We start from the raw sequence: 266331 nt of genomic DNA, 5'->3' as shown, positions 1-266331 counted from the left end.
CACTCTTAAGTCCTCAAATAATAAGACACAGGTCAGGTTCATATAGGGACTCTAAAGGCCATGTTACTAACCATGCAAAGACTCCATTTCCATGCCTGTCATTAAGTGGCCATGTTGACTTGGGTCAGCATCCCACACTCAGTGAGAAGTATGTATGTATGAAGTATGTAGTAAGTAAGTAGCCAACTTCTTGCTCACCCAGGAGTTTCAATCTACTTTTGTTTGGTTTTTGTTTTGTGCTTTTGATTAAACTTTTTGAAAAGGTCTTGCTATATCGTCCTGGCTGGCCTTGAACTTATTGTTATTCTCCTAAGGCCAGCCCATCCCTTGTGTCAGTTTAACATCTTTATTGAGATATAATTCATATAATCTAAAATTCAAATACCATATCTTCAAAATCCCCACATTCAGTCTTGGCCTCTTTACAAAATTGTGTCATTATCACCATAACCTAATTTTAGAACATTTTTATCAACCTATAGAGAAACTTCCTCCTCATCCTCCTCATTCTCATTGGCCCTTGGTTCACCATCCATGTACTTTCTGTCTGGATAGACTTTTCTACCCTAGATATTTTCTATAAATGGACTCATACAATACAATGTCTTGTATGATTGGTTTCCTTTGCTTAGCATGATGTTGTCAAAGCCCACCTGGGTTGTAGCTGGCATTATTTCCTTCCTTTGTCTGTTTGTTTGTGATAGTGTCTCTTTATAAAGCCCAGACTAGAATTTGTAATTCTACTGCCTTCAGTGGGTTAGAATTAGAAGCATGCCTGACAGTATTTTATTTTTATATTACAAAATAATATCCTATTGTATGATATAATAAATGTTTGTTCATACAACTATTTAGGCTGGCTTTTTTAAATATTCACATGATTGTATGTGCACATGTGTATGTGTAGGTACATGTAGAGACCAGAGGTTAATACCAGATGTCTTTCTCAATTGCTCTTCACGTTATATTTTATTGTTTGTGTATTTATGTGCACCACATGTGTGGTTGAGTCTGCACATATCAAAAGAGGGCATTTATTCTCTGGTACTGGTGTTATGGGCAATATGAGTTACCACATGAATGCTAGGAACTGGGCTGGGTCCTCTGCAAGAGCACTATGAATTCTTACGTCTTCTTAGTGGTTGAGCCATCTCTTGAATCCTTCATCTTATTTTTATGGCAGAGTCTCTCACTGAACCTGGAGCTCCTTGTCTAGACTATCTGGCAGTAAGGCTCAGGGATTTCTCCTGTCTCTATCCTCCCAATACTGAATTACAAGCTTGTGCACCTATCCCCCAACCTTTTTATGTAGGTCTTGGGGATCAAACTTTCAAAGCAAATACTTTACCAACTGAGCCATAACCCCAGTTCTGCTCCTAGATCTTGTGCATTATAAATCATGCTACTATGAATAGTGATGGGCAATACTATTTGTGTGTGTGTTTTCACTTCATTTCATATATGTGATAACAATATGTCTTTAAGAAATGTAGACATTACCTGTATAAATGAGAAACAGTGTTTTATTTTTCCACTAGCAATGCATGAGGGATCTAATTTCTCCACATACTTGTTAGCACTTTATAATATCTTTAGCTGATCTAGTAGGAGCGAGTGCATCTTTACTGTTTTGATTTGCATATCCCTAATGACTAATTACATTGAACGTCTTTTCATGTAGCCATCGGCCATTTATGAACCTCATTGAAGAGAAAACTATTCATGTTTTTTGTCCATTTTGAGATCACTTTGTTTTTTTAATTTTATATGGAACAGTTATTTATATGTTATGTATACAAGTCTCTTTTGAGATATACAATTTCCAAATGTTTTTACCCATCTATAAGGTGTCTTTTTCTTTAAATCCATTTTGTATATGTGAGTGTGTATGTATGTATGTATGTGTGTATATATATATATATATATATATATATATATATATATATATATATGAATGATAAGAGCTTGTTATGTAGCCATGTAGCCCAGGCTAGCCTCCAACTAGAGATCCTCCTGTCTCAGCTTTCTGAGTCCTGGTGATTACTGGTGTGAGTCACCATGCCCAGGATGTCTGTCCTTTTATTTTCTTAATGAAAAGCATAAGCTTTTTTTTAAAAAAAAAACAAAAAACAAAAAACTTTGATCTATTTTAGTTTTAATTTTACTTAATTTTGGTGTCATATTAAAGATAACTGTAAAAATTCATTATTTGGTTTAATTCTGAGGGTTTTTGGGGGGGTGGCCCTTTAATATAGGTATGTAATCCATTCTGAGATAAGTTTTATATATGATAATAAGGTGAGGGACAATCAGCTTTTATTGACAGAAATTTCCATAATTCACTAACAGCCATGAAGGAGAAATTCCACCACAGAGAACTCATAAAAGGTGCAAAAGTTTAGAGCTGATTTGAATTGTTTCTAAATAATTTGTCTCCTGAATCAAAACTGCTTATTTTCAAAGTGTCTGTGGCTAGTAAGACTTACAAAGACAGTGAGTAAACAATGGAGAAGAAACAGTCTAAACTTTCAAACCTCTGGTCTCGCCATTAGTGGGTTATGAAATCAATTTAGTGGCTTAAAGCCCATACTTTTCAAATCAAATAAAAGAACAGAATAGAAAACACAAACTCTCAGAATGTGGCTCTCATATGAAAGAGAGTGTGGCTTTCGAGCCTTTGTCTGTGTACGTTTGTGTGGAGCACGAGTTGGTGCCACATGGATTTTCTTAACCATAGATGACATTTTTAAAAGGTGGGAAAACACTGTATAAACTGTACTTGGAGGATTCTTTCATTCCACAAACATTTATTGAGCGCTTATTTTGTGCCAGGCCCTGTACTAAGTGTGGGGGATGGTATGGCAAGCAGCACAGAGTCCCCACCCTGCAGCAGTAACACACACTGGGAAAAAACGGTCCATACGGAGGTTCTAGAGTCAAGAGTGTGTCCCTGATTCCGTTTCCCAACCACAAGAATTCCTTCCAAATACTGGTGCTGACTCCCCAGAGCATTAAAAAGAATGCTCATGTTTTTTATTGTTTGTTTTGATTTTTTTCCCCATTGAAGTTCATAACATATTAACTTTTGTCTAAAGAGTGGCACTTTGTCCGCAGGCCCACACTTGCACACTGTGTTTACTATATTGGGAAGGGTCCAGGTTGAGTAGTGGTAGTTGATCTCCATTTACTTTGACTATATTTAAATGGGACAGTCCCTAAGAATTTAAAAATAATGTTACATTACTTTTTACTGGGGGGGGGTAGTGGTTAAAAATAACAAATTACTTTTCTCTCTTTTCCAGGGGTCCTGTAAAATGGCTCTGGCATTAGAGAGAATATTCCACAATGTGGAAGGTGAGCACAGGCATCCTTCCAGAGAGGACTGCTCTGCTCTTTAGAGCTGCTGGCCACAACATTGCCTTTTATCTCTATCTCAGACAACCCTGACCAATCTCCAGCCAGTATCAGTATCAGTTCCAGAGAGACTTAGAAGATCTTCATTCAAAATGAACATCAAAACCAGCTTAACGGGATAAACAAGTTATTCATTCTCTCTCTCTCTCTCTCTCTCTCTCTCTATATATATATATATATATATATACAAACACACACACACTCACTTCCACAAACACATCTACCATTTGAATAATTCTCAACATGTTCCCACATATGAGGTTTGGTTGTGTTTTTTTTGTTTTTTGTTTTTAAATTTATCTATGAATTGTACTTCCCAATTTGACATTGACACCCAGCCTCCCATCTCAAAAACAAACAAAACAAACAACAAAAGGCCACCTGTACTCCCAGTACTCAGAGGGCTGAGGCAGGAAGATTGAGGTTTGAGTCAGGCAGTGCTACACAGTGAGACCTGGTTTTAGAACAAGCACATAGGACGCCCCTGCCCTGACTCCATGTATATATTGTTAACAAGAATTTTGTTTTTAGTACTTGGCTTTCATTTTTGTTCACTGTGACCCTAGTTCATCTTCTTGAAGTTTAGTCTCCGCACTTATACAATGGAATTAGAATATAGTCTCAAAGTTCCACCGGTGAGATAACAGGAGAAAACAGCACATCAGGCTCCCAGTAGGATCGGAAAAACTACTGTTACTCATCAAGCTCAGGAAAGCGTTGTGGATCTTTTTCTGAGAGTTACTCATGAATGTCAGTGCACGAAGGAACAGCTTTTCCATATTGCTTCTCTTCCAGCTTTCCAGCCACCTACTGAACTTTCCATCTTACCTCTGGATCGCTTTCTTTCTGATATTTAAAAGCAAAACAAATCTGGTCTAATAAATCAATCTTGAAAAAGCTAGACATTGAAGATTTCTTTATGGAAGCATTTTTCATGTGTGTGTGTGTGAATTTGAATCGTGAGCTATACTATAAAACTAAGTATATGCATATGTATATTTTTCTAATGTATATATTTCTAAAAGATATATAATAGATACTAGATTATAATTATACAGTACAATATGGTAAAAATGTTCAATAGTTAAGAAAGCTTAAGTTTTTGTAGAAGACCAGGATCCAAGCCCTCACATCAGGCAGATTCCAATTTAGTGTAGCTTCAGTGCCAGGAGATTGGCACGCCCTCTTTTGGCCTCCTTGGGCACTTCACACACATAGTGCACATAAAATGCTGTTCCTCTCTCTGTCTCTCTTTCTGTCTCTCTCTCTCTCTCACACACACACACACACACACTTCAGGGTTTATTGTTTTTTCTAGAAAAATAGTTCAGGGCTAATGTCCATCACTGTTGAGTTACAAACTGTGCTCATTGCTTTGACATTTGCTGTATGTGTGCTGTGCCTTCTAGAAGAGGTAGAGATGTAAACATGTACTCTGTGGACTGTAGTCCTCTGGTCTAATGCATGTTATTTTGCTATAGGTTTTCTGGAAGGATCTCTTTTTCTTACTGAGATCCAGGCATCTAGAGAGCAGAGATCAAGCTTTATTTATCTCTGTATACCCACTGATAAGTTGCCCAACCCCTGGTGGATACCCCTGTGCACACATGGGCAGCACCAATTATATTTAGGGGTTTATTAGCAACAATTTAAAAAAGAGAGGGGCAGGAATGGTAGCTCTTGAGTCTAATCTCAGAATTAGGAGGCCGAGGCACAAGAATCTCTCTGAGTTTGAGACCAGCCTGGTCTACATAGTGAGTTTAAGGGCAGCCAGGGCAACATAGAGAGACTGTCTCAAACAACAACAACAAGAATGATGATGATAATAAAGAGAAGTGAAGTTGGAAGGAAGGCAGGGTGAGGGCAGAAGGAGGAGTTAGAAGGAGGTCTTGGTAGGTAGGTGTGGTCAAAAATGGTCAAATTATAGTGTATAAATGTGTGATGTTTTCAAAGAATTAAAAAAATTTAAAAAGTCACATGCTTATCTTTCATATCTATTATTGGCATTTATGTATGAAAGTTCTCAGACTCAGCTTTTGATCTGAACCTTACTTAGATATTTGTTTCTTAGGAGCATGTGGACCCAGCTGCCCAGCTACTCTTGAGGAACTACTAACCTCCGTTTTGCATTGTTCAGACCTGGACTTTCTTAGGGTGTGGCTTCAGCTTCCTTCTACTTTGCTTTTAAATAGCAGAATCCCCTCGTTTCCAGGGAAGATGCCCCCTCCACCCTCATTCCTTACCTCTCAGCCCCCACTCCCAAACCTGGGTGCCTGCTTCTGACACCAGAAGCTGAGACCTGTGAGGTGAGTGGCTTCCATATTTCTTGCTGCTATGGTGGCCATTTTTGGGGTGCCAGTCCTGGCACCCACAGCCAAAGCGGCATTTTTCATACATTGAGGATGTGAAATTTGGGATTTGTTTTTAGGGTGTGATGACTTGGCGGAGACGAGAGCTCTGTTTTGCATTTTTGCTGGATTTTTTTGATGTTCAGGGGACTAGTAGGTTCGTCACGCATCACATTTATATATTTAGACAAATCTGTAGAGTAGTGTGAAGTGGGGGAGGGGAGGGATGTGGAATGATGGACTGGGGGGGTGATACCTTATTGACAAAACATTTTGGCAGTGCCTTTTCTTGCATGGATATATATTTCTCTTCCCAAATTATTTTTTTGATATTAATCTCTTATAAAACTCCACTTATTCTCTTAGTAATATTGCTTTTACAGTCCCCCCCAAGTGCACATACATTTACTTATGTGCCTTTTAAAAAATCTATTTGCGAATATTTACATGTATGTGTGCATGAGTTTTTATATGCGCCATGTGTGTATAGGTGCCTTTGAATGCCAGAGGTTGCACAAACCTCCGCAGAAGTCTAACAGCTTGTATGTGAGAACTCACAGCAGCAGCGTTATCCACAATCATGGCAGAGTGGAAACACTGTTGTCTGTTGGCAGGCGAGCAGACGACATGGCTAACTCAGGATAGGTCATCATCCAGCCAGAAAAGGGAGGAAGGAGTGGTGGTAAAGTGCTAAGCTCGTATCCTCAGGGCCCCAGGTACCATCCCTATACCCTTGGCCACATCCCTGGGCATGAAGAACTAACAGGTGCTTCAATATGGATGATCCCCAAACATATGGAGTGTAAGAAGCCAGACACAAAGGCCTCAAAGGGTATAAAATTCCTTTTACAAGGCAATGACCACAGCAGGCAAATTCACAGAGATGGAAGTGGATGAGTGGCTCCCAGGGACAGCAGGAAGGAAACTGAATGGCAGGTAACAGACACAGAGTGTCTCTGAGGGTAATGGCATATTCTAGAACAGTGGTTGAGACCCCTTTGGGATTTGAATGACCCTTTCAATGCCCAAGACAGAAAACACACATATACAATATGATTCATAACAGAAACAAAATTAAAGTTTGAAAATAGTAATGAAAATAATTTTGTGGTCACCACAACATAATGAACTGTATTTAAGGGTTGCATCATTAGGAAGGTTGAGAACCACTACTCTACGATGAGAGTGACAGCGATGATTTATATGAAAATCTTAAATCGTGCATTTAAGCTGGGTATGGTGAATCACAGCCTTAGGGAGGACTGGGAAAACAAGGTTAGCATGGGCTACATAGTAAGATAAAATAAATATATTAACTACTTAATGAAAAGGATAATTTTATTATATATGAATTATATCTCAATAAAAATCTATTTAACAAGAAAGCTGAGAAACAGCCTCTCTCTGTAACCTCCCCCTACCAGGTAGAAGCTTGCTTGTCTTCACTTTAGCCTTCTCCATTTCTCTGCCATGTTCCATCATCCTGTATTAGGTACGTTATGACTCTGCAGGAAAGTAACCAACCAAGCACAAAAAGGGGCTGAAATCCAAGGCCTTTGTTCATCCTCCTGAAAGAAGGGCTCGCCTCTCTTTAGTTCACAGAAAAGTGTCCAGCAGTGGCCTTGATCTTTTCAAGAGCATCTGGGACAGGGAGTATAGGTAAGCACATGGCTTTACTCAAGTCTTCCATCTTGAATATGAAATCAGGTGCTTCATAATACTATGATATCATCATGATTTACACTCATAAATCATTCTCCTGTATGGTGCATCCCTGAGCCTTTTATTTTTAGCAAATTCTTTGGGGTTTGTGTGTGTGTGTGTGTGTGTGTGTGTGTGTGTGTGTGTTTTGTCGTCGTCATTTGTTTGTTTGTTTTGGGGTTTTTTGGATTTTTTTTTTTTGAGACAGGATCTTCTCTATAGAACAGGCTGGTCTTAAGCCACTGGAGACCTGCTTACCATTTCTTTCCCCAGTCTTGGGGTCAAAGGCCCAGCTGTCTGAGTAATCCAAAGAACAGGCATTTGGCCTGTGTGTTCAGCTCCTTTCTATAGTGTTCTCTTTCGCTCAAAAGGCATTCAGAGACTGGTTCAGTTTTGCACTGTGGTCCAGGGTTGGAACTTACATGTGCTGAGACCCAGAGGGTTTCTAACATCACTGTTCTGTGACACTTTTCTGACAGCATTTCTCTGTCGATTTCAAAAGAGCCCAAATAATTGTATTTTCTACACTAAATTTAATCAGTGACTCAGCACACATTTATTGAATTACTATTATGTTCAAAATAACACACTCTTCCAAACAGGAAGAGCCTCAAATCCTAGAACTTTACATATCAAATGTTTGAGGGCCTGGAGCTTAGTAATGTTTGTAGATGAATCAATACATAGAGACCAATGTTGTTTATTTGTGGTGCCTGAAGATTAGGCAATACCTAATACCCACTGAACTTAATACGTCCTTAACTCATCTAACACTGGAGAATAGAAACCTATATATACAACAAACAAATAAGCATAATATTTTAATGTTATGTTCCAGTTTAAAATTTTCTGAGATTACAGGCTTTCCTCACAGTGCCTGGTCCATGCCCTCTTTCCTTCCTTCCCTCCCTTCCCTTCCTTCCCTTCCTTCCTTTCTTTTCAAACTCACCCTCCTCCTACATTGGACTCTTTGCAAGTAGCTTCTGTCTTTCATGCTAACAGAATACGGGCCAGAAGGACACACTCTGTAGGGTTGGACAGCCATAATTTTAACCTGGAAGTACTCTTAAGATTTATTTTGACCCTTTAGAAATAAGGTGTATGTGTGTGCATTGTGCAGACGTCAGCAGAGGCCAGAGGTGTCAGACACCCCTGGAGCTAAAACTGCAGGCAGTTGTGAGCCATCCAATCTGGGTGCTGGGAATTGAACTCAGGTCCTCTAACAACTGCAAGGTAGACTCTTACCTCTGTAAGCCTTCCTGAATGGGAAGACTTCAATAGTCAAAATCTCATTTCTTTCTTTTTTCTTTTTTTTTTTTTAATTGGAACTAAAGGACCCTGATATAGCTGACTCGTGTGAGGCTATGCCAGTGCCTGGCAAATATAGAAGTGGATGCTCACAGTCATCTATTGGATGGAACACAGGGCCCCCAATGGAGGAGCTAGAGAAAGCACCCAAGGAGCTCAAGGGATCTGCAACCCTATAGGTGGAACAACAGTATGAACTAACCAGTATCCCCAGAGCTCGTGTCTCTAGCTGCATATGTAGCAGAAGATGGCCTAGTTGGCTATCACTGGGAAGAGAGGCCATTGGTCTTGCAAACTTTATATGCCCCAGTACAGAGAAATGCCAGGGCCAAGATGTGGGAGTGGGTGGGTAGGGGAGCAGGGCGGGGGAAGGGTACAGGGAACTTTCGGGATAATATTTGAAATGTAAATAAAGAAAATATCTAATTAAAAAAAAAAAAAACCTCCTCATTTCTAATCCAGTTGCTGTTCCTCCTTCCATCATTCAGCACTTCTTATACACAAGAAAGTTTTGGGCCATCTCTGTGATGGAAAACCCAAAAACATCCCAGAGTCCAAGGTTCAGGCTGGATAGCCAATGCTTGTTTTATTGTGTGAACTACACAGTCTAAGCTCCGGTCCAGGCAGAGAATTGCCTTCCCAACCATCTGAGAGCTGTCACTTAAGATGCTATCTCACACAAAAAATCTTTTCCTTCTCACGGAAAAAAAAATGTTTAATCCCAATAGCTTTCGGTAAGAAAGGCAAGCTGTGGAAACCATAAACATATTCAATGTGTGGAGGAAACAGTTGGTATTCGGTAAACAGTAAGTAATTTATTGACTTGGCTAGATTCCCTTGGACTCTAGTATATAGTTAACTCTTAATTACCTCAGAGCAAATTGACTATTTGGTAAATTCTTTGGAATGTTATTGAGCCATCTCAACATCATCTGGCTAAATTCTAGGCTCACAGGAGTATGACTAAGACAGCCACGTGGTTACTTGAGCTGAATGGTGGGCTGGGCCAGGGCTGGCTGTCCAACTCTACAGAGTGTGTCCTCTGTCCTGTGTTCTGTTAGCATGAAAGACAGAAGCTACCCTCAAAGAGTCCAATGTAGGAGGAGGGTGAGCTTGAGAAAGAAAGGATAGAAAGAAAGAAAAATAGGTGTGGCCCAGGCACTGTGGGGAAGGCCTGTACTCTTAGTTGTGAGGCCACTGGAGGAGGCTCTCAAGTTCAGTGGTAGCCTGGGTGATTTAAGGAAATCTGTCTCCAGAGGAAATGGTGGAGCAATAGGAGGGAGAGGAGAAGGCAGATGTAGGGGGAGGAAAAAGGGAGAAGGGGAGGAAACAGTGATGGCAGAAAAGGGAGGGAGGGCCCAAGAGGGAGCGGGAGAGGGAGTAAGAGAGCACTGTCATGTGACAGTGAGGGCAACTGGTGGCTTTGGTGAGAGGCTAGATAGTTCAGGGCAGTTTACTGAACACCTACTGCAGACACCGTCAGATGAGCCATTTGACTATCAGTTTTTAACTTTAGTCTTTATTAGTATCAAAACATTATCTTAAAACTACAGATGAGGAAACAGATACATAGAAAGACCTCGACTACAGTTGTAGCTTGGGCTGGTTTCAAATTCTTAGCAATTCCCCTGCCTCAGCATCATAAGTGCTAGGATTACAGCCTCAGTCACCTTGGCTAGGCTCCATCTAGATTTCTTTATGGGTTTTTGTTTTGTTTCTTCTCTCTCTCTCTCTCTCTCTCTCTCTCTCTCTCTCTCTCTCTCTCTCTCTTTCTTCTTCCTTCCTTCCTTCCCTCCCTCCCTCCCTTCCTTCCTTTCTTTTTGCAAGTTAATTATTGTTGTATTTTAGACTAGTGACACAAGTCTACCAAGAGGTGGGCTCAGGTGAGTTCATCTCACTTTTGAGGGGCGCTTTTGGCCTTTGCTGGCCCACCATGGTCATGAGAAAGCACAGCTACAGGAACTGTTCTGAGTCCTGGCAGTGGAATACTAATTCTTGATGTCTTTTTTCCCCCGAAGAGTTTTGAGGTTTTTTTCCTGTTTGTTTGTTTGTTTTTGCATCCAGATTCTAGCTTCTCCACCCTCCTCTCTTCTCAGTCCCTCCTTCTCTCTCACCTCACCTCCCTGTCACCCTCCCTTCCTCCCTTTCTCCTCAGAAAAAGGGACACCTCCCATGGATATCAATCCACTTTGGCAAATCATGTTGCCATAGGACGAGGCTCATCTTCTATTGTGGTTAAGGGGAAAGGGCTCCAAAGGCAGGCAGGTAGCAGAGTCAGATACAGCTCCTGCTTTTAACAGGGTATCTTTTTTATCGTTGTCTTTAATAGGAAGACATCCTATGCTAAGGAGAAAGTGCAGAGAAAGCAGAAGAGGTGAGGGATTGATGAGGGACACAGCTCCTCAGTAGCCCAAGTACAAAGTTCTGGGTTCAAATTCTTTTTGTTTTGTTTTGTTTTGTTTTGAAGACAGGGTTTCTCTATATAGTCCTGGCTGTCCAGGAACTCACTTTGTAGGCCAAGCTGGCCTCGAACTCAGAAATCTGCCTGCCTCTGCCTCCCGAGTGCTGGAATTAAAGGCTTGCGCCACCACGCCCCCACGCCCCCCCCCCGGGTCTGGGTTCAAATTCTAAGGGTCAAAAATCTTGCATGGAGATGTAGAATCGATTGACAAAATCAGTGTAATTTAGAGAGAAGGTAGTTCACTCTTGTTAACATCCCAGAACTTTTTAGATGTACACACCAGGCTCCTGGTTGAGCGATAACGGTCTTCCCGGCAGGGCATTGTAACCTGCTTCCCCTTTCCACTCGATACTGTCCTGAGGCCGGACTGAGGTTCTCAGACCTCTTGGTGCCCAGTGAGGTGCCTTCTCACTGTACCCTGCTGTGCATCCTGACCCCTGAGTTTATCCCTAAAATGCCAAGCATATTTAAATCAAAGTCCCATAATCACACCCGAGAAGGGTTTCATTCCAGATTTTGTTTGTGTTCTTATCTCTAGTACATACAAGCATATCCGTACCCAGACCTCTTGGTTGACCACTTCTGGTGATAATTTTGTTCAGTTCCGAAGATTTTGACCTTCTTAACAGAGATTAAATTGTTCCAGACATGGCCGGAGGCTGGGACACGTAGCAAGCGGTAAGGTGCTTACTGAGCATGCGCGGGGTCCTTATTTGGTTCCCAGCACAGAAAAGCAAAACACATCGAGAATTCAGAGTTACTGCCAGCCCTGTTGGGTTATTTTACTTCTTTCATTTAAAAATAATTATTCTCTGTTGCATGGCTATGCTCTTGTTGAAAAAAAAAGACAGAAATCAGTAGAACAAATTTTCTCTGTCCCTCACCCCACCGCAACTTGCCTGAATGAGACATTTTTTCCAAGTCCCCTGTCTGCCCATTTTTCTAAGACTGTGCTTCCACGCATGCATGGTTGATCACATGCACACCTTTATCTGGGTTTAGCATAGATTATTTGAAGTACATCATTTTGTGAATTTTTCACTTAAAAAGTGCCTTTTCATTCAGAACATATAAACCTATACTTGGTAAATTCTGTATATGTTTAACTTTTGAAAAATTGCCTTTATTTATTTAAGATGCCATCTCCCTATAATGTTCACGTTGGCTTAGAACTCAGGACTCTCTGACTTCAATCTCCTAAGTAGCTAGTGCCACATGCTCATTCATTTATAAATTTTTAATTGACACAAAATTATATATATGGAGTACAGTGTCAAATTATATATACACATCTATATCATGTCAGTGTGATTCATATTTCTATTTAGTTAAAAATTTCTTGTTTCTCTATGTTGAAAGTGTTCAACTTTCTCTGAATTCTTTACACATATTTAATTGGTATAGGGATATGATTATATAGCATAGTAAGGTTGTATGTGTAGCTCAGGGCTAGGGTACATGAACTACTTGGTTTGAGTCTCAAACCAAAAACTTGAATAATGGAACCTCTACCTGTTTGCATTTCCCTAAACTCCTTTTACTTAAGTAACTATCAAGACACACCTTCAATAGTCCTAAGGACACAGAGCAGGATGAGCGCACAGCTCAATGCTCAGAATGCACCATGCACAGAAATACAAGACCCTGGGCTCCATGCCCAGCAATGGAAGAAAATAAGTAAATAAATTACTTTGGTCATTTAAGAACAGTGCACACAGTTATAGTCTTAGGTCAAGGGACATAAAGATGAATTTTTAACATGTAGAAAAATTCAACATCTAAAGCGGTTTCCTTTAGCAGCACTGTGCCAGCACACAACTCATACATTTATTTGCCAATTTGCTTAATTACCATGAATACTTTTTCAATTATAATTTTAAAATCCTTATTATCATTTTGATTTAAAAACAAAATAACAAAAACAAAACAAAACAAAAAAACAGGAAAAACATGAGGGAGACCGGGCTCAGTGGGGAAGCTACAACAGCTTGCAAGGAGTTTTTTGTTGTTGTTGTTTTTGTTTGTTTTCGAGACAGGGTTTCTCTGTATAGCCCTGGCTGTCCTGGAACTCACTTTGTAGACCAGGGTGGCCTCGAACTCAGAAATCCGCCTGCCTCTGCCTCCTGAGTGCTGGGATTAAAGGTGTGTACCACCACCACCACTGCCTGGTGCAAGGAGTTTTTGATTCTGTTTTTTTTTTTTTTTTTTTTTCTTTTTTCAATGACTTCTCTTACATAAGAGCCATATAATTTCTCCATAGGGAGAAATACCGCAGGGCCACATTATGCCTTTAATTTTTCCTCCAGATAATGTTTACAAGTGAACACCGAGGGAGAAGCGACTCCATGCTTAAAGCCGACGTCAGCGCCCACAGCCATTAAGGACAATTGGTAATTTTTAACAATCAATGAGAGTTTATTTTAGGAGAAAACCTACTGAAATTTGCAGGAAGTAACCTTTTTGTTCCAAAACAGCTGTCATTGAACACCATTATGCCTACAACAATTAAAATTATCTCTGGTGACTTTTAGCACCTGGCACGGTTCCATTATTGTTCAGTTAAATATTTTTCAAGTTAGTTAGGACTTTCGCCCACCGTGTCCTTTCAGCTCTTTATTGTCAATATGTATCTAAGATTCACCTTTGTGACATTATTTTTTGTATTGTGGGAGGGAGATCGTGTTAATTTCTGCCACAAACTGCCTGAGAAACCAAACGATATTCATGTGGGAACCGCCCTCCACATCTGCAGGACACTTACAAAAATACCACCTCCATGTACTCCTTGATAGTTGGCAACAGTGTCTCTGTGTTCTTTTTCTAGACCCATGCAAAAAAAAAAAAAAAATTTCCCAGCTTACAGAATTAGCTGATATGTAGGGGTAGGGAAAGAATGGAGGGCAAAGGGCAACATGTGATGTCATTTTGATAAATCTGATTGAAAATTGTGAAGAAAATGCTCAAGTTGAAGGTAGTCCCTCATGACTATCCATACAGGCAGGGAGTCAAGCATCAAAAGTAAAGAAGAAGAAAAAAAGACTAAAAACATCTACCAATTTCCACTTCAATGGAAGTCAGGAATGAAGTTCAATATCTTCACAAAGTAAGTTGTCTGTCTTAGAAGATATGAGCGGATCTGCTTTCTTGGAATAGCTGATACCAAAGACTGGAGATATGACAGCCTAGAAGCTGAGTGCGTTGTCTGAAGAGAGCCAATACACTTGTGATTCCTCAGGCATTGGTCACTATTATATCCTGGTAACATTTCGATGGAAAGACTTTGTTACGATCTTACTGAAACCTAACCGGTATTGGAAGATAAGAAATAGCGCTCGTGATTTAAACCCACCGGGGACCATTTCTCAATACTCTTAATACTTTTCTGAGTGCTTGTCCACCAATAACTAACCTTTGAGATTAAAATGTAGAAAATCCTCATGAGGACTCATAGGAACAAGTGGGACGATTAATTCCTTTCAAAGATCTGCTCAAGCAACTTGAACTCGCTGCGCCGAGCCATCGGCTTGTGCACTGTCACTTTGCACAAACCATTGTCACGCTCAGACCATCTACTTTTATTCCTGAAGTGTCCTCTACCCGTTGGATTTTACATAAGCAAATCCTGGGCAGCTTGTGAGGGGGAAATAGTATCTCACAACCCTCCCCCACCCCTGCCCCCGCCCCGCCCCGCCCCGCCAGCACAGAGGCCCTGTAGGACAACAGTCACAAGCAGCACAGGAACTTTTATCGGATTTTCAATGCACTGGAAACTCAAGCCAAACAAAGCCTCATTGTGTAAAAGCTCTTCACTCTGGGCCACAGAGTCCAGGTGATTTTTTCTTTTCTTGACAGTTTTTGAATTTTGGAGAAATTCAGCTTTTAGTTCTAGAGTTTGTAAACCAGCAAAAGTCTAAGCTGGGTCAGCCCATCCCATTGGTTACATGGCAGACACTGACCAGCGTTAGAGAAGCTCAAACTCAGCACCAGTTTTAGTGAAAATCACCTAGTCCTCCAAGCTCTTCCTCTCATTTGGGGAACGCAAAGTATATTTTGGACCACAGCGTGGAACATTCCAGACAATGCGAAATCTAGAAAGGAACTGCACCTGTATCCCCATGCACCGCCAACAAAATGCAGCCGCTGAATAAATACTCACCCTAAATTAGGGAAAGGCAGGGAAGTCAGTTCCCCACTGTGCATAAAAGTGAAAGTTTTGTTCTTGGCACAAATCTGCTAGAATCTGCGGGTCAGTCGTCGCGGAGGAGGTCTTCCCCACAGGTTTTTATTTCACTGCTAACTTTTAAGCAGGGAGAAAGTTTTGCAGAACACAACCGGAGGCTGGGTCTGACAAGGTGGGGAGAATCTTTTTCTTAGGAAAGTGTGAGATGATCTCTGAGGAGAGCTGCAAAATTTGAAATTGCAAGCAGACGGCCAAAGAGATACTTAGTGTTTAAAAAAAAAAAAAATTAAGTGCGGGTGTCAAATTATGACTAAAGCAATTTTTAAGCAAAAGTTGCTAATGTGGGACAAACTGTGACTATGACCTTTACAAATGATTCGGAAGTTGTAAAAGAATTCTGACAGGGGAGAAAGGCAAGCGATAAAAAGGGAAGCTGACAGAGAATCTGGGGATGTGACAGACATGTGACTTGGTCATTATGTTTATTTTCTTCAAACCTCAGACGAAAGAGGAGAAGTGAAGGGAAGACAAGTTGGAGTTTGGCTCCCTGAAGAGATCTTTTGCTTGTGTATCTCCCAACCCCTGAGATAATTTGTTAGGTATATGTCATGGTAGAAAAATTGCTCAAACGTTCTTCAGCTTGGGGAAAAAAAAAAAAAAAAAAAAGAGGGAATAAAGTATATAAAACTCTTTCCAGGTTTATAGATAGAAGAGAAACCAAGACTTAGTCCTGACCTTGCATTTTAAACTTCTTTTTAAAAATTATCATTGCTGCATTGTTGTGAGTTATCCATGTGGGGGGGTTTACTGATATAATGAACACGCATCTAACAACATGCGATGATCAAGAAAAGGTGGCTGGGCCTTACAACTTCTTTTTTATTAGCACAGAGGGAGGAGGAGGGTGGCTCTGAGGTCATCCCATGCTACATGGTGAGAGCCTATCCCCAAAGAGCAAACAAGTAAAAAGGACTTCTCGTTTCTCAGGGATCTTAAAGAACACATTGAAAGCTGGAGCAATGGCTCAGCCGTTAAGAGCATGTACTGCCCTTGCAAAGGACCAGAGTTCCAGTCCCAGCACCTACATCCAGCAGTCCACAACTGCCTGTAACTCCAGTTTCAGGAGACATAGTACCTCTGTCCTCCATGGACACCTTCATTCAGATGTACACACACACACACACACACACACACACACAATTAAAAACAATAAAACAGAACTAAAAAGATCTATTTACTGTTCTTTTATGTGTGTGTGCTCACTGCATGGATGCAGTGCCTATGAGACTATGGGTACTGGGAACTAAACTCCATCTTCTGCAAGAGCAGCAAGTAGGGTTTTGCCCCCTTCTGCAGGGGTCTTAACAAATGTTTCCAGGCCTTGTTGGAACCAGTTCCTGCATGGTAAAATGTTTTGTTTTTCTTTTGTCTTCATTTAGTTTTATTCTCAGTCTTTCCATTCCCGTGTGCATCACTGCCTGAGCCTGTCCTGAATATTCTCTTTTCCATTTATATGTCTGAGGGTATAACCTACTACCTTTCCATATGTGTTATAATACATAACAATCCAATTACATGCATGAGTCCAGCGTCTTGCTAGATAACAAACAACTCAGAAAAGTTTTCATTTCCAGAGCTCTCCGTGATCTTCCCCTCAGAAAAGTGTATAAAGGTTCAAACACAACAGTGGCCTCAAAAATAAGTTTTCCCTTCTAATTTGGAAACCACGAATGTTAGACATTATTTCTTTCCTAGTAACTTTCCACAGGTCAATCATCTCATTTTGGAAATGCCCCTCAGTCTCAGGCCAGGCCTTTCCTAGTGGATAACTTTTCCCATGTGACCCTTTAAATAAATGCTAAGACTTTTCCCATAATTAATTAATCTCAGAAAGCAAAATGAAACATGTCACCAGGATCTTATTTAAAGCCAAGGACTTTATTGGCTCCTTTCCAGACCTCTTTCTAAATTCAATGACCCTACACAGGCTTCTCACCGTTGGTGCTTCGTCATTTGCAACACTTCTCAGATAACCGGGCATGTGGATGATGGAATTTGAATACATGCGCACCTCAGTTAAGACATTTAGAAGTTATTTTTATTACTACATAAGGACTTTGTCCTCTGAAATGTTTATAGTCATTGGTTTAAAAAATAGATACACGAGGGACTGGAGGGATGGCTCAGTGGTTAAGAGCACTTGTTGCTCTTACAGAGGATGACGGTTCAATTCCCAGCACCCACATGGCAGCTCACAAATATCTGTAACTCTAGTCCCAGAGGATCTGATGCCATCTTTTGGCATCTTCATGCACTGCACACATGTCACACACACACACACACACACACACACACACACACACACACACACACAGGCAAACATTCAAACACATTGAAAAATAGATACACGAAACAGAAATTTACCCTTGATTGTAAAATGTCATTTTGTTTGCTTATTTCTTTATCCACTGTGACGATTTGAAGAACATGTGCAGAAGCCTGAGCCAATGGCCCCATGTGTGCCAGATAAACACTCTGCCACTGGGCTTCCCTCCCAGTCCCCTCTTTTTCTTTTTTTGAATCACCCGGGGAAAAAATAATTCACAAATCTTTTCTTAAGCTCTGCACCTTTCGACTGAACATTTGGCAAAACCTTCATGCTTCACAGATATTTTACTTTGTCTTTGGAACTTAACTCCACCTTACCTTTGCTACTTCACTAGGTTTAAGGATGCTGAGAAAGAAGTGAACTCACAGCGGTCCCATGCAGAGATTAATAGTGGGGCAAGAGCCCAAGCCTAACTAAAGACTGTCTATAATTTTAAAAAAGTCTCTCACTTAGTAAATAATTAGATATAAGTAAGGAAAAAGCCAAGCTCTTCCTCCTTGCTCCCTCCCTCCCCTCCCTTCTAATAAATGCTCCATCTTAGCCCAAGGCAGTGTGTTCTTCACAGCAGGGAATGTGGGACACCTCACATTTGCCCTTTGGTTTAATTTCACCCAGTTTTTAGCGGGGCTCTGAGTTGGCTCAGGATGGAGCACCCCAATGCTGAGATTAATGGCCTCTCTGTTTTCTACAATGGCCACCTTTGCATACAATAGTTCCAAGTTCTACATTTTCTTGAGGTGGAAAGGCCCCGGGTTTCTCTGGGAGGTGCCACCCCTGTGCTATAAGAGAACAAGCTGAGCAAGTCACAAGGAACAAGCCAGCAAGCAGCTTTCCTCCATGGCCTCTGCTTCAGTTCCTGCCTCCAGGTTCCTGTCTTGTGTTCCTGTCTTGGCATTCCTCAGTGATGGACTGTGATGTGGAAGTATTAGATGATATGAACCATTTCTTCATCAAGTTGCATTTGGTCATGGTGTTTCAAAACAGCAATAGGAACCCTAAGGCAGATGCATAATTAGATTTAACTATAAATTTCAGACAAACATCTAGTAATTGTTTAATGTGAGTATATCCCATGAAATACTTAAGATGTAAAATTCTGATTAAACTGGGTGTTCCATGTCTTAGGACAGAGGTCTTCCAGCCACTGAGGAGATGAGCTTGCAGTGGAAGGTGGGACTCAGTCCTTCCCTGCTTTCCACTCACATTTTCTGGCCCCAAAGTAAACAGCTTTGATCCAACACACTCTCTGGCTTATGATAAACTGCCTGCCACAGTCCCTAAAAATGGTGTGGACAACCGATATGAGACTGAATCCTCTAAGGATGTGAGCCAGAACAGCGTTCTCTTTGTGAGTTATACAGAGGTTGCTTTCTTCTTCATGGTAAGTGCAAAGTTGAGTGATACACCATAACTCAGCTGATGACATGTTGGATTGTTTCCACTGTTCAGCTTCTGTGAATATGTTGGTATGAACTTTTATGTAAAGACGTGTTTTCATTTCTCCTGGCTAAATACCTAGGTGCTCACTTTTTAGATATAATGGAGCTATTTCGCAATAAGACAAACATGTCTGACTGAGCTGTGGACTTTCCCTGTCTCTGGTTATCCACAACCAAGCTGATTGCCCCACATAAAGCCATTACATGGGTCCTACTTTTGATCTGCTAGAAGGTATGCAAACTGCAAGCACACTGACTAAACTGATTTATGAAATCTGCCTACACATCTCACTGTATAAACATCAGACACATAACAGTTTGTATGCACCAGAGAAAAAATATATCCCAAATTACTAATCTGGGTTAAGAGGATGTAATGGAAAATTTATGTTTGCCTAGAGTTTGGATGTTCTTAAAAATAAATCATAAGGATTAAAGTGCATATACCATATTTCTTTACCCTGTGTGTGTTGAGATTATATCTTGGCTACTATAAGTGTTGTACCAATAGACAATGAGTATAGTTGCTTCCAACATACTGATTTCACTTCCTTTAGTATTTCTGGATTGCTTTGAATTTTCAGAGCAATTTCTGTTTCAAAAAGTGTCCATCCTAGGAGTGTGCAACAGTTCCACCCCCCTTCTTTGCACTCTCACCAACCCAGGTTATCTCTTGAATTTGGTAATGGTTAATCTAACCCATTTGGTACATACGGACAGTGGTACATACTCGGCCGCTAAAAGAGAAGGAAGCCCATTTTTGGACAAGGATATAATGTGGAGGATGTGATATTAAGCAAAATAAACCCAGAAAGAAAAGTACTGCATGACCTCATGCATAAGTAGGGTCTGAAAGGAGTCAGGGGTTGGGATGATTGGCAGATGTAGAGAGCTTACAGAGATATGTTGAATACAAATTTGGTTATAAAATAAGTTTAGGAACTCTAATGAGCAATTCTAAGAGCAGTGATAGATGCATCATGTTGTGTTGGGTCTCGTTTTGTTTGCGATGACATCTCAGCACGATGGCCAGGCTGGCCTCCACCTCTCAATTCTCTCAACTCTAGAGGCACTGGGATTACAGATGTCTTGTCAGCTAGCCTGCTAATTGATTTGATTGTGGTGACTATTCCACAAGGCATATGCACATAAAAATGCCTTGCTGAGCACTTTGAATGTTTTCAATCTTTGTTTGACAAATTCTTTTTGGAGCCAAAGTCCCCTTTCCAAACCGCCTCTGAGGTTGTTGCTCTCACTACTAGGACTATTTACAAAGAAAACAGGAGCGAGGAAGGCCAGAAACTATTGCTTCCTAGTGTGGTGGTAGTAGAGGCCAGGGGTGGGGCAGAGTAGGAGTCTCACTTTAGGAACACACAAGAGTAAAACTATGATGGGTTGTATAGTCTTTAGCACTATGTAGTAATACACAGTCTTTACCTCTACCCTGTGTACCCTGGAGAAAGTGAGGGCAAAAAGACAAGGAGTCTAACATCTCTTTCCCATTAACTGCTCAGGATAGTCCACATGAGCAGCAAGTTTAAAGAACCAAGTCACCATTGTTTTTGTCTGTTTGTTTATTTATATTTATATTTATATTTATATTTATATTTGTTTATATTTGTGACCTTTAACTTTGGATCCTTTGCCTCCACTTCTAAAATCGCTGGGATTATAGATTTGTACCACTCTACCTCAAGAGTCAAAAACATATTTGATGGGCTGACAAGATGGCTCAGCAGGTAAAGACTCTGGCTAACCAGCCTGAAGACCTGAGCTCAAGCCCCAGAGCTCATGTGATAGAAAGAGGAATCTCCTGCTGAAAGCTGTCTTCTGACCTTCACATGTGGGTTGTAGTGAATGCCTCTATCTTTTTAAGTGGCCGAGTAATATTCCACTGTCTGTATGTACCAAATGGGTTAGATTGACTATTACAAAATTCAAGAACTAACACAGGTTGGTGAAAGTGCAGAGAGCCGGGGAGGGGGGCACACCTCCTAGGATAGCCACTTTTGGGAGTAGTTGAGAAATTGCTCTGAAAATTCAAAGCAACCCAGAAATGTTAAAGGAAGTGAAATTTTTTAATTAGTTAATTAAAAATTTTAAATATTTGATCCTTTTCTATTTTTGGTGAAAAGAAATTGGAAAACGTGTGGTTTGTGGATAGCATTTAAAAGTATTCCCTTCAAAGCGAGAATTAGCATTAGATGGTGGCACATACCTTTAATCCTAGCATTGGAAGGCAGAGGAAGGTGGGCCTGAAGCCAGCCTAGTCTATATAGTAAGTTCCAAGGCAGCCAGGACTACACAGGGAAACCCTGTTCTACAGAAAGAGGAAAAGAGAAGAAAATCTGGCTTCCATGGGCTCCTGTGTTCGCATGGTTAACAGAAACTCAAGCAGATGTACACACAGACAAATAAATAATAAGGCTTTAAAGCAAGTACTGGGTATATACCTTTTCCATACCCTTTATTCCTTTGAAATATGTTGACTAAAGTCAAGCAGGCCATTTGTTGTTGTTGTTTGGTTTGGTTTGGCTTTTGTTTTTTGAGACAGGGTTTCTCTGCATAGCTCTTGCTGTCATGAAACTCACTTTATAGATCAGGCTGATCTTGAACCCATAGAAATCCATCTGCCTCTGCCTCCCAAGTGCTGGGATTAAAGGCATGTGCCACCACTGCCTCACAAAGCCAGCCAATTTTAGGACTAGATTTTTAGCAGAGAGTAAAAATGGCAGACCTTGGTTTACTCTGAATGAACAAAAACAGGAAATTGTGGTGGGGTACCCTTGTCATCCCTTCCCATTCTCTTGTTCTTCTAGAAGGTTCTATTGCAGCTCTCCCATCCCAACACACACACACACACACACACACACACACACACACACACACTGGAAGATTGCTAACTAAGCCACATCTCTAGCTACTAGAGTTTTGCTGACTCCTGAGAGAGATACTTTTACAAAGAGATCTCTGCAGATGGCAGTCAGAGTTGGGTGGCTCTAGGTAAGGTCTCTGTCACATTAGGATGTCATAGCACTCTTTTAGGAATGTGAGCATGGTGCTGGGGAATGGCATGGCACTTGCCCCACATGCCTGAAAGTCTGGGTTCCATGCAGTGCCACAGAAGTAACAAAAGGACAGCTGTAGCCTTGACATTCGAATGTGTGGCTTGATATAAAAGCTCAGGCTGCTGTCCTGATCGTCAAGGAGAAAAGCCTAAATAGTAAATGTAGGCGAGGAGGAGAGGCAGAATGCTCTGGCTTCCCCCACCCCCTGAGGACATTTACAAGCAGGCTAGAGTTTCGGCTGCCTGGGACAGCACAGACCAGGTGGGCTGTGATAGCGATCACTTCAGCCCCAAGGGAAGCCAGCCAGGGCCGGGGCCCACAGAGACCCAAGGCTCATCATCTTTGTCTACACAGGCCTGGAGATAAACCCCTGTTTACCATGAAAGAAAGCCATTTTTCATGAGCTACACCAGGTGAACAAGATCGGGAAGCTTCTGTTTACATCCTGCTCAACAGAGAGGGTACCTAGGTGCCAGGCTTCATTCAGTGAGGATGGAGAAGTTGACGAATTCACAAAGAAAGATGCCCATATGGTCACTGCAAGCCATTGCTGTCTTTGAATTTAGTTTCAGAATCTGGTTTGGCTTTCCAGATTAATTGAGGCATCCCCAGTATGTTTAGAAAGTGACCATGGGAGGGTGTCAGTACAGCATCAAGGGGCTCTGCCTCTCATTTCAATGTGTTCTCCTAAGTGGGGCTCTTTCATGTGTTGCCCCGCCCCCTGCCCCATCCCCCACTCCGCCCCATCCCCGCCCACTCCTGCTTTGAATGATCCCTGGAACAGAGGCCCTGTCTTGTTCTTAGTACTCTTTCCTCTGAAGGAATGAGCTTCTCGGCTCCTGACACCCAGGCAAGGGCTTTCTGGGAAGAGAAAGCAACACAAAACACCCAACTTGTGGGGAGATAAGAACTGTGGCAGTGACAAACATAGCATGCCTGGGGATACTGAGTTCAGCAGAACTGAAAAGAAATGGGAAAACCCAGGAAGAGGGATCCAACCTGAGAGGCAAGAGGGGAATACATCATAGATGGCCGCGTATCACCAAAAGGGCCTTGGATGTGCTCTTGCCTGACTGGGGAAACAAACACCATACTTAACCTAATTTAAAAATAAAACAAGCTGGGTGTGGTGGTTGCCCCCATTATTCCCAATACTCCAGAGACAAAGGCAGCAGATCTTGGTGAGTTTAAGACCTGGTCTATATACACAGAGAGCTCCAGGCCCACCAAAGCCACATAATGAAATCTTGTCTATAAGGAAGCAAGCAAGCAAACAAACAGTGTATAATAGAATACTTGAAGAATCAAAGATATTACCTATTTATTCTTATGATTGGTCTGGTGGTAGGGAAGAGTCCCGGGGGCCTCAGACATCCTGGGCGAGTGTTTTACCATAGAGCTACACCACGCGGCTCCTCAGATTATTTTCTGACAGTTCATTACTTAACCTGAGTAGAGCGACCTGCTCTGATCACTAACCTTTCCAGTCACCTTTTCTTTTCATGTGCATACAATCCTCCCGGAGCACAAAGCTGCATAACGTTCAGGCTCCACTGTATCTGCAGGGAATGCCTTTGGTTCAGTGACAATAGGTTCTTAAAAGTTTTCAAATTCTAGAAGTATAATGACTGTTCTGTCTATTCCTCACACCCTGCTCTGATTGTCCCTTGTGAATGGGTTCCTGACTGTGAAAGGTCAGCTCAAAGAGTGAAACATTCTGTCTTCTCAAGTTACATCCTAGGGGGCGGGGCAGTGGTCCTCCCCCTTCCTTATGCTGCACCCTTCCTTTAATGCTGCAGTTCCTCGAGTTGTGGTGACCCCCCCCCCCAGGCATAAGATTATTTTTGTTGCTACTTCATAACTGTAATTTTACTACTGCTATGAATCTTAATGTAAATATCTGTGTTTTCTAGTGGTCATCAGTGACCCGTGTGACAACCCCAAGGAGGCCCTGACCCATAGGTTGAGAACCACCGCTCTAAAGGCTGCTTTTATCTTATATGGGAGTCACCCACTGTGCCATCTCTTCAACGGTTAGAATTAAGCTTGGTTCACCTCTGCCACTTGTTGAGCAAACAATATCTTTTATCTATTTTATTTAACTTTTCACTAAAAAAAAAAATTGTGTGTTTAGAGCACAATCTTTCGGTTGGTATAGGCATGGGGTATAGGAAGGGAAAAATCAGGCTAACGAACATGTATATCACCTCAAAGCTTTCTTTTTTTCCCTTTTCTTTTCTTTTCTTTTCTTTTCTTTCCTTTTCATTTCTTTTCATTTTGAGACACACTCTCACGATGTATGTAGCTCTGGAGCTCACTACGTAGACCAGGCTGTTCCAGAACTCTGAGAGGTCCTCTTGCCTCAGCCTCCTGAATGCTGGAATAAAAGGTATTGTCACCACATAGAGCACAACTTGATTTTTGTGGAAAGGAATGACGAATATTTCTAGCAACTTTAAAATACACACACATCAGTAACTACAGTCACCACACAGTACGACAGATTGGTAAAACTTAATTCCATTCAACTGGAATCCTTCTGCCAACATCTGCGCTTCCCCCATCAGACTCCCCGACAGCCCCTGGAAACCACTATTCTGCATTTCACATCTATGAGTTGGCTATTTTAGGCTCTACGCATGAGTGAGATCATACAGGACGATTGGTCTGGCTCTCCCCAACTTCCAGTTTATCTCTCAGTATACTGGACTCGTCAGCAAAACGACAGACTCCTTCTTGGTATAGACTGTATAGTGAGAACTCTCTGGTATACACATACCACATTTGCTTCACCCACTCAAGCACACGGAGCCTGCGTCTTGTCCAGCTGGTGCAGACATGAGCATGCACATGTGTCTTGGACAGACTGATTTCAAACCTTTTTAAATATAGACTAGAACCTGGATTATATGTGGCTCAAATTTTAGTTTCCTGGGGACTCTGTACATCCTCCATAAAACTGCACATTCTCACATGGTGTGCACATGTCCCGGTTTCTCAACATTCATCCTTTTTGTTCTAGCAGACACTCTGACAGGGATGAGATGATGTAGTAATTTTGAGCTGTGCTTCTCTGATGGCTTGCGTGGTATTGAACATTTTCCTCATGAACCTCGTAGCTGTTTACACATCTTCTTTTGGTCTTTTTCCTGCTCTTCAGTCAGATTGTATTTGTTTGTGTTTTGCTATGGAGTGGCACTGGTTTCTAGCCTATTTTGGATAGTAAGCGCTCCTCAGAGCTATGATTTGCGAATACCGCCTCCCATTCCATTGGCTGTCTCCACTGTTGATCATCTCCACCTCTACGTGGCAGAAGCTTTTGGTTCCACATACGGTTTGCCAAATGCTTCTTCTGGTGCCATTGATTGATCACATGCTGTTACCGTTCATTTGGCTAATACAGCTTAGCACACTCAGTGGTCAGCATCTGTTGAGACACCCTTGCGCTCCGGCAGCACACTTTCTTGTAAAAATTGCATTTGCTTTTATTGTATGTGTTTGCCTACATGTGTGGCATGCTGTGTGTCACAGGAGGCCAGAGAGGACATCAGATACTCTTAAACTGGAGTTACAGATGGTTGTGGACTGCCCAGGAGAATGCTGGGAACTGAACAACTGACGCTGAGCCATCTCTTTAGCTCCTGAGGGGTAAATCTTACTTGACCATGGATGGAACCTGTCAGGCAAGTTTTCTCTGGCTGAACTGCATTGCCTGTGCAGCTGAGCTTCCCTGCTGGTATTTTCGGAGGGATTTGTAGAGCTCTCTTTCTTCCTCTCTGATAATGCTCCGTTTATTACTGTGTAAGTCAATCAAAAATGGGCAGATCTCCTTTAAGACAGTGCTCCTCATGAACCCAAGCAGCAACTTCTTGTCTCAGGAGTTATACATTACACCAAGGCCCATAAACCCTGGGAAGGAATTATCCCAGACACTATCCTTTCTGCCTTGATGGTAAGTGTTAACTTGGATTTAGTTAAGTTTTACTGGATGATACACAGACTCCCCCTGTTCTCCCATGTGGTGAGTCATATATAATGGATTTGCCCTTTGCTGCTTGGCATCACCCACTAGAGAAGTGAATACAAGTATGCTAGCTGTGGTTTCAGACTCCCCAGTCAATGCTTACAAATCTGCCATTAATTCAGTCAAATTTCAGAATTTCTAGTAAGCTATGGAATCATAAAATGGACAGACACCCAGGCTATATTTTATGACCTAACTCTAGAGTCCTGTGAGGCAAGGCAAACTGCACCCCAGGGAGTTTACTCTGCCTAATTGCTCCACAACCTAGGGCCACACAATGACTTAAGTTAGTCCAGTCTCTGTCAAACACCTGCTGCAGATGTTAATGGTAACCTAGCAAGAAAAGCCCAGGAAATGAGTTGCTAGCAGCAATCAAATAGAAGAGGCATCCAGTATGTATTTGTTGACCTCTTTTTGGTGGAATTTCCTACCAACTCTCTTCCTATGTTTTAGAGTTTTATTTGTTTGTTTGTTCATTTGTTTGTTTGTTTAATTTTCAAGACAGGGTTTCTCCATAGAGCCCTGGCTGTCCTGGAATTTACTCTGTAGACCAGGCTTGCCTCAAACTCACAGAGCTCCACTTGCCTCAGCCTCCCAGGTGCTAGGATTTCAGGTGTGTACCTCCCCCCCCACTCCTATCTTCTAGTTTTGCATTTGCATTATTTGGGGTGGTGTATATATGAGAGGCACATGCCTGCCATGCATAAGTCAAGGACAATGGTTGACACCTTCCTCTACTGCACTATACCTTATTGTTTTTAAAAAATGTTTAATATTTATGTATTTAGTGTGTGTGTGTGTGTGTGTGTATGCATGGAACACACATGGAACCTGTGTGGAAGCTAGAGAACAAATTTGTGGGACTTCCACCATGTGGGCTCTAGGGATCAAACTCAGGATTTGGCAGCAATCATCCTTGCCTGTTGAGTCATCTCTCCAGCCCTCCACCTTATTTTTTGAGGTAGAGCATCTGGTTGATCCTGGAGTTAAGATAGAGCATCTGGTTGGTCCTGGAGTTTACTGACTGGATAGACTGGCTGACCAGTAAGTCCCAGAATCCTCCTGTCTCTGCCTTCCAGTGCTAGGAAGGCAGGTGTGCAACACCACCCCTGGGCATTTTACAAAACACACTCAGGTGTTCATGTGCGATCATCAACGCCCTTTACCCAGGGAGCCATCTCCCCAGCCTCTAATTACCACTGCACACAGTGAAATATCAATCATCTATGGAGAAACATAACATACTCTCACATTCTCACACCCTCCACAGAGCAGCTTTATCACATCTTACCCCAAATGGGACTTTTAGGGGCATACCTTTCCTTCTAACCACAAAACAAACGTAAAACTCCAGAGCAGGCGCTGTCTGGAAAGGAGTGTGTGATGCTGCCATTGCTGACAGTAACTTTGTACTTCACTTCTTTCATCTGGATCCAGGTTTGGATTCCCATTCCAGAGAAACAGAGTCGCTCAAACACATTCCCTCTCCTCTGTTCCCCTTTGAGACACCATCAAAGTGACAGAGTAGGAACTCCACATCCTCAGAAAAGCACTAGAATAAAGGCAACTTGAAAGAAGACGAGGAAAGAGTATAGAACTGGGACCCATGGGGAACTGACAGTAGAGTACAGCAGCTGAAGACTGAAGTCTTCAAGTGGCGGAGGGTGGTGGCAACTCATTCTGCAGAGTCCCTGAAAGTTCAGGAATTGGTACATCAGGCGATCCTTGGGAAGCAAAGTGTGCTAGTTTGATACAAGCTAGAATCATCTGGGAAGAGAGTTTTAATGAGGAATTATTTAGGTCAGGTTGGCCTGTAGTTGTGTCTGTGTACTGGGGAGCAGGGGCTTGGTTGCTAATTGATGCAGGAAGATTCAGGCCATTGTGGGTGGTAGCATTCCCTACCCAGGGGCCCCTGAACAGTAGAAGAGGAGAGAACTAGCTGAGAGAAAGAGTGTACAGATGTGTGTGCTCCCTCTCTGTTCTTGCTTGTGGATGGGATGTGACTGGCTTTTGAGTTCCTGCCTTGACTTCCCCAAAATGATGGACTGTGACTTGGAAGTGCAAGCCAAGGGAACCCCTTCCTCCCCTAGGCTGGTTTTTGTCAGGGTTTTTTTTCCCCCCCTCACAGCAACAGAAGTGAAACTAGAACAGGAGAATTGAAGACTGGTTAAAACTGTTTCCAGAACACTTAGTTCCTCTCACTCCTCCTCCTTCCACCCAGCTGAGTAATGCTGCTCACTGGCCTGAAGAAGAAAGGAGACATTGCTTGGAGAGACTAAAGGAGGCAGAGGTTCTAGGCACAAGGCTGTAAGCAAGATGGAGGGTGTGCTTAGAGGTGACAAGGCTCTGCCTTTGCCCAGCATCCCAGTTTATTTCATTTACTATTAGCTCATTTCCCTTAACTATTTGTCCAAACTTTGCCTTACCCTCCCCGACTTTCCCCCAATTATAGGATCAGGTGACTCTCTCCTGGTGGAACTACCATGAGACCAACATCTAAATGTCTTGTGTTCTCTAAAGAAACTTAAGAGATTCTGCCCATGCTTCATCTGAGATATAACTGGCCCTTTGGAGTAACGTGGCCAACGTGAAGGTCATACAAAGAAAAGTGATAGGTAGGTAGGTAGTTAGGTAGGTAGGTAGGTAGGTAGATAGGTAGATAGATAGATAGATAGATAGATAGATAGATAGATAGACAGATAGATAGATAGATAGGGAGGGATATTGAGAGAGAGATTCGAAAAAACCAGGGCCAATAATATGGGGGGGGGGTCCTACTGTATCCATGGAATAAGAGAAATGAAGACCAAGAGCTCTTAAAAATTAAAATATCACAACTAAAGATGAAATTTTAGACACAAAGGTTAGAGCTTAAAGCTAAGGAGCCATCTCAGAAAGAACTAGAAGACCCAGGCATAAAAAAGGCAAGAAAAGTTAAGGAAATTGGAAGATCATGCACATGTTTGGGAAACAAGAATTCTAAAGGCACAGAAGGAAACTAATTAAAAATCACTGGGGGGAAAAACTCTACGAATCCACACCAAGGATGAGCAGTAAACTCACGCTATGTAGATGAGGTCAGATGTGGACAGATGAATGGACGGAAAGGGAGTCTCCAGCTTTCTGTTTCAAAACACCCCAAATAATCAACGTCTTTAAAGAGGAATGATTTATTAAGGCTCCTACTGTGATTGTTTCAGTCCACAGTTGACTGGAGCCACTGCTTTTAGACCTCTGGTGTGGGCTAGCTACATTAGGATAAGCGAGGTTAGTGGAGCAAACCTGCTCATCTCCTGGTAGCAAATCAAGAGAGCCTACAATCCCCTTTGATCACCCAAAACTCACTAGGAGGCCCCACTGATTGGGCAGCAGGCTGGGCCCTAACGTAGCATACAGGCCTTTGGGGATGGATGTCCACGAGGCAAGCTTCGGGACTATTGCTTTTGACAGTGTGTGGAGGGAGGATTTAGTGATCTAGGTGACCGGAGTGTAGTCATAAATCATTTACTGTATTAGTAAATATTGATTCCAGCAGGAATCACTAATGGATGCAAAGCCAGGAGACACTTTGATATTTAAGAGGAGGTCAGCATTCTGAAGGGTCTTCCCATACCACCTAGTGCAAGAAAGAAAAAAAATGCTCTACAAAACAACAACATAAAAGCCAAACAGCAACATCAACGAAAACCAGTATCTTAACCAGGTGACCAAACTCAACATCACCAAGGAGGGGCAGAGGGGCCTTGAGTGTCTCTAGGATCTGATGCCTGGGGCAGGACACAGAGGTTCTGGTTGCTGTTTTGACCCAGAATGTGTTACCTTAACCTAACCACCAGGCAGCATCAAAAGGAGAAGCATCCTATAAAATATAAGGGAGGGCCTTTATTTATTTTTAAATTCATAGAAGACAAAGTTAGGCTGCAGCAATGTTTCAGATGAGAAGAGACTGACGACTCAGGATGGCTAACTATAACATGGACGGAAACAGAACACGGATCCTGAGCAATATATACATACCACATTTCTGCATCAGCTGAGATTAGAGTGAGGAACGGAAGATTTGATAAAAGGATTACATCACTATTGCATTTACCAAAGTTGCTGACGTGTAAAATAATACTTGTAGTCATGTGGACTATATAGATCATTAGGGATAAAGGGAACAGAAGTTAGCTCCAAATGGCTCAGAATGGCTTTGCTTACTATAACTGCACTCTTCTCATTCTTTCTCCTGACCCTTCCTCTCTGCCTCTCTCTCTTCTGCTTGTATGCATAAAGGCAAGTAATAGCAAAATGGGCAAAGTGTCAGGAACAGGAGAGAGGTGATGACTTGGTGTACAACTCTTCTTGTAGCCTTTTCCCCCAAATTAGTTCTTTCCAAAGACCTTTTCTTGAATTGCTTCCCGCTCAGCTTTTCTTAAGCCACTACTGGAGGATGTGCTCTAATAAAAGGGTGGCGTGGACTAATTACACAGGCGACAAGAATCCAGGAAACAGAAGAATCAGCCCTGGAGAAAGGAAGAGCCATTCTGCAGATGACTGAAGACCGATTGACATTGAACAGACAGACAGCAAGAACAGCTAATCCTGCCTGGGGTGGTTGGAAGAACTGTCAGAGAGGCGTCTCTCCGACCCTCTGAAAGATATCTCTCTATCGATTGCTTGATGTATCTATGCTGGAAGGAGTTTTATATTTCCTTTGGAGAAGGTGGGAAGTGCTGTTGGTACTAGAGGAGGAGGTGATGATTGCCATGCCCATGATGGGCACACTTGGCTCAATTGTGACTAGTGTTTACACAGTAATAACAATGCATTTATCCCCCCCCCCAATTATGATAAAATTACATTGCGAGAATGAAAGAAAGGGGGAGGATTGTGATGGTGCCAAAGCTGAGGGACAGAGAAAAGGCTACATGAGAATATCAGCTAGAAAGATCAGGGAGGCGTTAGGAGAGAGGGCAGATGAAGCAGAAAAGAGTGAAGGTCGGGGAGGAGTGGCTGAGAAACAGAATTTTGGGTTGGTGGTGTAGTGAATTATGGCTTCTTTAAAAAAAAACTTATATTACTCTTTGAGAGTTTCATATAATGTATTTTGATCATATTCAAACTAATTTCCTGAGATCCATCCTCATCTCAAGTTTTCCTGCCCGTGGTGCCGCCCACTGGAACCTGGTTGGTCTACTGACTCTTCCCTCCTCCACAATTCATTGCTGTCTACATCTGTTCCTCAGTTAGGGGTGGGAGCCCATGAGCCCCTCCTCCCTCCATGCTGGAATGTTGACTGGCTTGATCTTATACCGGTCTTGTGCAACAGCTGCAGCAGCTGTGAGCTGAGGACTGCATCAGTCCTGTTGTGTTTAGGAGATAGTTTTGCTCAGGTCTTTCTTAACCTCTTGATCTTACAGTCCTGTCCCCTCTTGAATCATAGTTCCTTAGGGTTATTTTGTTTGGCTTGTACACATGTGTGTATTGTTTGGATAAACCTTTTTAAACTCCCGATTCTGCTTGCTATAATTACTGCCAACAAGATATGTTCATTTTGTATTTCGGTTATTGTTAGTGGTGTTTTGCGGTGCTGAGGATAGAACCTGGGACCACATGCATGCTGGACAAACAACCACCACTGAGCTCTATACACCACCGGCCCTGTGTTTCCATTTCTTCAGATGCAACCAAAATTCAACTAAAGCGAAGGTGACAGCTCCATAGAAAATTTTTATTATATTCAAGATTTAGTTTAGTTTCATGTGACCCAAAGAATTCCCAATGCAAAGTGAGGCCTGTAAGAAGTGACCAGGTCTTGAGGGTTCTGACTCCTTGAATTGAGTCTTGTCATCCCTTTGGGAAGGATCACTGCTCAGTAGGTTGCTGTTAAGGCAAGCCTGGCCTGCTGGCTGTGTCTGGATGTGTGCTCCCCAGAAGAGCCTCAGGAATGGTGGATGATAACTTCCCACTCAATCATCTTGTTTTGTTTTTGAGATGAGCCTCTCACTTTGTAGTCCAAGCTAGCCTCAAACTAATTGATTGAATACCTCAATTTCCAGACTCCTGAGGTTACACTACTCTCTGCTGAGAGTTTTTTTCTCTACCAATTTCCTTGTTTCAGGTATTTTACAGATGTAACCAAACAGACCAATAATGCTAACTTCTGAAAAGTGAAGCAAGGAGCGGTGAGGATGTGTGGGCACTGGTTTTGAGAGTGAGAGGAAAAGGAAGGTTTGGGGTTGGATACAGCTGTCCTTTACAGAACTAAAAAAGAAATCTGTGTCCAGGATTTGCTCCATAATATACTCATGTGCAAGAATGTCATGGCCCCAGCACAGTAGAATGTCTGAAAAGAAGAAATGGAACATGGGGTGTGATGGGGGAACCAAAGACAGATGTTAGCATTTGAAAAAAAAAAAAAGCTGCCATCTCTGGTCTCTGAACATAAGATAGGCTATAAAGGGGAAAACACAACAGGACAGGTGCTATCAAACAAGAGGTTCTCTTCCAGCTAAGATTTCCCTGGGGAGTTGGAGACTCCCAAGGAGGAGAGTGTAATTGGTGTACAGTCAGTCCCTTGTCTGGTGGTAGAATCTGAAAGCTAAGTAGAAATATGCTGAATTTTCTTTGTCAAAACAAAAACAAAAAACAAAAACTAAAACAACAAGAACCAGCCAGTCCTAAGAGTACCAGTGATTTCTCTATCCACTTTCTAAGCACAGGGACTGAGTATGCCAAAAACGGGCAGTTCAGTTTGAGCTTACTTCATCATTCCAATAGGTCAAAGAACAGATTTTAATGTTAACAGAAGGAAAAGAAAAGACAGAAAACAGACAAGGAGTAGGAACATTCTAAAAACAACCAACAAAGTTTTAGGGTCTCAGAATTCCTCCCCGGCTTACGGTTCTTCACACCTTAATTCCTGCAAACAGAAAGTGAACACAGACTCCTCACAGTCTCTCAGTCCTTTCCTCTCTCATCTTCACTTGGAGTAAACCAAGGCTGGTGCTTTCTTGAAGGATATTGGTGTCAATTATTAATTGGAAAATTTTCCAATTGGATTGGGGAATGTCTCATCAAAACAAAAAACCTTAAGACTGTCATCTGATGTTTAAACTTCTACCTGTTCAGTGACTCAGAGACAAAACATTCACACAGGAACCTCCAACAAACAGAGCCTTGCAGTTATTTCTACATATTGAGAATGGTTAGGCCGAATGCTCACCCATCTTGTCTCAGACCTCAAGAAATGGGCTACCCAGAGCTTGGGGCTTTGTTTTAATCTGTTTCAAGTTAGGTTAGGACAGGGGTCATGACTAGGACTCTTGCCTTTATGGTCATATGCATATATTTTATTAGTTCATTGTGTTTTCCATGAACAGAAAACAAAGATTTGCAGCCCAGGGCTTCCAAGCCAAATCAGGAACTTGTTCAGTTTATAGTAGTCAGTTTTGTCTCTAATGAAAACCCAGGAGAAGGTTTGGGGCTTTTTTGGGAGGGGGCATTTTTTAATGCAATAGAAAACAGCCAATCAGGATGTCCTAATTGTCATTAAAAATAAAAAATAAAAATCTCAACCCAATGCAAGTTTGGGCTGGAACACATCTGGAACCACAGATGTCATGAAGAGGTAACAGCCAGAGGCAGCTTTGTCTGTTTGTCCATATGAGATAGCCATTCTCATAGTTTAACTATTACCCTATATGTAGAGATTAGACTAGACGGGGAAGAGAATTTAACCAAATGAGAGAAGAAGGAATGAGGAAGGAAGGAAGGCAGGCAGGCAGGCAGGCAGGCAGGAAGGAGAAGAGAGAAGGAGGAAAGGAAGGTAATGGGAAAGAAGAGGGGGAAAAGGAAGGGAAGGGACAGGGGAGAGGAGAGAGGGAAAAGAAAATAGAAAAGAAGGGAGGAGGAGAAGGGAGGGGAAGAGCAGGGAGGAAGGAGTCTCTTTGCAATAGCTGTATTTACATATATGTTTACATGCCTCGGAGCGGCCTACAACCCAGCAGCAAAGATTTTGCCTCCCACAGTTCTAACACGAGTGACCAGAGTTCAGAAGGTGGAGACGAGGCCCTTCCTGCTGTCAGGCTGCTGAGGCTATAGCAGAGGAGACATCTTCTGGGCCCTAGGCTGCAACACGATCTTGTGGGGAGCTTATTCAGTCTTCCATGATACCCCAGGTCCTTATTCAGGAACTGGCCAGCTTTTCTGTGCTGGGGGGATAGATAGAGAGCAAAGAACAGGGCAGGAAGGAGGCTCCAGCTGGATCTGCAGAGGACCCAACGGCAGAAGGCTGACGTAGCCAGCCTGGTCTTACAGTAAGAGACATTCAGTCAATTGCCTGCTCTCAGTGGCTCCCTGTGCTTCTCTCTGGAGGATGGCAGCCTAACCCCACTCCCACTTAGCCTCTCTCTCTCTCTCTCCCTCTCTCTCTTCATCTCTCTCTTTCTCTCTCTCTCTCTTCCTCTCTCTTTTCCCCTCTCTCTCCTTCTCTCTCTCTCCTTCTCTCTCTCTTCCTCTCTCCTCCTCTCTTTCTCTCTCCCAGACTTACTTTCCTCTTGCCTCTCATTTTTATCTTTTGTCTTCTTAAACAAATCGTTTTTATTTTATTTTTTTATTTTTTTGGTTGTTGTTGTTAGTTTGTTTTTGAGACAGAATTTCCCTGTGTAGTCCTGACTGTCCTGAAACTTATTCTGTAGACCAGGCTGTCCTAGAACTCAGAGATCTGCCTGCCTCTGCCTTACAAGTGCTGGGACTAAAGTTGTGCCCCACCATGCCTGGCTCAAACAAATCCTTCAACTGTTAACCTTAAGAAAAGTTGGGATCTTGGCTGAGAGTATATATATATATAAAACTTATGGCTGTGTTTAAAAAGCATGAAGGCAAAATAATGTGATGGCCACCAGGACTGGCTGATTCTTTTGTTTTTAAATGAATTCATTTATGATATCAAACAAGAACCCCTCTTCAATCTCTCTCCTTTTTGGTGCTAATGACTGAACCCTTGTGTAAGCTAAGTACCTGCTCTACCACTGAAGAACTCACTGGCAGCCCTGTTCTTCTTAGACTCCTAATCCCCTCTCCGCTGGAGCACACCTATATCTGCCACATCGTGCCTCTACATCAGCTTCCCTCTGGCACCCACTGGAATGAGTATTGCATTTGTGGAGTTCTCCTTACGCAGTTTCCCACAGTATCACTAAGCCGTACTGGCTTAATAGGGATTTTTCAATGTGAAGACAGTAACGGCAAAATGTACCACGGACACAGATATCCGAATGCCTGACCCTCAGAAATGGTTTCTCAGGATCAGAGCTAAAATGTTGGCTTTGGCAAAAGAAGATAAATTAGATCTCACCATGATCACTCTCTGGTAGAAGCATTAATTCATGAGCTTTAAGAGAATCCAAAGAAAAGCACTTTCCTCTCCTGGCCTCTCACATTCAGGCTATGCTTGGTCTATTCAAAGCATACTGAAATTCAAGTTAAGAAAGAGTTGGAATAGAAGCTAAGGTTTTAGCCTCCCAGGAAAATGGAATATATTATTTATTTTTGGTATGTTTGAAACAATCAAACAACACCAATCAACAAAACAAACAAACAAACAAACAACAAACAAACAAATGGCCAGCAAGATGGCTCAGTGGGCAAAAGCACTTGCTTTGGAAGCCCGTTGACCTGAGTTTGATCCCCAGAACCTACACAAAGGTAGAAAGAGAAAATCAACTTTGTAAAGTTTTCTACCTATCTTTCCATGAGAACCATAGGAGGTGTATTCCCCACCCCCACCCCCACTCCCATACACACACTCACAAAGAATTTTTTAAAAAAGAAATAAAAGAACACTTGTTTATAAAACTTCCTTAGATTGACGTTGGCATGGTGATGCACGCTTGTAATTCCAGCCCTTTAGGAGGCAGAGGCAGGAGGATTGCCTCAATTCTGGACTACCCTGAAGTACATATCAAGTTCCAGGCTAGCCAGGGCTACATAGCAAGACCTTGTTTCTAAAAACAAGAATGAATCTTATTTAGGCTTATGGCTCTGGGATTTGCCACAATGATTATGGCTCTGGGATTTGCTACAATGAGTTCACTAGTATTCAAAATGTGCGGTAATGTCTTACAGTTAACATAAAAGTTGGAGGGCCGAAGGTGACTCACTCAACATTGAACATGAGTCACTATTACAAATGACAAGTGAGGAGAAAAAGATGCCTGACAAGAAGGAAAAAAAAATCAGAATCCCAGACACACTGCTGGACTGCTCCATAGAGTTCGTCCAACTCTTTCTGCCGTGAGGCTCGGTTTATCTTCTGGAGCTCTGGCCACCTCTCACAATAGATGGTGTGGCCCATAGTCCCCAGTTTTATTGGTGTTTGCAATTGCTGTTACTTGTCTGATTGTAGTTTGAGATTTCTCTGTGCTGTTTTCCCTAAAACAACAAATTCTCACTTTCAACTTTCTCCTGCTACATGTCAGTGCTTTAACTGGGGCGGCTTTAGGTATTCGAAAGGAAAGAGTCTTGCTTTCCTTGGCTTGACACCTCAAGAAAACAGCAAGAAGAAAGATGGGGGTTGGCTGATCCCTTAGGCCAAGTGCAATTAAAAACAATGTATTAACGAGATCAGATCTTTTCTTCACATAATTCAAGGTGCCGGAGAACAGCAAGCCCATTCATGAGGATGGAGACTGCCACTCAGCCCTCTGAGTGTCTCATTTGAGAACAATAGGTGAGTTACCACGTTTGTGTGGAGCTGACACGTTTATCCTCCTGTATCCAGAGCAGCTACTAAATCTTCTCAGCTCTAATGCCAGCCGGGGACTGACCCCAGGGCTTGAACTCTGGCAATACTGAAGGATCTATGTGCTATTGACGCTGATGCTCTTTGGTCGAGAACTGACTTTCAAAGGTTTACCTCCAGCATTCATATTAAACATGCAAAAGGAAGGTTCTGCTAAGTCATTTTCAGTGAAATATTTAGCATTTCCAGTAAAACAGGCCAGTGTGTGTGTGTGTGTGTGTGTGTGTGTGTGTGTGTGTGAGAGAGAGAGAGAGAGAGAGCACAAATGCTCTCAGAGTTGACTCACGGCAAACAGCTATTTCGAGCTCAGCATCTCTGTAAATAGGGATTGTAAACTGTGCGCATCTCAAGTGTTCTCTTTCAATACAGCTACACTGCACAGAGACTGAGGCAGCTGTCAGGGAGGTCAGTCAGGGATGCTCAGACTGTAGGACCAGCTGTGGCTCTGGCTTGGAAACAGGAAATAAGAAACGTGCAGAATGGTGTCTTGCGCTGGCACCTCCCAGCCCCTCCAATGTTCTGGAGTCACCTTCCCAAGGCCTCCCTTCTCCACCCACCTCTTGGCTGAGATTGGCCTGAGTTGTCACTTGCTAAGATGCAAATATCCTCTGAGTGTGGAACACGTACCCACCCCTATAGCAGAACTCCTGTTCTATTTTTTTTTTAGCATGACAGTCACCTAAAAGCAACTTTGAACAGCATGTAGGGGTGAGAGCGACATGCCCAGGGAAGGTTGGATGGCACAAGAAGGAGATGCTGATGCAGGGACCAAGCAGAGGATGTTCTCCAAAGTGAGGGCAGAGACCCGGAGAGATGGTTGGCGACTCTGCTTCCAGTGCAGTGAGAGCCTCTGGGTGACCAGAGCTACGCCAGGACGCCTGCAGCCAAGCAAGGGGAAGAAACCTCCTGCAAGACAGCGGATCTTCCCATTATTATTCACTTCTGGTAACATGTTACAAAACTGAAACTCTGTCCTCATGAAATACTAAGTTCCTCTCTCCCCGGGCCCCCAGTCCTCAGCCCACTGACTTTATATCTCTATGAAACCAACTTGACAATTCTAGGAACTTCCTGTGGGTAGAACCATCCAGCACCTGCCCTCTGGTGACATCAACACAATGTTTTCCAGGTTCACCCACGGTGCAGCATGGGTCAGCACCTCATTCCTCTTTATGGCTAGTGTTTAATGAGTGCAGAGTCTCACCTGGGGACGGCAAGAAGGCTCCAGAGCCAGATGGATGGTGATGGTCATTACACAATAACGTGCTCACTGCCATGAAGTTGCATATTTGAAAAGGGTTAAAATGGTGGATTTTATGTATCTTTTGTACAATGAATAGCAAAGAAAAAGAAATGTTCTTGCTTATACAGTCCTTGGAAGATACACAGCTTGTGAGGGCAGTTTTAACTGAGTGTGGGATAAGAATGTATCTAAGCTATAAATAAAGGAGACAGATATAAAAGAAATGCAACTTGCTCCCTTCCATGTGCTCAACTGGCTGCTTGGACATGTGGCTTTGTAACCCCCAGTACTTCAAAATGTGACAGTGTTTAATGGGGTTTTTATGAGTGATTCCATTAAATTAGGTTAAATAAGAGATGTGCTCGCAAGCACACACACACACACACACACACACACACACACACACACACACACACACTCAGCAATACACTCACAGATCTATATACATTAAGAAAAATAAATCTTAAAACAAATGAAATGAGGTTATTAAGGCCAACTTAATCCAGTATTTCTGGTGTCTTTACCTGAAGAGAAACTTTGGACATGGGCACAAATAGAAAAACCATGATACTTCCAAAAACAAAACTAAACAAAACAAAAACAAAAACAAAAAAAAGAGAAAGAAAAACCATGATAAAAATCTTGATACAGAGAGAAGAGACCATCTACAGATCCTGAAGAGAATCCTTAGATAGACCCTATCTAGCCAATATCTTACTTTCAGAGTTCTAGCCTCCGAACTATGGGATAATAAATTACTGCTGTGTAAGCCTGTTGTGTTTTGTTACAGCGACTGTCACAAATGAATACATCACCATTTAATTTATTCACATACCTTTACTTTACTCAGCAATGTTTGAGGTGGGATGTGCATGCATCCACACAGACACTGGAGGCCAGAGGCCACCATGGGTATTTTCCTCAATTGTATCTCTACCTTATTTTTCGAGGCAGGGTCTCTCGACAAATCTTGGAGCTAACCATTTCAGTTAGACTGGCCAGGTGGCAAGTTTCTGGGGTCTGCCTGCCTCTGCTTCTCAGCATTTGGGTCATAGATACACAGTGCCATGCCTGACTTTTCACATGGGTGCTGGGGATTCAAACTCAGGACCTGGATCTTGCACAGCAAGCACTTTACCCACTGGGCTCTCTCCCCAGCCTCTCAATAAACACTTTATGATGTACATTCTTCTAAACATTTTACAAATAAAACTTAATCCTTACAATGGCTGTGGGAGGCAGAGGTTACTATCATTCACATTGAACAGGATGGGGGCCAAGCACAAGGAGATCAAGTAGTTTGCCCGTGGGCTCATACTTAATCACTGACGGAGCTGGGATTTGAACCAGGGCAGGCCTGCTTAGCACTTCTGTCTCCTATGATTTAACAAGGTTCTAAGTTGCAGGAACAGGCTGGAACCTGTCTCTATAGTGTTGTGTGAATGTACTTTTACAACCAAATGCCACACTGTCCCCGATGCCAGAAAGATAGAAATCAGATTTCATAATGTCTTGCTGGATGCTCAAGCTTCGTATGAAGAGTAACAATTCAAGATTCTTCCAAAGTATTTGCTGGTCCATGAGGGGACACTGAGAACTCCAGGTTTTGGGTGGTGCCTTCACCTTTTACCTAGGAGTATTCTATGGAGAGACGAGAAGGCTAACATTGTCTTGGGCCAATACAGAAAACTTCTAGTTGCATAGAACTTTAATTGCACTGGAGAGCAGTGCTTTGAGGCCACAGACACACTGGAGGGGAGGAGGGGGGTCAAAGGAACTTGCTGTGTCCAAAGGAACTTGTGTCCTCGGCTGTCAGCTTTTAGGGAGATGCCACTGCGGAATTCCGCTGCTTCAGTTCATAATCAACTTTCTGCAAAACCAACTGGAGAGCCACACATAAGGGACACATGTTCTAGATCATGAGTAACTAAGGGGAAGACGGGGCTCTCAGTCTCTGGTCAGGACATGCAAGCATTTCAAAGCCTGGCATGGTCTCAGTGGCATTTTCCACAAGAACCATGAGATGCTGCCCCTGAAGTTCAGTGGGAACTTAATTCCTTCCTAATTATTTTTTTTTTCCTTCATAATTATTAAATGGAAGGAAAGTACACATGCCTGGCCTGCCGAGCACGCCACTTCAGCCTCGCTCGCCCCATGCACCAAAACTTCCCACACCCTTGAGTTTCAGCGTGAAGCCTTTGTTTGCAGTCCTTCCTTGCTCAGAGTCATGTGTATGGGAGCCAGAAACACACCTCTTTCCTTTTTCCTCATCTTGCTGACTCATCTGTAGCTTTTATGGAGGTGACCATGAGAGGCCAAGGCAGGGCATGGGAGGCCAAGATGGTGCCAGCAAAAGTTTAGACTTTAATGAATCAACATTCTTAACGATTAAAAAGATAGACCATAGGGAGGGAACTTCTCATGCTACAAGCATTTGGTAGCCTTTTCACATCCCTCAAGTGCTGGCCCCAGCTATGCTGTGAATGTCCTGAGAAGGTCAGAGACAATCTGCTCAAATCTGGAAGAGACACACAGAGCGAGGTCCTCTTACCAAGAAGAGGTGCCTGCCACCCCCTTAAGCCTTGCATCGTTATAAGGATCAACGTGACTATCTGGCTTGCTCGGATAGGAGGTGTTGGCATTTCTTTTCCCACTTTATCTCTGGTATTTCTAAACAGGCCTTAGTCCCATGATTTCTCCTGCAGAGACATCCTAGGCAAGTTTGCTGGCAAGTCTCTCCTGTTGTTCCAGGAGCCAGCTCTGGCCCAGGTGTGCTAACAGGGACATGAGCTGCAAGGACCCATCTGAGAACAAAAGGAGAGAGACATTATGAAACGTGATTTCTGCCTGGGATGTGCCAGATAGGAAGGAAACACCTTTGTCAGGAAGCAGGTCTCAGCCTGAGTGTCGGTGTCCAAGAAGAAGATGCCAGGAGGTTAGCACTGGTGGCTGTGATGCTGGGGTAGGTGGGAGGCTGGCATAGAAGGATGCTCAAGAATTTCTCAATGAGACTGCCTGGTTCCAGGGAAACAACATAATGTGGACATGTCTAAGTGACAGCTGTCAGAACCTGGCAAGCCCAGGGTAGGGAATATGGTCACTCCTGAAGCAGGCTATCCTACCTCAGGTAGATGGAAGAAAAAGGGTGGGATTCACCCACTTCAGGCATGAGAAATGCTCTTTAAGAAGTCAGTTGAAGAGATTGCCTAAGAAGCCAGGGAGACATTGCTGCAACTCAGACCTTTGTAGTCTTGAGATTATCTTTGGAGATGTGGCTAGAAATTGCAGTTATAAGTCAGCTCAAGGCAAGACTTGGGTTCCTCTGGGTGGTTTAACCCAAATGGCGAACCCTGGAGAATGCTAGCCTTCTGTGCCATGCCAGCGGTCAAAGGAAACACTGCCATCCTAGCCCCTCCCCTCCCCCCATCACACCAAAGTTCTTTATCACTTTCACATAGTTTAATACTATGACCACACATAGCTTTATACTCCTTCAGGTTCCACGTAAACTCGCATAACAACATTGTTAGGTTATCATTTGCAGCTAAGTCAGGCCATACCTGTCCTGCAGGATTTCTAGGCAAAAATGATTTGCTCAGAGAAACTGTCCATTTCTCGACTGCCTCAGTGACTCCAGTGAGACTGACAAAGAGCAGAGATAGGAAAAGAAAATATTTGCAAAAGCGAATCAGAGTCCCTGCTCCCTCTTCTCAGCACCACCCTTTGTCTTCCTTGAGAAATTCTCAGACTTGTTGGAGTTGGGAGCTTAGCCCACACCTTTCCATGGTCGCTGTGTGTATAACTGGATGCTCTTTTCAGTCTCCATCAAAGAACCAGCTTATTCAGGTGGAGCCCATCCCACAGAAAGGTTACCAGCTTGCATTTAGAAAGGAATTCAATCCATTACAGGCCATAGAACAACTCACTGGAAGACGTGTGCTATGGCTCATGCTGCTCTTTCTGAAAGGAACATGCGCACTTTCCGATTATTAGCTCACTACACTGGCTTCAACTAGAAATCATAAAAAACGTCTTCTATCAGGCTATTCTTTAAAAAAAAAAAAAAAGCTGATATGGATAAACGTGTCTGCATAGTTTCTCACCCCCGCTAACTCGTGTCGGTTAAATTATGCTGATGGTTTGCAGAACTGAATTAGGAACTAGAAATGCCAGAAACCCACTTGAGGTTGAAAAAGCAACAGAGTCAGAATAACTGTGGTCACCAAAGAATGAAGTCAAGAAAATACTCCGGGTTCACGGAGTGATTCGGAGAGAAAGTAGAAAGAATTCCATAGTCACTTGGTAAGAATATCAAGAGATCTTGGTGGGGCGGTCCGGCTCTCATGACTATTGTACCCACGCTGTGTGTGTGAGCCTCTAGGGAACTCACTTCTGGGCTCTGTACATAGAATGAGATGCTGGGTTGGCTGGTGTCCAAGACCCCTTCCGTGACTGTTAATCTGTGAAACAGGTTATAGTTGCCTGTGGTGTGTTGGTTTGGGGCGGTGATGAATTTTTTGTTTATAAGTGATTTAACTAAATTAAAATTTGTACTGCATTAGAATGCTTGGGATTTTTTCAGTGGCTTTTCTAATCCCTATATTCAACTTGGTTAACCAGGCTACTTAAATAGTTTCAAAGTAAAAACCCCTAGTTGAAGTTAATGCTGGGGGTGGTTATCAGAGCCAACTGTCAAAATAGTGGGAGAGATACTGGATTCAAAGAAAAAAAATGAACATATAGGCTCAGTCTAGCTAGGGAATTGGAATACCAAGAAATGAGAAAATATATATTCATAATTTTAAAACAAATCTTTGATTTAAAAAAATAAAGAAAACAAGATAATAAAAATGAACATTTCTAATGCTGAAGAAATATGGTCATAGAACATAAAAACAGCCTTGACACCTCATGGCCATAAGCAGACAGAGGCCACTTCAGTAAAGGCTGGCTCTTTATATACAGTAGCTAGCACAGTGATCTGATTTAGCCACAGTTATGCTTTCTGGTCTCAGACACTTGTAATGCCCACTGTGACCTCCAAATATTAGATGGGGCCAGGTATGAAGGCACACACCTGTAATCTCAACACACTGGAGGCTAAGGTAGGGGAATGTGGTGTCCAAGGCCAACTTGAGTGACATAGGAAGATCTATTCTGGAAATAAAAAAGGACGTTCCAGAAGTAAATAATTATGCAGCTTTAAATTGTACTGTTCTGAGTAGCATGATGCAATCTCCCAGTCCCACCCTGTCGCACTCCAGATCTGAGTCATCTCCTTGTCTACCACATCCACACTGTGTGTGCTACCCACCCATTACTCACTTAGCACTCACCTAGGTTATCAGCCTGAATGTTACACACTATCACAGTGCTTGTTTTATGTAAGGGCCCCAAAGTCCAAGAGACTCAACACTGGCAATTCAGATACATTGTAGGGAAGCTGTAAAGTGCTTCGGTGGAGTAAGACGGTGAAAGTGGTGTAAGGCACAGGTGTGGAGGGGTGCACTTGTAAAGGCAGCACTTGGGAAGCTAATGCCAGAGGGTCAAAAGGTCGAGGGTATCCTCAGCTACAAGTGAATTTGAGGCTAGCCTGAGTTCCATGAGACCCCCACATCAAAGAAAGAATAGGAAGATAGAAGGGGAGGGGTGAGGGAAGGAGGGAGAAAGAGATACTACATTCCTGTGACTTTTGTCATACTATATAATTCTTTATTTTATTATTTATTATTGTTAATCTCTTCCTGTGCTAATAGCTTCATATTAATTTATAAACTAAGCTTTGTTGTAGGCATGTACAGCCAAAAAAATCCTTTATGGATAAGGCTTAGTACTACTCAATGTTTGGAGTATTAATTGGGGTTCTTGTAGTATATGAGTGTGTATGTGAGTGTGTGTGAGTGTGTGAGTGTGTGAGTGTGTGTGTGTGTGTGTGTGTGTGTGTGTGTGTGTGTGTGTACATTGGAGGAATACCCTGGAAACACCAATTTTGAAAATATTTTATTAACATACATGAATTATATATGGTAATAGGTTTCAACATGACATTTTCATACAAGCATACATATGTGTTTATATATTATCAGGGAACCTGGGGCTCTATACATTCCTTTTATGGATGATGATGGAGGCACCTCTTCAACATGACAGCTGACAACAATTTAGCTCTGAGACAACCCTACCTATTTGGAACATAGCCTTTGTTCCCCAAAGAAAGCAAATAAAAAATATAGTTGAGCAGACAATGAGTGTCATGAAGTCTGTGTTCCCAATGTAATGGACATTATTCATAAGAAAATCTGTACACAAAATTCAGAAATAATAGTTTCTATGTATTCAAATTAAATTGGATTTAAAAAAAAATTCAAGGCCCCTAATGAAGGATCTAGAGAAAGTATCCAAGGAGCTAAAGGGGTCTGCAACCCTATAAGAAGAACAACAATATGAACTAACCAGTATGCCCCAGAGCTGTGTCTCTAGTTGCATATGGAGCAGAGGATGGCCTAGTCGGCCATCAATGGGAGGAGAAGCCCTTAGTCTTGTGAAAATCATATGCCCCAGTACAGGGGAATGCCAGGGCCAGGAAGCGGGAGTGGGTGGGTTGGGGAGCAGGGCAGGGGGAGGGTATAGGGGGCTTTGGGGATAGCATCTGAAATGTAAATGAAGAAAATATGTAATAAAAGAAAAAAATTCCAAGTTAGTTCAATTTAATATTCTTTTCCTAATAGGAAGATGTGATCTGTCTCAATATATCTGTAAGGAAAGGACCAAAGAGAACATTGTGAGGGAGGGAAAACATCATAACCACAGAGAATAGAAGTCTACAACCAGTATTTAGTGCTGGGGAAAACGTCTAAGTGCCTCGTTATGTTTAAGGGTCCTATTGCACTGTGACTCCCTGTGACTGATAATTTATAGTGTGTCTTTAAGAAAATAGTACACTACATGTTTTATTTATAAGGGAAAAAAACCAAATGTCAGGAAGATTTCCTTCCTGGATAGTTTATGTTATGGTGCCAGGGATGGAACTCGGGGCTTCCAGCAGGCTAAACACACATTCTACCACTGAGTCACACCCCGCCCAGGATCTGATTTTATAAGCTTGGCTACTTTTCCATGGCCATCCAGGAAACCAGCAGGCTACCCAGGTTGCACTCCTCCTCTGAGGGTTCTGTGGGGCCAAGTTATAGTCTGTGTAAACACGGAAGGCAGAGGTTAATGGGCACCGCTTCAGCAAAGGCTTTAGTACGAAGCTCTTTGCAGGGTGACCTGGTAGCAACGTGCCTCTATATCACATTTCTTCCCTTCCTTATCAGGCCCCCTAGGGTGCACGACAGATAAGCATAGGACCAGGTACATAATCTCCCAGGTGAATTAGATGACAAGAACAAGTTGAGTTTTATTTAAACATTTGTCTATCTATCTATCTATCTATCTATCTATCTATCTATCTATCTATCCATCCATCCATCTATCGTGAGTGTGTAATGCATGTCTGTGCATGCCACATATGCAAAGTAGAGGTCAAAGGAAAACTCTGGGGAGTCAGTAGTCTCCTTCCACCATGTGGGTTCTGGGAAAGAACTCAGGCTGCCAAAGCTTCGCAGCACGTGAGCACTTAGTTTGGTAACAGGGAGTTTGAGGTAGCTCTTTGCCTCTCGGCCGTACCATCTGTCCCTTGCTCATCTCACTGCCAGGAGAGAGACTTCTGCCTTGGCCATCATCTCTGGTCAAAGCAAATATCCAGTAGGAAGCAGGTAAAGGGAGCCTTCCCCGGGGTGCAGACAGATCTCTGGGCGACCCGAGTGCACATCTGTGCCTTTCCAGTGACTCACCTGCATGTGAGGATAAATTATTCCTCAAAATGTGTGGAGCTGGAGCACCAATGGGATTGAGCTTTTTGTGAAATGCTGACTCACTGGGATGCATGGAGCCAGAAGCTTATGCAATTGCTCTTTTATCTCCGGAAGATCTTTAGTAATTGCGGGCACTCCCCTTATTTCAATAGCTTCAGAGAGGGACTGTTGACACCTTAGATTAAGCCAGTGGATACTTGCCACCCTTTTCCATTCATAAAGTCAAAGAACTAGGAGGTACTGAAATTAAGGACTGGACTTAATTTTTTTAAGCTTAAAATATTCATAGTCTTCTTTTTAAAAAGATCAATTTTGTGGGTTTTTTTTTTTTTTTTTTTTTTTTTTTTGCTTTTGTACCTGTGCACGCATGCGCACACGTACACGCATGCGCACACGGGCTAGTGCTAAAAATCCCATCTTTCTGGAGCTGGATGGCAGCTGTGAGCGTCTGTCCTCAGAGTGCTGAGGCACACACTGCGGACAGATGAACAGCGAAAACGCTCATCTCCCCCACCTCATTTCTCACAGGGCACTTGGCAGACACAGAAGCAGATTCAAAGAGTCAACTTCATGGTTGATCTTTTTCCCCCTCGGATAAAGCATAAAATCTGTGAGAGACCTCAGAGAGGAAGCCGTCTACCAGAAAACATAATGAAAACATGGGGACAGCCAAAATAGTAACCACGTCCTCCCCACGATGAACAAAACCCAAAGGCTGAACGTTAAGTCAAGAGAGGCAGTTGGCCCCTGGTCCCCGAAGCAGAATCTTAGATTTTTGTAAAGAAATTGTATGATTTCTCCCCTCTGTGAAATGATAAAGAGAAATGTGCTGGGGTTGAACAAGCCCAGTGGGTGGACTGAGCTCTTTAGTGAATCAGGCAGAAGTGGGACTTACTCCACAGTTGTAACCCTTTAAATGCTGGGAGGAATACGGCAAAGCTATTGAAGGCAGCATGTTGGTGGTGGTAATGATTACTTAGAAGTGAAGGGATAATTTTGGAAGTATGCCTGGCTTCAGGGAAGAATGGCTCTTCATTTAACTACCCACGTGATGGACGTGTTTCAGGTGAGCTGTTGAAGTTTCTCTGAGCTCTGGGAGATTCAGAGGCAATTTCTTTGACCATATCTCATTCCCTCATGCACACACACACACACACACACACACACACACACACCTATTTTTACCTAAAGTGGGAACCCAGCCATGCACAATCATTGTCCATGAGACCTGACAATGCAGTATAGTTCTGTTTTCAGGGATGGTGGCATTACTGGTACCAGATCTGACCTCCTGCTGGATGAAAATCTATGAAACGACATTGGAGCATACAGACCACAGTACTGAGACCTTCAGGAGAAGCCGCAAGTAAAGAAACCCTGTAGGTTACCTTGGCTGTCAGGACTTCTGTCTGGGATGGAGGAACTCACAAAGAGTGTGCCTGTCTTCCTGAACAAGGAGATAGAGATTCGGGTTCTGAGAGGCTGATGAGATACAGTTTTCCATGAGGAAAAACAGCTCCAGAACTATTGTCTGAGTTCTTTAGTTTGTGGCTGGATGGTAAACCGAGCAGCCATAGGATGACCCTACCCAAGGCAAATTCACTGGGAAGAGCATAGCTCTCAGGAGTCCCAGATAGGCAATCCACAGAGCTCAAACACTAGGAGATGGCTTTGTTTGTTTGTCTGCCTTTTGAGAAAATTGGCCAAGGCTGGTCTTGAACTCACTATGTAGCTCTAAGGCTGGCTTTGAATGCTGATCCTCCTGTTTCTACTCCCCAGAATGTTGGGTTTGCAGGCATATATCACCATGACTGGCTAAGTACAGTCCTCTTCAAATATCTGGGGTATTCAGTTAGAGATTCAGAAAGACCAAGCCTTAAAACTAGAGCTAACTTGGGGCCAGCCAGAGAGCTCAGTGGTTAAAGGTGTTTGCTGCTAAGCTTGGCCACCTAAGTCTGAGCCAAAGAACCCACAAGCTGGAGTAAGAGAACCAACTCCCAAAAGTTGTGTTCTGACCTCCACACATGGCCATGGCAATGGCTGAAAATGTACACCCATAGACAGACAGACAGACAGACAGACAGACAGACAGACACACACACACACACACACACACACACACACACACTGAACTAAATGAACCATAGTAAAGATTATTCTATAGCTACATAAGAAAAAAAATTTTAAAGTTCTGTAGAGGATCAAACTGATCATAAAATATTTTAATAGCTTCCGTCCTAGCCCTCACAACACTCTAGAGGAAGATACACAACACTTAAGACAAAACATCATGATATCCAGTATCCCATAAAACATTACTAGACTTGAAGAAGCAGGACCTAAAAATACAATGAAAGGCCACAGCTACAGCCTTAAACGCGGTAGAGTCTGTAAGACTACCAGGCAAGAGCTGTAAATGCATGCCAGGCCTTTCGATGACACTGAAGACATGGAAAAGAACCAAGTGAGCATTTTCCAGCTAAAGAACAAAACACATAATGTGGAAAATCTGCCGGGTGGGGTTAATAACGCTTTAGATGATACAACATAAGGCCAGAAAACTCAATCCCATAGTTACAGAATTTATGAACAGCAAAGAAGGGGGCTAGGGATATACCTCTGTGGAAGAGCACACCCCTAGCATGCATGAGCCCCTCTCTTCCAAACCACAGATAAACAAACAAGTAAATAAATGGAAACCCAGAAGAAAAACATGAAAAAAAAATTAAGGAAAGACTTTGGGTCTTATGTGACAATACGAAGTGGCCTTACATGAATATTAAGTACTCTAACATGAATATCAAGTAGACTGCCAAGAATATTAATTAGTAACATAAATATTAACACATCTAATGGTATATGGCCTAATGTTCTTTTAAAAAGGACAGAAGTAATATGAATAAAGGATACCAGATTCAAGGTGCAAACCAATAAAAGTCACAGCACTCAGGAGGTCGAGGCAGGAGGATCATAAATACAAGGCCAATCTTAAATGCAAAGCTTTGACTTTTTCTTAGATTTCTTCCTTCTGTTAGCTCAGGTTCACTTGGTCCATCTTTTCCTAAACCCCTAACGTATACGCTTAGGTTACTGACTGAGGTCTTTCCTCTTTTTCAATACAGGTTTTGCCTAGAAATCCCCATCTCATACAGCTTCTACTACATTCATAAACTTCAGCACCACCCCTGTTTGGCCCTTTGGTTATTTAATGGCATGTTAATTACCTCCAATTTTTCTGCTTTCCTTTTGGATTTATTGAGACTTGTTTTCTGATCTTGAGCATGCTATACCCTTGAGAGAATTTCTTTTTTAAGCTCTTTGAAGTGTGTACTCCACCGTCATTGGATGGAGTGCTCTACGCCTGTCTGTTAGAGTTAATTGGTTTATAGGGCTGTTCGGGTCTCCCATTTCCTTATTGGTTTTTCTGTCTGTTTTTACTGTTATTGAAAAGCACGCGTTGCTGAAGTCTCCAAGGACTCTCACAGTCCTTTGATTGTTGCCTTTCATTCTGTTCATTTTGCTTTCCATGTCTTGGGTCTCCACTGTAGTCATATAAATGTCTAGAATCATTATCCCCCCCCACCCCCATTTGGGTTGAGCTTTTTATCAAAATGCACTGGCATGTGTGCTATAAACTTTGGTCTTTACAAAACCGACATTATCTGGTAAGAAAGCCTTCCAATACTCTCTACTCTTTCCATGATATATGATCTTCAGTCTGTTTACTCTGAAACACTCCATGTTTTTACCTGTGATTTTCTGCAGACATGTAGAGATGATCTGAGTTTAAAGTCATTCAGCTAATCTCTGCCTTTTCAGTTTTGTTCCCTTCCTCAAAGCAATCACAGAGGAGGAAAGACTTCTGTTTCTTGCTGTGTGTCTGTCTTGCGTTTTCTGTCTTTCTGCTAGTGGCTCTTCAAGATCCATTTGCTCTTGGCAGCACAACACTGTTTGATTCCCCCATCTTTCAATGTTGTGCATCTTTAAGTTGCTCTTTCCTGTAACTAATCTGGAATTTTCTGTTAACATCTGATGCTTGTAACAACCTCATTTGCATATCGCCAACTTGGTTTTCCAAGTATAGACACATCTGGTCCCTCCACATTTTCTTCCCTTATCCCCTTTGGTAGTTAAAGCTGCACATTATGTCTTTAGACCTGGTGTGTCTGTAGGTTGATTTAAACAGTGGCTTCATGTACTTGCCTTTTAAACTACATAGAAAATAGAGCAATTCCATTACAAAAGAACCACCACCAGGGATGTTATCTCATCTGTGAAGTCACCTTTATCCTGTTTTCCATGTCGCTTTGGGTTGTGTCTGGTGTCATTTCCTCTCCACATGAAGGAGGCTGTTGGACATTTCTTTGGGATCTGTGAAACGTAGAAAATCATTTATTTGACGAGTGCTACCCCTCTTTGTTTTAAAACATGATTTTCTAGAAATGGGGCTTGGGGGTTGGGTTTTCTTTTCTTCTTCCTTTTTTTTTTTTATCCTCCCTTTTTCCTTTTAGAACTTTGGGTCTGTCTGTCTTCCCCATGCCTCCTGGCTCCTGGAGCCTCTCATGAGAAATCAGGTGATCTTCCTGAAAGTCCTGGGAACAAGCCTCTTCATTCTCACTGCTGCCCTGTGCCTTTGAGCTTATTCAGCTCAGGGTTTGAGAATCCTGAGAACTTTAAGGTTCATGTCTTTCATCCAATTAGAGAAGTTTGAGCCATTTCTTCTTAATATTCCTTCCTCTTTCTCTTTTCCTATGTGCTGATACATCTGAGGTTCTTCCTCACCTATTAATGTTTTTCTCCTCACTGTTTTTTATTTCTAGTCTGTACACTGGTGACTACAGCTGTTTCACCTTGTTGGTCACTGCTTGTTTGTAGTTTGTATCTTCTGTTCTGTTTCTCTCTCTCTCTCTCTCTCTCTCTCTCTCTCTCTCTCTCTCTCTCTCTCTCCCTCCCTCCCTCCCTCCCTCCCTCCCTCCCTCCTTCCCTCTGTCCCTCATCCTCTAGGGTATTGGGCTTAGTTCTGGAATTTTATTTTTATGGATTCTACACCTTTATTTACTTTTATTCTCTTATTATATCATCAAATATCCATTAGTGGTTTGGTTGATGGGTTGATGGTTCCTCTGAGCAGATCAAGTGTATTTACCACAACTTAATGTGTTCTAGTATTCAATGCAGTATCTAGACTTCTGTTTTTTATTTAGATCAAGTTGTTTTGAATATCACAATGTGGGTACTTGGAAGTCAGACCCTCCCTCTCTTTAGGGAAGGCTGTAGATGACTGTCATTTCTTTTCTGATATCTATAAGGTTAGCCTGGAACCTAACACAAGGATGACCAAGCCTTTGACAGTGTAACATGACACTGTGATTTACAAATGTGTTGGGCCACGTTCACAACTATACCGGCACATACTTAGTCGCTGGACCACAGATTGAAAGGGAGGACGGTTGTCTCCTTAAGCCTTCAGATATGCACAGGAAGCATATATAGCCTAAGGGGGCTGAAACAGAATGTCTACACCCAGTCCTTCAGAGAAACACCATGTCAGTCAAAATGTACCACCAGCGTTTGAGGGGAGATAAAGCCTTTACCACTCACACAGTCTCCAACAAGGCACCCTAGCAATACAGATGCCAACCGCAGTGTGGGCGTGAAGGACAGAAGAGAGTGGCTGGAACTACACACATTCTCTAACCCAGGTCCAGCAGCCTCCTTCCTCTAGAAGTGCTCTCATGGCTCATCCTGCTCTCATATAAACGTCAGATCGGGCTCCAGAGCTCTGAAGGAGTCCATGCTGATCACGGTGATTTTCAGTTTAATGCTTGTTTACGTGGACAGCTGAGTCCTGGGGCTACCAATCTCATTCTTTCTCTTACCATTAAATGCGCCCTGTGTAGACTCTGTGTGAGAAGATCACTGGTCTGTGCTAACACAAAGATGCACACTACAGACTCACAAATCAACACATTGAGTGGTGGGCCATATGCCAATCAATTTGCCATTTGCTGATAAAACTCGTATTCTAAAAATGTTAAGTTTACCCAAAGGAGTGGGGAAAAAGGAACAGAGAGCAGATGGGAGAAATGAAAACAAGAAACCGGTTGTAGTGATGTATGACTAATTTCAGCTACTCAGGAACCAGAGGCAGGAAGAGTGAGAGTTCAAGCTCCCTGGGCAGCTTAGTGAAACCCTCATTTCTAATTGATTAAATAATCAAAACAACAACAACAGCAATAAAGAAACAGCTAGCAAGACAATATCATCTGAATGTGACTGCACCTAATTATATTAAATGTAAATGGTTTAAACATTCTAATCAAAGGGCAACAATTTTTAAAAACTCCAGGTAGCAGGGAGGAAGGACAAAAACATATTAAGATGAAACACTAATTGACTGGAACAGTGGTAGGGGGAAGGGGGGCATCATAGTAGGGGAATGGTGGAGAAAGTAGATGGATGCAAGTATGGGAACATTGTATTGAATCTCACTAATCTGCATAATTAACATATTCAATAATGACAAAAATCCCAGGTGTATGCTCTGTACAAAAAGCACATTTTAAATATGAAAACACGGAAAAATGTAAGTATGTCACCACATATATTATATATAACATATATTATATATAATAACTTGGACTGGCAAGATGGGTCAGGGGGTAAAGGTGCCTGTTACCAAACCTAAAGACCTTAACCAAATCTCTAGGACCCACATAGTGGAAGGAGAGAACCGACTCTCATAAGTAGTCCTTGGACCTCCACAGCTGTGCCATGGTACATGCATACCCCTTCCCCAACCATACAGATAAACAAGTATAACAAAGAAATTAAAAGAGGCACTAGTAATTAAGTAATAAAAAATAACCCAATTAAAAGTGGGCAAGCATCTGACTGGATACTTTGCCAAAAGAAAAAATAACCACCAATACAGTTTAAGTTTTCATTATCCTTCTCCTTCTTCACATAGGTCATTTGTTGAAGGCTTGATCCTCAGCTTGGGGAGATACTGGAAACTTTATGAGGTAGTGCCTAGTTGGAGGAAGTTTATCAGTGAAGCATGCCCTTGAAGATGTATTTCTCAGCAGCCTCTCTGTGTGCCCCCACTATGTGCCTCCCCAAAGTGATGCACAGGTCCAAAGTGATGGACCAAGTGACCATGAACCCAAAATAAACCTTTCCTCCTTTTGTTTTCTTGGCTATTTTGCCTCAGTGACAGAAAGCTGATTGACATTGTCAGGAAGGATAAAAAAGGTGCTTAGAATCTTCAGCCACCAATGAAATACACATTCACTGAACATGGCTGTGAACAAAAGGACAGATAATCCCAAGTGACAGTGAGCATGCACATCCGTGAACCCTTCATACACTCCAAAGTAAAATCAGCCAAGTAAAATAGTATGCTATTAACGTACACTGTGGTGCTTTGAGTAAGAATGGCCTCCATAAGCTTATATATTTGAATGCTTGGTCTTAAGGGAGAGGCACTACTTGAGAGGGATTAGGAGGTGTGGCCTTGTTGGAGAAAGTGTGTCACTTGGGTGAGCTTTGAGGTTTCAAAAGATAAGGCAAAGCCCAGTGTTTTTCTCTTTCTGCTGCCTGCTGATCTGGATGAAGAACTCTCAGGTACCTCTCTAGTACCATGTTTGCCTGTGTGACACCATGCTCCCAGCCATGATGACAATGAACTAAACCTCAGAAGCCATAAGCAAGCCCCGTTTAAATGCTTTTTTTTTTAAGTTGCCATGGTCATGATGTCTCTTCACTGCAATAGAACACTGAGAAAGACATATACCTAGCAGGGTGTGGTGGAAAAGTATAGTTTTAAGTATACTTATATCAACATCCTCAGACCATGAATTATTTAGACAAAAAATTTTAAAAATATATTCAAGTTTTACCTATACAGGGAAAACTGGAAACATGGCCAAGGAAAGATCAAATTAAAGGAAACATTAAATCATGTTCATAAATCAAGAAACTCAGTCCACAGATTAAATTACAGATCATAGTACAAAGCAAAATCTTACCAGTCTTTTTATTTATTTAAAAAAGGAAACTACCTTCAAAGAAGATCTAATCCCAGTTCTTCACAAACTATTCCACAAAATAGAAACAGAAGGTACTCTACCCAACTCATTCTATGAAGCCACAATTACTCTGATACCTAAGCCACAAAAAGACCCAACAAAGATAGAGAACTTCAGACCAATTTCCCTTATGAATATCGATGCAAAATCCTCAATAAAGTTCTTGCTAACCTAATCCAAGAACACATCAAAACAATCATCCATCCTGACCAAGTAGGTTTCATCCCAGGGATGCAGGGATGGTTCAATATACGGAAATCCATCAACATAATCCAGTATATAAACAAACTCAAAGACAAAAACCACATGATCATCTCGTTAGATGCAGAAAAAGCATTTGACAAAATCCAACACCCATTCATGATAAAAAGTCTTGGAAAGATCAGGAATTCAAGGCCCATACCTAAACATGATAAAAGCAATCTACAGCAAACCAGTAGCCAACATCAAAGTAAATGGTGAGAAGCTGGAAGCAATCCCACTAACATCAGGGACTAGACAAGGCTGTCCACTCTCTCCCTACCTATTCAACATTATACTTGAAGCCCTAGCCAGAGCAATTCGACAACAAAAGGAGATCAAGGGGATACAAGTTGGAAAGGAAGAAGTCAAAATATCACTTTTTGCAGATGATATGATAGTATATATAAGTGACCCTAAAAATTCCACCAGAGAACTCCCAAGCCTGATAAACAGCTTCAGTTAAGTAGCTGGATATAAAATTAACTCAAACAAGTCAATGGCCTTTTTGTACACAAAGGATAAACAGGCTGAAAAAGAAATTAGGGAAACAACACCCTTCTCAATAGTCACAAATAATATAAAATACCTTGGCATGACTCTAACTAAGGAAGTGAAAGATCTGTATGATAAGAACTTCAAGTCTCTGAAGAAAGAAATTAAAGAAGATCTCAGAAGATGGAAAGATCCCCCATGCTCATGGATTGGCAGGATCAATATAGTAAAAATGGCTATCTTGCCAAAAGCAATCTACAGATTCAATGCAATCCCCATCAAAATTCCAACTCAATTCTTCAACGAATTAGAAAGGGCAATCGGCAGATTCATCTGGAATAACAAAAAACCTAGGATAGCAAAAACTCTTCTCAAGGATAAAAGAACCTCTGGTGGAATCACCATGCCTGACCTAAAGCTGTACTACAGAGCAATTGTGATAAAAACTGCATGGTACTGGTATAGTGACAGACAAGTAGACCAATGGAACAGAATTGAAGACCCAGAGATGAACCCACACACCTATGGTCACTTGATCTTTGACAAGGGAGCTAAAACCATCCAGTGGAAAAAAGACAGCATTTTCAACAAATGGTGCTGGCACAACTGGTGGTTATCATGTAGAAGAATGAGAATTGATCCATTCCTATCTCCTTGTACTAAGGTCAAATCTAAGTGGATTAAGGAACTCCACATAAAACCAGAGACACTGAAACTTATAGAGGAGAAAGTAGGGAAAAGCCTCGAAGATATGGGTACAGGGGGAAAATTCCTGAATAGAACAGCAATGGCTTGTGCTGTAAGATCAAGAATTGATAAATGGGACCTCATAAAATTGCAAAGCTTCTGCAAGGCAAAAGACACCGTCAATAAGACAAAAAGACCACCAATAGATTGGGAAAGGATCTTTACCTATCCCAAATCGGATAGGGGACTAATATCCAATATATATATAAAGAACTCAAGAAGGTGGGCTCCAGAAAATCAAATAACCCCATTAAAAAATGGGGCTCAGAGCTAAACAAAGAATTCTCACCTGAGGAATACCGAATGGCAGAGAAGCACCTGAAAAAATGTTCAACATCCTTAATCATCAGGGAAATGCAAATCAAAACAACCCTGAGATTCCACCTCACACCAGTCAGAATGGCTAAGATCAAAAATTCAGGTGACAGCAGATGCTGGCGAGGATGTGGAGAAAGAGGAACACTCCTCCATTGTTGGTGGGATTGCAAGCTTGTACATCTACTCTGGAAATCAGTCTGGCGGTTCCTCAGAAAATTGGACATAGTACTACCGGAGGATCCCGCAATACTTCTCCTGGGCATATATCCAGAAGATGTCCCAACTGGTAAGAAGGACACATGCTCTACTATGTTCATAGCAGCCTTATTTATAATAGCCAGAAGCTGGAAAGAACCCAGATGCCCCTCAACAAAGGAATGGATACAGAAAATGTGGTACATTTACACAATGGAGTACTACTCAGCTATTAAAAAGAATGAATTTATGAAATTCCTAGGCAAATGGATGGACCTGGAGGGCATCATCTTGAGTGAGGTAACCCAATCACAAAGGAACTTGCACAATATGTACTCACTGATAAGTGGATATTAGCCCAGAAACTTAGGATACACAAGATATAAGATACAATTTGCTAAACGCATGAAACTCAAGAAGATTGAAGACCAAAGTGTGGACACTTTGCCTCTTCCTAGAAATGGGAACAAAACACCCATGGAAGGAGTTACAGAGACAAAGTTTGGAGCTGTGACGAAAGGATGGATCATCTAGTGATTGCCATATGCAGGGATCCATCCCATAATCAGCTTCCAAATGCTGACACCATTGCATACACTAGCAAGATTTTGCTGTAAGGACCCAGATATAGCTGTCTCTTGTGAGACTATGCTGGGGCCTAGCAAACACAGAAGTGGATGCTCACAGTCAGTTATTGGATGGGTCACACAGGCCCCAATGGAGGAGCTAGAGAAAGTACCCAAGGAGCTAAAGGGAACTGCAACCCTATATGTGGAACAACAATATGAACTAACCAGTACCCCGGAGCTCTTGTCTCTAGCTGCATATGTATCAAAAGATGGCCTAGTCAGCCATCACTGGAAAGAGAGGCCCTTTGGACTTGCAAACTTTATATGCCCCAGTACAGGGGAACGCCAGGGCCAAAAACGGGAAGTGGGTGGGTAGGGGATTGGGGGGGTGGGTAGGGGGAATTTTGGGATAGCATTAGAAATGTAAACGAGGAAAATACCTAATTAAAAAAAAAAGGAAACTGATAAGTTGATTCTAAAAATCATAGGGCAAAAAGACCTGGACTGGCTAAGGCAGATTTGAGACAGAGGACAAATCAAAGCACTTATATTATATGACTTGAAGACATTCTATGAAGCTATAGCAAGCGAGACTATAGTACTGGCATGTCGATAGAACTTGGAGATGATGGCTAATAAATAAATATTCCATAAGTAAACAACAAACAGTCAGACGTATGCCAGCCTGAAACCAGTGGTTGTTAACTGTGCAACCAAAAGGAAAGCACATTTAGGAAATTCTGTTCAAAGAGAGGATGTTGTACAATTCAGGTCTCCGGAGTTAACATCCATCAATGATGAAGAATGGATGGCACCTACTCTTCACCTACTTACAGTCCACTCTGGAGATAAGCTGACGTGATGGAGCAAATGTGGAGTCAAACCCAAGAATTATAATAATAACAGCAGCCACTGGTGCTTATGAGGGTCAACTAGGCTCCTGGCAGCAAGATACCGAACACTATTGCTTTTCCTTGCATTGTCAACCCTTCATGGTAGGTCAGTGACATGTGTACTGTCTCTCTTGTCACCCACTACAGATAAGGAAACTGAGGCTTGAAAGGGTGGGCAACTTTCATCACACTTATACAGTTAATAATCTAAAAAATAATAATACAGGAAATATTCTGGTTCCAGAGCCCTGCTTTTAAACTCTTTTCCTGCTTCAAGTTACAGCTTGGTATTTTTTCAGCTGCGTGTCCTTGGGCAAGTAACAAGATCTCAGAGCCTCTAGCAAAAGACTGGAAGGCAAGAATAATTTAAAGAGGGCTGAGATGAAATAAGATAACCCAAGCTAAAATGACTTAGCAGCGCATTTAAAAATAATAAGATAAATACTAGGTTTCTTCCCCCCCCCCTTTTATTTTAGACTTACCTAACAACATGTACACAATATAGAACTTTGTGGGGATCAAATGAGAGAATTACATACAAGCCCCCCCCCATCCAAACAAGAAAGCTTAGTTCTGATGACTATGATAAATGTATTCAACCATGAAGCAGAGCTAGTGATGGCTTTTATATAAAATTGATGTAGCTCAGAGGCACTGTGCCTCCCTAACATGTGTGTAGCCTGAGTTCAACCTCCAATACTGCAATAAATGAAATTAATTCATTAATGAGAAAGTCAAACTGTTAGAAGTGCTTTAAATGACTAGTTGCCAGCTACTCTTTTAGGATGTGTTAGTACATAACTTTGATCCCAATATTTGACAGGGAGAGGCAGGCATATCTCTATAAGTTTGAGGCCAACTTGGTCTATATAGTAAGTTCTAGGTTAGCCAAGGCTACAGAGTGAGATTCTGTTTTAAAAAAAAAAAAGAGCTAGTTTCTAGATATGACTACTCAGTAGAGTTACCTGTGAAGCAAAGGTTTCTGGGTCACAGATAGAGTTTACTGTGTCTAAAATCTCTGACTGGCGCCACAGCCCTGGGATCTAGATCATTCTAGCACACCACAAAGTCTGGGAATGACTTCTGAATAGACACGTTACCTTTATCAATTTTTAGCAGTCATTTAAGGTTTTTCACTTAAACCCACACCCTCTGCCAGCCAGGTCCTAAGATTGATGCTTTGCAGTCAGGAATATCAATTATTTATCAGTGGAGACTGACTGTACAGGATGGCAACCCCTGTGGTATTGTGAATCATCTGCATTTCTCGCTGAAACCCTCTTAATGAATGTCCACTCTCTGACACACTTTCCATTCTTCACCAGTGTGCTCTCCAGAAACAGAAATAACAGGGCATACACAGCCACTGTCAGCACTCACAGATCCTGCAACATGACAGTCAGCTGATGGTGGCCCAAAAGCCTTTCAAAAATGTCCTCAGAACTGAGCACACAGACTTTTCTCTTGCCACTAAAAATACAGTATAGCCAAGTATTTATATGAAATGTTTACTGTTATGTAAAATTGATCTGGAGAGAATTTAAAATACACAGGAGGATATGTTTAAGGGAACTGAGCCTCTACAGGTTTGGGTATCTGTATGGGTTCCTGGAACCAATTCCTTAAGAGTAAATGAATGCATCAATTACAAGAGGAGATCGATGTGTGTGTGAGGGGGCTATGGGCACAGAGACCTAAAGTAGATAAGGGCAGACAGTCAGGTACTGATACCTGCTGCAAAATGGATGGCATCTTTAAAATAGTATGATAAATAAGTCAGTGACAAAAGAAAACATATACTGATGCTTGATATGGTGGCATGCACTTGGGAGGACAAGGTGGGAGGATCAGGAGTTCAAGGCTGGCTTGGGCTACAAGCTCGAGGCAGCAAGAGCCTCTCTCAAACAACAAACAAACAAACAAACCCTGCCAAATAAAACAAAACATATGCTGGGTTATAAAACATATGTTGAAGAGCTGGATCAGTTGGCAAGATGCTTGCTCTGTAAGCATCAGGATTCGAGTCGGAATCCCCAGGACCCTGATAGAAAGCCATGGGAAACAGGACACTGGAAAGTCAGCTGTGATCGAAGCACTGGGAGGCAGAGACAGAAGGCTTGTCCACCAGCCAGTGCAGGCTTGCCCACCAAGTGAGCTCCAAGTTCACTAAAAGCCCTGGCTTAAAAGAATAAAGAGAAGAACAGTTGAAGAAGACACCCAGTGTCCACCCCTGACTCTCTACATTCACATGCACACAGGTGCATACACACCCACAAAGAAAAGGCTATCTTGTCAACTCCACTTATACAAAATGCCTAACACAGGCAAATTCATAAACACATAAGGTAGACTATTGGTCATCTGAAGCTAAGGAGGAGTGGGGAACACTTAGTGGTAGATCCATACTTTCCTTCCAGAGTGACAAGAATTGGTAAACTACAGAGTACAAACCTGTGAATATATTGAAAAGTACTGAATCAGATACTTGGAGCAGGTGACTTGCACATAACTTGTATGTGTCAATAAAGCCCGTTATGAATGCATCCTGTAAGTAATACACTAGCATTGAAAAATTAAAAAAATCAAACATACATGCTGAGAGAAAGAACATAATGAGGTGACAAATATTTTGTGAATGGCTCAAAAGCAAACATACAAAGAGGGGAAAGGACATGTTGGACAAAGAAGAAAGAAAGATGGTAGATTGAGCCCTAATATCATGTGAACAGCCCAATTACTGTGAAGACTAATTCGATTAGCATCTCTGTTTAAGATGGATTGCTGCCCAGGGAGATGGCTCATTGGGGAAAGGTGTTTGCTGACAAAGCTGATGGTGGACTCAATCTTGGGACTAACACAGTGGAGGGACAGCACGGACCTCTCAACTTGTCCTATGATATCGTACATTGTGCCATAACACACTCCCTTCCCCCAAAAGGTAAAAGAGAGACTAATAAAGAAAATGGATATTATATCCAATTATTTGTGGCTTCTAAGACCTCAGGAATTCCAATAGAAGGGAACTGTTGTGGGTTTAATGACACCACAGAGAGAAGACTCACAGTGACAAAGAGACAGACACACAGATGGTATCTGAGGCAAGACATTGTAGGAAATTTTTATTCTAATAAAACTGAAATCTTAAAAAAATGGAGAATTTTCTTCTAGAACATATCCTTCCTGTATCAAAAGATGGCCTAGTCGGCCATCACTGGAAAGAGAGGCCCATTGGACACACAAACTTTATATGTCCCAGTACAGGGGAATGCCAGGGCCAAAAAGTGGGAATGGGTGGGTAGGGGAGTGGGGGGGAGGGTATGGGGGACTTTTGGGATAGCATTGGAAATGTAATTGAGGAAAATATGTAATAAAAAAACATAAAAAAAGAAAAAAAAAGAACATATCCTTCCATTATTAACATATAAAGGCACAGGGAATGTAAATTAGGTTGTATTGATTAAAAAAACTAAATCATGATGAAAAACTTAAGAAAATTCCAGGTCAGACTGTTTCAACAGTAAGCTTTGCAGGAAGTCAACCATTCTAATGAAAGTCTTTCTCAGAGACAAGAAGAGAGGAGATCCAATCCCCACTGGTTTCATTGGGCCAACATAGTGGTGACACTAAAGCTTGGTAAGGAAGCCATGACTACATAGAAAACAAACAGAACATTGGCCAACAAAATCCAGTGTGGAGTTAAAAGGACAATGCATTATAATCAAGTCGTGTTTGGTTGGTTTTTTTAAAGATGAACTTATTTTTATTTTATGTGGTTAAGTGTTTGCCTGCATGTGTGTATGCGCACCACATGCATGCAAGCCAGAAGAGGGCATCAGATCCCCCAAACTGGAGTTACAGACAATTGTGTGCCACCATATGGGGGCTGGGAACAGAACCCTGGTCCTCTGCAAGAGCAGCCAGTATTCTTAACCACTGAGCCAGCTTTGTAGTCCCCACTCACCCACCTACCCGACCATCACTGATTTCCAAGTCTTGTTAATCCTAGGAACTAAAAGGTTGATTTGCAACTTGAAAGCTAAATAATCTAATTCACAAACAAACAGTACGAAGATGAAAATCCATTTGATTACCTAATAGACAGACAGACATCATTTGATAAAATCTACCCACAGTTTAAATTTAGGGACACTTCCTTAATCTCCTAAAGGCTGTATTGAAGGAGAAGAAGAAGAAAAAATCCAGCAGATTGTATTTAATGGTGAAATATTGAAAATTTTCTGTTTACAAGGATATCTGCTTTATCTACCTCAGGCAGAATTATGCTAGAAGTTCCAGGCACTGTAACAAGTCCAGAGAGAGAGAGACAAAAAAAAGAAAAAAAAAAAAAAAAAAAAAAAAAAAAAGGAAAACCCATTGCCCACATATGGTAGATGGCAGCCTGTAAAATCCAAGATAATCCAACCACTAACATGTGTGAGCTTGGGTTACTGGGTACAGGTCAAGCCACAAAAGCATCTGTTGTGCTCTATGCAGTAGACATAAATAAGAGAATACAATTTATTTTTTTATCAGCACTGGAGACTAAACCTAAGGTGTCATGTATGTTAGGCAATTCCCCTACCATTAAGCTAGCTAGTTATATATATCCCAGGCCTCTTCTTACACTCAAGCTTAAGACAGAGTTTCACTAAGTTGCCCAGACTGGCCTTCAAATCTCTCTGTAGACAAAAAGGCCATGAAGTTGGAATCCTCCTGCCTCAACCTCCCAAGTAGCTGAGATTGCCAACTACATCACCAGGCTCTGCTAAGAAAATACAAATTTTAAAGCTACACCTTCACAATAGGAAAGAAACAGATCTCAAAGAACAGAAAGCTGGCAAAGGAAGTGACCAAGGCGTACAGAGAAACCCCCAGCATATCAGTTCAAGAAATTAACACCTTGGATAAACGGGACATACCATGTGCACAGACTTGTAAACTCAGCATTTCAAACGTGGCAGTTCTTCCCAAACTGATCTTAAGAGTTAGTACAGTGATGGAGCCCGGGCCTCGGGTGAGAAATGGCCTCCCTTTGCCCCATGCTACACTCCAGCTCAAAATATTTCAGGAGCCCCGAAAGCTTGGGAATCAATACTCTACCAGTTTACCATATAAGCGTCAGATATTGTTTTTTCCGACCACCAAGCTACCTACATTTCTTCCATGATGTCTTTGTGTTTCTCATTTAAAAAAAAAAAAAGTTAGCTAATTCTTTCAATTGACCCAGCTTTTAAATTTTATTAATTTCAGTTTTTAACCTTATCTACCTTTGCTTTTATCCTTACCAATTTTGCTTTTGTTTTCTTCCTGTTGATGATTGTGACTTATTAGTCACATACTTAACTTATTTTAATTTTTGTTAACACAGGCGTTTACTATCGTCAGTTTCCTTTGGGCTCCGTTTAACGGTACTGCTGAGATTGTAAAATACCTGTTTTCTAGTATATTTAAAGAATGATTTCATGTTTCCCCTTTGATCCCAGAGCTCTTTGATAATATATTTTCAAGGAAAGAAGCGTCTTCTTTTCTTTTATCTTTCTCCATCCCTTTTGCATTATTGCAAAAGTGGAAATAACAGGATTTGAAAGCATGAAGCTTTACTGCTGATCTGTGGGCCCTTGCAAGCTTGATTTGCACAGCTCCGTGCCAAGTTCGTGATGGATCTCCTGGAGTTGGATGTCCTCTGATATCCCTTCCAGTTCTAAATGTCTATTACCTTCATGCACATGCAGATCGGGGAGAAACCTGCTTTAATGATGGCTTCTCCCTTTAGGAAGATTTTATGCTTGCTGAGAAAACCAGTGTCTCCAAACCCTGACTCACACCTCGCCTGGCTGCAGGGCAGAACTGGGGCGACTTCAATTCGTGCAAAACTTCTTACAGGAGGGGAGTTAAGACAAAGGACAGGTGGCAAGAGTTGGGGACTCCAACCCAGATTCTAGCCACCACCAAGCACAGCCAACTGGTTCCAGGGCTCCTGCCTGGTGCCACTCTATCCCACCACAGGTGGGTTATGTTCTGGTCTGTTAGGAGCAGATATCATATATCTACCCGACTGTTCAGCAAGGGCTGTCAATCAGCATCACTCCTGCACTGGTACTGTGGAGGTGCCCTGGCCAGTGCCTTGGTCTGCAGCTGGGGCACTGCTGCTATTTTGCAGCAGACACCCTGAAGTCATTTGATGGAGAAAGGTGTACTTCCTGCTTCCACATGACGGCTTGAACTCTGTGTTCAGAGGATTTGCAAGCTTCTTCCCCCCTCAGAAATGTTGCTTTTGTTCATGTTTTCTGATATCCGTGTTCCCATCTGGTTCTTAGTGGCTTTTGACCCATGGACTAGTACATACTTACAAAAATCTAACCTTGGCCATCTTTCTTTTCCCTAATTTGGCTCCAGCAGCCACACCCTTACCACAGAGTAAACTTTCAGACTGCCTTTAAAACACACTAGTATCTAACAGATTGACTCCAGGATTCCCATGGTTGCCAAAGCCCACAAATGCTCAACTCCCCTCTACAAGATGGTGTTGTGTTTGCCTAGGACCTGGCACAGCCTCCTCCACACTTGAGATTGTCTCTGGCTTCCTGATGCCATGGAAACACTATAGGAATAGGTGCTTTGAATTGTTTAGGAAATAATGGCACATGCTCTGTACGTGGTCAGTACTGATGCCTCCATCCCAGGTTAATAGTACATGCCAGCCAGAGCCCAGCATAGGTCTGATCCGCTGATGTGAAGCCCAGAATAAGGATAAGGAGAGCCAATTGGATTTTTAAGCGAGTCACTTCCTGCACGTAAAGCTACGCCTTCTCTTGCTCTCTGTCTCCAAGCCCTCAGGCCTCTGATGGCCCAGGGCTCCTTGGAAGGCAAGAACACCTACGTCAGAGCTGAGAGGGGCTCTGGTTTTGCCCTGCCTGGGGTTACAGAGAGGCTCTGGAAAACCATGAGAGCTTAGTTTCCCACTGTGCTCCTCCATGTCAAAGCAGTCCCCTTGCCCAGTTCCTCTGCACGTGGACTCTCTCTTCCCATAATGCCTTTCACGTGAACATCTGTTCCAAATCCTATTGTCTTCATTGTTTCACTCCACCAAGACATGGCTCCTCTGTGTATCCCAGGCTATCCTGGGACTAGCTCTGTAGACCAGGCTGGCCCAGAACTCAGAGATCCTCCTACCTCTGCTTCCTGCATGCTGGATGTACACCATCACACCCAGCTGACCAGACCTCATCTACTTAGCAAGAATTAATGTATGTATTTCCTGACTGTGGATCTCTAATCTGGTTGGTTTGGCCTTTTTGTTTTAGATTTATATGTTTTATGCGGTTTGCTGTTTTATCTGTATGGATGGTCAGAGGAGGTCAGATCCCTTAGACCTGGGGTTACAGGGAGTTTTGAACTCTCACATGGGTTTGGGAATCAAACCCGGGGCCTTTGTAAGAACAGCCTGTGCTGTGAACCACTGAGCCCCTGGTGTAATCTACTGAAATCTTGGCCTTCCTTACAGAAGGAAGACGAACATCACAAAACAGCAGTGCCTGGACACATTTTTAATATTGTGCTTACTTTGGTAATCTTTCATTAAATTGCTCCTGTCACGTAGGGCAAATGTTTTAATTAAAATGGTATTTCAATCAGTCAGCAGCCCCAGGCTTGAAGCGGTGGTAAGGATAAGATACTGCCAGAGAGCCCAATCCTATTTTCCAAGGTACTTGCTCTCTATGGAGCACCTCCTGCTGCTGGCCTGCCTCCTCTGGGCTGGAGGCTGTGGGCATGGATCCAGATGTGACTCAGCCTCTCCCACCACTGCAGATGCACCACTGGGTACGCATGCAAGGCACCTGCTCTTCTCCACTGAAGGGGTCAAGCCCTGTGCATCCTCAGAGGAGTCTGTATCAAGAAGCACCTTCTTCTTCCTGTTGATAATGGCCCTGTGCTTAGCTGCAGCTGTCTGCCTGGTATCTGAAGACCAGCTAGGGAGTCTCTCTGCCATATACAGTGGGTGGCAGGGCTGGCTCTAGTGGGGACTAAACTGGTAATAAATGGTGTTTAAAGACTCAGATCTCCATGGCAGGGAACAAGAACCACCTTAGGGTGTGATATGGGGACTATGGAGAGACAAAACACCACTTAAAGATGTATGTGACCCACATCCCTGAATAGTCAGAATAAATTCATTACAGTCTGTTGGGAACATTGAAGTTCCGTGTCAAAACCTTTTTAGGAAATAGCATTCGAGACCCAAAGAAAGAAACTTTAACAGCTACTGGATCTTAAAGATGCTATTTATGGGTTATGGATTTTCTAGCACATGCCCTGTCTTACAGGACTTCTTTTCCACAAGTCCTGAGAACCCAGGACTTTGAATGGGGTTCCAGGTTCTGGAAGGATGGCTTGAGCAGACGTCAGTGCTTTAAAGAGGTGATTTGGGTGTTTGTAGTTGTCCCAGTTCTAAATAAATGAACATTAGCTTAGCACTCAGAGAGCTGAATCCGGCCCTACAGAGAAGGCTGGGGGGGTCACGAGTATCCTTTTACATTAGCATTGAGCTAGGTATCCCCTAAGGATTCAAACACATAAATTACAGGAGGTTTGTTTGTTTGTTGTCTTGGCTTCTTTTTGGTTGGAATCTAGCCTTTAACAGCTGGGCTGTCTCTCCCGTTTGACTCTGACATCTTTCAGGCAGACAGAATGGTCTCTGAAAGGTCTCTGCAGTCTCGTGGTCAGTGTAGCAGCGATAAGGCTTAGATCCCTGGTCCCTGGGTCATCAGAGAGCTCAGTAGTAAACTGTGAGATGGGGGTGGGGCTATAAAGGTGGGGACTATGTGGCCAAGCTTAAGGGAAAGAGAGCCCATCTTGCCCCCAAGATGTGAGCAGACAAGAGAACACAAGTTGTAGTGGGGTCAGGACAGTTCGGAGAGCTTTAATCTGGAGCAGGGGACTTTCGGGGCAGCAAGCTCAGGGTGGATTTGGTTTCTGTTTGCTGAAGGCCTTGATGATAAGCTCCAGATCGGAGCTTGTGCTCTAGGCAGTGGGGAATTATTCTGGGCATGTGAGTCAGGGATGCACGATGACGAAAGTGGAGCTCCAGGCTTTATCTGGCCTAGCATTTGACAAAGGATGGGGGAAGCTGATTCTGAGAGTAGAGAACACATGGTGAGGCCATAATTTAGGGTTTTGAACAAAGGCAGCGTTCACTTTTGAAAACTGTCACATCAAAGTCCAAAATGGTGGCCTAATTAGTGAGCAGTTGGAGATGCAGGTTGTCTGGTTTGGCAAGAATAGATTCATCCCTGGAGCCTGCCTACCCCCTCAAGGTCAGGAGATTGTGAAGAAGAAGAGATGGCTGGGAAATCCTGCCCCTCTGGATGGAAAGGTTCTCTAGGTTTGCTTCATGTTCAGTTTTAACACATGAATATCTATAACAGTATTTTTAGACAAAAAAAACAAAACAAAACAAAAAACTCCAGACAGCCTGGGGAGGGGTATAGCTCAGCGATAGAGCATGCACCGAACATGTCCAGGCTCTGGGTTGGATCACCAGCACAAAACAAATAAAAAAAAACTGAACACGAAAGCCTGCACTGTCTGTGACACTGGACAGTTCTCTGAGAAGGTTCATTTTGTGGTAGGGTGTTTGAAAGAACATCAAATATTAAAAACAATCCCCTCTTTCAATAATTTTCTGTTATTTCAAAAGGCCACTGATCTGAGAGAAGCCAAGTTCCAAGATTAAAAAGAAGACAACAAACTAACACATAGACATGGAATTCCCATACACGCCATCGCCCTAGAAGTCTGGCTTACGCCTCTAAGACTACCCACCCATCTACTCAAATTAGCCTGTCCCATTCCCAAGCCATCTGCGCACAGCATCACGTTGCAATTACCAGCTCAAAAACTAGCTTTTTGAGAAATCTCAGCCACTTAAGGCAAAACTCCAGGGGAGGCCTATTCTTAATACATTTTTTTGTTGATATTTATCTCTCAGCTGTGGTATGAAATACTGATTTCTTACAACATAGGCATGTATTTACCAGTCAGATGGCGGCAGCTGTGAACTGGTGGGGGCTGTTACACCTGCCCACCCTTTCTAAGGCCCAGTGGGTCTGCTTTTGCTGTCTGTTTGTTTGTTTGTGGGTGTTTTTTTGTTGTGTGTGTGCTCACGTGGGCATTTGCACATGCACATGCATGCCCGTGGTACTGGAAGATCTCAGTGAGTCGTTACAAGTGTGGCGTTAAGTGTGTTGCCTTCTAAGTCCCTCTCCATGTCAGGGAGAGAGAGGAAGGAAAGTCACTTGGCACTGATGGCAGTATATCAACAACTTACAAGGACAGTGAAGAAACCAAGGCAAGGAAGGCCCTGCCACTCAGTCTTCTCGTTGGTCACTCTGAAGACGATCTTAACTGGCGTATTTAGAAAATACAAAATAAATTTTAAAAAAGGGAGGGGGAACAAGGAAGCTTGCCTGTCTGGATACACCGGTGCCTTTGGAAATGGCAGTCTGAGAAAGCATCCCACCGAGGATGTGTTCAGCCATTCACTTCCTTTCATCTTGGCTAAATTGATGCAAGAAGTATAGACTGACTTTAGGGATGTAACAGTCTCTGACTTCCTCTTGCTTTTCTGGTGCTGGGAGGAGGGGCCAAACCCAAGGCTTCACACATGGTGGACAAGTACTCTGCCACTGAGCTAGACAGCCCTGGGTCTGACTTTCAGACCAGACATGGACCCATTTCTTTAACTTATAGAGGAAAGAGAGAACCCAGTGGTGCAAACAATTCACTGGGAACAAAACATTCAGTTATAAGCAAAAGTCATGTTTTCTTCATATGTTCTCAGTATGTTGGGAAATTAAAGCCCAGCTTGGGGGGAGGGCAGGATATTCGGGGGTGGGGCTTTGTAGTTAAATCCTTACCTCTGTAATTCCTTGCTTCTGCCCTAATCATACTCCCTGAGTTTGAAGTCTCTTTTGCCTGAGAGTTCCCAGCCCCCCTAGAGTCTAATCTCAGTCTCCCTTCTCTAGCTCCCTACAGACTGGTGTTTCTAATCACTGCTTTAGCTGTACTGGACAGCCCCAGAGCCTCCTGCCCGGGCTGCACTTCCACGTCTCTCTCAGAGCACATGCTCTCCTCCCCAGGGATGTGTGAGGCATGTGTTGCGATTACAGCAATTCTGCAGTCTCATCACCAGGCCTTGTGGAAGATAAAGAGATGACTGACACCTGAGAGTATGCGGAGATCGGCACCAAAGGCTCTGTGCTCACCTTTTCTGATGTCTGTGTACTTTTGAATAACTCCTTTCTAGAGTCCTTTTCTAACCCCAAACTTGGTTGGATTCTTCATTATTATTTTCCTCTTTATAATAGCCCATCCAACATCGGTCTTCCCTACTCTAAGCTGCATGTTCCACAAGGGCAGAGCCTTTATCTGTTTTGTTTCTGGGACCTGGGCAGAATAGTAGATGATCAGTCTGAAGTCTATGGTTAAGCAATGTTAAACAAATTGCCTGATGTCTTAGAATTTTTTTAATGTGCAGAGTTGGATAAATCAGATAATCTTCTAAGTTCTTAGCAGATCAAACTGCTTTGGATGAAGGATTTCTGAAGCTGACTGATCACCTGTAGTTGACTACAGACTACATACAAATAAAACAGACTGTCAGATGCAGTGTGAAGTTTACATGTGGGAAAAGCAAGGATGGGACATATTAGCTGTGCATATAGGCAGTGGGCACAATATAGCCACTGTTCAGTTCAACTCTCTGAAAACCTTTGTAATAAAAAATCTGTGGCAAACATAAGGGTCTGAGAATAGCTTAAAACAAGGCCTTTGGGAGAAAAGCTGAAGAAACAATTTAATGTTAAAAATCAATAATAGAGCTGGGGCTTAGGTGGCAAAGTTTGTGCTGGGCAAGAAGAAGGACCTGAACTTGGCCCTCAGCACTTATATAAAAAGCCAGGCATGGTAGCACATGCTTGTGATACCAGTGCGAGAGATTACAAGATCCATGAGGCTCTGACCAGCCCTCTATGCCTAACTAGGTCTTGGTGAGAGACCCTGTCTCAAAAAAAAAAAAAAAAAAAAAAAAAAAAAGGTGGCAAATACCTGAGGAACCATGCCCAGGGTTGACCTCTGGCCTATAGGCTCACTGGCATAGGCACGCACACAGCCACACACACATGTGTGCATATCTAACACTAAAAATAAATCGTAATGGGGCTGTGGATATGGCTCAGTGAGTAAACTGTTACACAAGTGTGAGGACCCAAGTTCAGACCCTGGGCACCTCTGTGACATCTGGGCACCTGGGTATGCATCTGCCACTGTGTGGGAGGAGACAGGGATTCCCTAGCTGAAAAGGTAAGCGTGAGGCTTAGTGAGAGGGATGCTCCATGGGTAAAAGGTGCTTGCCACCAAGTCTGACACCTTGAGTTCAATCCTCCAGTCCCACATGGCAGAAGGAGAGAAATGACTCCCAAAAGTTGTCCTCTGACCTCTGTATATGCACACATGAGTGAGCACATCTGCCACACACACACACACACACACACACACACACACACGTACACACACATATACCACATACATACTAAAAACCAATCAGCAGCAGTGGTTAGATTATGAAAGAGGGGATAAAGTAGACAGTGCATTTTTAACAAAATGGAGCTTTCAAAATATATCATTTATAAGGATTTAATCCCAGCACTCAGGAGGCAGAGGCAGGCAGATTTCTGAGTTCAAGGCCAGCCTGGTCTACAAAGTGAGTTCCAGGACAGCCAGGGCTACACAGAGAAATCCTGTCTCAAAAAAACAACAACAACAACAACAACAACAAAAAAAAAAGGATTAGAAATAATGGGTATGTTCGAAGAAATTAGAGAAGGGGAGACATCATGGAGGACCAGTTAACTGGGCAGAAAGTATTTCATGAAATAGGTAATGTTATAGTTAGGCCTTGAAGGATATCTATACTTTCAAGGCAGTGAGGACAAGAAAAGCAATTTTGGGCTTGGCAAGATAGCTCCATGGATCAAGGTGCTTGCTTCTAAGCCTGACCTGAGTTTGAGCCCCAGGACTCACATGGTAGAAATGATTTTGGTAACTTGTTCTCTGACCTGCACATGGATTCTGTGGCATATATGTAAACACACACACACACACACAAATTTCAAGGGGGCTAACAACAGGGCAGAGTGGTGGTCTGAGCCCATGGGCAGAGCAAGAAGACAAAAAAGACCTTGAGGTTTCTACCAATGAGGTTGCAACTGAATCGGGGAGATAAATGGGTAAAGCAGCACTGGTGAGAACTGGATAGCTCTAAGCTCTTTCTTTTTTGTGTGAGGGATAGCCTGTGCTGCTTGGAATATACTATCTCATTTAGTCTTTGCAACAACCACAGTAGCTAGGTGTCATTACTGGCACCGCTGTGGCTAATGAGGAAGCTGAAGTTCAGAATTTAGTCATCTGCTGAGGTTTCACAGCTATTGAGTGGTAGACTCCATACCGACACCAACTTATGACCTTTAAACTTAACCACTGGACATACTGTCTCCTTGGGAAATAGAGATTACTCTCCAGAGGGCCTTCAAGACCAAGTTCAGGAGTTTGAACTCTGCTTTCTAAGCCTGGGGGTTCACTAAAAAGATTCTGATCAGGAAAATGTCAGGGTCAGATATTTTAGACAAAATGTGTCTGGTAGAAATGGGTACAAGAGTACAACAGGAAGTCAGGTGGAAAGGCCATCAGTGGCTGTGTGAACTGAGGCTCTAATACAGAATAATTCACACAAAAGAATGGTCCTTAAGGAAAATAACCAACTGTCCTCCTTCTTCTGATAATATATGAATTATATTGGAATAATTATTTGCAATAATGTTGGTTTGTTTGTTTTAGAGACAGGTAGTCTCATGTAGCCTGGGATGCCCTCAATCTATATAGCTAAAGATGACCTTGAGCTCTTAGTCAGCCTACCCTCACCACCCAAGTGCTGAGTGTTAGAACTTGTGCTATTATGCCCATACACAGTGTTGGACTGAACACGGGGAAACCCAGAGAGTCTTTAGACTCCAAGGGTTATGGTGCGTCAGCCTAGTGAACCTCCAAAGGCAAAAGCAGCAGCCTGAATTTATTCCAGCCCAGTGCCCAACCTAATCAGGGACAGGGTGATTTGAGATCGTCAATTTGGTAGTTCATCCTGTTTTGGAGTTTTCTATGGACCTAATCTTAAGATTTCCTGTCATTACCACAGGCCTCCAGAGAGAATCAACAAGTCAAACCTTCGTTGTCCCAGAATTAATCCTACGGAGCCAACCTTCCCCTGAAAACTCGATTTAGAACCAGACGCTGTTTCTTCCTTTTCTTTTTAACAGGATCTTTGAGCTTTGAGCTTCGGCTCTCTGCTGAGAGCTGCCTGGAGGACTTGACTGACTTAAGAGGAAATTCTTATCGGGAGAGATGGATATGGAAGTGGCTGGAAATGACCAGGGGGATATTCCTTAGGGAGCATTCGTGTGCAAATGGGGTGAGGCCCCTGTAACCGGTCTCCCAGGGTCCTTACCACCCTGTCTGTCAGGTTATCACCCAGACAAAAGTGAGGGGATCAGGGGTCCACAAAGTCAGAGTAGAAAAGAGACATGAAAATCCAGACAAGCACAAGTGCGATCTTAAGGGAAACAGCAAATTCTCAGGCTGATGTGGTGTTGAGTGAGAAGAAGATAAACCAGAGGGAATGACTAATTGCAGTATCTTTTCTACATGTTTACAGTCCACAGACTGGAAGCCCATGGGGACTTATGAGAGGGAACAATACATTCAAATATGAGACCCTATCTTAAAAAAAGTCTCACATGTTTATAGTCACATCATGATTTGGACTTCACACATAATGTAGATTAAACCTTCAATTTGATTCCCAAAGAGAACGTTTCCTTTAAATCCCAACTTAATCCCTAAAACAACAATCTTTAATTATTCTCTGTGTATCTCCAAACTCTGCTAAAATACACAGAGAATGCACAGAGAAGTTTGGGCAGGAATCTCTGGATTCCTAGGTTTAAAATTCCTGATCCTCCTAAAGTCACAGAAATTCAAGTAATGTACTTACAACAGATCTGAAGGCAATTATGTTCGGTGCCTTAGCAGTAGTCTGGCTAGAATTCATGTTTAGTCTCCCAGAAGCACGACTTCGGAGGAATCCAAACCATGGTGGGTGATAGTGTAGGAGGCGTGTTTAAGAATGGGTCTGTGGTTGGATGGAAAGATGGCTCAGATGCAAAGCACCTGCTTGCTCTCGCAGAGCGCCTGAGTGTAATTCTCAGTTAGGCTAGGAATTTGGTTCACAACTACCTACAACTCCAGCTCCAGGGAGATCTCAGGCTTTTGGCTTCTCTGGTCATCTGCACTCACATATATCCACACCCCCTCCCCCCATTAAAAATAATAAAAGTAAAAAATAACTTAAAAATTAAAAAAAAAAAAGACTGGACTTGAGAGGAGGCGGCAGGTGAATCTCTGAATTAAGGCTAGCCTGGTCTACAGGGTAACTTCCAGGCCAACCAAGGCTGCAGAGTCTCTCTTAATAAAATTAAGTTACATTAAAATTTAAAAGTTCACAAGAGTATAATGAGATTTTTCATTCTATACCAGCAAAGGTTACTCTATATGTGTGTGTGTGTGTGTGTGTGTGTGTATGTGTGTGTGTCACTAGTGCACACACGCTCACTTGCAAGCTCACCAGCTCACGTGCATGCTCGAACATCTGCACTCACAATATATCATTGCCAGTGGGAAGCCTGGCAGCTGCATCTGTTTCTCCAGGTGTCCACCCTTAACTCTAATTCTTCTACAGCTATAGCCTTAGGTCATTTCAGTTGGGTTTAAATCGCCCTAGAGGACCACTGATCTGGGAGGTGGAGAAAGGCACTTGGCTATTTTGGGAGGAGTCACATGGAAGGCAACTAGGTGATCTTTGAGACAGAGGTGGGATTTATTGTGATGACCTCAGAAATAGCCATTTTTAGGAGTGGACATTTACTTCATCTAATCCTTAAACTCACCCAGAAAAGGGCATTTTGAGACAGAAAAACTAATTGCTTGCAAGGTCAAATCAGTCAATAATTAGCAGAGCCTGGATGCAAACTCAGACTTGATTCAGGCTCTTTTCATTGGCTAACAATATCTTCCCACTTCCTCCTGGCCTATCACCTGCCTCTATACACCTCTCCTTAGAAATGAAACCCATTCTGTTTGTTTCAGGAAGGACAAGTCCTAACCCTAAAGACCCTAAAGACAGTATTAAGGCTCATTCATTTGTCTATGTCACTAACTCCCTTCATGACTGTGGTAAATGTCCAAGGTACCTGGGCCTCAGTTTTCTCATCTGTAAACAGGCAATAAGACTAATTGTTGCTTTCAACTATGAAACTGTAAATGAATTCTTTGTAACCCCCCCCCCCCCTTGCCTACAGGCCTCCGGATCTTGTGGACTCATCCCAGCTCTCCCTTACCTGTGATGGAGGCTTTTCTGACCCGGAGCTAGACATACGCTCCACTGAGACACGTACAGCTTGCTGTCTGTCTTACACTTGCTTAACTCATCTTATTCATCCTCTTTCCATACCTTATCGGACCTTATCTGAATCCCTAACATATTTAAACTCAGAGAATTCCTATTCATGAATGAGAGAGAACATATAATTTAATTCCTCCATGAGAGACAGTAGTTTGTTTCCATGTTTGATTGGTTCCATGTTGGGTTCCCCCACTCCCGTGTTGCAACCAATATTCTTTTGCTTGTTTCCTTGTGGATATGAAGTCTCTATAGAAGTATCCAGAAATGAGATTCCCGAAGCTCAGCTAGGCACTGGATGTTGGAAATGATCCCCCACAGTGGTAGTGCCCATACAGGCTCCCACTAGCGATGTGTATGTGTAGAGTTTTCCTACATTCTCATTGATAACTATCAAGCTGAGTTTTCCAAGCTGACACGGTGACTGCATTCCTTAAGACAGTACACATCTCTCCTATTGGCTGTGGACTTTGTGAGTGCAGAAACCTTCGTTAGCTCAGTTTTATGATCTTCCCATGAAATTTGTTGAGCTTAGTAAATACACAATAAAGAATTATCAACAAGTACATAATGGACAGAATTTATTCACTTTGATCCAGGAGATGGGAAGCCCCGTGAAGACAGATGAATCTTTCTGTTTACTTATCTGGGCTGAGAACTGTCAGAGGAAGCCCCATAAGCTAGAGTAGATCTGATCTGCAAGACAGGCAGAGTTGGCCTACAGACCAAAAGCTTTTGGCCCAAGTTTTTTCACACTACTCACTGGGTGTTTGACTATTGTGAGGTACTACTTTCCAAGTCTCTGGAACCATCTTAATTAAGTACCAAGAGGTTTACTTCTCAATGGCCCCACCCCTGGTCCAGATTACTAGAGTCTAGGTAGAATCCCTGTGTTCCTTGGACTAGGGTACTGCATGACTATGGTAAACGCCTTCCCTTTCTGTCACCCCAACAGTCCCTCCCGGGTGACTCATTTTCTAAATAAGCTACTTGTGGTTTGGGTTTGACATCACATGTGGAAGAATGAGTAACATTTTAGGAGTCAGAATTATATTTGATCAGAATAAGACCCACAGTGCATGTTACTCATAGTTTTAAGCCAAGGGGTCAACACTGGTAATTTGTCCCCCAAGCTCTCATCCAGCCAAGTTTGTGTATACTGTATTATATGATCACACTATGAAAATTTGAGAAAATGATTTCTTATAGACCATGCAAGATTAAATAAAATACAGCAAAGTGATGAGGGGCATGTGTTCTACTGTACTGTGGCTTGGCTTGCTCACTGTAGTGTGCATTCACATGTGTGTGAACACACGTGGAAGTCTGAGGTTGACTCTAGATGTCCTTGATTGCTCACCACCTTCTAGTTTGAGACTGGGTCTCTGGCTGAATGTAGAACTCACTGTCTCAGCTAGTAGTTTGCTCCGGAGACTCCCTGTCTGTGCCTCCCACACACTAGGTTTACAGACAGGCTCCCATACCCACCTGGCTGTTTTCTCGGTGAGTCTGAGGATCCAAACTTTGTTCTTCATACTTGTGCAGCAGGTACTTTACCTGAGGAACCATATTCTGACCCCCAATTATTTGGGTTTAAATCTTACTTGTACAACTTGACCAACTGGATAACCTTAAACAAGTAATTGGGGTTTTCTTCAATTTCTTCATGTGTAAAATTATAATAGTACTTATCCCATAGGAGATCAATAAGTTGCTTTAAGTGCTTAGAATTATGCTTAGTAAGCTCTGGATATGTTAGTAAACATGTCTTTGACTCCATCACGACGTCTACACATAGGGTAAACGCTCAATCCATGTCACTAAAGAAGCACGTTGTGTTGCGGTGTATTTGGAACCAGAGGGAGAGAAGCATGGATAAGTGGAAGACTCTTGTCAGTAAAGAGCTTCAGAACAGGCTACCTCAAAATATGCCACGCTGGGCACGCTGATTATTTTGAGCCAAAGGCAGTGGGCACTGAGAGGTACAGGGGGAGTTCTCTGCTCTCCCTTTGTGCCTGAAACAGGACCTAAAACTCTCATGAAGAAGATGTTCCCTCACCAACCTATACAATAAGAACATTTTTACAACCAGAGACTAGAGATTAACATGGAAATGCGTTTATACAAACAAAATCTTAAGATGTGTGACCGTCTCCTTCACCATTTTCCCATGTGCATCCTAATTCCTTTCCCACAGTTCACTAGCTTTACACCAGACCCCTTTGTAGTGTCACATCTTCAAGTTGTCATTCTTCGAATCTTCACTTTCCTTATAAAGACACACAAGTAGGTATAAAAACAGAATGCATATGCAGGCCTGGGCAGGCAGAGGTATAGTGTTTGCCTCGCATGAGTGAGACTCTGAGACCCTGGGTTCCAACCTCAGCAGAAAGAGAGGGGAGGCAGATTGATTGATTCTCCCTATTGCCCTTCGTTTAGCTCTCTGTAGGTGTGTGTACTGTGCAAGGAAGGATGGAGTGATAGCACTCATCAGGTGCCATTCAATGGGAGATTGTGGGGATCCTACTTCTCCCCTTACCTGTCTCAGTCCTCAGACCCTAAAAACACAGGATAAATGTGACTCAGAAAAGAGACCTGGTACCAGAGAAATTCATTCTCTGCCCTCCTGGAATCCCTGCTCATGACCATGAGCAGAGACAGAAATTGGTGTCAGACAGTGACATTTCAAGGGGTGTTGACTTGTTGAGTTTATATCACATGGTATCTATCACACGCAGGGAATTACATAGCTAAGATGTTTACACACTGACTGTTTTTCCTCAAACATATGCAAATGTGGAACTTATCCTCAGAGAACCATGAAGAAGTTGTCGGAGTAAAATCCCTCAGAGCCCACCCAGCCGCAGGCCTTTAGGATGCCTGAACTACGTACGACAGCTGTAGGACCAAATTCATCAGAACGGGTTGCTTCTTTTGTTGGCTGTACCTTGTGGGCTTTAGCTGAGAATCTTGATGAAAGATGGGAAGATGGGTCTAACTTGGTTGATATACAGGCAGGGGTGTTGTGAATATTGGAGTCTGTGAATTGAATCAAATGGGTAGAAATGCCAAGCTGTTGGCAGTCAAACAGTTCTAGAAGAGACAGATCCACTGGGGAGCTTGTTGGGAGCATCAGGATGTGATATTCAAGGTACAGACACATTCTTAACACAGACGTGCGCACCTGCCATCACATGCACACACACGGCATCGGCAACTTTACCCTCCTGGACTTTTAACTACCTAGTCACAAACACACCTGCATGCCCACGTATGCTCTCATCTTAGATGGGGGAACCTCAGGGCTGAATCAAATGCTGGTTAAAGCTGCTGCTTTTATTACACCAAGGTCTTGACATTCATAAGGTGAGGAACACAAAGGTTGGTGGACTGCTGTTATAGCGGCATGCATTCTCCTCTACAGTACAGCTCTGAAAGGTAAAGGTAACTGCTGCTCACACAACAGAACTGCTCTCCAGAGGGGAGAGAGGAGACAGTGCGGGGAGGCCTTGTTCTCTTGTTTCAACAGACACAAGGAACTTCACCTCCACAGCAGTCTAGGGGAGTGCAGGGTCAGGCGAGTGTGCTTTCAACAGGGACCACAGGAGATCCAGCTTTGGGAGAAGTTCCTAAAACTTAGAGCCAACAGTACTTGGAAGGTAAGAACATACTTCCCACAGGTAGCACTGACTACTAGGACATGCTGAGCTCTGTTTCCGAGCTGGGCTAAGCTGCCAGGAGTCCTACGTTACAGAGATCCTGGCTTCACAGGGAAGAGTAAGACACGATGGCTCTGTCACAATAAGGCCACTAAATTCACAGCAATGATGACTTCAGAATAAAGCTCTTAAAGACTACAGGGAAAGAGCCCTTTCCTCTCCTGTCAGGCCTTTCTCAGGGTAGGTACCTGCCCTGAGACTATCACATGGTCATTTCTGGGCTGCACAAATTACTGAGCACAAAGGAACAGAGGAAGGGGCCACACATGTCAAGTCATGGGACATCGCCACCAAACATGGCAGACTGCTGTTGGTGAATGTCTTAGATGCCTTTCCTGGTTGGGCCGGATGCCCTCGTGTATCTGAAGAGCTAATCTGAAAAGAGGCTGGCAAAGGACTTCCTCAAGCTCCGGATGGTCTCCGCTTTGGCTTCATCTTCATTGGCTGAAGACCGGAAGAAGGAGGACTCAGAGAAGCTGAACGCATTTGTCAGGGACTGCGACTTGCTTGAAGATAAAAACCAGAGAGAAGGTGAGGAGGGTGTTTCTAGTGAGGCAGTGAAGGGCTGTGACATGAGGGTATTACAACAAGTACTCCCCATCCCCTCCCCAGGGAGAACAGGGTAGCAGGAGGTGGTGGGGAGGGCTGCACTAGGCACTGGGAAGTCCTTCACTACTTCCTCCTTCCTCACCTTCAGTGTGGATGAAACAGAAAGGGGTGGGAGCAGTGTAGGGATCAGAGAGAAGGGCAAGAGAGAGGGGGAAAGAGGATGAATGGGTAATTCGAAGGCTGTGCCTTTTGTTTGAGGCTAAAAGTCCCCAACTCCTAAGTACAGATCTGGGCATCTCACACCTTTTTCCTGTGATGAAAACAGACACCAGTACAGTGGACTCCTGGCCTCTCTTTTTATCTACTGCCAAGATGGACTCAACTTCAGAGTCTTGGTTCTGTCACAAAGTCATGCATGTCTGGCCCTGAACTTTTCATGAGTGGCATGAAGATTTTCATGAAATGATGACCTCTGGGTCCTCTTGGTTCCTTCTGTTTCTCTCTTATTTCAAAGGAACCTTCAGCTTGATCCCCAAAGTCTAATGCCTCCATTTCCCTGGTCTTGCATTCATTTTTTTTTTTTAAAGATAGAATCTTATGTTGCTCAGGCTGACCTGGAACTCCCTGTGTAGTTGATGGAAGCCCTTGGGTGCTTCCTACAATGCTTGATGATAGGCATGTACCATGACACCTTGTTTTATTCAGTGCTGGGGCTTAAACCCAGGACTCTGACATCTCTAGCTTCTTGTCCCTATTTTTAATGTGATCACAGTCAACTCTATAGTCTTTCTCAGAGGAACCTTAATATGAGGTTTGTGGAGTTCAGGGTACATAAGAGTAAAAGAGACACTTTATCAGATTGTTAAGCAATATTATAATGAAAGAAACCCAACCGCCACCACCACCACCACCACACACACACACACACACACACACACACACACACACACACACTTTAGGAACTCATTTTTCCAAAGCAAGTGATTCAAAAACAAAACCTGTGAAGGCTGGGCTGGGGGAAAGTCAACACCACAATGAAACATGAGGTTTGGCTTCCCTGGTGGTCTAGCTTGTCTCTTGACTCCCACTGGGTCTTTCTGGCTCTAGGACTCCTCTGGGGACCTCCATCCCTCTCCTGAATGCTGGGTGCATCCAAGAAAAATCACACCTGTGTGTCATTCTCTCCTCCCACAGGGGCTGTGGACAGACGTCCTGCCTTTCATTAGGACTGGTGACAAGCCCTAGCATGCTGGCCTCTTGGGAATACCTCTGCACTCACAAGCAGAGGGCACCCGGTACAGCTCATCAGCAGAGGCTGGCTCTGTTCATCAGCTTCAGCCCAGAGGCAATGACAATCCAAAGATTTGCTTTGATTCTGGGGCCAGAGCAGGTATGGTGATCCCAATCAGCAAGTAGAAACTGTTGAACTGAGGAGGTGACACAGCAAGTTGGATGTAAGCAGTGCTAGTGGCTTGCTCTGAAGATAAGAATAACCATGTCTCTTCCACCATGTATGACTAGAAGAACTGGAGAAGTGACCATCTGGACACCCAAGCCCAACCCTGACTTTGCCACTGATTTAGATGGGTGGCTCTGAGCAAAGTCTTCTTCTATGTGCACAACTTGAGGGTGCTCACCAAGGCTCTGGAAGTCCATGGCCTCTCTCTTGCTCCCTGAAGATTCACTATTGTACATCACTTTAAAGTAGTGGTCCCCAGCCTTCCTAATGCTGTGACCCCTTAATACAGTTCCTCATGCTGTGGTGACCCCCAACCATAAAATTATTTTTCTTGCTACTTCATAATTGTAATTTTGCTACTGTTATGAATCCTAAAATCTGTGTCCTTCTGGTGGTCTTATGTGAACCCCATGAGAGGGTCATTGAAGGGGTCAAACCCCACAGATTAAGAATCACTGCTTTAGACCTATGAGCAGGGTGGGTCACCCCATGTTCCTGGAGCTGCTGCTATCTATGCCAAGAGTGGTGACAGAGTCTCACAGGGATACTAAAACCAGCACGTGTGGCTCTGAGGAGTTGGGGCCATCCTCCCAGAACAGAACTCCTGCTTCCTAAGGGCTCCCTACAGTTCTCTGTGCAGCACCGCACTGCGGAGGGGCCTCTGGGTAGAACAGTGAGAATGAGGGTGCCTGGGAGGATGGATCACTTTTGAACTTCCACTAGGTGCCACCTTTGTTACCCACACTTGCCCAGACAGAGCTGAAGGTAAAAACTGAGATGGAGTTAACTACTCCCCCCGCCCCGCCTTTCCTCTGGGCAGCTGATTACATACTCTTGGATCAGAAAGAAGAAAGACTTGAAGGCTTTTTTGTTTTTGTTTGTTTATAAGTTTAGGAGACATGCATATGGAAAAAAGGAGTGGGAGCCCCAAGTTTGTTCAAAGCTAGACAGAAAGGATCAGTAACCGCTGAAATTCCTCATGAAGAAAGCACTGGATATAAGCATCCATCTTAGCCTGAGGCAAAATTTAATTTCCCCTCCCAAGTCAATCTAGTCATTCTTCTCACACACACCAGAAAACAAACACACACCCACAAATCATCGCCACCACCATCAATCCCCCAAATCCTCAAACATCTGTGGCAACCTGAAGGTGGTTCTACTACAAGTCAGAGGCCCACAGCCCATGAGGGAGGACAGGAGAGGGGGAAGGAGCTGCTGGGTTATCTTACTTGAGCTGTGGGTGAGGCTGGGGCTTCTGTGCTGGAGCAGCCTGAGGTGCCTGGGCCTCTGCCAGGGAGTTGCTGCTGGAGGATGCATCACCGTGGGTGGTGGTGGGGCCGCCCGGCCTCTGAGGAGCCGAGGAAGAAGAGGAGGAAGAGGAGGAGGAAGAGGAAGAAGATGGCAGTGATGGTCCCGAGGGGAGCCGGCGTGGAGGCAGCACCTTGCCTGGGGGCTGCATTCCTTGGGGTTGCCCAGGGCCCCCTAGGTTCAGTACAAGAAAAACTTCATAATTTAACCATATCAAAGGGTTCCTTTAGTAGAATCTATGTCTCAAATGGTGTGGCTAGATCATTGTTAAAAGGATATTTGATATTGTACGTAGCTACCCAAGGCTCTGGAGGGCTGTGAAGGGAGTCCTTAGACAAGACATCCTCACTGTCTGTACCTCCTCAGAGACTCAGCAACTTAGTCACAGTGGAAGTCAGAAGGGCAGGCATGAGGGCAGAGGAGTGGGAAGCCCCACAGAGATAAGCTCCCTTTCAGAAGGTCTCCAGACCAAGGGCCTCTGCTGTCTCCCAGACGTACTCAGAAGAGGCCACCCTGCTCTGAGGCCTCCTAAGAGCCCCAGATTCCACATACACAATGCAGGAGAGAGGTCAGGGGACAAACAGGAGACTAGGAATCAGAACACCTCAGAAACATGAGTAACACCTCCCTCAGCAAGACACCAAGCTTCTCGGGACCACAAACCACCTAAAAGTCCTACCATTGTGTTTTAAAGATAGCAGTTGTTTCAAAGATGATAACAGATGAAAAAGTTGTTCAGAAAGGATTCTGGGCTTTCAGATCACCAGTGCCTGACACTGTTTCCATGGCTCTGCCCTTCATCCTGCTCCAAGCCTGCAGGTGCCTTATTGCCACAGCCATCCCACCTGGGCTTCACTGGAGGGTTAACTCCCACGACCGGGATCAGCCCTTTCTTCCCAGGCACTCTTTGCCTGAGTGCCATCCTCAGGGGCCCCGGCATGACAAACCACTCAGGTGTGTGGGGAAATTCTCCAGACATCCAAATCTTAGTCTCCCCCAGGGATGCTGTGAGCACCATCTGGCAAACAGCCCCTTAATAACCACACACCTTTCACCCAATATGAGACACAGAGCCATCAGATAGATGGCCTGTTGAGACAAAAAGCCCTCCTTTGTCTGGGGGGTGGGGGCGGTGAAGGACAGAAAGTGTGGTATCAGTTCCTATCTTTCAGAAGGGGATTCTGCACATCTCTGAAGTCAAAAAGACCCCACAGATACACACTGACTGGTGAGAATGACTCCAATTGATATGGAAAATCCAGTTTCTCACCTCAATCCCAGAGTTTAAGCTCATGGGCCTGCTGCAGCCAAGACTGGTTCTGTTAGGTTGGTAGACAGCAAAGCGCCCCATGTCCTCTGCAGAGGCAGAAGTGTGTCTATGCTACACCCGGGGTTACCAGCTCATTTCCCCTCTATGTGGCATGAGCTCCCCTTTATCATCAGTCACCAATGAATAGTAAGTTACACTACACAGAACTAAAGTACATATGTAAAATATGTGGAATTCTACGTATTTAAGGAGTTCAAAGCCAAATCGGATAACCAGCTTCTGCCTCCTGAAGCCTGACACCAAGACTTCGTTAGCATTACCACTGGGTCGTTTCTGGTCAAGTAATTCAGGTTGATAGCTCAGCCTCCTGTATCATAAACCTGAGTGCTTTCCCACCTGTACAGAGGTAATCGAACAGCCAGAAACTTTACAACTTAACACTGAAGACAGATATAACTTTTCCTTTATTGCACATTGAGCTGTACAAGAGAATCACAAAAGGGAGATGCTTTGTCACATCTCCAGCATGGCTGAGGGGCTCCCAGCCGGGTCAGTACAAAAGAGGGGGACAACACTGGAAAAGAAATGGGAACGAAACACCTGAACAGAAACCCTACACTGTGACAAAAGTGTCCCCCAGGCCACAGAGTTGTCCCTTAGCATGCTGCCTGAGGGCACGTGATAGTCAGGTGCTGCTATCTGCTTTCGAGTGGCAGTGGGAGCTGTAATCAGCTTCTAACCCCCACCTGAGAGGCCTTGGCTGATACCACCCTGTAGCCTGACTGAATTCAAATGGCAACTTTATATTAGTGGCTCACAAATGTCACATGAAAAGCACCTGGATGTAATACACTGATAACATGCAGAGAAGCAATACCACCATCAGCTCACCACTTGAACAAAAAATTAAAAAACAAACAAACAAACAAAAATGTATTCCTCCATCCTGGGAAATTCCTGTATTCTCTTCTAACATTTCTTTAGACCAGGAGGTGTTTAAGGTCCTGATTCTTAACCTACCTGGAAGTGCATATGCATATGTGTGTATATTTACAACTGACTGAATACCATCTTCAGCTAAGGGAAGGGTCACAGATGACGGCACTTAGACTGTATGTCTTTCTCGAGAGTGTCAGAATTTTCCAGAAACCAAAGAGAAACCAGGGCATGTGCCCCTTGACTCAATGACATCTAACCAATCCTGCTCACTCCTCAGACCTGGTAGTCCAGAACCCAGCCATGTCACCGCAAAGGTGGGGAATGTAACAGTAGAGCCAGAAGCATTTCTTCTAAAAGGCAGACTGATGCCGTGAGCTTCCGTACGGGCTGGGGACTAGAGAAGGTGACTCGGAACCATTCCCAGCCTTGCCCACAGATGGCAAGATGAGGTACTGACTCTCAAATTCTGGCTTAATTAACAACTAGGTCATCTGTCCAGGGCTCCTTGTCACAAGGAAGGACAAATAAACTAGCAATGGTTCTCCAAGGCCTCGTGCCTCAGCCCAACATGCCACCTACATCTCAAGCAGGGTTTTTTCCAGAAAGCTCCCTGGTTTGGGGTCTCCAAAGAGGTCAAAGGCTGAGAACTAAGGCGGTCAGGCCCAGAGCTATATAGGCAGAACACCCCCTCAGGTGGCAGGAGACATATATATTTGATCTGGTCTCATGCTAAGAAGCCTGGGGAATGGTCACCTTCTGAGACTATTGAGACTGGGCACTCCCTGTGTTCTCTGTCCAACACTGCTGGAGAATCAGCTCTGTCTATAAGTCAAGCTTTGAGGAATACACGGCAGCCTAGTTCCACAGAAGCACACACAGCCAACTTAGAAACAGCAACAAAGAAACAACTGCAGGCACTGAGATCAACATACGGAAAACACGAGATCACTTAGATATTGCACATCGGCGGCCCCTTATTTTTTTTTTTTATCTTGTAGCTAATTAATAGTAAAAACGAAGGGTACACGGGGTATAAATTATGGAACACATTCCTGAAAGCAGCTGGTTCTTTGTATTTCGTCACTAAAAACACAAGAGCTCTACAGGCACAGCCAGCTTATTCACACACACTCGAACTGCACCAGACTGTAGCGAATAGAGAAAGAGATGGATGCCTTCAAGTTCACTGGGTGGAACTATGAAAAGTAGACCTTGGAAATCTCTTAGAAGTGCTATCTATTTACCCTAGTCATGCAGGGAGGAAGTTAAACACAGTTCAATGAAGACCCAAGCACTCGTGGAGGTAAGTGCGAGAAGGTGAGGCTGAGCCTGAGGGAAGAGGAGAGAAGCTGGGCCTCTTTGTAGTGGCTGTTTCTCCCAACCACCCCAGGGCTAGGACCTCACCCCTCATAATGTGATGCTTTAAAAACACGATCAAACCACCCAGAAAACAGTCCCACTGGACTTAAGAGAGGCACGATTCTTTTGTACACTGTTAACAAACAGCCCTGGAACCACACATTATACAGAAGAACGTAGAAGCATTACAAGCACAAACAGGGACAGGTAAACAACCAGACAGGGGGCTGACACTGCATAGGAGAAACAGTCCAGTCAGCACTGAGAGGACACAGCAGTGTACTGCGGAGCATCTGCCGCTCCCCTCCCTGCCTTCCTTTCTTTTCTCTTCTTTTTATTTTTGGCTTAAGTTTTCTGTTTTGAAAATTAACTACTGATCGCTTTAAGAAGCTTGGACTTGTTTTGGACCTACTGCAATGCCATTACAGTCGAGAATATACTGTAAACAACCTTGGGGAGGTGGCCGCTGAGGAGGGGTCTTGCTGGAGTCCGGTTCCTTAAGTGTTCCACTCTGGAAGACAAAAATAACAACAACAAAAAAATACCACAAGAGATAAAACCAAAGCTCCAAGCAAACGCCAGAGACAAGTTCAGTGGAAGCCCATGCTGGGGTCCCAGGGCCTGCTCAGGAAATCCTGATGTGCAGACCACCAAGGACCCTCAGCCTCTGGGCTGTTGCTGGTCTTAAGTTGGCAGTGTGGGTCTTGGAATTACTGATGGACACCATAGCCTCCTCATGCCCCTTCCATTTTGCTCATGGTAGACTTACTCTACCTGGAACTTTAAGTCTGTGCTTTGTCGTCACCCCTCACCCTGACATCCAGGTTCTATTTGTACTTACTCTCTGTTCCCAGCTTCTGAAAGGAGAGCAACTGGGTTGCCCATGGCTCTTAGGGAGGGGTGGTGATGAGGTCTGGGTAGGGTGGGGTAGATGTATGAGCTTATGTGTGCCTGCTTTCTAATCGTGATGAACCGTAGGGTGGGGTCAGTTCAGGAGCTAGTGGGGTTCTGATCTACTCTTTGGGCTAGGCTGTACCGCCGGAGAGAGAGGGACCTGAATGGGGGTAAGATGCTAATACTGGTAAAGTGCTCAAGGCCAAGTTGTTTTGCTGTCTCAGAACGCAGAATTATAGTCTGCCTGACGGCATGGCTCCACTCCTACGCTTCCTCTCCTCCCAGCTGGGATTCTGATTATGTCCTGACAGGATCAAAGATGCATGTGACTTCGTTTGTCTCACATTTGTGTTTCAGGCAGTTCATGTTAGGGGTTTGTCTTCAGTGTGCCGGAAACATTCTCTAAAGCCAAAGTGTGCCAAGTGGGCCGATGGTGATGTCAGAGTGTGCCTCCACAAGCTGGGCTGCAAAGTGGGCTAAATGTGCCTTCAGTCGGCCTCCCGTTTCCCTCTCAGTGCCCTCTGCCCTCAGGAGAAGGCCCCAAGCCCTATTCCCACCTCAGTGCCATCTCTTCCCTGCTCCCCACTGCCCCCGTGTCTGAGGCTGGCCATGTCTCTCCTCCCTGCCCCGCACTGCCCCTGTGGCTGAGGCTGGCCATGTCTCTCCTGCTCCCTAGGGCCACTTTTTAGCTCAAATACCCTTGAAGTAGAAGTGTTCTCTTCCCAGTGCTCAGCCATTCAATGATGACATGACTCTAACTGTATAGAAGTTTATACAGTACCAGGCCTGGCCTTTGCATTATCCTTAGTACCCCACAGCAGGGAAGCCCATCTTACCTGTCAGCCACCTTCAACAACAAAACATCCCTTTCTTCCAAGACTCTAACTGGTTCCAGAAGACCTGCTCTGAGTTCTGACACTGAGATACACACTTAAGCATTAAGCCAGTTGGTGGCCACCTACGCCACTCATGCATCAGGGTCCCTCTAAACTAGCTTCCTAATCCTCCCCACTCATCTCTCCAATCTTTGTTCCCTATGGCCACTGTTCCCCTCTTAAAACTTCTCCCTAGACATGCCACTTAATTCTCCTGAAATTTCCCGAGTGTTTACTGTGTCCCACGTAAATGGGCCTTTATGTGACCTGTCCTTTACACCTCACAATGCTGTATGTAGTAGAAGATGTTATACCAAGATTCCCAGTTGCTCCAGCACAGTGGAACTAACCTTTCTAGCCTTCAGTTCCCCACATGTCCTAAAAGAATGCATGCCTTCTGGTCCCAACCTTATTGATAGTCTCTTTCCGAGGTCATGTGAAGCATCTAGACTGGTGCTTGCCAGTGCTCTCCCTCAGGCCTCACAGGAGGCACCCACCATGCAGGCTGACCCTGGCTCTCCTCAGTCACAGAAATACACACGTGAGACATTCAAGGATAAAATGAGCCCCAAAGTGCCCTTCCCAAGGCTTTGGGGAGAGAGGCCAGAGCCTGGGAATGTGCCTTGGCTACCCTTGATGGCGCCTGAAGAGTTTCTCCTGTCCCTGGTTCCACTGAGGCTGGGGATGGAAGACTTCTCAGGGGCTGAGGAAGCCAGGAGGAGAGTCCCCTAGGACTGTCCCTTGCCAGGCTGAGACACTCTGGCTCCTCCCACAAGCCTGCTGTCTGCTAGGGGCTGAGGGCTTATTCCCTGTGGGGTTTGGCTACCACGGGATCTGTCTCCAGTCACCAAGAGCCTCCTGGGATGCTGAATTCCACAGAAGTCTGGCCACTCTGGCGTCACTGCCAAAATTTGGCATATAGCCAGCCCAAGGCAGGACCTCGTGGTCAGCCTGAGCAGCAGAGTTTCTCTCAGGAAGCTGGTTGACTCAAACAGGTAAGAATGTTTAGTCCAGCTCCCGTGGCCAGCTGCACACACACAGGGAGGAGGAAAAGAGCCTTTTAACTGCCTACAAAACAAAGCCCCGTGAAACCGAGCTTATGGAAAGACTGCAAGTGGCTGTCAGTCTGATACCACTGCCTAAACTAATGTGGCTGAAGGTGCATTTGTGTCTTAATGGGGGAGGGGAGCCCTCCCTTCTTGCTTGGTCAAGCCTCCTTAGAAAGCAGTCACCACGCTGGGCACCTCTTTGGAGGGGTCCATTGGTAGGGTCTGTGAAGAGATAGGGGTTGAGAGACTGGAAACACTTTCTTTATGAGATTTGACAAGTTACATCTCTGCATCTTGGCTTCCCCAAATGGTCAGACTACAAGGATTAAACGATGATGTGACCCTGGCAGCACCAGAGTTAGTGTCAATCATGTCAGTGGTAGCCTAGGTAACACTGACTGTCCCACTGTGAGAACTCTTCAACTAGCACCTAGAAAAACTCTGGCCAGAGATACTATATAGGGGATGCAAGTTGTCACAGGCAGATGAGTTCTGCTGGCTCCTTCGTCTCTAGGCTTCCACTAATTCTTTGTGCATTTGAGTTCTTTGGATGACAGAGGTAAGAGATAGCAGTGCAGTCTTGAGGCAAGAAAAGCCCCAGGGCTGCTGGGCCTGAACAGAGATATCCCGAAGGCATAGGGTTTGAGGGACTCCTCGGTGAGGAGAGCAAGCTGCCGCCCATAGAGGTTTGGTAGGCTAATTAATATCCTGCTCTGCTGGGTCTGTGGGGCTTTAGCAATCAAAGGGGCTGGGGGGCAGAAGAGATGAATGTCCCATGAAGCAGCTGGTGAAGTGACAGGTCAAGCATCTGGCTATCAATGGAGGAGAGCAAGTTTCCTCATACGGCACCACGAGTGCCCAGGTTTCCCTTTCTTTCCTTCCCCCTCACAGGCATACCAAAAAGCCCCGGTGCATGGTATTACACAGACCCTTCTGAGCTGGGGGTCAGATGGTCCAGCTCTTCTTAGCAGCCAGGTGACTCTGGATAGGTCATCTTCATTGTCTTTCCTGATATGTCAACACATAAAGAATTACAACCTCCATATCTCACATAAGAGTTTTGAGGCTTAAAAACATCAAATGAGCTTTATAAACTATAAAGTCCTAGCCAGTGAATAATATATGGTAACGCCATTGTTTTTGTTTAAATAAGAGTAAATCTACAGTGTGAGAACTACATGTATCAATGGAAAAGATATTGCTAACTAGTTTCCTGTCATCTTGTGCACACGGAGGGTAGTTCTTGTGTGGGGGATTTGGGGTTGGGTTAGACCATGCCTTCTCTCTATACATCACTGCCTTAGTTTGGGCAAGATCCACTCAATTGCAGATCACTGGCCTGAGAGAGAAACGTAGCCCATGAGGATCTATGGGGGTTTTGCTGAAGGTACATCTAATTTCCCACCCTGTGGCTTTTGTTAGACAGACTGGCAGAGGAGCTCCTATCTAAGTGAGGCCCCAACAGGATGGAAAGCTGAGGAAGGAAAGACATTGAGTGACTCAACTTTTGAGAATTGTTGGCTTAACACCAGCTGCCCCCACCAGGAGGAAGGCCTGTGCTTGCTCAGCATATCTGAGACAGGAAATTGGGAAAGGGTCCCAGGGTCTGGCCCCAGGAAAGGGGCCAGGCCAAGCTCCTTGCTGGCCACGCCACAGAACTATTCTGATCAGCTCCCCCAGGCCTTGCTTCCCCGGTCCAGTACTCCAGGGAGAATGAAGCAGCAGGAAGGAATGTGGTCAGGAGGTTGTAGAGCAAAGGGGACAGTATGTTTTCAGCACCTTGAGACCTTTCAGTTGCCACTGCCCCTTTCCTTCCTCTGCAAGGGTATAAAAGGTATCCAGGAATGAGATGATGCCCCTTCCTTCCCAGGGGAATTACTCTTGGGCAAAGACCACTGCCTGGATAGTGGCCCTTCCATAACCTGAGGACACCAGAAATGGTCCGTGGGGGCCACAAGTCCTATGGGGGCTCTGAGGATCAGGTCACCCTAGGTCAGAATGTCAGTTTTGAGTGATTAAAGATGTCCATGAAAGTAAAGACAATCCCAAAATAACTGGTTTCTCTTAATAGTTCGTTAAGGGATCTAGTCACTGGTGGCTTTATCTGAACCTGCCCCCAATCTCCTGGAGTTCTCAGCTTCTACTCACTGGGGAACACGTTCTCTCAAGCCGGGCCTGCTGTGGGAAGCAGGAAGGCCTTGGTTTGTCCTAACTTTACCTCTTAGAACAAGTGAAACAGTCCTGATATGGGATTGAAGGGATGGTTGTGCCTCTCCCTAATCGTCCAGCCCTGGAGGCTGTTCTCAGAGTGAAGAGATCCCCTCTCATCTTGGTCTCCTTGTACAAGTTCACAGAAAAATTTATCATATATGTATGAGTGTTTGCCTACATATATGTATGGGTGCCGTGTGCATGCTTGGGGCCCACAGAAGTTAGAGAAAAGTATCTTTAATCCTTGCAGATAGCTGTGAGCTAGGAACTAGAGGGGGCCCTCTGCCAGAGCAGCCAGTGCTCCTAAGCACTGAGCCATTGCTCCAACACCTCCCACCCCAGTCCTTTTATTCTAAGTTTTTCCCACTACCTCTCCCAGGTCTGGTGGTTACACTCAGCCTGGAGCACAGTACTCTAGTTCTGGAAGGTTCTGAGAGCTACTTGCCTCATCAGCCCCCACCCATCCTGTCACCACCTCCCCACCCAGTAAGTAGCTTATCCTGCTGAAATCTGAACATTAATGTGACAGTCACATGGTCCCGAGCAGCAGTTGCTGCTCTCAGTATCGGCGAGTTGATTCCTTAATACAAGGTCAAAGCCTGTCTTCCAGCAGATTTGCCTCTGGGACCATTTCTAATCCGTGACGGCATCAGAAAGCTAAAGACATTGAGTCATAGCCTTCTGGAAACAGCTGGTAGTCAACTGAAGCTCCTTTAGCTTATGTTGTTTGGTCTGAGACAGAGGTCCATGTATACTAAGCTAACATCAAATCTGCTGTATAGTGAAGGATGACCCAGAGCTTTTGATTCATATATCTCCACCGAAAGAAGGCTGAGATTACAAGGGAGCCACCACACCTGGCTTATGCCTATGCTGGAGACTGATCCCAAGGCACGCACGCTTGAGTCGTGGTATACAAGTACTCTGCCAGCTGAACTACATCCTCTGTTGCCACAGCTCTCTTACTTTTGTCCATAAAGTAGATGAGCCACAAGCCCCAACATCCTGGCCTCTCCTCTCAGTTGGAATCCATCCTGTTATATTACCACCCTTGGACTAGAAGCAACATTCAGTGTGTTTTCTGATCAGTTCAGGCAGTGAGAGAGAGAGAGCGAGCTTCACTTTTTCCCAGATGCACATCAATGCAGGTCAATGCTTCCCAAGGCCTGGTCTTAAACTTGGTCTCTATGGACCTCATCCACAAGCCAAACAGGGAGCTGGTAAAATATATAACAATGGGGTGCCAGAGAAAGACCAGGACCAGATTCACTGAATCAGCACCTGAAATTCTGGCCACCTGAAGGTGGGAGTCTAGGAAGCAGCTCCAGCTCTCCGCAGCCCCAGCTTCAGGCCTGTCTCAGATCCTGGTGATTCATCTCACACTTCTCAGGGGTTTCTCAATTGTCAAGCTGTTCTTGACATAGTCAGTGGTCCTGGGTACTAGGTTTTTCCTAAGCCCTAGAGATGGAAGCAGTAAGCAAGTTTCTACTCTAAATGACTGAGTATGTTTGGGGGATGGGACAGCAGGGGTACCAGGCAAAAGGCTAAGTATGAACCACAGAGGCTCTGCAATCATTGGCCACAAGGTGTCACTGCCACCCTGAGAACAGCATACCACTGTAGAGGTTTCATTGCATGGGACAGCCTGGAGGTTAATATTCCAGCCAGGCTGAGACCTAGTCATTGACAGCCAAATGGAGCTTTGTTGTTGACCGCTCGCTCTGCTTTTGGTGATGTGGTCAATGCCTCCCTGACTCTTGGGAGGATGCACAGTGGTTAGCTAGCTTATGTTTTCCAAGTCACAGTTCTGTCCTGGTCCTCTTCTATATTACTGGGCAAAGAGCAAATCATGGGGCTATGTGATTCAAGCTGTAAGTTCTTTCTCATTCAGCCTGTGGTTGCATGGTCACAAATGAAGCTAACAAGAGTGGCTTGGGTGAGGAGTGGCATACATGACACATGCAGGGGTTTGGCAGGAGATGTGACATGTAGGCTGGGACCCAGGCAATGATTCTTGATTTATAGCTCTTCTGTTTGCATGCTACCAAGGGTCCCTTAGGATCCTGACATTAATCCCAAATAGGATGAGAGGGCCATCAAAGGTGCTGATTACAAATGGGGACACATCATCAGTCATGTTCTGTGTCACCTACAGGGGCAGAGGTAGCATAAGAAAAGCAAGTTAGGATAGGAATTCAGTAACAGGTCATTATAAATGACAAAGGTAAACTATTCCTAAATGCAGAGGTATTAAAATTAGATTTATATTTGTTATTGTAGTTTACCTTTTCTACAGACAACAGAGTGCAACTTGGGCAAACTGCTCTCAACCACCTTTTTTAGAGCACCTGTGATGTTCAGTCATGTGCTGCATAACAATATTTAGGTCAATGATTGGCCACATATATGCTGGTGGGCTCATGAAATCACATCGCCTAGTGATGGCCTCTTAGTTTGTCTAGGCCTGCACTGTACTGATGAAGTCACATGAGATCCCACCTGGAGAGCCCTGTGTGACTATAGTCAGTGGCTGCTAGATTCTGGATGCTTTCTAAGCCCTTTAGATGAAATGATGAGCAGATTCCTGTTTACAAAGAGCTTGCATCCTGGCAGGAGTGAAGAACAAACAAAGAGGGAAGAACAATCTCTCCTGATAGAAAGTAGAAAACCACAACTCCAGGAGGAGAGGCAGCAGCTGCTGAGCAGGCGGCATCTTTGGATGATTGAAGAATGTTAGTTATACTGTGGTGAAAGTTTCTTTACCAAAACAGTGAGCCGTGCCAAAAACAAAAGAGGGAAATCATTTTAGGGAGAGGCTACAAGAGAGGCATAGGCCATTGAGATCGGCATTGCTACGACAGGAACACAAAATGTAAGAGGGCACGTGGGCGAAAGGTAAGTGAGAACCTATGTAAACAGCCTGGGGAAATTTAGGCAAAGGGTGTTGGTGGAAAAGCAAGAACTGTGTGATTCACAGTGGACCCCTTAGACCGCATGTATCAGTTTGCCATCTAGGGTGGGAGGGATGTGTGGATAGCTCAATCGGATCAGTTAGGCTTAGGTAATGAATTCCCAGCAATGACTCTGAACAGTGACGCTCAGGTGACCCTTCTGATTGGTGATATCCCTGAGATATTACCAATGGATGCAGGGAAAGAGATATACTCCAGGGGCAACAGAAGCTTGCTTTTAGACCTTCTCAGATTCTTCACTATGCATTTTCCTGTGGCTTGGTTTTGATCAGAATTGTTTTCCACAACATGCAGTGACTGTGAGTATAATTTTCAGTGAGTTCCTGGATGCCTGCAGAGTTCTATTAGAATTCCAGAACTTTCAGTTGATGTCAGAAGGGAAGATGGTCTTACTGCGTAATGTCCTCTATTAAAGTTAACTAGGCCTTAGTGAGACATTGTGCAGGACTATGCCCTCAGACTTTGTGGTCTGGCCAACTGCAGGTGACCCTGGTATTGGATGGGATCCAGAAATCACCCATTTAACTCCATTTTACAAGTGAGGAAACAGTCTGGAGAGGCTGGGAGGGAGGGTGTGTCATAACAGGGGAGTATCCTGGTTGCCAGTGTGCTCTGCTGAGATGCTTACACTGAAAATACTTATTGTTTGTTTTTAAAAGGGGGAATATTATGGTTTGGATATGATTTGGGTGTTGTCCCCTTAGGGTTCCTGTGCTGAAATTAAGCCTGCAATGTGATTAACTGGTTATCATTAACTATTTACAGAGGCATTCTAGGATCTGGAAGGAATACTGGGACACAAACATCTTGATTTCATTACATTTACAAAATTATAAAATTTAACCACTAAGTAATTTGCCAGAGCCAGATGTCAGAAAAAGGGAAATGCTCACCAGCAGTAATAGATGGTGTGACACTGCACAATGCCACCCTCAACTTGGACATCCCAGAGAGTGAGAGCCAACCTCTGTCACCCAGAAGCTCCCATTTTCTGTACAATCGATGAGGATGGAAATATTCCACTCCTTCCCCCCAAATTATTTATGTCTCACTGTAGAGATCTGGTTGGTCTGGCATTCAATTTATATACTAGCAGAGATCTGCCTGCCTCTGCCTCTCCATTGCTGTGATTAAAGGCATATGCCACTGGGCCTGGCTCCAGAGAAAATTTTAGAGCACAAAAGATACTTAGATTGGATTGCCCACAAGAGAGGAATAAACAGACCCAGAAAGGGGCTTAACTTATCAACTGCCACATTATTTCAATTTAATCAATTTGGGTGAAAAGTTTGGTGAAAATATTTATTGTACATCATGTTTTTACCTACCTTAAAAGGTATATATACTACTGACTAAAAATAACAAATCTTTTGGCAATTCAGGTTCATTCCCCTGAATATCAATGTTTCTATCTACAATTCTGCAATGCTCAAGTGTTTAGGGTAATTAGCCTCTACCCTAAATAACCCAGCCTGATTTTCCCTGCCAGGTATAAACTTTCAGCCCTTTATTCGTTCTCACTGAGGGATTTCTAGAAGGCTGCTGGCTTGCTCGTGAGTGCAGTGCAGTCTTGGATGGTACTCGCTCATCTCCACACAACATGCCAATGCTTCTCCAAGCCTCAGACTGTGGGATCCAAATCCAGACCGTACTTCTTGCCTATGCGTCCTTCCCGGTGCTTCATGTTGTTCTGCCTTATCTGAGGGCTTTTTCTTTTTCTCTTAATTCTCATAAAACTCTAGGGATATGGGCCATGGTTACCTTATCTTAACTGTTGCTATGAACCTTTTCCAAGGTCAGAAAGCCAACAGATTCAGGTTTACAATTCACACTTGATGTTCATTTCAAAATGGACACTCTACACTATTCTATTTCTATTTCTATCCCTATAACTCTTTCAAGTTAAATTTTGAAGGATAAGTTTCTAAGAGAATTCTAACAAAAATGGCAAAACCTACGCTTCATTAAAGGAAAGTGATTCCTCACAAAGTCACACAGATGTTTACGGGGAAAGTTCACTAAGACTCAGTTCTTTGATTCACTGTTAACATTCCTACTACCCTAATATATAAAAGCTTAGTGGAGAGAATCATGGAGATATTTATGAAAAATGAGATATCTCCCTCATGGACTCAGAACTTCAAGTCTGAGGTCTTATCTATCCTTTGGATTGTTACAGAGCTCCTGAGCCTAATGTTCTACAGAGGTTTATGTAGATTTTCCAGTAAAGCTGAACCTGACTGATGGGAGTCGTGTATCACACAAACTGAGAACAGTCAACTTCTCTCCCACAGGAACAAAAAGAGATTTCTATTTAAATTTACCTGTCAGTCTCCCCCCACAAGAGGGGACTGACTTTTCCCTTCTTCTACTCAGAAAAATTCTACCCCACACCTGGATGTCCCACAGAGATCCCCTAGTTCAAAACAAGACACCCTGAGTCATAGGCGAAATGGGACGTAGCTCCCTGGAGTCTTTGAGTTCAGGGTGAAGATCTACTACCCTGTCTCTGCATGGTTCTGAAGCTAATACTGCAGACTGCTGAAGGGCGAGGGAGGGGAGCTTTAAAGGGGATACTTGAAGATAACCCAGAGGGGACGGAACCAGAGAGAAGGAAGAGATAGAACTGTGGATCCCAGCACGTATCTGACCTCTGCTTCCTCCTACAGTCACAGTGTCTGGAGCAGAGGCTCATGACTGCTGGGACTCTTTGCAGTTCCTTACCTGTGGCTGTTGGGTGGTTAAAGGTCTCTGTGGAGACAGGGCAGGAGTCCTGGACAATAGCTGGTTCATCTTGCTGATGACTAGATCAGTGATGAGTTGTCTGTCCTCCACTTGGTGTTCCCCAATCAATGGCATGCTGCAGTCCATGACCTAATGGAAGATGTGACCAGGTGAGGAAGAAGTCTAGAAATGTAAAGGCCCTTATGCAGTGTGGGAACAAGTACAGTTTAAGTCAGCAAAGTGTATTGGTTAGCTAGAATGGTGTTCCTCAGCAGAGACAGGAACCGTTTGTTTCTGCTGCAAACATCTGCCATGACCACTTTCCTTTCTCTCCTCCTGGACCAGGGTTCTGAGATGCTAACTACTGGGAGTAAGAAGAAGAAGAAGAAAATCAAGGAGAGGGCATGGCCTGGGGCTGAAATCTCACAGGGAGAGGAGCAGGAAGGGAATGCCGTAAGAGCAGGCAGTTTTCATCCTTTGATATTTCAGTCTGTCTCCAAACACGCTATGCTCATTAACCGGCCTGACTCCTGTCCTTGCTCCTGGCCAGTACAGTTTCTCTGCTTGCCACTCATCTTGATTCTTCCTGTATCTGGGGCAATGTGTCCTTTAGGAAATGTCCACTTTAGAAGACTCAAAGATTCTGGGGTCCAACTCTCATTTGCAGAGGATAAACAGGCTTACCAGAGAGGGTGATATGGTTATTGAGAAAGCTCCACGCTAAGCAGGCCATGGAGTGAATTTTGAATCTAAAGCCCACTTTGGCCTCCTGATCCTGGTATTCTGAAACACCAATTCCTTTAGAGCCAGGAAGATTGAGCTCTGTGAGGTGGCAGAGTGCTGTTCATACTGCCATAGCTTTCTCTTTATCAGGAGAAAAGAAAGTTAGCCAAGCTTGCTTAGGGGATCAGGCAGAGTACAGTATCTCCAAGGCTAAGAGATGTTAAAAAGAACCACCTGCATCCAGGTGCCCAAGTTGACACTGATTCACCCTGTGGCCATAAGCACACATTCACAGTAGAGAGGGTCCATTTCCTCACTTACTAAAGTGAGTACGTTGCACTGAACAATTCTCAAAGATGGCTTTCTCAGAATAAACAAATGATGCAGTCACTACGATGTTCCTATAAGAAGGTAGGCTGGGGACCAGGACCTAGATGTGCGATCTGTTGCTCATTGTGTGGTTTGGCCCACAGCTCTCTATTTGGAGAGGAAGCTTGCTATGCAGATCTGCCATCTTGGACCGTCATGGAGGACTCCAAACGTAGTATGGGATGCTCACACAATGTTTAAACCAAGATTCTGCTCTCAGCCTGGGTGTCCCTACATATTGATCTGTTCTTTGGGACAGACTTACCTCAAAAATGTAGTCTTTGCCATCTTTGCCATGCACGGCTTTGACTGCACAGATGTCCAGGCCACCAAACATTTCAGAGCAGGCATCTACCCAGAGCTTGTACCTGGAGGGGATAGGAAGGTGTCCTGAGTCTAAGACATTAAGCTCCCATCAAACCTACACTTTTGGTAAGGTCTTTTTGCCCCAACCTTTCCCATCTCTCACCTCCATTCATCTGCCCCTTCCTCTATTCCACCAAGTCTGGTCCCTATTTATGGTGCCTCCCCTGAATCTATCAGTATTTCTTTATTTTTATTTTTTGAGACAGGGTTTCTCTGTGTAGCCCTGGCTTTCCTGGAACTCAGTTTGTAGACCAGGCTGGCCTCGAACTCAGAAATCCACCTGCCTCTGCCTCCCAAGTGCTGAGATTAAAGGCGTGCACCACCACCACCTGGCCTTTATAAATAAATCTTTTACTTATATGAGTATACTGTAGCTGTCTTCAGACAGACCAGAAGAGAGCATCAGATCCCATCACAGATGGTTGGGAGCCACCATGTGGTTGCTGGGAATTGAACTTAGGACCTCTGGAAGAGCAGTCAGTGCTCTTAACCCCAGAGCCATCTCTCCAGCTCCTATCAGTATTTCTAAGCCCAGACTTAGACCTCACCTTGTCCAGAAGGCCTTCCAGCCCTTGCTATTATTTCTTTATGGGAGCTTCCATGGTACATAACCTTTATCTCTGTAATAGCATTTGATTTGGCCCTGTCTGATCTGGTTTACTGGCTGTCAGAGCATCTGTGTTTTATTTTTCTTGTCTACACAGAGCCTCCCTCCCTTCAGATGTTGCTTATTTCTAATGCGTCTTTACCAGCAGAGGCCTTCCTATATGAAAGGATGAAGATCTCTTACTCACCGGTCCGACATGGCAATTTGCTCCAGCATCGCCGAGCCAGTGTTTGTCTTCCAGTTCCCTGAGATGGATGTCCTCCTAAAACAAGCCCCCACCAGGAAAGGACAGGCTGTCAGCCACACCAGGAAAGTACAGGAATTCCAGAACTGCAGATCACCGGATCACCCCTGCATCCCCTACCAGAATTCCTCTGAGAAGCCAATGGGTCTATTTGTTGGGCCTAGAGTCACCTATGATGCCTGTGATTCTCTCAACAAAGGCCTATCTCAGACAGCTCTGGCTCCATGGAGCCTGTCCCAATTTATTCAACCAAAGGGGCTCTTGCTCTATTTTAAACCCCTACAAAACTACCTATACCTTACTGGGAATCCTCGATCTACTTTTTCCTTAGCTATTTGAGCCGAGTTGAAAGCCAAAACTTGCCCACAACTATGTCAAAGTTTTGGGGTACTCTGCCTTATACAGCTAGTAGCCTGTCTACAATTTGGACTGACTCGGAGCACTTCATGAATAGAATCCCACTAGCTCTCGTGAGTATCTCCCACAATCTTTACCTGGACATTCTTTTAATGGTTACCCTCTGAGGGTCTCTACAATAGTAGCAGTTTGACCCTGATGAGTCAGTTTCCCCTTTGGGCTTGTTTAGCTATCAAATAACTGACATACCAAGAACCAACTTTTGCCATGTTGTGCTTCACTCATGAAGTGGTTCTATCCGACCACCTCACAGTTTAAATAGAACCAACTAGTCCTGGCTGCGTAGGAGGTGGATGACCAGATTTCTGGATCTGGATTTGCCCTTGACTGGCTGGGTGACCTACAGGTCACTCTACCTCTCTGACCCTGTCTTGTCTATGAACACAGGGTTGTCAGGAGGACCAACTAGACAGGCTTAGGTAAAGAGAGCTATTTTTATTGCTTAAGTTATCAGCCTTCAGTTGATAACCCAATCAGGAGGGAGGACAGAAATCCCCTTTTACTATGGACACTCAGAGCCAGTACACGCTGTCTTTGGCACTCAGCACTATGTGGAGGGTGCTGGTGCCAGCTTCCAGGTATTTTCTCCCTGATGAACTGATTCCAGACACTAAAAATCCCACAAGCACAGGCAGTTTTTCAGAGCTTTACAGCGATGCAGAATGAACTAATGGAATGACAATAACCCTCACACTTGAACAGCGTGAAATGCTTTCCAAAGTGCACCTCACTAACCCCACCCCAGCCCCTAGGACTGAAGGTAGAATGTTGTCCAGCTTTACAGATAAGGAGAATAAGACTCAGAAGACTATGTCTGTGGCTGCATATTTAGTCAAAACAGATACGAGATCTTTAAAAGTCTAGGTATTTTGGTTCCTAGCTAGTGATAGGAACCAAGTTGGTTCCAGTGTGCTATCCTTTCCTATATCCACTACCCAGCTCAGAAATGAATCAAGATTCTCTAAAGCTAAATTGTACCATGGATCAATAGCACTTAACAGATATCTACAGAATAGTCCATCAGCAGATAACTCCGACTCTCAGAGCCCATGAAACCTCTCAAATAAAGCCCACAGAGGCCACTAAAGCAATCCTTAACAGAAACAAACAAAAATGAAAGAATTCCTTATTTCTTATCAGACTAAAGTGGAATAAAACTAAAAATCAAAAGCAAGAGAAATCAACAATTACATGACAAATGAACAATGCACTTTGGAATGAATATCGGCTCACTGAAGCAATCATAGAAAAAACTAAAGACTTCCTAGAATCAAATGAAAATGAGAGCACAGCTGCTAAAAGCTCAGAGACACAGCTAAGAGAGCTGAGAGAAATGCATGGAGCTAAAGTCCTGATGTTACAAACAAACAGACAAAAAACCATTAGCTAGGTCTCAAGTAAATAGCCTGATGATGTACCTCAAGACCCCAGAAAACAAGGAGTCAAACCCAAAATGTAGCAACTGGGAAGAACAAAGATTAGGGTAGGAATTTTAAAAATAGAGACTAAAAGAATAGTACATAGAACCATAAATTTAAAACTTGGCTTTTTGAAAAGCACTAAGCAGAAGAAATAGAAGACCTCAAACAACAAAAGTAGAGATGAAAAGGTGGTCATGACAAGAGGCTCTAACGATAGCCAGGAACCATTAGAGAATATTTTGAAATCTTTACTCTAAAAAGCTAAAAATCTAGAAAAATGAACAAATTTCTAAATGAACATATGGCCAGCTAAAATTAAATAAAAAAATATAAATATTGTAAACAGACTCATAACAAGCAACATGATTGAAGCAGTAATTAAGTATAATTAGAAAGAAAAACAAGGACCAGATGGAGTCACTGGTGAATTCTATAAAAATTTTAAGAAAGACCTGAAATCAATACTTGCAAAACTCACAAAAATGGGAAGGAAAGGGTTGTTAAAATTTTTCTCTATTATACAAAACTAGATAGCCATACCAGGTAAGAACACAAAAAAGGGAAAACTTTAGACCTATTTCACTGATAGATATTAGATGAAAAAATTCTCAATAAAATACTAAAGTAAATTCAAGAATACATTAAGAGGGGCTGGCAAGATGGCTTAGCTGACAAAAGTGCCTGCCATGAAGACTAATGTCCTGAGTTTGAGTCCTAGGTCCCATATGGAAAGAGCCAACTCCCACAACTTGTTCTCTGACTTCTGTGCCTACACTGTGGCATGCACACACATACATATACTCAGTTGTGCTACTGTACACACTTGTTCACACACATGTGATAAAACAATTTAAAGATACAAAAATGATACATCAAGGTCAAGTTGGGTTCAATCTAGAAATGTAACATTGGTTCATTGTACAAAAATAAAAATTTTTTAAAGTACCATATAAGTGGATTTAGTGGCAGAAGATGCATGACTCTCTCAATAGACACAGAGATGGTATTCGATAAAGTTCAACATGGTAAAATTCAGAAGAAACGAGAGACCAATGGAAGACACCTCAGCATTAAGAGACCACAAGCATTTTCTAAGTGGGGAAAGCTGAGAGCTTTTCACCTACAATCTGGAGTAAGACAGGATGCCTACTCTCTCCACTCTCAGTCAACAGAGTGCTCAAATTCTTAACTAAAACATTGAAACAAGCCACAAACAAAATATGATGGACACAAACAAGACAGGAAGAAGTCAGTCTATTCCTGTCTGCAGATTACTTGGTTCTATACATGAAAGACCCTATGGACTCCACCAGAAAACTCTTAGATTCTGATAAGCATTTTCAGGAAAGTTGCAGAATACAAAGTCAACATACAGAAATCAGCAGCTTCTCTGTCTATTAATAATTAACCTGGCAAGAAAGAAGTTAGACAAAATATATAAATATCTTATTTATAACAGCTTAAATAAATTAAAATAAGATACCTAGGAATAAAATTGATGAGGAAACATGAGAGACTTCTACAGTGAAAACTTTGAGACACTGAAGAAAAGTGTTCAAGAAGACACTAGACTATTGAAAGACCTCTGATAGCCATAGGTTGATAATATTGTTAAATGGTTACATTATCAAAAGTGGTATACACAGTCAATACAACCCTATCAAAATTCCAATAACATTCCTCACAGTAGAAAAGAGCAATCCTACTATTCATAAGGAAACAGAAAAGACCTTGGATAACAAAAGAACTACTACACAGAAAGAAGAGTGCTGGAGGTACACAATGCCTGATCTCAAAGTATTCTACAGAGCCATAGGAATGAAGACAACATGGTATTAGCACAAAAACAGACGTGTAGACCAATGGAACAGAACAAAGGATCCAATTATACTATGGATCAATAGCAGTTAACAAACAAACAAAGCCATGAGGTGCCAAAAACATACACCAAAAAAAAAAAAATCTTCTTAGATAAATGGTAATGGAAAGCTGGTTAATCACTAAGAAATTATTAGATGTATGTCTCTCCGTGTGAGCAGAAATCTATTTAAAACGGTCCAAAGACCTTAGTATAAAACCTGGAAATGCTAGAGGGAAAGCAAGAAGAGCTTTCTGAAAAGGACTCCAGCAGCGGAGGAAATAACCTAAGAACCGAGAAATGTGATTGCGTGGAATGAAAACAGCTGCTGGGGCCAAACGACGGCTCAGTGGGTAAGGCACTGGCACCAAGCCTGACAGCCTCAGTTTGATCCCCAGAACCCACACAGTGGAAGGAGATAACAGATCCCTGCAAGTTATCGTCTAATGTCCACATGGATACCACGCTGTGCACAGTGTGAAAGTTTCTCCACAAACTAAAATTAGAAATATCGAGTGGCCCAGTTCTCCTACCTCTGGATACACCCACACACCCCCACACACACCCACACACACACACCCTAAGTATTTTAAGTCCTATGGCAGCGATACCTGCACATCCTTGTTACTACTTCACTACCCTCAACAGCCAGGAAATAGAACAGGTGAATGGATGAAGAAAACACGGTGCACACACAGTGGAATTTTATTCAGCTACAAAGAAAACTGATATCATGACATTTGCAGGAAAATGGATGCAGGAACTAGAAATTATGTTAAACAAAGCAACCCAGATTCACTCAAACACCACATTCTCTCTAATAGAGAGAGTTTATATTCTAATATTTATATGTGTGTATATTTGCATATGGGGTTTAAGTCATGAAACTAGAAAGGGGGCCACGGGAAGAGGAAAATGGACCTTGGGATGGGAAGGAAAGAAAAAAAGGTAGAATATATGTGCTATAAAAGTAGAGGGGGGATATTGGAAGGAGGGATGGGGGAGGCAGAGGCCTGGAGTGGGGGTGGGGAAGCTCAACAAAAGCAAAGCATGTACAAAAATGATGCCATGAAACCCATTACTGTGAACGCTCATTATGAAAAGTAATGATGGTGTAGTGGCGCACGTCTTTAATCCCAGCATTCGGGAGGCAGACGCCGGTGGATCTCTGAGTTCAAGACTAGCCTGGTCTACAGAGTGAATTCCAGGGCAGCTAGGGCTACACAGAGACATTCTATCAAGAGAAGGGAGACAGAGACAGAGACAGAGAGCCGAAGAATGAAAGGCCCCAAGAACAGCTTAAAGTCCTCTGTTGATAGTGGGCTGGGAGGAACACCTTTTCATCAAATAGTGCTGTTGGGGAATTTCCAGGGGAAGACTGCCACACCTAACCTTCTGCTAGGTCCAATCCTGCTCGGAGCAGGAATATAAACAATCCCTCAAAACACTAATGGTCCCTTGTAAAGAAAAACACAAAAAATGTCACCCAAAGCTTTTGTAGTTAGCTACTCTTTTTATCTGTTAGAATCAACCCCCACACCTCTTCTCAGAGATCTGCCTGTCTCTCCTGGCCAGAAATATGCAGTATTTCATCTTTTAACCAATTAAAAACAAACAAACAGCTGTCTTTAATTTTACATAGTTTTAAAGTAGTGCTTAATTCCTTTTTGGAAGCAGGAAAATGATAAACAGTTAAAAATGTTTTGAGAGCAAGAATCTAGTTGACAAAGGTAAAAAATAAATTCTAGACTAGTAGTGGATCCTAGGATAGTATATGTGTTTAGCATGTGAAAGATCCCGTATTAATTTCCCAGTTCCCCAACACCATACCTATGCAGGTATGCACACACACACACACACACACACACACACACACACACACACACACACATATACACACATACACACATACACACACACATACATACACACACACACATACACACATACATACACACACACACACACACACACACACACACACGAGAGAGACAGAGAAAGACAGAGATGGAGAGGAACAAAGACAAAGAGAGAGACACACAGAGAGATCACAACCCAAATCCAAACCTCCCAAATCAGAAAGACACCCCACCACCGTGCTTCAGCTTCTGTCAAGGGTGTCCTACTGCCACACAAGGTGAGAAACAGCAATTTCATGAGTCTCCCACAAGAAACGCATCCTAGAGAAGAGCATGCTTTGTGGGAAAGACTAAAGTGTGGAGCGGGTATGGAAAGGAGTGCAGGGAAGGAGTACTCCCCACCCTCCATCAATGACAAAAAGAAGGGGAAGGGGGACAGTGGGAACAAGGGACATGGCTGAGGGACAGGAAGACATGCAACTTCATGTGTCTTGGGTGGCAGAAATCAAATTTATGTATTAAAAAGGTTCCTTATCTGTAAAGAAAACTTCGCATCTTAACCAACTTTTTAAAAGGCCAAGGATTAATCTAAAACTAGAGCTGTACACTGTTTACATGTGTATGTATGACAGAAGGCCAGGCAAACCCTGAAGTCTTCCGTCTCCCTGACATTACACCTTCCCCTGTGAATGCAGCTATGTGGAGAAGGCCTCTACTAGTGGGAAAGCAAGGCTGTCAGTGTTTGGCAGCATTTCCAAGGCTGGGTGTTTATATCAGGGCCTCAGCTGCTTCTGTGCTCTTGCAGTCTGGTGAAGCACACAGATCCCTCTGGTAGTGTGAAATGTGTAGTGTGTGTAATGTATAAAACGAAGTACATAGGGTCACAAGGTGCACAATCCATTTTTTTTAAAACTATTAAAATAGGCCTTTCTGAGAACACAATGTAGTGGTAGGTTTAACATCTGCCTTGTTTGTTAGAAGAGTAAGGCAGGTTGATTTTACCGACATTTGTCATAACCTATATGACAGTGTGATTCAAGAATTCTTATGACCACCGTTATTGAGAAGGCCCATACACTGCTACTACTGTAGTCTAAAGTCTTTGTTCCTGTCGGTAGACAAAGTAAAATCTAAGTTGAGGCTAATGAAATTGGCTATAATCTTATTTCTCAGACTGCACCTCTGACTTATCAAAAATTCAGGCTAAGAAGCCTTAGAGGCATCCTTTCCTTGCTACTAATTTATGGATCTGATGAGGTTTAACTGAGGTTGCTGGGGACAAATGAACCTGCTGAACACCACCCCACACATATATACAATCACACACACACACACACACACACACACACACACACACACACACACACACTCACACTCACACTCACATGTAGGCCTTGTAGTTGTTGCCAATCTTCTGAACTCGGATGTCATACTTGGCGTCGATGAAGGGTTCTGCCGTGGCATAAGTTTGGGTGAGGGCCACCACACTGGCAATGTCCTGGAAGTCGTAGTGATTTTCCACTTTGACCTAATGGTAATGTAAGGCAGACAAGAGGGGGGACATGTACATTCAATCACTGAGAAGTCAGAGGAACATGGAGGCTCCAAGCCAATCACATAGCTTTGAGAGTGGCAAATCAAGAGCATCCCATCTCCCCAGCAGTTCCATTGGGTGTAGTCCCTTCCCAGAGCCTGGGTCATAAGGTGTTGCACAAGATCTAAGGGGTCAACTGGGTTGCTTATATTCTTCACTGTATAATTAGGCAAAGCCCATGGCTGTCAAGAGACTTGGAGGGGAATCTACTAACATAGGAAGAATAGTCTACAAATGGTCTTGCTGACCAAAATCCCCCTTTGATTCAACCCAGACCACCACAGCCATCCTGCCTTACCTTGCCCATGCCTGAGTGAGCATGGCCAATCTTCACCACCACAGGGAACGTAGGAAGCGTAAGCTGAGAGGAAAAAAGGGAGAAATGGACTGGTCAGCAAGTCTTTTCCCTTTGGAATCCTAAAGTACTTTCCTTGGGAACATCCTGTAAAGAATCAGTGTAGGAGCTAGAGACAGCTCCACAGTTAAGAGAGCTTATAGCTCTTGGACAGTACCTGGGTTTAGTTCTCAGCACCTATACCAGGTGTGTCAGAACCATCTATAACTCCAGCTCCAGGGGATTTGACACCTCTGGCCTCTGCAGACACCTGCATGCACACGGTACATACAAACTCATACATCCATACATATATCTACACAAATTGAAAAAAAATAATTTTGGTCAATTTGTCAAAATACAATGCATGAAATTCCTGGATAATTAATAAAAATATTGAAATAAAATAATTAGTACACCCTACTTGTTTTACACATGGAACCCATAGAATGACAGCAGCGTTCCCAAGGTTACACAGTAGGCTGGAAGCAGAGCTTCCCATCTGATGCACTACATCTCTCTATTTCTGTTTTCTCTGCATTAGATAACCCTGGCAAGACCCCTCACCGCTAAGAAGATTTTTGTTCTTTTTTATTGTTTTTTTTAATTCATGAAAGGGTAAATTTTGCTGTCTGTAAACTGTACTGTAGCCAACCAGAAGTGTTAGGAAATGCACTTTGAGTGCCTTAATGTCCATTTGAAGCATGCACCTCTGACCTCCTCCCGTCGAGTGCCATCTTCCCGGTGCTGACCCTGTCCTCTTCCTCTGTCACACTCTTCACTCCTTGCCAACATCACAGACTTAGTATGCTGAGGCCTATCTCTGTCCAGTTCAGAGTTTGAAGGAGATGGCATAGGGTTTGACATGTTTACCCTTGGGAGACATCCTTAAGAAAGTAAACGCTTTCCCAAAGTAGCCCGGTTTTATCAGAGGAGTGAGATTTAAGGGAACATGGACCCTCCAAAGGCAGGGTGTTGAGCTGCAACGAAACGCAGGCAGAAGTAGCACAGACCCATGGCATGGTGGGGAGAGAGTAGGAAGCCACACTAGCAGGTGAAGATTCCAGTTCTCTCGGCCACTGATCTTCTGCCAGCCACTTCATGGTACTGAGCCTCTCAGCCTTCACATCTGCCAAGTGACAAGGCTGAGCTGATGCTTTTAAGGCCCCTCCAAGAGACAACTCTTGGCCTGAGCTTGACATTAGCCTGGACCTGTCACCTGCCTCTCTCTAACTTCGTTCTCTCCCGAGCCCTTTCTTTTCAAACATCACTATCAAATGTAAAATGAAGAGCGGGACAAATCGTATAGTTCAGTCCTACTTAATGGAGAAAAGAGTTCGGGCCCAGTGAGGCCCAGATCACTAACAGACCCAATGGCAGTCAGAATCAGGATCCAGCCTCCTACCCTCCCCGGGCAGCCATTCCACGAGCTTCTTTTCATTCAAATTCTTGGAGCAGTTTGCTGACAAACAGTGGACAAGGCTTGGGTCACAATGAGTGCCTGGCTTGTTTGCTAAGCGGCTCCACCTTCTGCAACATGGCAGTCTCCACTGGGCAATGATGTGCAGTAGGCGCTCTGAGGTCCAAAGTTTGCCCTGAGCTACAGGACACCCCTGTTTTAAGCTCCACAGAAAGAACTGCCCCCCGCCCCCCCCCCCCCCCCCCCCCCGTAGCGGTTAACTAAGGCACTGGCTGTAAGAAAGGGTTTGAAAGCACTGGCTACTTTCTCTGACATCCTTCCCTACCACCCCCCACAGCCCCCACCCCCACCCTTGGCTGACAGCGCCAAGACACACACACCCCAACTTTCTCTGTCCTGTTCCCTGACTGTTTGCTGTTGCTTTGGAGCCTCGTAAATAGGGCATTGAAAACACTTCCTGCAGCTGAAAGAAACCCTGAGTAGCTTGTCTCACTCCCAGTATGCAGCTCAGCAAGGGGTCTGTCCTCCTCTGTCACTGTCTCTTTTGCCTGTTGTAATTCTGTCTGCCTCTGACTTGGCCTGTGTCTCTCTGTGTCTATGCTTCCCTTCACTAGCTCTTGCTCTTAGTGCTCTCCCTCATCTCTCTGCCTTTTCTAAGTCTCTTCACTGGTCTTTGCTTTTTTTTTTTTTTTTTTTTTTATCTCTCTGCCCCTAACTGCAGAATCTTCCTCTACTTCCAGGCTCTTTTCGGAATCTGCAGGTTTCCCTCTGCAACTTCCCAACTGGGTTTGTTGGTCTGGTCAGGAGGGCCTTGGGTCCTGTGGCTGTGGGTGGCCTGGTGCCAAAGGAGGGAGGAGCCCATGGGGGCGTGATTGGCTCTAAAGCCACCTCATAAAGACTGGGGCTGCACGAAGCTTTCTGGAGGAGTCCTGGAGGGGCTGTTTGTTACGACAGGCAGACCCCACGAGCTCAGCTGGGGCTCTGCAGTGTCATGCCCTGGAGTCCCCTGGCTGCGCTGAGCTGGGCGCTGGTGCTGAGGCTGCTGGCTTTGCTGTGGCCCCCTGGACGGGGTGAGGCGTGCAGCTGTGCGCCTGCGCACCCCCAGCAGCACTTCTGCCACTCGGCTCTAGGTGAGTCCATGGTCCTGAGGACCACAGCAGGGGTTGCCAGTAGGAAACGTGGTGTTGGGCAGAGCTTTAGACCCGGAGTCTGAGGGAAGGGGTGGAGCTCAGTTCATGTATGGGTGCCTCCTGTAACAGCTGATAAGTCAGAAATGGGTATTGCTTTATTGACCTTGGAAGTGCAAAGCCTGATTTGTAGAAGTATTCTATCACGGACCTCTCGAGTAGTTTTATCAGCTCAGCTTGGTAGGACCTAGCTGTCTCTGGAGCTATCAAGTAACTTCTAGAACTCCAGGATGCAAGGGGTGTTTGCATTATAACACCTGTCTCCCAGCCTGCAGTTGAGGTTGCCAAGGTGCCCCCACAGGACACATCTTTCTACCTTTGTCTTCCCTTGCCTGGATACCCTTCTTTCACAACTTTAAATTCCTGGCAACTACTATTCACCCTTCATTTTCTGAAGGCTTCTTGATTCTTTGCTGTTCCCTATTTGTGGTAGGTGCTTTTTTTTTTTTTTCTTTTTTAAATAAGGTATTCTCCATTAGATCAAGACTTCTACAGGGTGAGAGCCCTTTCGATGAGCCTTGTGCCTAGCGAAAGTTCAGGCAGAGAGGAAAATCCTTTTTTTTTTTTAAAGACTTTCCAGTGCTGGGGCTGTAGCTCAATGATAGAGCATTTGCCTGTCATGAATGTGGCTTTAGGTTCAGTCTTCAATACTGAAAAATAAAATAAGATACAGTTCTTGATTAGATGTAAAGAAATGAATCTCCTCAATGGAGAATTAGGACATTTACAAATTCAATGAACATTTGTTACTGTTACTTTTAGTGAGCTATGAGGTTCTAAGATGTATAGACAGATGAGTCCCACACCAACTGCTTTGAAGGGACTCCTACTCTTACTACAACCAGGGCTACGGAGAACTTGTGCTCTGGAAACCAATAGGTTAAAAGGCCAAAAGAATACAATGTGAGGACCTAATAGCCCTGAAGGGCTTAAAGCTGGCAACCACTGCAGAGTAAATTCCAAGTCCCTTCTCTCGAATGTGCCATACTGTGAAGAACCCAAAATACTTGAACCAAGAGTTTCCTGGACACTCAGAGGACCCCGGACCATCCAGATCTCAGATGGCATACTCCTACAGTGCTAAAGTTTCCCTTTTTCTGTTCAGTGATACGGGCCAAAATATCCAGTGAGAAGGTAGTCCCTGCCAGCAAAGACCCTGCTGACACTCAAAAACTGATCCGGTATGAAATCAAACAGATAAAGGTACATGAGGGCAGGACAAGGGCTGAACCATGATGGGCTGATGAAGGGATGGGGTTTGTGCTATGGGAGGGACGAACCTGGTAAGAGTCAGGCAATGGACTCTGGTTTCTTTATGAAGGTGCTGAAGTGAATATGAGCTGGTATGGGCTGGGCCCATGGGAACCAAATGATTATTCAGGATGGGGACTTGCTATCTATCCTGTCCTAGAGCTCTTCGTTCATGGGACCTCCCCATCTCCCTGGGATAAATCAAGGTGTAGACTTGAGTGAATGAATGAATGAATGAATGAATGAATGAATGCCAGCAAGGTCATCTGTGCACCAAGTCTGAATTTGAGCTTTGTTTAATGTTTGGATACAAATGAGCAGTTTCTAACCTGCTGCCATGCCTATTACACTCCTGACCCAGTGCTGCCCTTCTGTAACTGCCTTTTAGATGTTTAAAGGGTTCGAGAAGGCCAAGGATATTCAGTATGTCTACACGCCATTTGACTCTTCCCTCTGTGGTGTGAAGCTAGAAACCAACAGTCACAAGCAGTATCTTTTGACTGGTAAGTGAAGGGGCTAAACAGAGTTGTGATCATGACCATGGCCTTTTAGTTAGGAGGAACAGTGAACTCCCTTTCCATTCACAGGAGTCCCTGCTCTAGTGATCCTGGTCACCACTTCACTATGTTAAGGATAGGTTGCTCTACCAACCTAGTTCCATTGAAAGTTTTATGGTACACAATTTTTGGTATCTTGAACCCAAATACATCTCTGGGATGTGTTTTCTGAGTGTTTATCTTGCCCTGTGCATAAGCTTGACCCTAACAGTTCTACCTCCATGAACCTGGTGCTGGGCCAACCTCCTCCATACTGAACTGATTGGGACAGAAAAGTAAATCAGCCACCCATCCAATATCCCCAAGAATATAATCTTGGAATAAATGAATACAATACTGAAGTATTTTGGAATTCAGGAAAAGAGGTGCTGGTATGGTTGTGAACAAGCCGGGAAACTCCACTGTTTGAGTGGGCTCTACAATGGCCTACAAGGTGGAAAATAAAACCTGCAGCCCACAGGGAGAATAGGGAGGAGTTCTACTCTCTATCTATGGAGCCAGCAGATGACCATACTACAGGCCTTGGGTAGAAGAGTGGAGATTCGGGAGTAGGTCATAGTCTTCAATGAGCCCCTAGTCCAGACATGTCTCCTGAAGAGTGACAGGAACCAGAGGACACAATGAAAGGGGCTTCTTGGCCCCTAGTACCAAGTAGGACGTGGAACTGTGCTGCCCTAGGCAGCCTCTGCAGAGATGGGGCAAGCCACTGCACCCTCCAAGTTCCTTGTAAGCAGATCAGTCCCTTTACATCTCCCCATCCCTTTCCTGAGCACCCCCTTTGTGTTTCTCATTCTCACTGAGGCACTGAGGTCTGTCAGGGAAAAGAGAGCATGGGGTTTCTGTCCTCAAGGTCAGGAATAACCAAAGGTTGGGACATGCAAGAAAACATAACTCTATAAAACAATATCAATGCCCATGCGTTCAGGAGAAGGGATTGATTAGTAAAACCCTTCGTTGATAGGTTACACCATGACATTGTAGCCTTTTGTCATGTATCAGTGACATGGCATCTTGCTTCTTTCTCCTGTGAGCTGAAATGAACTACCTGTAGTGGCAGGGTGTGTGGCTGTCCTCCTGCCTTTGTGCAAGACAGTTCCAGTGTCCAGAGGCCCTTGCACTTGGTTGACAGTGGATTTCCACTCATCCCTTCAAGGCAGTGTCCTTTATCTACCCTCTTCTGCACTTTGTTCTTATATCTGGGAAATTATATTCTAGTAACCGATGCCTACTTTCTGTGTACCCTCCTAAAGGGCAGAGATACTGTCATTTGATTTCTGCATCTGGTACTAGGGCAAGTAGCTGCTTAGTGAATAAATGGTTGAGTGTCTAAGTTCTAGGAGTGGTGATGGATGGCTCTGAGGAAAAGATGTATTGAACAGATCTATGGGACCGGTGAAGTGATCCTGTGGTTAAGAGCATGGGCTGCTCTTTTGGAGGATTCAGTTCAATTCCTAGCACCCACATGGGGGTTCACAAGTTCTGTGCTGCTTAAGAGAAAGATCTGTGAAAGACAGAAGAAACTTGACAAGTTTGGGAGTTTTTAAAAGGCACTTTCCTATGGGGAAATACTCACCAATATACCTATCAATGGAGCAAGAGAGGCCAGTATGGATATTGGAAAGGAATGGACATCTTTTATGGGCCTACAACTGTATAAAGAACTCTATATACATTCTCTTGTTTAATCTCAGCAACCGCTTTACCATTCCCACCCTCCATCTAAAAGTTCCTGTGGCCTTCTTTAAGGTCAAGGCAGCTGGTACATAAAAGGAGATGTCTGCCCCTCTCTCCCTCCCTCCCTCCGCTAGGGATCTAGCTCAGGCCCTTTCGCAAGCTAAGCATGTGCTCAGTTACTCAGCTACATTCCCCAACCCTGCAGTCAGGCATTCTGTTGTTTGGTCTTTTACTTGTTCCTTTTGTGTGTTTCTCTGAGGAAGGGTCTTACTACATAGCACTGGCTGATCTACAGCCTTAATCCTTTTGCCTCAGTCTCCTGAGGGCTAAGGTTACAGGCATGTACCACCAGCTGTGACAAGCTGCAGTCAGATTTTAAATCCCACCTTCTTTCTGCTTCATGCTAAAGGAAAAGACCTTCAGCAGATCTCATAATTCTTCCCGGTATAGATACCATGCATACATAGTCTTTGCTTTAAAGGTTACAGGGATTCATCTGAGTCCTAAACTGTCACTTCTATCATAAAGCCATTTGAGACTGGAGTTTTCTCTCTGTTGTACAATGTGTGTTTAGTACACATAGGGCATAACTTCTGTGCGTGTGTATGTGTGTGTACGTGCATACACACAACAGAAATAAAAAAAAAGGCCATTACAAAAGTTGCTCTTCTGAGCTGTTTAATGACTGGGACTCCTGGGGCCCCTAAGCCATCCCTGATTTGACTCTTTTCTCTCTCTCCACAAAGGCCAGATTCTCAGTGATGGAAAAGTCTTCATCCATCTGTGCAACTACATTGAGCCCTGGGAGGACCTGTCCTTGGTGCAGAGGGAGAGCCTGAATCATCACTACCACCAGAACTGTGGCTGCCAAGTAAGGAGATGTCCATTTCTGAGGTTGCTTGTGGGTGAGGGACAAGGTTAGAGCCTTAGGGTCCTGACCTTCATGCATTCCACATATGTGTGTTTACTCACTTCCTACACTGACATTGTGCTGTGGAAGTTGGGGGTGGGAAAGAAGAGTCCATAGTACCTTACCTCAAAGTACTCGAGTTAAGTACTCTGGGACACCAGCAACCACATGTGGCAGACTGAAATGATACGAAACCACTATTTAAAGAAAATCTGAGCCAGGTGTGTGGTAACACTCCTGTAATCGCAGTACTTGAGAGGCTGGGGCAGGAAGGAGGATTCCAAATTTGATCCCAGCTTGGGCAACATAGTAAGATACTGTCTTTTAAAAACAAACAAACAAAACAAACAAACAACAACAACAAAAAAAAAAAACAAGGGGGGTACAAGAAAAGGGAGCACAGAAGGACAGAGTACTCTTCTAGGCCCTGTAATAATTTATTTATTTTCAAATTTTAATTTGTCTATAACAAATTTGGGAAGATTTTCATTTGACCATAAAGAAAGAATAGGGCCTATCAAGGCTGAGTCTACGTGACACCAGGGAGATAATACTGTTTACAAGGAGATAGGGAGAATAGCTCAGGAGGAAGCTTGGGACTGGGAAAAGCAAAAGTGGTTGAGATGGCCGTGAGAACACAGAAGTGTGAAAGGCAGCAACAGAGAGAGGACACTCTATTCACTTTGATATTGTGTGATCACGACTAGATCACCACTTGCTATGCAGTGCCATGTACCATCTCAGCCCCCAATGAGTGTCTCTGGACGGACTGGCTGCTGGAACGGAAGCTCTATGGGTACCAGGCCCAGCACTATGTCTGCATGAAGCATGTTGATGGCATCTGCAGCTGGTACCGAGGCCACCTACACCTCCGGAAGGAGTACGTTGACATCATCCAGCCCTAGTAGGGACCAGGAACCACATCCTTGGAAGCATTCTGAAGACCAAGCCAGTTCTCTGTGGTCCTTTGACCATCACCACCTGCTGTGTTGCTGCCAGATAATGGAAAATGACAAGTGGATGGCCTGGCCAGCAAATGGAGGCTGTGGGGCATGTGACAGCTTGTGTCTGCTGTTCACATCTCCAGCTCACAACTTGTCAAGGGTTGGAAAGGTATCTTATCTGCCTTGCCCTCAGCCCCTCTTCCCTGTCTCCCAAACCCTGTTAGTCTAGCTTATACCTATTACTGAGAGTTTTTATTCTGGCTTTGTTTAACTGGCTTTTCTTAGCTCATATGATAAGGGAGAAGCTGTGACTGACTGTCATAAAGTTGTACAACCTTGCGATGTGTGCTATGGTAGGTGGGCTGACTGTATCCTGAGTGGGCTGTTTGGCTGAAGTGAAAAGAACACACTAAAGCTCCAGATCTCCTACTCCCACTGTCTCAACTTAGCCTAATTCTCTGACACACTTTTATCTGCTTGAAGGACACAGTGGGAGCTGAACAGCCAGCCCGCTCTTCCTCTTGTCCTGCAAGTCCCCTGATACTTTTGCTGACAGAAGGTCTGGCCCAGTTGGCATACATCTCTGGAAAAGAAAACGTACATACTAGAACAAGCATTTTCCCTCCAGGTTAAATTTCTCTGTTGCCTTCTGTTGGTGTCTGGGGACTTCTCCTTTAGGTTGCTAATGTCTCTTTTCCTACTTTAGAACTTCCTTTTTAAACAAACAAACAAACAAAAAAGGTGAAACAACAAAGGTGCCCTCGTCACGATCTTCCTCATCGTGATCTTTTCCTGAGGCCAAGTTTCAGTAGCAGCTGAGAGGGAGATAATACAAGATGCTAGTGTGGAATACACCTTTCACTTGCTTCAAGCTTCTTCAAGCTGCTAGGTGTTACAGCAGGAGAAAGCCAGCTGTGACCCCAGAGTGTTTCTACCCTCCAGCTCAGTCCCCTTATCACTGTGCCAGGCCCTTGAAGGCTCCTCAGCACCTCTGAAAGTCTTCCTGGTTTGTCTACATGAAAAAAACACTAGCAATAGCCTCTCTGGTTTATTAAGTTGTAGAGCTCAATGTCCCCAAAACCTTTTCCTGGGAAGATGGTAGAGATTATCAGTTCTTTTTGACAGCTCAGGACCAGTTTTCATTTTTGATGTGTGGTCAACTGGTAAGCAGGGCCATCTGTGCTGTGCTGGGAGAAGGAGCTGGATTTAAATACAACGATGGAGATCTCTTTTGGAGGAAGAAGTGGGAGGGGACCAACTATGATCTCTGTCCCAGAACACAGCACTTGGAAGGCTCTGGCAGTGAGACTCCAAGTGGGGTCATCCAGTAAAAATCTACACCATGCTTGGGCAGGGGGTGGGGATGGAGAGGAAGATGCAAAGTAACCTCCAGGTTGCTCAATATGAAACATCCTCACAGCCTTCAATCAACCATTTATCTTTTCCTTCGAACTTCTGGGGGTGGACACAGAGGAGTAATAGGATTAACTCTGCCTTGTCACCATTTGGAGGTGGCCAAAGAAATACAAGCCTAGTGAAGAATGACAGAAGCAAGAGCTTTTATCTCAGAGGTTTTACACCTACCAGAAGGCTATTACCTGAGGAATCTCTTTGGAATTGTGTGTACACTGTATTAGATATCCTGGTCAAGGGCAGCTATGCTCACTTGGCATGGTTGGGAAATTGACATGTGGTGAGGGAATGTAACATGCCCAGTGACACATGGCAAAGCTAGAGCTACACTCAAAAATAATGAAACTCCAGACTGCTGGCTCACAGATTTGTTACTCTCTCACATTAAAATCCCTTTGTTTCTGCTTTTCTCTACTCTGTCCCCAGAATTGGAAAACAAAAAGCTGTTGGCTAGAATCTAGCTCCGTTGGCTCCTCTAAGCAGCTCCACAGCTACCTGACATGTTGGGCCTGAGGTGCTGAGGCTCTTGCCAGACCTCTAGAGTCACCATGTGGCTAAGGTAGAAACAGCAGAGTCAAAGCTCCACTTAGCCACCTACCATCTCTCGGTGATTGGGGTAGTATGTCTGCTCAATGAGTGGGAATTTCTCCCCTCCCAGTGTCTTGAAGATGGCCACCATCTGAGCAAACTGCAAAAGACAAGAAAGAATGTCAGTGTATCCTCAACTTCTGGAACAGACAAAACATCAATTCATCAAATTAAGTAGAGCATTTTCTCTGTAGAAGGCACTGTGTTAAACACACTGATGATACAGAGAAAGGAAAGGCGCATGCAGATTCCTCAAGGACGAACGCTTTAGTTGGGGAAGGCAAAGAGAAAGCTAGTATTCATGGAGGGCCTACTTCTGTTAATGATTTCCACCTAATCTTTTTTTCAAATTGACAAGGATGAGAAGAGGTAGGGAACTTCACTTGACTCCCAGAACTGGAGCAGGGAGCGCAGAGCACACGTGTAATCACAACACTCAGCGGAGGCAGGAGGATGATGTAGTCTCAGCTACAGAGTGAGCTCCAGGCCATTGTGTTGGGCGACATGGTAAAATCTTGTCTTGAGAAAAAAATTAATAATAGAACTGAAGAGATGTGAAGCAAGGATTGAAACTTGAGTCTCAGACTCCAAACACATGTCGTTCTGAGTAACAGAGTGAGATAAACCTGAAGGATAACACGCCAGGCAAATAAATAAAAACGCTGCCTTGTGTGCTATATGGACCCAGCAGAGTCTGCACAAGAGGTGTCATGAATGAGGCTGTTCTTCAGGAAGACTGGAGGGTCAGTGGGAAGACATATAGATCATCTTCCTGGCACGGACTTACTGGATTTATAAGGACTGACTTCACTTGACCCCTTTATATGTGGTAAGATGAGGACAAAACTAGGTTCAAATATTTAGCATTGGGGATGAAAGGCTGGATTGGTATACAGTCAGCCAGTACTCCTTGACCTTTGAAAAACAAAGAACCAAAAATCCCCTAAGAACAGAGAGGTCAGCTGCCCAAGGTCACATTCTCCAGCCAGGTTCACTGACAGATCCTTCATTCAATCCTTTAGTATCTACTTTTCCAATTCTACAGATTCTACAGAGGCAATGCTCTTCTCACAGGAAGCAGAGGACTTTCCTAGTCAGTCCACCTCCATCCCACAATGCCAAGCTCAGTGCATGGGCAGCAGGGGAAATCTAGCATCTTTTCTCTAGTGGCATCAGTTCAGGTTCTAAACCACTAATAGCCTGGTCAGCTACAAGGGAACAATGTTGGATCAAACCTGTCCTCCACTCATCAGGGACAGGAAAGCTAGGACCTTTTTACAAAGTTTAGGTCCCATTATCTGTAAGGGTATTAGTGTGTGTGTGTGTGTGTGTGTGTGTGTGTGTGTGTGTGTGTGTGTGCTAAGCCTGAGGGTTATTAGCAAACCAGAGCCTTCTGGTGAGCCTTAACTCAACAGTAGCCTTTGGACAAAAGGCCCATCCTTTCCAGACTCCCTTTAGATATGAGCAGAGAAGGGTCAGTTCCATCTGCTTCCCACACTGTGCATCAGAAAGAACATCATTTATTGTATTTCCCCCTAAACATCAAATCACGGTCAGTTTTTGGTAAAGATTCTATTAAAATGCAGGGAAACATGGGCCTTTGGGTGCTACAGCCTTCAGTAATATAGAACTAATAACCTTAGGGTTCTAAGACTTCCTTTAGTACTCAGTCATCATCAAATTAATGATGAAAGAGACCAGATAGAGTCCACACCAGGTCTCCCATTTTGCATGTGAGGAGACTGCGGCTGAAGCCTCAGAGCACGTGTGGTATGGAGGCCATACTGGGAGAATGCCCAGGTTCCTTTGTTCCTTGTCCACCGCATCCTTCATTGCCCTTCTCATCCATCAATTCTTCAGTTTGCTCTGACTATCCAACCTGACCCTCACCCTTTCCTTTACTCTACAATTCCTCCTCCTTCCCTGGACCTTCAGCCCTACCTGCCCACCTGGATCTGCGGGCTTCCATTTCTGCCCAGGTTTCTAAGGCTCTCCAGCATCCCCAGGGAGCTGATGCCAGTTCTGCCTAAAGACCTCTGTCCTGCTGCAGCCCACACTCTGGCTTGGCACCAAGACGTGGGGCCCTATCTTCCCTATGTGTGGGTGAGTTACACAGACAACCACACAGATGCCAGGAAGGCCTCCGGCAGACTCCCAGGGCCCTGGGACAGCCAAGACTAAAATGACAGCCAGTTCCCAGGCTTTAGTTGGGTCTCTGAGAGCTCACTCTACCCTCCCCAACTCCATTCCCTGTCTGATTAATGTACTGGGTTTGGCATCAAACCTCTAACTCCTTGGAAACTTAGATTAAGTCGCAAGTACACAGTTACCAATTAAACAAAGGTAATATCTGATAAGGGCTATTTCCTCTATGCCGACCAAAAAAAAAAAAAAAAAAAAGAATCTGAGAGCTGGTGTGTTGTTGGCAGTGAATAGAAGGATGCTTCTTTAAACCACTTATCTAATGACTCAAGGCAGAATTCATTGAAGAAATGGGGTTTCAGGCTCTATTTGAATAATATGTTTTCTCTCTCTTTCTTAGACTTTAAATGCTTTAGTTTAACCCAGGTCCATCAATCTCCAAGGTACCCAGAATACACCTGGAGCAATCAGGGATGGTGGCATTCTTGCTTTCTCTGAATGGTGTTTTCACTGGCAGAACTATTTCTTCTGAAAAGCCATGGCTGGCCTGGACAGTCTGGGGTACAGCAGAGTCATTACTCAGAGTCATTCCAGTGCAGAGCACAGCTCTCTCTAGCCCGCCTCACATCAAGAGCACCGACACTAAGAAGTTTAGGAAATGTGAGCCAGTGTTATATCAGAGGGGCATTCCACTCACTGTCATTAAATGTGTCCACGTCCACTGACAAGCTGAGAACAACATGTAAAATGTCATTTGTGTGGCAGCTGCTTAGTGAGACTACAGGAAGAACTTGGTATGTGGCCAACAAGCCCTGTTGTTCCCATGCAAGGCCAAAGGCAATGTGCTGGGACTGTGAATGGGTGAGAATGTGACCCCTCACCAGATCCCAGGTCTCATGAGGGAGGGATATCTTTGTTCCTCCCTTCTCTAGCCTCTGCCACAGTTTAGGAAAAGAAGCACTGGATCATTTTGTTTGGGAGGTCTCAATATCAGGGAACTATAATAATCATATTGGCAAAGTAATGGCATATATAGGATTAATTACATTGTGTAGACAAATGAGATGGTTTGTCACAGGGTTACATCATTAAATCACTCAGTTAAAGCTGATTCCAGCAGCATCACCCTGTGTAGCTATGAGAGAACCAAATTATGACAGGAAGTGGGGATGGGGTGGGTTAGAGCATATTTCAGGAGGAAGGTCACGTAACTGAGGAGAAATGGGCAGATCCCAGAAAAATATTTGATAGATACCTCATTGTGTTTTCTGAGATAGGCAGCACTCAAGTCACACCACTCTTTTAGCCCGTCTTTGCAGAACAGTAGGATTCCAGATGTCACAGGCCACACACAGGCAAAAGCTGCAAGTGAGCTCAGGAAGCTCTCAGACCTTGTCCACACCTCTTCCTCCTACACTGGAAGCTCTCAGACCTTGTCCACACCTCTTCCTCCTACACTGGAAGCTCTCAGACCTTGTCCACACCTCTTCCTCCTACACTGGAAGCTCTCAGACCTTGTCCACACCTCTTCCTCCTACACTGGAAGGTCTCTCTGGCAGCCAGAGAACAGGAAAGCTGCCCATTTGAGTGTAAAAAGACAGCAACGTCAAGAACAGAATCAGTGGGCCTGAGTGATTATAGAACACCCCTCCAGCTCCCAGAGTGAAGAGGTGTAAGGCTCTGAAACGTCACAATAAGCCTGGTGAACATTGGCAATCTAGTGTGTGTGAAATTTGATTTTTGAAAAACAAGAAGATGAAGAGGATACGATTAGAGGCGAGCATTTCCTTCCGTGAGGCCAGCCTGGGGCAGCAGAGCTAGCGAGGGAGTACCCAGGCATCCCGGTCCCTCATGCCTCATTCTGTCAATACTTTCTCAGCCTAATCATTTCCACAGCCCTCCAAGGTTTCTAGACTGACTGTGGAGGAGGGAATCAAGCCAGCTCTTCTTCACGTTGTGTGACAGGCAGTGCAACTTACAGAAATCTTGGCTCTGTAAGTTTGGCAAGTGACTTGATCCTTCCTGGGTCTTATTTCTCTGTACAAAGTGAAAATAATAATACCTCCCTGGTAAGCTTATCATGAAGATTAAATGAAATTACGTAGAATATCTTCAGAAGGTGGCACCATACAGAAAGAGGTTTTATGCTCCTCGCTTTCTTTTTCTCTCCCATGGTGGGTTAGGACTTGACTACCTCAAAGGAAACTTCCAGCTCACATTTACTGTCTGATTCATGCAAGTAGGTTGTTAAAACATAGGTAGAACTATCTCTAACATGAGTTGAATTTCTCTACTGGTGTTAGGCCTTTCCAATAGTTTACCCATTTTAAGAGGCAGGCAGTGTTACAACTGTAGCTCCTGATCAAGGAAAGACCTATATACATAAAGGGTTTTCATCACAGGATTTCTGCACAGCATGGTAGAAAAGTCAAAGGTCTGCTCTGCAGCAAAATCACACAGTCCATGACATCTGGTAATACGCTACTGTGATGGCCTGCCCCATCCAGACTCCCAGCTGACAAGCCTCTCGGATCTTCTCAGTCCGTGCTACTATTGGAGTGCTGGAGGTACTCTGGGGACATGCTTACCACCCACGGCTTGTCACAGAAGTTGTAAATAGACTCCAGAGAGTTGATGCTGGGGAGGCCTGCGTACTGCATGCCAATGACCAGGTGGCGGAAGTCTTCATTCTCTGCCATGCCAAATGCATGCTGTCGGATGAGCACAAAGTCTGGTCTGAAGGACCTGGTAAGAATACAGAGTCAAGTTTCCATTAACTAGCACCTCAAGTAACACATTTTCAAAGCCGAAGACAGAGAAGAGATGTCAGTGACCACCTAGTCCATGACCCATTAGTATTCCTTTCTGCATGTACCCATCCAGAACTATCACTACACTTTCCAAAGACCTGAGGACTATGCGTCTGAATCTCTCCCATTCCTTTAGACTAAATGCTATCTTTTCCTAGCATACAAATATGTGAAGGAGGTCCCCACACCTTAAGTGAAAGGGATTTCTCTCTGTCCTCATAGGGTAAGCATGGAAGTCTGAAGTGCCTGTGGTTCCAGAGCTGTGCTCCAATCAGGTCCTGGAAGACCACACTACTACCAGATCTCTGGCCTTAATGTCCTGTTCAATTTCTTAAAGCTGTTCCTTAAAATAGGCAATGCCCTCATCAGGCCCCAGGAGAGCAAGGAGCTAGGCTGGCTGAGGGCAGATGCCAAACTTCCCAATGTTATTCTTCCAAAACGGACGCTAGGGAGGGGTGCAAATATTTTTCGCAGAACTGAGGTTGAGCAACGGGGCTGCAGGAAACACTGAGAGGACGGAATGTTCCCATGCATGGGAAAGCTCTCCTGGTTTCACCTCTAGCCAGCAAAGCTCCTAGCTATAGCTGCTTTAGAAGACTAGGTTGCCTGTCTTCATGCCCTAGTGTCAGAGACCTTCCCAGAGAGGCAGTTTGAGGCAGCATCTGCCCCCAAGGCTCTGCAGCTCAGCATTTGACACCATGTACAATGACCTACCTGGTCCTCTGCCCAGGCTCCCATCCAATCCCCACCTACAGATCCAACCCAACCCAACTCAGAGATTGGCTCTAGTAGTGAGGGTTAAAGCGCTTTCCTCAGTCATTCAGAAACTTATTACCAAGATGGTATAACATCTGCTTAGGGTATTCTGACCTGATATGAGGCCTCAATACCCCTAATCAGGTCTTTCCTGTTGAACACTGAAGCCCAGCTGCATCCCTGACAGCAAATCCCAACCCTTTATTCCAGTTATGAGAATCGTTCGAGTTCCCTGTTGGCACCTGCCCTGGAGTCCTGCTGCTGTTCCTTCTGTCACCACCTGCTTGTGTGTGCATCTCTATGATGCATTACCTGCCTGGGTATGCATCTCCACAACATGTTCAACCCATGTCTCTCTGTTGTGGATCTACCTAAGTTTACCTCAAATCTGAATGGGCAGCTGCTTTACCTGTGTTCTTCTTCAGAATCCAGAATGGGCAGGCCCACTTTTCTACTGTTAGGTCTCAGACATACCCAGTCTGGTCTTTCCTGCCACTGACCCGGATTCTAGACTCCTAGGGGTCCAGGGTCTTGTGACTAAGGTGAGGTAAGAATGTTATTCTCTCCTAAAACTTGGAACTTATTTCTGAAAACCTAAAGTGATATTAAGCTTCTGGACAAACGGAAACCATTTCTCCCATCTGTAATTCTCATCCCCTCCAGAAAGCACCTCTCAGACCAGGGTGCTCATGCCAGCACCTGGTGTGGGGTGCTCAGGACCTGGTCATTTTCTTCCACCTACAATGTCTACTTCAATAGTAGATTTTCCTGTCAGACACATGAGTTGTTGGGAATGAGAAATAAAGACAGGATACAGAGATGAGCATCAAAAGAACAAGCTTTCAGTGCCGGACTTTGCTATCAACTCTGAAGAATCTAAGCAAATCAGCATAAATAGGAAAGTCAAGTGCTTTAAAATATTTTAAAAAGCAACAGGACCTGGTTTTCCAGGGATACCATTTGGAGAGATAAAGGCACAAACCAACCCTGACTTGAGGGTAGGTAACAGCCCTAAGAATCCAGTTACCTCTAAGTGAGTCTGTGAAACTTAAGGTTGCTCTCTACAATGCTAGACTAAGCTGCCTTTTCTAGCACTTCCATGTAACATATAGTGCAACTATCTCAAGTTGACTTGAAACCACCACATCAAGACAGAGGAGACAGCAACCCCAAGAACAGAAAGGCTCTTACCGGACAACCTTTGTGCCATTCCGAAGTACCTGCATGTCCACGGCGTAGGTTCCATCTGCATGGGCCACCAGGTTAAGCTCTGAGAATTCTGCCTGGAGAGTGACAGTACACAGTGAGTCTCAGTCCTGCACACAGCAGCAGCCATAGACCAAGCATCTATTTAGTTTCTCTGTTTTTCATATCCATTAGATTTCACCCACTACTCAAGGAAACCCTTTGAGTCAGGTACTAGAGAGAACCCTCCCCATCTATCAAAGGAGAAAATGGCAGCGTTACATGGCTTTTCTGAACAAACAGAACCTCTCACTGTGTCTTCTGATTCCCAGCTCAGCATCCCCTGCACCTCTCTGCAGAGACAGAATGTGACCAGGACAAGCATCTTCTTTCTTAGTCTCTGCTTGAAGTCCTGGGTTCTGGGTTAGGCTGCTGGGTTTCTGTCTCCCCTGTTCCTGACAGCATGTCAAACCCAGCATTGCCTTGCCTGGGTTTCTGGTTCTTCAGTCTACAACATATGGGTAGGTTTGTTTGTTTGTTTTTGTTTGTTGTTTTTTTTAATCAATCCAGACTATCTAACAAGTTGTTTTAAGAATGGAATACAGTCTGGGCATGGTGGTGTACTCCTTTAATCCTTGCTTTCTGGAATCAGAAGGTAGGCTGATCTTTGCAAGTCTAAATCAAGTTCCAAAACAGCCAGGGCCACTTAGAGAGATAATGTTGCAAAAATAAACAAATAACAGTAGTAATAGTATCCTATTATTCTGTAAATTCTAACACAGAGAGAAGGAAAAACTTGTTATTACTTAGAAAATATGTTATTTAAGCAGGCCATCTCCTCCCCACAAAGAACCTAATTTTCTATTACATGGAGCAAGAGGCAGAGGAAGGTAAACAAACAAACAAATAAACAAACAAACAGCCTTTCAAGCTCCCTGTAAAAACAATGGATTCCCTCTGAAGTGTACCCCTAGGGTCAAAGTAGGCAGACAATGAACCTAAAACATGTGTTCACTCAGAATCACACTGTCACCAACAGCATGGGGATAAGGTCAGTAGGCTAGGAAGACACTCCCCTTAGCTTCCTCATCTTGGAACCCTGCACTGCAAGAGACACTATTGAGAACCACACTGTTTGCCTCTGAACTGTTAAGTCAAGGAAATAAATGAAAAGCCCTATGCCAGGAGATGCACATTTGAGAACCCAGTGGGGGACTCTGGACAGTAAGAGATGGCTCACTCTGGGATGGTGGAGATCATGTGAGGCTTCATGTTGATTACCTGTTCCACCTTGATGTCATAATCTCCAAGGATTTTTTTGCCCCGAAAGCATTTGGCCCTAAAGAAAAGGAGAAGGGCACATGAATTAGTTTTGTGCAAGTGTGTGAACTCAGACATACAATCTCCTCAATAAGAGGACTACAGCAGATGGACCCCAGACTGAGAGTGGGGGGACTTGGGTTCAGGCTCTTGGTTTGCTACTGATTGCCATAATGCCCCAAGCAAGCCACTTCCTTTAAGCACCAATTTACCCACCTGCAAAATAATCCACAGTACCCTTTCACTTTCAACCTGTCATTTTATGATCTAATCTCCTGTATGACACAGCACACATACACACACACACACACACACACAGAGAGAGAGAGACAGAGACAGAGACAGAGACAGAGAGACAGGGTGAGAGAGTGTGTGTGTATGTCTAGAAATATGAATATCCTCCATATTGTTCTTGGTAAAGACTAGGCCAATCTTAAACACCTCTGATGTGTCCCTGTCTTCTAACCCTGTGTTTCACTCTATTTATAACTGTCATCAACCTGTACACTTTTAGGATTTAAAGAAGTTCCTATGGACAGGGTTGCATTTGGTTGAGTTTTTGGCTGAGAGGGTCCTGTGAAGATCCCCAGCCAACTAGGCTGATGCTAGGACAGATGGCTACTCTTCGCAGACAGACAGTGAGGTCCCATTGCAGAGGACATCCACACAGCTCATTGAACATGGAAAGGTTAATCGTGGAGCCTTCGCCCCTGTGTTCTTAGTGTCTTTGGTGCAGGAAGGTACTCTGTGGGTGACAGAAAGAGAATCATGAACGCCAACTGGACCACAAAACCTTTGACCTACAATCTGTCCTGCATGCAAGATGTTCTGGGGCAATCATGACACTGAACTTGTGGAAGTGGCCAACCAATGTCTAATTTAACTTAAGGCCCACTCCATGAGAGGGAGCACATGTCCAACACTGCTTGGATGGCCAAAAACCAGAGACTGGATATCCCAGAGACCTAGGGTAGAGCCAAACAAGATGTATCTTTAAAAAAAAAAAATCAATGAAATGATTCCTAATGGTATTCTGTTATATTCACAGATGCTTCCTCCAGCAGTAGATAGGAGTAGATGCAGAGACCCACAGCCAAACTTGAGGAGAAAGTCTAAATTAGATATCTCCATTGGGTCCCTACCCTTGGAGCTTGAGGAATCCCTGAAGAGGGGAGGGAAGATTATAGGAGTCAGAAGGAATGGAGGACACCAGGAACCACGGAATCAACTAAGCAGGGTTCATGGGGGCTCACAGGGACTGAAGTAGCAAGCACAGGCCTGCATGGGTCTGTACCAGGTCCTCTGTATATATGTTTTTGCTATTAGCTTGGTGTTTGTGTGGAACTCCTAACTGTGGGAGCGGGTGTGTCTCTGACTCTTTTGCCTGCTCTTTAGAGTCTTTTCCTCTGTTTAGTTGCCTCTCCAGCTTCAGTGTAAGGACTTTTGCCTTGCCTTTTTGTTTTGTTCTGTTTGGTTATTGTCTCTTGGAGGCCTGCTCTTTTGTGATGGGAGATGGAGGGGAAGCAGATATGGGGAAGAAGTGAGGTGAGAGAGCTGAGAGCTGGGAGGAGTGGAGGGGGGAGGGGACACAGTGGTTGGGATAAAGAGAGGAATCTTTCTTTCTTTTAAAGATGGAATCAGAACAGAATGAACGAGAGAGAGAGAGAGAGACAGACAGAGAGAGAGAGACAGAGAGAGAGAGGAGAGAGGAGAGAGAGATTGCTATTAATGCTTGATTTCTTCATATACATATCAGGAGAGCTGACAACCAAGGAAAACAGCTACAACCAAACATAAAACTCAGCCTGTATCACAGGGAAAACAAGTGATGCTGAGTTATGCAGTCCAGTGTCTTCCCAATCTGTCAGGTTGAGAGGAACTTCATCCTATGCATTAACGGCATCAGGCCTGTATGAGGAGACTACATTCTTGCACAGTTATATTTTCTCTTTCCTGCCTCTAATCTTCCTTCCCTCTATAAGATTTTTCTTCTCTGCTATTTTGGCTTTGTTCTCTGTTTGTAAAGATGGGCTGGGTACCTGCGCCTAGTAGACTAAATCATGCCTGCTTTTCCCCTGAGCTCTACATTCCCAACTGGCTTGTTCCATTGGAGGTTTTCTGAACCTCTTCTCAAAATAAAGGAATACACCAATATTTTATTTTGCATTGTGTTCTAGGAGCTGTATGCTAGTTGCTTATAAGAATATTTAATCCATAGCTGTCCCCTGAGAGGCTCTACCAGTGCCTGACAAATACAGAGGTGGATGCTCACAGCCATCCATTGGACTGAAAACAAGGTCCCCAATGAAGGAGCCAGAGAAAGGACTCAAGGAGCTGAAGGAGTTTGCAGCCCCATAGGAGGAACAACAATATGAACCAACTAGTACCCCCAGAGCTCCCAGGGACTAAACCACCAACCAAAGAGTATACATGGAGGGACCCATGGCTCCAGCTGCATACGTAGCAGAGGATGGCCTAGTCAGACATCAATGGGAGGAGAGGCCCTTGGTCCTTGGGTTCCATGCCCCTGTGTAGAAGAATGCCAGGGCCAGGAAGCAGGAGTGGGTGGGTTGGTGAGCAGGGGGAGGGAGAAGGGATAGGGGTTTTTGGAGGGGAAGCCAGGAAAGGGGTTAACATTTGAAATGTAAATAAAGAAATTATATAATTTTTAAAATGTTTGTTTGTTTGTTTGTTTTGAGACAGGGTTTCTCTTATAGCCCTGGCTGTCCTGGAACTCACTTTGCAGACCAGGCTGGCCTCAAACTCAGAAATCTGCTTGCCTCTGCCTCCCAAGTGCTGGGATTAAAGGCGTGTGCCACCACTGCCCGGCCTGTTTGTTTGTTTGTTTGTTTTAAAAGAATACTTAATCCTCATAATAACTGACCAGATAGGAAGAAAACTCTTTGAAACAAAAAAAAAAAAATTCAAAATTCTCAGGAAGAAAATGACATTTCCAAGGTCATTAGCATGTTAGTGGCACAGCCACACAGGACCCTGAGTGCAGTGCCCCATGCCACCCAGCACCATCTTCCTCTGCTGCTGTGTTCCTCCCGCTCTCCCACGCCATGGAAACTGACTTACCACATGTGCTGCACCAAGTTTTTTTTCCCATTTTTTTCTACTCAGAAGAGACTTAATGATGCTATAAGTACTTGTCCCACCACAAATACTTCCTTTCCTGGTTCCTGTCAACTTACTCAGGATAAGGCCAGGCTATTTCCTTTGCTCTATGGATTCTGGAACAGACCGTTCTAGGAAGTTGTCATTTGTGCTATCCAAGTCCCTGGCCACCCTGAAATTGCTCCTCTGAGGCACTGGGCCATCCTGGAGTTGGATCACTAAGTCCAACCCCCACCTCTGCCCTAATTCCTTCCTAAGTTTCACATCAGTTTGCTTCCAGGGCCCTGATCAACATTCATAGCTCAGCATGCCCCTGTAGCACATGCCACTCTCTTGACAGTTCTGTCTATGCATGGCACTGTCACTGCTCTGCAGATACTGGGCTCAGTCAGTCTTTGCTTATAATCATAAGCCGAACTAAAATAAATGACCAACAAGATGGCTTTTCTTTGGTTGTATGCCTGCACTGCTATCACAAATGCTCTCTTGATGCTTCCTCCTACCTTCAAGTCTCAAATAGCTTTTCTGTAAGATTAGTGTCAGAGACCTTCATTCCCTGTGAAGGTTAGCACTTTCAAAGGTTGTTCTTTGACATACTAGTTTCTCACAACTCTGTGAAGGAGCTAAGAGAGAATGCTTCCTGACCACTGGACTGCTGGGGAAACAGAAACCCCAAACAGTTCAACAGCATGCCGACTCACAGAAAACATCGTGAGTTAACTGAGAACTGAGGGTTTGCATCTAGATTCTACATGCTGCCAAGTTTTCTAACTTGCTCATTTATTTTGTGGGTTTTGAATAGTGATACTGGGGTATATTTATAGATCTTGGCTGGGATTATCTGCCACTTCCTGCACCTGCCCACTGACCAAGTTGGCTAATGGAACTATTTTCATGCCTTTCCTCCACCCCAACCTCGCAAGCTATCCTAATGCCTTTTCCTTAAGGTAATTTGTGCTGTTGGAAATCTCGGTTTGTGTTTCCTAGTTCAGGGTCACTGATTTTTTCCTGGCTAAGCTACAATGTTATCATCATAAAAGAGCCAAGATGGTAACAGACAAGGTGCAAACCCCTCTTCTAGAGGATGAACACATTGTTGAAGCAGCTGGGCCCTGGACCTTCTGATTAGTTTTCTAGAAATAATTTAATGGAATAAGTTCTATAACTTACTAGCAAATGACAGAAACACCTCCTGAACTTAAGGGGGTGCTAGCAGGAAGCAGTGTGCAAGGATCCAGAGGACAGATGCTCTGCAGCCTTGGCTGCACCCTTTCCTGGCTGGGTGGCCTTTGGAAAGAATCCTATATTTAAACAAATAATACCAAAGTTGTTTATATTGCTAAATTATTCAATCCATATTCAAAAACTACATAAAATGATAAAAATGTAAATGGTCCATTTTTCCATTCATCTCTTAACACATACAATCCCGCTGTCGTTTGCCAGCATGCCCTCCCAAGTAGGGTGGGGGTGTAAACATGACTGTGTGCTCTAAGCACACACATATGGCATCTTGCTACAAAAACTTTTTCGGGCCTTAATTTTCTCTCCAGAGTGTGTCTCAGTGATAGGCTTTTATGCACCCAGCAGTGGGATCCCTGTAACAGCTGCATGGAAGGCTCTCTCTATATGGTGGCTTAATGGATGTTTACTAGTGAGTAGATCTCCACATTCTTGGCTTTGCCTCACTGGTGCTACATGGTTTACATTTTAATATGTAGACATGGGAAATAATTTCTGTAGAATTCCTGATGCAAGAAATGGACACAGCTTCTTACAGAATTATCAAACTACTTCCCTCCTAACAAAGTTTGAAAGTTTGGAAATGTATTTCACCTACCTTGGTTTTCTCATACTATCCCTTACATAAGACGGCAACAGAGTAAGCACTTAGCATGGATTTCTGATTGACAATCTTATAAAATAATCCAGATTCATACCCTTGTGCTCAATCCTAAACAGAACCCAAGATGTACACCCTTGCAGCACAAACTAAAAATATCTGTATTGCCTGTGTTGTCAATTTCCCCCCATTGTAACATTTTCTTAATAAGCCTAGCAGCTGGGGATCCATGGGAGTTTAACAGCTTGCAGCTTCCTTAACGGGCCAGGTAATAAAACATCTCCCCTTATTACTAAAACGAGCAGAGGCGTCTAGATATAACTCTTGTTATTCAAGGAAAAGAATATCTTTAGTGGTGCATGATGGGGGAGGTGGGAGATGGCTTGCACCCAAAAGTTTGAGATTAACCTGGGCAACATATTAAGACTTTATCTCAAAACAAAAGAAAACAAAACAAATGTGGGTGGGGGAGCTAATGACAACTTAATAATTAGCAGTAAAGACTTGCTGAGAACCAAACACTAAATGCTTTATGTATTTTACCATATTTGATAATGTCTGGCATGCAGATGCTATGAAGAGAATTATGGGTATGAGAGTGAGATAAGAGATGGTAACAGATGTGTGTGAATATGGTCAGAACATATATCCATGTGTGAAAGTTTCATGCCAAAACCCATCATTACACATAACTAATATATACTCATAAAAATAAGTTTAAAAAAAGAAATGGTTGTACAAGCCTGCAATCCCACCAACAATGGAGGAGTGTTCCTCTTTCTCCACATCCACGCCAGCATCTGCTGTCACCTGAATTTTTGATCTTAGCCATTCTGACTGGTGTGAGGTGGAATCTCAGGGTTGTTTTGATTTGCATTTCCCTGATGATTAAGGATGCTGAACATTTTTTCAGGTGCTTCGCAGCCATTCGGTATTCCTCAGCTGAGAATTCTTTGTTTAGCTCTGAGCCCCATTTTTTAATGGGGTTATTTGATTTTCTGGAGTTCACCTTCTTGAGTTCTTTATATATATTGGATATTAGTCCTCTATCTGATTTAGGATAGGTAAAGATCCTTTCCCAATCTGTTGGTGGACTTTTTGTCTTATTGACAGTGTCTTTTGCCTTACAGAAGCTTTGCAATTTTATGAGGTCCCATTTGTCGATTCTCGATCTTACAGCACAAGCCATTGCTGTTCTATTCAGGAATTTTCCCCCTGTGCCCACTCCTCCATTGTTGATGGGATTGCAGGCTTGTACAACCACTCTGGAAATCAGTCTGGCGGTTCCTCAGAAAATTGGACATAGTACTGCCGGAGGATCCAGCAATACCTCTCCTGGGCACATATCCAGAAGATGCCCCAACTGGTAAGAAGGACACATGCTCCACTATCTTCATAGCAGCCTTATTTATAATAGCCAGAAGCTGGAAAGAACCCAGATGCCCCTCAACAGAGGAATGGATATAGAAAATGTGGTACATCTACACAATGGAGTACTACTCAGCTATTAAAAAGAATGAATTTATGAAATTCCTAGGCAAATGGATGGACCTGGAGGGCATCATCCTGAGTGAGGTAACACATTCACAAAGGAACTCACACAATATGTACTCACTGATAAGTGGATATTAGCCCCAAACCTAGGATTCCTAAGATATAAGATACAATTTGCTAAACACATGAAACTCAAGAAGAATGAAGACTGAAGTGTGGACACTATGCCCCTCCTTAGAATTAGGAACAAAACACCCATGGAAGGAGTTACAGAGACAAAGTTTTGAGCTGAGATGAAAGGATGGACCATGTAGAGACTGCCATATCCAGGGATCCACCCCATAATCAGCATCCAAACGCTGACACCATTGCATACACTAGCAAGATTTTATCGAAAGGACCCAGATGTAGCTGTCTCTTGTGAGACTATGCCGGGGCCTAGCAAACACAGAAGTGGATGCTCACAGTCAGCTAATGGATGGATCACAGGGCTCCCAATGGAGGAGCTAGAGAAAGTACCCAAGGAGCTAAAGGGATCTGCAACCCTATAGGTGGAACAACATTATGAACTAACCAGTACCCCGGAGCTCTTGACTCTAGCTGCATATGTATCAAAAGATGGCCTAGTCGGCCATCACTGGAAAGAGAGGCCCATTGGACACACAAACGTTATATGCCCCAGTACAGGGGAACGCCAGGGCCAAAAAGGGGGAGTGGGTGGGTAGGGGAGTGGGGGTGGGTGGGTATGGGGGACTTTTGGTATAGCATTGGAAATGTAAATGAGCTAAATACCTAATAAAAAATGGAAAAAAAAAAAAGAAATGGAATCTGATGGAAGTGTTTTGGGAGCTCTGAAACTCTATGGAAATGTGAATTACAGTTAGACAACAGCAGATATTGTTTATATTAATGTAACCAATGTGATTTCCTCATCTTCTGGACTATTACCATATGCGTTGTCTGCTCATGACACTTGGCTCAATGCAGGATCATCTAATACCACCTTTCAAAGGCAGTTGTCTAATAGTTGGATGCCTGCCCCACGGATACACTATCACTTCAGACCATCCCTTGTATAAATCCTGGATTTTCCAGAATCTTTCAGATTTAAAATATTTACTCCGTTCTGTTGTGTGACTGCATGTTCTGAACTTAGGACTGTACAATTATAATCACTATGTCTTAAATGTCCAAATTCTTCATCCATCTCTCAGTTAGAGGGCTCACAATCAGGAACTGCTTGGTCACTGAAGATGGTAGGAGTTCTGGTTTGTGGACAGCTAACATAGAAAACCAGAAGCCATTGTCACAACAAAAAGGACCCAGTCTGTCTCTGAAGGCCTACATGTCTCTCCTCATGTGCCAGTGCCAGACTATCAGGTTCTTTTGCCCATACCCTTGCACACAGGAAAACATGCTTTCAAACTCTATCTATAGGGGCCAAAAAGTAGCCTAATCTAAATCCTCCCCAAATGACTGACATTTGCACAAGAACCAAATTTCAAGCTGAACCGAACTGCTAATGAGGCATGGGTAGGCTCCAGAAGGCTCATAGAAAATCTCCTAGAGCTTTAGAAATAGCCAAGGATTTAATAGATGCCTAGCACTTGTCTAGACATTTATCTCCAACCAAGTGCTTGTTTCTGCTTCTCAGTGACTTGTTCTTTTGAAAAACTGGAAATACAGGATTCCTGTTTACACACACACACACACACACACACAGAGAGAGAGAGAGAGAGAGAGAGAGAGAGAGAGAGAGAGAGAGAGAGAGAGAGAGAGAAGAGGAAAGAAAGGTAAAATCCAGTCTGTGGGCCTGATCTGCTGAGTTTGTGAGTTCCTGCTGCCACCTACTGGAGAGTTGTGCCTTGCAGTTTTAGCTTACTGCTTGGTGACTCCCACAATCGCTATTCCTCCTGACTGTGGGGTGGGCCTTGCGAGCTTGAGGGTGCACTTCTTGCCTGACATGATCATGGTCCTGGGGCTCTATCCCTAGTACAACAAAAGAGTAGCACTAGGATTTTGTTGTTGTTTTAAATATTTCCTTCTTTCTTTAATTTTATTTATTGTAAGGCTGGGGTTGGGGTAGGGGGTCACATGTCCACAGCCTGCATGAGCAGGTCAGCGGTCTGTCATCCAGGTGAGTCAGTTCTGTCCTTCCTCCTTGGATTTTGAGGATCTGACTTTTGTCATCAAGTCTGATGGCAAGCACCTTTACCCACCGAGACATTAATTGTTTCTTCTAAAACACACACATCTGTAGAGAGCTCTCCCTAGAGAAATAACACTTTGCAATACACATACACACACACACACACACACAGATGCAAAAACAGTCATAGGGTGGGGCGTGGTGGCATGTCAGTAAATTCAGCAAGAACTTGCTAAGTAGCCAGAGGTAAGTGCGGGTGGGAGTGGTGGGGTGTTAGCAGTTGTCGGGTAGACAAAAACATCTACAGAAGACCAATATCAATGGGTGACTGCTAAGGTTCCTTACAGGTCTTAAGATTTAAAACTAACAATCACATTTCCACTTTTCAGTCTTCTCTTTACAAATATTTAAAATTTAAAGCACATAATCACAACAACTACATAAAAACAAAAGGTTCATATAACTCAGAAAGCTTTCTCAGACTTCCAGGCACATAAATGAGTTTCCTTTCACGGGTTAATGAGGAAACATAAACAACCATACAAAATGGTGGTGCAGGAAATAAGCAACAGAAGCACAAACAGGCACCATGGAAACTCAAATCAAAGAGCAGTTCCGGTTCCTCCATTAGAGAAGTAGGGATGAGCCTGGATGGGAAACCTCGGGAAGACACAGACTGAAGAACTGTGGAGGCAAAGGCGTGAGGAAGGCTCCAGATACTGCAGGAATGAATACAGCTCACTTTGGCTTAGCAGAGGAATGGACCCTCGTACATCAGGCGGAGTATGTGAAACTTAAGGGCCAGCTAAGATTGTGTGTGTGTGTGTGTGTGTGTGTGTGTGTGTGTGTGTGTGTATGTGTGTGTATGTGAGAGAGAGAGAGAGAGAGAGAGAGAGAGAGAGAGAGAGAGAGAGAGCGCAGCATACACAGCACTGAAAGAAGCCAGAAAGGAAGTTGAATGCTCAGCAGATGTGGCAGTTGTGAACAGCCTGATGTGGGTGCTGGGAACTGAAGTTCCACCCTCTGCAAGAGTAACAAGTACTCTTAACTACTGAGCCATTTCTCCAACCCCCAATTAAATATAAATATTATATGTATTGTATTATACTATATTATATATATTTATTCTTACTGCAGAAAATGTTAGCCTCAAAACTCACCACTGTTTTGTCAGGTCAGGCCTTCACATAGTTGTTCCTGGGACTATGGCTTAAGGTTGTTGGCTTATTGCTTGTTGGTAGACAGTGGCTGAGATAGCTCAGGCTGGCCTTGAACTCTTGATCTTCCTGCCTCTACTGAGTGCCAAGATATGACATTGGCACTGAAAACCAGGACTTAATGAAAGAAAGGGACACAGAACTCCACTGCAAATGTCCTGGAACAGAGACCACAAGTGAACCATAAGATAGTCAGGCTGGGCCTTATGTCAGTGAAGAGATTATTAACTCAAATTTGGATTTGGATAGAATGAATTTCTTTCAGTATATGGGAAAGTGCCTGTTGTGGGCATTTGATTTAGGAATAAGAAATTAAGAACAGGAAGACACTGGCATAGGCCTGAGTAAATGCAATGTTTGGGGGTTGGTTTTGTATCATTCATTCTGTGAGTCATTGGATCAAACACAGCAAGGATGGCACTGTTTAGATAGAGCAAGTGGACTGACAGCTTAGTCAACATTCATATAAATGATTTGGAAGAGAGTGCACGGGGAAACTGCCAAGTTTGCAGATGGCATTCAGTGTTCTCAGGGATTAAAATGCCAAGCTGATTAGGGGTAAACTGAACGAAGATGTGCACGTGGGCAGAAAAGTGGCAGAGGAGTTTTAATGTGACTAAGTGTAAGAAAACACATTTGGGGGGGGGGAGTCTCAGAATATTATTAACCACTGTTCAACCACAACCTGGTAAAGTAGCCCTAATGGCAGAAAATTATTCCCTCAAGATAATTCTGAGATGTCCTAGCAATAACAAAAAGACTGAGAGAAAAATGAAAAACTAATGCTATCAACAGCGAGCGTATTGGGAAGTCAGTACAGAAGGCTTCTCACTGCCCCACTCTGTCTTCTCAAGCTGTGGGATTTAGTGATACAGTGTACTATGCCTTGTATTCTATACCATCAACACTACGCAGGTAGATATAAAGAGAAAACCAGAATCCAATGCAATAGCTATGGTTTTAGGAAACTACAGTAGTAATCCTTCTTCAAACTGAAGGCCTGAGGATGGAGGGAGGAGAAAGACTGGATGGCTACACGTCACCCACCCTAACCTAAATTCATCCCCACGATATTTAGAGCCTCCTACAGCAAAGCCACCCAGATGTTACTGATTATATGGGGGAAATGAGTCTGAAATGAATTAACTGGCTTGCTTAAAATTATTAGTTGTGGGTGTCACAAGTTAACAAAATCAAAGGCTCTTTTGACGATCATGTTTAGAGCCGGGGCATCTCTGTCTGACAGGCTGTGTGCTACACATTTTTGTATATCCATTGCCTGTTCTACTGCTTGGCATAAAGCAAACACTCAGGAAATGTTTACAAAGTTATTGAATTGGCTTCAGATAAACACATGGATATTAATACCAGAGAGGGCAACCCGGCTCAACCTGACAGAGCTCTGAGCTTAAAAGCAACTGAGGATCTGCACTTAGTCCTTTTTTCCTGAGTTTATTCAATTCCTTCAAGTGATCTTCAGGAGGGTGTCAAGCCTGAGCTAGCAGATGAGACCCCTTAAGGAAAACATCAACTCCAAAGCTCTGAAAATAATGAATTTCCTAGTAAGCACTCAGTTGTGACTTCAGTTGGGAACAAATCAGTTTTCCTGAGCAGATTTTTCTGAAGATATCTATTTTGGGGAATAGTTAAATGATGCGGCCTTACAAGATAACAAGATTATCAAAATTAGGGGAAAAACCTCTCTGTGACTCGGGAGAGCACGTGATGGGAAGATTGGATGCATTTGCTTGTAATTATAGTGGAGCCACAGAACAGAATGCTTTGGAGTCATGGGACAGATTCTCTTTCCATGACTGGCTTACACAATTAAGCCAGTAATTTTCAAAAGATAGGGATGCATTTAATGTAAGATAAACAGGGCCCCTGACATTGAGAAACTCCAGGTTTGCCTCCCATGGAGGGTTACAAACCACACCAACAGTCACTGCCACTGTAGGCCACATTTCTATCCTTCAACAGCAATCTAGACACCAAGAACTGCCCTCCACCGTGACCCTACCACTTTATTTCAAACTCATGCCTGGCTGAGGGAACTAGGAGAATGCACCCTTCTCTTCGGGGGCTTGTGCGGGACACGCTTCTGTACCGGGGCACTTGGCTTGCAAAGCAGAGGAGGAGGCTTTCCAGTCACCACTGGCCCCATGAAAACCCTGCATAAGCATTCATATTGGCCCTTGCCTACCATCCAGTTATTCACCTATCACCTCCCAGTTACCACCACTGTGCCCCTGTCCTCTGCAAAGTCACACTGCCATCATCCTTTAAAGTTCCCATCTCTTCTTCCTACAGTAACTTTTTTTTTCTTTCTTTCTTCCTTCCTTCCTTCCTTCCTTCCTTTCTTTCTCTCTCTCTCTCTCTCTCTCTCTCTCTCTCTCTCTCTCTCTCTCTCTCTTTCTTTCTTCCTTCCTTCCTTTCTTTCTTACTTTCTTTTTATTTAAAAGCCTAATATGAGGACCTGGAGATATGGCCTGGTGGCTAAGAGAACAGGCTGCTCTTAGTTCCTCAACACCTAATAGCAGCTCACAACCATCTGTAGACCCAGTTCCAGAGGATCCGACACCTTTTTCTGACCTCTTCTGACACTGCATGCTCATGGTGCATAGACATACAGGCAGGCTAAACACCCATACACATGAAATAGTTTTTTATTTAAATAAAGCCTAATATGAAACCCATCCACTTGTCATTTTAAGTAGACATGAACTAGTGTCACTAGCTAAATTTCCACATATTTACCTCTGTAGTGACAATTTTGGAATTTTGGTTTCTTTAAAAATACAGAAATATTATAAGAATGTGTTTTCATTTTAATCCCAGGTGTGGGGACATGGGGCTGCTTCAGACTGTCCGAAGCAGTGGACCATAATTTGCCTCGTGCTTTAGCAGAAGTGTGATTTTACCAGCTGCAAATAGTTTCTGTGATTGTGTTACAATTGAAATTCTGGGAACTTTTCAGAGGGTATATAAATGCTAGAGCCCTAAGAGATGTGGTTGTTGGTTGATGGTCTCAGTTGTTAGTAGTCATGCTCAAAGAAGAAACAATAGGAAAGAAGCTAGATTTATGGATCTCTCCCCCCACTATCCTTCTTTCTCTCCTATCTGGTGATAGTGGCGAAACTGGGGGCTGGGGATAAAGGGTGTGAAAAAGAAGAACCTATGAAGTATAAAGACAGGCTACGTTCTCCTCCTTCCCGCCGTATCATGAGCCTCCTGAGAAGGATATGTGTTTCTCAAAGAGCTTACAAGTCCCATTGTTCAACAGCTCACCCTCACTCCTTTCTACTTTATGTGACTCATGCCTATGACAGATGATTTCATGTGTCAACTTGAGTAGGGTACTAGGTGCCCGGTTATTTGTTTAAACAGTATTTCTTAACACGTGAAAGTGGTTTTAGATCAGATTAGCATTTGAATCAGTAGACTAAGTAAAGCATATTGTCTTCTAACTCTCTCTCTCTCCCTCTCTGTGTGTGTGTATGTGTGTCTCTCTGTGTGTGTGTCTGTTAGACTGTCACCAAGTTGCTTCTAAACACAGGCTGAAACTTCTACTGGCGCACCAGTGTCTCCAGATTGCCAACTGCAAATCTGAGACCTTTTTAATCTCCATATGTATGTGAGCCAATTCTGTTTCCCACTGTGTGTGTGTGTGTATGTGTGTGTGTGTGAGAGAGAGAGAGAGAGACAGACAGACAGACAGAGACAGAGAGAGAGACAGAGACAGAGAGACAGAGATAAAAAGACACAGGTAAAGAACATTATAGCAAGAACTTTGCTGTTATGGGAATTGCTGTATTTATCTTATGCTCAGCTCAAACAAGTGTAAAAAATAAACATTTATAATGAACACTTACTCTAACATATGACAGGGCTGAATTCTAACTTAATTGGTTTTTATTTGCTTGTTTGTTTCTTTGTTTTTTGGAACATGGGGACAGGGCTTGTTGCTTCTTTGGAACAAACTTAGGGCCTTGTATGTGCTGGGCTAGCACTCTGCCATGAGGTACATCCCTAGCCCCTAATGTTCTATTTCAGGTATAAATTAACATAGCAGTTAATGAAAGGCTTGTAATTTTATTCTCATTATAACAAGAACACCATCTCCTCTCAGCTTTCTAAGAGAAGATTCTGCCTAGGGGCTTTTTAACTTCTAATAGCAGGCTCACAGAAAGGAAATGTTTGACTACTTCAAGATCTAACAATAGATCCTAGTCTAATAGCACACACCTGTCATCCCAGCATCAGGAGGCAGAGGCCAGAAAATCACAAATCTGAAGACAGTGTGAACGACATGACCCTAAAACAATATTACAGCAACAACAACAACAACACAGCATCAACAAGGCAGGTTGTTGCTCATCTTGCCCTGTGTTAAATTCCTATCCTGTTAGGAAAAACCTAACAGAGGCTGACCACGTTCCTTCCCACCCCTCTTTACAGCGAGAAGGTAATTCTCCCCAAAACCGGACACTAAAGTCGAACAGAGATCCTGATTACTTTCTGGAGCACTTGTGAAACAAGGACCGGGAAAGGCCTAGCATTGCAGAGCGCAGTGACGCTGGCTTTCTGTCGCTTCATGGGTGTGTTGCTTCTTAGGCTGCTGAATCACCAGGCCATGATTCACAGAGCAAATGCAAAGACGCAGGGTGCTCTCTCTCCCCATGCTCTACTCTCATTAGCAGAGGAGGCTCGAGCCTCCTTTCTCAGGCCAAGTGTAAGCTGCGGTGGCTGGCACTGTCAGCCCACTCACTCGCATAGCTCAGCAGAAACATTTTCATATCTCAAAGCAATAATGCTTTGGATTTCCAAATCCCAGCGCAGGTGGCACATTCCATTCCACAATTTTCCAGCTGGCATCACTTCGGGGGGAGATGCAGTCTTCACAACTGATGCTGGCAGGCTGGAAGGAGACCTGGCACTGTCCTGGAAGACATGTGCCATGGTGTCCCAGATGCACTTGAGTATAGCAACAGGAAAGAGAGACCATATTTAGGTGCCTTCTTCTCATCGTCACGGATGGAGAAACTGAAGCTTAGAGGAGAAAAGTGGACAAGATCGCACCATGGGAATCTTGTGGGAATGTTGGTATAATGGGAAATTCATGCCGGGGCCTGGTCTGGCTCTCTTCTTTGTCAATGTGTCTTTACTTCTAGCCACTGCTAATGATCCGAAACAATCCTCACACTCAACAAGCCCTGAAGAGAAGTTCTAAGAACCAACCCAATCCTGAAGACGTACCCCTTTTAGTCTTCGAACATATTTATTTGAAGAGGATTGTTTAGTACTGTTATAGTGAAACATATTCTATAAACTCTTTAAATATGATAATTCTCATTCATTTACTCTTTCAAAGAAGATCTACTAGATTGGGCACCTATTAAAGGCTCAACTGTCCACCAGGCATCAGATAAGGAAAGGTCTCACCTAGTTGTAACATAAGGACTAAAAAGGAAATGATGTTAGCAGAAGCACAGTGGAATCCTTACCCATGCACAGGCACTAGAGTATCTTAAGTACAATAAAGTCAATAATGGATAGTGTTTTACTACATATTTAGCATTGGTTTCTGAGTTAAGCACTTTATCCATCTTACTCGATTTTCATGTAAGAACTGATGAGGAAGGAGCACTACCCCTGAACTCACTTACTTCACAATGCTTCCAACACACAGCATTACTTAGAAAAACAAAAACCAAACCTTTAGCCAGGCCTAGTGGCATTCACCATCTCTGAACAAACTCTTTTGGTTCAAGGTTAGCCTGGTCTATGTAGTGAAACTGTGTCTCAAATAAACAAACAAATTCAACAATAATATCAACAAATGGAACTTTTAATGGGCATCCACTAGAAAGTCTCAGAACTTACTAGTAATTTTCTAAGATATTCACTTTCTAAGATATTTATGCTAGTTTTCCATTTATTTGATACTTTAAATAATTGATCATAACAATGCCCATTAATATTTGAACACACATTTCCAAGTAAACATGACTTCTAAAAGAGCCCATCGCTTTAAAAAGCTTACTTATGCATGCTAGTAGAGACAGCCAACTCCTTTATGTACAATCTGATACTTTTCTGACTAACAGGCAACTTTTATAACTGTTAATTTTCTTTTTTTTTTCTCACAGTGGCTTACAAAAGAAAAACATCCCAAACTTTAAGTTTTCATTAGTGTACATTAACTGAACAAAGTGGTGGGTTCACTATTGCATTTTCATGCTTGTATATAATGTACTTTGATCATATCTCCCCCCCATCCATTACTGTCCCATGTCTCCATTTTCAGCTCATACTGGACCCCCTTCCTTTTCTCAATGGTCTCTCTCTCATAGAATATTTGTTTTTCTAAGTCTGGCTTATCTTGTCCAATAGAATTTTTGTGCCATCTAGTTTCCTGCAAATTACACACTCATGTTCTTCTTTCTGGTCAAATAAAACCCCATTGAGTATATATACCACATTTTCTTTATCCACTGATGAATATCTAGGTTGATCTGATTAATAATACTGCCACTGTGTTTTGGATGAAATGCTCACCCCCCCATAAGCTCAGGGAGTGTCACTATTAGGAGGTGTGGCCTTATTGGAAGAAGTGTGTCACTGGGAGTGGACTTTGAGGTTTCAAGTATTCAAGCCAGGCTCAGTTTTTCTCTCTCTTCCTGCTGATCTGGATGTAAAACTCTCAGCTATCTCTCCAGCACCATGTCTGCCTGTGTGCCACCATGCTTCCCGCCATGATAATGGACCAAACCTCTGAACTATATATAAGTGAATTCCAACTAAATACTTTTCTTTGTAAGAGTTGCTTATAAACTCACTGTGTCTCTTCACAGCAATTGAAACCCTGACTTAGGACAGCCAGCAACCTAAATATATAGATATCTCTATTATGTGACTTAGATTCCTTCAAGCATCCTCAGGAATACAGCTGGATCATATGGTAGTTCTATGTTCAGTTGTTCTGAAGAACCCAGCTATTGATCTTCACAGTGGCTGGACTAATTCATATTACCCCTTGGCTGCACAGAGAATTCCTCCCTTTCCTTCTTAACCCTTACCACATCCTCACTGGCATTTGTTGTCGTATAGAACTTTTTCTTTCTTTCCTTTATTTTTTTTAAGGCAGGGTCTCACTTTGTATCTGAGGCTGATCTCAAACCTCCAATCCTTCTACCTTGGCCTCTGATGTTCTGAGATTTTAAGTGTGTGCCACCGAACAGACTGGCACTCAGCTTAGAAACTTGTGATCCTTCTACCGATGCCTCTTGAGACCTAGGATTACAGCTGTATGTCACAATACACAAATGTATAGAAATTTAAATTTGTCTTTATTTTATCTATCTTATTCAGATAAATATCTCAAACTCCTTATGTTCACTGGGGGAACTGCTGCTTAATAGATATATAGATTCAATTTTCTAAAACGAAAAATAGTTCTGAAGAGATCAGCTGTACAACAAAATAAATACATTTAACACTGCTATATACTTAAAATGATTAAGATTATAAATATACATGTATTTTATTAAAAGCTAATATATTTTATTAAAATCTGGAGAGATGGCTCAGTGGAGAGATGGCACTGACTGCTCTTCCAGTAGTCCCGAGTTCAATTCCCAGCAACAAAATGGTGCTCACAACTATCTGTAATGGGATCTGATGCCCTCTTCTGATATGTCTGAAGAGAGTGACAGTGTACTTACATACATAATAAATAAATCTTTAAAAAAAAGCTAGTTGTAATAATTGCTGCACCCTTTTAGTTAGGAGATAGATATTTCAAATAATTTTATTATCTATCATGTAATATCTCAGATATACACATATGATTTTTTTGTGTGTAGAGAACACAGAAAATAAGTGGTAAATGCTAACTGTAGTCCTGGGGGCTATGTCTTAGAAATTCATCTGAGTGGCAGTTTTCTTCATTGGTAAGTGAAGGGACTTGCTCAGACTTGAGGTGCTGACAATCCAGGAATTAAACAGTATGTATCATGTTAGTTCAGTATGTGATATTGAAAGGCATCCAGTACTGTTGACTAAGTGCTGCAATATGAACATATACTTCTCAAGGCCCTGATAAGCAGGCATGGTTATGGTTGCATGCAGGATATACATGTGGCAGTGGAGCAACAAAGCATCAGTGGCACAAGACTGAATGGCAGGATGGATGCAGCTCTTGGATTCCTAGTTTACCAATGACCAAGAGACTTGTTCCTGCAGACTAGACCTATAAAGCAAATTTGGGTGATGGAGAAGTAGCAGTCCTGACAGGATTCTCATAAAGTGAGATATCTTCAAGGATATTATTTATTCTCTAGGTTCTGGATTCCGTTCTTTTAAAGTTTTCCTAAACCATACATGACGTTAAAAATTTTCTTTTTTGTATCATCAACCTCACATGTGGCCAACGTCACTTGAAGGCCTCAATGGCTTACCTCTAATGTTTCCCTGTAGGAAACTTAGAACCAGGTCATCAAATCTACTTTAGTACAATGTGAAAAGAAAGAGCCACTAATGGGACTTATGGGACTAAGGCTTGTTTTCTCTTACTTTCAGACTGAGCTGAAATTTCCCATCATGAAACTTGCTGTTTGATTCTGGACCTATTGCATAATAAGACTACTCATCCTTGCTCTTACCCACACCCACCATTTGGGAACAGCAAACAGGCTCTTTGAGACTTCACTTCTTTAGGCTATGTTCTTTTAAGGCTATTTTTCTTTTCTCAAACATTCCTCACAGAGTTAAGGCTCTTCAGTCTAAGCCTGAAGTCTCCCATAATTGAAATTTAATGAAATTCTCTTCTGTGGTCAGGACAAACCTGAATAAGGCATCAAGTATTGGAAGTTGGATAAACCTGAGTTCTTATTCAGTACGACTTCCTCAGAGCAAATTATCACCTAGGGAAATAGTACTTTGGAGAAATGCAAGTCTGTTTATTTTTTGAAGTCTTGAATTGTAACCAGACTCAGCAGAAGATATTTAAGTTTATGAGATCATTGTATAGCTTGCCTTAAGGGGGGGGGGAGTGAAAGTTAACTAATTAGTATATAATTTCCAACCAGGTACACAGTTTCCTTCAAACTTCAGCCAATTACTTATCAAAATCAAATAAGCTTTAAGTGCTCAAAAATATTTAAAGAATGACAGAACATGGACTTGTCTGTCTACTCCCCGGCTTTATCAATCTTATTATGTCTCTTTATTTTCTTTTCAGATTTTTATAAAAGAAATACACCATTAAAACCCACTGTTTATATTTCTTGCACAAGAGACAATAATTTCAAGTTAATCTTGTCATTTCTCTCTCTATATTTTTAAAATTTTCTTACATGTGTCTGTACCTACAAACTGTATGTTGTACCTACTTGTCAGGGAACTTTGTATAAATATGTGTGAGTGGTATTTACTATTCTATGTCTGTCTTCCTTTCTCACACATGGCATGTATTCATGGAGTGACATAAAGCCCTGACTCATTTCTTCCTAACGTTTTAAACATATTCTAGTCTATCCTTACAACGATGGATATTAAAGCATCTTGGCCTGTTTTAGGTAAGTAATGTTGAGTTCATCTTTCTCAGCTTTTCTTTTCATACTTGTTTACTGATTAGGCTATTCATTTTATTTCTTTGTGGTAATTCTCAGTTCTGACACGTGCTTATCTGCTCACCTAGCGATCTTTAAGCAGCAGCTCTTCCCTCTCTAATCTTAGGATATTTAACATTTATCACTCCTCTCTCTCTCTCTCTCTCTCTCTCTCTCTCTCTCTCTCTCTCTCATCTCTTTTCTCTGACACATACTATCATTGCTGGATATTTTAGTCTTATCTTGTTTTTAAACTCTCTGAATGCACTGTTTTTGTTGTTTTATACTATAGTCAAGATTTTTCTGAGTTTTGTTGGTTTAGATCTTTGCATATTTACCAATTTCTTTGTTAACTATTGCTTTTTTCACGTTATTACTTCCTTTTGGATTTGCTTTCTGATAGTAACTGTTTATGTATTAATTTCAGAAATTACCTATGAAATGTCACTTTGGTGCCCTTATCTGTATCTATTATATTCCCATTCTTCAGTGAAGTAACTGAGCTACTGTGAAAGTTCTAGAGTGACTTCCTTTTTCTCTCAATATTCTGGCCTTGCATCACAGCCTAATTGTGATTCTGCACTGGGAGGTTTCTTTTGTCTTTGGGTGCTCTTGAGACTTCTCTTGACTTTGATAGTCTGTAACATGTCTAAATGTGGCCCTGTTGAATCCTTAAAACCTGATGTGCATCTTAGTACCTTGTATTGTTTTGGAAAAGTTTCAGCCATTGCTTCTGAATACTGTCTCCTTCCATTCTCTCTGTCCCTTCCTTCAAGAATTATGATTGAACATGCATTAAGATCCTTATTCTACCTTCCTTTTCTCTTAATCTTGCTTTATGGTGTTCTCCTCTTTTTATCACAATCCAGATTTGCCTTCTTGTTCACAATTCTGTCTGTCTTCACTAGTGTGTAACTTTCTCTTTTAAAAGCTGGGGACGTAACTCAGTGATAGTCTAGCATGCACAAGGTACTGGATTCAATCCCCAAAGCAGCAAAATTACAACAAAAGGAACAAACAAACAGGAAAAAACTATCTGTGCCTATATGCCAGGGCACATATGAAGCCTGCAGTTGACGTTGGGAGCCTTCCTTGACTGTTCTTCTATCTTAGTCACCAGGGCATCGTCTCTCCGCATTCCCAGAGATTGCCTAGATGGCTTTTCCCAAGAGCCACCTGGGGATTCCATCTCTGCCCTCTGAGGCTGGAATTACACATGAGCTGCGATGTTCACTCCAGATTTACATGGATTCTAGGGATCCAAACTTTCTGCTAAGATATAACTGAATGGGCATACTCTTTAGTTAAATATTGAACTTGTGGGACCTCAAATCACCCAGGCTGTATACACACAAGTGAAAATAGACTTTTGCTTATGAATTCTCAAAGGGAGATTTTTTTCCTATTAAGATCATGAGCCAATATATAGACATGTTTCTTATATAAACATAAATGAGAGTACTATTTTTCTAGCAATCATTTTATTAAAGGTCTCAGTTTTTTCAGATGCCCACTTTCCAAGCCTCCTGTCTTGTGACAACTCACGTCACCATCTTCTGTGTCTTGTACAAGTATTAAAAGCTAAGCCCCGAGGTTCCTAAGACAGAATATCCTCTTCTAATCTGACTATTCAGTCTGTCTTCATTTTCAGCCTCTGGATATGCTCTCACTTTCTTGCAAGCTCATTTGTGAATTTCAAAGAACATTATTTTTCATTTAGAGTTGTTAGAAGTCAATGGTGTAGGATTTTCAAGTTACTGAGTTTAAATGACCACCAGCAATAAAAAGTTTCTGAACTGAAGATAAGAAGCTTAATTCAAAAAGCATTTATTGGTTGGTCACTTACTGTGATGATAAAATTTTATATATCTATTTGTCTAGGCTATGGTTCTCAATTACATTGTTAAACATTTTAACAACATCTTCACTCTAGATGTTGCTGTGAAGGTATTTTGTAGATGTGATTAGTATTTACAATCAGCTGACAGTAAATAGAGGAGTTACCTAGGAATGTGGATGAGAATCATCTAATTAGTTAAAGGTACTAATAAAAAAATCATGTTTCTCAGAGAAGAGAGACTTCTACTGTATGTTTGGAACAGGAAACCCCACCTAAATTCCCAGCCTGATAGTATATCCTAGAGAGTTCAGGCTTTTCTGCGGTACAAACACGAGCATCTAGCTTACAGCCTTCTGCACAGATTTTGGATTTGCCAACCCCCATAACCAAGAGAGTCTGTCTGTCTACCTACCTACCTATCCATCCATCCATCCATCCATCCTATTGTGTCTGTCTCAGGAACCTTGACTAATGCACTTACTATGAACATGTCCTTAAGGAGAACAAATAGACTATTATCTTTCATATCTCTATGCTCATGGGGATTTTAATCTACTGGCAGACAACTATTAAACTGAATATAACTCAAAACCCAATAGTAAAAATTATTCATTCATATCTTACATATTTATTAAGCATCAACCATGAATGAGATGTTTCTGGATGGTAAAGATACAGAGCAAGGCACAGGTTATCTCTTTGGGAACACTGAATAGTTTGGTACACGGATAAAACACAGGGTGTGCACTGGATCATGAGAGGAATCTAACCAAGCTTAGGGAGTGGAGGACAACTTGAGAAGCAAAGCCTAAGCCCATCCTAAATTTAAATAGGACTGAGCCACACAAAAGTAAAGGAAAAGAGTAGAGCAAGACATTCTGGGCCAACAGCCTAGGGAAGGGCACAAAAACATGAAACAACGAGGCATAAACAAAGATGCTATGCATAAAACACTAGAAGGAAAACAATGGAAGACAAAACCTACAAAGTTAAGCAAACACCAGAGGGAGATTGCTTAAGATTGGAAATTGAGATTTCCTGAAAGAAGTGGGATATAAACTTGATCTGGAAAGATGCATACGGTTTGAAGATGCAAGAAGGAGGAGAAAAGGGCAGAGGACAGAGTGCCTAGGAGAAAGCACAGGGTGCAGGACTCAAGACACCAGGGACAAAAACAATGAGACCACAGAGAGCTCTGAATGATGGACGACTCTCAGAATACAGGCTGGAATTATTTCCCTCAGGGAGTGGCTGGGGGCCTACAGAAAACAGAAGGCAATGAGGAAACTGCGGTTATAAACACCTACCACCTACAAGGGCTTGGAAGGTCCCGAAAACACACCTGGCCATGGTATTCAGCTTGTTCTGAAAGACACAGCCAGACTGGCCAAGGGACAGGAAACATCTGTGCCACCGTGACCTGTCTGAATCCGCTCTCTCCCTATCCTTCTTGGCACCACAAAAACTGGGAACAGAACAAAGGCTGAGGCAAGCCCCGGCCTGGGTCCCAGAGAAAAACAATAACAAGAGGGGGCCAACCTGATCTTCTACAAGGGAAGGAGAGGTAGGACCCTGTCAGATTTCATCAAGAGGAATACAATAAAAGACCCATTGTTCCTGCTTCCTCCCCTTGGGAAATGAAGCTCCAAGCAGTAAATTGTGGTTAGGAGAGGACTGACCTGGAAAGGAAAGCTGAGTTCTGGTCCAGGTTGCGCTGCTAGCATCGCGTTTGCACTGGGCACACTGTCTCACTTCTCTAGGCTTCTGTTTTCCCATTTGTACTGGGAAGGAGTTAAGAAGACTCAGAGCTCTCAAACCATGTTCTGTGGTGCCTGGATTATTCCTAACTTTTTTCAACCACAGCAGCTCCATTTTTATATACGGGGTTGTATCTGGGTGGAGGGCATTGTTTTAAAATGTGAGCCCCCTTGCACTTTTCAGCATCAGGCTTCTGTGACTATGGTGAGGTCAGCAGATTGACTGCACAGGAGCTCAGACAGAGCAGAGGCAGGCACGAGGTTAGAAGAGAAGCAAGGCAGGGAAAAACACCAGACAGCAGGACACAAGTCAATGAGTTCAGACAGCCTGAAAGTGTCTGCAGAAAGGGGTGCTGGGAAAAGCAAGCAAGCAAACAAACAGCAGAATGGGTTTAAAATTCTGCCCAAACCCTTTTTTTTGTCACTAAAAAAATAACAAAAACGAAAAACAATGAAAGTTGCCTTGATTGCAACATCAGAGAGAAAAAAGCTACTGTTGAGGTGGGCAAACAGAGCCAGTGAGGTATCCAAAAATAACTCATTCATTTGTTCAGTTGTTAAAAGCTCACCAAGTTTCTGCTAGAGGTCACAGACCCCAGGCTAAATGGGTGATGTTGCAGAAATGAGGAAATCCCCATCCCTGTCCTTACGGAACATGGTTAGAAAAACAGAGCTGAATGCTTACAGAGAAGAAGAGGCGCAGGACAGAAAACAGCTGCTGATTTCAAACAGCTGAAAGAGAAGACAAACAGCAGATGTATGCATAAGCCAAACCAAAGGGAAGGGAAAAACTGTCTTCAGGGCAGAAAGATAGGAAATAGGCAGACCCACTGAAAGAAAATAATGAGGGCAGGAATGAAGGTTAGAAAGACAGACTGGAGAGGGGCATAAGCGGAGACTGTGGAAGGCTCCACTTTCTAACACAGCACTCCTCAGCGTGGGGGCTCCTTAGCACTTGTAATCAGCTAGTGTCGACAATGTGCTATGAGGAATATACACACCTAATTCTGGAAAATCAGCATGAAAAAGAATGTAAAATATTTTATTAGAAACCTGCATCAGCCTGATATGGTGGTGGCTTTATTATTTAATTTGTCTTGTTGCTGTGACAAGAGCAATGGAAGGAAGGAAGGGTATATTTTGGCTCACAGTTTCAGGGTAACCCATCCTGGAGGGAGGAGCTTAATGCAGCCACACTGATGAACACTCTGCTCCCTCTCTCCTTTATATTCAGCCCTGGACCTCCAGCCTGTGAAATGGTGCTGCCCACAGTGAGTGTGGGTCTTCCCACCTCAGTCAACCTCATCTAGAGATCCTTTGCAGATGTGCCTAGAAGTTCGTTTCTATGGTGACTCTAAACCCTAATAAGCTGACAACCATCACAGAAGCAGAAGACTGCAATCTTACTACTCAAGAGACAGAAGCAGGAGGAATGCGAATTTGAGCCCAGATTGGGGTATAAAGAAGTTTTATATTAATTAAATGTTAAGAAATGGTTTGAGCATAATGTGTTAAACACAATAAATTATTAATTTTCCCTGGTTTTCTGTGACTACTTGAAAATTTTTTTGCTTGCAATTTGTATTATATTTTTATTAGAGAATGCCTTATTAAATTTTTGTCAGACCCCAAAATTAAGACGGTATATTGCTATATATTATATGTATATTAGGATAAGATATGAATACACGAACTATATGTGGTGATACATGCCAGTAATCCCAGCACTTGGGAGGTCAAAGCTAGAGGATTGTGAACTCGTGGTCAGTTTGAGTTACTAAGCAAGTCTCTGCTGATAAATAAGTAAAGAGATAAAAACCCAAACCTCCTTATATCCTGCAAAAATAGGGCCAAAAATGTATCCATTATGTTAACAGTCCTATGGGAAGCAAGGCAGACTAAAGCGGGATAAAATGCAAGAGAAATTGATATTTTGTGGCTGAACGACAAACAGCTGTTGATCACAGTGTGGGAAAATTCCACAGGTGGTTCTTCTCTCTGTGTCTGTGTTCCCACATTAAAATGAGACATTGTCACTTTCCATCTGTCTGTATGTGTGTTTTCAAAGCTCCCTCATAGCGTATCTTACTTGAACTTAGAGGTGTAGGCAGGTCAAGAGCATTGCACTTATTTTCATTTTCTTTTCTTTTCATTTAGATAAGTGAATTAAAGAAAAATAAATTCATTCACAAATGGCCTTTGGATCTGATTCTCCAGTGTTGGTTCACTGCCCTTGTCTCACTTCATGCTGCCTCCCCTACACAAATGTCACTCGTTTGAAATGGAGTCTTGCTGTTTATTCTGCTCTTGCCGCATACAGTCCAGCTCCCTAACAAGAACAGGTTTTGTGAGTGCACTATACATCACGTCCAAAACACTTCACGTTGTCAAAACTCAGGCAAAACTGTGGCACAGGAGGACACAACAGGAAGGTACAGGAATCCCCATTTCTAACTCATTCCAGACCATCTACGTCCTGTTTCTGGAGATACTGCCACAACTTCAAGGCAGGAAGGACAAAAGATAGGAAATGCAGTCATGGGAGAGAAGTCTGGAGCCTGACAATTTGCAGCGCAGCCTCTAGGCAAATGGTTTAGCAGGTTATATAATAGACTCTGGCAGTGACTACTCCTACCTTCCAGACTTCTTGGATCCATTTCCAGATGCAATTAAGGATGGTGGGCTGGTACTGAGCAAGCACTCTGCCTCCCTGGGCCTTTCTAAACAATGAGTGACAAGATCTTATATGGGCCCAAATCCAGAGTGATGTAGCAAGTCATTTCCAAGATTTTAAGGCCAGTTTTAGATAAGTTATGTCTTTTCCTGGTGCAATATTGGGGACAAATCTACCTAGCTTAGGGTCTAACCTAAAGCACCTGGCAAAGCTGTCACTCAGTAAACATGTTAAATGACTACTCAGCCATCACTAGGAGACTGGTAAGCTCTCACTAGGAAGAACCAGGTCAAATGACCTTTGTAAGTAGGGAGAAATAACAGTAATGGTGCCATTTTACGCGAGTCTCTTACATATCTAGGGCAGTAGAGAAAGACTGCTTTTATGTACGTTCCACCCTGTGTGTCTACAGAAAACTTCCTGGATAACTTTGACACTGAATGCCCTTTGCTTAGCCCCAAGATTAGATTCCATTCAAGAATGCTCAAGAACTTAGCCTACAGCAACATTTGCAATCAGTAAAGAGGGACCCTCTAGACTATGGAGAAGGATAGCTACTTAAAGCCTCTTCCCTTCCTTCTCAAACACATAGAGCTCACTTTGGGCTCTAAGGTCCTGTGAGACTAGAAAGTAATGGAAGAATGGTAGCTATGGACACCACATCCGAAACAGTGACCTTTCCACCTCCAAAGAAATGGATCTCTAGCAAAAAGTCCATTTGCTACCTGCCATTCACAAAGCCAGGAGAGGCCAAAGTCGCTGTATGGTGTGAGTGTGTGTGTGTGTGTGTGTGTGTGTGTGTTCCCTATCTCTGTCTCCATCCCTCTCTCCTTCTCTCTCTCCCTCCCTTTGTTATAGATTTGAGTATGGGTTTATTGAGGATGGAAGTGGGCAAACACAGAATGTTTTTGAAGGCCTGAGGACAATCTTTTGTTTGAGACAAGGTCTCTAAATGGCCTGGAACTTTGCACATAGGCTTCGCTAGGTGTGTGGCAAACTTCCAGGAATCCACCTGCATCTGCTTTCCATCTTCCTGCTGCTGGGATTACAAGTATGTGCCACCGTATCTCTTACATGGATTCCTGGGATCCTAACTCAGGACATTGCTTGCAAGGCAGGTGTTTTACAAGCTGAGCCATTTCGCTGTCCTCTGTCCTCTTGTTACCTTTCTCCCTTCCCTCTTCCAACATTTCCTGTTCTCTCCCAACTTTTCTTTGATCATGCTCTCCCTTTTTATTAGCAGTCTGAAACTCAGCAATATCAGAAAAATCACTACTTTTAAGTCCAGAAATTTGATTAAGAAAGAGTTTTCATTTCTTTTCTCAGGAGTTCAACAACATCCACAATTTTTGCTGTCTGGAGGCTATGAGTTCATTACTGCCAGTCTTTGATTTATCTAGGTCATTTCCCTCAAAAGAGCTGATATATAGTCCTAGGAATCAGCTTGTAGGCTCAGTCTCTTTTCTGGTTATCATTAACCCTCTGATCCTGCTCAGTGACTCATTCAGGGTTCTAACTCTCTCTGCTAAAAAATACTTCGTTAAAAGTACTCACCTAAAAGTGAAATCGAACCTGAATTCAATGAATTCTTTTAGACAGTTATTGGGTTGTTTCTTTTAACATAACAATATCTATTATATGGTCAAATAGGTTATCAAATGAACACACAAACAAGTAAATAAAATGAAATGAACAGGAGGAATAAAAGGTTAAAGGGGTATCTGAAGCTTGGAATGTTTCATCTGTTATGTGGTACAAAATTCATATTAGTAACAGACAATTTTCTTGGTGCTTGTTGTAGATAAAGCAAACAATAGTCCACAGCTATGTAGGTTGAAAAGTCCTCACGTGACAACTGAGGACAGATTAAGCACTCTCTTCTAAGAAAAGGTCGCTTTTACTTCCAGGGTTAGGCTCAGAAGCATGTCGCTGGCTGTCCACGCAGCAGACTTGGGATGGGGACAGAGTTTTGGGTTTTTTTTTTTTCAATTATTATAAAGAACTGGTTTTGAAAGTTCATTTGTTTGATAAATTGGCTTAAAGTACTCCAGGTCCAAATTCTACCACTGAGCAACAGTTTGACCTTGTACTCATACTTGATGTGACATTTCTTCTAGAATGTAGTTCTCCTGTTTCACAAACTTTCTGTAAAAATGCCTTTATTCAAATTAACATTAGATTATTCTTTGGAATGAAAAACAAGACCCCAGACAAGTAGCATAGTCTCAGCCTCTCTCTCTTTCTCTCTCTCTCTCTCTCTCTCTCTCACACACACACACACACATACACACACATATGCACACAAACTAAAAATAAATCTTAAAAACAAATAGATTAACAGCTTTGTATCTGTGTTTTAAACATTTTGAAAGCACAGAATATATATTACGAGGACAAGCATTCATCATGAACAGAATTAAAACAAATTTAAGTAGCCCATGTCACAATGTAGTTAACAAGGTGATTAAACAATGCTGAATAAGAAAATGAATTGTCAGGTGGTGGTGGCACACACCTTTAATCCCAGCACTTGGGAGGCAGAGGCAGGTGGATTTCTGAATTCGAGGCCAGCCTGGTCTACAGAGTGAGTTCCAGGACAGCCAAGGCTATACAGAGAAACCCCCTGTTTCAAAAAACCAAAAAAAAAAAAAAAAAAAAAAAAAAAAAAAAAAAAAGGAAAAGAAGAGAAAAGAGAAAATGAATTAATCAGCTATGACTACAGAGTTCCTGGGAGTGGCCTCAGAGACAAAGCAGAGTTGATCTGGGAAGTGAGGTAGCAGTGGCAGACACACTTTGCTGTGGTTTCAGACTTCAAGGAGGGCTGAGTACCATTCTAGGCTCAGCACATACCCAGGAAGTCCCATCCTCAACTTACACCGACCTTGGGCTTTTCAGTGTTAAACGCTGCTTCTTCATGTCCTGGAGATACTAATATAATTCTACCACCTGGGGCTCTTTTCCAGGGGTCTCTCCCAACGACCTGGGTGTTGGGGTCCAGGAGTCGCCTCACAAGCCACACAAACACCAATCTCAGTCAGGGATAGTTTATTGAGCATATGTTGCCAGGACTAATCAATCAAAACCAGGGTAAAGGCTCCGAGTTGAACAATGACATTGAGGTAAGATACAACAGGGCTTTGTTTGTTTGTTTGTTTATTATGTATGAGTACATTGTAGCTGTCTTCAGACACACCAGAAGAGAGCATCAGATCCCATTACAGATGGTTGTGAGCCACCATATGGTTGCTGGGAATTGAACTCAGGATCTCTGGAAGAGCAGTCAGTGCTCTTAACTGCTAAGCCATCTCTCCAGCCTCTCTACAGGGATTTTTAAGCCTGAGATGTACAAACACCTGTGCTAAGTTATCCTACCAACAGGATTTAGGGATAGGGGATTTCCTTAGGAACATGCCTTTGTTGTAGATTTACTCATGTTCCTATTGGTTGGGGTATTCACCTGTGGCAGAGGATGTGCCTTGTTTAACATTCATGTCTTAACTTGTCAATCAGGATGGTACTTGTCTAACATTCACGTCTTAACTTGCCATCCAGGACGTCAGTTACCCATGTACATGCCTCTTTCTGACAAGTATGATGTCAGTTCCCAGGGTGGTCTTGGGAACTTCAATTTTACTCAACCTTCTACTCAAAATGGAAGTCATTTCAAATAGTTTCTAATATTGATGCAGATGTCTCTCTTATGTTGGGGTCTATCCCAGGTGCAGCTTATAAGAGCAGTAACATAGTAAGTAGCCCATATACAGGAGCAGAAAGTGCTGCTGGGTGTTGGTTCAGGTCCAAGCTTATTGTGGCTAACTATATGAAGCAGTTCTAACTGACTTCTGTTGTGATTGGTTTCTAATAGCACAGAATATAAAAGAATATGCAATCAACCTGGGCACGAGAAAGTTTCTTAGTAACAACAGTAACAACCTATAAGAAAGTTTCCTTGTAACACTAGCAACAGCACAAAATGGTAGATTAGACAGGTAACAGTTACCTAGGCCTTAACACCAGATTCCAATTCACTATGCTAGTCACCATGTTCCTTCTCAAGCCATGTAATACATGTGGATCCCTAAATTAGATGTCACAGTACAATGACATCTCTGATGTTTTAACGTAGAACAGGAGTCAGTGTCCTCAGAGATGGAAGACTGAATGCAGTGAACTGATGGTTCAGGAGTTCCAGATTCCTCAACCCACTAGCCAGGTCCAGTAGATATCTAGTAGATCCTAGTATCAGACTAGGCTGATAGAGTGAACAAAATATTGATACCAAAAATACGTGTAGGGGCTGGATAAATGGCTCGTTCAGTGGTTAACAATACTTGTTCTTGCAAAGAACCTGGGCTCAATTTCCAACACTCATGTGGAAGTTCACAACGATCCACAACTATAGTTCCAGGGGATCTGATGTCTACTTCTGACTTTCAAGGGTACATGGTGCACAGATAAACATAAAAGCAAAACACTAGTGTACATAACATAAATAAATCTTTCTTTAAAATTGGTCTCTTTGAGATGAGATCTCTCTATTATGCAGTTCTGGGTGTTCTGGAACTCTCTATGCAGACTGGGCTAGCTGCAAACTCAACAGAGATCCATCTGCCTCAACCTCCAGAGTACTGGGACCAAAGGATTATATCACCACAGCCAGCAAAAAAAATTGTTAAAATTTTTAAAGAAAGTGTAATGTTTTGGGGTCAAAAGTCTTATTTAACTTAAAGAAAAATATGGAAGGAGTTACAGAGACAAAGTTCAGAGCAGAGCCTGAAGGCAGGACCATCCAGAGACTGCCCTAACCGGGGATCCATCAACCCAAATACCATCAATACAACCACCAAGCCCAGACACTATTGCATATGCCAGAAAGATTTTGCTGACAGGACCCTGATATAGCTCTCTCTTGTGAGTCTATGCCAGTCACTGCCTGGCAAATACAGAAGTGGATGCTCACAGTCATCTATTGGATGGAACACAGGGCCCCTAATGAAGGAGCTAGAGAAAGTACCCAAGGAGCTAAAGGGGTCTGCAACCCTATAGGAGGAACAACATTATGAACTAACCCTATAGGAGGAACAACATTATGAACTAACCAGTACCCCCCTTCCCAGAGCTGTGTCTCTAGTTGCATATGTAGCAGAGGATGTCGGTCATCAATGGGAGGAGAGGCCCTTGGTCTTGCAAAGATTATATGCCCCAGTACAGGGGAATACCAGAGCCAGGAAGTGGGAGTGGGTGGGTTGGGGAGCAGGGCAGGAGGAGGGTTTAGGGGGTATTGGGAATAGCATTTGAAATGTAAATGAAGAAAATATCTAAGAAAAAAGAAAAAATAAGATATTTGAGAGAAATATAGAAAGACAGAGGAACACACGGGGTGTGGGGACCTGAGAAGTGAATAAGCAATTCTTTAAAGTTCATTTAGGATTACCTAAAAACTAGAAGGGGATCTGGATAGAATGAGATGATAACAACGATAATGACAATTAACACTCAACAAGTGTCACAGTGTTCTAGACACCAAGCTAAAAATATTCTGGCCACAACTGCATTCAGGATATATTATAATTATTGCTATTATAGTTACTCTTCTAATTTTGTGATAAAATACCATGACTAAGGCAACTTATAAAAGAAAGTATTTAATTTAGGGGCTTATGGTTTCAGAGGGACAGAGTTCATAGCCATCATGGTGGGAAGCATGGCAGCAAGCAGGCAGGTATGGCAGAGAGTACTGAGAGCTTATGTCTCAATCCACAAGGCAGAGAAAGCTAACTGAAAATGGCATTGGCATCTGAAATCTCAAAGCCTACCCACAGTGACATACCTCCTCTAATAAGGCCCCACCTCCAAATCCTTCCCAAACGTTCCACCAGTGAGGCCCAAGTACTCAAATACATGAGCCTATCAAGACCATTCTCATTCAACCTATCACAAGCATCATCTTAAGAAAGAAATATAGCACTTAAGTTTTATTTAAAAATTATACTTACTTTATGTAAACCAGTCAATAAATAGTAGCAATCATGATACAACATTCGAGTCTTTAATCTATGATGTTACAAAGAGTTTAAACAGGGAGAGTTCTTTCCTTTTGCACCTTACTCCAAATCCAGAAGAGCTTTCTGTATAGACAGCCTTTTTCCTTTCCTTACGGAGGCAGGAGATAATCTGAGAGGAGAGAAGCAAGCTCTGAGATGGGGTGTGTCAGGGTAGGAAGGGAAAATGAAAAGAGAACAAAAACTCTGAAGAGCACTTAGAAATCATCAGGAATTTCACAGATTTCCTTTTTTATTATAGCAAAAATGTTATTTCCTCAAAGGCACCTGTAATTGATTTGAAGACTATAACATAGTAACATTTTTAAAATACTTTAATTTTCGAAATCTTCATAATCTTGGAAAGAATGACATTATTTTTATTTTAGAGATCAGATAACAAGCCCAGAAAGATTAAAGATCTTGTTCATGATGACAACGTTCAAAGCCAGCAGACACCAAGAGGATGAAAATAAACCTTTTCCCAACCTGTGCTTTTGGTTGCGCTTTCTGCCTGTCTCTTACCTCACGTCTCTGCATCCCCAACACTTCTAATCATGTTCCCTTTCTCAAGTCCAGCCACTTATATTTCCTGTAAGATACTTCTAGAGAAAGATTTCTGATTCTTCCCAGTTGAATGAAGCAAGAATGAAAAGTGAACATATACTAAAAAAAGTGTTTAGGAATGAAAATACAGGCTGTCAGTGACATTCTGACCTAACCTTTATTACCACGTTTATAAAAACATCCCTCAAAGTTTCTGTTTCCCTCTTCTCTGTCTTTTAAGTAGAAAATCAAGACAGTCTTAGAAAAATTGGCTCTTAAATTGATTGTATCTTAAACAAACAACCAAAAACCTTAAAGTCCCAATCACTAAATATCCAGAACCTCACTCATTGAAGGCTCATTCCTATCGTACAAAGATTACAAAGATGGACGAGTTAGTTCACAATAGTAGCAGATGTCTTTTTAAAATAAGTACTCTAGTTTTTAAATGTTATGAGTCCGAGTGTTTTCCCTTCCTGTGTCTATAAACCATGTGTGTAGTACCCTCAGACACCAGAAGAGGCACTAGATCTCCTAAAACAGGAGATCTTTCTCCTTAATCCTACTTCCAAACTGTAACTCAGAATTAAAGACATGGCCATCTTCAGGGGAATAGGGAGACCCTCATAGTTAAGTCCTTTTCTCAGTTGTTAAGACCTGAACTATAATAATAATTAATAATAATACCTCAAATTTGAAAGACAGGAGATCTTGATTATTTTTAGCCAAACTGAAGGGGTCATGCAGTGTTTTGGAGATGCCAGTACCATGAGATGACCACCCAAAGCAGCAGCAGCAGTGGAGTACAGGCATCTGGAGCCTAGAGGATGACACGTGTGCTACAAAGGGCATGGCTGGAGAAGTGACCCAAGCCCTTGGAGGAGCCCAGAAGATCGTGAGTTGGATCCCAGACATTGGACGGTTGGAGACATTAGCCTAGCAATATCTTGGGCAAGTCTCTTCAGGCCTGAATGGCCTCAGATTCTCCAGTTGTGGTTATAAAGGTAATGTAGCCAGATGATGAGTGATGACGACACTTCTTACAATAAGCATTCACGCATGCTCTCTGAGATTTGGGTGGACTTCCTTACATTAGAAGATACTGGTCCTTCCCAAACTGTGTTCTGTGGTTTGTTGAGTGTTCTATGGTAGAGATCCTATAGTCAAATCACTTTAAGAAATGTTGAGTTAGCTTGGTGGTAGTAGTGTACCTTTAATGCCAATACTAAGGAGGCAGAGGCAGATGAATCTCCCAGTTTGAGGCCAGCCTGGTCTACAGAAAGAGTTCCACAATGCCAGAGCTAAACAGAGAAACCTGTCTATAATCAGAGAGAGCGAGAGAGAGAAGAGAGAGGAGAGAGACAGAGAGAGAGGAGAGAGACAGAGAGAGAGGAGAGAGACAGAGAGGGGAGAGAGAGAGAAGAGAAGAGAAGAGAAGAGAAGAGAAGAGAAGAGAAGAGAAGAGAAGAGAAGAGAAGAGAGAGGAGAGAGACAGAGAGAGAGGAGAGAGACTGAGAGAGAGAGAGAGAGAGAGAGAGAGAGAGAGAGAGAGAGAGAGGTGACATTGCTTCCCCTTACATGGCCTCCTTTAATGCACAGTGCCATATTCCAGAAACCCACATGAGTCATCTCAAATGGGAATGACCTCTCAGGATGACCATTCACAACTAAACTAAGAGAATTACATTATTCCGCCTGATAACAGTGACATCATTATACTGACAAGCTCTCTGGTAGATATCTGCTAATCTACTTTGACATCATTATACTGACAAGCTCTCTGGTAGATATCTGCTAATCTACTTTTTCAGCAGATTGTCAATAAGGGTGGAGTAAATGTCATTATACTGAAACACCATCCATTAGAGAAAACTACAGGTTTAATAAGGATGTAAAAAGGAAAACATTCAAGCAGGAAGAAAACAATTTGGCACTAGATAATCCCAAAGTAATGGCATTTCAATTCCAAAGATAAATTTATCATAGAAATTATTGTCGGTATCTGTTTGAATGTAGGCAGTAAGAAATAGTTAATACTTCTGATGTCTAACTTCAAGTATTTTTTCCTTTAAATAAGAAAGCTTCTATGAGATATATGCAAAATTTATATGAAGCACAAGACAATGTGAGATGGACAGGGCCACATGTGAAGAAATGTAGGTGGCCTCCAGGTGTCTAAGTGATTGCTGGTTCATCTCAGTCTATAACCACAAGAAGCAGAATTCTGCCAACAAGAATACGCTTAGAAAATGGACTCTTCCCAACACCCAGATATCGTAATCTTGACTTTGTGTGACTATAAGCACAAAACCTACAAGCATGACGTCTGACCACATAGCTGTGAATGAGTAAACAGGTGTCACATGGCCAAAGTACTATAGAAACCATGTCCGCGTCGGAAACCACAGACCTGTAGGACCTCATCATGCACATCAAGATGGCTGGATTAGTCTAGGATAAGATGGAGTCTCCTTTCAAGCCACAATAGAATCTTCCTAGGAGTACGGAACCCTAGCTAAGACAGAGTACAAAAGAACTCTTATGTTCTCTCAAAAATCTTAGGAGAGAATACTTCCTAATGCAGTTATGTAAATTATGCACCAAAGGACTCCATATCACAGTTTGAGTTTGATTTTTGTTTTCCTAGATAAGAATTCCTGATCTCAGGTGTTCTTCCCTTCACTTTCTCAGACTTCTAGAGACAAACACCCCTGGAAGACATAGAGCTTCACTTTTTCTTCTTAGCATTCTTATCTATCACTGAAACATTTGTTAGCGGTTTATCATGTCAAACACTGAATAAATAAAAGACTGCAGTGCTCAGGAAGTGAAAGTTATCTCAGGCTACAGAGGGGCAAGGCATATTAGGAAAAAAGTCTTTGAAAAATCTTCCTCAGACTTTTTGGACACACGGAAAGGTCTAGATACACAAAAAGGGTCAGACCTTATTTCTCTTGCATAACAGAATGCAAACTCCTAGTCCGATATAAGTGCACTCTCAGGTAGAACTGAACAGCTAAAACCAGACTGCTCAGAAAATTCAACTATGTTGTCAGAGACACAAGTAGTTCCTTCTCACCTCGTTGCAGTGTCTGGCTATGGAGGGAAAAAGATGCACTTCAAAGGGATGATCATGGCTTCAGAAACAGCCAGCTGTACTGTGCTTACCACTGCCTGGTAAATTAATGCTCAAAATTAAGAAACACTTTTAAAGGAAAATCAAATTCATGCTTTCCTACAGCATCACCATGTTTCTCATTCAAATTTTGTTACTCTGCTCTTTAAAAAAGTTAAATATCATCCTGAGTGAGAGAACTCAGACCCAAAAGGACATGCATGGTACATACTCACTAATAAGTGAATATTAGCCAATAATAATAATAATACAGACTATACAAGATATAGTCCCCAGAACTCAAAAAGCTCAACAAGCTGAAGTGTCCATTTCTGTTTATCGGGGGATTTCTTTCCATCCTTGTTCAGTTTTGGTATCAACGAAATGTTGACCTTATCGAATGAATTTTGAGATTCCTTTCTCTTAGTTTCTTTGGGGGGGGTGTGGAATCACTTAACGAGAATTGGTCATTCTTTAAGTGTTTAATAGACCTCAGCAGTGAAGTCATCTGAGCCTGAGCTTTTCATTAGAGGTCTACTGCTTATGGATTCAATCTTATCATAGCTTAGCAACCTGTTCAGGTTGTCTATTTCTTCATGAGCCAGTCTTGATGAGGCCGTTGTGTTCAAGAATTTATATTTCTTCCAGACTATCAAATTTGTTAGTGTAGTTTTTCATCATAATGTCTAGTGATTCCTTGTGTTTTTGTATTGTCAACTGTGATGTCTCCCTTTTCATTTCTGATTTGACTTACTTGTAGCCACTTTCTCTTAGTCTAGGCCATGACTTGCAATTTTTTTCCCCTCTGAAAAGCCAACTCTTTTTTTATTGCTCTTTTGTCGTTTTTAGTCTGCATTTTATTTATAGCTGCTCTGCTGCTTACTGTTTCTTTCCTTTTGCTTTTTTCATTTTTCTAACTGCTTAAGATTCACAGTGGGAGTGGGTGGGTGGGGGAGTGGGTGGGGGAGCGGGTGGGGGACTTTTGGGATAGCATTGGAAATGTAAATGAAATAAATACCTAATTTTAAAAAATAAAATAAAAAATATTTATTTGTAAAAAAAAAGATTCACTGATTAGTTGAAATTCTTAATGTAGTACTGGCCTTTATAAATTATACTCCATTCTTTGTACTGCTTCTGATGAACTGCATAGAATTTTGGAGACAATATTTTAATTTTCATCCTTTTAATAAATCTTTTCATCTCTTTCTTAATTTTTAATCAATATAATATGCTCAATTTTCATGATCTGTATATTTCCAAAGTTTTCTGTTTTTGTTATTGTTGGTAGTTTTATAGCACTGTGAGCAGAAAAAGGTATGCTTTTCTATATAAAAACTTTTAGATTTGGGACTGGAGAGATGGCTTAGTAGTTAAGAGAATTTCTTGTTCTTCCAGAGAACCTGAGTTTGGTTTCCAGCACCTATGTTAGATAGGTCATAAACACCTGTAACTACAGTCCTCACGCTTGTCTGGCATTTGTCTACCATCTCTCTGGCCCTTATCCTCTATTTTTGAAGGAAAATGTCAAAAACATTATATATTTAAATACTATGTTTATATTTACATATTTAATATAAATAAACATATAAATTTAAAATTTTAATATATATAGAAAATGTAAGATTAAAGTATATGTATATAGTATATATGTATGTGTGTGTCAACTCACTGCCTTGTGCCACTATGGTTTCTGATAAGAAATAAGCTGTTTTGTAAATAAAGAAAAAAGCTATTAATCTTTCTGAGGCTCTCTTGTATATGGTGAATCATTCTTTTTCTTTTCTACTCTTTAAGTTCGTCATTTAATGGTTCATTATATGTCTAAACTCTTTTAGGTTCTACATGAACCTTGTGAAGTTTCATGAATGTGTAAGTTCATATATTTTATTAAATAGGAAGTGTCACTTTTTTCAAGATTTATTTATTCTGTATATGTGGGTACACTGTGGCTGACTTCAGACATACTAGAAGAGGGCATCAGATCCTATTACAGATGGTTGTGAGCCACCATTGGTTGCTGGGAATTGAACTCAGGACCTCTGAAGAGCAGATAGTGCTCTTAACCACTGAGCCATCTCTCCAGCTCCTGGAAGTATTATCTTTTATTCAAATATTCTTTTAGCCCTTTTCTTTTTTGAAATATCTCCTATTGAGATGCTGGCTGGAATTTTACAGTTATCTGAACCTCGATGTAGTTTTGCTTTTATTTATTTCGACCCTTACACTATATAATCTCAGTTATAAATAATCTTCAGATCTATTGATTTCTCTTGCTTGCTTAAATATGTTTCAGTTATTGTACTTTTAGACTGTAGATTTTTAATTTATATATACACATGTATTATATTTAAAATTAATAACTATATAGTTAGTGATATATATGTGTATATATAGCATTATAGACAAATATGTATACTTTCTATCTTTTCATTGATAGTTTCTATTTAAGGAAAAATCATTCTCATCATTACTTTATTCATTTAGTTACTAGAACATATTGTAAATAGTCACAAACAACAGAAACAGATTATCACAAGCCTTACAGTACCATCTAGGAGCAGAAGTTCTGTAACTAACAGAGTAAATGAAAACCCATGTGCTTTCATCACTGAGAAAATGTCACTTGGAACCAGATTATTGAAAATGTTCTTCTAGAGCTCTGGACTAGTCTCAGACACCTGTGTGCTCTTTTGAGCCACCCCCTGGCCTGCTGTGGGATTCTGAAAACTGTTAACAAGAATCAGCCCTTCGATACAAAACCACTCAATTACATCTTTAACTAATTAATTCCTGCTTAAATCTTTTCTGTTTAAATTTTCTGTCTAAATCTCTTATGGAGAAAGGTTTATGGGATGGTAAGTGTGAAAATAGGAAGAATATAGAGGTACATATTTTTGAGTATATGTGAAAATTTATGATGACCTGGGATAGAGAAAATGCAAGGACAAATACATGGGTATACAGATTTGGTTCATGCTAAACTGGATGAAATGAATGGGAACAGGGTGTAAAAAGTGACCTCAAAGTTCTATCATGATTGATTGGATGGTGATTGATAGTACTTCTTAAGATAGAAATAAGGTGTTAATATCTTAGTTTCCTTTCCGTTGCTGTGATAAAATGCCAGGAAAAAAAAGCAATCTAAGGGGAACAAAGTTTATTTGACTAACAATTTTAGGTTACAGTCCATCATTGCAGGGAAATCAAAGTGGCAGGAATTTGAAGCAGCCTGTCACACCACGCCCACTGTCAAGAACACGGTCATGACAGGTGAGATGGCGCCACTGGTAAAGGAACTTCCCATCAAACCTGATTGTCAGAGTTTAATCCCTAAGATTCACATGGTAGAAGGAAAGAATCAATTCCCACTAGTTGTCCTCTGACATGTACACACACATATACAAGCTGTAGTGCATATGTGCATACACTAAATAAATAAACAAATACATGTTTTTAAGAGCAGAAAGCAATAAGTCAGTCAACACGCTAGTATTCAGCCTGTCCTCTCTGTTTTATACAATTCAGAAATCTCTGCCTAGAGAACCGTGCCATCCACACTGGGCAGGTCTCTCTTATTAACCAATGCCATTACAACAATTCCTCGATCACTGACATTCTCAGAACCCTTCTCAAGTGACTCTAGATTGTGTCAAGTTGACAACTGAAACCAAACATCATAGAAATTGTCTTTATTTCTTTTCTACTGCCATCATAAAATATCCTGACAAGAGCAACTTAAGAGAGAAAGGGATATAGTCCATCACTGTGGGGAACTTAAGATGGAGGAACTTGGCCATTCTAGCTAGAAATTTCCAGAAAATGGTCCTGACCAAAGTACATTTCTTGGTCAGCATTTAATATTTATTAAAGCTTGCTTTAAATTTGCACCCCCCCCCAGAAGATGGTAGGAACTTGAAGCAGCTACTCATATTGCATATGTAGTCAAGATCTGAGAGCAATGAATTAATGCATATATACTGGGGCTTAGATTGCTTTTTCCATTCTTACACAATCCAGGGCCCCATACCCAGAGAATGTGCCACACATAGTAGGCAAGTCTGTCCACATCAATTGTCATAGTCAAGATAATCTCCCACAGGGATATCCACAGGCTAATTTGAACTAGACATCCTTCATTGAGACTCCCTTCTCAGGTGATCAGATTGTATTAGGTTGACAATTAAAACTAATTAATCATGGTTAGGGATGAGACCAGTTTGGAGGAAGGAAAATTTAGGAGACATGTCTATAAGAAATGTAAGTGAAAACTTAACTTGTGGAGACAGGACTAAAACAGAAAAAGGATTACAAGATCTAGTACTAAGTTTTCTTCCATTATGCCTTATCTTTTGAATTCCAGTTATTTACATGACATTTTCTACTTACATTTCTTTTTCTCTTTTTTTCCTCTCTGTCTATCCCCTAATTTCTTCTTGATGTACTTCTATAGATAGAGTCCAGAGCTTCCTCCATGCAAGACTGCCAAGGACCAACCTAGGCTTGGAGAAGGATTCTGAGAGAAGGGGTGTTTGAGAGCAGTGAAACAAATGACTTGAAGTCAAATCATGGGTCCAAGCTGGTGGCCTATGTTCTGCTCAAGATGGCTTTCTAGACAGCTCTTTGTAGATAGCTCTTGGCTCTGTAGTCCTCAGACTGCTTTCTCCCTGTGTGATCTGTTCAAGACAGTTTTTCAGAATGCTCTAAATGCACAGCTGGATGTTCAAGACCTGCAAGTTTGAGGCTAACCTGGGTTCCACGGGAAACTCAAGGCAAGCCTGGGCTAATAGCAAAACCCTGTCTCTGAAACAACAAATAATGAACACACACACAATAATGAGATGATCATACAAGACTGAGAAGGATTAAATTGCATGGCAGATTCCTCTTAGAATTTTACAGAAAGGTAAAAAAGGTGGTTAGGAATAGACATGACAAAGTAAGGACTTTTGAGAATGACTAGTTAGAACAGTTACAAACATCAAGAAAAAAGACTGCGGAAAAGAAAACTGTGTTCAGTGTCAACGATAAAAGCAAGCTGATTTCAACAGAAAGTGCTTAGTTTGCCCATATCAAAGTACTCATATTACTAAGTTTTCTTGTTATAGCTGAAGGTACCAACCGAACAAAGGAAAACAGCCCATTACCAAGACCAAATGTTCTTTAATGCTCTGTCTTCCTAGGAAAGGGAACTAAACACACTCTGACCCACAGGATTCAGAAATAACTCAGATGTCATGGTGTGCTTTGAAACTACCCAGTTGTTAAAATGGGTCTAGTGGCATCTTTTCCTGTCTTACATTCTCAGCTGCAGCTGCTAATGCTTAAAATGAAACCATTCCTATGTCCAGAGTTTCTTTTGATTAAAAGCCCACAGGAAACACTGATACTAACATGTCACTGAGTGTCAAGCATAAGTGAAAGTGTTATTCTCCAGAAGTTGACTTTTATGTCAAAGAGTCCTGCTATGCCATTGCCCCAAAGACCAGCAGAGTCTGGACAACAGCATAACAGAATACAGGAGCTGGAAAAAAATAGTTTTAAGATTGTTTTGATGTAAATTTACTAATGAAGTCACAAAAACCAAAAGAAAGGAAGTGATCATTTCAAAGCCAATGAGATCTTAAAAGGCAGGAAAGGTCATTAAGATGGATAACAGAACTTGGGAAAGAAAGATCTCAGCATACTCTGGTGAGAATAGTCATGAAGATAAGGAAAGGGAGAAGGGTTTATAGACCTACTCTCAGCTCATCATGCTCCTTCAGGAAACTTAGCTGCTCCAAGCCAGGTGTGGTGGCACACATCTTTAATCCTAACACTAGGAAGGCAGAGGCCAGCTTGGTCCACAAAGTGTGTTCCAGGATAGCCAGAGCTACATAGCAAAAGCACATGCCCCTCTCCAAAAAAAAAAAAAAAACAGAGAGAAGAAGGGTGGGAGGGAGGGAGGATAAGGAGAAGAGGAGGAGGGAGAGGGGGAGGGGAGGGGAGGGGAGGGGAGGGAAGGGAAGGGAAGGGAAAGAACAAATTATTCCAGTCATTTCAAACCCTAACTCAATAAACACATCTCACATCTCCTGAAGGTTCTAAATTGTCAATCAGTAAGTATTTATTGTATGAAGAAAAGCTCTAGGTCAAGAAAATGTTGGAGGAATGATAATTAGGTGAATTAAGTTCAAGGCATATATAGACTAACAAACAGAGAACAGAAAGAAAAAAAAATTTCATTCTCAAAGAAAGCATTTGTGGGGCCTGAACAAGAAAGAGGGTTGATAAAGCCAGTATTTATCTCTATCTGGTTACATACGAACTACCCATAAATCTTATTATAAGAAAAATTGGGCTTAACAGAAATGTGAGATAGAAACTAGAAATCCTTATTTATATATAAAAAAGCTACATGGATATTTTTTTATGCACGGGTAGATTTGATAACTGATGGACTGGATAGCAATTAAGATCTCTTTTACTCCTAAGAGTTTCTTATTCTCAGAAAACAATTAACTCTGAATGTCTGAAGTATTGTATTTAAATTTCAGGGATTTGAAGACTCAAAAAGTTTAGGGGCACATAGCCATATTACCTTATCTTCTAAAACCCTTTGATCTTTGTACTCTTTTGATAAAACAATAAAAACAAAAATAAAATCAACTTATGGTATGGCTGGTTTTCAAGGACCTTTTCACCTTGGGCCCTGCCTGACTTTCTGAATTCATCCTTTGCTGACTCATTTCCACACCATCATACCATAGCATCTACCTTTAAATACACAATTCCTCACTTTTCACTTTTATGTCATTCTCTCAGCCTGGAAAATGAAGCTCTTGTATAGAGCTATACTCCACTGTGAGTCTGAGGAAAATTTATTCTCAGATTCTCTCATCCAGCTCAATGTCATAGAAAGTCACTTAGGTTTTATTGTAGAAGTTTTAGTTTCAGGTCTTACATTTAGGTCTTGAATACAATCTGAGCTGATTTTGGGTGATATAAACATTCAACTTCAGTTCTGACCTGTAGAATACTCCGTTTTCCCAAATCCTACGTGCTGAAGAGAATGTTCTTCCCACACGTATATTCTTGGTGCCCCCAAGGAAAACCAATTAACTATATATGTATGCTTTATTTCTGGATTTTCTTATTCTGTTGGTTTATATAGGTTTTATATCAGTATCATGCTATTTAGATCATAATAGCCTTGTATTTTGAAGTTAGGAAGTGTGATGTCTCCAAATCTGTTATTTTATCCTTAGGATTGAATGCTCTGGGGCTTTTTGTGATTTTCTAAGTATAGCAGAACTTTCATAGTAGAAAGTGACACTAGAATTTTAAAAGGGATTCCACTGGACCTATAAATTGCTTTGGGTAGTATAAAATGTAACAGCATGCTATCAGTCCATGAGTAGGACATGCATTCAAATATATTTTTGTCATCTTGAGATTTTTCTTAAATGTTTCCAAGTTTTTGATATGTAAGTCTTTTGCCTCTTTTGTCAAACACACTCATAGGCTTTTAAAGAATATTAGTGTGTATGGAAGTCTTTCCTTTTAAAAAAATTGTACAGTTTGTTGAGTATAGAAAGCTTATTGGGTTTGCAGCATACACTTTACTGAATCTGTTTACCAGACTTTGGGGGGTAGAATTTTTACTTTTTTTCTTTTTAAATATATAAAAAGGGAACAAAGACACAATTTCACTTTCACTTTTCCCTTTCCTATTTAGATAATTTTTTTTTCTTGTTTCTGCCTAGTGCTCTTAGCAGGACTTTTGAATGTGTGTGTGTCGGGGAGGTCTTGTTTGTTTGGTTTGGGGGTTTTGGTTTGTTTTTTGTTTGTTTTGTTTCGCTTTGTTTGTGTTTTTTTTTCAGACAGTGTTTCTCTGTATAACAGAGCCCTGGCTGTCTTGGACTCTATTTGTAGACCAGGCTGGCCTCAAACTCACAGAGAACACCCAGCCATTACCTCCTGAGTCCTGGGATTAAAAGTGTGTGCCACCACAGCTGGCCGCTGAACAGAAGGTTTTCACAGCAGGCATCCTTATAAAATGTTTTCCGTCTATCTATTGAAATGATCCTATAATTTTTGGCTTTCATGTTGTATCACATTCATCATTTGACACATGTTAAAAACCTCCTTGCATCCAAGGGATAAATCTATTTGATTATAATGATTTTTCTGATATCCTGTTGAATTTGGCCTGCTAGGATTTTGTTGAGGATTTTTCTATCTATATTCAGTAGAGACATTGTCCTTTAATTTTCTTTTCCTGTAATTGAGTTTGATTCTATTACTTTCTCTTGGGTTTTTGAAAGTTTTAAAAAGATATCCTTTTTTTTATCCTCTGAAACACAAGTTGGACACGATGATGAAAGCCATATTCAGTGAAAGCAGTGGCCCTTATTCAGCCTTTTAAAATGACAGAATCATGATGGTTCACAAAGACAGTCACTACAATGGTACAAGAGTTTCAGAATATTCAATCACTTTCAGTTTTGTTTTGTTTTCTTTTTTTTTTTTTTTAATGCATCATCTTAAGCATACAAGGTGTCCAAATCTCAGGAAAGTTCTGAGAAGAAAGAGCAAACATTTATACTAACCTCAGTTCTGCCCTTGACCTTTCCTATGTCTCCAGAAGAAAGCAAAGCTCCAACTTTAATCTAAGTGATGGGGGCATTAGAGATGGCAATCCCAGAAGGCACTGACTCCCAACATAGAGAGAGAGTTGTCCAAAAGATATAACTAAGATGGCTAAGAATCATTAAACAATAGCGAAATAGAATTTTACTTCAATATCATAAAGAATTTTTAAGCAAAATAACCCAACAGTCTTTCTGAGGAGGCAGAAATACCAGAGATAAGAACCTCTGAGATACACAAATTCTAATCCGTTAGAAACACATAAGAAAACTGTTGAGAGCAGTGAAGAGCGGCAGCACCCACTCAAATCTCATTCTGACTTGTAACCCAGTTACTTTCTCCTGTATAATAAAGGACTAGCATGTGAGAAAAACAATGAAATGTTATATAACATATAAATAATACTTCATGAGACTATGAATGTCACAAGGTCAGACAACAGCGATGGATGTTCCAAGTGATTTTAAATTTCTCATACAGGTTTTGAACTACCTGTATTTTAAATACCTTTTAGTAAGAAGGCACTATTTATTTCCTAAATCAACCAATCTCAGCTTCTGATAGCATTTCAGAAAGGTCATGATAATAGCACACTTTGCAAAAAAGCATTAGCAGGCATGAGGCTGCTAACTCTTAGAAGACCGGCCTTAGCCAGCGAGTGCTGACTTAGGTTTCATGAGGGTCAAAGTCATTCCCAGAGCTCAGCGGAGTGGCTTACCAGGAGATGTTTATATAACACAGCATATTCCGAACACGTGCTTTACTTTCTGAGGGTCTGAAATGCTGCTGTACACGAGACAGAAGATGTCTACATGACCAGACACAGCACAAACCTTAGCACACTCAGTCTCTAACGAGCTTTCCTGGTACATAACATTTCAAGCTCATATCTTAACTTGCTTTGGGGAAAGTTTGCACGAGGTTTTCTCTATACCTTGTCCATGTGCCTCTTCTAACTGTCATCTTAGTATTTATTTATTTTTTATTTTATTTTATTTTATTTTTCTGCTGCCCTGAATTCAGTTCTTGTGACCACATGGTGAGTCCTGCTGGCCACCTGACTTATCAAATCGAGGTGGCTGTAAGGATGACACAGTGAGTCAAATCCAGTCTTCTTTACTCTCTGCTCTCAGACCTCTAGCTCCAACCTTTGAAACGTAAGACATGATGTTGTTATCTACAAAATTTGGACTCAGGAACTGTGTAATTATATTTAATGCACACACAAATTTCATCATGTTCTAAGTAATTTTATGATTTTTGTATTGGGTCACTTTCACAGCTATCATTGGCCACATGTGACCCTGAGGCCACCAGTTGGACACACCTGCAGACATAGAACAGATGCTGAAGTTAACAACCCCAATACACAGGAGAAAAAAGAACAATGTAAACAATACAGGAAAGCTCTTGAAAGAAAGTAATGCTCAAGTTGGGCCTTGAAGAAATAATAACACAGACAAGTAGGAAAATAAATTACAAGTAAATCTATTTAGAGATTCAAGGATGAAATTTGATCACTGACAAAGACTGAGCATAGTGGGGAGGAGGTCCGCATGTTGTCAGAAGGATGGATTCATAACTACAGAGAAAAATACTTTGGGGACTCTGATTCTCTGATTTTCAAACACAGTTAGGAAAAAAATCAGCTGAACTATAGCAGAAGGGTAGAGAACACCACCTCTGAGTCTAATAAGACTGATCAACTGAATAGTCTTTTAGAACCGAGTCTTTTAGAACTTTTAGTCTTTTAGAACTGAGCACTCTTTTAGAAGGTGCATGACTGTGTTAGCAAGAGAAAATACAAGGGACTAAAAGCTCCACCATCTAAAATTAACAGCCTAATCATTATGATACACACTAAAATAAGGAATGCTAAAAAGCAAATTCTTTCAGTCTCCTTTTATTGGGGAGATTCAAAACTATCTGGAAACAATAGCTCACTCCTTCTGAAATCAGAAGGTGCCATTACATATGCCATTCTCCTCTAAAACAGCTCCTCTTGAGATTTCACATTATAAATCCACTGCCTGCATTATATTTGAGAAGACAATTGCATTTGCATACAAAAGGGCAGACTCTTACTTTTCACATCCGAGCAGTTATTTATTTATTGCAAGAGAGGCATGCCACCACACACAGGAGATAAGGAGATGAGAGAGCGATTTGTAGGAGTTGGTTCTCTCCTTCCAATATGTGGATCTTGGGAATTAAACTCAGGTTGACAGTCTTGACAATAAGTGCCTTTGCCAGCTGGGGTATCTCAACATCCCTATTTTGTGTGTGTGTGTGTGTGTGTGTGTGTGTGTGTGTGTGTGTGTGTGTGTGTGTATTTTAAACAAATGCTTATTCTTTCCAAGGTTCCAAGACAACCTTTCATTCTAGCTATGTGTATTAAAAGCAGAAAAAGTAAGAAAGTAATATTCTTTCAACAAACCCAAAAGAAGATAGTCACACAAATATAAAAATAACATCAAAAATAACAGGAAGCAACAGTTACTACTCCTTAATATCTCTTAACATCAATGGACTCAATTCCCCAATAAAAAGACATAGACTAACAGACTGGATACATAAACAGGACCCAGCATTTTGCTGCATACAGAAAACTCACCTCAGTGTCAAAAGACAAATATTACCTCAGAGTAAAGGACTGAAAAACAATTTTCCAAGCAAATGGTCCCAAGAAACAAGCTGGAATCAGAATATTGGATATGGGATAAATGGTCATCATCATATCAGATACAAGAACAGCTTGCTTTTGCTGAGACTTTTTTCTTAACTTTGTATTGATTCTTTGAGAGTTTCCCATCATGCACCCCAATCTCACTCATCTCCTCATACCTTCCTATCTGTCCTCTACTCTAGCAAACTTCTCTCCAAAAGCAAGCAAGCAAGGAAACAAACAAACAAAATCTTGCTATGGAAGCTGTGGTGTGTCACACAGTATAACTTTTGCCCAAATAGCTTTACTTAAAAATGTTCATTGCAATGAGTAATTGGTCAGGTTCAAGGCCTCTGGCTTCTGCTACGCTATCAATACTGGATCCTCACCAAGACTCCTTTATGATATCCTGCTGTTTCCCTTGTTAAAGAGATCCTGCAGCTTTGGATCTGTGGGACTGGCCCTTTCACATGCCCCAGCAGTTCACAAATGGGGTAGATGTTGGGGCGGGCCAACTGAAAGCTCTAGGTGAAAGCTGAGTTGGTCAGCCCACCTCCTGCACCTCCACCACCAGAGCCAGCTCTCTAGCTTTACCCAGGTGAGGGGCAGGGCCAATTCTCCTGCTCTCAGGCCCTCAGGGCTGGCTTTATATTTTGCCCAGGCAACGCTTTCCTGCTTGCTGGAGCAGGTGGGACAAATTGGCATCTCTCCCGTGCCATTTGTTGAGGCCTCTTAATTGCATTTAGTTCTTTTGTGTTTCTTCTATTCACCATTTTTTTTTCTTAAAAGATAGGATCTCATCATACAGCCCTAGCTGGCCTAGAACTTAATATGTAGACCAAGCTGGTCCCTAACTCATAGGGATCTACCTGCCTCTGCCTCCTAAATATTGGAATTAAATGTATGTGCTGCCATGCCTGGGCCCTTCTACATCTCTTTCTGTGACTGCTTGAAAGCTTTGTCTTCCTTGGACAGTGCCTCAGTCCATTTTTGCTATATTTGTGGGTGGACACTGTGCCTGCCATGCCTTCCTGGGACCCTGTTCTTCAGCCTGCATATCTCCACCTTCCAGCTGGATGCTGGGAACCAGACCTTCAAGGTAAGCTAGTATCTCACCACTGAGCTACATTCTCAGGCCTCAAATTCATAAACATAAACTTCCCTTCTTCTACCACCACTGGAATCACAAGTCACTTTAAAGATTTTCCAAAAGGCTGAGTTGAAATTATTGCCAGACTTAAAATAGTCTTACATAAATTTTCCTAGTCATGCATCTACTTTAATTGGGTTACTGGCATGAAGTTCTATGCTGAATTGTATCTACTAACCTAACTAGCTCTGAAGAGTAGATTAGGGAGGAGACAAGGTGGCCACCATCTACTGCTTGCAAACTGCACTGAACAGAAAAACCATGTAGAAAAAAAAATCAGGAAGGAAACTAACTCCTCCTCCATAATACCTGCTATCAGGTTCTAGCCAACCAGCTAGCAGCTCACTCAGAATTCCTTCAACATTCCTTCCTCCTCTCTTTTATCATCTACAACTATACATTTTCCCAGATGGAGGTTAACTTGAAAAAATTTTGTTACTTCATACTACCCGCGACTACTGAGGCATTTGACATGTAATCTTAGAGCTGTGAGGGGTACACTAATTTCCAGAAGCATTGTGATAGAAACTCAAGAGTTTTGCAAAGACAGACTTGTGTTCAAAACACTCAGCAAAGTGATACTGGACAAATTACTTAGCCTTCCTTAATTCTGATGAATAATGATATTTATCTAAGGGGTTGTTATATAAGGACTCAAACACATAAGAATATCTGGCATAGTGCTGGCACTTAGTACTGATCGTCCCACTTCCAGTTGTCACTATATTACCCTAATCAGAAGTGAGTACATGTAGTCTAAAGTAGCTACAATAGTATCTGATGAGTACTAAGTACTTGGAGGAGGTTAGATGCTCACACTACCAGCTACACGCTCTTTTAAAACAGTGACTAATTCATTGTGTTAAAAACCTAACTTGTAACACAGCATTATAAATAGCCACACTTTTTCTCTGAATAGTTATTAAAGCTTGTATTTAGTTCTAATGAATTTAGAAATGGGGAAAAAGTGGCCAATGTTTAAGTTACTGACCAAACACTGAAGAAAATATTGCCTTGATAACTGACAGCATATAAAAAAATTAAGCTAGGGGAAAGTAGAACATCTTTTCAATAATGACATGGGAGATTCATTTTATAATTTTAAGATAAGTAAGAGAATAATAAAAAAATATAGGCAATATCCACAGATAAATATCGACATGTGGTTATTTCATGATTTTAACACAACGGCAGGGCATTCTTCTCTATCTTGTTAGGCACTAAAAGGCACATATCATATTTGTGATGGTTTGAATATGCTTGACCCAGGAAGTAGCACTATTTGGAGGTGTGGTCTTGTTGGAGTAGGTGCGGCCTTAGAGGAAGTATGTCACTGTGGGTGTGGGCTTTAAGACCCTCATCCCAGCTATGTGGAAGCCAGTCTTCTCCTATTGGCGTTCAGATAAAGATGTAAAACTTTTAGCTCCTCCAGCCCAAAGTCTGCCTGGACACTGCCATGCTCCCATCTTGACAATAATGGACTGAACCTCTGAACCTGTAAGCCAGCCCCAATTAAATGTTGTCCTTATAAGAGTTGCCTTGGTCATGGTGTCTTTTCACAGCAGTAAAACCCAAACTAAGACAATATTAGTTGACATATCACTTATACCTAAGGCAATTTTCTTACAAATAAAACAAGAGGTTTCTCATTATCTCATCTAAACATTTAAAGTTTTTTCCTGTGGTATCAATTCTATTTCTCCAGAGATGAAGAAACTACATATTATAAAAACCACCTTTGTTTCCATCTCCTTAGTGACATGTTAGGCTAACTTCGGTAGGTAAAATTCAGAAAGCAACCAAACTGATTAAGATCTAGGTTTTCATCTGAGCTCATCAACTATGGTATTTGAAGAGATGCCTCCATAATGTCAGGCATTTGAACACTAGATCCCCAATTGAAAGTGCTATTTCTCTCTCTCTCTCTCTCTCTCTCTCTCTCTCTCTCTCTCTCTCTCTCTCTCACACACACACACACACAATGTAAAAAGTAAATATAAAATTCTTAAAAGATAGCCATAAATTCTTGTGACCTTGAATTAGAAAACATACTTGACTTCAAAACTACAATCAACACAGGAAAAAAGAAAATTTCACTTCATCAAAACAGAAAAATTTTGTATTTCTAAAGATACCAACCTTCAAGTAGCTCAATAGTATAGCGCTTCTCAAAAAGGTGAAAGACCCTAGATTTGATCCTCAACATCACAAAAATAAAACACAAAATAAACTCCCACTGAAGAAAAACCCACTGAATGGCAGAAAATATTCATAATTCAAGTATAACAAGTTCATAGTTCAATAATAAAACAAATACTTCATTTTTTTAAAAAATGGTTATAGGGTATAAATAGAAAGAGCCCATGAAAAATATTCAACATTACTAAACATCAGGAAAAGGCTAATCAAAACTGAAGTACTAAAACACACAGAACTATAACAAAAGTGGCAAGTTTTGGTAAGAATGTGAAGAGATTAGACTTCTGGTAGGAATTTAAAATGTTGCATTGTGGAAGTTTGACAGTTTCTTAAGAAGTTAAGCACAGTGTTTGCATATAAGCCAAACATTCCATTCTTAGATACACCAAAGAGAATTTAAAACAAATGTTCACCCGATTTATACAGAAATGTTGACAGCTGTATTAGTCATAGTAATCTCAAATCAGAAACACAAATGTTTGTCACCTGATGAACAAATGAAGCACAATCTAGACACATAACAAAACGCCACTGCGAGAAAGCAAAGCATGGACACATGCCATAAATGTTTGAACCTTGGAAACACTATGCTAAGTTAAAGAAACCAATCACAAGGGAGCACATACTGCATAATTTTCTCTAAATGGGAGTGCCCAGAAAGCAATTCTAAAAAGATAGGAAGCATGCCATTAGTGCTTGCCTAGGGGCTGCAAAGGAGGGAGATAGGTGGTGTGAACAGGCATGGCTTTGTGCTGAGGTGGTAAATATTTTCTAAGACCTACTGTGGTGGTATCTTCACAAGTCTCAATATATATACTATATCTACTGGGGTGCATCAAGTAGGAAAAAATCTTAAAATTATATCACAGTAAGAAAATTCAACTGGAGGATCAGGGGAAAATGCTTAAAATATTGCTGGAAATACAGGGGGAGGGGTCATCATCATAAGTTTAAAAGAGCAAGCCAAAGAGAAAATTCTAGCTAATTTCAGATAAATGAGTGTGAAGAATGGAAAGAGATTACATTTAAAAGATCAGATACCGTGCTGGGCGTGGTGGCGCACGCCTTTAATCCCAGCACTCAGGAGGCAGAGGCAGGCAGATTTCTGAGTTCGAGGCCAGCCTGGTCTACAGAGTGAGTTCCAGGGCAGCCAGAGCTATACAGAGAAACCCTGTCTCGAAAAAACAAAAACAAACAAACAAACAAAAAAGATCAGATACCAAGTGGTTTCCAACCCTCCCGGAAAAATGCTAGACACCAAAAGGAAACAGGGATGCTATCAACATTCTAATTGAAAACAAGTTCCAGCCTAAGACTGTGCAGACAGAGACTTATCAGTTAAGTTCAAGAATGACTTAAGGATGTTTTCAGAAGGAAAGTTAGATCTTCAAACGTTTCAATAAACTTTTGACATGAAGCTGGGAAGCTGGATTGGTGAGTAAGAGAGGTTGCTCTGGACACATGAACTGGAGTTCAAAGCTGTAGTAGCACCCAAGGGAAAAGCTAGATATTGAGAACCAGAGAAAAGCCAATCTGAGAACTCAAAGAGTGGCCAATACAGCCTGGCTATAAAAGTGCAGTGAAAGATGCTATCTCAAGACCTCTGTATGTGTTCCATGCACCCAAGGGCATACACCACACATAAAATACACACACACACACACACACACACACACACACACACACACACACACAGGATATCAAGCATTAAATATAACCAAATATACTTAGTACATTTGAGTTTACATGTTAACTTAAAATAGTTAAAGACAGCTTTAAAGTTGGAGGCATGATAAGGAGAGAGTTTGACATAGAAGTCAAGAAAGCATTAATTCATCTTCTCCCTCTCAAGGGACTCTGGAAAGCTCCATATAAAGTATAAATGCCATAGAAAAGTATTTGTGAGCTTTCACCATAAAGGAGTCACTCAATGTATTTCTAACAACTTTGAGCACACCTCCAGCAACAAATGCAGTCAATCCTCATGTTGCATCTGTGTGCCTTCATAGCAACTTTGCTGTTTAAAGTTAGGAAGACTCTAAGTTGTATCTACCTGGGAGGTTAAGAAATCTATCTGAGCCGGGCAGTGGTGGCGCACGCCTGTAATCCCAGCACTTGGGAGGCAGAGGCAGGTGGGTTTCTGAGTTCGAGGCCAGCCTGGTCTACAGGGTGAGTTCCAGGACAGGCAGGACTACACAGAGAAACCCTGTCTCCAAAAACAAAAAACAAAAAAAAAAAGAAAAGAAAAGAAATCTGTCTGACCACATGTGAAGAGCTAAGAGAAGAGACAATCGCTACAGAAGTGTGGCCTAGGAGAAAAATATTCATTCTCTGGGCTCAAGAGATGAACATGGTTGTAATTCTTCACACTTGTATTACAGATCTGGGGCTCTAAGCAAAGTTCAGCAGTCTCAGCTCACTACATCACATAAGCCCTCAAATATTAACTGTGGTCAAGACTGCAGTGGTCACTTAGCCCAACACTCTCACCGTACAGCTAAAGAATCTAAGGACCTGAGAATACAGTGATCTTCCTAAAGTTAAATGATTAAAAATTGCTCTAAGCCAATAATGTTGTATTACAATTAAAATCAACAAGAACAAACTATTCTTTTGCTATTTAAAAAACGGAGAGGGTCCGAGGAAGCTTAATGGTTCACTTCTCTAGCATGTATGAGAAGTGAACCTGTATTCAATCCTCAGTAAGGTGGGTAGGGAGTGGGGGTAGGTGATTCTCAGGCAGAACTGGAAACAGAACTTCAAAATCCAAGTTCAATTCCCTTATATTCCTTCTACCGTGCCTCTCAGCAATCACAACATACTGAACACTTGCCACCTCCCTGATGCTAGGAGGCCAGGATAGAATTTTCACTGAACATTTTCATCTCTTGTAGTCTGATTAAATTTTTTTCATTCTAACTTTTTATTTTCTAGAACATGTCACTCGAATTCTCTGTTTTCCCCAGTAACATTTTGTTTATTTTACTTCTGATGCTGAAACAATTACTTTCATTTTGTAAAACTAAAGTTTATTATTTATGACAGTTTGAGATTTACAGGGAAAAATTATGAAAGCAGCACATGGCTTCCATTAGCCTCAAACTCAGATTCCTGTTAACATCCTTAGTACATTTGTCACAAATTAATGAACTAATACTGAGTTGAACTAAATTATTATGTTTATTATATTACTATATTAATTAGCAATCAAGACAGTGTCCCATAGATATACCTACAGGCTAATCTGATGGAGGCAAATTTCAGCTAAGGTTTTCTCTTCCCAGGTTTGTCAAATAGATAACCAAGAGCAGCCACCACAAGTAGTTTTCTCTGGAAACTCAGTTCTTAGATGAGTCCAGGAAAAATGAATGTTTTTCATGTTGTTGAGCTGTTACAGTGCAAGGCTAGAAGTAACAGCTTCTGACATCTTTGTTAGAGTCAGTAGTTGGTAACTGCATTTTCACTCTTGGGCTCAGTAACAGCTCTCTCGAGCAGTTACTTTGACAACCTACTTTTGTGTTGTGTGTAACCAGAGAGCTAGATTTTGGTCCATCCCAGGAGTGAGATCTAGTTTGGAACAAAATATTAAAACTCTTAGAGTTATTCTGAAAAATGAAAAAGTAGTCAGGACTGTTGTAGAACTGGGACAAGAGGAGCCTCTCGGAGGCTTAGGCGGGGCAGTAAAGATGGGTACTCCTCTTAGTGTTGCTTAGTAAAGACAACACCACAAAAAGAACAGAAAACGCCGTACCAAATGGGTCTCCAGGACTCACACTCCTTATTGGTTTTTAAGTTATCCCCTTATCCCAGCACTGACTTCACATCTGCCCTCCCGGGTGCTTCTATCTTGATTAATTCAGTGGGCACTGGCAAGCTAATGCTCAGTGTTAGCAGAAGGGCTGAGAGTGGAGTAGAACTAACGAGGCAAACTGTCCAGCACTGGGAGGGGCAGTTTTCTTGAGATGGAACAATCACTGTCAGGAAAAAGAAGTAAATTACTACCGTCTCACACCACAGACACATAAAGGCTAATAACTGGAATAACTAACATTCTCTGGGGAATCTGAACGTCGGTTCCTTTTAGTCATCTATTTCCTATTTAAATAAGAAGGCAGACTCACCCAGAACCCAATTCTCAGTCTAATGTAAGCCAGTGTCTAACCGCTCGTGGTTGTTTACCTTTGTCTCTGTGTCTTCATACATATAATGGACATGATACGTGAGATTTTTCAATATGACTGTTGTAGAGTATGATAGAAACCATGTATGTAAAGTTTGCTGGGAAAAAAAAAACAGCCTTCTTCGGAAAGGCATATGTTAAAGGAAAAGGAGCAGCAGCCAGGCTGTTGGTTCCTGAGAGAAGCTGACACATAATTGCCCTTCAGGAATTAGCAGTTTTAGGAAAAGGCACTTCAGGATCATGATCCAGCCTTCCAGAGGGAGAGCATTAGGAAGGAATAGCACACGGTACTAAAAATAGCATAAGAGGGCCATGAAGGAAAGGAGAGGCTTCCTTTAAAACCTGGGGAAGAGCTGTATTTAAAGGGATACCTTCAAGTGAGAGCTGTCATGGACAAAATGACAGTGTAGAGAGGAGGGGAGGTAGACAGGAGAGCTTTCAGAGGAACCCCACTGAATAAGGGTGTGTGTGACTCGGATAAGTTTTGGAGGCTTGTGGGAAGTTTCACACCACATGAGTAAGTTTGGAATAATTTGAGTGACAAAGGAGCATGAAAGAGCCAGTGGGAGGACCATAAACTGTAAAAGTCTCAGAGAGAGCTGCACAGTCTAGAAATGAGGATAGGGAGTTATTGCCCAATTTCTTCAGGCTACGGGAATCTGGTTTTTTAAATGATCAGCATCTTAAAGGGACAGGCCTATAACCTAACAGCCATAAATTCAAAGCTGTATTTGGTGGTCCAAGGAAAGTAAGTGTACTATGTGTCCAAACCCCTAACCTACCACTTATTGGAAGGCTAAACCACAGGGGCAATACTAATAATCTTGGATATGTTACTGCTCTTTGGAACAAAATTAATCTATTTTTCTCTCTTTTCAAAAAGAAAGAAGGCATGACCAGTCCTGGCTGCTACCGGTAATCTTGATTAGAACACCCTTCCTTGTTTTCCTGACCCCACTCCGCTATTGGCCTAAACCATCTAACACGACTCTATTATGCTAACCATAAGACCAAGTGCTAGAGCAGTTCTGAGTTCCTCAGTTCAGATCCTACCCCTCTACAGATCTGTTAGCTTTTCTGTCCCATGACAATTTTGCTGCTTCTTGCTATCTTACAATTAACTCTTGACCTTGGGAGATGACCAAGAACAAAAGCTTAACAGTTACTTAAGTTCTACTCCATCTTCCAAAAATATGACACCTTCAGGCACTGCATGAATTGTGGTGCACATTAGACATTCCTTCTAATGCTGAGTACAGTTGTAACTGGGTGGTAAGTACTAGAAACCAGAAATAAATGGAGCACAAACTCTTTAAGCTTCCAGTTTCTTTTCAGAAAAAAAAAATGAGTCCTTTAAAATTATGTTTGTGTGCACAAATGTGTATAAACGAGAGATTATAGCACAATGCTTAACATATAACCAACATCCAATAAATATTTGCTGACTCCCCAAGCTAAACTGTGAATGCTGAGCATTCCATATGACTGGTATGAGGATTAAATAAGGATGTGTCAGCATATTAGTAACTGAAGCATTTGACAGGTGCATAATTATCATTAAAACTACAAAACAAAGGAACACAATGAAGAAGAACCAAGCCAGAAGCCAACTCTGAAAAGCTCCTTTCTTAGAGAAGCTGAATGAATGCCTGAGGAAACCCTGCCTCACTGGGTAGGATCCTGACATCCCCAGAATACACAAAGCCTTGTTCAGACAGAGTCTGTGCCCAAGGACAGTCTTTCTTTGCAGTTAAACTACTTACAGACTATTCACTGTGTTTCAGAGAGATGCTTGGTAACCCATTTCGAAGGAGACTGATGTAGGAACTGCCTAGGTGTTCTCTTTCAGAGAATGCAGAGTAGCTCAGAACATACCGCACAGAAAACAAAGAAGTCCATAGAACCTCTCAGACCTTTAGGCCCAACATTAAGGAATCTGTCTGTATTGTAAAATCTACTAGAGTAGCAGCAATGTGAAGACTAGCGTGTTACTGTGCCTCTTTTCTAGAAAGTGTTCTCTGAGCCCATGCAAGAAACAGAGAATGTGACAACTAAGCACAACAGCTTCTGCTTCTGTTTCAGTATAAAGAAGAGCCTCCACCAAAAGCCACCGTGGGAATCTGAAGAAAATGCACCATCCCCTGCTGTAATTTTACAATAATCTAAAATTCCACCAGTCTAGAACACAAGCTGGATGGAGAAGAGCAGTAAAGTACCTACCTTGGAAAGGGAAGGCCCTGGATCCAATTCCCAGCCCCCCACAAAAAAAATCAATTATTTTTAGCATTAAAATATTACAAAGAATATTTTACTTAGAAAAACACATTATCTGAACTGCCTTTATTGAGAGACAATTACAAAATCAAAAATAGCTCTATTGTATAATCTTGCATTGAGTTGTGCATAAAGACTTGGATCCTGTTCTGACTTTTCTCATAGCTTACCATGCTCCTTTTGCCAAAGACATTTATCTTTCATTATTCTTCTTTGGAATGCTTTTATATGTGAAATGAAAAACTCAGGCCAAGCTTGGTGGTGCATACCTTTAATCCCAGTTGGAGAGGCAGAGGTAGAGGCAGGCAGATCTCTGTGACTTAGAGGCTAGCATGGTCTATATAGCTACTCCCAGTCAGCCAAGGCCACACAATGAGACCCCGTCTTTTAAAAAGGATCTATTCTGATAAACCTTAGCATAGTAAGATTGTAAAATTCATTGCAGAGATGTGCACTGACAGCTCAGAAACTTCTGGGTTCACTCCAGCAGCAACAGCACGGTGCTTGGAGCTCTCCAGGGTACTGATTCCAGCTGAAGCTGGGTTCTGCCTCTGGACACAGACATGTTGCCAAATATATTGGCCACCTAAACAAAGATGTGACACAACATAATGTATTTTCAGTGGGAATACGAAGTGACAAAGGAGAAGACTGTTACAGAAAACAAGTTCCAAAAAGAAGTTTACAGATCATTTTCTATATATACTCTCCAAGTCACAAACTCAAAAGCCATGACAATCTTACCTGACTCTGAACCCAAGACTGACATGAATCCTCGGGATTTAGATATGCATGTGATCGCAAAATTCCTACACAGGCTGCTATAATGGTACAGTGAACAGAGAACACACTACTCTCTTGATTGCTGCAATCCTAGTAGAGAATTAGGAAGAGGTCTGGAGTTGGGAAAATGCACGTTCGAGCCCCAGATAGCATTTACTAGCTGCACAACCTGGACTGTTACTTTTCAAAGCTTTGCTTCACATCTTTTTCAAGTGAGGGAGAAATAGTATATATAACTTCAAAAGACTGATAAGGGAATTTTAATAGGACAGTATAATAAAAGTATTCACTATTGAGACACTCCTGAGGTTGTCTTTGGCACTATCGTACTGGCATAGTGCCAAGTACACAGTAAGCTATAGAATAAGTCTTACGACTAAAATGAAGACTTTATAGGTAGCAAGTATCTTTATAAGATACCCACACTTCCAGGAAGCAGGTAAAAGTCACGGATACCCTCAGGAAAGTAAACCGCAGCAGACGAGACTGGCTTATTTACGGTTTGCCAGGCTTTTAGATTCTTGTGACTTACTGAACTACTTCAATTCTAAATGATGCTGAGCAAAAAAGCATGTTAGTTGTTTCCTGCAAACTAAGTAACATTATAAACTGTCCCCATAACAGTGACAACAACCAAATGAGAAAGGTATACTTTTTTAATTTTAAAAGTGAATGCAAACAACAAACTAATCTGATGTGTTTGGAGAGTTGATAGTCACTGTCTAAGTCCTGCCTCTATTTTCATCTTAGAACTCGGTGATCTAGGATTTCAATTATCTAAATCTCCTTTCGTTCTCTTCTGTCATCTGTTAGAAAACTAAAATAAATGTTGGTCAGCTCGAGTATTTGTTCACCTTCTGCATCTCCAAGATGCTAAAATGCCAGGAAGAAAAAAGAAGCATAACAGAGCAGACTGTCACATCACGAAGGCCCAACACACAGCAAGTCAAGTTTGTCTGGTCAAAAGATAATCATTTCAAATCTTTCCTTTCCCTCAAATAGCTCCCCTTCATCATCCTTCTCTTTCTCTGTGTTGACCCACCCGCCTACTAAACAGAGAAAATAGAAGTCACCAGATGGATGCATCCTAACTTCCCACCATCTAATCGACACAACTTTCGGTAGCTTTGCCCAGTTTTCCCACCACTTCTGTTAAAATAATAAATCAGGTGCCCTCCTCTTACCCAAGATCAAACCACCTGTGAGCTGGGCCTTACTCGTCTTCCTGCTAACAGAAGTTCACAGTGTCATAATGTCGTTTTCCATGAAAATTACCTTTTCCTTAAGTTTACTGTGGCATGTATTTGTGCCTCAGTATATTCAGCGAAAGATCGTGACAAAAAAGAATGAAGTGGTTCTTTCTGTTCTGGTATGGACCAGTCGTGGAATACAATATGTTTACCTGAACTTCAAACTTCTAAGCCTAACCCACTCCTTGTCTCCCCCTAAAAATCTGCTTTTGCAGACACCCCCTCTCAGTAAGGGTCACCTCTAGACACCCAGCTGCGTGATCAGAAGCTTCAATATCTTCATTCCCTTCATCTCTCATCTAATCAATCAAGCCCTGGCTGTCTAATTTATTAAGTATTCCTTATACTGTGCCACTTCTCTCTGGCCCCACTTTTGCCTGACAGTTCAGTCTACCTGAGCATCTGCAGCAGCTTTATAGCCACTTTCCAGCATCAGCATCCAGTCTCTCCCTCCCTGAGTCCACTCCAGCAGGTTAGGCCAGGGTAACAAACTCTATCAAGACTCTTGCACAGCTTCCCATTCCACTTAGAATCCATAAAATTCTTAGCAAAGTCACTCAGGCTGATTTTTAAAAAAAAAAAAATTATTAGATATTTTCTTCATTTACATTTCAAATGCTATCCCAAAAAGTCTCCTATACCATCCTCCCCCCACCCCGCCCTGCTCCCCTACCTACTCACTCCCACTTCTTGGCCCTGGCATTTCCCTGGTACTGGAGCATATAAAGTTTGCAAGACCCAGGGGCCTCTCTTCCCAATGATGGCCGACTAGGCCATCTTCTGCTACATATGCAGCTAGACACGAGCTCCGGGGGGTACTGGTTAGTTCATACTGTTGTTCCACCTATAGGGTTGCAGACCCTTTCAGCTCCTTGGGTACTTTCTCTAGCTCCTCCATTGGGGGCCCTGTGTTCCATCCTATACATGACTGTGAGCATCAACTTCTGTATTTGTCAGGCACTGGCATAGCCTCATAGGAGACAGCTATATCAGGGTCCTTTCAGCAAAATCTTGCTGGCATATGCAATAGTGTCTGCGTTTGGTGGCTGATTATGGGATGGACCCCCGGGTGGGGCAGTGTCTGGATGATCCATCCTTTTATCTTAGACTCAGGCTGATTTTAATTCACCCATCCAACTTACCAGACTTTCTTTTATTCATTCAACAAATCTCTGTTGCACATGCGCACACACACACAACTGCATGTGTATGCACATGTGTGATACACATGTGTACAGGTGTGTTTGTGTAAACATATGTGGAGATCAAAGGATAACTTCAGTGTAATTCCTCAGGCACCGTAAACCTTGTTTTTAAACACGGTCTCCTCTGGGCTGAGGACCAAATGACAAACTAGCTGGCCTGAAAGCCCACTGATACACCTGTCTCTGCCTGCTGGCATGAGGATTGCACACACAGCCATCACACACAGCTTTTTTTTTTAATTTTTAAACATAGGTTCTGGGAGTTAAACTCAGGCTCTTGTTCTTGGAAAACAAGCACTTTACTAACTGAGTCAGCTTCCCAGATTTCAAAAATATATTATTCTTATTGATTGTATTCCAGTAGAAACTTACAGCACAGAATAACCACTAAAGAAATAACTAGTTAATTGCAGTTGTAATTTACAACTGTAAAGTAAAGTATAAAATGCTCTGAGAACAAATGATTGCCTGGTAAAGGGGGAAGGAACTAATTAAAGCCCATGTCTGTTCTGCCTCTCCACACCCCAAGACTTTTCCTCACCAGAATATGGTGTAAATTGAAGCTCTTTTCCCCTAAAAATAACTGATTTTGGCTTCTTTCCCCCCTTCACTTCTCCACAGTCCACCCCTGTGCTTCCAGGCATGGAGCTTGATACCTGTTCGTACGGCAAAATCCAGCTCCATGGGGCCCACAAACCAGGTCCTTATCACTGCTGTCCTAGGAGACCACAGTGTGGTAGGGATGGGGCAGAGGACAAGCAAACACGCAGAGGACAATGCAAGCCCGAGACAAGTGAATAACTGTGCCCGAGGTCTGACACAGTCCTAGGATTGTGGGAAATGTAAAACACTATGTGAAAGTTTCTTATCAGTGATGGTTATCCCAGTGGTGGTCTCCCTAAACAACAGAATCCCCCCCAAGGAAGGAAATAATTATTAATATTGAAGCAATCGAGTCGTTTATTTTATGCATAAAAACCTGATTTTTTTTGTTTTGTTTTAGAAACCAAACTTCTACTTGCAGCAAAGATCAATGAATTCAAATGTCTTACTTTAGCCACTCCTTTTTATTGCATCAGAAAACTCTCTAAACTTATCGTTTATTATAAATTATAATTACATCTCAGGCATTAAACAGCTGCTGACACTTAAAAATAAAAACACTAAATTAAATGCAATGCAACGAACATCATTTTCATGATGCAGCTCTTGCACAGCCCCCTGGCGGTAAGACAGAGGAATGATCATGGGCTGCAAGTTCAGGTTTCAGATTCCTGGAATGAATGCCAGGAGAGGTCCTGAACTCTGACCCCTGTAACCTATAAGGACAATGAGACCAAGAACACTTAGACTACAAAAAACCAACAAACAAAAACCAACTCATTGTTTTAAACATATATTAACAAAAAGGTAAATCTACTGCTTTTGAACCTAGTGTACTTATTTTAAAGACAAGGAAGTAGAAACTCACTAAAGCTTATTATACATGCCAGTATAAACAAAGAATGAAAAATTCATTAATACACATATTTTAAAAGTATAGGTTTGGGATAAATAACTTTTTAGGAATTCAAAAGACCTACTTTCTTATCATGTTTGTTTTGGTTTCACTTGTTGACCCATCCTCCAAAATTAAAGTCCATTGCAAAAAAAGATAAATCTATGCTCTAAAAATCAAAAGTCAGAATGACAAATTCAAACTAAGACTGGAAGCGCATACCTAAACCTATCTCTGTGGATGAGAGTACAGTGCTCTTATTAGCAAGGCATACTTACATGCTCATCCTTGGAGTCAGAGATAAAACGTGCTGTCCAAAGCCTGAGTACTGGGGAGGAAGTACTCCCCAGAAAAACCTGTATTCCCTAGTATAAAGGGGAAATGACACTCAGACATAAAAATAACAAATGTTCTCTAGAAGTATAACTTAACAAGTCGGATCTGGGCCAGAGTTCACATTCAGACTCCCAATTCAGGGGTATTTCTTAGAGAGCATATTATTACAGAGGACTGAAACCAACTTTTGTGTTAAATTGTCAACGCTAAAAATATTTCTTTCTATGGCTGTATCTCATAGGTAGAGGGCTTACCCATAACTCACTGGGACCTGGATTTGATCCTCACCACTGAAAAGAAAACTTACAGGGACTAGGGATGCCTGCGGGAAGCTAAGGCAAGAAACATGGCAAGACCAACACTGACTTCAGCTTCAGAACACGCTCCAGAGCAGCCAAGGCTACTTTTTTTTTTTTTTTTTTTGAACAATCTACTCAGAACGCTTCTTATCACTACCTAAAAACATTTTTAAAAAATTAGTGGTCCAAGTACTATTAATTCTTTCTTTAATTTTATAGTCATAATCAGCCAGTGTGTAAGTTATGTGTCCTTCCTCCATCTATTAACAGTATGTATTGAGAGTTGCTGTGTCCTAGGATTCAGGAAAAGAGTGGAGAACAAGATAAAGGGAACATCTACCTTTACGGGACTTAGCTGCCCCTGGTGAAGGCAGATGCACAAGTGAACAGGCCAACTGATAATGATTTATTCGACTCTTACAAAGTAAATCAAGGAAAGACTGGGGTTAATAATGAGAGGTGCCTACTTTGCATAGAGTAGTCAGAGCATTTATTTATTTTTAAAAGATATTTTTTTTGTAAATATACATAGAAATTTAATAATATTTTATAAATTACACATATATTTATTACATACATGTATAATTTATTACTGCAAGTTATCCAATATGGAGCAATTTCTTTTTTTTAATTTTTATTTTTTTTATTAGGTATTTCCCTCATTTACATTTTCAATGCTATCCCAAAGGTCCCCCATACCCACCCCCCCAATCCCCTACCCACCCACTCCCCCTTTTTGGCCCTGTCGTTCCCCTGTACTGGGGCATATAAAGTTAGCAATTTCTTTTTTTTTTTAATTTTTATTTTTTTTATTAGGTATTTTCCTCATTTACATTTCAGTCAAGGCTACTTAACAAGATCCTGGCTCAAAAAAAAGAAATGGAAAGAAAAGGATATTAAGTACAGTTTGGTGAACGGGTAGGAATAAAAACAATCTGCTAGGCGTGGGATCGGGAAAACAGAAACTCAACAAATAACAGGTGTTATAAACAAGGATTCCTGGTAGGTAATAAATATGGAAATACAAAAATGAGCAAGATGAGCTCCAGTCCCAAGACAGCTATAGCACGCCTGTAAAATAAGACAGGATTCACACGAGAACAGACAGATTGAAAGAAAGAAAAAAGAAGCAGATGAACTGCTATAGACTTCCATACTGGGGAGAAATAGCAACAAAGAGAATAGGTGGTGAGGGACCTATAAAAGCGGTGTTGATGTGTGGGGGGTGGAGAATAAGGCATTAGGAAAGATAAGGCTGGAACAATCTCAGGGGAAGCAAGGGGGTGCGTGAGACCTCTGGCCCCTCTTGGCTAGTCCACCCTTTTCAAGTTTAGCTGATCCAGCATAGACAGACCATTTCACCTAAGTAAATTGCAAACTATGTAATGTGTGCAATGCTTTCCCCTTACATTCTCAGAGTAGAAACATGAGGTTAAGGTATCGTCTAGGTCACTTTACTTTTGAAGGCGATAAGGGACCTTGTTTCTTCCAGATTCTGGTGACTATCAGCAATCTTTGCTGGGCCCTGGCTTGTGGCTGCTGATGTGAAGTCTCCTAAAGCCCTGAGTGAATGTGTGTTGCTAATATGAGGACGGCCATGTCAAGGACCTCGGTGCCTTAGAATCATGGGAAATAGGTCTTCTCAGGGGTAAGCTCGGAGAGATGACAAAGCTTTCCTCTGATCCAAGTAAGATTGTTGGCAATGTATTCTAAAAATGTTCACTGTAGCTTTTTCCCCCAGCCCTGCCCCAACCATGTTCACCGACTGAAACTGTTCCCCTTCAGAGAGCTAAACCTGGCTCCTTGTTCGCCTGTCTGCAATGATCCTGCCTCTTTGTTCAGCTATATACAGTATCTGCCCCCTTCAACTGTATGTAATAAACACACTGAACTTCTGTGCTGTAGCTTCTCCATCAGAGTCCAGCCCACCCAATCCCAGCGTTTCTTCTGTTCATCTGTCTGCCATTTCTTTATTCCTTTACCGCCCCTCGTCAGGGTACCAGGACCCAAGCTGATTAAGGATGCACACATGGCCTTCTCTCCTAAGAAAGACAACGTTTCTCTGTGCTTCCTCTATGGCAAGGATACAGCATTGGATTTATTCCCCCATTTTGAATGTAGGATGATATAATCTCAAGTTCTTTAGACAAGTATTTCTGAAAACTCTATGCCAACACAAGGTCACATTCTGAGGTCCTGGGTAAGCATGGGCAGAAAGTGAAGGCTGGGAGCATTATTCAGTTCTCTGCAGAATAGAGTCTGCACCTTTCTTAATTCAGATCCACTTGTGTCTGAACATTTGACAATCTCAGCACTAGTCTAGTCTTCTACAAGATGTTATATTTTCATTACGCTACAAGGGTGTTTCCATAGTATTAGATGATATCTATAAATCCTTTAGGGAAAACTAAGATTTGTTTAGAAATTTTAAAGCTAGCTATAATTTCCAATAGACTCAAACCTTAGATTTTGGTCTTATCTACATAAATAACCAATTCTATTTTTTTCATTTTTGAGTCAGAGTGTCACACATTTTGTGAGAAAATGAAGAACAATAATAAATGTAAAGGCATTTTTGAACTCTAAAATAATATGTAAATACCAATTATTATAAAATTTTAATGTTAATTATCAACAAAATATACTATTGCTGTTAGGCACAATTTTCTAAAAAAAAAAAAAGATTTGTACTCTCTGTGTGTGCCTATGTGTGTTGGAATGTGCATATGTGTACGAGTGTCTGAGGAGTCCAGAAATACTGAATCACTTGGAGCTAGATTTATGGTCAGTTGTAAGTTACCAGATATGGGACCTGGGAACAAAGCTCGGGTCCTATGCAAGAATCGTATGCACTCTTTATTTTTCTTCTATTGAAAACAGTTTTTTCCTTATAATATATACTAACGATAAATGATATGGATATATACTCTACTCCTCCTAGATTCTCCTTATCTCTCCTCTCATCTGGACCCACCTCCTTTCTGCCCCTCATTAGGAAACAAACAGACTTCTAATGGATAATAATAAAATAAAATAAGATAAATCAGAATAGGACAAAACAAACAGAAGCAAAAGAGACCAAGAAAAGGTGTGAGAAACATACAGACACAGAGTTCATACTCATAAATCCCATAAAAAACTCAAAACCGGAAGCCCTGATATATATGCAGAAAACCTGTAGGGTAAAAAAGAGAAGGGGGAAGGAGAAGGAGGGAGGGAGGGAGGTGGAGAGAGAATATGAATTTAAAAATTAAAATTAAAATATTAAGGAAGGAAGGAAGGAGGGAGGGAAGGGAAGGGAAGGGAAGGGAAGGGAAGGGAAGGGAAGGGAAGGGAAGGGAAGGGAAGGGAAGGGAAGGGAAGGGAAGGGAAGGGGGAAAGAAGGGCAAGCCCTGACATATTGTAAGAACAAAGACCCAACCCCCCAATCCCATTAAGTTCATTTTCTGATATCCATCTACTGCTAGGCAAGAAACAAGACCTTCTAAACACAGTAAGACTGGTGCACATATGAATTCACAGCGACTGAGGCAGTGTGCACAGGGCCTGCACGGGTCTGCACCAGATGGGGTCTTAGATCTGAAAAGAGAAGTGGATGCATGCCCCATCCCCAACTCAGAAGCAATCTCCAATTGATAACCATCTGTACATGAAATTTTAGTGTTCTCAAGGGAGTCCCACTGTGGAAACAAACTACTTTGAAGAGTAGTACACACTCCTAACCACTGAGCCATATCTTCAGCCCCTTGCCACATTTTTAAACAACTTTCATTTTTCAAATTATGTGTCTGTATGTGTGTTTGAGCACATGAGTGCAGTACCCATGGAGGCCAGAAGAGAGTGCCTGATCCCCTGGAGGAGAGCTTACAGGCAGGCCACTATAAGTCACCTAATATGGATAATGGGAATAGAACTCAGGTCCTCTGCAATAGCAGTACACAGCCTTAACTGCTGAGCCATCTCTCCAGCAACCGCAATATCTTAAATATCAGGCAAAGGTAAGAAAAGGAAACATCCTGTAACGCCAAAGGACTCATATTTGACACTAATACATTTAAAATATGGTATCATTTACCATTAAATTATTTGGAAATTACTATATATGCCTGATAAGTACAGATATTAATCTATAATAGCTGGAAGGAAGGCAAAGTTAAACTAAATCTTACAGGACAGACAGGACTTTGCTAGAGAAGAAAAATGTTTGGAGAAAGAGGCCCAGGTAAAGATTAATACTCTATCTTAGGGGACAGAGAAGAGGAGATAAGTCTGCCAGGAGCAAATGACAAATGCTGGAGGGAAGATAAGAAACATGGCTAGACATAAATTTCAAAGCTTCAGTATGATGGGCTTGGTGCAGATCAGCAGGCACTGGGGCACCTGAATAGCATAATGAAAGTAAGGATTTGTTGGGGAGAGCCTGGCAGCATTTCCAGACTAGATTAGCAAGGCAGAAGCTAAAAGGAAGGACACGAACTAATCCAAAGCATGCTCATCTTCACAAGTTTCTAAAATCGTGACTGGTTGCAAAATCCATAATTTCTGAAAAGCTGCTTACTTAGAAAATAATTCTAAACCTTTCCTAGTCCCCCTCCCACCCTCCCACCCACCCACCCACCCACAGCATGTCATGTGCTGACTTCACTAGGCCAATCACTGGCCTGCATGGAAGCTTCCGTTTCCTGTCTCTCATAATTCCAGAGCAGAGTAGGAGCTGGAAGAACATATATGCACGCTCCAATCCAATTTAAAAGTCCTCTCTAAACCAATATGGATTGTAGAAGCCACTTTGCCTGTTTATATATTAGACTAAGAAATGTCCATCTCCCAGTCATCACTCCTGAGGACCAAGGTCAAACACATCAGCTCCTTACAGAACACCGGGGCAAACTCTGGAGAGTTTGAACTCTCCACTACTAGAACAGGAGGAGGAATGCCATAATCCCATAGCTCTTGCCAGAGATGCAAACCGTCCCCAGTGGTAGCTGGTTGCAGGGAGGCAAGTCTGAGTCAGTCTGTCAGGCAATGAAATCCTCACTCCATCTGCTCAGAGTAAATTCTCTGCCAAGTTTTGATGCCTGGACACATGAGATCCCACACCCACGCCCATCCCTTTCTCTTCTGAAACAAAATCTGTTTCATATCTTCATCTCTTTCCTCTTCCCAATATTCCAGCTCTAAGAAATTACCTCTGGGTTGCAGGATATAGAAGAGAACAGAGAAGCACATGTTACCCTTGCATCTCCAGGCAGATAAAGGATGCCTGGCTTTTCCACCTAGAATATCTCTTTTCCTTTAGCTATGCTTATTTCTCCAATCCCTTTTTTGAGTGAAATATTAAAAATTCAGAAATATATGTAGATAGATAGATAGATATTATATTTTAAAGAATGGAGCTGAAGTCCTAATTCACACTATAAACAGAAATTTAGGCAAGATAATTCAAGAACCCAAATGGAAGAGGGAATCTATAAAAGCACTGAAGACAGTGCAGCTGTTAGGTCTGGGAGTATAGCCCAGCAATAAAGCACTTGCCTAGCTTATGCAAGATCTTGGTTTGAGTCCCCGGGGTATAGAAACATACAAGTACAAATCTTCAAAAACTTTTACTTGATAATAGTTTCTTTTTAAATATTTAATTTTTACTGTTAATTATGTGCATGTGTATGAGTGGGGTTTCATGCGAGTGCAGTGTCTGAGGAGGACATAAGGTAAGGTGGCACTGGACCTGGGGCTGGAATCCAGGCGGTTGTGACGGGACCTGCCCTTACTCCTCTCCCAGAGCAGTATTCTAACCACAGAGCCATCTCTCCAGCCCCAACAATAGTTTCTTAAAAATGCACAAAACAAGCAACAAAACCATTGTTTAAAAGAACTGACAAATTGAACTATAAATTTACATCTAAAACTTGTGCTTCAGGCCTACCAAAAGTGCCAGGATAATACAAAGAATAGTAGAAAGTATCAGCAAATCAGGTATCTAGTAAAGAATATGGACTTCGAATATATAAAGAGCTCTCACAAAGCAAGAAAAAATCCCATGTAATTAAGCCCACCCAATTAGTCTGGTTAAATCAGAGACTAGGAACTGCATAGATATTTCTCTATGAAAAGAAAATATACAAACAGCCAGTAAATAAATCAATAGATGTTCAACATCATACATAATTAAGGAAATTCAAGACCAAACCACAAAAAGATGACAATTCATACACATTAGGATGGCTATAGCAGTATTTGTTTTTTTAAAAAAAATGTAACTAGAGTCAATGATTTAATAAATTGATGGTGGGGACCCATGTAAAATGTATAATGATGCACGTGCCACATGAAATGGCACAGCCACCACTGGAAAAACAGTCTGGCTGTCTTCAAAACGTTAAACACAGACCCAGCACCTCTACTCCTTTGCACATACTTAAGAGTACACCCAGAACCTGGGGAGGGGTAAGGAGAAAAGGAGGGAGGAGGAGGGAGAGGGAGAAGAAAGAAGAAAAACGAGGGAGGTAGAAGATGAAGAGGGAAGGAGGAAAAGGAAGAGAAGGGGAAGAAGGGCAGAGATACTTGCTTGTGAACAAAAGCTGCTCAAAGCATTATTTACAACATATGAAATAGAAACATGAAAACAGATCAAACATTAAATGATGCCTACATAAAGAAAATGTGGTAACTATATACAAGGGGATACTCTGTAAAAAGAAATAAAATTCCAGCTGGATATTGTGTCCAGGACAGCCAAGACAACACAGGGAGAGCCTATCTCATAAACAATAAATAAATAAATAAATAAATAAATAGGAGCAAAATGTTGAAATACTAAAATGTGGAAGAACTTTGAAAATGTTAAGCTAAAATGAAAGAAGCCGGACACAAGGGCGACATGTTGTATTATTCCATTTCTGTGCAGTGTCCAGAACAAGGAAATCGACAGAACAAGAAAACAGACTTAGTGTTTGCCTAGGACGAGAGGGCTGGGGTTTCTTATGAGGATGAGGAACAGGGTTTGGAATTGAATAGTTCTGACAGTTAGTTACACAACCTTACGAGTGTACTAAAACCAATTAATTATATGTTTAAGCAGTGAATTTTATAAGATGTAAATAATGCCTCAATTTTAAAATGCCCAAGCTTCAGAGCACAGTTTCTTGTGTCCTGCTCTGCCTCACATCTGGAACCTAGCTGACTCCCAGTGCTGCCATCATGCTTCGTCCCGCGGCAAGGCGCACTGGAGCTGCTTCCCACTCTATATACACTCCGTGAAGGCTGTGATTGCTCATCCTCAAAATCCCCTTCGCTGATACCTAAAGTCCCCCTCCTAAGCTTTCTCGACTGAACTATGAAATTCTTGCTTAACCATACAACTGTTCTGCTGTTGTAGTAATGAGGCACAAAAGCACAAGTTGTGGATTCACACCTAAACTCAATTCCTTGTTCATCAGTTTGCAGCTGTCCTAAGGGAAGTCAGTTAATCTACCACTCACGTGTAAAATGGAAACAATCCCTCTGAAAATGCAAGTGTTCAGTGGGGTAACGTGTGCAGTGCCTGGCCTGTCAACAGTAACATTTCAACCACCGCTGATTCACTCCGGGTGATTGGTAAATGAATAACATGGCCCTTTCTCCCATCTAGCAAGGTACTGTACGCCAATCTGAAGCTCTTCTTACCCAGGACCCAAAGACACCTGAAAACCACAAAAGATTTTCTAAAGGCTAATGAGTGAAACACCCTTCATATGTGTTTAATTAGAGAGCTGATTTCCAACCTAACATAATTCATAAGCTCATTATATCAGGCTGTGAAGATAACAGGCAGGAGACATAATATTTGACAGAAAATGGAAAGGCACTGCTCCAATTACCATAAATGGAATACATTACAAATAAGCATATGTTTCTGGGGACAAAATGAAGAGGCCCCTTATGGAGAGGAGCTGGAAAGTGAGCCAGGAGGCCTACTCTAATTTTTTACATAGGAAGCTAAATTATATTAATCGCCCAGCTCTAATGATGAGGTTTAAATGCCAGGGCACTGCTAATTTATCAGTGTGAGACTTGCTTCTCCTCAGCAGAGCCTCCAACTCCTTACCCCTTTGTTTGATACAAGCAGTATTCACATATCCAATACCCTTACGCTGAGAGGAAATCAGTATAGACCTTACATCATCAAGACTTTCTCTGATCAGCATCATTTCTGAGTGTACGAACACCACCCCTGCCTGAGTTAACATCCAAACACTGCTGTGTGGGGGGAGGTCCTGTGTCTGTTGGCTACTAAGTGAGGCAAATGCCCTCAGAAGCAAATTCTAATCTTTACAGTGAGAAAGCTGCTGCCCCTTTAAAAGTGCCTTTCTTGGGAAGATCATATGCCCTAGTACAGGGGAATGCCAGGGCCAGAAAGCAGGAGTGGGTGGGTTGGGGAGCAGGGCAGGGGGAGGGTATAGGGGAATTTCAGGATAGCATTTGAAATGTAAATGAAGAAATATCTAATAAAAAATGGGGGGGAAAAGTACCTTTCAAATGTACCTTCCAAGTTTTACATTTTTTTTTCAGCTAACTCTCTTTAGAGACAAAGGGGATCAGTTGAGCTCCTGTTACCCTGAACTCATTCTTTAGGTGATCTAGAGTGCACTTTGCTCATTACAATACTGCACTTTCTGTCTCGAATTGGCACATGCCATCCATCTTTCACTTTTGAACGTGTGCTCTGTGACCTTAAGCTGAACGTGCTCGGAATGTCACCATCATCTTTCTTCTTTAAGCATGTGCTCTATGACTTTGAACTAATTATGCTTAAAAATGTATAGCTGTTTGTTTGAAGCCAGGTGTCTCGATGTAAGACTGTATGTTCTGGAACTCTCTATGAAGATCAGGATGGCCTTGAACTCACTAAGATACACCAGTGAGTGATGGGATTAAAGGGCATGCACCATTATGCCTACCTCAGAAACCTATATCTTAAGTGAGCATGCTCAGACACGAGCTCAGCTCTATCTTTGCTTTCTTTCCTATAGAATGAGTATAGATTCCCTGCAAGCAACCCTAGTGCACTCATTTGCTACAAGCAGAACATTCTCCTCTTATTTCATCATTGTGCTTTTAGACATGACACCCATGAAGATAGGAAACTAAGTTAGTTTTACCTAGTAGAGCTCAATATTCATACAAAGATATTTATAATTCTTTATTGGCTATACCACTATAATAGTCAAAACCTTTTTTATAACGGAGCCCAGGGACACTCCCAAACTTATCTCCAAGTGCTTCATAGTCCTGTCCTTCCCATCATAAACAGTAGCCACATCAAACACGGCATTCCAAAACAGCAATATCTTTCCATGCTTTCTGCCCCATTCCTCTCCCTGAAATGTGTTATTCCTTCAGTTTCCCAATCCACTTTGTCAACTTCTCTTCCTTTATATCCAGCCCAAATGCTTCATTTTGTCAAGCCCTTTACTAATCCTAACTCCTGGCAAATTAATTAAATTCCTCTCCATTCCCCTATGATGGTCAAAGGACAACATGAGGCTTTGTGTGCATGTAAAAGAAAGATAAAGCCAAATCTTTTGCTTATTTAAGTTTTACTATTCATAATCTCTCACAAAGGTGACAAGACCCCTATTGGAGGACTTCTACCTTCGAACAATACAAATCAGCAATGAAAGAGATTAGACTAAAGCTGTATAAGAGGAAACAGATGAGTCTCATGAAGACATGGACAAACTAACAAGACCAGACACAAAGGAGGTTATGTTGTATGATTCTGCATATATTAAATAAGCAAAATTAATATGTAGCGAAGAAAGAAAAGCTGATGGCCATCCAGTAAAGAAGAAATGATAAGAGAGTGTATTGCAGAGGCTGAACAGGAGCTGATAATATACACATACTTCATAAAAGTTACTGAGCTATAAAATCATTACTTGTGTATTTTATGAATGTCATTTATAATACAATCATTTTAAAGTTCATAGAGAAACCTCTTGGAGAATGAGGATCATAAAGTTTTAACCCATGACTGCATCCTGACACCACAAATCTATCCCTGATTCTCCACTACTCAGATTCTGTTTATTTAAAGCTTCTAATACATCAGGGCTGTCCATGTTCTTTCTCTTCACATTTTCTATACTTTACTAAGCACTGAAGTCATCAAATCAACCTCTGACCAAAGCCATTACTACTTTGCACTAGTCACAGGATAAAACACATATAGTAATCCCTAAAGAATCCCAATCTCACCCTAGGATCAATTCATTTGAACAATAGCTCCAATAAAGTGAAATAAATAACTCAAACAAAATATATCCTATACTCTGTCTTCTTCTCATTGACCTACATGAAGAGTAATCAGGCAGCAATAGCTGTGTGATAATGTGATACAACTTAAGCAAAGTCTACAGTCCTCACAAAGCCAACTCTTGACCTGCTATCCTTCCTCGATATCACTAGACAGAGGTGAGGGAAAATAATGTTTAGAAACTGTGATTTCATCTCCCAGTGATAAAAACTGATTGCAAATCATAAAGAATAACTCAATCTCCTGGGGGGAGAGGCAAATCTACTCTTCTATTCTTGTGTTCACTGCACTAAGGTGATACTGACAGTTTTTATTGATGATATACTTTAAAGTTTATAGAGCAATTTCATAACCTTTATTTCAGTTACTTCTTTAGATAATTCTAGACTTATGGCATGCTCATACACATTTACAAAGATACTAAAATCAGAAACTAGGAGTTATCTTACAGTTTCATATTCTTAGGATTCTCTGAAACACATTTTATTTCTGACATGTTCTTTGTGTGGGTGAGTATATATGTTTGGAAGTGTGTGAGAGTGTGTGTACATACACAGGCTGAAGGTTGACATCAAATGTCTTATTCTATCTATACTCACTTTATATTTTAAAGTAAGGTCTTTACATGGAACCTGAAGCTCACAGAATGGCAGGCCAGTGAGTGCTAGGAATCTTCCTGCCTCTACTCCACCTAATGCTGGGTATACAGATGCACACTATTTCATCTTACATGGGTGTTGGGGGGGACCAGATATTGTTGTTTTGTAGCAAGCACTTTACCTACTGAATCATCTTTCCAGCACCTTATAACACTTATGAGCATGTTTTCCACCAATCTCCACTTCATCACTATTAGGTGTCTATTCCACCCCTGAAGGTGTTCTCCTTCTGTGGTTATAATTTCTAGTATACTGCCTGAAAGTACCATACCTCCTCTATTCATACTAATTTCAAAGAGACTTCCAATGTCAGCAAGTCTTGAGATTCAAATTTTTAAATGGTGAAATTTTATGTAATACAAGATGATGTGCAAATGATATTAAAAGATAAGTATTCATTGCTTTAAAACCAAGCTGCTAAATGTTAAGGAAAGAATAAAACAGTCCTTTACCCCACAGGTCATAGTCTTACCTAAAGCACTGACTTTACCTTAAAGAATGCCTTTGTAGGGTTAGACATGGTGGTGCATGCCTTTAATCCCAGTACTTAGGAGGTGGAAGCAGATTTGAGGCAAGCCTAGTCTGCATAGCAAGTTCTATGCCAGCCAGGACTACATAGTGATACCTTGTCTCAAAACACCTCCCCTACAAATTCCTTTCTTAACTTCACAATCACTGATTATTTTACCACATTAAAAAAAATACTCAAAAGGTAGTTTTTAGTTAAAATAAATAATACAAAAGATACTATGGCTATTACCATCCACTGTTCTTCATTGACAATGAACATATCATTTAAAACTGTGAAGTCCGCAAACTTTAAGCAAACATAAACAAATATTAGAATGTTTAAATTTTTTAGTTAAAATTAAATAATAACCTAACTCTAGGCACAGCTATGTGAAGTAATTTATATTTAGATAAATATTGACAAAGATTATGGAAAGATGCAAGAGCCATTTCTCTTTGTTCTATTGCTACGCTAAAAACACAGAGAAAAACATTCTATTTAAAACTTCCTCTGAATATGTGGACAAAACAATAAAAACACTTTATCGCATTGCTTGTTTAACTATGTCTTTCCTGCTGAACTAAAAGCTTCGTGAAGACAAAGCAGTATTGCCTGTGTTCGGCCTTATAGCATCAGTTCCTATGGAATAGTCCCTGGAAGAATGACTGAAATGCATGGGAAACCAAGAAGAGGAGAGGAGTTGGACCAGTTAGAACAAACAAAAGGTTCTTTATGTCAGTTTCTAAGGTTTAACCACAAGAAAAACTAAATCAACTCACTGAAGAGTCTCTGGGAGCTCTTTCTCCTTCCAAAGCTCCTGGTCAGCTCTTTGTTCTTAAGGTTTAAAGTAAAGCAGTGTCCAGGACAGCAGGAAGTCCCCAAGGTTTTCACGGAAGACTCCTACAGAAATGGCGCTTCGAAATATTTTCCCCTCTTTCAAAACTTACCTTTGGGTTCCAGAACTTTCCATATAACTATAGCCAGAATTAATTGGAGAAAAGAGGCTGTAGCAAGAAGGACTCTGTAGGGGTAAAAATGAACAAAAGAATACACCAATCGAAAACAGTCTTTTCAATGAAAACTTAAGTCTGACACCACCATGAGCTCTAAATAAGATAAAATTACTGTAAAGAAAAACAAAATGTTTTAAATTCTCGAGTGAAAATTCCCTTTCCTGACATCTTAAAATCAGTCTGAAATATACCAGAAACAGAAGGAGTTCTAAGTTTAAAAAGTATTACAAGAATTAACAAAAACACAAGAAAAAGAGACAGTCCTTAAGTTATTTTTCAAACAACCTACGCAGCACCTGTCACACCCATACAGGCTCTTTCCAGCTTAAGCAATCTTTCTATCTAAACGTGGTACTTCCATGCAAGAGCATTATCAATTGACTAATGCGGAGCTCAACATAGAGTTGAGCTGCAGAGAAGAGAGGAATTGAAAGGGAAAATGGTGCAAAGCAGAATCTGAAGTTTAGATGCAACTTGACCTATTTGATTATAGCAACTTCAAGAAAACCAGATTTTATGAGCCTTGGCTTCCTAAAAAGAAAAATATACTCATTTTTTTCAAGATTAGATGACAATTAAATAAAACTATACACAAAGTCAATGTATACAGCAAATCATAACGTTTCTCTGACATATATAACCTATTACAGAATCACAATGGCCTTTCAGGGTCAGCTGAGTGCATTCTTTTCTAACCAAAAAATAGTTCATAGTTCATCTAGATGCTGCAAGAAATCAGTCATATTCTACTTTGCCAAATCAAATAATAATTTACGCTTTCAAAAAGCTAACTTTCCATTTAAGAAGTTGGCAAAGAAGAATGATTCATATTTCCCCATAGCTTTAGTGTTAAAAATCTCCTAATTCAATTTACAGACATTTTTCCTGTCTTTATACATTTTATAAAAATGCAAAATATATGAAAAATATTGCCAATAACCATTACAACTCATAGATGAACTCAGCTTAGGAATGACAACAGCAATTTGTCCTATGTTTCCCAAGAAGCTAGCAATTCACATTTTCAATATCATCATTTCTTTTTTTTTAATTGGTTATTTTGTTTACATTTCAAATGTGTCCACCTTCCCAGTTTCCCCTCTGCAAGTCCTCTATCCCTTCCCTCCTCCCCCAACCTCTATGAGAGTGCTTCTGCCTCCCACCCACCCACTCCACCCTCACCACCCTAGAATCCCCCTATGCTGAGGCATTGAGCCTCCACAGGACTAAGGGCCTCCGCTCCCACTGATGCCAGATAAAGCAATCCTCTGCTACATTTGCAGCTGGAGCCATGGGGTCCCTCTATGTGTATTCTTTGATTGGTGGTTTAGATCCTGGGAACTCTGAGGGGTCTGGTTAGTTGATATTGTTGTTCTTCCTATGGGGTTGCAATCTCCTTCAGTCCTTCCTCTAACTCTTCCCTTGGGGTTCCCGTTGCCTGATGGTTGGCTGAAAGCAATCGCATCTGTATCTGTCAGGCTCTGGCAGAGCCTCTCAGGAGACCACTATACCAGGCTCCTGTCAGCGAGTGCTTCTTGGCATTAGCAATAGTGTCTGGGTTTGGTGTCTGCAGATGGGATGGATCCCAAGGTGGGACAGTCTCTGGAGGGTCTCTGCTCCACTCTAATCATCAAAATTTCTCCAAATTTTAGCATAAAAAAAAAATCTTCCAGAGTTGGTTTTTTAACTGCTGATACCAGTGGTGGTAAGCCTAAGTCTTGTGAGGCAGTGGAAATCTTACAAGTGAGCTGGAAGTAACCAAAAAGTATCTGAATGAGGGGATGGGCAACAATGTGCAGTCATACTAGGCTAACTTAAAGTTGGGGTTCAAGCAAAAGATGAGTGAAAAGGAGTTTGACCTTGAAACTTAGATTTCCCCCACAGGAAGATATCCTTTTCCTCCTGGCAGTTCTCTCTCAGTGTTGTTAGACCTTGGGTTATACACCACCGGAGGCAGGATGTTTGCCCTAAATGGGGGTTCTGCAATCAAACTTGGAAAGCTCAGGGGCAAAAACAAAACAAACAACAAAACTCTTTTGTCCCTTGGGAATCGGATATAGATCCGAGTTTCAGGGCTCCTCTCGGAAGCTCAGCATGACATGGCAAATGAGATCCCGGATGACGACCCATGCACTTCCCATTCAGGGGCAGCTGGAAGCCAAAGGATGGACTCCACCTATGAGTCTAGGCTGCCTAACAACACCGAGGAAGCTGTCTCAGCTGCTGTAAATATGGGAGCCTAGGCTGTGTGGAAGAAGAGAGCTTACTGACTACAAGATGCCTTGGATAGCAATGCGGTTCCCTACAGTTGGATATCTCACAGTTAAGTAGAAAGTCTTCCAGCTTTTTCTGCTTCCTGTGATGTGAGAACCCAAATTTTTAAACACCCTCTAATAACTCCGAGCAGCAAGCTACATTCCTACTATCATGCATTGAGGACACTACCCATATAAACATGTGCGACCTTTTCAAAGCTTTGCAGACACACAGTAAAGTCATCCCTACGTATACTATAAATGCACTTAACATTGAAAAAAGTCATCATCAAACTCTGGCATCCAAATTACCAAAAATTACAATGATAATTAGCAGACAAGGAGGGGCTTTTGCTTGGGTAAATCAGGGTTTGAGGGACTAGTACCAAATTCACCAATGATAATCAAATGCTTTTTGTAGTCCATATTACAAGGCTTACATGTATGGATTATGTCTAACATTTCCTCTGGAAACATGGCATTGAGTGCTAGTGTGAAGTCATTAATATAAGTTTGACTCATTATGAACTGTGTCCATTTACAGGTTTTCTAGAATAAGGATGTTTAGATATCTGAGGCTTAATATATATAAATGAGGCATGTAAGATAGATGATATCCTAGAATAACAAAACTGTTGTCATTTAATCACAATAATTAGTAATGTGTCTGTTTAGTCACTGATGTATACTCTGTATTTAGTAAATCTAAAATGTCTACTTCTAATGAACTGAACTCTGCATATTGACTGACATAACCTCTAGTACCTCCTTTGGTGACAGTTAGCAGATATAGGAAGTCCTTAGGCAACCTACCATCTTAATACCATAGAAAATGAAATCTGGAAATACTGTGCAAAAAACAAAGTAGTTTCCATTCTTTACATTTAAAACCTAAATCCAAACTAAAAAAAAAAAAAGTGCAATTATCCTTATAAAATATCTCCTATAAGGAATTTTTAGTATTAGTAAGTCTAAAGATTAACAGGTTAATCTATAAATTATTCCTATACGATATACTTTAAGAAATCTCACAAAAGTGTTTATTGGTAATTTCCTTTATCCCTACAAAGCACATATTTCTACTCGTTTAAGTGATTACAAGAAAATAATTGACACTTGTATTTTCAGTGTTACTGATAACCAGTTTTATTGTTCTAGAGATACATTATTTTATACATACAGTGTTGATGAATAAGTCAGAATGTATACATGGGTCTGCATAGATATAAAGAATGGATAGGAGTAGATGTATCATTCACATACCTGGATCTGTGTGTCTTGTTTTGTACTTTTAATGTGAGAGAAAATATTTGGAGAAGAATAAATATTCCTTGCAATTTCTTGCGTTAGAAAATAAGACTCCAGAAATCACTTCTGTCTCAGAAAATATGTTCATCTCAGAAATAGGCTCCAGGTCCTATGACATATGCCCATGGGCAAAAACTAAGAGTTACAAGTAGGGAGCAGGGTGGGGAGATGGCCCAGTGGTTAAGAGCACTGGCTGCTCTTTCATAGGACTTTGGCTCAATTCCCAGCACCCACAAGGCAGCTCTCAACTGTCACTCCACTCCTAGGGGATCTGATGCCATCATCTGGAGTCTACAGACAAACATGCAGGCAAAATTCAATTGGTCCTGCGAAGGCTTGATGCTCCAGTGTAGGGGAATGCCAGGGCAGGGAGGCGGGAGTGGGTGGGTGGGGGAGTACCCTCATAGAAGCAGAGGGAGGGAGGATGGTATAGGGAGTTTACGGAGGAGAAACTGGGAAAGGGGATAACATTTGAAACATAAATAAATAAAATAACCAATAAAAAATTCACTATTTTCTACAGCTCAAACTAGAGTCAATAGATCTAGTAAGAGAAAACTATTCTGCTGAATTCTCACTCCTAATAACTAGAAAAACTGCCTGTAATAATACTTAAGAAAAAATTAAGTGGAAAGTGCTTTTTACATATCTACTCTATATTCCCCGAGTTGCTACAGTCTCCACCCATATAATATATTGAAATCCACTATATGTGCTATAGCATACAAAGGTCTCTGAGACAACATGAAGAAAGCTCTTCGGGTATCATAAGTGGAAGTTTAAGTTTAAGGGAATGGATGTTTGGAGAACTATAACCTTGTTATGGCCTGAATTAAACTGCTCTGAACTTTGCTGCCATCACCTGCCAAAAGGAAACAATAAAGCAGGTCCTCACTAGCGTGTTTATATCAGAATCCAGCTGTTCTACAGGAAAACCTCAGTTAACACCAAATGATTCAACCAAATAATTTGGAAAACAGAGAAGCCCATGAAGTGGCTTGAAGGACTGAATTTTTGCCTATATGTAGTTCCGACCAGAGTAGCCAATCACCTAGCTCCAAGACACCCGGGACTCAGTCCAGGAAGCCTGTAGAAATGCATCCAGAATCAAAACCAAAGACGCACTAGATCTAACCCTGATGCCATAACTTGCTGGCTATGCGGGCATCTTAACCTCCTTAGAGAAAATTAAAGGATTAAACAAATGGATTTGACAGTGTTCAAACGTAAGTATAAAGATTCTAAAAATTAGCCAGTTTAAAGGCATCTTTCTTGGATACGGACTGTTTTAAAACACATTTTCTAAACTATATGTAACAAACTATATCTACTAAAAAGTAATTTATTTCAACTGATGCTCCTAAGAACACTCTGACTATATTGTATCTCATCTTTACAAATGAAGGACATGGAGAAGTAATAAAATATTCACTGGGATTTTTTCCATTTTTCAAAGGTTTTTCTTTTTTGGTGTTATATAACTCTGTCCACAATCAATATGACTTCAGTTGAAGACTCCATAAACACTGGTGCGGTGCACTATTTTCTTAAAAGTGCTAGAAAAATATGTCTGTTATGGTGGAATAATTATTGAAATCTTTTATGTGCCAGTCATGATGCCATGAATTTCCAAAGTTCATTTCAACTGATTTTTCTAAGAACTCTCTAAAGTAGATTCTATCTCCTCTTTAGAAAGACGAATAATATAGAAAGGGAATAAAATGTCATCCACTATCAGGGCAGTTGGTACAATTCAGCAGTAGTTACTTAACATATGCAAGGCCTCAGAACCACAAAAAATAAAGAAATAAAAGAAACAGAAAGAGAAAATTGCCTCGCCTCAGTCATCTCTATATTACAGACATGGGCATGCCTACATGAGGAGAAATATGGACCAGTATGACCTGATGAATGGAGCATGACAGCTGGGAACATGGGCACAGGAGCTGGACTCCTGGTTCTAAGCCTATGAGCTTTAGTTTCTCCATTCACAAAATTAGGTTAATAACAGTAATCTTCATAACATAGTAAATGAGTTAGTACTTCGACATAAAGCAGTTTCTGCCCGACATGTTGTATACAGCTAATACATAGTGTATTATTACTATCCCTTTTTCTCTCTCTACACAAAACCTTCATGACAACTAGCCTAAGTCTCTACACATCAGACTCATCATTATTACAGTTTTGCTTTTGTTCTTACTCTTAACCGAAATACTTCTCTTCCTCTCACTAGTATAAATCGCACTCATCCTTCAAATTTGATCACATCTGTCTCTTCTGTGAAACATTTTCCAGCCTCCAGTTCACAATCATCTTCTTCCTTCGCTGCACACTCTTTATACTGCCAAGGGACTCGAATTTAAGAAATCACTCAACTTCTAGAAATTAATTTGCAAGGGCCTTGGAAGACAGAAGAAGTCACATTTTTTAATTTTTAAATAGAAACGGAGGCCCCCAAAATTGCCTATGGTAGTGACACAACTGCTGGCAGCACAGAGATGTAAATGTTTGAACACTGTTTCCACAGTACTACAGTGTTTTGTTTTCCTTGAGATTCCACAGACGATCTTAGAACTGAAAGCATTCACATACAAACACAGACACACACACACACACACACACACACACACACAAACGCAGTCTACATATATTTTTACCAAGTATTTTACTGGTTTTATTGCTTTCATAGGAGATAACATACTAGAATGAAGAGTTGTTTGTTCCAGGTTATTAAGTTATAGGAGCTAGCTGGGAACAATCCTAAGCTATAAGTGAAGGTATAAACAAACAAACAAACAAACAAAGTTGTTCATTTTCTTTCATTGGAACTCTTTTTTTTCTTTAAGAGTTAAAATGACAGAGAACACAGCACTTTAGACTAAATTCTCAACAACAGTTTTTCATCAGGAGGAGACAGGAACTAGAAACCACAGTTAATGATAGATATCCCGAGAGTCACATCACAATGAGAAAGATCCAAATGAGAAAGGACTCAGTCTACACCCTTGGAACCTAAGAAAGCATAAAAGAAAACCAGTTTGGAGCTACATTATCATTTTAATATTGGGGTCCTCCAAAAACTCAAGTCCATAACAGAGAAGAGGATCTCTATTTCCTCCAAAAAAGCCCAAGTATCTTTATACAGGATTAAACCAAGCTGGAGTTATTATAGAAAATGGCTAGGCCCCTTAAACAGAGAAGCAGATAGAGGCTTATATCCTAGAAAATAGACTGCAGTTCTTCAAGAACTGGAAAGGGAGAATGGTCTCACACCACTCTTTCTTTCAGAAGAAGGAAAGCCAAGACCCCATAATGAGAAAGACACAAGTGAGCAAAGTCGTCTCTGGGTCCCAGAGAAGCAGAGAGTATGAATAGCTATTCTCTGGGAGATGGAAGCAAGCATGAGAGTATTTCCTCTCACCAGAGTGGTGACTTAGACTCACAGCAAGTTTATCAACAGCTCACTAAGGAAGGGTATAAGGTGCAAATATCAAGCAATAACAATTAATGCCTTTATAGCACTTTACAGTTTATAAAACTGTTTATAGCCAGGTCTGATGGCACAGGCCTGTAATTGTAGCTACATGGAAAGCAGAAGCAAGACGGCAAATTCAAGCTCTTCATGAACCACAGAATGAGTTCAAGCTCAGCCTAGAACTACTTCAAGAAACTCTATCTCAAGCTGAAAGGAAGGGAGCTAAAGATGAAAATTCATTAGTCAAGCACTGACCTAGCATATCTGACGTCCTAGATTCAATCCACAGTACTACAGAAATAAATAAGTCATCAATCATTGATTAGCTATCTTGGTTAAGTGGCTGATGTTTGTTTTTCCATATTTATAGAAAACTGAAGTGATTTTGCTCATCATTGATAACTTTACAAGTTTTTAAAATCACTGATCAATTCTCAAGTTAATTATTAGAAGCCTTCTTTTTCCTAACTACACTTAAATAAGTTATAGTCATTGAGTTTGTTTATATACTGGATTACGTTGATGGATTTCCGTATATTGAACCATCCCTGCATCCCTGGGATGAAACCTATTTGGTCAGGATGGATAATTGTTTTGATGTGTTCTTGGATTCGGTTAGCAAGAACTTTATTGAAGATTTTTGCATCGATATTCATAAGGGATATTGGTCTTAAGTTCTCTATCTTTGTGGGGTCTTTTTGTGGTTTAGGTATCAGAGTAATTGTGGCTTCATAGAATGAGTTGGGTAGAGTACCTTTTGTTTCTATTTTGTGGAATAGTTTGTGAAGAACTGGGATTAGATCTTCTTTGAAGGTCTGATAGAACTCTGCAATAAACCCATCTGGTCCTGGGCTTTTTTTGGTTGGGAGACTATTAATGACTGCTTCTATTTCTTTGGGGGATATAGGGCTGTTTAGATCATTAACCTGATCTTGATTCAACTTTGGTACCTGGTATCTGTCTAGAAACTTCTCCATTTCATCCAGGTTCTCCAGTTTTGTTGAGTATAGCCTTTTGTAGAAGGATCTGATGGTGTTTTGGATTTCTTCAGGATCTGTTGTTATGTCTCCCTTTTCATTTCTGATTTTGTTAATTAGAATGCTTTCCCTGTGCCCTCTAGTGAGTCTGGCTAAGGGTTTGTCTATCTTGTTGATTTTCGCAAAGAACCAGCTCCTCGATTGGTTGATTCTCTGAATAGTTCTACTTGTTTCCACATGGTTGATTTCGCCCCTGAGTTTGATTATTTCCTGCCATCTACTCCTCTTGGGTGAATTTGCTTCCTTTTGTTCTAGAGCTTTTAGGTGTGTTGTCAAGCTGCTAATGTGTGCTCTCTCTAGTTTCTTTTTGGAGGCACTCAGAGCTATGAGTTTTCCTCTTAGAAATGCTTTCATTGTGTCCCATAAGTTTGGGTATGTAGTGGCTTCATTTTCATTGAACTCTAAGAAGTCCTTAATTTCTTTCTTTATTCCTTCCTTGACCAAGGTATCATTGAGAAGGGTGTTGTTCAGTTTCCACGTAAATGTTGGCTTTCTATTATTTATTTTGTTATTGAAGATCAGCCTTAGTCCATGGTGATCTGATAGGATGCATGGGACAATTTCAATATTTTTGTATCTGTTGAGGCCTGTTTTGTGACCTATTATGTGGTCAATTTTGGAGAAGGTACCTTGAGGTGCTGAGAAGAAGGTATATCCTTTTGTTTTAGGATAAAATGTTCTGTAGATATCTGTCAGATCCATTTGTTTCATAACTTCTGTTAGTTTCACTAATCCAGTATATAAACAAACTCAAAGACAAAAACCACATGATCATCTCGTTAGATGCTGAGAAAGCATTTGACAAAATCCAACACCCATTCATGATAAAAGTCTTGGAAAGATCAGGAATTCAAGGCCCATACCTAAACATGATAAAAACAATCTACAGCAAACCAGTAGCCAGCATCAAAGTAAATGGTGAGAAGCTTGAAGCAATCCCACTAAAATCAGGGACTAGACAAGGCTGTCCACTCTCTCCCTACCTATTCAACATTGTACTTGAAGTCCTAGCCAGAGCAATTAGACAACAAAAGGAGATCAAAGGGATACAAATTGGAAAGGAAGAAGTCAAAATATCACTTTTTGCAGATGATATAGTAGTATATATACATGACCCTAAAAATTCCACCAGAGAACCCCTAAGCCTGATAAACAGCTTCAGTGAAGTAGCTGGATATAAAATTAACTCAAACAAGTCAATGGCCTTTCTCTACACAAAAGGATAAACAGGCTGAGAAAGAAATTAGGAAAACAACACCCTTCTCAATAGCCACAAATAATATAAAATACCTAGGTGTGACTCTAACTAAGGAAGTGAAAGATCTGTATGACAAGAACTTCATGTCTATGAAGAAAGAAATTAAAGAAGATCTCAGAAGATGGAAAGATCTCCCATGTTCATGGATTGGCAGGATCAATATAGTAAAAATGGCTATCTTGCCAAAAGCAATCTACAGATTCAATGCAATCCCCATCAAAATTCCAACTCAATTCTTCAACAAATTAGAAAGGGCAATCGGCAGATTCATCTGGAATAACAAAAAACCTAGGATAGCAAAAACTCTTCTCAAGGATAAAAGAACCTCTGGTGGAATCACCATGCCCGACCTAAAGCTTTACTACAGAGCAATTGTGATAAAAAACTGCATGGTACTGGTATAGTGACAGACAAGTAGACCAATGGAACAGAATTGAAGACCCACCACACACCTATGGTCACTTGATCTTTGACAAGGGAGCTAAAACCATCCAGTGGAAAAAAGACAGCATTTTCAACAAATGCTGCTGGCACAACTGGCTGTTATCATGTAGAAGATTGCGAATTGATCCATTCCTATCTCCTTGTACTAAGGTCAAATCTAAGTGGATTAAGGAACTCCACATAAAACCAGAGACACTGAAACTTATAGAGGAGAAAGTAGGGAAAAGCCTCGAAGATATGGGTACAGGGGAAAAATTCCTGAATAGAACAGCAATGGCTTGTGCTCTAAGATCGAGAATCGATAAATGGGACCTCATAAAATTGCAAAGCTTCTGCAAGGCAAAAGACACTGTCAATAAGACAAAAAGACCACCAACAGATTGGGAAAGGATCTTTACCTATCCCAAATCGGATAGGGGACTAATATCCAACGTATATAAAGAACTCAAGAAGGTGGACTCCATAAAATCAAATAACCCCATTAAAAAATGGGGCTTAGAACTGAACAAAGAATTCTCACCAGAGGAATACTGAGTGGCAGAGAAGCACCTGAAAAAATGTTCAACATCCTTAATCATCAGGGAAATGCAAATCAAAACAACCCTGAGATTCCACCTCACACCAGTCAGAATGGCTAAGATAAAAAATTCAGGTGACAGCAGATGCTGGCGAGGATGTGGAGAAAGAGGAACACTCCTCCATTGTTGGTGGGATTGCAAGCTTGTACAACCACTCTGGAAATCCGTCTGGTGGTTCCTCAGAAAATTGGACATAGTACTACCGGAGGATCCAGCAATACCTCTCCTGGGCATATATCCAGAAGATGTTCCAACTAGCAAGAAAGAAACATGCTCCACTATGTTCATAGCAGCCTTATTTATAATAGCCAGAAGCTGGAAAGAACCCAAATGCCCCTCAACAGAGGAATGGATACAGAAAATGTGGTACATTTACACAATGGAGTACTACTCAGCTATTAAAAAGAATGAATTTATGAAATTCCTAGGCAGATGGATGGACCTGGAGGGCATCATCCTGAGTGAGGTAACCCAATCACAAAGGAACTCCCACATTATGTACTCACTGATAAGTGGATATTAGCCCAGAAACTTAGGATACACAAGATATAAGATACAATTTGCTAAACACATTAAACTCAAGAGAACGAAGACCGAAGTGTGGACACTTTGCCCCTTCTTACAATAGGAAACAAAACACCCATGGAAGGAGTTACAAAGACAAAATTTGGAAGTGTGACGAAAGGATGGACCATCTAGTGATTGCCATATCCAGGGATCCATCCCATGATCAGCTTCCAAACGCTGACACCATTGCATACACTAGCAAGATTTTACTGAAAGGACCCAGATATAGCTGTCTCTTGTGAGACTATGCTGGGGCCTAGCAAGCACAGAAGTGGATGCTCACAGTCAGCTATTGGATGGGTCACAGGGCCCCCAATGGAGGAGCTAGAGAAAGCACCCAAGGAACTAAAGGGAACTGCAACCCTATAGTTGGAACAACAATATGAACTAACCAGTACCCCGGAGCTCTTGTCTCTAGCTGCATATGTATCAAAAGATGTCCTAATAGGCTATCACTTGAAAGAGAGGCCCATTGGACTTGCAAACTTTATATGCCCCAGTACAGGGGAATGCCAGGGCCAAAAAGGGGGAGTGGGTGGGTAGGGGAGGTGGGGGGGTGGGTATGGGGGACTTTTGGTATAGCATTGGAAATGTAAATGAGCTAAATACCTAATAAAAAATGGGGAAAAAAGTTATAGTCATTAGATCAAGGGTAGCAGCAGATACCCTCCAGAAAGGCTGACTGTTCTAGAGTCAATGCCATGAACAGAACATCCTAAGCCTTCTTGACCAGTAAAGCTGGACTCCCATCAATCTTTGAGTGAATCAAAGAGAATTACATGGTAGCTGAGCTTGAGGACCCCACAGCTCAACTGTTGTCAGGACCTGCTTGATCAACAGACACAGAGTTCACTGTGCCTGCTTCATGTGATCCGGTCTGTGCTTGACATACTCCTCATGAACTCCGTCTGCCTGGGTTTCACTGCGCATGTGTACTCTGTGAAGTCTACTGATAGGAAGATGGTAAGCAATATTGGGCACAGGCCCACCTCCACTACAAAGTACCTGGACATTGGTTTCTTGATTTTTTTAGCATCGTTATGATTATTATTTGAATCATTATTATCTCCACCACGACCTCTGTAGCAGTCTTTGAAGCCACTTCACAAAAGATACCACATTCTAAATTTTAAGTCTTAACAAGTGCTCCACTGTTCACAGCTGCTACTCTCCTTGGTGGAGGCCCAACCCTTTACCTCACACATGTAAATATTACTCTCACATATCTGTCTATAGTGGAATTTTTTAAATGCACATGGTGACAACCATTTTTTTAAATATTACAAGTCATTTCCTTCAAGGGAATCCTAGAACCGTTGGAGGTGGAGAAATGAGACAGGCAAATATGGTATTTGACCCTTAAAAGCATGTTATGTAGGACAGGCAAGCCCCTGAAAATATACTATTACAACATAAGGGCTACAGTTACAAGTACATTCTAGTCAAGATCTTTGTTAAGTGGGTGTATTATAACTATTCTTGCTGTGCTGAAGAAAACTGCCAACTATGTGAAATGATGGATATATTAATGTGTTCCTCTAGCTTAACCATTTCACTATATGAATATCACAGAACACCAACTCTGTGAACTAGGCAAGCCTTGCACTTACAATTCTCCTCCCTCAGCTTCACACTAACTGGGATTATAGGACTGTACCACCAGGCCTGGCTACATCCATAAAAATCTTTCTAGAAATTGTAAAGTGCTAGAACTAGTAAAGCATTACTGTTAAATAAAACATTATAACACAGGGAGCTAACTATTTTAAGAGGTAGACAAGCATAATGATTATTTAACAAACTGAAAACATTTAAGGAAGGATTAGTGACAGCCCAGTGTCTAGAGGAATAATAATTGATTTATTATTATTATATATAATCCCAAAACATTTTATTACATATATTTAAGATATACAGTGTGTTATGTGATACCTAGATGTAAAATGGTTACTCATATTTTAGTTACCAAGAGCTACCAAGAATTCCCCATATGTTTAGTTACCACTCATATTATTAATTTATCAAAAATCTTGAATAGAATACACTAGTAATCATGGCCTGCAGCTGTGTGATATATTTTTTGGACTTCTCATTCTACATATTTGCTATTTTGTATTCTTTTTTGTCAAACATATATATAGAGAGAATAAAACAGCTGGTAGCAAGTAAAAGGATACAAAGCAACCACAGACAGAGTCTTACTTATTCAGAACTACCTGGGCAATGGCAGAGGAGAAGAAAAGCCTTTCTAGCCATGTAGTGGTAGTGTAAATAAGCATAAAAGATGGCATGGGGACCCGGCGCGTTTGGTTAACTAAATTAGTCTAGCATGGCTATATCAAATAGGTAGAGAATCAAAGAGAAATAAAACTGGAGGAACAGGCAAACGCAGATCATGAGGGCTTAATGTTTTTTAATTATTTTTCAAACATAATGCTATTTTGATCCTCCAAAAATGCTATTCTACCAGTATAAAATTTATAACTTACTTGTTTCTTTTGAGTAAAATACTTTTTGCGGTAGTCTTGAGGAATCTTTGTAGATCATCAAATTAAACCAGCCCCACACTCCCAGTAAGCAGGAAGCTCATAAGAGCTATTAGGAGAAGATACACAAAGCTTTGGTAAAAATATAGGCAAAGCAGTAACACATAGAACTACTTCTCTAGAGAAAGAAATAAGTAGCTTAGATGGCCCAAGACTGGAGTTTTACACTCAGGGAAAGGATGCGGCAAGAAGGGAAGATTATCTTAAGAAAAATGGCCCCTTAAAAGCCAAATGACAACACAGGTAAGTAAGAGGAATTTGATCCTATATTTCATTCCATTTGCCTTCACTCAATTAGAACTGTGTTGTCCAAATAATGTGTCCTACTGGTATGGGATGCCATAGCTTTCACAATCAGAGCTAAACCTCTAAAGATGGTTGATTTTTTGGAGTTTGAAAACTAGTAATTAATCTTTCACATACACAATCTAAAGCTTATATTTGAAGAGAAAAACGGTTGACTTCCAATATATAACACATATGTCTGTGGTGGTTTGAATGAGAATGGCCCCCTACATTCATAGATTTGAATGAACACTTACTTGGTCACCAGAGAGCAGCACTATTTGAAAGGATTGTTGAAGGAAGTGTGTCATTGAGGGGCAGGCTTTGAGGTTTCAAGAAGCCCATTCCAAGCCCAGAGTCTCCCTCTTCCTGCTACCTGTAAATCTGGATATAAAACTCTCAGCTACTTCTCCAGCACCATGTCTGCCTGCATGCTGCCATGCTTCCCACCATGATGATAATGGACTGAACCTCTGAAACTGTAAGCCAGCCCCAATTAAATTCTTTCCTTTAGAAGACTTGTCATGGTCATGGCGTCTCTTCACAGCAATAGAACACTGACTAACAAAATGTTTCATCCTAAAATAATTCTCTATGGACAACATTTCCTTCTATCCTTTTTTATCCCTAATTTCCCAACCTTTTTCTGCTTTGGTGGAACTCAGTATGGCAATGATTGATTTACTTCAAACTATGTGAAGCCATGGTGTTGTACGGTAAGGATATAAAAATTAACAAAATACTAAGCCTATGCTATAGGTAGAGGCAGACAAACAGATGTTATATCTAGGGATAAAGACATTCATGGACTTAGGCCAGCCAGATGACTCAGCAGATGAAGGCATTTGCCATCAATGCTGACAGCCTGAATTTGATCCTTAGAACCTATGTGGTGGAATACATAGTTGGTACAGAACCAACTCTAGAAGGTGTCTTCTGACTTCCACATGTAAACTATGGCATACATACATATACACATACATACATGCTAACTAAATAAATAAGAAAGAAAGAAGAAAGAAAGAAAGAAAGAAAGAAAGAAAGAGAAAGCAAGCCAGCCAAAGGCTTGAAAGAAGATGTGAAGATACCCAACACACAACCAAGTCTAGGTAATTTGAAAAGAGTGTTTAGAAAAGTAGACCTGTCTCAATCTCAAAGCAGAAATGTAAATTTGCTCAGGCAACAAAATGAAAGAAGAACAAAGGTAATTACAACAGGAATTAACAGCTAAACAAAAATAAGAAAGATTGGCACATGTACAGACTTGCCAACCTTTTAGAATTACAAGAAAATAATGTTTGGGAATGGTTAGAAGAAGGCTGGGGAGCAAAGAGGTCAAATCACAGGAGGACCGTGAACTTTACCTACAGGACATAAGAAGCTACTGAAAGCTCTAAGCAAAGAACTAAAATGTCAAATTTACATTCAAATAGCTCTTCAACTTGTTAAGCAGAAATTATGAAGAGACTTGCAGATATTCTGGGCAAAAGTCAAGGAGGCTTTGAGGTAAATAATCATTGTGGTGGTTTGAGAGAAATTAGCTCCTGTAAGCTCATATGCTCAAATGGTTGATCCTCAGTTGGTGGAACTCTTTGGGAAGGATGAGATGTGTCTCTTCTGTAGTAAGTGTGCCACTGAGAGGAGGCTTTGGGGATTCAAAAGACTTGCACCATTTCCAGTATGTCTCTCTGCCTTCTGCTTGTAGATCAAGATATGAGTGGGTGTAGTAGTGCATAACTTTAACGCCAGCACTTGAGAAACAGAATCAGGAGGATCTGTGAGTTGAAGGCTAACCTGATCTACACAGTGAGTTCCAGGACGACCATGACTAAATAGGGAAACCATATGTAGTCTCAAAACAAACAAGCAACAACAAAAAGATATGAGCTTTCAGTTGTTCCTGCCATCATGTCTTTGTTCTACCAGCATAGACTCTAACACTCTGAAACTGTAAAGTCAATTAAACCTTTTATAAACTGCCTTAATCATGGCATTTCATCACAGCAATAGAAAAGGAACTAAGATATTGTGTACCTCTAAGTGAAACAGAGTATGAGAAGAACTGAGATAGAGAAAAAAGGAAAGCAATTCAATACTGGAACAAATGACCTAGAGCTACATTTAACTACCTGGCTGAAAATGTCAAGCAGCCCATTGAACCAATAAAGATCAGAACAAATTTCTAGTTAAAGGTTAAAAAAGATGGGGGTGGGGTGGCTGATCACATTTAGGAAATGGCATATTGAGAACAGATGGACCAATGGGAAAAAAAATGTCAAATGGAAAGAGAAAGTGACCAGAATATAGTCCCCTAAGGAATAACTCCATCTAATGAAAAAAAGCAAAGAACTTTAAGAGGACAGCAAAGAATGGAGTATTCAGAAGCCAGAAGGCTGTTAAAAGAACAATAAACATTTTCAAACACCAAGGAATGACACTCTCGGTAGGTTTTAGCAGTTCCATACATGAGCAAGATCAAATCTCTGCATTTCAAAGCAGACACCCAGAAAGTGTAGAAATGAATAATTATGGGATAAGAAAGTAGAAACATGAGCCTCACTTCCAAAAGAGTTGATTAAGAAGTCAAAGAATGGTTTGTTTATTTGCTTGCTTGCTTGTTTGTTTTTTCTTGTTCCTTTATAACTAATAGAAGAGGCAATCAGTAGAAAATGGGAACATGAACAGGGTGACAAAGAAAGAAAAAAGGAAGGAAAGAGTAAAGGAAGAAAGAAAAGGAAAGGAAAGGAAGAAATCTACAGAACAGGACTTTTTAAAATAGGTGGTACTTTCATCCTCTGAGAACAGAGTAATGAAATTATTAAGAAATACACAAACCAAGAGGCAAAAAAGGCAAGTGAACAATAACATCACAGAGTCCTTCAACTCCAGCACAATTGCAGAGAGAAAATGATCCAGAGAATGGTAAAAGTGACCAGGAGAACACGGAGAACATCAAAAGGACTCTGAAAAGACATGCTGCAGCTTATAAAGTCAGAGAGTAAGCATAGTAAGCACTATGTTAGAGAAAAACATTAAGAAGAAACTAAATTGTAAGATCTGAGGATGCTTTTATTTGTTTTGCTCATAAGTACTTGGAAAGCAAAATGAACAATGGACTGGGCAATGGAAAGAATATAAGCAACATCTTTTCAATACATCCTGCATACCTTTCTTTCATTTCCCTTTTAACTACCTGCCTTAATGGTCACAAATGAAATGGAAGTTATTTTAGCATTTATGTTATTAAAATAAGAGTTTATGTAGCAGGACAGTGGTGGTGCATACCTTTAATCCCAGCACTGGGGAGGCAGAGGCAGGCAGATTTCTGAGTCCAAAGCCAGCCTGGTCTACAGAGTAAGTTCCAGGATAGCCAGGGATACACAGAGATACCCCATCTCGAAAAACAAAAGGAAACAAAACAAAACAAAACAAAAAAGAGTTTATGTAATCCTGTCCATAAAATAGTTAAAGACAACCAAATCAAATAAATATGCTTCTTTCTAAAAAAGAAAACATGTACTTCTGATAGTCATAGTGTTAATGGTGAAGTCAGAGCGCCATTCTAGGTCTTCTGGTCTTCAGTCCTATCTTTACACTGCCTCAAGCTGATGGAGAAAAACAGCAGGGGCAGCTGAATATAATATTAGTTTACATTACAAAATTATGTAAGATGGTTAAAATTTCTCAAATGGCTGAGGCAGAAGAACTGCCATGAGTTCCTGAGTTCCAGGCCAGCCCAAAATACAGAGAAGAAGCTCTGTCTCAAAAGAAAACAAAAACAAAAACCAAGAGACCTGGGAGACTCCCAGGACTCACAGGGAGGGGGACCTTTGATGAAATGCCCAACAGTAGGGAGAGGGAACTTATAAAGGTCCACCTTCAGCAGGAAGACAGGACACCAAGTGAGGGATGGGGCTGCCATCCCACAGTCACACCTCTGACCTATAATTATTCCTGTCTGAAAAGAATTATAGGGATGGAAATGGAGAGGAGCCTGAGGAAAAGAAGGTCCAGTGACAAGCCCAAAGTGGGACCCAGCTCAAGGGGAGTTCCCAAGGCCTGACACTATTCCTGAGGCTATGGAGCGCTCAAAAAGGGATCTATCATGACTGCCCTCCAAAAGATCCAACAAGCAGCTGAAAGAGTCAGATGCATATATTTGCACCCAACCAATGGACAGAAGCAGCTGACCCCTGTTATTGAATTAGGGAAGGCTGAAAGAAGCTGAGGAGAAGGGCGATCCTATAGGAGGACCAGCAGTCTTAATTAATCTGGACCCCTGAGATCTTTCAAACACTGGACCACCAAACAGACAGCATACACAAAAACAAACAAACAAAAACCAAATAACATCTTGTGATGGAAATTTTTGTAATTTTGCATCTAATCTGCTCCTTCAGTATAAGCTAGCTAACTGCCAGCTATTTTCCTGATTCTGTTTATCTTTTAAGTGGATATTCTACCTACTACTCAGGATCTCTGTGAAGATAAAGTGAGAAAAGGAATATGAATATGTTGAGTAAACTGTGAAGCACAGAACACATGATAGGAATCAAGAAATAATTTTTGTTCAACAACAGAATGCATATAATGTCTTTGGTTGCCAGGCACTGGTAGCACGTGCTTTTAATCCCAAGCCTTGGGAGGCAGAAACAGGAGGATCTCTGTAAGTTCAAGGCCAGCCTGGTCTATAGAGGGAGTTCCAGGACAGCCAGGGCTACAAAAAAAAAAAAAAAAAAAAAATCTTTGGTCTATCAAGGGAAGAGAATTCAGCCAAAAAAGTTCCTTAATGAAACATACACAACAAACATTACAGGACTGGCTCTTTTTCCCCTCAGAAACCAGATTACTCAAAAGTGTGCTTTTTGTTGTTCAAAGAAAATGTTTAACCATTTACTGACAAAAATTTATAGATACTACCAACACAGAAAGTTAGAGAGGAAAGGACCTTACAGAATGTGTGTTACCATTGTTTTAGTTGGCAAATTTTAGAAAATCCAAGTCCAGAATTGCCCAGTGTTTTACCTAAGAATGTATGATGTACATTTTATGCAACATTTCCAATCATAGTATATTCATCCCGATAATCTATATCTGTGCTATCACAGCACTTTATGAATACTAATTAACATGGTATATTAAAAAGTGTAAATGCCTGTCCTTTCCTCCGGGAACAGGAAGATCCCAATAGATACATATACCCAATCCATCCTGTATTCCCAGCACTTGGCTTGTGTTAGATGACACGATGAACCATATTCCAGTTAAAACTGTTTTGTACATTTTAGAACTAAGGGTACCCTTCTGGAGATTTTCCTGTTTAGTTAGCAAGATATTTTAGCAAAGTATTCTAAAAGGCTAATGCTACAGAACTGATTTTGATTACCGAGTCAGTAAGTAAGAAGATAAGAACAGAAAGATAGGAAAAGGTTCCTGAAGAGAAGGCCATCACTAGAGCACAGGTCCTAGGAACATTAGCAGATGTTTGGATTCTTATAACTAGGTCTTCAAGAGTATCTTTCAATAATTTTAGAATGACTTATGCTGAATCATCAACAACCCACTAACAGTATGATTTCTGCCCTGGCTATTATGTGATATGCTAAGTGCTCCTAACAACTCCTCAATGACTCTTTAAAAGAAAGAGATAAAGGGGGCTAAAGACATGGCTCAGCTGTTAAGAGCATTTCCTGCTCTTGCAGAAGACCCAAGGTGGGTTCCCTGCACCCACATCAGGCAGCTCACGACAGCTGGTAACTGCAGATTCAAAGATTTTGATGTCCTCTTCCGTCCTCCTTGAGCACCTGCACAAATATACACAGGCAAATAAATATAAAAATAAAGCTTTAAAAGAAGAATTGAAGGAAATACAAAAGTATTTTTCAGGAAGGTATGATAGCTTGGCAGGTTAAGACACTTGACACCAAGTCTACTAATCCAATTCCCAAGGTCCACATGGTAGGAGAGAACCAATGCCCCAAGCTGTCTTCTGCCCTTCCAATGTGTGCCATGACATGTGCACGATCTGTCCCTTCCTCCTTCTCTCCCTTCCTCCCCTCCCCAACATAAACAATAAATAAATGCAAATTTTTAAGTAATTTAAGAAGAGAAGGATCTAAATTGGAGAGTTTCCTTAAATAGTGACCTAATAAAGAAAAATTATACTCTGAAAGATGTGTTCAAATTGCCCATTTTGCATTTTTACTTTTTAAAAAAAGATATAGCTGTAGGGGGAGTCGGGAAGAGTGCCTGTGGAGGCCAGAAGAGGGCATCGGATCCCCTGAAGCTGGAGTTAGAGGTGGCTGTGAGCTTCCTGACATGAGTGCTGAGATCTGCATCTGGTCCTCTGTAAGAGGAGCAGGTGCTTTTACCACTGAGTCATCTCTTCAGCTCTTTATCCTTTGACCTTCAACAGTTTGTTTCATTTCTCTAGGCTAAACGATTACTCAGATTCCTTCAAGTTTAATTATACGACCAAAAGCCCCACCAACAGTTGAGAGAACTGAGAATAAAAATGAAAGTATAACAGAAGTTAGAGGCTGAAATTATAAATTCTGGATTTGGTTACGTCAGCCTAATAACTTTGAGGAAGTCACCTGACATTCTTCAAACCAATATTGTCCTGTTTATAAGTATCCCAGATAACCATTTCAGGTATATCCTAGAAGTTTGAAGTGTTAACTATTGTTGCTATAAACAATGAAATTTATTAAAAAGAAAAAAACAACTTTATGTTCCTACTAATTAGGAATAGGAGGTCAAAATAAAACCTAAACTTCCATTGAATTCACCCTGCCTGACTTCCAATCCAAATATTTCCCTAGAGCCACTCATGAGTACTGATCCCAACAGACTCCATATTTTTCATTCTGCTATTCTTAATAAAATGCTCAAAAGCTAGTCATTAAAAATGAAAACCCTGGGGGGATGGAGAGATGGCTCAAGGCTTAAGAGCACTGACTGTTCTTCCAGAGGTCCTGAGTTCAATTCCCAGCAACCACAGAGTAGCTCACAACTATCTGTAATGGGACCTGATGCCCTCTTCTGGAGTGTCTGAAGACAGCTATAGTATACTCATATAAATAAAATAAATAAATCTTTTTTAAGAAATGAAGACTCTGAACCTGACATGTCGGCACATGGCCTGAATCCCAGCACTTAAGAGGCAGCAGGTGGATCTCTGTGAAAACCAGTCTAATCTACGACAGCTAAAGATACACAGAGAAACTGTCTCAAGATGATAATAACAATAACAATAATAATGATGATGATGATGATGATAAAGCAAGGCATGGTGGTACACATCTTTAATCCCAGCACTTGGAAGACAGAGGCAAGCAAATCTCTGAGTTTAAGCCCAGCGGGAAGGGAAGGGGAGGGGAGGGGAGGGGAGGGGAGGGGAGGGGAGGGGAGGGGAGGGGAGGGGAGGGGAGGGGAGGGGAGGGAAGGGAAGGGAAGGGAAGGGAAGGGAAGGGAAGGGAAGGGAAGGGAAGGGAAGGGAAGGGAAGGGAAGGGAAGGGAAGGGAAGGGAAGGGAAAGGATTCTGTATAGCATATCAACCTAATCTCTTTGTGACCTCCTTTACTGGCACTGTTTTTATTCTGTTATGGACAAAGCCAAACCTGCTTCCCTTAAATCCAGTTTCTTCCAACTCTCATTTCTTCCTTTCATTCCCACTCCGATGTGTTTGTTCTTCCTTCCTTTATACATAGTCTCCTTGGCTAGAACTCAAAACAGTCATCTTGCCTCAGCCTCTTGAGAGCTGAGAACACAAGTATGAGACACAGTCCAGCTCTACCACTCATTCTTTCAAATCACACGAAGATCACAAAGAACAGATGACATTTTCAGAACTTAGTATAACACCTTGCATATAGCAATTGCTTAGTAAATGATAGTTGTCACGTTGCTGCACTAATAGCACTAGGCACATGTCTTTCAGTTCAGTATGTCTCAAATTTGATTATGAGGATATTGTTCAAATGCAAAATATATTTCAGTGGGTAGAAAGTAGGATCTAGATTCTGTTCTTCAAAATGCTTCTGGTTGATGTCAATGCTGTTGATCCAAGGGCCATACTTTGAATACAAGAAGTAGATTTTAGTAAGTTTTTTAAAAATGTATATTAATCTTATCTGCTCATCTGGATAATAAGCTCTTAGAAGACACTTTTTATCATTTTTCTTAGCAAATATACCCTATGAGATGTTCAGTAAACATCTGTTGATTTATTGTATCTGTGGTTTCTAGATTATCAAGAATGTCTATGCCATACTGATTTTCAAATCAAATGCTAAACTATGCCAACAGAAAAAGCTCATTTGAGAACTGGAGTCACAGTTGCTTGCTTGCTTGCTTGCTTGCATGGAAGCAAAGAGAATCTGGTAAAAAAAAAAAACCAACAAAAAAAAAACTTTACCTCTTCAAAAGTGAGGACATAATAGGAGAAGCAAGAATGTGTCAAATGGTTACCTTCTCTATGATAAAGTGTGACGATCATTAAAGTGAAATCTTAATTGCACTTCAAATTTAGCTATGAACCTTAAAGATATGTATTTGGGGAAATACAAAAAACTAATAATAATTAATATATATGCACATATATAAGCTTGATTTAATTTTTAGTGACACACATATTTTTCAACAAACTTTTAGTGTGCAATTAATCTAAAGCTCTCAGGCTATGTAAAAATTTCAAGGAAAAGAAGTATCCTCCAGTTTTCTCATGAACCAGGTTAGAAGTTCCATGCTACACTGCCTATAATCACACTGATAAATTCAAAGGAATCTTCTGTATATTAGCACTGATCTGAAAAGTTACCTATTTTGAGTTTCCTTTTAAATCTGAAATTATTTAGATGCTTCTTAAAAACCCCCTCTTTCAAAGTTTGGAGCTAAGTCGAAAGCATGGATCATCCAGAGACTACCCCACTGAAGGATCCATCCCATAATCAGCCACCAAATGCAGACACATGCTAGCAAGATTTTGCTGACAGGACCCTGATATAGCTGTCTCTTGTGAGGCTATGCCAGTGCCTGGCAAATACAGAAGTGGAGGCTCACAGTCAGCTATTGGATGGAACACAGGGCCCCCAATGGAGGAGCTAGAGAAAGTACCTAAGGAGCTGAAGGGGTCTGCAACCCTATAGGTGGAACAACAATATGAACTAACCGGTATCCCCTGGAGCTCATGTCTCTAGCTGCATATGTAGCAGAAGATGGCCTAGTCGGCCATCAGTGTGAAGAGAGGCCCGTAGGTCTTACAAACGTACACGGGAATGTCAGGGCCAAGAAGTGGGAGTGGGTGGGTAGGGGAGCAGGGCAGAGGAGAGGGTATAGGGAACTTTTGGGACAGCATTTGAAATGTAAATAAAGAAAACATCTAATAAAAAAATTTATATCCAAAAAAAAAAAAAACCCAACCCTCTCTTTATGTTAGCACTCGAATTCAGATGGGACCAATACGTTTAAGTTCCACTGAGATACTACATTCTTTCTACTCAAGCACCATAGTAATGGCATTGGGTATATATAACACCTGATTATTCAGTTTTGTCTAGGTAGCTTAAACTATGAGACAAATTATTTAAATTAGCTTTTAGAACAAAAAGAACCCTTGTAAGCTACTGTGTTTGTCATAAGCAGCCACCTGCTCCTTAATTCAGAGACCTTTCAATAAAACCACTCATCAATATTTAACTGAGGTGTTTTAAACAAATTTAGACACGTTAGAAGATGACAAAATTCTTGGAATTGCTATTACCTACAAAAACACAGAAGCACAGAACTACCATCAAGTTGCAGACTCAAACTCGGCTTAAGAGTTTTAATAAATCAATGTTATTACTCCAGAGAAATCCATAAGGCAGTTGAGAGTCAGCCCGCAGAAAAGTGAATCCTATTACTTCCATCAGAAATCCAGTCTCCAGGGCAAAGCAGATTCTCCGGTTTATACCAGGCACTCTTCCTAGAAAATAATCCTATCCAAGGAGAATTTCAAATCTCAACTCTCTCATTTCTAAATAAACAAATTCTCTGAGTCTCCCCATACTTGTAGGAACACTTATCTACCTATCTGTGGGTATCTAAGTAGCAATTAGAACCAAGAAAATAGCTTCAGTGGGGTAGAGGACCGGGACAAAGCTCACAAGAATCAGATTCTAGCCCAGAAAAATGAAATGTTAATGTTAGTCTTGTACCTATTTCCTAGCTGTTCTTTATGATTCTTTTTTAAAATATTCACCAATAACTCTTAATGTCACTAATTTCTGAAATAGTCTTAATAACTCTAGATTCCTTTGTTAACTGTCTCAGGTATCTTTGTGTCACCCTAATTAGTGTGAGTTTTCCAAAAGGCCCCCAGCATTGTCTAACCCCTAAAAGGAAGTGTATTATTACTGTGTATCACAGTAACATTCTAACAGTGAGACAATACAGAAGGATGGCAGCAATGAAACCAAGCAGTTTAACCTAAAGTTAAGATGCCACTGGACCATTTGTTAGCTGAATGGCTGTAAGCTCACCACTTACCTTTTCTAAGTCCCTGTTTTCTGAAGACCCAATAGAATACCACATTAGGAGTCCCTCCTTACCAGAGAATCTGACATACAATGGATGCTTGCATAGAGCTTGCCTCCCTTCCCTTCCCTTCCTCCTGAGCAAACACTTGTTGATTTGAACTGCCAGTGATTCTTCCAGGAGACTGCCAGTGGCACTACTGTCGTACTTTCCCACATTACCTTCCTGTTATTCCCCATTACCTTTCCCAGTTCCTGATAAAGGTCTTTTCTACTCTACTATCTTGAAAAATAAGGGCCAACCACACAACCCACCCAGAGGAAATGATTCCAGCATGGTAACAGCAGGAAGCCCTACAGCTCCAGGTAACATGTCACTTCCACCAGTTCATCCCAGCACCCCCTCTCTCCCTCTCTCCCTCTCTCTCTCTCTCTCTCTTTCTCTCTCCTCTCTCTTTCTCTCTCCCTCCCTCCCTCCCTCCCTCCAAGTCTCTCAGTGAAGGAATGGCAGAGAAAGCACAACAGGAAAGCAGCTACAAGAGAAATAAACAGCTCTGGGGTCCCTGTGTCTTCCTCTTGGGAAGAATTCTCAGGTGCAGGCACCAATCAACCTCATCCCCTTAGGAAAAGGAAAACAAAAATTGCTCCCTCACATTCCAAAGGAAAAAACACCTAAGGCTCTGGCCTTTTCATGGTTCCATACCCACCAGTCAGCCCACCATCCACCATCGCTTAAGTCAGCGTCCTACTGCATCAAAGGAACCACTCTGAAGCTCTTAATTAGTCTTCAGTGGACCTCATTCATGTGTTTCTCAACTAAACCTAACACCTTCCCCAATCATCCCCATTCCCTATAGCTCTTTTTAAAAGAAGAAAAAGAAAAGAAAGAAAGAAAAGAAAAGCATTCTTGAAGTTTCCCCTTTACTGCATTAAGGCCAATCATTTTATTTGTGCCCTTTAACAATATGTAATGTTTTTACTTAGGTCTTCATCATCCAGCTGAAAAAGCCACCATCGTTTACACACAAACACAGGAGCACGCATGCTCGCATGCACGCACGCACGCGCACACACACACACACACACACACACACACACACACGCACACACACACACGGAGGGAGGGAAGGAGGGAGGGAGGGAGGGAGGGAGGGAGGGAGAGAAGGGAAGAGAGAGAACAAAATTTTTAAAACATATATCCCCTCCCTGTTGCATATATATAATAATCTCATTATTTTTAAACAGATGTCAATCACACTCTGAGACACCTGTGATCTAACCCACCTTGATATCAATACAGGTACAGGTTTAAAACAAAACAAACAAACAATAACAACAACAAAAACACCTATCCAACTTAAATACTAATATCCACTCCCAACTCATTCCAAACCTTGCAGACTAGAATCTTTTTTGGTGTCCTTTATTTTGATGGCCATCTGGGTCCATTTTCACCTTAGCTTGTATGCGTCTAAACTGTTAAGCCTGCCCCCCCCCCACCATAAGTATTTGTGTTTTGTTTTTGTTTTTTATTAGTTCTTTGAGGATGTTGTACAACCTGTTTTGATCATCTTCACCCTCCCTCCCCCAGCTCTTTCCAGATCCATCCCTCCTTCTCTTCCTTCCCAACTTTGTGGTGTCCCCACCACCACTGTCACAGCCAATATGTGCTGCCCAAATATTCTTGGCTGTGTGGCCTTCCTTTAGAGCGTGGTCGACTTATCACTATTTTTAAGCTCCATTGGTGCTTAATGAAGTAGCTTGCTCTGCCACCGGCCTGGAGGCCACCGAGTCCTTTACCTTAGGACCCATGTCTCTGGGAGGTCAACGCCTGCCCTCGCCCCTCCCACACACAGACACCTGCTCGTCCCCGGTGCTCTCCCGGGTGACCTCGAGGGTCCATCTTCACACCCTGCCCCCGGCGGACCCCGCAGGGGCCTACCAGTCGGTGTGCGGCTCGTCGACCACCAGCAGCACCTTGGCCTTCCTGGAAGCGGCCGAAGGTGCGGGCGCGTCCACCAGGCCGGCGGAGGCGGCCGTCTGCTTCACCGCTTGCGACAGCGAGCTGAAGAAGCTGCTGCCCACCGACGGCGTCGGCGCGGGCTGCGGCGCCGGCTGCGGCGCGGGTGCCTGGGCGGGTGGCGGCCTGCGCTCGGGACCGGGCGAGGCAGCTGAGGTGGCCGCCGACGCCGTAGCGGCACCGGGGCCAGGGGCAGGAGGGGGCTGCTGCGGCTCCGGGCGCTGAAGGTCAGTCATGTAGCCATTGGGCAGGTTGGCGATGAAGCTGCTGTCCGACAGCCGGCGCCTCAGGAAGTTCATCATCTGGCTTGAGGGGCTGAGGGCGCTCGAGGCGGCGGGCCAAGCGGCGCGGGGAGGACGGCGCGGGGACACCGAAGGTGGTCCGCGTCTCCGGGAGCCCAGCAGACAGCCGCGGCGCTCTGGGTCTGGGGAGCGAGCCTGTTAGCGAGGGAGCAGTGGGCGGTGCCGAGGGCGTGACTACTTCTGTCTCCGCCCCTCTCCGCAGAGCCTGCTCCGCCCCCGCCTACTCGCGCGTCCCCCGCCTTTTCAGGCTCTGGCGCAAAGAGAAGGGAGAGTGTCCCCTCCCGCCACCTGAGCGTGACTGTGTGGGAACCAGGAGCTCTCGCAGTGTGGAGGGAAGGAAAGCCGAGAGTCTCCCACCATCATCACCTTCGTGGTTTCAAGAGGAGAGTCGTGTCCCAGTTCCAGACGAAGACACCATCCTAATACCATCTAGTTAGAAGAGAGGTGTCAGCTTCCCTACCCTGAGGTGAGAGAAAAGAGCTACACCTGCCCCTCCACCCGCTCTGGCGTGTGTGTGCGCGCGCACACACACCCAGGACCACCATTCAGTGAGCAAAGCGAAGCATTTCCTTTCCTGAAGCTCAGGAAAATGATGCCAAAGTCCCCAACTTTCAGATGAGAAGGAATGGACTAATCTGTTGCTGCTAATGCGCACCTTGTATGCTGAGACCTGAATGAATGAATGGATGGATGGATGGATGAATGAATGAATGAATGAATGAATGAATAAAAGCTGCCTACCCGTGCTGAATGGGAAAAACCTCTCCCTGACCCAAAAGGTGGGAGTCCAGACCACAATGAAGTAGAGGGCTACCTCACCCTCCTTGAGGAAGAAGGAACCTAAGCAGACCCTCTCCACACTGCCCTGGAGGACATTAGGAGGCAATTTCTGTGCCCCACTTAATAGTGCACAATTCTCTCCCTGACCAGAGAGAGAGAGAGCACGCGCGCGCGCAAGAGAGCCCGAGAAGACTGAAAATGTCTTTTCAGGATCCCTCAGACAGATAGCCAAGGCTACCCCCTCAATTTGCTTCCCTGACATACATTGTTCCCCAGTGTTGTAGGGCGACCTAGTCCCCTAACTGACCATCTCCATGAAGGTTTATCTGACTACCAACTTCTCTGTGCACTCTCTAAATTTTGTGTGCTCTTTGAACCTTTGTTTTGATCTGTCTTCAGGTATATTAGTCCCCTACATTTGTATCTGGACAAAATGTAGCAGATGTACTTGACAGGCAGACCACCTGGAGTGATGCACGACTTTGGGCAAATTACTCCCTTGAACCTTTTTCTTCCACAGCTAATAAAAACAGATAGCACTTTTCAAAGCTGCTGGAGTAAATGAGAACATGTAGGTAAAGCGTCTGGTACGCAGTAGATAAGCCAGTAGTGGGGCCTAAGTCCTTATTCTTATTTCTCAGTAGTATTAGCTAGTCTGAATGGAATCAGTGAGGGTCTTGACACTAATGTTAGCAGGGTGTTCCTGTTTTGTATATCCCAGTTGGTTCTCAGGTCTAAGCCAATAGCATCAGAGAGGCCTGCAGCCAATTGTGAAAATAACCAATAAAATTAGAAAGCAACCCTTGTCTCAGGTAAACTCACAACTAAGAGCTAAGGACTCATAACTAGAGACAACAATTACCCACAATGAGATGTGAGAAATTCTGTAAATCAGTTGGATAAGGTGGTTTAGGAGCAACAAAGGCACAGGATTCATTCACCGCTGAGGCTCAGGAAAGGCTGCTCAGAGGAAGTAATGTTTAAGATGGGTCTTGAGACGTGTGGTAAAAGTTAACAGAACTGGTGAGAAGGCTCTGTAGTTTGGAACACTTGTTACTCCTCCAGAAGAGCCAAGTTTGGTTCCCAACACCCAGGTCAAGTGACCTATGATGACCTGTAACCACAGCTCCAGGGAATATGGCACCCTCATCTGGCCTGCAAGGGCACCCACACACACATGTCAGAACACTTACACAGATACACTATCTTAGTTACTGTTCTGTTGCTGTGAAGAGACACCATGACCAAGACAACTTATCAAAGAAAGCGTCTGATTGGGGGCTTGCTTAGTTTCAGAGGATTAGTCCATTATCATCATGGCTGAAATCATGGCTAGTGGCAGGCAGGTGGACATGGAACTGAGAGAGACAGAGACAGAGACTGGGCTAGCATGGACTTTTGAAACCTCAAAGTCCACTCCCAGTGTCACCTCCTCCAACAAGGCCTTTTAGTCCTTTTCAAACAGTTCCACTAACTGGGGCCTGAGCTTTCAAACATATGGGCCAATGAGAGCCATTCTCATTCAAACTACTACTACTACTACTACTACTACTACTACTACTACTACTACTACTACACCACACACACACACACAAGTAGAAAAAAAAAATCTTTTTTTTTTTTTGAGTATGTACCCATAGAGAAGTAAAGGAAGCATTCAGGCAGAGAAACGGATGCTTGTGAACTCATGGCTCTTCCAGAATGGGCTGTTTCGTGTGCTGACTTTGTCAGATCTCCTGCAGACATTATAATAAAGTATTCTAGTGACTAGGATGTGAGCTTTTCAAATATAGAACTGAATCTTAGTCATCTTTGGACCCCCAACATCCAGTGTATTACCTTCCATATAGTAAGGATTTAACTGTTTTAGAATTGAACTGTATCCTTACATAATTTAGTTCTTTCCTACTGAAGAATAAAACTTATATCACCGATAACCAAATAAACATAATTTATCACACTTTCCTTCCTGAAATTCTTAAAAGTATTTTTTTTTTAAGAAAAATCAAAGAAATCTTTTCCAATGTTTCTCTATTGGCAGGATTTCAGAGGCTCTTTATGTCTTAGGGTTACTATTACTATGATGAAACACCACAACCAAACAACTTGGGGTGGAAAAGGGTTTATTCAGCTTAGGCATCTACATCACAATTCACCATCAAGGGAAGTAAGGATAGGAACTCAAGCAGGAACCTGGAGGCAGCAAATGATGGCAAAGAAAGCTGCTTACTGGCTTGCTCTTCATAGCTTGCTCAGCCTTTCTTACAGAACATAGGACCACAAGTCTAGGGATAGCACCACCCACAATGGGCTGGGCCCTCCCCCATCAATCACTAATTAAGAAAATGCCTTACAGCCAGATCTTATAGAGGCATTTTCTCAATTGAAGTTCCCCTCTTTAGACAACTCTAGTTTGTGTGAAGCTGACATACAGCTAGCCAGCACAGTGTAACTTCTATTTTTAGATGATTTTGCTGTTTTTCTAATATATTTCATTAAGGAATTCCCTTAAATATTGAGCTTTTAGTATGTGTATAAATTTTTTTAAACCAGCCTATTTAAAACGTATTTTAAATATCTAAAACACAGAAGACATTGTATGCTACAGACTAGATGATAGAGGAGATTCAAGTATGAATAATCCCCAAATTCATGCCTTAGGAAGACAGCTTATAATTAGCAGTAGCAGAACAGTCTCTGAGTAACGAGAAAGTGGAGCAGGCAGTGAGTGTTACAAGAGCCAAAGGGAGAAGCCTTCCCAGGGATGGTAGATTTTATAGGAAAACTAAAGAAATTCTCATAGACAAGAAAACGTGGAGAAAGGAAGTGATATGGAGGGGAGAGCAAAAGATTGGTCACAGAAGCTGGGCTGATAAGGATTAGCATCATGTAGATCTATTGCTGTCTATGTTATTTTAATCGTTGGACCTTTGTACAGTATGTAATATGCCCTACAATCTTCTGGGAAGCTTAGAGAGATTGCCCTTGTGTACAGTATTCTGCTATTATCTATAGAACTGCTCTCCACAGTTCAGTTACCTGACGTCAGCTGTGGTCCAGAAATATTATGTAGAACATTCCAGGGAAGACACTGAGGTGGCTCAATAGGTAAAGGCATTCGCCACCAAGCCTGACAACCTAGTTCAACCCCTGGGACTTACATGGTGGAAAAGAAAACAACTCTCACAAGTTATCCTCTGGCTTCCACATATACACCATACATGTATGTGTCACACACACACACTGAATAAGAAAATTCCAGAAAATAGAAAGAAAACCATATGAAATTGCATACCATTGTGCATTGTGATGGAACCTTCGTGCTGTGACTCACACCTTTGCCAGCATGTGGATGCTGTAGACACTACTAGCCCATTATGTCACTTAGTACCTCAGCTATCACATCTCAGTGCTTGTGTTCAAGTGAACCAGATTCCACTTAATATCCTCAAGGCACAAAAATAGTGGTGCTGACCACAGAAGAAATGTGAAACACAAGCCATAAAGTGCCTTTAAGAGAAAAGATAAAAGTTCTCAGTTTAATATGGAAAGAAAAAAAATATACTTAAGCTGTTAACATTTATAGTAAAGTATGGGGGGGGGGAGACCACATTCTCAAGATTTGTATGATAGTATGGTAATTGTCTCGTTTTATTATTACTATTTATTTCTTGCTCTATTGAGTTTATAAATTAAGCTTTGCCGTTGACATATCTGTATAGAATCATGACATATATAGAGTTCAGTCGTTTGGGCATCCACTGCAGGTCTTGGAATATATTCACCTCAGACAGGTGGAGACTTCTTTATGTGTTCATGTAATTGTAACTATCCAGTTTGGTTTCTATAAATCACCTCAACATTAGGTATTGTTTCTGCTTCCTTCAGGGTGATCTACACAGGCTGGTAAAATAATTACTGGACATAGATGTTAGAGGTGGCAACTACACCAAGCCATTCTCAGAAAACTGTTGGGCTTTAGATTCCTCCTTTAGAGCAACAGAGGTCCACAAGCCCGACAGAAATGTTTATTAAGAGCCGGGCGTGGTGGCTCATGCCTTTAATCCCAGCAGAAGCAGAGGCAGGTGGATTTCTGAGTTCGAGGCCAGCCTGGTCTACGGAGTGAGTTCCAGGACAGCCAGGGCTACACAGAGAAACCCTGTCTCGAAAAACCAAAAAAAAAAAAAAAAGAAAGAAAGAAAGAAAGAAAGAAAGAAAGAAAGAAAGAAAGAAAAACAAGTTTATTAGATATTCTACTAAGTCACTCATTTTCTTTTGGTAGGTTTTTAATAAGAATATGCTCTAATGGAGATGACACAAACTGTTTTCTCATACTTGTGTGTTGTTGCTGGCCATTAGCCAGTTGCATGTGACCACAGTGGGTACAGCTGTAAGTTACCTGTGTTTAAGCCATATTCTCTGTATTCCAGTGGTCCGTACCGGGATGTATCTTTTTATCCTGTGCATTAGCTTAGTCTTGGGTTCTGTCTTTCCCTAATCCCTATCTGGGTCTAGACTCCAGAAATAGGTAGAATTCTGCCCTATCATTCTTTCTTATACAATACATTTTACTTAGAATTGAAGGAATGGTTGACTTTGAATTTGGGAAACTTTTCAAAATATCAAAGCCTGGCAACATTAGGGACACTTGTTCCTGTCTGTCTCTGAAACCAACCAGCTTTCCCCACCCCCATCTCCTGGTAAAGGGTTTTTCTCTCAGAGCAATCAGCAGAGGTGTCCCTCTTGCCTCTCTTAATCCCTCTGTGACCAATTGAGTCAACTGTCAGAATCTCAGAGGTGTATTCCAGTCAAAGCCCAGGATTCTTTGCATTCCTACCATGTGCAGTCTTTATCTTCTCACTGAATGGTAAGCACAGGTAATCATCTAGCAACTGTGGATCAAATAATCAGTGTGTGTGTGTGTGTGTGTGTGTGTTTGAATATGCTTGGCCCAAAGGAAGTGGCACTATTAGGAGGTGTGGTGTCATTGGAGTAGGTGTAGCCTTGTTGGAGGAAGTGTGGGGATGGTCAATGAGACATTCCTCCTAGCCAGTCTTCTCCTGGCTGCCTTCAGAACAAGAAGTAGAACTCTCAGATCTTCCAGCACCATGCCTGTGAGGATTCTCCCATGCTTTCCATCATAATGATAGTGGATTGAATCTCTAAACCTGTAAGGAAGCCCCAATTAAATGTTGTCCTTTATAAGAGTTTCTGTGGTCATGGTGTCTCTTCACAACAATGAACTCCTAACTATGACTATACATATATGTATACACACACACACACACACACACACACACACACCCCACCTACCTTGCTGATATTCTTTCCCTTGAGCAACAGTACAGTAAAGAAAGCTCACAGGGGCAAAAGCTGAGTATGTGCCTGCACAGCCTTGGAGTGCCTTGGGTAGGCAGAACCCAAAAGCCTAGTTTAGTCTAGAAGTGGTAGTGGCTCACACCTGTAATCCCAGCACTCATGTAGCAGAGACAGGAGGGTGACAGAAAGTTCAAGGCCAGCCTGATCTACATAATGAGACCTTGTTTTAAGAACAGAAAGGGAGGTTGGTAGGCAAGAAGGCCCAGCAGATAGAGGTGCAAGCCTAACTACCTGAGTTTGGTTCCCAGAATCCGCAAGAAGGTAGAAGTAGAGAGCCAACTCCCCATGTTGTCCCCTGACCTTCTCTCTCCCATATATTAATTATTGTTATTATTACATGTTTAATGAAAGAAAAAGGGAAAGATGGATGGGGAGTATAGAAACCTAGCTTAAAGGAAGACCTGTTACACTAGCTACTGAGCAAAATGTTGTTGCTGGGTTTCTAAACATGGAAGTTGGCTTGAACCACATTTTTAACTCTTGTTCACTTCCCAGGTCCAAGAAGCCCATTCAGACTCATCTGCTCTAAAGAGAAATGGAAATGTTTGGGATTCTGGTGTCGTGCACCCTTGACCTGCTCTGTCACTAAATCATGGGCTTTACAGTCCTCCACAGGCTGCTGAGGACTCTCAGTTCATATGTAAACAGGAAGAGATAGCATCTATCTGGAAGACGTGACCAAAGAGGACAGTTGAAAATGGCAAAGCTCTACCAGAAGAGATAGCGTGGTTTCTTTCCACACTGTTGTGTGGTGTTTGGAGCACCTCCTGAGAATCTATGGTGTCCACTGAGGTGGGCCTTCTTGCCATTGCTGCTCTGGGTCCCAGCACTTCTTTTTTTTCTACTTCTGAATAGTCAGGACTGCTATACCCCAGCATCCAGTCAAGGTGGATACATAAGCTGGGCCAATGTGCCACAATTAGAAAGCACAGAACTCTAAGTCAAGTCCTAAATCATGTTAGCTCATCTCTTTGCCCAGATCCCCTTCAGCCTCAGTTTCCTCAGCCATGAAAGAATGTGACAATTGTTATAACTTCCTTGAAAGGCTACTGAGAAGCCTGAGATTGAGTGAGTGCATTTTATAAGCTGTAAAGCGCTGTGCAAATGTTAGCTATTGATATTTCTCACTCTAGTGGATCACAGAGCTTGCCAGCAAAAGTAAATTACCAAAAAAAGGAGGAAAAAAAATCTTCCCACACATAATTATCTCAGCGTTAAACACTAGAGAGAACTCAGGCAGGTGTGTGGGGTGTAAGGTCGTCCCTCTCGGTGACTCTCAGGTTTAGTCATACCTGCTAAAATAAATGCAGCAACCACTTTGACTGATGGTTTCTACCTTCTGGGTGACCTTGAACAAGGCCACCTCCCTCCATCCCTCCCTCCTTCCCTCCCTCTTCCATTTTCTAGTGTGGAAAATATGGGTGAGGGAGCTGAGCCAGGTGATCCCCAAGGTCTGATGATGTAAGTAAGATTCTCTGGGTGGAGTCTCACAGGCAAACAAAACCTGATGTCAGCAGACTGTGCAAGGAAATACAGGCAAGGGCGGGGCCTGGAGAGCAAACACTGAACAGGTGGTTCTGGCGAGCAAGAGAAAAAGCACAGGCAACAAGGGGTTTGGGTCCAAGTTCATTCTGACTTTAAGGGAGTCAGAGATGGTCCCCCTGCCAAATCTCTGTTTATTGGGACCTAATGATAACTATAATTAGATACTGACTTCATGCCAGAAATTGCCCATGTCCTATCTCATTTCATCCGCCACAAGGGAAATGTTAGATTTTCCTTTTTTGCCGATAAAGCAGTTGAGAATCAGAGAAGTCACACCGGCTAATGTTAGCTCTTAGAACTAAAATGAAGCAGATCTGGCTGGCTGCAAAGCCCATGAGATTCTGCATTAGGCTATACTGACAGGCCCCTAAGAAAGGTGCCATCCATCAGCAGCTTGGCAAATGAATGAGCTTATTGGAAACCATAGCTGAAATAACATGCCTTCCTGGAGTCTTATTGTAAGCTTCTCTGACACCTCTTATTACCCAGAGTCTTGCAGACATATCAGGTTTCATGTAGCAAGAATCCCCATGAAAACCCCCCTTCCATGAAACCAGCTAGATTCAAGCAAAAAAATCTAACTAAAGAAACACTCCTCCCCTTTCCTCTCCCTCCCCTCCCCCTCCCCTATCCTTTCCCTCCCCCTTCTCCTCCTTCTAGCATACCCCATTCTTATTTTCACTGAGGGAAGACCACAGCTCCCCAAAGAGCAGCTCTGGCCTCTTGCAAGATGCTGGTGTGTTGGCTGTTGCCATGGTGATAGAGGAGCATCTCTGTCATGCACACATGAGCAGCACAGAGTGTGTTTCCTCTGCCTGGGAAATTCAGAGGATTTATCAGCAGTTGCTTCCAGCAGCATCTTCACACTACTTCAAGGATGAGTGAACATGCAGCCCTTCTACTTAGAATTCACCCCACACCAGAAGCAAGACTAAGCTTTCCTCACAGGGTCTGTGTCTAAAGCAACCCCCTCCCTCTACTGCTGAGACAGTTCCCGGTTTAATGGAGGAGGTACCTTCCAGGTGATAGGGAAAGGAGCTGTTGGGTTTACAGAGTAAACAGAAGGTCCTTGGTTTCCTAAGCTTTCTTGGCTAATACCAGTTATGTGCTAATTAGAGCTTCCGAGTCAGACCCATGTGGGTTTGTCACTTGCCTCAGTCACTTATTAGCAAGTAGTATAATACCACTTCTTTATTAAAACTCTTTATCTATAGAGTTAATTAATATTTGCAAAGCTTTTTTTTTAATTAAACGAGATTTCACATAAATAGTATCCAATATCAAGTCTGGCATATGGCAGGAACATATTCATGATAGAAATTATTTTAAAGAAAGTCTAGAGGTGTGGCACACACAGCAGAGTGCATGACTCATGGGTGTAAAGCCACGGGTTAAATGCCCACTGCTGTATAAACCAGGCAGCAAATGTCTATAACCCCAGGACTCAGAAGATAAAGCCAGAGAGTCAAAAGTTCAAGGTCATCTTTCATGACACAGTGAGTTCAAGGACTGCCTAGAATACATGAGACCCTGTCTCAAAAACAAAAAAACTTAGAAATTATTCTAAAGGAAGTAACTTAATGACACATATGTTCTAACTTTGAGACAGTCGATTTTTGAAGCCTTGGATCATCACTTGATGGACAAATAGCTATGTAGTATTTTCTTTTAAGTTTAAAAAAAATAAGAAGAAGAAGGAGAGATTGGAGCAACCTGAGATTCTGTAGATATTTTCATTTGAAAACATGGTTACAACATCTCTGATGGCAACCTAAGGGTTTGAACTAAAAGGAAAAGAAAAAGGTCCTGTGTTTGGTTATATCACATGTCAAGCTAATGCCACCTTCACTAACCACCATCTGTGTGCTAAGCAAGATGACAGACAGTGCTATGTGTTTGCTAGTCATTTAATCCAGGCAAGAACAGTTTTAAGGTAGGCATCATTTTTCAAATGAGCAGTATAAGTATATAAGTAATCTGCTAGTACGTTGCAAAATAAAAACAAACAACAGTGTATCTGTACAATGAAAAGAAATTTCCCTCCAGTGTCAATCCATGGCAGCACATTATGTGAGTACCTACATGGCTGTCCTCAAAGAAAGGCTCCTTAGCACCAAGGCCAGCTTGGAGCAGATGGCCCCATTCTTTTATTGAAAAACATCCAGCTTCAGGGATCTGAGACAACAGTCATATTCCAAGCTCTCACACTTGACTGCTGTCTTTGTGAGTAGGATTCTGCCCAACAAGCCTGTCTGCACTTTCTTTTCCTTCTTTCTTTACCCTGTGCCTTATCTGCCAGCAAGCATGACATGACAGAGGATTCAAGACATCTGATCAGCTTATCTGCTCCTCATTCCTGATCAGGAATAAGTCCATATTCCTATTTACTGGTTTTTCTCTTCTCCCTGCACTGCTGGTGTCAAAAGCATGTCTTTTTCTCATCTCCAAAATAGCATCTGGTCCATTTGAAGCAGGCTAGCAATAGGCTGTCTGCCAGCACCCTCATTTCTTGGCGGAGAGAAGGCATTCCCCATCCAATTATCTAAAAGTCTCCTCGCCTGATGATTCAGCCAACCTCTCCATCATGAGCCAGACCTGGGTAGCCTAAAGTCACCTTGAACAGATCAATAGTGATGAGTGTTTTGTATATGAACTTGAATTCTTATTTCAGTTCTACTAGGTAGGAGTCTCATTCTCATTTAAGCAGATGAGGAAATGGAGGCTCACAAGAGATTTTCCCCAAGGTCACACTGCCTGTCACAAAGAAGATGAGATTTAAACTTAAATTTCAAATTGACAAACTTTTTTAAAAAAATCATTTATTATCCTGTGTCTATGATGTAGGGGGTAGCATGAGTCAGTTTTCTCCTTCCACCTTTACATTTTGTTCTAGGAATCAAATTCAGGTCATCAAACTTTCATGGGCACGCACTTTACCCTCTAAACCATCTCACTGGCCCTAAATTCCCAACTTCACAAGGAAGAACTGAACATTCACTGAACCCTTGCTTTTCCTCTAGGCTATAGTGAATGGTTAGAAAGTCCTGTGGATTACAGAATATGGCTGTCCAGAGCAGCTACCCCTGTGTAATCTGTAGTGTGTCTCTAAGCCTTCATCTTGGCTTGGAACATACTTCTTCGTGCCTTGAAGCATGGTGCAGTTGGACAGCCACAGGTTTTGTGGTAAATACAGGTGTTTTGGAATCTTGGTGTGTCGTTTTCATGCTTCTGATCTCAGATAATTTATTCAACCCCTCTGAACTTCTCTCCGTATAATAGGGCTACCTACCTCACAGTGTAGTCCTGAGGATTCAAGCTCAAAGTCCTTTTGTGGTTCCCTGGTGGTTAGTAGGCACTCACTAGTATGTCCAGCCCTAACAACTGCTGTCCACCCACCATCAACTGCTGGGAAGCTCTCTGACTATGCTTCCCTCCCCTATGCCCTGACATTTTTTTAATATCTTTAGTTGAACTCATCATACAGCATTGTTCCAAGTGGGTCATGTTTTCTCCACTCTCCCACCTTCCTTAGTCTAGAATTTTTTTCCAAGGACAAAGATTCTTTTCATCTCTAAGTCTTGAATGCCTAGCCCTTAGCCATGTGGGAGGAAGGAACGGAGGAAAAGAAGGGAAGAGAAAGAAAATGAAACCAAGACTCAAAACTGTTTATGAAACACTGCAGCAAAAACACACCCTAGCTCTGTATCCAGGCAAGCAGGAGAAGCACTTGGTCTTCTCCCAGCCTCCTTTGCAAATGCTTCCCAATTCCCCCATTGACAAGAGCCCACAAGACTGGAATATCAATGACTGCCTGAATAGGAAGTCTCAGAAGAGCCCCGCACCCAGGGAGCAGACAGACAAGTGATGAGTGGCAAGGCACAGCTGCAGAAAGGAAAATTCCGTCTGCTAGCCAATGGGGACAGACCGCAGCCCCAGGCCTGGTAACGGTACGTGTGGTGTGACTGTGCCTGAGCTCCTCCCACCTCCAGCAAGTGTAGCTGCAGCCCCAGCAACAGCTCAGCCTGGCAGGTGATGAAGGCGGCTACAGACTCAGAAGGAAAGCAGGTGGTTGGCTGAGGCAGTACGGAGCTGCAGCTTGGAGACCTGAGAGTTAGACAGAAGTGCCAGGCATGAGGAGGGGAAGATCTTTCCCCTGGCTCCCCAGACAGTGACTGCCCACCACGATACATTTAAAGCCTCTTTTTGTTTGTTTATTTGTTTGTTTGGTTGGTTGGTTGGTTAGTTGGTTGGTTTGGCTTGGCTTGGTTTTTTTTATGACATGGTTTCTCTGTGTGGTCCTAGATGTCCTGGAACCCACTCTGTAGACTATGCGGATCTTGAACGCCAAGATTTACCTGTTTCTGCCTCCCTAGTGCTGGGCTTACACGTCCTCCCACTTAAGGGTTGTTTGTTTGTTTGTTTGTTTTTTGTCCATTTTAATCGCATCCTCCACAGAGGCTAAAGCCACTTGCTAGCAATGCATTCATGATTTTCCTTTCGGCCTTCCTAGCTCACCCTCCAGCTCCCTGTCTGTCACACACACACCCTTTGTGGATACTGTTTCCCTGCCACTTAAGATGCCCCCTAGGCATTGTGACTGGGCCAGTTTCCCTAAAGCAGATCACAAGACTGGGATTTGAGTGCAGGTAATCTATTAAATGTGCCATCCAAAGAGGCCCCAGTTGAGGTCTGAGAAGGTGTGAGCATGAGCACCTTTGGGCAAATGGCAGCCAGTTCCCCTCAAGGAGCCTCGTAGATACAGGAGGACGTATTTGGGGGATAGGCCACTAAAGAGATTTAAATTTTCAGGCATATATTCACCAAACTCCATTCAAGATGGTTAAGTGCTGCTCCTGGCAGCACTAACTCCGTTCTGAACAATACCCAGACACAGCTCTGCACTAGAGCAAGAACTGAACTAGGCAATTACAGCGTACTGGTACCATCTGCTGTCCTTGCCAATGTAGCTAACAGCCCCACATCCTTCGCAGCCCAGCTCAATCTTAAATCTCACAGCTCCCTTCTCTGCATTGCCAGAGCAAGGCAAACACATTCCTATTGGGTGTTGGGTGTTGGCGTGAGGTTCTGCATATCTTTTCTCTGGACCATGGGCTCCTCTAAAGGAGGAAGTATGACTTCATTCATTTCATTTCTGTGTTTTACATGCCAGCACTGAGCAAGTATGTGCTCAATAAGTAGCAGTGCTGCTGGCACTGGGATTCAGAGGCATATGAAGTCACGTTACCCATTATGAAATAGGGGCCTGTAGAGAAAGATTCTGAGTGTGCTCAGTGCCTTTGAGGAGAAGAGCCCGACTTTTTTTCCCCATTAAAATAACTTTTAAAAAATATTTTATAGGTATTTTCTTCATTTACATTTCAAATGCTATCCCAAAAGTCCCCCAGACCCTTCCACTCCTCCCCTGCCTACCCACTCCCACCTCTTGGCCCTGGTGTTCCCCTGTGCTGAGGCATATAAAGTTTGCAAGACCGAGGGGTCTCTCTTCCCAATGATGGCCGACTAGACCATCTTCTGCTACATATGCAGCTAGAGACATGAGCTTTGGGGGTACTGGTTAGTTCATATTGTTGTTCCACCTATAGGGTTGCAGACCCCTTTAGCTCCTTGGGTACTTTCTCTAGCTCCTCCATTAGGGGCCCTGTGATCCATCCAATAGCTGACTGTGAGCATCCACTTCTGTGTTTGCTAGGCCCCGGCATAGTCTCACAAGAGACAGCTATATCAGGGTCTTTTCAGCAAAATCTTGCTGGCGTATGTGATGGTGTCTGCGTTTGGAGGCTGATTATGGGATGGATCCTCGGGTACGGCAGTGTCTAGATGGTCCATCCTTTCATCTCAAGAGCCAGACTTCTTTAAACTAAAACTTACTCTGAGCATCTGAGGAAGCTCCACAGCCTTGGATACCCTGGCATAATTCTGCATGGCTGTGTGACTGTGCCTCTAATCTCCCCAGTGTAGCTAGAGTAGATATCCTGAGGCCCTTGATTTAAAGTCACAGTGGACTTTATAATTAAAGGGGGTGAAGATGGAGAGATGGCTCAATGGTTAAGAGCATTGACTGCTGCTGTCCTTAAGGACCAGGCTCCATTTTCAGCACTAACATGGCACACTCACAACACTCTCCAGTTCCAGGGGACCAGGTGCCTTCTTCTGGCCTCCACAAGCACTTGCATATACACGGTGCACATGTATGCAGCAGACAAAATTACTCATATACATAAAATAAAAATTTAAAGGCAAGGGGCACCCATGTGACTCAGTCACTGGCTCCAGGAAACTGAGATCTGGGAGCTAGAATCTTCTTTTTTAAATGAAACAGGTACTTGGATACACTGGGCCAGGTTCTGGTCTTCACGGTTTGCCTCAATGGACTCAAACACAATTGTATGGGTAGGGTAGGTAGAACAGATCATTGTTGGAGGACAAGGCAGGAGATTTGGCTCATGACACTTCACTTACCAAGGAGTGGATGTGGGGAGGAACTGAAGGGTGGTGACTGCAACAAGCCCTTGTAGAAGTCACAATCCAGCAGAGGAGGGGTGTTGTTAGAAATGGCCTATGTTGGATGGCAGAGGTGGCTCAGTGCTTAAGAGCACTTTCTGCTCTTGCAGAAGACCTGATTTCTGAACTCAGCACCCATCTCAGGAGGCTTACAGCTACCTCTAACTTCAGGTTCAAGGGATTTGACAACCTGTTGTGGACTTGTGGATACCTGCACCATGTGCACATACTCTACACAGATACATGCACACATAATCAAAATAAAAAAAGAAAAAGGAAGAAAGAAAGAAAGAAAGAAAGAAAGAAAGAAAGAAAGAAAGAAGAGAAATAACTGTTTTGTCAGAAGTAACAAAAGAATGGATAAATTTCATTAATTCTCCATTTGTTGCAATGTACTTTAACACGTTTAAAAAATAATACTTAGTTGCTTTCTAAGTCACTTGAATAAAAAACTTGAGCACTGTCTTCTACCCTTCCCAGAGGTAACTGCTCCCAGAATTTCAGTAACTCCTGAAATCTTGGTTGCGTTCTATCACTGTGATAAACACCCTGACTAAAACCACCATGGGGAGCAAAGGGTTTATTTAGCATCCACTTCCATGCCACAGTTCATCACAGAGGGAAATCAAGGCAGGAACTGGAGCAGAGGCCATGGGAAGTGCTGCTTACTGGCTTGCTCCTTCTGGGTTGCTCTGTTTGCTTTCAAATACACGCCAGGACCACCTGCCCATGGGTAGCACCACCCACAGTGAACTGGGCCCTTCTCTGTCAATTGACAATAAAATGCCCCTACAAGCAAACTGATGGAAACATGTTTTTTTTTTCAATTAAGGTTTTTCTTTCCATCTGACTTTAGCTTGTGTCAAGTTGACAAAACTAACCAGGAAACCTGCTTTGCTATGTCTGGTTTTTATCATGTATGTATTCATCCCTGAACAGTAGTGCAATTGATTTTATATGCTCTTACTGTCTTTGTTCTATTTGAATTTTACTGAGCTTCTTTAATATGAAGAATTCTCATCTTTTTTTTTTTTAAATTTCTTTACATTTCAAGTGCAGTTTCCCCCCTTCCTGGAAACCCTCTATCCCATCCCCCCCCCATCTCATTTCCTTCACCTTCCACCCACTCCCTCCTCCCCACCTTCGATTCCCCTACACTAAGGCATGTATGGAGCCTTCATAGGACCAAGGACCTCTCCTCCCATTGATGCCTGACAAGGTCATCCTCTGCTACATGTGCAGCTGGAGCCATGTGTACTCCTTGGTCTGTGGCTTAGACCCTGAGAATTCAGGGGGAATCTGATTGGTTGATATCATTGTTCTTCCTATGAAGTTGCACCCCTTCAGCTCCTTCAGTCCTTTCTCTAACTCCTCTATTGGGGACCCCACACTCAGTGCAATGGTTGGCTGCAACCATCCGACTCTGTATTTGTAAAGCTCTGGCAGGGCCTCTCAGGAGACAGCTATATCAGGTTCCTTTCAGCAACCATTTCTTAGTATCCATAATAGTGTCAGAGTTTGGTGACTATATCTGGGATGAATCCCTAGGTGGAACAGTCTCTGAATGGTCTTTCCTTCAGTCTCTGCTCTGCATTTTGTCTCCATATTTGCTCCCATGAGTATTTTGTTCCCCTTTCTAAGAAGGACCAAAGCACCCACACTTTGGTCTTCCTTCTTCTTGAGCTTCATGTGGTCTTTGAATTGTATCTTGGGTATTCTGAGCTTCTGGGCTAATATCCACCTATCAGTGAATGTATACCATGTGTTCTTTTGTGGTTGGGTTACCTCACTCAGGATAATATCTTCTAGTTCCATCCATTTGCCTAAGAATTTCATGAATTCATTATTTTTAATAGCTGAGTAGTACTCCATTGTGTAAATGTACCACATTTTCTATATCCATTCCTCTGTTGAAGGACATCTGAGTTCTTTCCATCTTCTGGCAATTATAAATAAGGCTGGTATGAACATAGTGGAGCATGTACCCCTGTTATATGTTGGAGAATCTTTTGGGTATACGCCCAGGAGTGGTATAACTGGGTCCTCAGGCAATACAATGTCCAATTTTCTGAGGAACTGCCAGACTGATTTCCAGACTGGTTGTACCAGCTTGCAATTGCACCAACAATGGAGAAGTGTTCCTCTTTCTCCACTTCCTTGCCAGCATCTCAGCTGTCACTTGAGTTTTTGATCTTAGCCATTCTGACTGGTGTGAGGTGGAATCTTATGGCTGTTTTGATTTGCATTTCCCTGATGACTAAGGATGATGAACATTTCTTTAGGTGCTTCTCAGCCCTTTGAAAATTCTGTTTAGCTCTGTTCCCCATTTTTTAATAGGGTTATTTGGTTCTCTAGAGTCTGACTTCTTGAGTTCTTTGTATATATTGGATATTAGCCCTCTGTTGGATGTAGAATTGGTAAAGGTCTTTTCCCAGTCTGTTGGTTACTGTTTTGTCCTATTGACGGTGTCCTTTGCCTTACAGAAACTTTACAATTTTATGAGGCCCCATTTGTTGATTCATGATCTTAGAGCATAAGCCATTGGTATTCTCTTCAGGAACTTTTCTCCTGTGCCCATGTGCTCCAGACTTTGCCCCACTTACTCTTCTGTTAGATTCAGTATATCTGGTTTTATGTGGAGGTCCTTGATCCACTTGGACTTGAGCTTTGTACAGGGAGATAAGAATGGATCAATTTGAATTCTTCTACATGACCGCCAGTTGAACCAGCACCATTTGTTGAAAAGGTTGTCTCTTTTCCACTGGATGGTTTTAGCTCCTTTGTCAAAGTTCAAGTGATTGTAGGTGTGTGGGCTCATTTCTGGGTCTTCAGTTCTATTCCATTGATCTACCTGTCACTGTACCAACACCATGCAGTTGTTAACATGATTGCTCTGTAGTACAGCTTGAGATCAGGGATGCTGATTCCCCCTGAAGTTCTTTTATTGTTGAAAATAGTTTTTGCTATCCTGGGTTTTTTTGTTATTCCAAATGAATTTGAGAATTGCTCTTTCTAACTCTATGAAGAATTGAGTTGGAATTTTGATGGGGTTTGCACTGAATTTGTAGATTGCTTTCTGCAAGGTGGCCATTTTTACTTTATTATTCCTGCCAATACATGAGCATGGGAGATCTTTCCACCTTCTGAGGTCTTCTTCAATTTCTTACTTCAGAGATTAGAAGTTCTTGCAATACAGATCTTTCACTTCTTTGGTTAAGAGTCACACCAAGATACTTTATATTGTTTCTGGCTATTGTGAAGGGTGTCATTTCCCTAATTTCTCTCTCAGCCTGTATATTCTTTGAGTATAAGAAGGCTGCTGATTTGAGTTAATTTTATATCCAGCCACTTTGCTGAAGTTGTTTAATCAGCTGTAGGAGTTCACTGGTAGAGTTTTTAAGGTCACTTGAGTATACTATCATATCATCTGCAAATAGTGATATTTTTACTTCTTCCTTTCCAATTTGTATCCTTTGACCTCCTTTTGTTGTTTAATTGCTCCAGCTAGAACTTCAAGTACTATATTGAATAGATAGGGAGAGAGAGGGCAGCCTTGTCTTGTCCCTGATTTTAGTGAGATTGCTTCAAGTTTCTCTCCATTTAGTTTGATGTTGGCTACTGGTTTTCTGTATCTTGCTTTTATTATGTTTAGGTATGGGTCTTGAATTCCTGATCTTTCCAAGACTTTAACATGAAGGGATGTTGAATTTTGTCAAGTGCTTTTTCAACATCTTATGAAATGATCATGTGGGTTTTTTTTCTTTCATGTTGTTTATGTAGTGGATTACATTGATGGTTTTCTGTATAGTGAATGAACCATTCCTGCATCCCTGGGATGAAGCCTACTTGATCATGGTGAATGATCATTTTGATGTGTTCTTGGGTTTGGTTTTCGAGAATTTTATTGAGTATTTTTGCATCAATATTCATAAGGGAAATTGGTCTGGAGTTCTCTTTCTTTGTTGGATCTTTGTGAGGTTTTGGTGTAAGCAGAGTTGTGACTTCATAAAACGGACTGTGTAGTGTTCCTTCTGTTTATCTTTTGTGGAATAGTTTGAAGAGTATTGGTATTAGGTCTTTCTTTGAAGGTCTGATACAATTCTGCACTAAACCCATCTGATCCTGGGCCTTTTTTGGTTGGGAAACTTTTAATGACTGCTTCTATTTCTTTAGGAGTTATGGAATTGTTTAGACAGTTTATCTGATCCTCATTAGATCTTTGGTACCTGTTATCTGTCTAGGAAACTCCATTTCATCCAGATTTTCCAATTGAGTATAGACTTTTGTAGTAGGATCTGGTGATTTTTTTCAATTTCCTCACTTTCTGTTGTTATATCTCCCTTTTTGTTTCTGATTTTGTTAAATTGGATACTGTCTCTGTGCCCTCTGGTTAGTCTGGCTGAGGGTCGATCTATCTTGTTGATTTTTCTCAAAGAACCAGTTCCTGGTTTTGTTGATTCTTTGTATAGTTCTTTTTGTTTCTACTTGGTTGATTTCAGCCATGAGTTTGATTATTCCCTGCCATTGACTCCTCTTGAATGTATTTGCTTCTTTTTGTTCTAGAGCTTTCAAGTGTGCTATTAAGCTGCTAGTGTATGCTCTCTCCAGTTTCTTTTTGGAGGCTCTCAGAGCTACAAGTTGTCCTCTTAGCACTGCTTTCATTGTGTCCCATAAGCTTGGGTATACTGTACCTTCATTTTCATTAAATTCTAAAAAGTCTTTATTTATTTATTTCTTCCTTGACCAAGGTATCATTGAGTTGAGCATTGTTCAACTTCCATGTGTATGTAGGCCATCTGTTGTTTTTGTTGCTATTGAAGACCAGCCTTAATCCGTAGTGATTTGTTAGGAGGCATGGGATTATTTCAGTCTTCTTATATCTGTTAAGGTCTAATTTGTGACTGATTATATGGTCAATTTTCGAGAAGGTACCATGAGATGCTGAGAAGGAGGTATACTTTTTTGATTAGGGTGAAATGTTCTATAGATATCTGTTAAATCCATTTGTTTCATAACTTCTGTTAGTTTCACTGTGTCTCTGTTTAGTTTGTGTTTCCATGCTCTGTCCATTGCTGAGAGTGGGGTGTTGAAGTCTCCCATTATTATTGTGTGAGGTGCAATGTGTGTTTTGAGCTTTAGTAACGTTTCTTTTATGAATGTGGGTGCCTTTGTATTTGGAACATAGATATTCAGGATTGAGAGGAGTTCTTGGTAGATTTTTTTCCTTTGATGAGTATGAAGTGTTCTTCTTTACCTTTTTTGATGACTTTTGTGAAAGTTGATTTTATCCAATATTAGAATGGCTACTCCAGCTTGTTTCTTGGGACCATTTGCTTGGAAAATTGTTTTCCAGCCCTTTACTCTGAGGTAGTATTTGTCTTTGACACTGAGGTGCGTATCCTGTATGCAGCAAAATGCTGGGTCCTGTTTATGTATCCAGTCTGTTAGTCTATATCTTTTTATTGGAGAATTGATTCCATTGATATTAAGAGGTATTAAGGAGTAGTGATTGTTGCTTCCTGTTATTTCTTATGTTATTCTTATGTGACTATCTTCTTTTGGGTTTGTTGAAAGATTACTTTCTTGCTTTTTCTAGGGTGTAGTTTCCTCCTTGTGTTGGCATTTTTTAATTATCCTTTGTAGGGCTGAATTTGTGGAAAGATATTCTGTAAATTTAGTTTTAACATGGAATATCTTGGTTTCTCCATCTATGGTAATTGAGAGTTTTGCTGGGTATAGTAGCCTTGGCTGGCATTTGTGTTCTCTGAGGGTCTGTATGAGATCTCCCCAGGATCTTCTAGTTTTCATAGTCTCTGGTGAGAAATCTAGTTTAATTCTGACAGGTCTGCCTTTATATGTTTCTTGACCTTTTTCCCTTACTGCTTTTAATATTCTTTCTTTTTTTTGTACATTTGGTGTTTTGACTATTATGTGACAGGAGGAATTTCCTTTCTGGTCCAATCTATTTGGAGTTCTGTAGGCTTTTTGTATGTTCATGGGCATCTTTCTTTAGGTTAGGGAAGTTTTCTTCTATAATTTTGTTGAAGATATTTACTGGCCCTTTAAGTTGGGAATCTTCACTCTCTCCTATACCTATTATACTTAGGTTTGGTCTTCTCATTGTGTCCTGGATTTCCTGGATGTTTTGGGCTAGGAGCTTTTCGTATTTTGCATTTTCTTTGAGCATTGTGTCAATGTTTTCTATGGAATCTTCTGCACCCGAGATTCTGTTTTCTTCTATCTCTTGTATTCTTTTGGTGATGCTTGGATATATGACTCCTGGTCTCTTTCCTAGGTTTTCTATCTCCAGGGTTGTCTCCCTTTGTGATTTCTTTATTGTTTCTATTTCCATTTTTAGATCCTGGATGGTTTTGTTCAGTTCCTTCGCCTGTTTGTTTGTGTTTTCCTGCAACTCTTTAAGGGATTTTTGTGTTTCCTCTTTAAGGACTTCTAGCTGTTTACCTGTGTTCTCTTGTATTTCTTTAAGGGAGTTATTTACGTCCTTCTTAAAGACCTCTATCATCATCATGAGATGTGATTTTAAATCAGAGTCTTGCTTTTCTGGTGCGTTGGGGTATCTAGGACACGCTGTGGTGGGAGAACTGGGCTCTGATGATGCCAAGTAGCCTTTGTTTCTGTTGCTTATGTTCTTGCCCTTGCCTTTTACCATCTGGTTATCTCTGGTTTTAGCTGGTCCTGCTGTCTCTGACTGTGGCTTGTCCCTCCTGCAAGCCTCTGCGTCAGCACTCCTGGGAGAATAGTTCTCTCCGGGAGGAATTTGGGTATGAAGAGCTGTGGTACAGGGTCAGCTGCTCTGGGATGCAGACAGAAACCAGAAGGATCCTGTCCCCATCTGTTCCTTGGTTCCTGTGTCCTGATGGCTCTGGGAGGGTCTCTCTTGGGCCATGAATTTGAGTAGAAGTGGTGGTCTTACCTGTGCTCGCAGGTTTGTTGGCTCTCCTGGGAGACCAGCTCTCTCCTGGTGGTATTTGTGTATGTAGTGCTGTGGCACAAGATTAGCTCTGGGTGCAGACAGAAACCAGAAGACTCCTGTCCCAGGCTGCTCCTAGGTTCCTATGTCCTGAGGGTTCCAGGAGGGTTCCTCTGAGCAGCAGTGGTGGTTTTACCTGTGCTCACAGGCTTGTCTGCACTTCTGGGAAGCTAGCTCTCTCCCAGCGCTTGAATTCTCCCAGCGCTTGAATTCTCATCTTTTTTTTTTTTTTTTTTTTTTTTTGGTTTTTCGAGACAGGGTTTCTCTGTATTGCCCTGGCTATCCTGGAACTCACTCTGTAGACCAAGCTGGTCTCGAACTCAGAAATCCGCCTGCCTCTGCCTCCTGGGTGCTAGGATTAAAGGTGTGCGCCACCATGCCTGGCTGAATTCTCATCTTAATAAAATGAAATATCAATGATGTATTAATTAATCCTAATAAAGGCTGTAGAACAGTTAGAGGGTTTTCCTAAGAGATCAGGTTCTACTTGGAGAAGGACAGTAGGCATCCTTTTGGCTCCCATGATTTGAGAAAGAAAAACAGTGATGTATGTTTATGTATAATACTGAATGCTACCTCGGTTTTCTCAAGGTGACTAATTGTCTGGACACCAAAGATAAGTCTGTCCTCAGAGTCTCAAACTGAAGCAACACAAGTTTTACTTTTTCATTGTCTGCCATGCTGTGATTACCTTGTAGTAGGTTAAAAGGCCTGGTATTCATCAGTGTGTTTTAGTGCACAGGGCATCCCCTCATAGGTGTTCTGGTGTATGGATAGACTACTTCTATAACCAGACTCCTCGGGGGGGAGGGGGGTCTCTGTATCTAGAGATCTGGGCTTTGCTAACAAGTTAGGGACAGGAACCAGAATCTAAGTCAAGTTAAATGTGATGTCTCACAACACAGCCTAAGACAACATAGACAGAATGGGAATTTTTAAATTGTTGCCAAAACAAAATCCATTCAGGAAATATGAGGAAAGAATAAATAATTTATAATAGCAGTTGAAAAGATATGTTACCTAGTAAAGTTTACAAGGTGTGTGCTAATTCATTTGTGGGGAAAAACATGACTAAGGGACAGCAAAGAACCCTTGAACAACAGCAAAAAAATATATTGTAGTCTTAGTTAGGAAGACACAGCATCATAAAGGTGCCATTCCTGCCTAAATCAGCTTGGAAATGTAATCAGTCAAACATAAAAATAAAACAATAGATTCTTGGGGTGATAACTTGGCAAGTGGTTCTGAAATCCACATAAAAAGGAAGACAGAATAGCAAGAAGATTTCTGGAAAAAGGCAGTTGGAAGAGAGGTGGTCTCTACACAGCTAGACTGGATATTAAGTTGTAGTAATATAAACTGTGGTGCTTACATATCATGAGGCAGAGCAATAAATAGAAAACTCAGAGACAAGCCCAATTGTATCCAGAAATCTAGTATGGAATAAACATGGCATTTCAAGCCAATGAGGCCAAATGATAAAAACAAAAAATATTGGAATAACTGGTTAGTTATCTCAGAAGCCAGTCTCCTTGGGGGAAAAAAAAAACTTAAGTTAGATTCATTTCTCACATACTAGGCTAGAAAATTCCCAGATGGATTCAAACCAAAATAGTAGAAGAAGAAAATAAGAAATTTTATTTTATAACCTTGGAATAAGAAATAGCTATCTAAGAATGATAGATTGCAAAAGTCATGAATCCAAGATTTAATAAATTTGACTGATTATATTTCTCCATGGAAACAAAAACTTTCATAAATTCAAAAGGCAGCCAGGCATGGTGGCTCACACTTGTAATCTTAGAACTCAAGAGGCTGAAGTGGGAGGATTAGTTACCACAAGTACAAAGACAGCATGGACTATGTAGTGAGTTCTAGACCAGCCTGGGCTCTAGGGTAAAGCTCTGCCTTACCAAAAAGAAAATAATCGCAAAAGAAATTTGGAAAAATACTTCCAATCTATATACCACAAGCACAGGACAAAATTCCTTAATGTACTAAGCATTTCTACATTCAGTTAAAAAAAGGAAAAACCAAGGGCCTATGAGATGGCTCAATGGATAAGTACACTTGCTATGCAAGCCATTCCCAGAACTCCAGTGTGTTGGGTATGGCTCCTATTGCTGAGGTAAGCACCAAGACCAAAGCAGCATGAGGAGGAAAGGGCTTACTTTGGCTCACAACTCTTTTTAGGTTGCAACAGAAGTCAGGGTAGGAACTCAAGGCAGGAGCCTAGAAGCAGGAACTGAAGCCAGGGCTATGGAGAAATGTTGCCTCTTGGCTTGCTAAACACATTTTGTTCTGCTAGCTTTCTTATTCAAACAAGAAATACCAGTTCAGGAATGGCACTGCCCACAGTGAGCTATGCCTTCCCACATCAATCATCAATCAAAAAAAAAAAAAAGTTCTACGGGCTTTCCTACAGGCCAATTTTTTTTATTATTAATCATTCCCTTCATTTACATCTCAAATGATAGCCCACTTCCCAGTTACCCCTCCACAATCCCCCCATCCCACAACCTCCCTCTCCTCCCTCCCCTTTGCCTCTATGAGGGTGATCACCCACCCACCCTACCCTACCCTTCCAGCATCCCCCTACACTGGGGCATCAAACCTCCACAGGACCAAGGGTCTCCCCTCCCATTGATGTCAGACAAGGCCATCCTCTGCTACCTATGTATCTGGAGCAATGGACCCCTCCCTGTACACTCCTTGGTTGGTGGTCTAGTCTGTGGAACCACTTTTATATAGAGGTGTTTTCTCAATTTATGTTCCCTCTTCTCAGTTGACCCTAGCCTGTCAACAGCAGCAGCAACAACAAACTACTCAGGATACCACGTGAACTGGCTGGTTTTGTGTATCAACTTGACAAAAGCTGGAGTTATCGCAGAGAAAGGAACCTCCCTTGAGGAAATGTCTCCATGACATCCAGCTATAAGGCATTTTCTCAATTAGTGATCAATGGGGGAGGGCCCAGCCCATTGTGGGCGGTGCCATCCCTGGGCTGGTAGTCCTGGGTTCTATAAGAAAGCAAGCTGAGCAAGCCAGGGGAAGCAAGCTAGTAAGTAACATCCCTCCATGGCCTCTACATCAGCTCCTGATTCCTGACCTGCTTGAGTTCCAATCCTGACTTCCTTTGGTAATGAACAGAAATATGGAAGTGTAAGTTGAATAAACCCTTTCCTCCCCAACTTGCTTCTTGGTCATAATGTTTGTACAGGAATAGAAACCCTGACTAAGACAAATTGGTACCAGCATAGTGGGGTATTCCTATAACAGCCTGAAAACCATATTTTTGGGAGGACTGTGGAAGAACTTTGGGCTGAAAGAGCCATTAGGATGTAAGAGCTCTGTGGCATGTGTTGTAGGAGCTTGGAAAATAATGTTGAGAACAGTGCAGAAAATGGAAGCCTGGCTTGTGAAATTTCAGAGGGAAAAATGAAGACTCTTAACAGAGCCATTGCTGTTTTGATTGTGAAGATTATGTGGTTTTTGTTAGCTGGGACTAAAGAATCAGCTATGAGTAACCAGATACCAGAACTACTAAAGGGAAACCTTTGCATTACTGGGACTAGTGATGCTGGTTAGCTGGACCTAAGAAATTAGCAATGATTAAGAAGAGACCACTAAGGTGAAATCTGGGAAGTGTTTCCTGAGAGCACAGAGAAGCTGTGTTCCAGAGGCAGCCACGGTTTACCTCCTGTTGGCAGCTGGACTTGGTAATGTGTAAGTTCACCCAGGTGGCACTGGTTTTGTAGGCATGAAGGGGTCATAAAGAGCAGCTGAAGCTTGGCACTGTGAGAGACCATGGAAGGCCATTGGTGAAGGTGCAGCCTCAGTTGCAATTGATGGCCCAGGACTGAAGGGGTCATGCAAAGGAGTTGAGACTTGGCACCATGAAGAAAGTCTATGAGAGGCCATTGGTGAAGCCTAGATGCAGCAGAAAACAGCAGTTTTGGAGATGCCAGTGCCATGAGATGACCACCAAGAACAGCAACAGCTTGGAGTAAAGGTAGCTGGGGCCTAGAAGACAAGCTGTGTGCTACAAAGGGCAGAGCTGGAGAAGTGACCCAAGCCCTTAGAGGAGCCCAGAAGATGATAAGTGGATCCCAGACACTGGACAGTTAGAGTTTGTTTTTGCTTTTTTTTTCTCACAGTTCACAGAGGGTTTTTATTTATGCTTTAGATCGCAAGAAAAAGAATCCCAGGATTTTCCCTCCTGTATGTTTTCGTCTTGCTTCTCCATGGGTCCATGAGGTTGTTAGTACAATGAAACCAAACTGGCATGATAGGAGCATATATGTTCTGCCATTTTTCTAGGTCTTTGAGTTGCACATCAAATCTAGGGCTGATCTCTTCACACTTGTTTAACTTGCCTGTGAGGTTCACAGTCATCTTCCCAGCTCTGTGATCATCAATGATCTCAAATTCACCAATGAAACCATGTTTCATCATCACAATTAGGAACTGAATAACTTTGGAACACAGCCCTGATGTGGACCTGGCGTTTGCCTCTCTTCTGAGCACACACTCACACACAAATACTAATGATGATGATGATGATATAAAATTGTTTAAAATTTTAAAAAGCAACAATGCTGAAACAAAATAAGTTATTGACATGAAAGGAAGTAAGTACAAATGGCTATTAAACCTCAACCTAATGAGAGAAATATATGCTGTGGTTTGTCCCCCTCCCCTCCCCAAAGGTCAGTGGTGGCAGTTGGTCTCCAGTGTGACATTGTTCAGGTGATGGGATTTTTATGAAATTGAGTCTTCTACAGATGGTTAGATTACTAGAACTCAACCTTCAGAAGAGATCAATATAGTTCTCCAAGGACTCTGATTAATTCCCTGCCACAAAAGAATTTAAAAGTTGTAATTGTAAGAACAAATATGGTCTCTGAGTCCCTCTTGCTTCTAGTCTAGTCCCTTCTGTATGTGCTTTCACCATTGTGACACCATCCACCATGAGGCCCTTACCGGAACTTAAACAGGTGGGACAGCCCAATCTGGAACTTTACACTCTCATAACTAAGCTAAATAGACCTTCTTTCTTTATAAATACCCAGCCTCTGGCATTTGCTAATAGCAGCAGAGAACAGACTGTTCTGCTGGGTAGCTGAAGAAAATGTCTCCATTCTTTTGTGAAATCCTAAATGTTGTATCCTTTGTAACCCCCTCCCTGCCACACACACACCACCTGTGGATGAGGATGTTAAGGTTTCTGATACTGCTCCAGTGGCTGTCTGCACCACCATGATGCTAATAGACTAAACACGGAAACTGTAAGCAAGCCCCCAATTAAAGGCTTCCTTTATAAGAGTTGTGTTGGTCATGGAGAGCAATCAAGGAAGGTACCCAACATTGACCAGTAGCCTCCATATGCACGCATTCATGTGCATTTGCAGCTGCCCAGTGTGTTCTCACACACAAAAGCACGATGTCTGGGATAAGCAAGAACATGTCTTTTGCATGTACTCAAAAGACACATGTGACAGCTTAGTGGGCTATCATCCATAGGCAAGCACTCTACCACGGAGCTGTGTCTCCAGCAAGCAGAAGCTAGACCTCTGACTTTCCCAACTTGATTGTAAGGCTGGGTCTGCACTTCCTTACAGTTACAAAGCTACTCTTTAATCTCAGAATATGTGTAAGAATAAAAACCTCATATACCCTTTGCTATTGTTTTCCTTAGTACTCTCAACTCTTCTGATATTCAAGAATTCACAGATTTTTATTGATTTAAACAGAGCTCTCTAGCCCTGACTTCTGGAAAATTCCGTCACAGTTCTAAATATACTAATCTATAATTGTGGCTCAATTTGGTTTACATTTAGAAAGCTCAGTATATGCATTTTGCGCCCTGCCTGGACTGATTCACCCCTAGACCTGTCAGCAAAGCCATCCCACCCACTCATCACATTCCTACCAGACCTTAAAAGCAAGCTATAAGTGGTAGCTGATACCCGGGCAATCCTCAAGACTACTGGCTTCTTACTGATACTAACCCTACCCTGTGCCATAAATCCTGCCTCTCTGTCCTTTGACACCCCTGTACCCCTTTGGGTGATAATGATGGTAATAATGATCATTGTTGCTGTTATTTTTAATAGATGGTCATTGGGATGGGCAGATGGCTTAGTAGGTGAAGCACTTGACACACAAGCCTGATGGCCTTGCTTCAGATCCTCAGAGAATGTAAAATCCAAATGTAGTAGAATAAGCAAGCATCTGCAGCGTGTCCCACATCTACAGACAGGAGATGGTGAGTGGAGACAGAAGGACCAGTAGAAGCTCACAGGCTGGCTAGCCCAGCAAAGGCAGCACTGCACAGAGACCCTGTCTCAAAGTAGAAAGAAAGGACTAAAAATGTCCTCTGATATCCGTATTCAACTATGGAGTTATAGTTGTATATAACTACACCCTATCAAACATTTAAATTTTATACCTATCTCACATTTTCTTTTCTGACCTTTTCTTGGGTAGTTTCTCTACTAATGTATCCAAATAGCTACCATGTTTTCTTGTTTGAGGATTAGATTTCAAGAACTCTTCTCATAGCTCTGGAGGCCAGAAGCCTGAAATTAAAGTATAAGTGGGATTGGCTTCTTCCGCTGTTCTTCTCAGCTTATAGATATGTCCATCTTTTCATAGTCTCCTTATAAGATATAAGACATACAGATCTTTGATGTGCACAAATGTATCATTTCTATGTGACGAGAACACACACAAATCCTCCTCAAGGCTGCCTATGGTTCAGTGGTAGACTTAACATTTAGTATTCAGGATATCCTAGGGCCAATCCCCAGTACCAAAACAAACAACAAAACAGCTAAACAAACAAACAAAAAAAAAACATTTCTATTAGCTATTTGGAAATAGTTAATACCCTTTGTCAACTGCAGGCTGTCATGTTGCCTCTCTCTCTCTTTCTCTCTCTCTCTCCCTCTCTCTCTCTCCAGTGTGTTTGATCATATTGACCCTCCACCCCAAACTCCTCCCAGATTCACCGCTCCATCCCCATAACTTTGTGTCCTTTTTTCTCCTATCAATATCAATGTATGCTGCCCAAATATTCTTAGATGAGTGCCTTTTACCAGAATCTAACAAATAGAGCCCAGTGCTAAGAACTAGTTACTTCTTTTAGAGTTGTTGGTCAGTGAGGTCCCATAGACCCCCAAACAGTAAGGCTACTACCAAAGTTCTTGTTTACCCCCACCCCTCCCCAGAACTTGATGGCTAATGCCTGTTGCTGAAGCCAACACATACTCGAGCACCAGAGCATGAAGATTTCTGGCTGGCACTGACATGGAACCTTCACCCCTACTGGCTTTCATGGTCCTGGAAGGTGCTGTACTGAAGGAGAAAAGTGACCACCAGTCTTAACTAGCTGTGAACCTTAAGACCTATAATCACATCTAGCCTGGAAAGACATGCCCACTAATACAACAGTGCCACATCTGTCATGGGAACAACTCCTCTCTCTTGACGATGGTTAGTCAGTACATCTGTCTGTGGCCAAGCAAGACTTTCCCTGGGAGATTTCTTTGTACCCTGATAAGAATAAAGGATTGGTTTGAGGTAGTAGACTCTATAAGGCAAGAAAGAGTTCAAGACTTATTCACAACCCTATTTATCACCTTTGTTAGAGTAGGTCTTTTGAAGTGTGGATATCAAAGTCATTTTCTAAGGAAAACACCCTGGGATGAAGAAGAGGCACTGGGGAGGAATAGATTCCTTATTCCCAGGTGTGGTAACACTGGTACCCCTGAGACAGAAAGCGAAGGAGAGATGGTTGACTAGGAGCACTCTTTGCCTGAAGAAAGCATTGTTCTAAGAAAGCATTGTCCAGGTCTACAGGGAATTGCCAAATGAAAGTTACCCATTAAAGGACTGAGCCAGCAACAGGCCTCCTTCATATTCATTTATTGGAGAGAAGCAATATGAGGTCACTTTGACTTAAGCAAAACACTACTGTAGATTCCGAGGTGGGGAGGGTTTTCAGTCCAATCTCCTCCCTCCAACAATCTCTCTTGAAGGTATCGGGCACTCTGATCCTCCAAGAAGTGTACACTAAAGACTAGATATACAAAGTTTTATTATATAAATAATTCCCTGTGCAAGGAAATAGGGAAAGGATTCAGGGAAGGGAGGGAGAACCATTAGACTACAATGCAAATCTGGTTACAGGTGAAAGACAGCCAGTAGTGTCATCCTTGGCCACCCTAGGAACCCAAGGAAAGTTTAACAGGCTGTTGGGGAGTCTCAAGCAAATGTTAGTCATGAGAGCCTCATGGGTTTCCAGGATTCTTCCTGCGTAGGTACTCCTGACCCCACTGATCACTGGCTTGAAGAGCACATAGGAGATAATCTAAGAACAAACGCAGGTGATGAACCTCAGGAGTATAGCCAATGAAGTGCTCTGTAGCTACAATGCTTGGGCACATTCTCACAAGCATCTCCAGGAACTCTGAGAGTGGAGTTCACACAGCTTCCAGACATGGATACAAAGAACGCTAGCTTGTGAGAATCTTGACCTCACTCTCCTGAGAAGAATCCGACAGAAGCTCCTGATGCCATTTCTTCCTGAAATCCAGCTTTCTCTGCCTTCAAATAGTGTCAGTGTTTAAAATTGCCTTGCTGAGCTGATAATTTTCTCTTTTTGCTGACGCTGGGTTGAATTGCAACCAAAGGGATCTTAATTGATACAGATTGAAGAAAACTAACTTGAATGGTGAAATCTGGGCATTTGTGGTCAGCTGTTAGGAAGATTGTTTTGGTGAGAGAATTAAAATCAAGTCAAATAACAAGGCCTTAGAAAATAGGAATACAGAGACAAATGAGAAACAATGTGTGTATTTGCTATAACAGTGACGTTTTTGCATTGAATTTCTAAATAGCTATGAGTTCCTTGAGTCAGCAACATGCACTATAGCTTTTATACCTTCGGTATGTATTGGAGTTCCTAGCACACAACCCTCAACAAGTTGAGTAAATGGGATGGAGTCTCTGCAACCCCCACTTCCCCTAACCATGAATTCACAATCTGGAGGCAAAGTGACACAAACACACCAACACAGTAAGAGCCACAGTAGAATTAGATGCAAGGCATTATAAAAATCAAAGAAGAAGAACACTGAACTATGCCTGAAGAAATAAAGGAATATTATATTTTCACAGGAGAGATAGTTTTGGATAAGAGTGCTTCTTATGCAAACATAAGGACTTGAGTTCAAATCCCAGCTCCCACATAAAAAGCCAGGCAAGGCTGAGCATGTCTAAAACCCCAGCACTGGTAGATAGAGACTGATAGATTCCAGAAGCTTGTTGATCAGCCAGATTGGATGAAAAGGTAAACATCTGGTTCAGTGAGAAGCCCTGTTTCAAAGGCAATAAAGTCCTCACGTCCTTTGCTGGCCCCAACACATCCTCATAGTCATGTGCATGCACTACACACACATTCAAAAAAGAAACATTTTACAACTGAGCTGGACTATAAGAAATTAATGAGATTTGGCTAATAAGAGAAGAATTAAGCCATGGGAAGCATCAACAAAGTTATGATGGCAGAAATGTGAGGATTTTAGAATAAGTAAATGTAAGTTAGCTGAGCCATAAGCTTCCATGTCTTTTAAACAGTTTTGTTCTTTAGTGGTTATCTAATGTTTAGTATAAGCTTAGTACGCTAAGTACTTCATACCCTTTTAGAAATAGTATTTCCAAGAAGCCAATCTATGATGGTGTAGGTGGGATATGAAGATAAGTAAGACCAAACAAATTAGAACTAGCGAGTGAAAAAATAGTTTAAAATGATAAAGAAGTGGTAACTGGGCCGGTGCTGTGACTCGGTTGGTAGAGTACTTGCCTATCATGCACAATGAGGCCTTGGGTTCTGTCCTCAGCAGCACATAATAACTGGTGGCACATAAAACACAGCAGAGATAGGAGAACCAGACATTCAAAGCCAGCCTTAGCAAGTTCATAGCCAGTCTAAGCTTAATGAAGTGCTGTCTCAGAAAAAATATAAAAGACATGAACGGAGAAATGACTAGAGTGCCACAGTAATGCTGGATGGGGACACCACGTCCATCAAGAACTAGATGCGAAGGGGAGATGCAAGGAAATGGCCTAAGTGACATTTTAAAGATCCTGTTTGACCCTGGGTGGTCTGCCTCTGTCTCCCAAGTGCTAGGATTAAAGATCTGCACCACCATGCCCTGTCAGAACTCAATCTTAAAACCCACTTGCCCTTTCAAGTATTGATTTATAGTTCTAAGCCAGACCCTGCCTCAACCCTTCCATTGCACCTTCTCCAATCACCCTTATATCAGCTGCATGATGATCCCGGAGTTCAGAGAAGCCTAAGGTTGTGCTCAAGTTCCTTTAGTCAGTGTCTAGCAAGAAGAGGAATATAACCCAGGCATCTCTAGTCCTTAAACTCATGTTCTGTACAGCACAAGACGGCATTTCTCTGGTGTTGAGTCATTTTGCTTTCCTTTATCATGATGGCCTGCTGTCTCCAGGGTCTGAGGGGTTGGGTGGAGCCCTCAGTTTTACCGACCACACAATGGCATCATGTGGTTTAGGTATTAGCTGTCCAGATGGACTCACTGTTGTTCTCCAAGCTGAGGCACAGTCTGAATCCACTGCTGCAAGAAGGATTTCACCTGAACCTCCAGTTTTTGAGAACTTCCCAAACATTACTATGATTGACTTCTACAGAGAAGGCATCTCTGTAATGCCTTTCAAGTCTTGTTACTGGTGAAAAAGCACCCGTTTAGCCATGTTTTGTAACGAGCAGTGCTGCTTAAATGTGCCTTGTAAAGCAATGCTCCGATGAATCTGGATCTATAACTGAAAGCTCTCAAGCAGTGGGGGGGAGGTGGGGGGAACAGTAACAACTTCTAAACTAGCTGTCAAGAAATGTGGTAATTGGAGAAAAAATAAGCTTGAGGCATCAGTGTGATCACACCATTATGTAAACTGTTTCCTTCTCCTTCTGCTTCACCTAGAGGTGAAAAGGACCCCGAGAGGAAAAGGAGCTTGTGCGTACAGAGTAAGAACACTAAGAAGGAGAGAGATTGCTCCACCAGCCATCATCCTGTAATGACTAACAGGCGGTGAGTGATAAGGAACCGAGACACTGGTGGGAGTTGAAGTCTCTGGAAGGATGTTTGATGTCACCCTCATTTGAAGCAACATGGATAAGCTTTGAGAAGACATCATCTAAGGATATTCAGAACATTTCAAAAATATCATCTCCCTAGCAGTCAGGGTAGCTTTCCATTCTGACCATTCCTGCCATACCTGACCTGGCATTAAAAGTAAAATGGTGTGCACATGACCTTGGTGAAGGTCGTGGAACAAGGAAGTGGCAGAACTGGGTTTATTTTTCAAGCTATTTATGGCTTGTATTTGCAGATGATTTTTAACTTTTTTTTTACTTTATTTCATTTTATACAAATGGGTGATTTGCCTGCATGTATGTCTGCATACTTGTGTGCCTGGTGCCTGTAGAGACCAGAAGAAGGAATCCCTGGAACTGGAGCCAGGGGTAGTTTTGAGTTGCTGTGTGGGTGTTAGAAATAGAACCTGGTCCTCTGGAAAAGCAACCAGTGCTCTTAACCACTGGGCCATCTCTTCAGCCCCTTGGAGATTATCTTAAGGGAAAAATGTGGTCTTTTAATATTGGATTTTTCTCTATTAAATTCAAAATTAAATTTCATTAACCTTAAAAGGCTCCCTAACTTTAGTCTCAATCTGTCTTTCAGCAAAGTAGGTAAGAGGTAGTTTGCTGATCGAGTACTCAACTCTCCATTTTTCATCTCTCGCCTTCTCTGTCTTCCTCCTGCACTGAAACTCATCTCATTCTCCACTGGAAAGCCTGCTCTCAGGACAGGCATGCGTATGAACATACAGCTATGGAGCCCTAGGGTTTTAACAAAGAGGGAAGAGTAGCTTGGGTTTAAGAGATGAATATTCAATAGTAGAACTTCAGCGATCACATCATAGAGGGAAAATGCTTCTGAGAAAGCCACATCTTCCTAACAGTGACCCCACGTAAGGAGCCACCAAGGTGTGTTATGATTCAGATCACTGTCAGGAATCACGCTGGTGCAGTCGTCATCTGCACTTGGTTTGCGCATGTGCATGGACTGGATGCTGTGCCTCATAATCTCCCGCTGAATGTGTAGTGTCCAGGGGTTCCTCCCTCACATGGGCGTAAACCAGGAAGCTGAAGAATACAGAACCAGGGGCAGATAGAGCCTTAAAAGGCCCTTTTGCCCTATTCAGGCTCCACCTCCTAAATGTTCCACGGCCCTCAAAATAGTCACTGCAAACTAGGGTCTGAGCCCTTGAAACGTGAACCTATAGAGTACTTTTCAGATTCAAGCCTTAGCAGCCATCCACTCAACTTCATATTCCCCATCTGTAATCACGAGAAATAAAAACACTACCTCACAGTATTGAAGAAACTCACAAAACATCAGTGCATGGGGAATTCAGTCGGTATTGGTTATAACCACTGCCTCGTGCTGCAGGGCGGCCACCTGCTCGCTGGGCAGCAGCCTGTCATCTATACAATGAACACTCTTGCTGTGAAGTTTGGGGATGAAGCTTTCATTAGGTTTATTATATTATCTAACTGACTCAGAGAGACTTTTATGTCCAAAACAATTGGAAGTCTGATGAGAAGAAAAATAAAATAAAATAAACGCTTTCTTTCTTAACCAAATGGAGCTTTAATATTCTAACTTTTCACCCCAGCATGTTTGAGTCACTGAAATTAATTGAGTTTGAATATTGAAAGAAGCAAATTATCCTCTTCATGTTTTCATAATCAGCTCCCCTGAAAGTATTTTTAAAGAGAAATCAGTATGTCACACCTGGTCAGCATTATAACACAATTAGTTCTCAAATTAACAAGAAGAGAAAGTATCGCATTTTATTAAGTCATCTTGGAAAAAAATGTTGTGTTCTGGCAGCTCAATTGCTTGTGATAATTTTAGTTCTCACTGTTCAATACAGATCACATCCCCAAAAAAGCCCATATAAAATTGCATGTTTTGTACCACGGAGATGTGTGCGCATCTGTGTTTATTGCTGCCGTATTCGTAATAGCTCAGAAGTAGGACCAGTCTAGATGCCCACCAAAAGATACATGGATAAAGACAACATGATACATAGTAAAACTTTTCCAGCTGTAAATAAAAATGCAGAAACAGTGCAGAACATGAAGAGAATTGGAGATCATAGCTTCTTGTGCCCTATGACTTCCCTCTTCTCTCCAGGAAGAAATACTTCAATTTGGAAGAAATAGCTACAGGACATAAGAAAAGAAGCTAGACTCAAAATAAGTACTGTGTGTTTTCTCTCATATGTACAATCTAGACTAAGGAGTAGGGGGCAAGAGATATCTCAGTGGGCAAGAACAAGCATGAGGACATAAAGTCAAATCCCTAGTGTCTATATGAAAGTCCACACATTCCTGTAACCCCAGCACTACGTTACAGAGACGGGGGGGGGGGGGGATGTGGGAGGTGCAGAGACAAGAGGGTCACACAGGTTTTTTGAGCTGACTGTCAGTCAAGCCAACAAGCCAGTTTCAGGTTCATTGAGAGACCCTGTCTCAAGGGAATGAGGTAGAGAGCAATAGAGGACACCTAACATCCTCATCTGAAGAAGAAGAGAACTTAAGGAGGGAGGGCAAAGTATTGGGGGTAAGTAAGGGGACCAAAAGAGGGGAGCATGAGGCTAAGGAAAGTAGTGGAGTAAAGGATGAATAAATTAAAAATATAGTTATACATAAAGACACACATACACATAATGGAATCCTGATTGTATATATATTTCAGTTGTATCTTTTGTTTATCAAAAGTTAAAATGTCTATCATATTTTAAGGCGTCCCTGGTTGCTTGAGTGTCTTACAAAACCACTGATTTCTTTTGTGTCTCCTTTCTTTAATGGACCAGTAAATGGGTTATAAAAATAGAGATCAACAAAAGGGAAAAGAAATGCCCAAACTCTTCATCCATTACCCAAAGCGAGACACCAACAGGGTGTTTTTCACCTTTCTACACTTCAGAATTGTCACCTCATCTCGTCTTTCTTCCTTCTTGTTATCTCTGGGACCTGGAATCTCTCCAACATATGGCCACTAGACTTGAGTCAAGTTCTCTTCCCTGACCTAAAAACAAGAACCAGCAGTGTTGGTATCACATGAGAACTTGTTAGAAATGCACAATCTCAGGCCCTCCCCGGACCCATGAGTCAGAATTCTCCCTTTAACAAGATCCCTGGGTAATTCATGCGTACCATAAAGCTGGAGACATAGTAAGCTCTGATAGTTAATCTCTAGCTTCCTTTTACTTTATGTGTTGTTTGTCCTTGTTTTTGATGCAGGGTCTCACTACATATCTCTGGCTAGCCTGGAACTTACAGAGACCCACCTCTCTCTGCTGCTTCCCACATGCTGGGATAAAAAAAAAGCCTTGCCTATATGGTGAGCTACCATGCCTATATGGTGGTTAGCTTTAACTGTCAACTTGACACAATCTAGAGTCACCTGGGAAGGGACCCTTAATGAAAGAGTGTCTAGATCTGCCATGTCTGTGGGGAATTGTCTTGATTATGTTAACTGAGACTGAAAGACCACTGTGCATGCCACCATTCCCTAAGCAAGAGACACTGAATTGTGAAAGAGTAGAGAAAACAAACTGAACATGCACGCATTAATCAGTCTCTGTTTTTGACTGCGGATGTAATGATGTGACTAGCTGCTCCAAGTTCCTGCTGCTTTGATTCCTCCATTGTAATAGACTATAACCTGATTTTATGAGCCAAATAAACCCATTCTCCTTTAAATTGCTTTTATGGGGATATTTTATCACATCAAAATAAAAGAAGTGAAGGTAATTTCTCAAAGCCCCAGGGGTTAATCAGTATGATCCTTAGACAGGCTTTGAATGGTTCTGTCTTTATTTCTTTGTATCCTACATGGCCATTCCCCAATCCAACCTATATGTTAAAAATGAAGGAGTCTAATATGTAGTCTACATTCCTTTTTTCCTTGAAACCATGTAACAGTATGTAATAGACATGTTTTCCTGGCCGTATCACTAGTAGTAGTAGTAGTAGTAGTAGTAGTAGTAGTAGTAGTTGTTGTTGTTGTTGTTGTTGTTGTTGTTATCATCATTATTATTATTGAAGCTGACTTGGGTTGTCTGTGTTTGGGAGGTGTGGTTCGGTTGACCTCCTTCCTGGTTTGGAAACACCCACTCACTCTTCAGCTCTTAGTGGAAGGCAAAGATGGACTCACAAGATAGATGCTAAATGGCCCAGATGCACTCTGCCTCAGCCTTTCTGGCAACCAGAGCATGAACAGATAACCTGTGGCTGACAAGGCTGATCTTTTTGGGATTTTGAATCTGGAGTTAATGACAAAAGGAAGGAAACATAGTCAATCAGTCCCAACTCCAATTTCTAGGCGTGAAAATGTAGAGGTGACCAAAGCTGGAGGTGTAGACTGCTTGAACCAGAGCATCTGATGTTCAGCAGTGATAGCAATGCTATTATCAATGGGGTGATCCCAGGGCTAACTTCTTGTTGTTGTTGTTGTTGTTTTCAAGACAGGGTTTCTCTGTATAGCCTGACTGTCCTACTTTGTAGACCAGGCTGGCCTCGAACTCAGAAATCCACCTGCCTCTGCCTCTGCCTCTGCCCCTGCCTCCCAAGTGCTTTAGGCATGCAGCACCACTGCCCAGCCCAAGGCTAACTTTTATGTGTGGTTATGGCTGTGTATTTTCTTTTGTTCCTTCCCATCTTCCAATCCTGGGTCTTTAGCCTTGTGGTTGTTCAATGAGCTCTTGAGTGTCCTTGGCTTAATTCACTTCTTACTGATATTATCAGCCCTACATATATATATATATATATATATATATATATATATATATATATATGTATGTATGTATGTATGTATGTATGTATGTATATGTATATGTATATGTATATGTATATGTATATGTATATGTATATGTATATGTATATTGATTAAAAACATGAACAAAAGCAACTTAAAATGGAAGGTGTTTATTTGGCTCACAGGCTGCAGTCTATTATCAAGAAAAGTCAGGGAAGGAGCTCAAGGTAGGAAGTGAAGCAGAGATCATGGAAGAATGCTGTTTGCTGGCTTGGTTTCTTTGGTTGGCTCAGCTACATTTCCTTATTTCCCAGGTCTACCTACTTGGAATCACCTACTACCAATCAACAATGTCACAGGCTTATATGATTGAGACAATGCCTCAGTAGAGACTGAGATTCCTTCTTCCCAGATATGTCTAGGTTTGTGTCAATTTGCCAACTAAACAAACAACTAACAAGAACAGATGTCCATAGTGGTCCAGGAACCAATCTCCAATGAACATCCAGGATGGTTTCTGTTACTTATTGGTTTCCTGATGTAAGACTTGTCTACCTGTCCATAAAAATCTAGTCTAAGAGTCTTTTTAAATTTTGATTTACTTAATTATGTATCTACGTGAAAGTATGTACACAGGTGTCAGGTGATCACAGAGGCCAAAAGAGGACATCAGATCCCCTGGAGTTAGAGTTCGAGTCAATTGTGAGCCGCCTGACGTGAGTAGTGCGGACCAAACTCAGGACCTCTGTAAGAGCAACAAGTGCTCTTAACCTCTGAGCCATCTCTCCAACCCGAATCTAAGCCTCTTGACCTGACTACAAAGCCCTTTATTTTTCTGTTACCGGTGTCTCTAATTTCAAAAAAGTACTACACAATAGGTTTTATGTACATTTGTCTAAAATGTTCATGTGTGTGAAAGCCAGAGGACAAATCTTGGGTATGTATCCTCAGATGTTGTCTACCTAGTTTTTAAAGACTACATGTGTATACATGTTTTGCCTTTATATATGTGGGTGCACCACATGTATGCAGCTTCTATCGAGGCCAGAAGACAGCATCAATCCCCTAGAACTGGAGTCACAGATGCTTGTGAGCCACCATTTGGATCCTGGGAACTGAACCTGGGTCCTCTGCAAGAGCAGCAAATGCTCAAAACTGCCAAACCACCTCCTTAGCCTCATGTCTACGCTGTTGTTGTTGTTGTTGTTGTTTAAGACAAAGTCTCTCACTGGCCTGGGACTTACCTAGTTATCTGGCAGTGGGCCCAAGGGACTCACCTGCATCTGCCTTCCAGCTCAGGGATTTCACATGTGTGCCACTACACCGAGATTTTTACATAGGTGCTAGAGGTAGAATTTATATCTTCATTCCTGCAAGGTGGGCGCTTTACCAATTAAGTTATCTCCCAAGCTTCCAACATAAGCTTGGCAATTTACACACATTTCTTGGATTTTAGCTTCCTTCTTTGTAGATAAGGATGATGATACCTCATGTGCCTATCTTATGAATTTATTGGGAGGACCCAGTGAGAAGTATAGTGTCCAGTGAATAGAAAATACACACTAGATATGAGCTGTAGAGCACTGTACTGGTAGTGGTGTGCTCCTCTGATGTCGGCCTCCTCAGATTCCCCATTGGAGGTTGGGTTGAGGATGTGGGGGTTGAGTGGTGGGAAAGGAAAGGACTAGAGGCCACTGCCTATAGTCCAAAAGAATGATTAGAGTAACATGGGATTCCATCAGGATGCTGCTTCTGGGTATGCTAGAAGCAGGAGGGAGAATATTTGATATTCAGCACAAATACCCCTCTAGTTATGGAAGGTTTATAGACGACAGCTTTTCTCCCCAAGATTCAGGGAATGTCTCATTCTATCACTGGGTTTTTCTTGGATTTATCTCTACTGGTAAACAAGTGAATTTAGAAAACTCACAGGGTAGCTCTGAGGCACTGACTCATTGAATCCCCTAGGCATGAAGTATGCCTCATAATTCTTTTTCCCAGATGACAACATGTGGACTCAATGGGTTGATGGCATGGCCATAGTATCAGAGCTAGTAAATGGCAGAGCCATTGTGTGAGCTCATATCTGTTGGACTCCATGCCAGTGTTCTTACTCTAGGAACATACCTGGTTCTATCATCTCAAATCAGATCTTAGTGGCAGTGTTTACACAAATTCCATGACTTTTGTGGCTTTAACCATTAAGGTTTCATGTCTCAAATAAGTTTACAAGGCCACATGTATCTGACAGAGCAGAGTACAATTGTGTGGTTATTCAACACCAGCCATAAGTTTAAAAAAAAAGGGGGGGGGACAGGGTCTAGATTTGATGAGTTGGCCTTTGAGCTGTGACCTCAGTTTCCAGACCCTTCAGTGGATACAGGATAAAAGATAGCTTTCCCCATATACATACTGTGTAAGAAGAGGTGGGTGCTGAGAATGTGGCTCAGTGTTTGCCTAGCATAAGTGAGGCCTTAGAGTTAATCCCCAAAATGGTGAGACAGAGAAAGGGAGGAAGAGAGGGAGAGGGAGAGGGAGAGGGAGAGGGAGAGGGAGAGGGAGAGGGAGAGGGAGAGGGAGAGGGAGAGGGAGAGGGAGAGGGAGAGGGAGAAAGAGAGAGGATATCAAGGTGTTCTCTCTGCCCGCTAGAGAAACAGAGTGAGAAGGTAGCCATTTGTGACCCAGATTAAAGTCCTCGCCAGAACCCAATCATACCAACTCCCTGATAGCAGATTTCCAGATTCTGGAGATGTGAAAAAAATGACTTTTCATTGTTTAAACTAGATAATCTAAGGCATTTTGCTAGGACATCTAAAGCCAACTAAGATGCATTTTAACAGTTACTTTCTGTGTGTCAAGTTGCCTGGGCCACAGAGTGCCCAGATTGGTCGAGTACTATTTCTTCTGAGAGGTCTATGAAGCTATTTCTGGGTATGAGTAGCATTTGAATAGGCAGATTAAGTAAGACACAGTGCCTTCTTGGCTCATTCAATCTTAAAAGGTCTTAAAAGAATTAAATGACAAGCAAAAAGGAATCATTTCTCACGAATGTCTTTAGCAACATTAGTCTCCACTTTCCAACTCAGCTCAAACTAGAGCCTACACCAATGGCTAACCTTGATTCTGGTCTTCATAACTGTCAATGGTAAAACTTTATTGTTTTTAAGTCATTCTGCTGTGGGATTTTGTTATAGCATCCGTCCACAGCTAAGACACATACTGAAAACCAGATCATGGCTATCGGTTTGTTTTTTACCAGTTTTTCTTAAGTGTATGTTCAGGGAGAGAGTAAGGAATAAGAAGCTTCCAAGCTGCACCCTTAGTGACATATCTCATATCCATCATGGTGGGCTAGACAGGCAAGATTAAGCCCCCAAGTGAATAAATTTTGTTAGCTAAAGCCTGAAAGGACCATCTGGTTGACCTAATGGAAGACTTGGTAAGAATAAATGACTGTGGTCAGATGCAAGATTTGTTACCAATTTGTCTTAGTTAGAATTTGTCTTTCTACAATGAAACACCATCACCAAAAAGCAAGTTGGGAGGAAACAGTTTATTTAGCTTGCACTTCTATATTGCTGTTCATCATTGAAAGAAGTCAGGACAGGAACTCAAGATCCTAGAGGCAGGAGCTGATTCAGAAGGTGATAGAGGGATGCTGCTTTCTTATAGAACCCAGGACTACCAGCCTAGGAACAGCACCACCCACAGTTGATTGCCTTCTCCTTCCACCACCACCACCCCCCCCCAGCACACCACTGATCACTAATTAAGAAAATGCCTTAAAGGTGAATCTCATGGAGGCCTTTCCTCAAACAAAAATCCTTCCTCTCAGATGACTCTAGCTTGGATCAAAGCCAGACAGTACACCATTTCTCCATTCATCTTGTCACTGTGTAGTCCAGACCTTCATGAAAACTAACATTTCCTCAGTGTCTTTACAAGATCTTCTTAGGAAGTTCTGGATTGTCCATATGCCACCTAGCTCTTCTCTCTCTCTCTCTCTCTCTCTCTCTCTCTCTCTCTCTTCTTGCCCCTCTCATCACTCACCATACAACTAGAAAGATCTTATCTGGACTCATCTCTTCATTTCTCAGTGGTTAAGAACATAGCTTTGGAGACAGACTGCTTACATTCATGCCTCTGCCCATCTATCACTATCTCTGTTGTTTCAGCAAGTGACTCGGTTTCCTCATCTATAAAATAACAAGTATGATGGATTGATTGATGGCTTCCCAAAAGATATAAACATGCCATGATCCTCAGAAACCTCTAGGAATGTAACTATTTTAACAAAGGTCTTTACAGATATAATTAGGCTAATGGTTTTAGGATGAGATCATCCTAGATTATCAACTGGGCCCTAAATCCAGTATGTGTCAAAAACCAATTGGTCGTAAAGATATGACTTCATTTCTGAATTCCCAATTCTATTTCATTGATCTATTATGTCTGTCCTTGAGAGTCATTTTTAATGGGACATGATTTACATGTCATAAAAACCATCCTTCTAAAGTGACACGTTCAATGGCTTTTACCATATTCACAAAATTGTCACTGCTAAGTCAAGAACATTTTTATCAATAAAGAATCCTTTAATTAATCCTTTCTTTCCACATAGATTT

At 42.1% G+C, this 266331-nt stretch overlaps 2 protein-coding genes, 3 long non-coding RNA genes and 1 pseudogene across 11 annotated transcripts; 5 read left to right on the top strand and 1 right to left on the bottom strand.

Moving 5' to 3' along the window:
• Positions 1–34235: 34235 nt before the first annotated feature.
• On the top strand, positions 34236–38684 carry Gm38878. 3 transcript variants are annotated; one of them, XR_869369.2, is made up of 3 exons: positions 34236–34635; positions 36971–37049; positions 37789–38684. It is a non-coding gene; the product is annotated as a predicted gene, 38878 (long non-coding RNA). The 3 variants fall into 3 exon arrangements; XR_869370.2 differs by lacking the exon at positions 34236–34635 and adding an exon at positions 36446–36663; XR_869371.2 differs by lacking the exon at positions 34236–34635 and having other exon boundaries at positions 36449–37049; positions 37789–38066; positions 38251–38684.
• A 3874-nt stretch (positions 38685–42558) lies between these two features.
• Gm38877 lies at positions 42559–53422 on the top strand. Its single transcript, XR_869368.1, has 3 exons — positions 42559–42666; positions 47478–47599; positions 53191–53422. It is a non-coding gene; the product is annotated as a predicted gene, 38877 (long non-coding RNA).
• A 23598-nt stretch (positions 53423–77020) lies between these two features.
• Positions 77021–224745, bottom strand: Syn2 (synapsin II). 3 transcript variants are annotated; one of them, NM_001111015.1, is made up of 13 exons: positions 224187–224745; positions 123576–123633; positions 122301–122392; positions 120132–120288; positions 115412–115501; positions 105422–105484; positions 104915–105057; positions 97918–97992; positions 97023–97125; positions 95666–95815; positions 85391–85451; positions 81294–81546; positions 77021–78559 (listed from the first exon to the last, which is right to left on the bottom strand). In NM_001111015.1, the coding sequence occupies exons 1-13, from the start codon at positions 224564–224566 to the stop codon at positions 78424–78426; spliced, it is 1761 nt and encodes a 586-aa protein (NP_001104485.1). In that variant the 5' UTR covers positions 224567–224745; the 3' UTR covers positions 77021–78423. The 3 variants fall into 3 exon arrangements, with proteins under 3 accessions (NP_001104485.1, NP_038709.1, NP_001313489.1); NM_013681.3 differs by lacking the exons at positions 77021–78559; positions 81294–81546 and having other exon boundaries at positions 83084–85451; NM_001326560.1 differs by lacking the exons at positions 77021–78559; positions 81294–81546; positions 122301–122392; positions 123576–123633; positions 224187–224745 and adding an exon at positions 120542–120653 and having other exon boundaries at positions 83084–85451.
• Positions 107442–115203, top strand: Timp4 (tissue inhibitor of metalloproteinase 4). Of its 3 annotated transcripts, none has more exons than NR_151459.1 (5): positions 107442–108007; positions 109170–109245; positions 109704–109818; positions 112293–112417; positions 113164–115203. NR_151459.1 is itself a non-coding variant. In NM_001356406.1 (5 exons), the coding sequence occupies exons 1-5, from the start codon at positions 107869–107871 to the stop codon at positions 113279–113281; spliced, it is 576 nt and encodes a 191-aa protein (NP_001343335.1). In that variant the 5' UTR covers positions 107442–107868; the 3' UTR covers positions 113282–115203. The 3 variants fall into 3 exon arrangements, 2 of the variants coding, with proteins under 2 accessions (NP_001343335.1, NP_542370.3); NM_001356406.1 differs by having other exon boundaries at positions 109170–109267; positions 113183–115203; NM_080639.4 differs by having other exon boundaries at positions 109170–109267.
• Gm18325 (predicted gene, 18325) lies at positions 199708–200583 on the top strand (annotated as a pseudogene).
• A 66-nt stretch (positions 224746–224811) lies between the features above and the next one.
• On the top strand, positions 224812–232047 carry Gm17733 (predicted gene, 17733). The gene is made up of 2 exons (NR_132436.1): positions 224812–225032; positions 231221–232047. It is a non-coding gene; the product is annotated as a predicted gene, 17733 (long non-coding RNA).
• The last annotated feature ends 34284 nt before the right edge of the window (positions 232048–266331 follow it).

The sequence above is a fragment of the Mus musculus genome, chromosome 6 (assembly GCF_000001635.26).
Source record: "Mus musculus strain C57BL/6J chromosome 6, GRCm38.p6 C57BL/6J".
Classification (NCBI taxonomy): Eukaryota; Metazoa; Chordata; class Mammalia; order Rodentia; family Muridae; genus Mus; species Mus musculus.
The sequence above is the reverse complement of the archived record's forward strand: the minus strand, read 5'-3'. Positions and strand labels throughout refer to the sequence as shown.

What these genes read in the sequence shown, in the direction of transcription:
- Syn2 (NM_001111015.1), bottom strand. Translation starts at nt 224,566, where the DNA reads ATGATGAACTTCCTGAGGCGCCGGCTGTCGGACAGCAGCTTCATCGCC. An exon ending in CTCACTCAGGCATGGGCAAG is followed by an intron (nt 105,058 to 105,421) that starts GTAAGGCAGGAT and finishes CATTACCATTAG; the next exon opens with GTCAAAGTGGAAAATCACTA. An exon ending in TAACCACCCAACAGCCACAG is followed by an intron (nt 85,452 to 95,665) that starts GTAAGGAACTGC and finishes TTTGTCTTCCAG; the next exon opens with AGTGGAACACTTAAGGAACC.
- Timp4 (NM_080639.4), top strand. Translation starts at nt 107,869, where the DNA reads ATGCCCTGGAGTCCCCTGGCTGCGCTGAGCTGGGCGCTGGTGCTGAGG. An exon ending in CTTCTGCCACTCGGCTCTAG is followed by an intron (nt 108,008 to 109,169) that starts GTGAGTCCATGG and finishes TTTTCTGTTCAG; the next exon opens with TGATACGGGCCAAAATATCC. An exon ending in ATGAAATCAAACAGATAAAG is followed by an intron (nt 109,268 to 109,703) that starts GTACATGAGGGC and finishes ACTGCCTTTTAG; the next exon opens with ATGTTTAAAGGGTTCGAGAA.